The sequence below is a fragment of the Heterocephalus glaber genome, unplaced genomic scaffold (genome assembly GCF_053883595.1).
Source record: "Heterocephalus glaber isolate CG9 unplaced genomic scaffold, H.glaber_assembly_v1.0 deba00000943, whole genome shotgun sequence".
Taxonomy (NCBI): domain Eukaryota; kingdom Metazoa; phylum Chordata; class Mammalia; order Rodentia; family Bathyergidae; genus Heterocephalus; species Heterocephalus glaber.
In genome coordinates, this window is record NW_028258175.1 from 16030 (window position 1) to 259822 (window position 243793).

The 243793-nt window shown below is 42.3% G+C and overlaps 1 protein-coding gene, 3 long non-coding RNA genes and 1 pseudogene across 15 annotated transcripts; 1 reads left to right on the forward strand and 4 right to left on the reverse strand.

The window, feature by feature from the left end:
* Positions 1-113756: 113756 nt before the first annotated feature.
* On the reverse strand, positions 113757-242013 carry LOC147828601 (uncharacterized). 7 transcript variants are annotated; one of them, XR_015450420.1, is made up of 4 exons: positions 241431-242013; positions 234908-235102; positions 219702-234751; positions 113757-114575 (listed from the first exon to the last, which is right to left on the reverse strand). It is a non-coding gene; the product is annotated as an uncharacterized LOC147828601 (long non-coding RNA). The 7 variants fall into 7 exon arrangements; XR_015450421.1 differs by lacking the exon at positions 113757-114575 and having other exon boundaries at positions 217149-219814; positions 229307-234751; XR_015450423.1 differs by lacking the exon at positions 113757-114575 and having other exon boundaries at positions 217149-219818; positions 229307-234751.
* Positions 160655-162840, reverse strand: LOC147828602 (uncharacterized). Its single transcript, XR_015450415.1, has 3 exons — positions 162785-162840; positions 161860-161970; positions 160655-161206 (listed from the first exon to the last, which is right to left on the reverse strand). It is a non-coding gene; the product is annotated as an uncharacterized LOC147828602 (long non-coding RNA).
* Positions 162942-185403, reverse strand: LOC147828603 (uncharacterized). 5 transcript variants are annotated; one of them, XR_015450410.1, is made up of 7 exons: positions 185199-185399; positions 169515-169615; positions 168039-168114; positions 167728-167822; positions 166940-167004; positions 166445-166507; positions 162944-163339 (listed from the first exon to the last, which is right to left on the reverse strand). It is a non-coding gene; the product is annotated as an uncharacterized LOC147828603 (long non-coding RNA). The 5 variants fall into 5 exon arrangements; XR_015450411.1 differs by lacking the exon at positions 162944-163339 and adding an exon at positions 163386-163805 and having other exon boundaries at positions 166940-167039; positions 185199-185403; XR_015450409.1 differs by lacking the exon at positions 162944-163339 and adding an exon at positions 163389-163805.
* On the forward strand, positions 209634-217018 carry LOC147828604 (uncharacterized). 2 transcript variants are annotated; one of them, XM_087208957.1, is made up of 2 exons: positions 209634-211553; positions 215429-217018. In XM_087208957.1, the coding sequence occupies exons 1-2, from the start codon at positions 210629-210631 to the stop codon at positions 215464-215466; spliced, it is 963 nt and encodes a 320-aa protein (XP_087065083.1). In that variant the 5' UTR covers positions 209634-210628; the 3' UTR covers positions 215467-217018. The 2 variants fall into 2 exon arrangements, with proteins under 2 accessions (XP_087065083.1, XP_087065082.1); XM_087208956.1 differs by lacking the exon at positions 215429-217018 and adding an exon at positions 212999-214605.
* LOC101709550 (transcription cofactor vestigial-like protein 2 pseudogene) lies at positions 235482-240443 on the reverse strand (annotated as a pseudogene).
* Positions 242014-243793: the final 1780 nt, after the last annotated feature.

The following is a 243793-nucleotide window of genomic DNA, read 5'->3' on the forward strand; positions in this document are numbered from 1 at the left end:
GCTGGCACTAGAAGAATGCTTGAATGAAAACTGATGTGCAAACTGCAGGACCACTCTGAAGAGTGTGTTTTTGGATTCTAACACCAAGTTTTTAGTAGGACAAAGTTGAGGATATTCCAGAACCTGTCTTTCAGCAGAACCTCATTGCACTTTCTAGGCCATAGTGCTATTCACCTTATAGGCCTCATGTAGATAGGCTACAGAAATCAGAATTGCAGAGAGCCTGATTGTGATTTGAATTGTATAGGTTGTAAGTCCAAGCATGGCGTCCACTGTCAAAATGACAGAGCTCTAGCTGCTTTCTCGAGAAGGAACTGCAGAGTGTATCCTTACCTTCCATTGATGTGCATGGGCTAGCTGGCACTAGAAGAAGGTTCGAATGAAAAGTGAAGTGCAGCATGCTGAACAATTCTGAAGAGTTTGGCTTCTAACAACACGTTCTTAGGACAAAGTTGAGGGCTTTCCGGGACCTGTCTTTCAGCAGAATCTTAGGGCAATTTTCAGGCCAAAGAGCCTTTCATTGTACAGGCCCCAAAGAGTTCTGCTACAGAATTCAGCAATGCTGAGAGCCAGATTGGGATGTTAACGGTATTTGATACAAGTCCAAGATTGGAGTGCACTTGCAAACTGACAAAGCTCTAGCTCCTTTCTTGGAGAAGGAACGGACCTTTATATCCTAACTTTCCTTGGACTTGCATGGCAAAGCTGGGGCTAGAATTGTTCTTGAAGGAACACTAACGTGCACACGGCCGGACCATAGTGAAGACTGTGCGTGGTTTCTCACATGAAGTCCTTCTTCAGACAAAGTAGAGGACTTTCCAGGACCTGTGTTTCAGCAGGATCTCAATGCATTTTCTAGGCCAAGGTGCTACTCAGCATATACGCCTCATAGACTCGTGCTGCAGAAATCAGCAATACAGGCGGCCAGGTTGTGATGTGAATGATCCTGCATGGACAGCAAAGAATGGTGTACTCTAGAAAACTGACAGAGCTCTAGCTGCTTTTTCTAAGAAGGAACTGCACTTTCTATCCTAACCTTCCATTGACTTGCACGGGAGAGCTGGCGATAGAACTGTGCCTGAAAGAAAACTGAAGTGCAAACTGCCAGGCCGATCTGAAGAGTGTGTTTGGCTTCTAACAAAACGGTCTTCTTTGGACGGTACTGGACATCCAAGTGTGGAGCGCAATTGCAAACTGACAAATGTCTATCTGCTTTCTCTGAGAAAGAACTGCACTTTACATTCTAACCTTCCTTTGACTTGCTTGGGAAAGCTAGCATTCGAAGTGTGCTTGAAGGAACACGGAAATGCAAACTGCAGGACCATTCTGAAGAGTGTTTCAATTCTAACATCAAGCTCAGCTTAAAAAAATAGGTGAGAACTTTGCAGGACCTGTCTTTCGGTAGAACCTCAAGGCATGTTCTATGCCAAAGTGATAGTCATGGAACAAGCCTAATAATGATGTGCAGCAGATATCAGCAATGCAGAGTACCAGATTGTGATGTAAATGGTATTGGATATCAGTCCTAGGGTGTAGTGTACTGCCACACTCACAGAGCTCTAGCTGCTTTCCCTAAGAAACTGAACTTTAATTCCTCACCTTCCTTTGACATGCAAGGGAGAGCTAGAGCAGGAATTATGCTTGAATGAAAACTGAAGTGCAAACTGCCGGAATATTCTGAATAGTGTGTTTGGCTTCTACATCACTTTCTGCTTAGGATAAAGCTGAGGACTTTCCAGGACCTTTCAGGAGAACCTCAAAGCGTTTTCTAGGCCAAACTGCTTTTCATGGTACAGGCCTCATAGCTGTGTGCTACAGAAATCAGCAATGCAGAGAGACAGATTGTGATGTGAATTGTATTGGAAGTAAGTCAAAGAGTGTAGTGCACTGCCCAAATAGCAGACGTTTAGCTGCTTTCTCTGAGAAGGAGCTGCACTTTATATTATAAACTTCCATTGACTGACACGGGACAGCTGGGGCTAGAAGAATGTTTCAATGAAAGCTGAAGTATAAACTGAAGGATCATACTGAAGAGTGTTTTTGATTTAAACATCAAGTTCATCTTAGGGCAAAGTTGAGGACTGTCAAGCACCTGTCTTTCAGCAGAACCTCAATGCAATTTTTGGGCCAAAGTGCTATTTGCGGTACATTCCACATAACGTTATGCTACAGAATTCAGGAATACAGACAGCTAGAATGTGTTTTGAATGGTGTTGGATGGAAGTCCTAGAGTGGAGTGCACTGGTAAACCCTCCGTGCTCAGGCTGCTTTCTCTGAAGAGGAAATACACTTTATGTCATGACCTTCCATGGACTTGCATGGGACAGCAGTTGCTAGAAAAATGCTTCAATGAAAACTGAAGTACAAACTGTGGGATCATTCTGAAGAGTGATTTTGGCTTACAATAAGTTCTTAGGGCAAAGTGGAGGAATTTCCAGCACCTCACTTTCAGCAGAACCTCAATGCAATTTCTAAACCAAAGTTCTAGTCACTGTACTGGCCTCATAGAGATGTGCTACAGAAACCAGCAATGCAGAGAGACAGATTGGGATGTGAATGGTATTGGATATAAGTCCCACAGTGGAGTGCACAGCCAAACGGACAGAGATGTAGCTGCTTTGTCTGAGAATGTACTGCACTTTATATAAGCTTCCTTTGAGTTGATGGGAGAGCTGGCACTAGAAGAATGCTTGAATGAAAACTGATGTGCAAACTGCAGGACCACTCTGAAGAGTGTGTTTTTGGATTCTAACACCAAGTTTTTAGTAGGACAAAGTTGAGGATATTCCAGAACCTGTCTTTCAGCAGAACCTCATTGCACTTTCTAGGCCATAGTGCTATTCACCTTATAGGCCTCATGTAGATAGGCTACAGAAATCAGAATTGCAGAGAGCCTGATTGTGATTTGAATTGTATAGGTTGTAAGTCCAAGCATGGCGTCCACTGTCAAAATGACAGAGCTCTAGCTGCTTTCTCGAGAAGGAACTGCAGAGTGTATCCTTACCTTCCATTGATGTGCATGGGCTAGCTGGCACTAGAAGAAGGTTCGAATGAAAAGTGAAGTGCAGCATGCTGAACAATTCTGAAGAGTTTGGCTTCTAACAACACGTTCTTAGGACAAAGTTGAGGGCTTTCCGGGACCTGTCTTTCAGCAGAATCTTAGGGCAATTTTCAGGCCAAAGAGCCTTTCATTGTACAGGCCCCAAAGAGTTCTGCTACAGAATTCAGCAATGCTGAGAGCCAGATTGGGATGTTAACGGTATTTGATACAAGTCCAAGATTGGAGTGCACTTGCAAACTGACAAAGCTCTAGCTCCTTTCTTGGAGAAGGAACGGACCTTTATATCCTAACTTTCCTTGGACTTGCATGGCAAAGCTGGGGCTAGAATTGTTCTTGAAGGAACACTAACGTGCACACGGCCGGACCATAGTGAAGACTGTGCGTGGTTTCTCACATGAAGTCCTTCTTCAGACAAAGTAGAGGACTTTCCAGGACCTGTGTTTCAGCAGGATCTCAATGCATTTTCTAGGCCAAGGTGCTACTCAGCATATACGCCTCATAGACTCGTGCTGCAGAAATCAGCAATACAGGCGGCCAGGTTGTGATGTGAATGATCCTGCATGGACAGCAAAGAATGGTGTACTCTAGAAAACTGACAGAGCTCTAGCTGCTTTTTCTAAGAAGGAACTGCACTTTCTATCCTAACCTTCCATTGACTTGCACGGGAGAGCTGGCGATAGAACTGTGCCTGAAAGAAAACTGAAGTGCAAACTGCCAGGCCGATCTGAAGAGTGTGTTTGGCTTCTAACAAAACGGTCTTCTTTGGACGGTACTGGACATCCAAGTGTGGAGCGCAATTGCAAACTGACAAATGTCTATCTGCTTTCTCTGAGAAAGAACTGCACTTTACATTCTAACCTTCCTTTGACTTGCTTGGGAAAGCTAGCATTCGAAGTGTGCTTGAAGGAACACGGAAATGCAAACTGCAGGACCATTCTGAAGAGTGTTTCAATTCTAACATCAAGCTCAGCTTAAAAAAATAGGTGAGAACTTTGCAGGACCTGTCTTTCGGTAGAACCTCAAGGCATGTTCTATGCCAAAGTGATAGTCATGGAACAAGCCTAATAATGATGTGCAGCAGATATCAGCAATGCAGAGTACCAGATTGTGATGTAAATGGTATTGGATATCAGTCCTAGGGTGTAGTGTACTGCCACACTCACAGAGCTCTAGCTGCTTTCCCTAAGAAACTGAACTTTAATTCCTCACCTTCCTTTGACATGCAAGGGAGAGCTAGAGCAGGAATTATGCTTGAATGAAAACTGAAGTGCAAACTGCCGGAATATTCTGAATAGTGTGTTTGGCTTCTACATCACTTTCTGCTTAGGATAAAGCTGAGGACTTTCCAGGACCTTTCAGGAGAACCTCAAAGCGTTTTCTAGGCCAAACTGCTTTTCATGGTACAGGCCTCATAGCTGTGTGCTACAGAAATCAGCAATGCAGAGAGACAGATTGTGATGTGAATTGTATTGGAAGTAAGTCAAAGAGTGTAGTGCACTGCCCAAATAGCAGACGTTTAGCTGCTTTCTCTGAGAAGGAGCTGCACTTTATATTATAAACTTCCATTGACTGACACGGGACAGCTGGGGCTAGAAGAATGTTTCAATGAAAGCTGAAGTATAAACTGAAGGATCATACTGAAGAGTGTTTTTGATTTAAACATCAAGTTCATCTTAGGGCAAAGTTGAGGACTGTCAAGCACCTGTCTTTCAGCAGAACCTCAATGCAATTTTTGGGCCAAAGTGCTATTTGCGGTACATTCCACATAACGTTATGCTACAGAATTCAGGAATACAGACAGCTAGAATGTGTTTTGAATGGTGTTGGATGGAAGTCCTAGAGTGGAGTGCACTGGTAAACCCTCCGTGCTCAGGCTGCTTTCTCTGAAGAGGAAATACACTTTATGTCATGACCTTCCATGGACTTGCATGGGACAGCAGTTGCTAGAAAAATGCTTCAATGAAAACTGAAGTACAAACTGTGGGATCATTCTGAAGAGTGATTTTGGCTTACAATAAGTTCTTAGGGCAAAGTGGAGGAATTTCCAGCACCTCACTTTCAGCAGAACCTCAATGCAATTTCTAAACCAAAGTTCTAGTCACTGTACTGGCCTCATAGAGATGTGCTACAGAAACCAGCAATGCAGAGAGACAGATTGGGATGTGAATGGTATTGGATATAAGTCCCACAGTGGAGTGCACAGCCAAACGGACAGAGATGTAGCTGCTTTGTCTGAGAATGTACTGCACTTTATATAAGCTTCCTTTGAGTTGATGGGAGAGCTGGCACTAGAAGAATGCTTGAATGAAAACTGATGTGCAAACTGCAGGACCACTCTGAAGAGTGTGTTTTTGGATTCTAACACCAAGTTTTTAGTAGGACAAAGTTGAGGATATTCCAGAACCTGTCTTTCAGCAGAACCTCATTGCACTTTCTAGGCCATAGTGCTATTCACCTTATAGGCCTCATGTAGATAGGCTACAGAAATCAGAATTGCAGAGAGCCTGATTGTGATTTGAATTGTATAGGTTGTAAGTCCAAGCATGGCGTCCACTGTCAAAATGACAGAGCTCTAGCTGCTTTCTCGAGAAGGAACTGCAGAGTGTATCCTTACCTTCCATTGATGTGCATGGGCTAGCTGGCACTAGAAGAAGGTTCGAATGAAAAGTGAAGTGCAGCATGCTGAACAATTCTGAAGAGTTTGGCTTCTAACAACACGTTCTTAGGACAAAGTTGAGGGCTTTCCGGGACCTGTCTTTCAGCAGAATCTTAGGGCAATTTTCAGGCCAAAGAGCCTTTCATTGTACAGGCCCCAAAGAGTTCTGCTACAGAATTCAGCAATGCTGAGAGCCAGATTGGGATGTTAACGGTATTTGATACAAGTCCAAGATTGGAGTGCACTTGCAAACTGACAAAGCTCTAGCTCCTTTCTTGGAGAAGGAACGGACCTTTATATCCTAACTTTCCTTGGACTTGCATGGCAAAGCTGGGGCTAGAATTGTTCTTGAAGGAACACTAACGTGCACACGGCCGGACCATAGTGAAGACTGTGCGTGGTTTCTCACATGAAGTCCTTCTTCAGACAAAGTAGAGGACTTTCCAGGACCTGTGTTTCAGCAGGATCTCAATGCATTTTCTAGGCCAAGGTGCTACTCAGCATATACGCCTCATAGACTCGTGCTGCAGAAATCAGCAATACAGGCGGCCAGGTTGTGATGTGAATGATCCTGCATGGACAGCAAAGAATGGTGTACTCTAGAAAACTGACAGAGCTCTAGCTGCTTTTTCTAAGAAGGAACTGCACTTTCTATCCTAACCTTCCATTGACTTGCACGGGAGAGCTGGCGATAGAACTGTGCCTGAAAGAAAACTGAAGTGCAAACTGCCAGGCCGATCTGAAGAGTGTGTTTGGCTTCTAACAAAACGGTCTTCTTTGGACGGTACTGGACATCCAAGTGTGGAGCGCAATTGCAAACTGACAAATGTCTATCTGCTTTCTCTGAGAAAGAACTGCACTTTACATTCTAACCTTCCTTTGACTTGCTTGGGAAAGCTAGCATTCGAAGTGTGCTTGAAGGAACACGGAAATGCAAACTGCAGGACCATTCTGAAGAGTGTTTCAATTCTAACATCAAGCTCAGCTTAAAAAAATAGGTGAGAACTTTGCAGGACCTGTCTTTCGGTAGAACCTCAAGGCATGTTCTATGCCAAAGTGATAGTCATGGAACAAGCCTAATAATGATGTGCAGCAGATATCAGCAATGCAGAGTACCAGATTGTGATGTAAATGGTATTGGATATCAGTCCTAGGGTGTAGTGTACTGCCACACTCACAGAGCTCTAGCTGCTTTCCCTAAGAAACTGAACTTTAATTCCTCACCTTCCTTTGACATGCAAGGGAGAGCTAGAGCAGGAATTATGCTTGAATGAAAACTGAAGTGCAAACTGCCGGAATATTCTGAATAGTGTGTTTGGCTTCTACATCACTTTCTGCTTAGGATAAAGCTGAGGACTTTCCAGGACCTTTCAGGAGAACCTCAAAGCGTTTTCTAGGCCAAACTGCTTTTCATGGTACAGGCCTCATAGCTGTGTGCTACAGAAATCAGCAATGCAGAGAGACAGATTGTGATGTGAATTGTATTGGAAGTAAGTCAAAGAGTGTAGTGCACTGCCCAAATAGCAGACGTTTAGCTGCTTTCTCTGAGAAGGAGCTGCACTTTATATTATAAACTTCCATTGACTGACACGGGACAGCTGGGGCTAGAAGAATGTTTCAATGAAAGCTGAAGTATAAACTGAAGGATCATACTGAAGAGTGTTTTTGATTTAAACATCAAGTTCATCTTAGGGCAAAGTTGAGGACTGTCAAGCACCTGTCTTTCAGCAGAACCTCAATGCAATTTTTGGGCCAAAGTGCTATTTGCGGTACATTCCACATAACGTTATGCTACAGAATTCAGGAATACAGACAGCTAGAATGTGTTTTGAATGGTGTTGGATGGAAGTCCTAGAGTGGAGTGCACTGGTAAACCCTCCGTGCTCAGGCTGCTTTCTCTGAAGAGGAAATACACTTTATGTCATGACCTTCCATGGACTTGCATGGGACAGCAGTTGCTAGAAAAATGCTTCAATGAAAACTGAAGTACAAACTGTGGGATCATTCTGAAGAGTGATTTTGGCTTACAATAAGTTCTTAGGGCAAAGTGGAGGAATTTCCAGCACCTCACTTTCAGCAGAACCTCAATGCAATTTCTAAACCAAAGTTCTAGTCACTGTACTGGCCTCATAGAGATGTGCTACAGAAACCAGCAATGCAGAGAGACAGATTGGGATGTGAATGGTATTGGATATAAGTCCCACAGTGGAGTGCACAGCCAAACGGACAGAGATGTAGCTGCTTTGTCTGAGAATGTACTGCACTTTATATAAGCTTCCTTTGAGTTGATGGGAGAGCTGGCACTAGAAGAATGCTTGAATGAAAACTGATGTGCAAACTGCAGGACCACTCTGAAGAGTGTGTTTTTGGATTCTAACACCAAGTTTTTAGTAGGACAAAGTTGAGGATATTCCAGAACCTGTCTTTCAGCAGAACCTCATTGCACTTTCTAGGCCATAGTGCTATTCACCTTATAGGCCTCATGTAGATAGGCTACAGAAATCAGAATTGCAGAGAGCCTGATTGTGATTTGAATTGTATAGGTTGTAAGTCCAAGCATGGCGTCCACTGTCAAAATGACAGAGCTCTAGCTGCTTTCTCGAGAAGGAACTGCAGAGTGTATCCTTACCTTCCATTGATGTGCATGGGCTAGCTGGCACTAGAAGAAGGTTCGAATGAAAAGTGAAGTGCAGCATGCTGAACAATTCTGAAGAGTTTGGCTTCTAACAACACGTTCTTAGGACAAAGTTGAGGGCTTTCCGGGACCTGTCTTTCAGCAGAATCTTAGGGCAATTTTCAGGCCAAAGAGCCTTTCATTGTACAGGCCCCAAAGAGTTCTGCTACAGAATTCAGCAATGCTGAGAGCCAGATTGGGATGTTAACGGTATTTGATACAAGTCCAAGATTGGAGTGCACTTGCAAACTGACAAAGCTCTAGCTCCTTTCTTGGAGAAGGAACGGACCTTTATATCCTAACTTTCCTTGGACTTGCATGGCAAAGCTGGGGCTAGAATTGTTCTTGAAGGAACACTAACGTGCACACGGCCGGACCATAGTGAAGACTGTGCGTGGTTTCTCACATGAAGTCCTTCTTCAGACAAAGTAGAGGACTTTCCAGGACCTGTGTTTCAGCAGGATCTCAATGCATTTTCTAGGCCAAGGTGCTACTCAGCATATACGCCTCATAGACTCGTGCTGCAGAAATCAGCAATACAGGCGGCCAGGTTGTGATGTGAATGATCCTGCATGGACAGCAAAGAATGGTGTACTCTAGAAAACTGACAGAGCTCTAGCTGCTTTTTCTAAGAAGGAACTGCACTTTCTATCCTAACCTTCCATTGACTTGCACGGGAGAGCTGGCGATAGAACTGTGCCTGAAAGAAAACTGAAGTGCAAACTGCCAGGCCGATCTGAAGAGTGTGTTTGGCTTCTAACAAAACGGTCTTCTTTGGACGGTACTGGACATCCAAGTGTGGAGCGCAATTGCAAACTGACAAATGTCTATCTGCTTTCTCTGAGAAAGAACTGCACTTTACATTCTAACCTTCCTTTGACTTGCTTGGGAAAGCTAGCATTCGAAGTGTGCTTGAAGGAACACGGAAATGCAAACTGCAGGACCATTCTGAAGAGTGTTTCAATTCTAACATCAAGCTCAGCTTAAAAAAATAGGTGAGAACTTTGCAGGACCTGTCTTTCGGTAGAACCTCAAGGCATGTTCTATGCCAAAGTGATAGTCATGGAACAAGCCTAATAATGATGTGCAGCAGATATCAGCAATGCAGAGTACCAGATTGTGATGTAAATGGTATTGGATATCAGTCCTAGGGTGTAGTGTACTGCCACACTCACAGAGCTCTAGCTGCTTTCCCTAAGAAACTGAACTTTAATTCCTCACCTTCCTTTGACATGCAAGGGAGAGCTAGAGCAGGAATTATGCTTGAATGAAAACTGAAGTGCAAACTGCCGGAATATTCTGAATAGTGTGTTTGGCTTCTACATCACTTTCTGCTTAGGATAAAGCTGAGGACTTTCCAGGACCTTTCAGGAGAACCTCAAAGCGTTTTCTAGGCCAAACTGCTTTTCATGGTACAGGCCTCATAGCTGTGTGCTACAGAAATCAGCAATGCAGAGAGACAGATTGTGATGTGAATTGTATTGGAAGTAAGTCAAAGAGTGTAGTGCACTGCCCAAATAGCAGACGTTTAGCTGCTTTCTCTGAGAAGGAGCTGCACTTTATATTATAAACTTCCATTGACTGACACGGGACAGCTGGGGCTAGAAGAATGTTTCAATGAAAGCTGAAGTATAAACTGAAGGATCATACTGAAGAGTGTTTTTGATTTAAACATCAAGTTCATCTTAGGGCAAAGTTGAGGACTGTCAAGCACCTGTCTTTCAGCAGAACCTCAATGCAATTTTTGGGCCAAAGTGCTATTTGCGGTACATTCCACATAACGTTATGCTACAGAATTCAGGAATACAGACAGCTAGAATGTGTTTTGAATGGTGTTGGATGGAAGTCCTAGAGTGGAGTGCACTGGTAAACCCTCCGTGCTCAGGCTGCTTTCTCTGAAGAGGAAATACACTTTATGTCATGACCTTCCATGGACTTGCATGGGACAGCAGTTGCTAGAAAAATGCTTCAATGAAAACTGAAGTACAAACTGTGGGATCATTCTGAAGAGTGATTTTGGCTTACAATAAGTTCTTAGGGCAAAGTGGAGGAATTTCCAGCACCTCACTTTCAGCAGAACCTCAATGCAATTTCTAAACCAAAGTTCTAGTCACTGTACTGGCCTCATAGAGATGTGCTACAGAAACCAGCAATGCAGAGAGACAGATTGGGATGTGAATGGTATTGGATATAAGTCCCACAGTGGAGTGCACAGCCAAACGGACAGAGATGTAGCTGCTTTGTCTGAGAATGTACTGCACTTTATATAAGCTTCCTTTGAGTTGATGGGAGAGCTGGCACTAGAAGAATGCTTGAATGAAAACTGATGTGCAAACTGCAGGACCACTCTGAAGAGTGTGTTTTTGGATTCTAACACCAAGTTTTTAGTAGGACAAAGTTGAGGATATTCCAGAACCTGTCTTTCAGCAGAACCTCATTGCACTTTCTAGGCCATAGTGCTATTCACCTTATAGGCCTCATGTAGATAGGCTACAGAAATCAGAATTGCAGAGAGCCTGATTGTGATTTGAATTGTATAGGTTGTAAGTCCAAGCATGGCGTCCACTGTCAAAATGACAGAGCTCTAGCTGCTTTCTCGAGAAGGAACTGCAGAGTGTATCCTTACCTTCCATTGATGTGCATGGGCTAGCTGGCACTAGAAGAAGGTTCGAATGAAAAGTGAAGTGCAGCATGCTGAACAATTCTGAAGAGTTTGGCTTCTAACAACACGTTCTTAGGACAAAGTTGAGGGCTTTCCGGGACCTGTCTTTCAGCAGAATCTTAGGGCAATTTTCAGGCCAAAGAGCCTTTCATTGTACAGGCCCCAAAGAGTTCTGCTACAGAATTCAGCAATGCTGAGAGCCAGATTGGGATGTTAACGGTATTTGATACAAGTCCAAGATTGGAGTGCACTTGCAAACTGACAAAGCTCTAGCTCCTTTCTTGGAGAAGGAACGGACCTTTATATCCTAACTTTCCTTGGACTTGCATGGCAAAGCTGGGGCTAGAATTGTTCTTGAAGGAACACTAACGTGCACACGGCCGGACCATAGTGAAGACTGTGCGTGGTTTCTCACATGAAGTCCTTCTTCAGACAAAGTAGAGGACTTTCCAGGACCTGTGTTTCAGCAGGATCTCAATGCATTTTCTAGGCCAAGGTGCTACTCAGCATATACGCCTCATAGACTCGTGCTGCAGAAATCAGCAATACAGGCGGCCAGGTTGTGATGTGAATGATCCTGCATGGACAGCAAAGAATGGTGTACTCTAGAAAACTGACAGAGCTCTAGCTGCTTTTTCTAAGAAGGAACTGCACTTTCTATCCTAACCTTCCATTGACTTGCACGGGAGAGCTGGCGATAGAACTGTGCCTGAAAGAAAACTGAAGTGCAAACTGCCAGGCCGATCTGAAGAGTGTGTTTGGCTTCTAACAAAACGGTCTTCTTTGGACGGTACTGGACATCCAAGTGTGGAGCGCAATTGCAAACTGACAAATGTCTATCTGCTTTCTCTGAGAAAGAACTGCACTTTACATTCTAACCTTCCTTTGACTTGCTTGGGAAAGCTAGCATTCGAAGTGTGCTTGAAGGAACACGGAAATGCAAACTGCAGGACCATTCTGAAGAGTGTTTCAATTCTAACATCAAGCTCAGCTTAAAAAAATAGGTGAGAACTTTGCAGGACCTGTCTTTCGGTAGAACCTCAAGGCATGTTCTATGCCAAAGTGATAGTCATGGAACAAGCCTAATAATGATGTGCAGCAGATATCAGCAATGCAGAGTACCAGATTGTGATGTAAATGGTATTGGATATCAGTCCTAGGGTGTAGTGTACTGCCACACTCACAGAGCTCTAGCTGCTTTCCCTAAGAAACTGAACTTTAATTCCTCACCTTCCTTTGACATGCAAGGGAGAGCTAGAGCAGGAATTATGCTTGAATGAAAACTGAAGTGCAAACTGCCGGAATATTCTGAATAGTGTGTTTGGCTTCTACATCACTTTCTGCTTAGGATAAAGCTGAGGACTTTCCAGGACCTTTCAGGAGAACCTCAAAGCGTTTTCTAGGCCAAACTGCTTTTCATGGTACAGGCCTCATAGCTGTGTGCTACAGAAATCAGCAATGCAGAGAGACAGATTGTGATGTGAATTGTATTGGAAGTAAGTCAAAGAGTGTAGTGCACTGCCCAAATAGCAGACGTTTAGCTGCTTTCTCTGAGAAGGAGCTGCACTTTATATTATAAACTTCCATTGACTGACACGGGACAGCTGGGGCTAGAAGAATGTTTCAATGAAAGCTGAAGTATAAACTGAAGGATCATACTGAAGAGTGTTTTTGATTTAAACATCAAGTTCATCTTAGGGCAAAGTTGAGGACTGTCAAGCACCTGTCTTTCAGCAGAACCTCAATGCAATTTTTGGGCCAAAGTGCTATTTGCGGTACATTCCACATAACGTTATGCTACAGAATTCAGGAATACAGACAGCTAGAATGTGTTTTGAATGGTGTTGGATGGAAGTCCTAGAGTGGAGTGCACTGGTAAACCCTCCGTGCTCAGGCTGCTTTCTCTGAAGAGGAAATACACTTTATGTCATGACCTTCCATGGACTTGCATGGGACAGCAGTTGCTAGAAAAATGCTTCAATGAAAACTGAAGTACAAACTGTGGGATCATTCTGAAGAGTGATTTTGGCTTACAATAAGTTCTTAGGGCAAAGTGGAGGAATTTCCAGCACCTCACTTTCAGCAGAACCTCAATGCAATTTCTAAACCAAAGTTCTAGTCACTGTACTGGCCTCATAGAGATGTGCTACAGAAACCAGCAATGCAGAGAGACAGATTGGGATGTGAATGGTATTGGATATAAGTCCCACAGTGGAGTGCACAGCCAAACGGACAGAGATGTAGCTGCTTTGTCTGAGAATGTACTGCACTTTATATAAGCTTCCTTTGAGTTGATGGGAGAGCTGGCACTAGAAGAATGCTTGAATGAAAACTGATGTGCAAACTGCAGGACCACTCTGAAGAGTGTGTTTTTGGATTCTAACACCAAGTTTTTAGTAGGACAAAGTTGAGGATATTCCAGAACCTGTCTTTCAGCAGAACCTCATTGCACTTTCTAGGCCATAGTGCTATTCACCTTATAGGCCTCATGTAGATAGGCTACAGAAATCAGAATTGCAGAGAGCCTGATTGTGATTTGAATTGTATAGGTTGTAAGTCCAAGCATGGCGTCCACTGTCAAAATGACAGAGCTCTAGCTGCTTTCTCGAGAAGGAACTGCAGAGTGTATCCTTACCTTCCATTGATGTGCATGGGCTAGCTGGCACTAGAAGAAGGTTCGAATGAAAAGTGAAGTGCAGCATGCTGAACAATTCTGAAGAGTTTGGCTTCTAACAACACGTTCTTAGGACAAAGTTGAGGGCTTTCCGGGACCTGTCTTTCAGCAGAATCTTAGGGCAATTTTCAGGCCAAAGAGCCTTTCATTGTACAGGCCCCAAAGAGTTCTGCTACAGAATTCAGCAATGCTGAGAGCCAGATTGGGATGTTAACGGTATTTGATACAAGTCCAAGATTGGAGTGCACTTGCAAACTGACAAAGCTCTAGCTCCTTTCTTGGAGAAGGAACGGACCTTTATATCCTAACTTTCCTTGGACTTGCATGGCAAAGCTGGGGCTAGAATTGTTCTTGAAGGAACACTAACGTGCACACGGCCGGACCATAGTGAAGACTGTGCGTGGTTTCTCACATGAAGTCCTTCTTCAGACAAAGTAGAGGACTTTCCAGGACCTGTGTTTCAGCAGGATCTCAATGCATTTTCTAGGCCAAGGTGCTACTCAGCATATACGCCTCATAGACTCGTGCTGCAGAAATCAGCAATACAGGCGGCCAGGTTGTGATGTGAATGATCCTGCATGGACAGCAAAGAATGGTGTACTCTAGAAAACTGACAGAGCTCTAGCTGCTTTTTCTAAGAAGGAACTGCACTTTCTATCCTAACCTTCCATTGACTTGCACGGGAGAGCTGGCGATAGAACTGTGCCTGAAAGAAAACTGAAGTGCAAACTGCCAGGCCGATCTGAAGAGTGTGTTTGGCTTCTAACAAAACGGTCTTCTTTGGACGGTACTGGACATCCAAGTGTGGAGCGCAATTGCAAACTGACAAATGTCTATCTGCTTTCTCTGAGAAAGAACTGCACTTTACATTCTAACCTTCCTTTGACTTGCTTGGGAAAGCTAGCATTCGAAGTGTGCTTGAAGGAACACGGAAATGCAAACTGCAGGACCATTCTGAAGAGTGTTTCAATTCTAACATCAAGCTCAGCTTAAAAAAATAGGTGAGAACTTTGCAGGACCTGTCTTTCGGTAGAACCTCAAGGCATGTTCTATGCCAAAGTGATAGTCATGGAACAAGCCTAATAATGATGTGCAGCAGATATCAGCAATGCAGAGTACCAGATTGTGATGTAAATGGTATTGGATATCAGTCCTAGGGTGTAGTGTACTGCCACACTCACAGAGCTCTAGCTGCTTTCCCTAAGAAACTGAACTTTAATTCCTCACCTTCCTTTGACATGCAAGGGAGAGCTAGAGCAGGAATTATGCTTGAATGAAAACTGAAGTGCAAACTGCCGGAATATTCTGAATAGTGTGTTTGGCTTCTACATCACTTTCTGCTTAGGATAAAGCTGAGGACTTTCCAGGACCTTTCAGGAGAACCTCAAAGCGTTTTCTAGGCCAAACTGCTTTTCATGGTACAGGCCTCATAGCTGTGTGCTACAGAAATCAGCAATGCAGAGAGACAGATTGTGATGTGAATTGTATTGGAAGTAAGTCAAAGAGTGTAGTGCACTGCCCAAATAGCAGACGTTTAGCTGCTTTCTCTGAGAAGGAGCTGCACTTTATATTATAAACTTCCATTGACTGACACGGGACAGCTGGGGCTAGAAGAATGTTTCAATGAAAGCTGAAGTATAAACTGAAGGATCATACTGAAGAGTGTTTTTGATTTAAACATCAAGTTCATCTTAGGGCAAAGTTGAGGACTGTCAAGCACCTGTCTTTCAGCAGAACCTCAATGCAATTTTTGGGCCAAAGTGCTATTTGCGGTACATTCCACATAACGTTATGCTACAGAATTCAGGAATACAGACAGCTAGAATGTGTTTTGAATGGTGTTGGATGGAAGTCCTAGAGTGGAGTGCACTGGTAAACCCTCCGTGCTCAGGCTGCTTTCTCTGAAGAGGAAATACACTTTATGTCATGACCTTCCATGGACTTGCATGGGACAGCAGTTGCTAGAAAAATGCTTCAATGAAAACTGAAGTACAAACTGTGGGATCATTCTGAAGAGTGATTTTGGCTTACAATAAGTTCTTAGGGCAAAGTGGAGGAATTTCCAGCACCTCACTTTCAGCAGAACCTCAATGCAATTTCTAAACCAAAGTTCTAGTCACTGTACTGGCCTCATAGAGATGTGCTACAGAAACCAGCAATGCAGAGAGACAGATTGGGATGTGAATGGTATTGGATATAAGTCCCACAGTGGAGTGCACAGCCAAACGGACAGAGATGTAGCTGCTTTGTCTGAGAATGTACTGCACTTTATATAAGCTTCCTTTGAGTTGATGGGAGAGCTGGCACTAGAAGAATGCTTGAATGAAAACTGATGTGCAAACTGCAGGACCACTCTGAAGAGTGTGTTTTTGGATTCTAACACCAAGTTTTTAGTAGGACAAAGTTGAGGATATTCCAGAACCTGTCTTTCAGCAGAACCTCATTGCACTTTCTAGGCCATAGTGCTATTCACCTTATAGGCCTCATGTAGATAGGCTACAGAAATCAGAATTGCAGAGAGCCTGATTGTGATTTGAATTGTATAGGTTGTAAGTCCAAGCATGGCGTCCACTGTCAAAATGACAGAGCTCTAGCTGCTTTCTCGAGAAGGAACTGCAGAGTGTATCCTTACCTTCCATTGATGTGCATGGGCTAGCTGGCACTAGAAGAAGGTTCGAATGAAAAGTGAAGTGCAGCATGCTGAACAATTCTGAAGAGTTTGGCTTCTAACAACACGTTCTTAGGACAAAGTTGAGGGCTTTCCGGGACCTGTCTTTCAGCAGAATCTTAGGGCAATTTTCAGGCCAAAGAGCCTTTCATTGTACAGGCCCCAAAGAGTTCTGCTACAGAATTCAGCAATGCTGAGAGCCAGATTGGGATGTTAACGGTATTTGATACAAGTCCAAGATTGGAGTGCACTTGCAAACTGACAAAGCTCTAGCTCCTTTCTTGGAGAAGGAACGGACCTTTATATCCTAACTTTCCTTGGACTTGCATGGCAAAGCTGGGGCTAGAATTGTTCTTGAAGGAACACTAACGTGCACACGGCCGGACCATAGTGAAGACTGTGCGTGGTTTCTCACATGAAGTCCTTCTTCAGACAAAGTAGAGGACTTTCCAGGACCTGTGTTTCAGCAGGATCTCAATGCATTTTCTAGGCCAAGGTGCTACTCAGCATATACGCCTCATAGACTCGTGCTGCAGAAATCAGCAATACAGGCGGCCAGGTTGTGATGTGAATGATCCTGCATGGACAGCAAAGAATGGTGTACTCTAGAAAACTGACAGAGCTCTAGCTGCTTTTTCTAAGAAGGAACTGCACTTTCTATCCTAACCTTCCATTGACTTGCACGGGAGAGCTGGCGATAGAACTGTGCCTGAAAGAAAACTGAAGTGCAAACTGCCAGGCCGATCTGAAGAGTGTGTTTGGCTTCTAACAAAACGGTCTTCTTTGGACGGTACTGGACATCCAAGTGTGGAGCGCAATTGCAAACTGACAAATGTCTATCTGCTTTCTCTGAGAAAGAACTGCACTTTACATTCTAACCTTCCTTTGACTTGCTTGGGAAAGCTAGCATTCGAAGTGTGCTTGAAGGAACACGGAAATGCAAACTGCAGGACCATTCTGAAGAGTGTTTCAATTCTAACATCAAGCTCAGCTTAAAAAAATAGGTGAGAACTTTGCAGGACCTGTCTTTCGGTAGAACCTCAAGGCATGTTCTATGCCAAAGTGATAGTCATGGAACAAGCCTAATAATGATGTGCAGCAGATATCAGCAATGCAGAGTACCAGATTGTGATGTAAATGGTATTGGATATCAGTCCTAGGGTGTAGTGTACTGCCACACTCACAGAGCTCTAGCTGCTTTCCCTAAGAAACTGAACTTTAATTCCTCACCTTCCTTTGACATGCAAGGGAGAGCTAGAGCAGGAATTATGCTTGAATGAAAACTGAAGTGCAAACTGCCGGAATATTCTGAATAGTGTGTTTGGCTTCTACATCACTTTCTGCTTAGGATAAAGCTGAGGACTTTCCAGGACCTTTCAGGAGAACCTCAAAGCGTTTTCTAGGCCAAACTGCTTTTCATGGTACAGGCCTCATAGCTGTGTGCTACAGAAATCAGCAATGCAGAGAGACAGATTGTGATGTGAATTGTATTGGAAGTAAGTCAAAGAGTGTAGTGCACTGCCCAAATAGCAGACGTTTAGCTGCTTTCTCTGAGAAGGAGCTGCACTTTATATTATAAACTTCCATTGACTGACACGGGACAGCTGGGGCTAGAAGAATGTTTCAATGAAAGCTGAAGTATAAACTGAAGGATCATACTGAAGAGTGTTTTTGATTTAAACATCAAGTTCATCTTAGGGCAAAGTTGAGGACTGTCAAGCACCTGTCTTTCAGCAGAACCTCAATGCAATTTTTGGGCCAAAGTGCTATTTGCGGTACATTCCACATAACGTTATGCTACAGAATTCAGGAATACAGACAGCTAGAATGTGTTTTGAATGGTGTTGGATGGAAGTCCTAGAGTGGAGTGCACTGGTAAACCCTCCGTGCTCAGGCTGCTTTCTCTGAAGAGGAAATACACTTTATGTCATGACCTTCCATGGACTTGCATGGGACAGCAGTTGCTAGAAAAATGCTTCAATGAAAACTGAAGTACAAACTGTGGGATCATTCTGAAGAGTGATTTTGGCTTACAATAAGTTCTTAGGGCAAAGTGGAGGAATTTCCAGCACCTCACTTTCAGCAGAACCTCAATGCAATTTCTAAACCAAAGTTCTAGTCACTGTACTGGCCTCATAGAGATGTGCTACAGAAACCAGCAATGCAGAGAGACAGATTGGGATGTGAATGGTATTGGATATAAGTCCCACAGTGGAGTGCACAGCCAAACGGACAGAGATGTAGCTGCTTTGTCTGAGAATGTACTGCACTTTATATAAGCTTCCTTTGAGTTGATGGGAGAGCTGGCACTAGAAGAATGCTTGAATGAAAACTGATGTGCAAACTGCAGGACCACTCTGAAGAGTGTGTTTTTGGATTCTAACACCAAGTTTTTAGTAGGACAAAGTTGAGGATATTCCAGAACCTGTCTTTCAGCAGAACCTCATTGCACTTTCTAGGCCATAGTGCTATTCACCTTATAGGCCTCATGTAGATAGGCTACAGAAATCAGAATTGCAGAGAGCCTGATTGTGATTTGAATTGTATAGGTTGTAAGTCCAAGCATGGCGTCCACTGTCAAAATGACAGAGCTCTAGCTGCTTTCTCGAGAAGGAACTGCAGAGTGTATCCTTACCTTCCATTGATGTGCATGGGCTAGCTGGCACTAGAAGAAGGTTCGAATGAAAAGTGAAGTGCAGCATGCTGAACAATTCTGAAGAGTTTGGCTTCTAACAACACGTTCTTAGGACAAAGTTGAGGGCTTTCCGGGACCTGTCTTTCAGCAGAATCTTAGGGCAATTTTCAGGCCAAAGAGCCTTTCATTGTACAGGCCCCAAAGAGTTCTGCTACAGAATTCAGCAATGCTGAGAGCCAGATTGGGATGTTAACGGTATTTGATACAAGTCCAAGATTGGAGTGCACTTGCAAACTGACAAAGCTCTAGCTCCTTTCTTGGAGAAGGAACGGACCTTTATATCCTAACTTTCCTTGGACTTGCATGGCAAAGCTGGGGCTAGAATTGTTCTTGAAGGAACACTAACGTGCACACGGCCGGACCATAGTGAAGACTGTGCGTGGTTTCTCACATGAAGTCCTTCTTCAGACAAAGTAGAGGACTTTCCAGGACCTGTGTTTCAGCAGGATCTCAATGCATTTTCTAGGCCAAGGTGCTACTCAGCATATACGCCTCATAGACTCGTGCTGCAGAAATCAGCAATACAGGCGGCCAGGTTGTGATGTGAATGATCCTGCATGGACAGCAAAGAATGGTGTACTCTAGAAAACTGACAGAGCTCTAGCTGCTTTTTCTAAGAAGGAACTGCACTTTCTATCCTAACCTTCCATTGACTTGCACGGGAGAGCTGGCGATAGAACTGTGCCTGAAAGAAAACTGAAGTGCAAACTGCCAGGCCGATCTGAAGAGTGTGTTTGGCTTCTAACAAAACGGTCTTCTTTGGACGGTACTGGACATCCAAGTGTGGAGCGCAATTGCAAACTGACAAATGTCTATCTGCTTTCTCTGAGAAAGAACTGCACTTTACATTCTAACCTTCCTTTGACTTGCTTGGGAAAGCTAGCATTCGAAGTGTGCTTGAAGGAACACGGAAATGCAAACTGCAGGACCATTCTGAAGAGTGTTTCAATTCTAACATCAAGCTCAGCTTAAAAAAATAGGTGAGAACTTTGCAGGACCTGTCTTTCGGTAGAACCTCAAGGCATGTTCTATGCCAAAGTGATAGTCATGGAACAAGCCTAATAATGATGTGCAGCAGATATCAGCAATGCAGAGTACCAGATTGTGATGTAAATGGTATTGGATATCAGTCCTAGGGTGTAGTGTACTGCCACACTCACAGAGCTCTAGCTGCTTTCCCTAAGAAACTGAACTTTAATTCCTCACCTTCCTTTGACATGCAAGGGAGAGCTAGAGCAGGAATTATGCTTGAATGAAAACTGAAGTGCAAACTGCCGGAATATTCTGAATAGTGTGTTTGGCTTCTACATCACTTTCTGCTTAGGATAAAGCTGAGGACTTTCCAGGACCTTTCAGGAGAACCTCAAAGCGTTTTCTAGGCCAAACTGCTTTTCATGGTACAGGCCTCATAGCTGTGTGCTACAGAAATCAGCAATGCAGAGAGACAGATTGTGATGTGAATTGTATTGGAAGTAAGTCAAAGAGTGTAGTGCACTGCCCAAATAGCAGACGTTTAGCTGCTTTCTCTGAGAAGGAGCTGCACTTTATATTATAAACTTCCATTGACTGACACGGGACAGCTGGGGCTAGAAGAATGTTTCAATGAAAGCTGAAGTATAAACTGAAGGATCATACTGAAGAGTGTTTTTGATTTAAACATCAAGTTCATCTTAGGGCAAAGTTGAGGACTGTCAAGCACCTGTCTTTCAGCAGAACCTCAATGCAATTTTTGGGCCAAAGTGCTATTTGCGGTACATTCCACATAACGTTATGCTACAGAATTCAGGAATACAGACAGCTAGAATGTGTTTTGAATGGTGTTGGATGGAAGTCCTAGAGTGGAGTGCACTGGTAAACCCTCCGTGCTCAGGCTGCTTTCTCTGAAGAGGAAATACACTTTATGTCATGACCTTCCATGGACTTGCATGGGACAGCAGTTGCTAGAAAAATGCTTCAATGAAAACTGAAGTACAAACTGTGGGATCATTCTGAAGAGTGATTTTGGCTTACAATAAGTTCTTAGGGCAAAGTGGAGGAATTTCCAGCACCTCACTTTCAGCAGAACCTCAATGCAATTTCTAAACCAAAGTTCTAGTCACTGTACTGGCCTCATAGAGATGTGCTACAGAAACCAGCAATGCAGAGAGACAGATTGGGATGTGAATGGTATTGGATATAAGTCCCACAGTGGAGTGCACAGCCAAACGGACAGAGATGTAGCTGCTTTGTCTGAGAATGTACTGCACTTTATATAAGCTTCCTTTGAGTTGATGGGAGAGCTGGCACTAGAAGAATGCTTGAATGAAAACTGATGTGCAAACTGCAGGACCACTCTGAAGAGTGTGTTTTTGGATTCTAACACCAAGTTTTTAGTAGGACAAAGTTGAGGATATTCCAGAACCTGTCTTTCAGCAGAACCTCATTGCACTTTCTAGGCCATAGTGCTATTCACCTTATAGGCCTCATGTAGATAGGCTACAGAAATCAGAATTGCAGAGAGCCTGATTGTGATTTGAATTGTATAGGTTGTAAGTCCAAGCATGGCGTCCACTGTCAAAATGACAGAGCTCTAGCTGCTTTCTCGAGAAGGAACTGCAGAGTGTATCCTTACCTTCCATTGATGTGCATGGGCTAGCTGGCACTAGAAGAAGGTTCGAATGAAAAGTGAAGTGCAGCATGCTGAACAATTCTGAAGAGTTTGGCTTCTAACAACACGTTCTTAGGACAAAGTTGAGGGCTTTCCGGGACCTGTCTTTCAGCAGAATCTTAGGGCAATTTTCAGGCCAAAGAGCCTTTCATTGTACAGGCCCCAAAGAGTTCTGCTACAGAATTCAGCAATGCTGAGAGCCAGATTGGGATGTTAACGGTATTTGATACAAGTCCAAGATTGGAGTGCACTTGCAAACTGACAAAGCTCTAGCTCCTTTCTTGGAGAAGGAACGGACCTTTATATCCTAACTTTCCTTGGACTTGCATGGCAAAGCTGGGGCTAGAATTGTTCTTGAAGGAACACTAACGTGCACACGGCCGGACCATAGTGAAGACTGTGCGTGGTTTCTCACATGAAGTCCTTCTTCAGACAAAGTAGAGGACTTTCCAGGACCTGTGTTTCAGCAGGATCTCAATGCATTTTCTAGGCCAAGGTGCTACTCAGCATATACGCCTCATAGACTCGTGCTGCAGAAATCAGCAATACAGGCGGCCAGGTTGTGATGTGAATGATCCTGCATGGACAGCAAAGAATGGTGTACTCTAGAAAACTGACAGAGCTCTAGCTGCTTTTTCTAAGAAGGAACTGCACTTTCTATCCTAACCTTCCATTGACTTGCACGGGAGAGCTGGCGATAGAACTGTGCCTGAAAGAAAACTGAAGTGCAAACTGCCAGGCCGATCTGAAGAGTGTGTTTGGCTTCTAACAAAACGGTCTTCTTTGGACGGTACTGGACATCCAAGTGTGGAGCGCAATTGCAAACTGACAAATGTCTATCTGCTTTCTCTGAGAAAGAACTGCACTTTACATTCTAACCTTCCTTTGACTTGCTTGGGAAAGCTAGCATTCGAAGTGTGCTTGAAGGAACACGGAAATGCAAACTGCAGGACCATTCTGAAGAGTGTTTCAATTCTAACATCAAGCTCAGCTTAAAAAAATAGGTGAGAACTTTGCAGGACCTGTCTTTCGGTAGAACCTCAAGGCATGTTCTATGCCAAAGTGATAGTCATGGAACAAGCCTAATAATGATGTGCAGCAGATATCAGCAATGCAGAGTACCAGATTGTGATGTAAATGGTATTGGATATCAGTCCTAGGGTGTAGTGTACTGCCACACTCACAGAGCTCTAGCTGCTTTCCCTAAGAAACTGAACTTTAATTCCTCACCTTCCTTTGACATGCAAGGGAGAGCTAGAGCAGGAATTATGCTTGAATGAAAACTGAAGTGCAAACTGCCGGAATATTCTGAATAGTGTGTTTGGCTTCTACATCACTTTCTGCTTAGGATAAAGCTGAGGACTTTCCAGGACCTTTCAGGAGAACCTCAAAGCGTTTTCTAGGCCAAACTGCTTTTCATGGTACAGGCCTCATAGCTGTGTGCTACAGAAATCAGCAATGCAGAGAGACAGATTGTGATGTGAATTGTATTGGAAGTAAGTCAAAGAGTGTAGTGCACTGCCCAAATAGCAGACGTTTAGCTGCTTTCTCTGAGAAGGAGCTGCACTTTATATTATAAACTTCCATTGACTGACACGGGACAGCTGGGGCTAGAAGAATGTTTCAATGAAAGCTGAAGTATAAACTGAAGGATCATACTGAAGAGTGTTTTTGATTTAAACATCAAGTTCATCTTAGGGCAAAGTTGAGGACTGTCAAGCACCTGTCTTTCAGCAGAACCTCAATGCAATTTTTGGGCCAAAGTGCTATTTGCGGTACATTCCACATAACGTTATGCTACAGAATTCAGGAATACAGACAGCTAGAATGTGTTTTGAATGGTGTTGGATGGAAGTCCTAGAGTGGAGTGCACTGGTAAACCCTCCGTGCTCAGGCTGCTTTCTCTGAAGAGGAAATACACTTTATGTCATGACCTTCCATGGACTTGCATGGGACAGCAGTTGCTAGAAAAATGCTTCAATGAAAACTGAAGTACAAACTGTGGGATCATTCTGAAGAGTGATTTTGGCTTACAATAAGTTCTTAGGGCAAAGTGGAGGAATTTCCAGCACCTCACTTTCAGCAGAACCTCAATGCAATTTCTAAACCAAAGTTCTAGTCACTGTACTGGCCTCATAGAGATGTGCTACAGAAACCAGCAATGCAGAGAGACAGATTGGGATGTGAATGGTATTGGATATAAGTCCCACAGTGGAGTGCACAGCCAAACGGACAGAGATGTAGCTGCTTTGTCTGAGAATGTACTGCACTTTATATAAGCTTCCTTTGAGTTGATGGGAGAGCTGGCACTAGAAGAATGCTTGAATGAAAACTGATGTGCAAACTGCAGGACCACTCTGAAGAGTGTGTTTTTGGATTCTAACACCAAGTTTTTAGTAGGACAAAGTTGAGGATATTCCAGAACCTGTCTTTCAGCAGAACCTCATTGCACTTTCTAGGCCATAGTGCTATTCACCTTATAGGCCTCATGTAGATAGGCTACAGAAATCAGAATTGCAGAGAGCCTGATTGTGATTTGAATTGTATAGGTTGTAAGTCCAAGCATGGCGTCCACTGTCAAAATGACAGAGCTCTAGCTGCTTTCTCGAGAAGGAACTGCAGAGTGTATCCTTACCTTCCATTGATGTGCATGGGCTAGCTGGCACTAGAAGAAGGTTCGAATGAAAAGTGAAGTGCAGCATGCTGAACAATTCTGAAGAGTTTGGCTTCTAACAACACGTTCTTAGGACAAAGTTGAGGGCTTTCCGGGACCTGTCTTTCAGCAGAATCTTAGGGCAATTTTCAGGCCAAAGAGCCTTTCATTGTACAGGCCCCAAAGAGTTCTGCTACAGAATTCAGCAATGCTGAGAGCCAGATTGGGATGTTAACGGTATTTGATACAAGTCCAAGATTGGAGTGCACTTGCAAACTGACAAAGCTCTAGCTCCTTTCTTGGAGAAGGAACGGACCTTTATATCCTAACTTTCCTTGGACTTGCATGGCAAAGCTGGGGCTAGAATTGTTCTTGAAGGAACACTAACGTGCACACGGCCGGACCATAGTGAAGACTGTGCGTGGTTTCTCACATGAAGTCCTTCTTCAGACAAAGTAGAGGACTTTCCAGGACCTGTGTTTCAGCAGGATCTCAATGCATTTTCTAGGCCAAGGTGCTACTCAGCATATACGCCTCATAGACTCGTGCTGCAGAAATCAGCAATACAGGCGGCCAGGTTGTGATGTGAATGATCCTGCATGGACAGCAAAGAATGGTGTACTCTAGAAAACTGACAGAGCTCTAGCTGCTTTTTCTAAGAAGGAACTGCACTTTCTATCCTAACCTTCCATTGACTTGCACGGGAGAGCTGGCGATAGAACTGTGCCTGAAAGAAAACTGAAGTGCAAACTGCCAGGCCGATCTGAAGAGTGTGTTTGGCTTCTAACAAAACGGTCTTCTTTGGACGGTACTGGACATCCAAGTGTGGAGCGCAATTGCAAACTGACAAATGTCTATCTGCTTTCTCTGAGAAAGAACTGCACTTTACATTCTAACCTTCCTTTGACTTGCTTGGGAAAGCTAGCATTCGAAGTGTGCTTGAAGGAACACGGAAATGCAAACTGCAGGACCATTCTGAAGAGTGTTTCAATTCTAACATCAAGCTCAGCTTAAAAAAATAGGTGAGAACTTTGCAGGACCTGTCTTTCGGTAGAACCTCAAGGCATGTTCTATGCCAAAGTGATAGTCATGGAACAAGCCTAATAATGATGTGCAGCAGATATCAGCAATGCAGAGTACCAGATTGTGATGTAAATGGTATTGGATATCAGTCCTAGGGTGTAGTGTACTGCCACACTCACAGAGCTCTAGCTGCTTTCCCTAAGAAACTGAACTTTAATTCCTCACCTTCCTTTGACATGCAAGGGAGAGCTAGAGCAGGAATTATGCTTGAATGAAAACTGAAGTGCAAACTGCCGGAATATTCTGAATAGTGTGTTTGGCTTCTACATCACTTTCTGCTTAGGATAAAGCTGAGGACTTTCCAGGACCTTTCAGGAGAACCTCAAAGCGTTTTCTAGGCCAAACTGCTTTTCATGGTACAGGCCTCATAGCTGTGTGCTACAGAAATCAGCAATGCAGAGAGACAGATTGTGATGTGAATTGTATTGGAAGTAAGTCAAAGAGTGTAGTGCACTGCCCAAATAGCAGACGTTTAGCTGCTTTCTCTGAGAAGGAGCTGCACTTTATATTATAAACTTCCATTGACTGACACGGGACAGCTGGGGCTAGAAGAATGTTTCAATGAAAGCTGAAGTATAAACTGAAGGATCATACTGAAGAGTGTTTTTGATTTAAACATCAAGTTCATCTTAGGGCAAAGTTGAGGACTGTCAAGCACCTGTCTTTCAGCAGAACCTCAATGCAATTTTTGGGCCAAAGTGCTATTTGCGGTACATTCCACATAACGTTATGCTACAGAATTCAGGAATACAGACAGCTAGAATGTGTTTTGAATGGTGTTGGATGGAAGTCCTAGAGTGGAGTGCACTGGTAAACCCTCCGTGCTCAGGCTGCTTTCTCTGAAGAGGAAATACACTTTATGTCATGACCTTCCATGGACTTGCATGGGACAGCAGTTGCTAGAAAAATGCTTCAATGAAAACTGAAGTACAAACTGTGGGATCATTCTGAAGAGTGATTTTGGCTTACAATAAGTTCTTAGGGCAAAGTGGAGGAATTTCCAGCACCTCACTTTCAGCAGAACCTCAATGCAATTTCTAAACCAAAGTTCTAGTCACTGTACTGGCCTCATAGAGATGTGCTACAGAAACCAGCAATGCAGAGAGACAGATTGGGATGTGAATGGTATTGGATATAAGTCCCACAGTGGAGTGCACAGCCAAACGGACAGAGATGTAGCTGCTTTGTCTGAGAATGTACTGCACTTTATATAAGCTTCCTTTGAGTTGATGGGAGAGCTGGCACTAGAAGAATGCTTGAATGAAAACTGATGTGCAAACTGCAGGACCACTCTGAAGAGTGTGTTTTTGGATTCTAACACCAAGTTTTTAGTAGGACAAAGTTGAGGATATTCCAGAACCTGTCTTTCAGCAGAACCTCATTGCACTTTCTAGGCCATAGTGCTATTCACCTTATAGGCCTCATGTAGATAGGCTACAGAAATCAGAATTGCAGAGAGCCTGATTGTGATTTGAATTGTATAGGTTGTAAGTCCAAGCATGGCGTCCACTGTCAAAATGACAGAGCTCTAGCTGCTTTCTCGAGAAGGAACTGCAGAGTGTATCCTTACCTTCCATTGATGTGCATGGGCTAGCTGGCACTAGAAGAAGGTTCGAATGAAAAGTGAAGTGCAGCATGCTGAACAATTCTGAAGAGTTTGGCTTCTAACAACACGTTCTTAGGACAAAGTTGAGGGCTTTCCGGGACCTGTCTTTCAGCAGAATCTTAGGGCAATTTTCAGGCCAAAGAGCCTTTCATTGTACAGGCCCCAAAGAGTTCTGCTACAGAATTCAGCAATGCTGAGAGCCAGATTGGGATGTTAACGGTATTTGATACAAGTCCAAGATTGGAGTGCACTTGCAAACTGACAAAGCTCTAGCTCCTTTCTTGGAGAAGGAACGGACCTTTATATCCTAACTTTCCTTGGACTTGCATGGCAAAGCTGGGGCTAGAATTGTTCTTGAAGGAACACTAACGTGCACACGGCCGGACCATAGTGAAGACTGTGCGTGGTTTCTCACATGAAGTCCTTCTTCAGACAAAGTAGAGGACTTTCCAGGACCTGTGTTTCAGCAGGATCTCAATGCATTTTCTAGGCCAAGGTGCTACTCAGCATATACGCCTCATAGACTCGTGCTGCAGAAATCAGCAATACAGGCGGCCAGGTTGTGATGTGAATGATCCTGCATGGACAGCAAAGAATGGTGTACTCTAGAAAACTGACAGAGCTCTAGCTGCTTTTTCTAAGAAGGAACTGCACTTTCTATCCTAACCTTCCATTGACTTGCACGGGAGAGCTGGCGATAGAACTGTGCCTGAAAGAAAACTGAAGTGCAAACTGCCAGGCCGATCTGAAGAGTGTGTTTGGCTTCTAACAAAACGGTCTTCTTTGGACGGTACTGGACATCCAAGTGTGGAGCGCAATTGCAAACTGACAAATGTCTATCTGCTTTCTCTGAGAAAGAACTGCACTTTACATTCTAACCTTCCTTTGACTTGCTTGGGAAAGCTAGCATTCGAAGTGTGCTTGAAGGAACACGGAAATGCAAACTGCAGGACCATTCTGAAGAGTGTTTCAATTCTAACATCAAGCTCAGCTTAAAAAAATAGGTGAGAACTTTGCAGGACCTGTCTTTCGGTAGAACCTCAAGGCATGTTCTATGCCAAAGTGATAGTCATGGAACAAGCCTAATAATGATGTGCAGCAGATATCAGCAATGCAGAGTACCAGATTGTGATGTAAATGGTATTGGATATCAGTCCTAGGGTGTAGTGTACTGCCACACTCACAGAGCTCTAGCTGCTTTCCCTAAGAAACTGAACTTTAATTCCTCACCTTCCTTTGACATGCAAGGGAGAGCTAGAGCAGGAATTATGCTTGAATGAAAACTGAAGTGCAAACTGCCGGAATATTCTGAATAGTGTGTTTGGCTTCTACATCACTTTCTGCTTAGGATAAAGCTGAGGACTTTCCAGGACCTTTCAGGAGAACCTCAAAGCGTTTTCTAGGCCAAACTGCTTTTCATGGTACAGGCCTCATAGCTGTGTGCTACAGAAATCAGCAATGCAGAGAGACAGATTGTGATGTGAATTGTATTGGAAGTAAGTCAAAGAGTGTAGTGCACTGCCCAAATAGCAGACGTTTAGCTGCTTTCTCTGAGAAGGAGCTGCACTTTATATTATAAACTTCCATTGACTGACACGGGACAGCTGGGGCTAGAAGAATGTTTCAATGAAAGCTGAAGTATAAACTGAAGGATCATACTGAAGAGTGTTTTTGATTTAAACATCAAGTTCATCTTAGGGCAAAGTTGAGGACTGTCAAGCACCTGTCTTTCAGCAGAACCTCAATGCAATTTTTGGGCCAAAGTGCTATTTGCGGTACATTCCACATAACGTTATGCTACAGAATTCAGGAATACAGACAGCTAGAATGTGTTTTGAATGGTGTTGGATGGAAGTCCTAGAGTGGAGTGCACTGGTAAACCCTCCGTGCTCAGGCTGCTTTCTCTGAAGAGGAAATACACTTTATGTCATGACCTTCCATGGACTTGCATGGGACAGCAGTTGCTAGAAAAATGCTTCAATGAAAACTGAAGTACAAACTGTGGGATCATTCTGAAGAGTGATTTTGGCTTACAATAAGTTCTTAGGGCAAAGTGGAGGAATTTCCAGCACCTCACTTTCAGCAGAACCTCAATGCAATTTCTAAACCAAAGTTCTAGTCACTGTACTGGCCTCATAGAGATGTGCTACAGAAACCAGCAATGCAGAGAGACAGATTGGGATGTGAATGGTATTGGATATAAGTCCCACAGTGGAGTGCACAGCCAAACGGACAGAGATGTAGCTGCTTTGTCTGAGAATGTACTGCACTTTATATAAGCTTCCTTTGAGTTGATGGGAGAGCTGGCACTAGAAGAATGCTTGAATGAAAACTGATGTGCAAACTGCAGGACCACTCTGAAGAGTGTGTTTTTGGATTCTAACACCAAGTTTTTAGTAGGACAAAGTTGAGGATATTCCAGAACCTGTCTTTCAGCAGAACCTCATTGCACTTTCTAGGCCATAGTGCTATTCACCTTATAGGCCTCATGTAGATAGGCTACAGAAATCAGAATTGCAGAGAGCCTGATTGTGATTTGAATTGTATAGGTTGTAAGTCCAAGCATGGCGTCCACTGTCAAAATGACAGAGCTCTAGCTGCTTTCTCGAGAAGGAACTGCAGAGTGTATCCTTACCTTCCATTGATGTGCATGGGCTAGCTGGCACTAGAAGAAGGTTCGAATGAAAAGTGAAGTGCAGCATGCTGAACAATTCTGAAGAGTTTGGCTTCTAACAACACGTTCTTAGGACAAAGTTGAGGGCTTTCCGGGACCTGTCTTTCAGCAGAATCTTAGGGCAATTTTCAGGCCAAAGAGCCTTTCATTGTACAGGCCCCAAAGAGTTCTGCTACAGAATTCAGCAATGCTGAGAGCCAGATTGGGATGTTAACGGTATTTGATACAAGTCCAAGATTGGAGTGCACTTGCAAACTGACAAAGCTCTAGCTCCTTTCTTGGAGAAGGAACGGACCTTTATATCCTAACTTTCCTTGGACTTGCATGGCAAAGCTGGGGCTAGAATTGTTCTTGAAGGAACACTAACGTGCACACGGCCGGACCATAGTGAAGACTGTGCGTGGTTTCTCACATGAAGTCCTTCTTCAGACAAAGTAGAGGACTTTCCAGGACCTGTGTTTCAGCAGGATCTCAATGCATTTTCTAGGCCAAGGTGCTACTCAGCATATACGCCTCATAGACTCGTGCTGCAGAAATCAGCAATACAGGCGGCCAGGTTGTGATGTGAATGATCCTGCATGGACAGCAAAGAATGGTGTACTCTAGAAAACTGACAGAGCTCTAGCTGCTTTTTCTAAGAAGGAACTGCACTTTCTATCCTAACCTTCCATTGACTTGCACGGGAGAGCTGGCGATAGAACTGTGCCTGAAAGAAAACTGAAGTGCAAACTGCCAGGCCGATCTGAAGAGTGTGTTTGGCTTCTAACAAAACGGTCTTCTTTGGACGGTACTGGACATCCAAGTGTGGAGCGCAATTGCAAACTGACAAATGTCTATCTGCTTTCTCTGAGAAAGAACTGCACTTTACATTCTAACCTTCCTTTGACTTGCTTGGGAAAGCTAGCATTCGAAGTGTGCTTGAAGGAACACGGAAATGCAAACTGCAGGACCATTCTGAAGAGTGTTTCAATTCTAACATCAAGCTCAGCTTAAAAAAATAGGTGAGAACTTTGCAGGACCTGTCTTTCGGTAGAACCTCAAGGCATGTTCTATGCCAAAGTGATAGTCATGGAACAAGCCTAATAATGATGTGCAGCAGATATCAGCAATGCAGAGTACCAGATTGTGATGTAAATGGTATTGGATATCAGTCCTAGGGTGTAGTGTACTGCCACACTCACAGAGCTCTAGCTGCTTTCCCTAAGAAACTGAACTTTAATTCCTCACCTTCCTTTGACATGCAAGGGAGAGCTAGAGCAGGAATTATGCTTGAATGAAAACTGAAGTGCAAACTGCCGGAATATTCTGAATAGTGTGTTTGGCTTCTACATCACTTTCTGCTTAGGATAAAGCTGAGGACTTTCCAGGACCTTTCAGGAGAACCTCAAAGCGTTTTCTAGGCCAAACTGCTTTTCATGGTACAGGCCTCATAGCTGTGTGCTACAGAAATCAGCAATGCAGAGAGACAGATTGTGATGTGAATTGTATTGGAAGTAAGTCAAAGAGTGTAGTGCACTGCCCAAATAGCAGACGTTTAGCTGCTTTCTCTGAGAAGGAGCTGCACTTTATATTATAAACTTCCATTGACTGACACGGGACAGCTGGGGCTAGAAGAATGTTTCAATGAAAGCTGAAGTATAAACTGAAGGATCATACTGAAGAGTGTTTTTGATTTAAACATCAAGTTCATCTTAGGGCAAAGTTGAGGACTGTCAAGCACCTGTCTTTCAGCAGAACCTCAATGCAATTTTTGGGCCAAAGTGCTATTTGCGGTACATTCCACATAACGTTATGCTACAGAATTCAGGAATACAGACAGCTAGAATGTGTTTTGAATGGTGTTGGATGGAAGTCCTAGAGTGGAGTGCACTGGTAAACCCTCCGTGCTCAGGCTGCTTTCTCTGAAGAGGAAATACACTTTATGTCATGACCTTCCATGGACTTGCATGGGACAGCAGTTGCTAGAAAAATGCTTCAATGAAAACTGAAGTACAAACTGTGGGATCATTCTGAAGAGTGATTTTGGCTTACAATAAGTTCTTAGGGCAAAGTGGAGGAATTTCCAGCACCTCACTTTCAGCAGAACCTCAATGCAATTTCTAAACCAAAGTTCTAGTCACTGTACTGGCCTCATAGAGATGTGCTACAGAAACCAGCAATGCAGAGAGACAGATTGGGATGTGAATGGTATTGGATATAAGTCCCACAGTGGAGTGCACAGCCAAACGGACAGAGATGTAGCTGCTTTGTCTGAGAATGTACTGCACTTTATATAAGCTTCCTTTGAGTTGATGGGAGAGCTGGCACTAGAAGAATGCTTGAATGAAAACTGATGTGCAAACTGCAGGACCACTCTGAAGAGTGTGTTTTTGGATTCTAACACCAAGTTTTTAGTAGGACAAAGTTGAGGATATTCCAGAACCTGTCTTTCAGCAGAACCTCATTGCACTTTCTAGGCCATAGTGCTATTCACCTTATAGGCCTCATGTAGATAGGCTACAGAAATCAGAATTGCAGAGAGCCTGATTGTGATTTGAATTGTATAGGTTGTAAGTCCAAGCATGGCGTCCACTGTCAAAATGACAGAGCTCTAGCTGCTTTCTCGAGAAGGAACTGCAGAGTGTATCCTTACCTTCCATTGATGTGCATGGGCTAGCTGGCACTAGAAGAAGGTTCGAATGAAAAGTGAAGTGCAGCATGCTGAACAATTCTGAAGAGTTTGGCTTCTAACAACACGTTCTTAGGACAAAGTTGAGGGCTTTCCGGGACCTGTCTTTCAGCAGAATCTTAGGGCAATTTTCAGGCCAAAGAGCCTTTCATTGTACAGGCCCCAAAGAGTTCTGCTACAGAATTCAGCAATGCTGAGAGCCAGATTGGGATGTTAACGGTATTTGATACAAGTCCAAGATTGGAGTGCACTTGCAAACTGACAAAGCTCTAGCTCCTTTCTTGGAGAAGGAACGGACCTTTATATCCTAACTTTCCTTGGACTTGCATGGCAAAGCTGGGGCTAGAATTGTTCTTGAAGGAACACTAACGTGCACACGGCCGGACCATAGTGAAGACTGTGCGTGGTTTCTCACATGAAGTCCTTCTTCAGACAAAGTAGAGGACTTTCCAGGACCTGTGTTTCAGCAGGATCTCAATGCATTTTCTAGGCCAAGGTGCTACTCAGCATATACGCCTCATAGACTCGTGCTGCAGAAATCAGCAATACAGGCGGCCAGGTTGTGATGTGAATGATCCTGCATGGACAGCAAAGAATGGTGTACTCTAGAAAACTGACAGAGCTCTAGCTGCTTTTTCTAAGAAGGAACTGCACTTTCTATCCTAACCTTCCATTGACTTGCACGGGAGAGCTGGCGATAGAACTGTGCCTGAAAGAAAACTGAAGTGCAAACTGCCAGGCCGATCTGAAGAGTGTGTTTGGCTTCTAACAAAACGGTCTTCTTTGGACGGTACTGGACATCCAAGTGTGGAGCGCAATTGCAAACTGACAAATGTCTATCTGCTTTCTCTGAGAAAGAACTGCACTTTACATTCTAACCTTCCTTTGACTTGCTTGGGAAAGCTAGCATTCGAAGTGTGCTTGAAGGAACACGGAAATGCAAACTGCAGGACCATTCTGAAGAGTGTTTCAATTCTAACATCAAGCTCAGCTTAAAAAAATAGGTGAGAACTTTGCAGGACCTGTCTTTCGGTAGAACCTCAAGGCATGTTCTATGCCAAAGTGATAGTCATGGAACAAGCCTAATAATGATGTGCAGCAGATATCAGCAATGCAGAGTACCAGATTGTGATGTAAATGGTATTGGATATCAGTCCTAGGGTGTAGTGTACTGCCACACTCACAGAGCTCTAGCTGCTTTCCCTAAGAAACTGAACTTTAATTCCTCACCTTCCTTTGACATGCAAGGGAGAGCTAGAGCAGGAATTATGCTTGAATGAAAACTGAAGTGCAAACTGCCGGAATATTCTGAATAGTGTGTTTGGCTTCTACATCACTTTCTGCTTAGGATAAAGCTGAGGACTTTCCAGGACCTTTCAGGAGAACCTCAAAGCGTTTTCTAGGCCAAACTGCTTTTCATGGTACAGGCCTCATAGCTGTGTGCTACAGAAATCAGCAATGCAGAGAGACAGATTGTGATGTGAATTGTATTGGAAGTAAGTCAAAGAGTGTAGTGCACTGCCCAAATAGCAGACGTTTAGCTGCTTTCTCTGAGAAGGAGCTGCACTTTATATTATAAACTTCCATTGACTGACACGGGACAGCTGGGGCTAGAAGAATGTTTCAATGAAAGCTGAAGTATAAACTGAAGGATCATACTGAAGAGTGTTTTTGATTTAAACATCAAGTTCATCTTAGGGCAAAGTTGAGGACTGTCAAGCACCTGTCTTTCAGCAGAACCTCAATGCAATTTTTGGGCCAAAGTGCTATTTGCGGTACATTCCACATAACGTTATGCTACAGAATTCAGGAATACAGACAGCTAGAATGTGTTTTGAATGGTGTTGGATGGAAGTCCTAGAGTGGAGTGCACTGGTAAACCCTCCGTGCTCAGGCTGCTTTCTCTGAAGAGGAAATACACTTTATGTCATGACCTTCCATGGACTTGCATGGGACAGCAGTTGCTAGAAAAATGCTTCAATGAAAACTGAAGTACAAACTGTGGGATCATTCTGAAGAGTGATTTTGGCTTACAATAAGTTCTTAGGGCAAAGTGGAGGAATTTCCAGCACCTCACTTTCAGCAGAACCTCAATGCAATTTCTAAACCAAAGTTCTAGTCACTGTACTGGCCTCATAGAGATGTGCTACAGAAACCAGCAATGCAGAGAGACAGATTGGGATGTGAATGGTATTGGATATAAGTCCCACAGTGGAGTGCACAGCCAAACGGACAGAGATGTAGCTGCTTTGTCTGAGAATGTACTGCACTTTATATAAGCTTCCTTTGAGTTGATGGGAGAGCTGGCACTAGAAGAATGCTTGAATGAAAACTGATGTGCAAACTGCAGGACCACTCTGAAGAGTGTGTTTTTGGATTCTAACACCAAGTTTTTAGTAGGACAAAGTTGAGGATATTCCAGAACCTGTCTTTCAGCAGAACCTCATTGCACTTTCTAGGCCATAGTGCTATTCACCTTATAGGCCTCATGTAGATAGGCTACAGAAATCAGAATTGCAGAGAGCCTGATTGTGATTTGAATTGTATAGGTTGTAAGTCCAAGCATGGCGTCCACTGTCAAAATGACAGAGCTCTAGCTGCTTTCTCGAGAAGGAACTGCAGAGTGTATCCTTACCTTCCATTGATGTGCATGGGCTAGCTGGCACTAGAAGAAGGTTCGAATGAAAAGTGAAGTGCAGCATGCTGAACAATTCTGAAGAGTTTGGCTTCTAACAACACGTTCTTAGGACAAAGTTGAGGGCTTTCCGGGACCTGTCTTTCAGCAGAATCTTAGGGCAATTTTCAGGCCAAAGAGCCTTTCATTGTACAGGCCCCAAAGAGTTCTGCTACAGAATTCAGCAATGCTGAGAGCCAGATTGGGATGTTAACGGTATTTGATACAAGTCCAAGATTGGAGTGCACTTGCAAACTGACAAAGCTCTAGCTCCTTTCTTGGAGAAGGAACGGACCTTTATATCCTAACTTTCCTTGGACTTGCATGGCAAAGCTGGGGCTAGAATTGTTCTTGAAGGAACACTAACGTGCACACGGCCGGACCATAGTGAAGACTGTGCGTGGTTTCTCACATGAAGTCCTTCTTCAGACAAAGTAGAGGACTTTCCAGGACCTGTGTTTCAGCAGGATCTCAATGCATTTTCTAGGCCAAGGTGCTACTCAGCATATACGCCTCATAGACTCGTGCTGCAGAAATCAGCAATACAGGCGGCCAGGTTGTGATGTGAATGATCCTGCATGGACAGCAAAGAATGGTGTACTCTAGAAAACTGACAGAGCTCTAGCTGCTTTTTCTAAGAAGGAACTGCACTTTCTATCCTAACCTTCCATTGACTTGCACGGGAGAGCTGGCGATAGAACTGTGCCTGAAAGAAAACTGAAGTGCAAACTGCCAGGCCGATCTGAAGAGTGTGTTTGGCTTCTAACAAAACGGTCTTCTTTGGACGGTACTGGACATCCAAGTGTGGAGCGCAATTGCAAACTGACAAATGTCTATCTGCTTTCTCTGAGAAAGAACTGCACTTTACATTCTAACCTTCCTTTGACTTGCTTGGGAAAGCTAGCATTCGAAGTGTGCTTGAAGGAACACGGAAATGCAAACTGCAGGACCATTCTGAAGAGTGTTTCAATTCTAACATCAAGCTCAGCTTAAAAAAATAGGTGAGAACTTTGCAGGACCTGTCTTTCGGTAGAACCTCAAGGCATGTTCTATGCCAAAGTGATAGTCATGGAACAAGCCTAATAATGATGTGCAGCAGATATCAGCAATGCAGAGTACCAGATTGTGATGTAAATGGTATTGGATATCAGTCCTAGGGTGTAGTGTACTGCCACACTCACAGAGCTCTAGCTGCTTTCCCTAAGAAACTGAACTTTAATTCCTCACCTTCCTTTGACATGCAAGGGAGAGCTAGAGCAGGAATTATGCTTGAATGAAAACTGAAGTGCAAACTGCCGGAATATTCTGAATAGTGTGTTTGGCTTCTACATCACTTTCTGCTTAGGATAAAGCTGAGGACTTTCCAGGACCTTTCAGGAGAACCTCAAAGCGTTTTCTAGGCCAAACTGCTTTTCATGGTACAGGCCTCATAGCTGTGTGCTACAGAAATCAGCAATGCAGAGAGACAGATTGTGATGTGAATTGTATTGGAAGTAAGTCAAAGAGTGTAGTGCACTGCCCAAATAGCAGACGTTTAGCTGCTTTCTCTGAGAAGGAGCTGCACTTTATATTATAAACTTCCATTGACTGACACGGGACAGCTGGGGCTAGAAGAATGTTTCAATGAAAGCTGAAGTATAAACTGAAGGATCATACTGAAGAGTGTTTTTGATTTAAACATCAAGTTCATCTTAGGGCAAAGTTGAGGACTGTCAAGCACCTGTCTTTCAGCAGAACCTCAATGCAATTTTTGGGCCAAAGTGCTATTTGCGGTACATTCCACATAACGTTATGCTACAGAATTCAGGAATACAGACAGCTAGAATGTGTTTTGAATGGTGTTGGATGGAAGTCCTAGAGTGGAGTGCACTGGTAAACCCTCCGTGCTCAGGCTGCTTTCTCTGAAGAGGAAATACACTTTATGTCATGACCTTCCATGGACTTGCATGGGACAGCAGTTGCTAGAAAAATGCTTCAATGAAAACTGAAGTACAAACTGTGGGATCATTCTGAAGAGTGATTTTGGCTTACAATAAGTTCTTAGGGCAAAGTGGAGGAATTTCCAGCACCTCACTTTCAGCAGAACCTCAATGCAATTTCTAAACCAAAGTTCTAGTCACTGTACTGGCCTCATAGAGATGTGCTACAGAAACCAGCAATGCAGAGAGACAGATTGGGATGTGAATGGTATTGGATATAAGTCCCACAGTGGAGTGCACAGCCAAACGGACAGAGATGTAGCTGCTTTGTCTGAGAATGTACTGCACTTTATATAAGCTTCCTTTGAGTTGATGGGAGAGCTGGCACTAGAAGAATGCTTGAATGAAAACTGATGTGCAAACTGCAGGACCACTCTGAAGAGTGTGTTTTTGGATTCTAACACCAAGTTTTTAGTAGGACAAAGTTGAGGATATTCCAGAACCTGTCTTTCAGCAGAACCTCATTGCACTTTCTAGGCCATAGTGCTATTCACCTTATAGGCCTCATGTAGATAGGCTACAGAAATCAGAATTGCAGAGAGCCTGATTGTGATTTGAATTGTATAGGTTGTAAGTCCAAGCATGGCGTCCACTGTCAAAATGACAGAGCTCTAGCTGCTTTCTCGAGAAGGAACTGCAGAGTGTATCCTTACCTTCCATTGATGTGCATGGGCTAGCTGGCACTAGAAGAAGGTTCGAATGAAAAGTGAAGTGCAGCATGCTGAACAATTCTGAAGAGTTTGGCTTCTAACAACACGTTCTTAGGACAAAGTTGAGGGCTTTCCGGGACCTGTCTTTCAGCAGAATCTTAGGGCAATTTTCAGGCCAAAGAGCCTTTCATTGTACAGGCCCCAAAGAGTTCTGCTACAGAATTCAGCAATGCTGAGAGCCAGATTGGGATGTTAACGGTATTTGATACAAGTCCAAGATTGGAGTGCACTTGCAAACTGACAAAGCTCTAGCTCCTTTCTTGGAGAAGGAACGGACCTTTATATCCTAACTTTCCTTGGACTTGCATGGCAAAGCTGGGGCTAGAATTGTTCTTGAAGGAACACTAACGTGCACACGGCCGGACCATAGTGAAGACTGTGCGTGGTTTCTCACATGAAGTCCTTCTTCAGACAAAGTAGAGGACTTTCCAGGACCTGTGTTTCAGCAGGATCTCAATGCATTTTCTAGGCCAAGGTGCTACTCAGCATATACGCCTCATAGACTCGTGCTGCAGAAATCAGCAATACAGGCGGCCAGGTTGTGATGTGAATGATCCTGCATGGACAGCAAAGAATGGTGTACTCTAGAAAACTGACAGAGCTCTAGCTGCTTTTTCTAAGAAGGAACTGCACTTTCTATCCTAACCTTCCATTGACTTGCACGGGAGAGCTGGCGATAGAACTGTGCCTGAAAGAAAACTGAAGTGCAAACTGCCAGGCCGATCTGAAGAGTGTGTTTGGCTTCTAACAAAACGGTCTTCTTTGGACGGTACTGGACATCCAAGTGTGGAGCGCAATTGCAAACTGACAAATGTCTATCTGCTTTCTCTGAGAAAGAACTGCACTTTACATTCTAACCTTCCTTTGACTTGCTTGGGAAAGCTAGCATTCGAAGTGTGCTTGAAGGAACACGGAAATGCAAACTGCAGGACCATTCTGAAGAGTGTTTCAATTCTAACATCAAGCTCAGCTTAAAAAAATAGGTGAGAACTTTGCAGGACCTGTCTTTCGGTAGAACCTCAAGGCATGTTCTATGCCAAAGTGATAGTCATGGAACAAGCCTAATAATGATGTGCAGCAGATATCAGCAATGCAGAGTACCAGATTGTGATGTAAATGGTATTGGATATCAGTCCTAGGGTGTAGTGTACTGCCACACTCACAGAGCTCTAGCTGCTTTCCCTAAGAAACTGAACTTTAATTCCTCACCTTCCTTTGACATGCAAGGGAGAGCTAGAGCAGGAATTATGCTTGAATGAAAACTGAAGTGCAAACTGCCGGAATATTCTGAATAGTGTGTTTGGCTTCTACATCACTTTCTGCTTAGGATAAAGCTGAGGACTTTCCAGGACCTTTCAGGAGAACCTCAAAGCGTTTTCTAGGCCAAACTGCTTTTCATGGTACAGGCCTCATAGCTGTGTGCTACAGAAATCAGCAATGCAGAGAGACAGATTGTGATGTGAATTGTATTGGAAGTAAGTCAAAGAGTGTAGTGCACTGCCCAAATAGCAGACGTTTAGCTGCTTTCTCTGAGAAGGAGCTGCACTTTATATTATAAACTTCCATTGACTGACACGGGACAGCTGGGGCTAGAAGAATGTTTCAATGAAAGCTGAAGTATAAACTGAAGGATCATACTGAAGAGTGTTTTTGATTTAAACATCAAGTTCATCTTAGGGCAAAGTTGAGGACTGTCAAGCACCTGTCTTTCAGCAGAACCTCAATGCAATTTTTGGGCCAAAGTGCTATTTGCGGTACATTCCACATAACGTTATGCTACAGAATTCAGGAATACAGACAGCTAGAATGTGTTTTGAATGGTGTTGGATGGAAGTCCTAGAGTGGAGTGCACTGGTAAACCCTCCGTGCTCAGGCTGCTTTCTCTGAAGAGGAAATACACTTTATGTCATGACCTTCCATGGACTTGCATGGGACAGCAGTTGCTAGAAAAATGCTTCAATGAAAACTGAAGTACAAACTGTGGGATCATTCTGAAGAGTGATTTTGGCTTACAATAAGTTCTTAGGGCAAAGTGGAGGAATTTCCAGCACCTCACTTTCAGCAGAACCTCAATGCAATTTCTAAACCAAAGTTCTAGTCACTGTACTGGCCTCATAGAGATGTGCTACAGAAACCAGCAATGCAGAGAGACAGATTGGGATGTGAATGGTATTGGATATAAGTCCCACAGTGGAGTGCACAGCCAAACGGACAGAGATGTAGCTGCTTTGTCTGAGAATGTACTGCACTTTATATAAGCTTCCTTTGAGTTGATGGGAGAGCTGGCACTAGAAGAATGCTTGAATGAAAACTGATGTGCAAACTGCAGGACCACTCTGAAGAGTGTGTTTTTGGATTCTAACACCAAGTTTTTAGTAGGACAAAGTTGAGGATATTCCAGAACCTGTCTTTCAGCAGAACCTCATTGCACTTTCTAGGCCATAGTGCTATTCACCTTATAGGCCTCATGTAGATAGGCTACAGAAATCAGAATTGCAGAGAGCCTGATTGTGATTTGAATTGTATAGGTTGTAAGTCCAAGCATGGCGTCCACTGTCAAAATGACAGAGCTCTAGCTGCTTTCTCGAGAAGGAACTGCAGAGTGTATCCTTACCTTCCATTGATGTGCATGGGCTAGCTGGCACTAGAAGAAGGTTCGAATGAAAAGTGAAGTGCAGCATGCTGAACAATTCTGAAGAGTTTGGCTTCTAACAACACGTTCTTAGGACAAAGTTGAGGGCTTTCCGGGACCTGTCTTTCAGCAGAATCTTAGGGCAATTTTCAGGCCAAAGAGCCTTTCATTGTACAGGCCCCAAAGAGTTCTGCTACAGAATTCAGCAATGCTGAGAGCCAGATTGGGATGTTAACGGTATTTGATACAAGTCCAAGATTGGAGTGCACTTGCAAACTGACAAAGCTCTAGCTCCTTTCTTGGAGAAGGAACGGACCTTTATATCCTAACTTTCCTTGGACTTGCATGGCAAAGCTGGGGCTAGAATTGTTCTTGAAGGAACACTAACGTGCACACGGCCGGACCATAGTGAAGACTGTGCGTGGTTTCTCACATGAAGTCCTTCTTCAGACAAAGTAGAGGACTTTCCAGGACCTGTGTTTCAGCAGGATCTCAATGCATTTTCTAGGCCAAGGTGCTACTCAGCATATACGCCTCATAGACTCGTGCTGCAGAAATCAGCAATACAGGCGGCCAGGTTGTGATGTGAATGATCCTGCATGGACAGCAAAGAATGGTGTACTCTAGAAAACTGACAGAGCTCTAGCTGCTTTTTCTAAGAAGGAACTGCACTTTCTATCCTAACCTTCCATTGACTTGCACGGGAGAGCTGGCGATAGAACTGTGCCTGAAAGAAAACTGAAGTGCAAACTGCCAGGCCGATCTGAAGAGTGTGTTTGGCTTCTAACAAAACGGTCTTCTTTGGACGGTACTGGACATCCAAGTGTGGAGCGCAATTGCAAACTGACAAATGTCTATCTGCTTTCTCTGAGAAAGAACTGCACTTTACATTCTAACCTTCCTTTGACTTGCTTGGGAAAGCTAGCATTCGAAGTGTGCTTGAAGGAACACGGAAATGCAAACTGCAGGACCATTCTGAAGAGTGTTTCAATTCTAACATCAAGCTCAGCTTAAAAAAATAGGTGAGAACTTTGCAGGACCTGTCTTTCGGTAGAACCTCAAGGCATGTTCTATGCCAAAGTGATAGTCATGGAACAAGCCTAATAATGATGTGCAGCAGATATCAGCAATGCAGAGTACCAGATTGTGATGTAAATGGTATTGGATATCAGTCCTAGGGTGTAGTGTACTGCCACACTCACAGAGCTCTAGCTGCTTTCCCTAAGAAACTGAACTTTAATTCCTCACCTTCCTTTGACATGCAAGGGAGAGCTAGAGCAGGAATTATGCTTGAATGAAAACTGAAGTGCAAACTGCCGGAATATTCTGAATAGTGTGTTTGGCTTCTACATCACTTTCTGCTTAGGATAAAGCTGAGGACTTTCCAGGACCTTTCAGGAGAACCTCAAAGCGTTTTCTAGGCCAAACTGCTTTTCATGGTACAGGCCTCATAGCTGTGTGCTACAGAAATCAGCAATGCAGAGAGACAGATTGTGATGTGAATTGTATTGGAAGTAAGTCAAAGAGTGTAGTGCACTGCCCAAATAGCAGACGTTTAGCTGCTTTCTCTGAGAAGGAGCTGCACTTTATATTATAAACTTCCATTGACTGACACGGGACAGCTGGGGCTAGAAGAATGTTTCAATGAAAGCTGAAGTATAAACTGAAGGATCATACTGAAGAGTGTTTTTGATTTAAACATCAAGTTCATCTTAGGGCAAAGTTGAGGACTGTCAAGCACCTGTCTTTCAGCAGAACCTCAATGCAATTTTTGGGCCAAAGTGCTATTTGCGGTACATTCCACATAACGTTATGCTACAGAATTCAGGAATACAGACAGCTAGAATGTGTTTTGAATGGTGTTGGATGGAAGTCCTAGAGTGGAGTGCACTGGTAAACCCTCCGTGCTCAGGCTGCTTTCTCTGAAGAGGAAATACACTTTATGTCATGACCTTCCATGGACTTGCATGGGACAGCAGTTGCTAGAAAAATGCTTCAATGAAAACTGAAGTACAAACTGTGGGATCATTCTGAAGAGTGATTTTGGCTTACAATAAGTTCTTAGGGCAAAGTGGAGGAATTTCCAGCACCTCACTTTCAGCAGAACCTCAATGCAATTTCTAAACCAAAGTTCTAGTCACTGTACTGGCCTCATAGAGATGTGCTACAGAAACCAGCAATGCAGAGAGACAGATTGGGATGTGAATGGTATTGGATATAAGTCCCACAGTGGAGTGCACAGCCAAACGGACAGAGATGTAGCTGCTTTGTCTGAGAATGTACTGCACTTTATATAAGCTTCCTTTGAGTTGATGGGAGAGCTGGCACTAGAAGAATGCTTGAATGAAAACTGATGTGCAAACTGCAGGACCACTCTGAAGAGTGTGTTTTTGGATTCTAACACCAAGTTTTTAGTAGGACAAAGTTGAGGATATTCCAGAACCTGTCTTTCAGCAGAACCTCATTGCACTTTCTAGGCCATAGTGCTATTCACCTTATAGGCCTCATGTAGATAGGCTACAGAAATCAGAATTGCAGAGAGCCTGATTGTGATTTGAATTGTATAGGTTGTAAGTCCAAGCATGGCGTCCACTGTCAAAATGACAGAGCTCTAGCTGCTTTCTCGAGAAGGAACTGCAGAGTGTATCCTTACCTTCCATTGATGTGCATGGGCTAGCTGGCACTAGAAGAAGGTTCGAATGAAAAGTGAAGTGCAGCATGCTGAACAATTCTGAAGAGTTTGGCTTCTAACAACACGTTCTTAGGACAAAGTTGAGGGCTTTCCGGGACCTGTCTTTCAGCAGAATCTTAGGGCAATTTTCAGGCCAAAGAGCCTTTCATTGTACAGGCCCCAAAGAGTTCTGCTACAGAATTCAGCAATGCTGAGAGCCAGATTGGGATGTTAACGGTATTTGATACAAGTCCAAGATTGGAGTGCACTTGCAAACTGACAAAGCTCTAGCTCCTTTCTTGGAGAAGGAACGGACCTTTATATCCTAACTTTCCTTGGACTTGCATGGCAAAGCTGGGGCTAGAATTGTTCTTGAAGGAACACTAACGTGCACACGGCCGGACCATAGTGAAGACTGTGCGTGGTTTCTCACATGAAGTCCTTCTTCAGACAAAGTAGAGGACTTTCCAGGACCTGTGTTTCAGCAGGATCTCAATGCATTTTCTAGGCCAAGGTGCTACTCAGCATATACGCCTCATAGACTCGTGCTGCAGAAATCAGCAATACAGGCGGCCAGGTTGTGATGTGAATGATCCTGCATGGACAGCAAAGAATGGTGTACTCTAGAAAACTGACAGAGCTCTAGCTGCTTTTTCTAAGAAGGAACTGCACTTTCTATCCTAACCTTCCATTGACTTGCACGGGAGAGCTGGCGATAGAACTGTGCCTGAAAGAAAACTGAAGTGCAAACTGCCAGGCCGATCTGAAGAGTGTGTTTGGCTTCTAACAAAACGGTCTTCTTTGGACGGTACTGGACATCCAAGTGTGGAGCGCAATTGCAAACTGACAAATGTCTATCTGCTTTCTCTGAGAAAGAACTGCACTTTACATTCTAACCTTCCTTTGACTTGCTTGGGAAAGCTAGCATTCGAAGTGTGCTTGAAGGAACACGGAAATGCAAACTGCAGGACCATTCTGAAGAGTGTTTCAATTCTAACATCAAGCTCAGCTTAAAAAAATAGGTGAGAACTTTGCAGGACCTGTCTTTCGGTAGAACCTCAAGGCATGTTCTATGCCAAAGTGATAGTCATGGAACAAGCCTAATAATGATGTGCAGCAGATATCAGCAATGCAGAGTACCAGATTGTGATGTAAATGGTATTGGATATCAGTCCTAGGGTGTAGTGTACTGCCACACTCACAGAGCTCTAGCTGCTTTCCCTAAGAAACTGAACTTTAATTCCTCACCTTCCTTTGACATGCAAGGGAGAGCTAGAGCAGGAATTATGCTTGAATGAAAACTGAAGTGCAAACTGCCGGAATATTCTGAATAGTGTGTTTGGCTTCTACATCACTTTCTGCTTAGGATAAAGCTGAGGACTTTCCAGGACCTTTCAGGAGAACCTCAAAGCGTTTTCTAGGCCAAACTGCTTTTCATGGTACAGGCCTCATAGCTGTGTGCTACAGAAATCAGCAATGCAGAGAGACAGATTGTGATGTGAATTGTATTGGAAGTAAGTCAAAGAGTGTAGTGCACTGCCCAAATAGCAGACGTTTAGCTGCTTTCTCTGAGAAGGAGCTGCACTTTATATTATAAACTTCCATTGACTGACACGGGACAGCTGGGGCTAGAAGAATGTTTCAATGAAAGCTGAAGTATAAACTGAAGGATCATACTGAAGAGTGTTTTTGATTTAAACATCAAGTTCATCTTAGGGCAAAGTTGAGGACTGTCAAGCACCTGTCTTTCAGCAGAACCTCAATGCAATTTTTGGGCCAAAGTGCTATTTGCGGTACATTCCACATAACGTTATGCTACAGAATTCAGGAATACAGACAGCTAGAATGTGTTTTGAATGGTGTTGGATGGAAGTCCTAGAGTGGAGTGCACTGGTAAACCCTCCGTGCTCAGGCTGCTTTCTCTGAAGAGGAAATACACTTTATGTCATGACCTTCCATGGACTTGCATGGGACAGCAGTTGCTAGAAAAATGCTTCAATGAAAACTGAAGTACAAACTGTGGGATCATTCTGAAGAGTGATTTTGGCTTACAATAAGTTCTTAGGGCAAAGTGGAGGAATTTCCAGCACCTCACTTTCAGCAGAACCTCAATGCAATTTCTAAACCAAAGTTCTAGTCACTGTACTGGCCTCATAGAGATGTGCTACAGAAACCAGCAATGCAGAGAGACAGATTGGGATGTGAATGGTATTGGATATAAGTCCCACAGTGGAGTGCACAGCCAAACGGACAGAGATGTAGCTGCTTTGTCTGAGAATGTACTGCACTTTATATAAGCTTCCTTTGAGTTGATGGGAGAGCTGGCACTAGAAGAATGCTTGAATGAAAACTGATGTGCAAACTGCAGGACCACTCTGAAGAGTGTGTTTTTGGATTCTAACACCAAGTTTTTAGTAGGACAAAGTTGAGGATATTCCAGAACCTGTCTTTCAGCAGAACCTCATTGCACTTTCTAGGCCATAGTGCTATTCACCTTATAGGCCTCATGTAGATAGGCTACAGAAATCAGAATTGCAGAGAGCCTGATTGTGATTTGAATTGTATAGGTTGTAAGTCCAAGCATGGCGTCCACTGTCAAAATGACAGAGCTCTAGCTGCTTTCTCGAGAAGGAACTGCAGAGTGTATCCTTACCTTCCATTGATGTGCATGGGCTAGCTGGCACTAGAAGAAGGTTCGAATGAAAAGTGAAGTGCAGCATGCTGAACAATTCTGAAGAGTTTGGCTTCTAACAACACGTTCTTAGGACAAAGTTGAGGGCTTTCCGGGACCTGTCTTTCAGCAGAATCTTAGGGCAATTTTCAGGCCAAAGAGCCTTTCATTGTACAGGCCCCAAAGAGTTCTGCTACAGAATTCAGCAATGCTGAGAGCCAGATTGGGATGTTAACGGTATTTGATACAAGTCCAAGATTGGAGTGCACTTGCAAACTGACAAAGCTCTAGCTCCTTTCTTGGAGAAGGAACGGACCTTTATATCCTAACTTTCCTTGGACTTGCATGGCAAAGCTGGGGCTAGAATTGTTCTTGAAGGAACACTAACGTGCACACGGCCGGACCATAGTGAAGACTGTGCGTGGTTTCTCACATGAAGTCCTTCTTCAGACAAAGTAGAGGACTTTCCAGGACCTGTGTTTCAGCAGGATCTCAATGCATTTTCTAGGCCAAGGTGCTACTCAGCATATACGCCTCATAGACTCGTGCTGCAGAAATCAGCAATACAGGCGGCCAGGTTGTGATGTGAATGATCCTGCATGGACAGCAAAGAATGGTGTACTCTAGAAAACTGACAGAGCTCTAGCTGCTTTTTCTAAGAAGGAACTGCACTTTCTATCCTAACCTTCCATTGACTTGCACGGGAGAGCTGGCGATAGAACTGTGCCTGAAAGAAAACTGAAGTGCAAACTGCCAGGCCGATCTGAAGAGTGTGTTTGGCTTCTAACAAAACGGTCTTCTTTGGACGGTACTGGACATCCAAGTGTGGAGCGCAATTGCAAACTGACAAATGTCTATCTGCTTTCTCTGAGAAAGAACTGCACTTTACATTCTAACCTTCCTTTGACTTGCTTGGGAAAGCTAGCATTCGAAGTGTGCTTGAAGGAACACGGAAATGCAAACTGCAGGACCATTCTGAAGAGTGTTTCAATTCTAACATCAAGCTCAGCTTAAAAAAATAGGTGAGAACTTTGCAGGACCTGTCTTTCGGTAGAACCTCAAGGCATGTTCTATGCCAAAGTGATAGTCATGGAACAAGCCTAATAATGATGTGCAGCAGATATCAGCAATGCAGAGTACCAGATTGTGATGTAAATGGTATTGGATATCAGTCCTAGGGTGTAGTGTACTGCCACACTCACAGAGCTCTAGCTGCTTTCCCTAAGAAACTGAACTTTAATTCCTCACCTTCCTTTGACATGCAAGGGAGAGCTAGAGCAGGAATTATGCTTGAATGAAAACTGAAGTGCAAACTGCCGGAATATTCTGAATAGTGTGTTTGGCTTCTACATCACTTTCTGCTTAGGATAAAGCTGAGGACTTTCCAGGACCTTTCAGGAGAACCTCAAAGCGTTTTCTAGGCCAAACTGCTTTTCATGGTACAGGCCTCATAGCTGTGTGCTACAGAAATCAGCAATGCAGAGAGACAGATTGTGATGTGAATTGTATTGGAAGTAAGTCAAAGAGTGTAGTGCACTGCCCAAATAGCAGACGTTTAGCTGCTTTCTCTGAGAAGGAGCTGCACTTTATATTATAAACTTCCATTGACTGACACGGGACAGCTGGGGCTAGAAGAATGTTTCAATGAAAGCTGAAGTATAAACTGAAGGATCATACTGAAGAGTGTTTTTGATTTAAACATCAAGTTCATCTTAGGGCAAAGTTGAGGACTGTCAAGCACCTGTCTTTCAGCAGAACCTCAATGCAATTTTTGGGCCAAAGTGCTATTTGCGGTACATTCCACATAACGTTATGCTACAGAATTCAGGAATACAGACAGCTAGAATGTGTTTTGAATGGTGTTGGATGGAAGTCCTAGAGTGGAGTGCACTGGTAAACCCTCCGTGCTCAGGCTGCTTTCTCTGAAGAGGAAATACACTTTATGTCATGACCTTCCATGGACTTGCATGGGACAGCAGTTGCTAGAAAAATGCTTCAATGAAAACTGAAGTACAAACTGTGGGATCATTCTGAAGAGTGATTTTGGCTTACAATAAGTTCTTAGGGCAAAGTGGAGGAATTTCCAGCACCTCACTTTCAGCAGAACCTCAATGCAATTTCTAAACCAAAGTTCTAGTCACTGTACTGGCCTCATAGAGATGTGCTACAGAAACCAGCAATGCAGAGAGACAGATTGGGATGTGAATGGTATTGGATATAAGTCCCACAGTGGAGTGCACAGCCAAACGGACAGAGATGTAGCTGCTTTGTCTGAGAATGTACTGCACTTTATATAAGCTTCCTTTGAGTTGATGGGAGAGCTGGCACTAGAAGAATGCTTGAATGAAAACTGATGTGCAAACTGCAGGACCACTCTGAAGAGTGTGTTTTTGGATTCTAACACCAAGTTTTTAGTAGGACAAAGTTGAGGATATTCCAGAACCTGTCTTTCAGCAGAACCTCATTGCACTTTCTAGGCCATAGTGCTATTCACCTTATAGGCCTCATGTAGATAGGCTACAGAAATCAGAATTGCAGAGAGCCTGATTGTGATTTGAATTGTATAGGTTGTAAGTCCAAGCATGGCGTCCACTGTCAAAATGACAGAGCTCTAGCTGCTTTCTCGAGAAGGAACTGCAGAGTGTATCCTTACCTTCCATTGATGTGCATGGGCTAGCTGGCACTAGAAGAAGGTTCGAATGAAAAGTGAAGTGCAGCATGCTGAACAATTCTGAAGAGTTTGGCTTCTAACAACACGTTCTTAGGACAAAGTTGAGGGCTTTCCGGGACCTGTCTTTCAGCAGAATCTTAGGGCAATTTTCAGGCCAAAGAGCCTTTCATTGTACAGGCCCCAAAGAGTTCTGCTACAGAATTCAGCAATGCTGAGAGCCAGATTGGGATGTTAACGGTATTTGATACAAGTCCAAGATTGGAGTGCACTTGCAAACTGACAAAGCTCTAGCTCCTTTCTTGGAGAAGGAACGGACCTTTATATCCTAACTTTCCTTGGACTTGCATGGCAAAGCTGGGGCTAGAATTGTTCTTGAAGGAACACTAACGTGCACACGGCCGGACCATAGTGAAGACTGTGCGTGGTTTCTCACATGAAGTCCTTCTTCAGACAAAGTAGAGGACTTTCCAGGACCTGTGTTTCAGCAGGATCTCAATGCATTTTCTAGGCCAAGGTGCTACTCAGCATATACGCCTCATAGACTCGTGCTGCAGAAATCAGCAATACAGGCGGCCAGGTTGTGATGTGAATGATCCTGCATGGACAGCAAAGAATGGTGTACTCTAGAAAACTGACAGAGCTCTAGCTGCTTTTTCTAAGAAGGAACTGCACTTTCTATCCTAACCTTCCATTGACTTGCACGGGAGAGCTGGCGATAGAACTGTGCCTGAAAGAAAACTGAAGTGCAAACTGCCAGGCCGATCTGAAGAGTGTGTTTGGCTTCTAACAAAACGGTCTTCTTTGGACGGTACTGGACATCCAAGTGTGGAGCGCAATTGCAAACTGACAAATGTCTATCTGCTTTCTCTGAGAAAGAACTGCACTTTACATTCTAACCTTCCTTTGACTTGCTTGGGAAAGCTAGCATTCGAAGTGTGCTTGAAGGAACACGGAAATGCAAACTGCAGGACCATTCTGAAGAGTGTTTCAATTCTAACATCAAGCTCAGCTTAAAAAAATAGGTGAGAACTTTGCAGGACCTGTCTTTCGGTAGAACCTCAAGGCATGTTCTATGCCAAAGTGATAGTCATGGAACAAGCCTAATAATGATGTGCAGCAGATATCAGCAATGCAGAGTACCAGATTGTGATGTAAATGGTATTGGATATCAGTCCTAGGGTGTAGTGTACTGCCACACTCACAGAGCTCTAGCTGCTTTCCCTAAGAAACTGAACTTTAATTCCTCACCTTCCTTTGACATGCAAGGGAGAGCTAGAGCAGGAATTATGCTTGAATGAAAACTGAAGTGCAAACTGCCGGAATATTCTGAATAGTGTGTTTGGCTTCTACATCACTTTCTGCTTAGGATAAAGCTGAGGACTTTCCAGGACCTTTCAGGAGAACCTCAAAGCGTTTTCTAGGCCAAACTGCTTTTCATGGTACAGGCCTCATAGCTGTGTGCTACAGAAATCAGCAATGCAGAGAGACAGATTGTGATGTGAATTGTATTGGAAGTAAGTCAAAGAGTGTAGTGCACTGCCCAAATAGCAGACGTTTAGCTGCTTTCTCTGAGAAGGAGCTGCACTTTATATTATAAACTTCCATTGACTGACACGGGACAGCTGGGGCTAGAAGAATGTTTCAATGAAAGCTGAAGTATAAACTGAAGGATCATACTGAAGAGTGTTTTTGATTTAAACATCAAGTTCATCTTAGGGCAAAGTTGAGGACTGTCAAGCACCTGTCTTTCAGCAGAACCTCAATGCAATTTTTGGGCCAAAGTGCTATTTGCGGTACATTCCACATAACGTTATGCTACAGAATTCAGGAATACAGACAGCTAGAATGTGTTTTGAATGGTGTTGGATGGAAGTCCTAGAGTGGAGTGCACTGGTAAACCCTCCGTGCTCAGGCTGCTTTCTCTGAAGAGGAAATACACTTTATGTCATGACCTTCCATGGACTTGCATGGGACAGCAGTTGCTAGAAAAATGCTTCAATGAAAACTGAAGTACAAACTGTGGGATCATTCTGAAGAGTGATTTTGGCTTACAATAAGTTCTTAGGGCAAAGTGGAGGAATTTCCAGCACCTCACTTTCAGCAGAACCTCAATGCAATTTCTAAACCAAAGTTCTAGTCACTGTACTGGCCTCATAGAGATGTGCTACAGAAACCAGCAATGCAGAGAGACAGATTGGGATGTGAATGGTATTGGATATAAGTCCCACAGTGGAGTGCACAGCCAAACGGACAGAGATGTAGCTGCTTTGTCTGAGAATGTACTGCACTTTATATAAGCTTCCTTTGAGTTGATGGGAGAGCTGGCACTAGAAGAATGCTTGAATGAAAACTGATGTGCAAACTGCAGGACCACTCTGAAGAGTGTGTTTTTGGATTCTAACACCAAGTTTTTAGTAGGACAAAGTTGAGGATATTCCAGAACCTGTCTTTCAGCAGAACCTCATTGCACTTTCTAGGCCATAGTGCTATTCACCTTATAGGCCTCATGTAGATAGGCTACAGAAATCAGAATTGCAGAGAGCCTGATTGTGATTTGAATTGTATAGGTTGTAAGTCCAAGCATGGCGTCCACTGTCAAAATGACAGAGCTCTAGCTGCTTTCTCGAGAAGGAACTGCAGAGTGTATCCTTACCTTCCATTGATGTGCATGGGCTAGCTGGCACTAGAAGAAGGTTCGAATGAAAAGTGAAGTGCAGCATGCTGAACAATTCTGAAGAGTTTGGCTTCTAACAACACGTTCTTAGGACAAAGTTGAGGGCTTTCCGGGACCTGTCTTTCAGCAGAATCTTAGGGCAATTTTCAGGCCAAAGAGCCTTTCATTGTACAGGCCCCAAAGAGTTCTGCTACAGAATTCAGCAATGCTGAGAGCCAGATTGGGATGTTAACGGTATTTGATACAAGTCCAAGATTGGAGTGCACTTGCAAACTGACAAAGCTCTAGCTCCTTTCTTGGAGAAGGAACGGACCTTTATATCCTAACTTTCCTTGGACTTGCATGGCAAAGCTGGGGCTAGAATTGTTCTTGAAGGAACACTAACGTGCACACGGCCGGACCATAGTGAAGACTGTGCGTGGTTTCTCACATGAAGTCCTTCTTCAGACAAAGTAGAGGACTTTCCAGGACCTGTGTTTCAGCAGGATCTCAATGCATTTTCTAGGCCAAGGTGCTACTCAGCATATACGCCTCATAGACTCGTGCTGCAGAAATCAGCAATACAGGCGGCCAGGTTGTGATGTGAATGATCCTGCATGGACAGCAAAGAATGGTGTACTCTAGAAAACTGACAGAGCTCTAGCTGCTTTTTCTAAGAAGGAACTGCACTTTCTATCCTAACCTTCCATTGACTTGCACGGGAGAGCTGGCGATAGAACTGTGCCTGAAAGAAAACTGAAGTGCAAACTGCCAGGCCGATCTGAAGAGTGTGTTTGGCTTCTAACAAAACGGTCTTCTTTGGACGGTACTGGACATCCAAGTGTGGAGCGCAATTGCAAACTGACAAATGTCTATCTGCTTTCTCTGAGAAAGAACTGCACTTTACATTCTAACCTTCCTTTGACTTGCTTGGGAAAGCTAGCATTCGAAGTGTGCTTGAAGGAACACGGAAATGCAAACTGCAGGACCATTCTGAAGAGTGTTTCAATTCTAACATCAAGCTCAGCTTAAAAAAATAGGTGAGAACTTTGCAGGACCTGTCTTTCGGTAGAACCTCAAGGCATGTTCTATGCCAAAGTGATAGTCATGGAACAAGCCTAATAATGATGTGCAGCAGATATCAGCAATGCAGAGTACCAGATTGTGATGTAAATGGTATTGGATATCAGTCCTAGGGTGTAGTGTACTGCCACACTCACAGAGCTCTAGCTGCTTTCCCTAAGAAACTGAACTTTAATTCCTCACCTTCCTTTGACATGCAAGGGAGAGCTAGAGCAGGAATTATGCTTGAATGAAAACTGAAGTGCAAACTGCCGGAATATTCTGAATAGTGTGTTTGGCTTCTACATCACTTTCTGCTTAGGATAAAGCTGAGGACTTTCCAGGACCTTTCAGGAGAACCTCAAAGCGTTTTCTAGGCCAAACTGCTTTTCATGGTACAGGCCTCATAGCTGTGTGCTACAGAAATCAGCAATGCAGAGAGACAGATTGTGATGTGAATTGTATTGGAAGTAAGTCAAAGAGTGTAGTGCACTGCCCAAATAGCAGACGTTTAGCTGCTTTCTCTGAGAAGGAGCTGCACTTTATATTATAAACTTCCATTGACTGACACGGGACAGCTGGGGCTAGAAGAATGTTTCAATGAAAGCTGAAGTATAAACTGAAGGATCATACTGAAGAGTGTTTTTGATTTAAACATCAAGTTCATCTTAGGGCAAAGTTGAGGACTGTCAAGCACCTGTCTTTCAGCAGAACCTCAATGCAATTTTTGGGCCAAAGTGCTATTTGCGGTACATTCCACATAACGTTATGCTACAGAATTCAGGAATACAGACAGCTAGAATGTGTTTTGAATGGTGTTGGATGGAAGTCCTAGAGTGGAGTGCACTGGTAAACCCTCCGTGCTCAGGCTGCTTTCTCTGAAGAGGAAATACACTTTATGTCATGACCTTCCATGGACTTGCATGGGACAGCAGTTGCTAGAAAAATGCTTCAATGAAAACTGAAGTACAAACTGTGGGATCATTCTGAAGAGTGATTTTGGCTTACAATAAGTTCTTAGGGCAAAGTGGAGGAATTTCCAGCACCTCACTTTCAGCAGAACCTCAATGCAATTTCTAAACCAAAGTTCTAGTCACTGTACTGGCCTCATAGAGATGTGCTACAGAAACCAGCAATGCAGAGAGACAGATTGGGATGTGAATGGTATTGGATATAAGTCCCACAGTGGAGTGCACAGCCAAACGGACAGAGATGTAGCTGCTTTGTCTGAGAATGTACTGCACTTTATATAAGCTTCCTTTGAGTTGATGGGAGAGCTGGCACTAGAAGAATGCTTGAATGAAAACTGATGTGCAAACTGCAGGACCACTCTGAAGAGTGTGTTTTTGGATTCTAACACCAAGTTTTTAGTAGGACAAAGTTGAGGATATTCCAGAACCTGTCTTTCAGCAGAACCTCATTGCACTTTCTAGGCCATAGTGCTATTCACCTTATAGGCCTCATGTAGATAGGCTACAGAAATCAGAATTGCAGAGAGCCTGATTGTGATTTGAATTGTATAGGTTGTAAGTCCAAGCATGGCGTCCACTGTCAAAATGACAGAGCTCTAGCTGCTTTCTCGAGAAGGAACTGCAGAGTGTATCCTTACCTTCCATTGATGTGCATGGGCTAGCTGGCACTAGAAGAAGGTTCGAATGAAAAGTGAAGTGCAGCATGCTGAACAATTCTGAAGAGTTTGGCTTCTAACAACACGTTCTTAGGACAAAGTTGAGGGCTTTCCGGGACCTGTCTTTCAGCAGAATCTTAGGGCAATTTTCAGGCCAAAGAGCCTTTCATTGTACAGGCCCCAAAGAGTTCTGCTACAGAATTCAGCAATGCTGAGAGCCAGATTGGGATGTTAACGGTATTTGATACAAGTCCAAGATTGGAGTGCACTTGCAAACTGACAAAGCTCTAGCTCCTTTCTTGGAGAAGGAACGGACCTTTATATCCTAACTTTCCTTGGACTTGCATGGCAAAGCTGGGGCTAGAATTGTTCTTGAAGGAACACTAACGTGCACACGGCCGGACCATAGTGAAGACTGTGCGTGGTTTCTCACATGAAGTCCTTCTTCAGACAAAGTAGAGGACTTTCCAGGACCTGTGTTTCAGCAGGATCTCAATGCATTTTCTAGGCCAAGGTGCTACTCAGCATATACGCCTCATAGACTCGTGCTGCAGAAATCAGCAATACAGGCGGCCAGGTTGTGATGTGAATGATCCTGCATGGACAGCAAAGAATGGTGTACTCTAGAAAACTGACAGAGCTCTAGCTGCTTTTTCTAAGAAGGAACTGCACTTTCTATCCTAACCTTCCATTGACTTGCACGGGAGAGCTGGCGATAGAACTGTGCCTGAAAGAAAACTGAAGTGCAAACTGCCAGGCCGATCTGAAGAGTGTGTTTGGCTTCTAACAAAACGGTCTTCTTTGGACGGTACTGGACATCCAAGTGTGGAGCGCAATTGCAAACTGACAAATGTCTATCTGCTTTCTCTGAGAAAGAACTGCACTTTACATTCTAACCTTCCTTTGACTTGCTTGGGAAAGCTAGCATTCGAAGTGTGCTTGAAGGAACACGGAAATGCAAACTGCAGGACCATTCTGAAGAGTGTTTCAATTCTAACATCAAGCTCAGCTTAAAAAAATAGGTGAGAACTTTGCAGGACCTGTCTTTCGGTAGAACCTCAAGGCATGTTCTATGCCAAAGTGATAGTCATGGAACAAGCCTAATAATGATGTGCAGCAGATATCAGCAATGCAGAGTACCAGATTGTGATGTAAATGGTATTGGATATCAGTCCTAGGGTGTAGTGTACTGCCACACTCACAGAGCTCTAGCTGCTTTCCCTAAGAAACTGAACTTTAATTCCTCACCTTCCTTTGACATGCAAGGGAGAGCTAGAGCAGGAATTATGCTTGAATGAAAACTGAAGTGCAAACTGCCGGAATATTCTGAATAGTGTGTTTGGCTTCTACATCACTTTCTGCTTAGGATAAAGCTGAGGACTTTCCAGGACCTTTCAGGAGAACCTCAAAGCGTTTTCTAGGCCAAACTGCTTTTCATGGTACAGGCCTCATAGCTGTGTGCTACAGAAATCAGCAATGCAGAGAGACAGATTGTGATGTGAATTGTATTGGAAGTAAGTCAAAGAGTGTAGTGCACTGCCCAAATAGCAGACGTTTAGCTGCTTTCTCTGAGAAGGAGCTGCACTTTATATTATAAACTTCCATTGACTGACACGGGACAGCTGGGGCTAGAAGAATGTTTCAATGAAAGCTGAAGTATAAACTGAAGGATCATACTGAAGAGTGTTTTTGATTTAAACATCAAGTTCATCTTAGGGCAAAGTTGAGGACTGTCAAGCACCTGTCTTTCAGCAGAACCTCAATGCAATTTTTGGGCCAAAGTGCTATTTGCGGTACATTCCACATAACGTTATGCTACAGAATTCAGGAATACAGACAGCTAGAATGTGTTTTGAATGGTGTTGGATGGAAGTCCTAGAGTGGAGTGCACTGGTAAACCCTCCGTGCTCAGGCTGCTTTCTCTGAAGAGGAAATACACTTTATGTCATGACCTTCCATGGACTTGCATGGGACAGCAGTTGCTAGAAAAATGCTTCAATGAAAACTGAAGTACAAACTGTGGGATCATTCTGAAGAGTGATTTTGGCTTACAATAAGTTCTTAGGGCAAAGTGGAGGAATTTCCAGCACCTCACTTTCAGCAGAACCTCAATGCAATTTCTAAACCAAAGTTCTAGTCACTGTACTGGCCTCATAGAGATGTGCTACAGAAACCAGCAATGCAGAGAGACAGATTGGGATGTGAATGGTATTGGATATAAGTCCCACAGTGGAGTGCACAGCCAAACGGACAGAGATGTAGCTGCTTTGTCTGAGAATGTACTGCACTTTATATAAGCTTCCTTTGAGTTGATGGGAGAGCTGGCACTAGAAGAATGCTTGAATGAAAACTGATGTGCAAACTGCAGGACCACTCTGAAGAGTGTGTTTTTGGATTCTAACACCAAGTTTTTAGTAGGACAAAGTTGAGGATATTCCAGAACCTGTCTTTCAGCAGAACCTCATTGCACTTTCTAGGCCATAGTGCTATTCACCTTATAGGCCTCATGTAGATAGGCTACAGAAATCAGAATTGCAGAGAGCCTGATTGTGATTTGAATTGTATAGGTTGTAAGTCCAAGCATGGCGTCCACTGTCAAAATGACAGAGCTCTAGCTGCTTTCTCGAGAAGGAACTGCAGAGTGTATCCTTACCTTCCATTGATGTGCATGGGCTAGCTGGCACTAGAAGAAGGTTCGAATGAAAAGTGAAGTGCAGCATGCTGAACAATTCTGAAGAGTTTGGCTTCTAACAACACGTTCTTAGGACAAAGTTGAGGGCTTTCCGGGACCTGTCTTTCAGCAGAATCTTAGGGCAATTTTCAGGCCAAAGAGCCTTTCATTGTACAGGCCCCAAAGAGTTCTGCTACAGAATTCAGCAATGCTGAGAGCCAGATTGGGATGTTAACGGTATTTGATACAAGTCCAAGATTGGAGTGCACTTGCAAACTGACAAAGCTCTAGCTCCTTTCTTGGAGAAGGAACGGACCTTTATATCCTAACTTTCCTTGGACTTGCATGGCAAAGCTGGGGCTAGAATTGTTCTTGAAGGAACACTAACGTGCACACGGCCGGACCATAGTGAAGACTGTGCGTGGTTTCTCACATGAAGTCCTTCTTCAGACAAAGTAGAGGACTTTCCAGGACCTGTGTTTCAGCAGGATCTCAATGCATTTTCTAGGCCAAGGTGCTACTCAGCATATACGCCTCATAGACTCGTGCTGCAGAAATCAGCAATACAGGCGGCCAGGTTGTGATGTGAATGATCCTGCATGGACAGCAAAGAATGGTGTACTCTAGAAAACTGACAGAGCTCTAGCTGCTTTTTCTAAGAAGGAACTGCACTTTCTATCCTAACCTTCCATTGACTTGCACGGGAGAGCTGGCGATAGAACTGTGCCTGAAAGAAAACTGAAGTGCAAACTGCCAGGCCGATCTGAAGAGTGTGTTTGGCTTCTAACAAAACGGTCTTCTTTGGACGGTACTGGACATCCAAGTGTGGAGCGCAATTGCAAACTGACAAATGTCTATCTGCTTTCTCTGAGAAAGAACTGCACTTTACATTCTAACCTTCCTTTGACTTGCTTGGGAAAGCTAGCATTCGAAGTGTGCTTGAAGGAACACGGAAATGCAAACTGCAGGACCATTCTGAAGAGTGTTTCAATTCTAACATCAAGCTCAGCTTAAAAAAATAGGTGAGAACTTTGCAGGACCTGTCTTTCGGTAGAACCTCAAGGCATGTTCTATGCCAAAGTGATAGTCATGGAACAAGCCTAATAATGATGTGCAGCAGATATCAGCAATGCAGAGTACCAGATTGTGATGTAAATGGTATTGGATATCAGTCCTAGGGTGTAGTGTACTGCCACACTCACAGAGCTCTAGCTGCTTTCCCTAAGAAACTGAACTTTAATTCCTCACCTTCCTTTGACATGCAAGGGAGAGCTAGAGCAGGAATTATGCTTGAATGAAAACTGAAGTGCAAACTGCCGGAATATTCTGAATAGTGTGTTTGGCTTCTACATCACTTTCTGCTTAGGATAAAGCTGAGGACTTTCCAGGACCTTTCAGGAGAACCTCAAAGCGTTTTCTAGGCCAAACTGCTTTTCATGGTACAGGCCTCATAGCTGTGTGCTACAGAAATCAGCAATGCAGAGAGACAGATTGTGATGTGAATTGTATTGGAAGTAAGTCAAAGAGTGTAGTGCACTGCCCAAATAGCAGACGTTTAGCTGCTTTCTCTGAGAAGGAGCTGCACTTTATATTATAAACTTCCATTGACTGACACGGGACAGCTGGGGCTAGAAGAATGTTTCAATGAAAGCTGAAGTATAAACTGAAGGATCATACTGAAGAGTGTTTTTGATTTAAACATCAAGTTCATCTTAGGGCAAAGTTGAGGACTGTCAAGCACCTGTCTTTCAGCAGAACCTCAATGCAATTTTTGGGCCAAAGTGCTATTTGCGGTACATTCCACATAACGTTATGCTACAGAATTCAGGAATACAGACAGCTAGAATGTGTTTTGAATGGTGTTGGATGGAAGTCCTAGAGTGGAGTGCACTGGTAAACCCTCCGTGCTCAGGCTGCTTTCTCTGAAGAGGAAATACACTTTATGTCATGACCTTCCATGGACTTGCATGGGACAGCAGTTGCTAGAAAAATGCTTCAATGAAAACTGAAGTACAAACTGTGGGATCATTCTGAAGAGTGATTTTGGCTTACAATAAGTTCTTAGGGCAAAGTGGAGGAATTTCCAGCACCTCACTTTCAGCAGAACCTCAATGCAATTTCTAAACCAAAGTTCTAGTCACTGTACTGGCCTCATAGAGATGTGCTACAGAAACCAGCAATGCAGAGAGACAGATTGGGATGTGAATGGTATTGGATATAAGTCCCACAGTGGAGTGCACAGCCAAACGGACAGAGATGTAGCTGCTTTGTCTGAGAATGTACTGCACTTTATATAAGCTTCCTTTGAGTTGATGGGAGAGCTGGCACTAGAAGAATGCTTGAATGAAAACTGATGTGCAAACTGCAGGACCACTCTGAAGAGTGTGTTTTTGGATTCTAACACCAAGTTTTTAGTAGGACAAAGTTGAGGATATTCCAGAACCTGTCTTTCAGCAGAACCTCATTGCACTTTCTAGGCCATAGTGCTATTCACCTTATAGGCCTCATGTAGATAGGCTACAGAAATCAGAATTGCAGAGAGCCTGATTGTGATTTGAATTGTATAGGTTGTAAGTCCAAGCATGGCGTCCACTGTCAAAATGACAGAGCTCTAGCTGCTTTCTCGAGAAGGAACTGCAGAGTGTATCCTTACCTTCCATTGATGTGCATGGGCTAGCTGGCACTAGAAGAAGGTTCGAATGAAAAGTGAAGTGCAGCATGCTGAACAATTCTGAAGAGTTTGGCTTCTAACAACACGTTCTTAGGACAAAGTTGAGGGCTTTCCGGGACCTGTCTTTCAGCAGAATCTTAGGGCAATTTTCAGGCCAAAGAGCCTTTCATTGTACAGGCCCCAAAGAGTTCTGCTACAGAATTCAGCAATGCTGAGAGCCAGATTGGGATGTTAACGGTATTTGATACAAGTCCAAGATTGGAGTGCACTTGCAAACTGACAAAGCTCTAGCTCCTTTCTTGGAGAAGGAACGGACCTTTATATCCTAACTTTCCTTGGACTTGCATGGCAAAGCTGGGGCTAGAATTGTTCTTGAAGGAACACTAACGTGCACACGGCCGGACCATAGTGAAGACTGTGCGTGGTTTCTCACATGAAGTCCTTCTTCAGACAAAGTAGAGGACTTTCCAGGACCTGTGTTTCAGCAGGATCTCAATGCATTTTCTAGGCCAAGGTGCTACTCAGCATATACGCCTCATAGACTCGTGCTGCAGAAATCAGCAATACAGGCGGCCAGGTTGTGATGTGAATGATCCTGCATGGACAGCAAAGAATGGTGTACTCTAGAAAACTGACAGAGCTCTAGCTGCTTTTTCTAAGAAGGAACTGCACTTTCTATCCTAACCTTCCATTGACTTGCACGGGAGAGCTGGCGATAGAACTGTGCCTGAAAGAAAACTGAAGTGCAAACTGCCAGGCCGATCTGAAGAGTGTGTTTGGCTTCTAACAAAACGGTCTTCTTTGGACGGTACTGGACATCCAAGTGTGGAGCGCAATTGCAAACTGACAAATGTCTATCTGCTTTCTCTGAGAAAGAACTGCACTTTACATTCTAACCTTCCTTTGACTTGCTTGGGAAAGCTAGCATTCGAAGTGTGCTTGAAGGAACACGGAAATGCAAACTGCAGGACCATTCTGAAGAGTGTTTCAATTCTAACATCAAGCTCAGCTTAAAAAAATAGGTGAGAACTTTGCAGGACCTGTCTTTCGGTAGAACCTCAAGGCATGTTCTATGCCAAAGTGATAGTCATGGAACAAGCCTAATAATGATGTGCAGCAGATATCAGCAATGCAGAGTACCAGATTGTGATGTAAATGGTATTGGATATCAGTCCTAGGGTGTAGTGTACTGCCACACTCACAGAGCTCTAGCTGCTTTCCCTAAGAAACTGAACTTTAATTCCTCACCTTCCTTTGACATGCAAGGGAGAGCTAGAGCAGGAATTATGCTTGAATGAAAACTGAAGTGCAAACTGCCGGAATATTCTGAATAGTGTGTTTGGCTTCTACATCACTTTCTGCTTAGGATAAAGCTGAGGACTTTCCAGGACCTTTCAGGAGAACCTCAAAGCGTTTTCTAGGCCAAACTGCTTTTCATGGTACAGGCCTCATAGCTGTGTGCTACAGAAATCAGCAATGCAGAGAGACAGATTGTGATGTGAATTGTATTGGAAGTAAGTCAAAGAGTGTAGTGCACTGCCCAAATAGCAGACGTTTAGCTGCTTTCTCTGAGAAGGAGCTGCACTTTATATTATAAACTTCCATTGACTGACACGGGACAGCTGGGGCTAGAAGAATGTTTCAATGAAAGCTGAAGTATAAACTGAAGGATCATACTGAAGAGTGTTTTTGATTTAAACATCAAGTTCATCTTAGGGCAAAGTTGAGGACTGTCAAGCACCTGTCTTTCAGCAGAACCTCAATGCAATTTTTGGGCCAAAGTGCTATTTGCGGTACATTCCACATAACGTTATGCTACAGAATTCAGGAATACAGACAGCTAGAATGTGTTTTGAATGGTGTTGGATGGAAGTCCTAGAGTGGAGTGCACTGGTAAACCCTCCGTGCTCAGGCTGCTTTCTCTGAAGAGGAAATACACTTTATGTCATGACCTTCCATGGACTTGCATGGGACAGCAGTTGCTAGAAAAATGCTTCAATGAAAACTGAAGTACAAACTGTGGGATCATTCTGAAGAGTGATTTTGGCTTACAATAAGTTCTTAGGGCAAAGTGGAGGAATTTCCAGCACCTCACTTTCAGCAGAACCTCAATGCAATTTCTAAACCAAAGTTCTAGTCACTGTACTGGCCTCATAGAGATGTGCTACAGAAACCAGCAATGCAGAGAGACAGATTGGGATGTGAATGGTATTGGATATAAGTCCCACAGTGGAGTGCACAGCCAAACGGACAGAGATGTAGCTGCTTTGTCTGAGAATGTACTGCACTTTATATAAGCTTCCTTTGAGTTGATGGGAGAGCTGGCACTAGAAGAATGCTTGAATGAAAACTGATGTGCAAACTGCAGGACCACTCTGAAGAGTGTGTTTTTGGATTCTAACACCAAGTTTTTAGTAGGACAAAGTTGAGGATATTCCAGAACCTGTCTTTCAGCAGAACCTCATTGCACTTTCTAGGCCATAGTGCTATTCACCTTATAGGCCTCATGTAGATAGGCTACAGAAATCAGAATTGCAGAGAGCCTGATTGTGATTTGAATTGTATAGGTTGTAAGTCCAAGCATGGCGTCCACTGTCAAAATGACAGAGCTCTAGCTGCTTTCTCGAGAAGGAACTGCAGAGTGTATCCTTACCTTCCATTGATGTGCATGGGCTAGCTGGCACTAGAAGAAGGTTCGAATGAAAAGTGAAGTGCAGCATGCTGAACAATTCTGAAGAGTTTGGCTTCTAACAACACGTTCTTAGGACAAAGTTGAGGGCTTTCCGGGACCTGTCTTTCAGCAGAATCTTAGGGCAATTTTCAGGCCAAAGAGCCTTTCATTGTACAGGCCCCAAAGAGTTCTGCTACAGAATTCAGCAATGCTGAGAGCCAGATTGGGATGTTAACGGTATTTGATACAAGTCCAAGATTGGAGTGCACTTGCAAACTGACAAAGCTCTAGCTCCTTTCTTGGAGAAGGAACGGACCTTTATATCCTAACTTTCCTTGGACTTGCATGGCAAAGCTGGGGCTAGAATTGTTCTTGAAGGAACACTAACGTGCACACGGCCGGACCATAGTGAAGACTGTGCGTGGTTTCTCACATGAAGTCCTTCTTCAGACAAAGTAGAGGACTTTCCAGGACCTGTGTTTCAGCAGGATCTCAATGCATTTTCTAGGCCAAGGTGCTACTCAGCATATACGCCTCATAGACTCGTGCTGCAGAAATCAGCAATACAGGCGGCCAGGTTGTGATGTGAATGATCCTGCATGGACAGCAAAGAATGGTGTACTCTAGAAAACTGACAGAGCTCTAGCTGCTTTTTCTAAGAAGGAACTGCACTTTCTATCCTAACCTTCCATTGACTTGCACGGGAGAGCTGGCGATAGAACTGTGCCTGAAAGAAAACTGAAGTGCAAACTGCCAGGCCGATCTGAAGAGTGTGTTTGGCTTCTAACAAAACGGTCTTCTTTGGACGGTACTGGACATCCAAGTGTGGAGCGCAATTGCAAACTGACAAATGTCTATCTGCTTTCTCTGAGAAAGAACTGCACTTTACATTCTAACCTTCCTTTGACTTGCTTGGGAAAGCTAGCATTCGAAGTGTGCTTGAAGGAACACGGAAATGCAAACTGCAGGACCATTCTGAAGAGTGTTTCAATTCTAACATCAAGCTCAGCTTAAAAAAATAGGTGAGAACTTTGCAGGACCTGTCTTTCGGTAGAACCTCAAGGCATGTTCTATGCCAAAGTGATAGTCATGGAACAAGCCTAATAATGATGTGCAGCAGATATCAGCAATGCAGAGTACCAGATTGTGATGTAAATGGTATTGGATATCAGTCCTAGGGTGTAGTGTACTGCCACACTCACAGAGCTCTAGCTGCTTTCCCTAAGAAACTGAACTTTAATTCCTCACCTTCCTTTGACATGCAAGGGAGAGCTAGAGCAGGAATTATGCTTGAATGAAAACTGAAGTGCAAACTGCCGGAATATTCTGAATAGTGTGTTTGGCTTCTACATCACTTTCTGCTTAGGATAAAGCTGAGGACTTTCCAGGACCTTTCAGGAGAACCTCAAAGCGTTTTCTAGGCCAAACTGCTTTTCATGGTACAGGCCTCATAGCTGTGTGCTACAGAAATCAGCAATGCAGAGAGACAGATTGTGATGTGAATTGTATTGGAAGTAAGTCAAAGAGTGTAGTGCACTGCCCAAATAGCAGACGTTTAGCTGCTTTCTCTGAGAAGGAGCTGCACTTTATATTATAAACTTCCATTGACTGACACGGGACAGCTGGGGCTAGAAGAATGTTTCAATGAAAGCTGAAGTATAAACTGAAGGATCATACTGAAGAGTGTTTTTGATTTAAACATCAAGTTCATCTTAGGGCAAAGTTGAGGACTGTCAAGCACCTGTCTTTCAGCAGAACCTCAATGCAATTTTTGGGCCAAAGTGCTATTTGCGGTACATTCCACATAACGTTATGCTACAGAATTCAGGAATACAGACAGCTAGAATGTGTTTTGAATGGTGTTGGATGGAAGTCCTAGAGTGGAGTGCACTGGTAAACCCTCCGTGCTCAGGCTGCTTTCTCTGAAGAGGAAATACACTTTATGTCATGACCTTCCATGGACTTGCATGGGACAGCAGTTGCTAGAAAAATGCTTCAATGAAAACTGAAGTACAAACTGTGGGATCATTCTGAAGAGTGATTTTGGCTTACAATAAGTTCTTAGGGCAAAGTGGAGGAATTTCCAGCACCTCACTTTCAGCAGAACCTCAATGCAATTTCTAAACCAAAGTTCTAGTCACTGTACTGGCCTCATAGAGATGTGCTACAGAAACCAGCAATGCAGAGAGACAGATTGGGATGTGAATGGTATTGGATATAAGTCCCACAGTGGAGTGCACAGCCAAACGGACAGAGATGTAGCTGCTTTGTCTGAGAATGTACTGCACTTTATATAAGCTTCCTTTGAGTTGATGGGAGAGCTGGCACTAGAAGAATGCTTGAATGAAAACTGATGTGCAAACTGCAGGACCACTCTGAAGAGTGTGTTTTTGGATTCTAACACCAAGTTTTTAGTAGGACAAAGTTGAGGATATTCCAGAACCTGTCTTTCAGCAGAACCTCATTGCACTTTCTAGGCCATAGTGCTATTCACCTTATAGGCCTCATGTAGATAGGCTACAGAAATCAGAATTGCAGAGAGCCTGATTGTGATTTGAATTGTATAGGTTGTAAGTCCAAGCATGGCGTCCACTGTCAAAATGACAGAGCTCTAGCTGCTTTCTCGAGAAGGAACTGCAGAGTGTATCCTTACCTTCCATTGATGTGCATGGGCTAGCTGGCACTAGAAGAAGGTTCGAATGAAAAGTGAAGTGCAGCATGCTGAACAATTCTGAAGAGTTTGGCTTCTAACAACACGTTCTTAGGACAAAGTTGAGGGCTTTCCGGGACCTGTCTTTCAGCAGAATCTTAGGGCAATTTTCAGGCCAAAGAGCCTTTCATTGTACAGGCCCCAAAGAGTTCTGCTACAGAATTCAGCAATGCTGAGAGCCAGATTGGGATGTTAACGGTATTTGATACAAGTCCAAGATTGGAGTGCACTTGCAAACTGACAAAGCTCTAGCTCCTTTCTTGGAGAAGGAACGGACCTTTATATCCTAACTTTCCTTGGACTTGCATGGCAAAGCTGGGGCTAGAATTGTTCTTGAAGGAACACTAACGTGCACACGGCCGGACCATAGTGAAGACTGTGCGTGGTTTCTCACATGAAGTCCTTCTTCAGACAAAGTAGAGGACTTTCCAGGACCTGTGTTTCAGCAGGATCTCAATGCATTTTCTAGGCCAAGGTGCTACTCAGCATATACGCCTCATAGACTCGTGCTGCAGAAATCAGCAATACAGGCGGCCAGGTTGTGATGTGAATGATCCTGCATGGACAGCAAAGAATGGTGTACTCTAGAAAACTGACAGAGCTCTAGCTGCTTTTTCTAAGAAGGAACTGCACTTTCTATCCTAACCTTCCATTGACTTGCACGGGAGAGCTGGCGATAGAACTGTGCCTGAAAGAAAACTGAAGTGCAAACTGCCAGGCCGATCTGAAGAGTGTGTTTGGCTTCTAACAAAACGGTCTTCTTTGGACGGTACTGGACATCCAAGTGTGGAGCGCAATTGCAAACTGACAAATGTCTATCTGCTTTCTCTGAGAAAGAACTGCACTTTACATTCTAACCTTCCTTTGACTTGCTTGGGAAAGCTAGCATTCGAAGTGTGCTTGAAGGAACACGGAAATGCAAACTGCAGGACCATTCTGAAGAGTGTTTCAATTCTAACATCAAGCTCAGCTTAAAAAAATAGGTGAGAACTTTGCAGGACCTGTCTTTCGGTAGAACCTCAAGGCATGTTCTATGCCAAAGTGATAGTCATGGAACAAGCCTAATAATGATGTGCAGCAGATATCAGCAATGCAGAGTACCAGATTGTGATGTAAATGGTATTGGATATCAGTCCTAGGGTGTAGTGTACTGCCACACTCACAGAGCTCTAGCTGCTTTCCCTAAGAAACTGAACTTTAATTCCTCACCTTCCTTTGACATGCAAGGGAGAGCTAGAGCAGGAATTATGCTTGAATGAAAACTGAAGTGCAAACTGCCGGAATATTCTGAATAGTGTGTTTGGCTTCTACATCACTTTCTGCTTAGGATAAAGCTGAGGACTTTCCAGGACCTTTCAGGAGAACCTCAAAGCGTTTTCTAGGCCAAACTGCTTTTCATGGTACAGGCCTCATAGCTGTGTGCTACAGAAATCAGCAATGCAGAGAGACAGATTGTGATGTGAATTGTATTGGAAGTAAGTCAAAGAGTGTAGTGCACTGCCCAAATAGCAGACGTTTAGCTGCTTTCTCTGAGAAGGAGCTGCACTTTATATTATAAACTTCCATTGACTGACACGGGACAGCTGGGGCTAGAAGAATGTTTCAATGAAAGCTGAAGTATAAACTGAAGGATCATACTGAAGAGTGTTTTTGATTTAAACATCAAGTTCATCTTAGGGCAAAGTTGAGGACTGTCAAGCACCTGTCTTTCAGCAGAACCTCAATGCAATTTTTGGGCCAAAGTGCTATTTGCGGTACATTCCACATAACGTTATGCTACAGAATTCAGGAATACAGACAGCTAGAATGTGTTTTGAATGGTGTTGGATGGAAGTCCTAGAGTGGAGTGCACTGGTAAACCCTCCGTGCTCAGGCTGCTTTCTCTGAAGAGGAAATACACTTTATGTCATGACCTTCCATGGACTTGCATGGGACAGCAGTTGCTAGAAAAATGCTTCAATGAAAACTGAAGTACAAACTGTGGGATCATTCTGAAGAGTGATTTTGGCTTACAATAAGTTCTTAGGGCAAAGTGGAGGAATTTCCAGCACCTCACTTTCAGCAGAACCTCAATGCAATTTCTAAACCAAAGTTCTAGTCACTGTACTGGCCTCATAGAGATGTGCTACAGAAACCAGCAATGCAGAGAGACAGATTGGGATGTGAATGGTATTGGATATAAGTCCCACAGTGGAGTGCACAGCCAAACGGACAGAGATGTAGCTGCTTTGTCTGAGAATGTACTGCACTTTATATAAGCTTCCTTTGAGTTGATGGGAGAGCTGGCACTAGAAGAATGCTTGAATGAAAACTGATGTGCAAACTGCAGGACCACTCTGAAGAGTGTGTTTTTGGATTCTAACACCAAGTTTTTAGTAGGACAAAGTTGAGGATATTCCAGAACCTGTCTTTCAGCAGAACCTCATTGCACTTTCTAGGCCATAGTGCTATTCACCTTATAGGCCTCATGTAGATAGGCTACAGAAATCAGAATTGCAGAGAGCCTGATTGTGATTTGAATTGTATAGGTTGTAAGTCCAAGCATGGCGTCCACTGTCAAAATGACAGAGCTCTAGCTGCTTTCTCGAGAAGGAACTGCAGAGTGTATCCTTACCTTCCATTGATGTGCATGGGCTAGCTGGCACTAGAAGAAGGTTCGAATGAAAAGTGAAGTGCAGCATGCTGAACAATTCTGAAGAGTTTGGCTTCTAACAACACGTTCTTAGGACAAAGTTGAGGGCTTTCCGGGACCTGTCTTTCAGCAGAATCTTAGGGCAATTTTCAGGCCAAAGAGCCTTTCATTGTACAGGCCCCAAAGAGTTCTGCTACAGAATTCAGCAATGCTGAGAGCCAGATTGGGATGTTAACGGTATTTGATACAAGTCCAAGATTGGAGTGCACTTGCAAACTGACAAAGCTCTAGCTCCTTTCTTGGAGAAGGAACGGACCTTTATATCCTAACTTTCCTTGGACTTGCATGGCAAAGCTGGGGCTAGAATTGTTCTTGAAGGAACACTAACGTGCACACGGCCGGACCATAGTGAAGACTGTGCGTGGTTTCTCACATGAAGTCCTTCTTCAGACAAAGTAGAGGACTTTCCAGGACCTGTGTTTCAGCAGGATCTCAATGCATTTTCTAGGCCAAGGTGCTACTCAGCATATACGCCTCATAGACTCGTGCTGCAGAAATCAGCAATACAGGCGGCCAGGTTGTGATGTGAATGATCCTGCATGGACAGCAAAGAATGGTGTACTCTAGAAAACTGACAGAGCTCTAGCTGCTTTTTCTAAGAAGGAACTGCACTTTCTATCCTAACCTTCCATTGACTTGCACGGGAGAGCTGGCGATAGAACTGTGCCTGAAAGAAAACTGAAGTGCAAACTGCCAGGCCGATCTGAAGAGTGTGTTTGGCTTCTAACAAAACGGTCTTCTTTGGACGGTACTGGACATCCAAGTGTGGAGCGCAATTGCAAACTGACAAATGTCTATCTGCTTTCTCTGAGAAAGAACTGCACTTTACATTCTAACCTTCCTTTGACTTGCTTGGGAAAGCTAGCATTCGAAGTGTGCTTGAAGGAACACGGAAATGCAAACTGCAGGACCATTCTGAAGAGTGTTTCAATTCTAACATCAAGCTCAGCTTAAAAAAATAGGTGAGAACTTTGCAGGACCTGTCTTTCGGTAGAACCTCAAGGCATGTTCTATGCCAAAGTGATAGTCATGGAACAAGCCTAATAATGATGTGCAGCAGATATCAGCAATGCAGAGTACCAGATTGTGATGTAAATGGTATTGGATATCAGTCCTAGGGTGTAGTGTACTGCCACACTCACAGAGCTCTAGCTGCTTTCCCTAAGAAACTGAACTTTAATTCCTCACCTTCCTTTGACATGCAAGGGAGAGCTAGAGCAGGAATTATGCTTGAATGAAAACTGAAGTGCAAACTGCCGGAATATTCTGAATAGTGTGTTTGGCTTCTACATCACTTTCTGCTTAGGATAAAGCTGAGGACTTTCCAGGACCTTTCAGGAGAACCTCAAAGCGTTTTCTAGGCCAAACTGCTTTTCATGGTACAGGCCTCATAGCTGTGTGCTACAGAAATCAGCAATGCAGAGAGACAGATTGTGATGTGAATTGTATTGGAAGTAAGTCAAAGAGTGTAGTGCACTGCCCAAATAGCAGACGTTTAGCTGCTTTCTCTGAGAAGGAACTGCACTTTACATCCTCACCTTCCATTGACTTTCGTGGGAGAGTTGATGCTAGAAGAATGCTTGCATGAAAACTAGAGTGCAAATTGTCGGACCATTCTGAAGAGTGTGTTTGGCTTCTAACATCAAGTTCTGCTTAGGAAAAAGATGAAGACTTTCCAGGATCTCTCAGCAGAACTTCAATGCATTTTTTAGAGCAAAGTTCTATTTACGGTACAGGCCTCATAGAGATGTGCTACAAAAGTCACCAATGCAGAGAGCTACGTTGTGATGTGAATGGTGTTGGATGTAAGTCCAAGAGTGGTGTGCACTGCAAACTGGCAGAGCTCTGGCTGTTTACCCTGGTAAGGAACTGCACTTTTTATCCTCACCTTCCATTCACTTGCATGAGAGAGCTGGTGATAGAAGTACGCTTGAAAGAAAATGGAAGTGCAGGGGGCCAGACCATTCTGAAGAGTGTGTTTGGCTTCTAAAAGCAAGTTGTGCTTAGGAGAAAGATTAGACTTTTCAGGACTTGTCTATTTTTTCCCCCATTAAATTTATTGGTACATTTTAGGTATACAATACAGTTCCATTCATCATTGGGATCTTGTACCATTACATGTGTCTCTTGGTTCTTATTTTTATTCTCCTTCCCTTGCCCTCCATTCACCCTCTCCATCATTACCTATTTGCAAAGACCTTGTTTCCATTTTTTTCCTCATATTTTTCCCTTTCCCTTTTTTTCCTTCCCCTACCCCTCCCAATTAACCGGTTCTTTTAGACCTTTTCTTCCTGTTATACAATATCAGTGATACATTTTTGAAATTACAATATTAAGAGACATTACCACAGATTTTACAGAATTTAAAAGAATACAGAAAGCATATTACAAAAATCTTTTCTGAAATAAATTTGACAACATCTAAGAAGAAGAAAATTAATGAAATTAACTATGGAGGAAATATAAAATTTGAATAGCACCTATTAAAGAAAGTATATTCCTAGGTTGAAAACCTACCTATATGACAACAGCAGGCTCATAAACATTTTAACTGATAAATTATATCAAACAAAGCACAAAAAAGAAGAAACACTTCTCCCCTCATTTTAGGAAATCAACATTGTGCTAATCCTAAAACTGGATAAAGATAATAGAAGAAAAAAGTATGAACATAGAAATTTGTTTACCAAAACAAACTATTGGAAGTCAGATCTGGTAGGATGTAGAAAGTGGTTTTGTTATAGGGATGGCAGTGTTTTTTCAGCATTGAAAGATCCACCCCCAAAAGTCATCATTTAAACAGAGGAAAGGAAAAAGCCATATGATCCTGTCACTAGTTGGAGAAAAAGTATGCAACTAAATTCGACAGCTGTTCATAATAAAAGTTATCAGGAGACTAGAAGGAGAACAGAACTTTCTCAACAAATTAAAGACATGTGCTCCATGCTTCCAGCTAGAACGCCTTGTATGAATGGAGAAGATACAATGCTTTCTCCTTAAGGTGGGGAACAAGGGCAGATACGCTTACTTTTTATCTGTTCATTAAACTTTGAAACCTGGTCCCCACCAAAATAGTCTGGCAATAAAATGACATAACTAGGATAGGATTGGCATGGCAGAAGCACAATATATGTAGATGAAATGATCATCTACAGAGAAAATACTGAGAAATCTCTAGGAGCCCCTAGAACTTGTACTTGAATTTAGCAGGATTAGAAAACAAAAAGTATATATAAAACTTCAGGTCTATGTATACTTGCTATAAATGAAGAATTGGATATTGAAATTTAAAAGTTATGTAGGAGTACAAAGGACCCAGAAAAGCCAAAAACAAAAACAGTGTTGGAAGATGTTTAGCACCCAATTGTAAGACTTCTTGTAAAGCTACAGTAATCAAGGCAGTGTTGGTGTAAGGAAAGACATATAGATCATTTGAATCAAACAGAGAATCTAGAAATAGAACCACACATATATGGTCCACTGAGTTTTGAAAGATTATTTAACAGCATTTTATAGAATATAAACTCAATTCAAGAGCTGAGGAAGAGATAGTGTCTAGAACACTTGGTATCCATATATAAAAAATTAACCTCAACCCTTTTTTTCCATACATGAAAATAACTTGAAGGGATCCACGAACCCAAATAAGAAAGCCTAAAAGTATAAAACTTTAAGAAGAAATTATAAGGGAAAATATTTATGGATTCAGGGTAGGCAAGAACTACCTAGGATACAAAAACCATGATGTATAAAAGAAAAAAAATGATAAATGAGATTCCATCAAAATTTAGAACTTTAAATGACATCATTAAAATGGAAGGTAGTCCTTAAGCAGACCATATTTACAATGCATATAACCTATGAGCAGAATATATAAAGAATTCTTAGAGCTTAATAGACAACCCAATTAAAATGTAGACATAAGAAGATGATAAATAGCCAGTATAGCACAAGGAATGGTGTGCAATTCTAGAATCAGAAAAATACTAATCAGTACAATAAGATTGAATTATACACTCATTAGAGAGATGAAGTCAAAAGTTTTAAAAGCCTTGTCATGACTTTTTCTTTTTGTTGGATTCTCCCCCTTTGCGTTTAATTTGTCATGCCCAATGGATTCATTCTGCTGGGTTTCCTGGGGTTGTGATCCACATTGTCTTTTCCTAGGGTATTGTCTAAAATTTTTTTGAGTGCTGGTTTTGTATTCATGAAGTTCCTGAGGTGCTCTTTATCATGAAAGTATGTTATTTCTCCATCAATTTTGAAAGATAGTCTTGCAGGGTACATCAATCTGGGTTGGAGGCTGTTTTCCTTTAGGGCTTGAAATACATCACTCCAAGCTCTTCTTGCCTTGAGGGTTTGCATTGAGAAGTCTGCTGTGATTCTGATGGGCTTTCCTTTGTATGTGATTTGTTTCCTTTCTCTCACTGCTTGTAGAATTTTTTTCTTCTGTTGGATTTCTGGAATCCTATTATATGCCTTTGTGTAGATTTTTTGATTAAGGCTAGCTGGAGTCCTATATACCCCACTTATCTTTATGTCAAGTTCTTTTCTCCTCCTTGGGAAGTTTTCTGCCATCACTTCTGTGAACAGTTTTTTATGTCATCTGCACTCTCTCCTCTTTCTTCATTGACTCCAATCAGTCTTATGTTATTCTTCTTTGCATCATTCAGCAGCTGCTGGATTGATTTCTCTTGTTCCCTTCCAATTTTGAAGCAATTTTTCTTTTCCTCCTCACTGATTGCAATCTTATCATCTATATGTGAAATTGTATCCTCACATTGGTTTATTCTGCTGCACAGATTTTCGATGGAATTTTTAATCTCTTGGAAATCTGTTTGTATCTGTTTTATGGATTCCATTTGTTTCCTATGTTGGGATTCCATCATACTCCTCAGAGCCTCAATTTGTTTAATCTGTGTCCTCTCTAGATTTATTAATCATGTCTTGCACCATGAGCAAAATCTTTGCTGTTATCTGAGAAATTATTTCTGATTTCATTTTTCCCAGATCCTCTTTTGTTGCCAGTTCAGAGAGTCCAGGTGGTAGTGTATCAGAGAGTATTCCATCTCGTTTCCCTTTGGGGTTGCTGTAGGTGATCCAGAGGTCTGTTTTTGAGGCTTCTGTGTCTTCTCATTTTCACCCGGGGGGGGTGCTTCTGGGGCCCACTCGGCTCACCTTCTCTGCCCTAGGAGCTTGGAATGGCAGCAGGGGAGCTTCAGTCTGTGTACTGGGACAGGCTCAGCTTCTCTGGCCTGGGAGGCTGGAATGGAGGCAGGGAGCTTTCTTCAGGTGGGACTTGTCTTTCAGCAGAACCTCAATGCACTTTTGAGGCCAAAGTACTATTCACGGTACAGGTGTCGCAGAGATGTGCTGCAGGAATCAGCAATGCAGACAGCCCGATTGTGCTGTGAATGGAAATGGAAGTAAGGTAAAGAATGGAGTGCACTGCCAAAGTGAGAGCTCTAGCTGCTTTCTCTGAGAAGGAACTGCACTGTATATCCTCACCTTCTATTGTCTTGCATGAGAGAGGTGCTGGTAGACGAATGCTTGAATGAAAACAAATGCAAACTACCAGAATATTATGAAGAGTGTGTTTGGCTTTTAACATCAAGTTCTGCTAAGGAAAATGTTGAGGACGTTCCAGGTCCTGTCTTTCAGCACAACCTCAATGCACTTTCTAGGCCAAAGTAGGTTTCACATTATAGGCATCAGAGAGAAGTGCTATGGAAATCAGCAATCCAGAGAGCCAGATTGTGATGTGAATGCTATTGGATGTAAGCCAAGAGTGGAGTGCATGGCCAAACTGACAGAGCTCTAGCTGCTTTCCCTGAGAAGGAACTGCACTTTATATCCTCACCTTCTATTGACATGCATGGGAGAGCTGGTAATAGAAGTATGCTTGAAAGAAAACTGAAGTGCTAGCTGCCAGACCATTCTGAAGAGTGTGTTTCACTTCTAAAAACAAGTTTTGCTTAGGAAAAAGGTGAGGACATTTCAGGACTCATCTTTCAGCATAACGTCAATGCACTTTCTTGGCCAAAGTGCTGTTCATGGTACAGGCCTTATAGAGATATACTGCAGTAATCAGGAATGCAGAGAGACAGATTGTGATGTGAATGGTATGTGATGTAAGAACAGGAGTGGAGTGCACTGGCAAAGAGTCAGAACTCTAGCTTCTTTCACTGAGAAGGAACTGCACTTATATCTGCTCATTCCATTGACCTGCAAGGGAGAGCTGGTTCTAGAAGTATGCTTGAATGAAAACTGAAGTGCAAAGGGTAGGACAATTCTGAAGAGTGTGTTTGGCTTCTAACATCGAGTTCTGCTTAGGACAAAGTTGAGGACTTTCCAGGACTTGTCTTTCAGCAGAACCTCAATGCAATTTCTAGGTCACAGTGCTTTTAACATTACAGGCTTCATACTTATGTGCTACAGAAATCAGCAATGCAGAGAGCCAGATTGTGATGTGAATGGTATTGGATGTAAATCAAAGAGTGGAGTGCACTGCTCTAGCTGCTCTCTCTGATAAGGAATTGCACTTTATATCCTCACCTTCCATTGAGTTGCATGGGAGGGGTGGTGCTAGAAGAATGGTTGAATAAAAACTGAAGTGCAAACTGCCCAACCATTCTGAAAATTGTATTTCGCTTCTAACTTCAAGTTCGGCTTAGGACAAAGTTGAAGATTTTCCAGGACCTGTCTTTCAGCAGAACCTGAGTGCACTTTCTATGCCAAAGTGCTCTTCACAGTCCAGTCCTCATAGAGAGGTGCCACAGAAACCAGCAATACAGAGAGCCATGTTGGGATGTGAATGGCAGTACATGTAAGTCCAAGAGTGTAGTGCACTGGTAAACTCACAGTACTGTAGGTGCTTTCTCAGAGAAGGAACAGCACTTCATATCTTAAGCTTTCTTTGTCTTGCATGGGAGTCCTGGTGCTAAAAGAATGCTTCAATTAAAACTGAAGTGCAAAGTGCCGGATCATATTGAAGAGTGTATTTGGCGTCTAAAATCAAGACCTTCTTGGGGCAAAATTGAGGACTATCCAGGCCCCGTCTTTCAGCAGATCCACAATACAATTTTTGGCCAAAGTGCTATTCACAGTACATGCCTCCTATATATGTGCTATAGAGTTTAGCAACGCAGACATTTGGAATGTGTTGTGAATCGTGTTAGATGTAAGTCCAAGAGTGGAGAGCACTGGTAATTCACAGCGCTCCAGCTGCTTTCTCTGAGAAGGAGCTGCACTTTATATTATAAACTTCCATTGACTGACACGGGACAGCTGGGGCTAGAAGAATGTTTCAATGAAAGCTGAAGTATAAACTGAAGGATCATACTGAAGAGTGTTTTTGATTTAAACATCAAGTTCATCTTAGGGCAAAGTTGAGGACTGTCAAGCACCTGTCTTTCAGCAGAACCTCAATGCAATTTTTGGGCCAAAGTGCTATTTGAGGTACATTCCACATAACGTTATGCTACAGAATTCAGGAATACAGACAGCTAGAATGTGTTTTGAATGGTGTTGGATGGAAGTCCTAGAGTGGAGTGCACTGGTAAACCCTCCGTGCTCAGGCTGCTTTCTCTGAAGAGGAAATACACTTTATGTCATGACCTTCCATGGACTTGCATGGGACAGCAGTTGCTAGAAAAATGCTTCAATGAAAACTGAAGTACAAACTGTGGGATCATTCTGAAGAGTGATTTTGGCTTACAATAAGTTCTTAGGGCAAAGTGGAGGAATTTCCAGCACCTCACTTTCAGCAGAACCTCAATGCAATTTCTAAACCAAAGTTCTAGTCACTGTACTGGCCTCATAGAGATGTGCTACAGAAACCAGCAATGCAGAGAGACAGATTGGGATGTGAATGGTATTGGATATAAGTCCCACAGTGGAGTGCACAGCCAAACGGACAGAGATGTAGCTGCTTTGTCTGAGAATGTACTGCACTTTATATAAGCTTCCTTTGAGTTGATGGGAGAGCTGGCACTAGAAGAATGCTTGAATGAAAACTGATGTGCAAACTGCAGGACCACTCTGAAGAGTGTGTTTTTGGATTCTAACACCAAGTTTTTAGTAGGACAAAGTTGAGGATATTCCAGAACCTGTCTTTCAGCAGAACCTCATTGCACTTTCTAGGCCATAGTGCTATTCACCTTATAGGCCTCATGTAGATATGCTACAGAAATCAGAATTGCAGAGAGCCTGATTGTGATTTGAATTGTATAGGTTGTAAGTCCAAGCATGGCGTCCACTGTCAAAATGACAGAGCTCTAGCTGCTTTCTCGAGAAGGAACTGCAGAGTGTATCCTTACCTTCCATTGATGTGCATGGGCTAGCTGGCACTAGAAGAAGGTTCGAATGAAAAGTGAAGTGCAGCATGCTGAACAATTCTGAAGAGTTTGGCTTCTAACAACACGTTCTTAGGACAAAGTTGAGGGCTTTCTGGGACCTGTCTTTCAGCAGAATCTTAGGGCAATTTTCAGGCCAAAGAGCCTTTCATTGTACAGGCCCCAAAGAGTTCTGCTACAGAATTCAGCAATGCTGAGAGCCAGATTGGGATGTTAACGGTATTTGATACAAGTCCAAGATTGGAGTGCACTTGCAAACTGACAAAGCTCTAGCTCCTTTCTTGGAGAAGGAACGGACCTTTATATCCTAACTTTCCTTGGACTTGCATGGCAAAGCTGGGGCTAGAATTGTTCTTGAAGGAACACTAACGTGCACACGGCCGGACCATAGTGAAGACTGTGCGTGGTTTCTCACATGAAGTCCTTCTTCAGACAAAGTAGAGGACTTTCCAGGACCTGTGTTTCATCAGGATCTCAATGCATTTTCTAGGCCAAGGTGCTACTCAGCATATACGCCTCATAGACTCGTGCTGCAGAAATCAGCAATACAGGCGGCCAGGTTGTGATGTGAATGATCCTGCATGGACAGCAAAGAATGGTGTACTCTAGAAAACTGACAGAGCTCTAGCTGCTTTTTCTAAGAAGGAACTGCACTTTCTATCCTAACCTTCCATTGACTTGCACGGGAGAGCTGGCGATAGAACTGTGCCTGAAAGAAAACTGAAGTGCAAACTGCCAGGCCGATCTGAAGAGTGTGTTTGGCTTCTAACAAAACGGTCTTCTTTGGACGGTACTGGACATCCAAGTGTGGAGCGCAATTGCAAACTGACAAATGTCTATCTGCTTTCTCTGAGAAAGAACTGCACTTTACATTCTAACCTTCCTTTGACTTGCTTGGGAAAGCTAGCATTCGAAGTGTGCTTGAAGGAACACGGAAATGCAAACTGCAGGACCATTCTGAAGAGTGTTTCAATTCTAACATCAAGCTCTGCTTAAAAAAATAGGTGAGAACTTTGCAGGACCTGTCTTTCGGTAGAACCTCAAGGCATGTTCTATGCCAAAGTGATAGTCATGGAACAAGCCTAATAATGATGTGCAGCAGATATCAGCAATGCAGAGTACCAGATTGTGATGTAAATGGTATTGGATATAAGTCCTAGGGTGTAGTGTACTGCCACACTCACAGAGCTCTAGCTGCTTTCCCTAAGAAACTGAACTTTAATTCCTCACCTTCCTTTGACATGCAAGGGAGAGCTAGAGCAGGAATTATGCTTGAATGAAAACTGAAGTGCAAACTGCCGGAATATTCTGAATAGTGTGTTTGGCTTCTACATCACTTTCTGCTTAGGATAAAGCTGAGGACTTTCCAGGACCTTTCAGGAGAACCTCAAAGCGTTTTCTAGGCCAAACTGCTTTTCATGGTACAGGCCTCATAGCTGTGTGCTACAGAAATCAGCAATGCAGAGAGACAGATTGTGATGTGAATTGTATTGGAAGTAAGTCAAAGAGTGTAGTGCACTGCCCAAATAGCAGACGTTTAGCTGCTTTCTCTGAGAAGGAACTGCACTTTACATCCTCACCTTCCATTGACTTTCGTGGGAGAGTTGATGCTAGAAGAATGCTTGCATGAAAACTAGAGTGCAAATTGTCGGACCATTCTGAAGAGTGTGTTTGGCTTCTAACATCAAGTTCTGCTTAGGAAAAAGATGAAGACTTTCCAGGATCTCTCAGCAGAACTTCAATGCATTTTTTAGAGCAAAGTTCTATTTACGGTACAGGCCTCATAGAGATGTGCTACAAAAGTCACCAATGCAGAGAGCTACGTTGTGATGTGAATGGTGTTGGATGTAAGTCCAAGAGTGGTGTGCACTGCAAACTGGCAGAGCTCTGGCTGTTTACCCTGGTAAGGAACTGCACTTTTTATCCTCACCTTCCATTCACTTGCATGAGAGAGCTGGTGATAGAAGTACGCTTGAAAGAAAATGGAAGTGCAGGGGGCCAGACCATTCTGAAGAGTGTGTTTGGCTTCTAAAAGCAAGTTGTGCTTAGGAGAAAGATTAGACTTTTCAGGACTTGTCTATTTTTTCCCCCATTAAATTTATTGGTACATTTTAGGTATACAATACAGTTCCATTCATCATTGGGATCTTGTACCATTACATGTGTCTCTTGGTTCTTATTTTTATTCTCCTTCCCTTGCCCTCCATTCACCCTCTCCATCATTACCTATTTGCAAAGACCTTGTTTCCATTTTTTTCCTCATATTTTTCCCTTTCCCTTTTTTTCCTTCCCCTACCCCTCCCAATTAACCGGTTCTTTTAGACCTTTTCTTCCTGTTATACAATATCAGTGATACATTTTTGAAATTACAATATTAAGAGACATTACCACAGATTTTACAGAATTTAAAAGAATACAGAAAGCATATTACAAAAATCTTTTCTGAAATAAATTTGACAACATCTAAGAAGAAGAAAATTAATGAAATTAACTATGGAGGAAATATAAAATTTGAATAGCACCTATTAAAGAAAGTATATTCCTAGGTTGAAAACCTACCTATATGACAACAGCAGGCTCATAAACATTTTAACTGATAAATTATATCAAACAAAGCACAAAAAAGAAGAAACACTTCTCCCCTCATTTTAGGAAATCAACATTGTGCTAATCCTAAAACTGGATAAAGATAATAGAAGAAAAAAGTATGAACATAGAAATTTGTTTACCAAAACAAACTATTGGAAGTCAGATCTGGTAGGATGTAGAAAGTGGTTTTGTTATAGGGATGGCAGTGTTTTTTCAGCATTGAAAGATCCACCCCCAAAAGTCATCATTTAAACAGAGGAAAGGAAAAAGCCATATGATCCTGTCACTAGTTGGAGAAAAAGTATGCAACTAAATTCGACAGCTGTTCATAATAAAAGTTATCAGGAGACTAGAAGGAGAACAGAACTTTCTCAACAAATTAAAGACATGTGCTCCATGCTTCCAGCTAGAACGCCTTGTATGAATGGAGAAGATACAATGCTTTCTCCTTAAGGTGGGGAACAAGGGCAGATACGCTTACTTTTTATCTGTTCATTAAACTTTGAAACCTGGTCCCCACCAAAATAGTCTGGCAATAAAATGACATAACTAGGATAGGATTGGCATGGCAGAAGCACAATATATGTAGATGAAATGATCATCTACAGAGAAAATACTGAGAAATCTCTAGGAGCCCCTAGAACTTGTACTTGAATTTAGCAGGATTAGAAAACAAAAAGTATATATAAAACTTCAGGTCTATGTATACTTGCTATAAATGAAGAATTGGATATTGAAATTTAAAAGTTATGTAGGAGTACAAAGGACCCAGAAAAGCCAAAAACAAAAACAGTGTTGGAAGATGTTTAGCACCCAATTGTAAGACTTCTTGTAAAGCTACAGTAATCAAGGCAGTGTTGGTGTAAGGAAAGACATATAGATCATTTGAATCAAACAGAGAATCTAGAAATAGAACCACACATATATGGTCCACTGAGTTTTGAAAGATTATTTAACAGCATTTTATAGAATATAAACTCAATTCAAGAGCTGAGGAAGAGATAGTGTCTAGAACACTTGGTATCCATATATAAAAAATTAACCTCAACCCTTTTTTTCCATACATGAAAATAACTTGAAGGGATCCACGAACCCAAATAAGAAAGCCTAAAAGTATAAAACTTTAAGAAGAAATTATAAGGGAAAATATTTATGGATTCAGGGTAGGCAAGAACTACCTAGGATACAAAAACCATGATGTATAAAAGAAAAAAAATGATAAATGAGATTCCATCAAAATTTAGAACTTTAAATGACATCATTAAAATGGAAGGTAGTCCTTAAGCAGACCATATTTACAATGCATATAACCTATGAGCAGAATATATAAAGAATTCTTAGAGCTTAATAGACAACCCAATTAAAATGTAGACATAAGAAGATGATAAATAGCCAGTATAGCACAAGGAATGGTGTGCAATTCTAGAATCAGAAAAATACTAATCAGTACAATAAGATTGAATTATACACTCATTAGAGAGATGAAGTCAAAAGTTTTAAAAGCCTTGTCATGACTTTTTCTTTTTGTTGGATTCTCCCCCTTTGCGTTTAATTTGTCATGCCCAATGGATTCATTCTGCTGGGTTTCCTGGGGTTGTGATCCACATTGTCTTTTCCTAGGGTATTGTCTAAAATTTTTTTGAGTGCTGGTTTTGTATTCATGAAGTTCCTGAGGTGCTCTTTATCATGAAAGTATGTTATTTCTCCATCAATTTTGAAAGATAGTCTTGCAGGGTACATCAATCTGGGTTGGAGGCTGTTTTCCTTTAGGGCTTGAAATACATCACTCCAAGCTCTTCTTGCCTTGAGGGTTTGCATTGAGAAGTCTGCTGTGATTCTGATGGGCTTTCCTTTGTATGTGATTTGTTTCCTTTCTCTCACTGCTTGTAGAATTTTTTTCTTCTGTTGGATTTCTGGAATCCTATTATATGCCTTTGTGTAGATTTTTTGATTAAGGCTAGCTGGAGTCCTATATACCCCACTTATCTTTATGTCAAGTTCTTTTCTCCTCCTTGGGAAGTTTTCTGCCATCACTTCTGTGAACAGTTTTTTATGTCATCTGCACTCTCTCCTCTTTCTTCATTGACTCCAATCAGTCTTATGTTATTCTTCTTTGCATCATTCAGCAGCTGCTGGATTGATTTCTCTTGTTCCCTTCCAATTTTGAAGCAATTTTTCTTTTCCTCCTCACTGATTGCAATCTTATCATCTATATGTGAAATTGTATCCTCACATTGGTTTATTCTGCTGCACAGATTTTCGATGGAATTTTTAATCTCTTGGAAATCTGTTTGTATCTGTTTTATGGATTCCATTTGTTTCCTATGTTGGGATTCCATCATACTCCTCAGAGCCTCAATTTGTTTAATCTGTGTCCTCTCTAGATTTATTAATCATGTCTTGCACCATGAGCAAAATCTTTGCTGTTATCTGAGAAATTATTTCTGATTTCATTTTTCCCAGATCCTCTTTTGTTGCCAGTTCAGAGAGTCCAGGTGGTAGTGTATCAGAGAGTATTCCATCTCGTTTCCCTTTGGGGTTGCTGTAGGTGATCCAGAGGTCTGTTTTTGAGGCTTCTGTGTCTTCTCATTTTCACCCGGGGGGGGTGCTTCTGGGGCCCACTCGGCTCACCTTCTCTGCCCTAGGAGCTTGGAATGGCAGCAGGGGAGCTTCAGTCTGTGTACTGGGACAGGCTCAGCTTCTCTGGCCTGGGAGGCTGGAATGGAGGCAGGGAGCTTTCTTCAGGTGGGACTTGTCTTTCAGCAGAACCTCAATGCACTTTTGAGGCCAAAGTACTATTCACGGTACAGGTGTCGCAGAGATGTGCTGCAGGAATCAGCAATGCAGACAGCCCGATTGTGCTGTGAATGGAAATGGAAGTAAGGTAAAGAATGGAGTGCACTGCCAAAGTGAGAGCTCTAGCTGCTTTCTCTGAGAAGGAACTGCACTGTATATCCTCACCTTCTATTGTCTTGCATGAGAGAGGTGCTGGTAGACGAATGCTTGAATGAAAACAAATGCAAACTACCAGAATATTATGAAGAGTGTGTTTGGCTTTTAACATCAAGTTCTGCTAAGGAAAATGTTGAGGACGTTCCAGGTCCTGTCTTTCAGCACAACCTCAATGCACTTTCTAGGCCAAAGTAGGTTTCACATTATAGGCATCAGAGAGAAGTGCTATGGAAATCAGCAATCCAGAGAGCCAGATTGTGATGTGAATGCTATTGGATGTAAGCCAAGAGTGGAGTGCATGGCCAAACTGACAGAGCTCTAGCTGCTTTCCCTGAGAAGGAACTGCACTTTATATCCTCACCTTCTATTGACATGCATGGGAGAGCTGGTAATAGAAGTATGCTTGAAAGAAAACTGAAGTGCTAGCTGCCAGACCATTCTGAAGAGTGTGTTTCACTTCTAAAAACAAGTTTTGCTTAGGAAAAAGGTGAGGACATTTCAGGACTCATCTTTCAGCATAACGTCAATGCACTTTCTTGGCCAAAGTGCTGTTCATGGTACAGGCCTTATAGAGATATACTGCAGTAATCAGGAATGCAGAGAGACAGATTGTGATGTGAATGGTATGTGATGTAAGAACAGGAGTGGAGTGCACTGGCAAAGAGTCAGAACTCTAGCTTCTTTCACTGAGAAGGAACTGCACTTATATCTGCTCATTCCATTGACCTGCAAGGGAGAGCTGGTTCTAGAAGTATGCTTGAATGAAAACTGAAGTGCAAAGGGTAGGACAATTCTGAAGAGTGTGTTTGGCTTCTAACATCGAGTTCTGCTTAGGACAAAGTTGAGGACTTTCCAGGACTTGTCTTTCAGCAGAACCTCAATGCAATTTCTAGGTCACAGTGCTTTTAACATTACAGGCTTCATACTTATGTGCTACAGAAATCAGCAATGCAGAGAGCCAGATTGTGATGTGAATGGTATTGGATGTAAATCAAAGAGTGGAGTGCACTGCTCTAGCTGCTCTCTCTGATAAGGAATTGCACTTTATATCCTCACCTTCCATTGAGTTGCATGGGAGGGGTGGTGCTAGAAGAATGGTTGAATAAAAACTGAAGTGCAAACTGCCCAACCATTCTGAAAATTGTATTTCGCTTCTAACTTCAAGTTCGGCTTAGGACAAAGTTGAAGATTTTCCAGGACCTGTCTTTCAGCAGAACCTGAGTGCACTTTCTATGCCAAAGTGCTCTTCACAGTCCAGTCCTCATAGAGAGGTGCCACAGAAACCAGCAATACAGAGAGCCATGTTGGGATGTGAATGGCAGTACATGTAAGTCCAAGAGTGTAGTGCACTGGTAAACTCACAGTACTGTAGGTGCTTTCTCAGAGAAGGAACAGCACTTCATATCTTAAGCTTTCTTTGTCTTGCATGGGAGTCCTGGTGCTAAAAGAATGCTTCAATTAAAACTGAAGTGCAAAGTGCCGGATCATATTGAAGAGTGTATTTGGCGTCTAAAATCAAGACCTTCTTGGGGCAAAATTGAGGACTATCCAGGCCCCGTCTTTCAGCAGATCCACAATACAATTTTTGGCCAAAGTGCTATTCACAGTACATGCCTCCTATATATGTGCTATAGAGTTTAGCAACGCAGACATTTGGAATGTGTTGTGAATCGTGTTAGATGTAAGTCCAAGAGTGGAGAGCACTGGTAATTCACAGCGCTCCAGCTGCTTTCTCTGAGAAGGAGCTGCACTTTATATTATAAACTTCCATTGACTGACACGGGACAGCTGGGGCTAGAAGAATGTTTCAATGAAAGCTGAAGTATAAACTGAAGGATCATACTGAAGAGTGTTTTTGATTTAAACATCAAGTTCATCTTAGGGCAAAGTTGAGGACTGTCAAGCACCTGTCTTTCAGCAGAACCTCAATGCAATTTTTGGGCCAAAGTGCTATTTGAGGTACATTCCACATAACGTTATGCTACAGAATTCAGGAATACAGACAGCTAGAATGTGTTTTGAATGGTGTTGGATGGAAGTCCTAGAGTGGAGTGCACTGGTAAACCCTCCGTGCTCAGGCTGCTTTCTCTGAAGAGGAAATACACTTTATGTCATGACCTTCCATGGACTTGCATGGGACAGCAGTTGCTAGAAAAATGCTTCAATGAAAACTGAAGTACAAACTGTGGGATCATTCTGAAGAGTGATTTTGGCTTACAATAAGTTCTTAGGGCAAAGTGGAGGAATTTCCAGCACCTCACTTTCAGCAGAACCTCAATGCAATTTCTAAACCAAAGTTCTAGTCACTGTACTGGCCTCATAGAGATGTGCTACAGAAACCAGCAATGCAGAGAGACAGATTGGGATGTGAATGGTATTGGATATAAGTCCCACAGTGGAGTGCACAGCCAAACGGACAGAGATGTAGCTGCTTTGTCTGAGAATGTACTGCACTTTATATAAGCTTCCTTTGAGTTGATGGGAGAGCTGGCACTAGAAGAATGCTTGAATGAAAACTGATGTGCAAACTGCAGGACCACTCTGAAGAGTGTGTTTTTGGATTCTAACACCAAGTTTTTAGTAGGACAAAGTTGAGGATATTCCAGAACCTGTCTTTCAGCAGAACCTCATTGCACTTTCTAGGCCATAGTGCTATTCACCTTATAGGCCTCATGTAGATATGCTACAGAAATCAGAATTGCAGAGAGCCTGATTGTGATTTGAATTGTATAGGTTGTAAGTCCAAGCATGGCGTCCACTGTCAAAATGACAGAGCTCTAGCTGCTTTCTCGAGAAGGAACTGCAGAGTGTATCCTTACCTTCCATTGATGTGCATGGGCTAGCTGGCACTAGAAGAAGGTTCGAATGAAAAGTGAAGTGCAGCATGCTGAACAATTCTGAAGAGTTTGGCTTCTAACAACACGTTCTTAGGACAAAGTTGAGGGCTTTCCGGGACCTGTCTTTCAGCAGAATCTTAGGGCAATTTTCAGGCCAAAGAGCCTTTCATTGTACAGGCCCCAAAGAGTTCTGCTACAGAATTCAGCAATGCTGAGAGCCAGATTGGGATGTTAACGGTATTTGATACAAGTCCAAGATTGGAGTGCACTTGCAAACTGACAAAGCTCTAGCTCCTTTCTTGGAGAAGGAACGGACCTTTATATCCTAACTTTCCTTGGACTTGCATGGCAAAGCTGGGGCTAGAATTGTTCTTGAAGGAACACTAACGTGCACACGGCCGGACCATAGTGAAGACTGTGCGTGGTTTCTCACATGAAGTCCTTCTTCAGACAAAGTAGAGGACTTTCCAGGACCTGTGTTTCATCAGGATCTCAATGCATTTTCTAGGCCAAGGTGCTACTCAGCATATACGCCTCATAGACTCGTGCTGCAGAAATCAGCAATACAGGCGGCCAGGTTGTGATGTGAATGATCCTGCATGGACAGCAAAGAATGGTGTACTCTAGAAAACTGACAGAGCTCTAGCTGCTTTTTCTAAGAAGGAACTGCACTTTCTATCCTAACCTTCCATTGACTTGCACGGGAGAGCTGGCGATAGAACTGTGCCTGAAAGAAAACTGAAGTGCAAACTGCCAGGCCGATCTGAAGAGTGTGTTTGGCTTCTAACAAAACGGTCTTCTTTGGACGGTACTGGACATCCAAGTGTGGAGCGCAATTGCAAACTGACAAATGTCTATCTGCTTTCTCTGAGAAAGAACTGCACTTTACATTCTAACCTTCCTTTGACTTGCTTGGGAAAGCTAGCATTCGAAGTGTGCTTGAAGGAACACGGAAATGCAAACTGCAGGACCATTCTGAAGAGTGTTTCAATTCTAACATCAAGCTCTGCTTAAAAAAATAGGTGAGAACTTTGCAGGACCTGTCTTTCGGTAGAACCTCAAGGCATGTTCTATGCCAAAGTGATAGTCATGGAACAAGCCTAATAATGATGTGCAGCAGATATCAGCAATGCAGAGTACCAGATTGTGATGTAAATGGTATTGGATATAAGTCCTAGGGTGTAGTGTACTGCCACACTCACAGAGCTCTAGCTGCTTTCCCTAAGAAACTGAACTTTAATTCCTCACCTTCCTTTGACATGCAAGGGAGAGCTAGAGCAGGAATTATGCTTGAATGAAAACTGAAGTGCAAACTGCCGGAATATTCTGAATAGTGTGTTTGGCTTCTACATCACTTTCTGCTTAGGATAAAGCTGAGGACTTTCCAGGACCTTTCAGGAGAACCTCAAAGCGTTTTCTAGGCCAAACTGCTTTTCATGGTACAGGCCTCATAGCTGTGTGCTACAGAAATCAGCAATGCAGAGAGACAGATTGTGATGTGAATTGTATTGGAAGTAAGTCAAAGAGTGTAGTGCACTGCCCAAATAGCAGACGTTTAGCTGCTTTCTCTGAGAAGGAACTGCACTTTACATCCTCACCTTCCATTGACTTTCGTGGGAGAGTTGATGCTAGAAGAATGCTTGCATGAAAACTAGAGTGCAAATTGTCGGACCATTCTGAAGAGTGTGTTTGGCTTCTAACATCAAGTTCTGCTTAGGAAAAAGATGAAGACTTTCCAGGATCTCTCAGCAGAACTTCAATGCATTTTTTAGAGCAAAGTTCTATTTACGGTACAGGCCTCATAGAGATGTGCTACAAAAGTCACCAATGCAGAGAGCTACGTTGTGATGTGAATGGTGTTGGATGTAAGTCCAAGAGTGGTGTGCACTGCAAACTGGCAGAGCTCTGGCTGTTTACCCTGGTAAGGAACTGCACTTTTTATCCTCACCTTCCATTCACTTGCATGAGAGAGCTGGTGATAGAAGTACGCTTGAAAGAAAATGGAAGTGCAGGGGGCCAGACCATTCTGAAGAGTGTGTTTGGCTTCTAAAAGCAAGTTGTGCTTAGGAGAAAGATTAGACTTTTCAGGACTTGTCTATTTTTTCCCCCATTAAATTTATTGGTACATTTTAGGTATACAATACAGTTCCATTCATCATTGGGATCTTGTACCATTACATGTGTCTCTTGGTTCTTATTTTTATTCTCCTTCCCTTGCCCTCCATTCACCCTCTCCATCATTACCTATTTGCAAAGACCTTGTTTCCATTTTTTTCCTCATATTTTTCCCTTTCCCTTTTTTTCCTTCCCCTACCCCTCCCAATTAACCGGTTCTTTTAGACCTTTTCTTCCTGTTATACAATATCAGTGATACATTTTTGAAATTACAATATTAAGAGACATTACCACAGATTTTACAGAATTTAAAAGAATACAGAAAGCATATTACAAAAATCTTTTCTGAAATAAATTTGACAACATCTAAGAAGAAGAAAATTAATGAAATTAACTATGGAGGAAATATAAAATTTGAATAGCACCTATTAAAGAAAGTATATTCCTAGGTTGAAAACCTACCTATATGACAACAGCAGGCTCATAAACATTTTAACTGATAAATTATATCAAACAAAGCACAAAAAAGAAGAAACACTTCTCCCCTCATTTTAGGAAATCAACATTGTGCTAATCCTAAAACTGGATAAAGATAATAGAAGAAAAAAGTATGAACATAGAAATTTGTTTACCAAAACAAACTATTGGAAGTCAGATCTGGTAGGATGTAGAAAGTGGTTTTGTTATAGGGATGGCAGTGTTTTTTCAGCATTGAAAGATCCACCCCCAAAAGTCATCATTTAAACAGAGGAAAGGAAAAAGCCATATGATCCTGTCACTAGTTGGAGAAAAAGTATGCAACTAAATTCGACAGCTGTTCATAATAAAAGTTATCAGGAGACTAGAAGGAGAACAGAACTTTCTCAACAAATTAAAGACATGTGCTCCATGCTTCCAGCTAGAACGCCTTGTATGAATGGAGAAGATACAATGCTTTCTCCTTAAGGTGGGGAACAAGGGCAGATACGCTTACTTTTTATCTGTTCATTAAACTTTGAAACCTGGTCCCCACCAAAATAGTCTGGCAATAAAATGACATAACTAGGATAGGATTGGCATGGCAGAAGCACAATATATGTAGATGAAATGATCATCTACAGAGAAAATACTGAGAAATCTCTAGGAGCCCCTAGAACTTGTACTTGAATTTAGCAGGATTAGAAAACAAAAAGTATATATAAAACTTCAGGTCTATGTATACTTGCTATAAATGAAGAATTGGATATTGAAATTTAAAAGTTATGTAGGAGTACAAAGGACCCAGAAAAGCCAAAAACAAAAACAGTGTTGGAAGATGTTTAGCACCCAATTGTAAGACTTCTTGTAAAGCTACAGTAATCAAGGCAGTGTTGGTGTAAGGAAAGACATATAGATCATTTGAATCAAACAGAGAATCTAGAAATAGAACCACACATATATGGTCCACTGAGTTTTGAAAGATTATTTAACAGCATTTTATAGAATATAAACTCAATTCAAGAGCTGAGGAAGAGATAGTGTCTAGAACACTTGGTATCCATATATAAAAAATTAACCTCAACCCTTTTTTTCCATACATGAAAATAACTTGAAGGGATCCACGAACCCAAATAAGAAAGCCTAAAAGTATAAAACTTTAAGAAGAAATTATAAGGGAAAATATTTATGGATTCAGGGTAGGCAAGAACTACCTAGGATACAAAAAACATGATGTATAAAAGAAAAAAAATGATAAATGAGATTCCATCAAAATTTAGAACTTTAAATGACATCATTAAAATGGAAGGTAGTCCTTAAGCAGACCATATTTACAATGCATATAACCTATGAGCAGAATATATAAAGAATTCTTAGAGCTTAATAGACAACCCAATTAAAATGTAGACATAAGAAGATGATAAATAGCCAGTATAGCACAAGGAATGGTGTGCAATTCTAGAATCAGAAAAATACTAATCAGTACAATAAGATTGAATTATACACTCATTAGAGAGATGAAGTCAAAAGTTTTAAAAGCCTTGTCATGACTTTTTCTTTTTGTTGGATTCTCCCCCTTTGCGTTTAATTTGTCATGCCCAATGGATTCATTCTGCTGGGTTTCCTGGGGTTGTGATCCACATTGTCTTTTCCTAGGGTATTGTCTAAAATTTTTTTGAGTGCTGGTTTTGTATTCATGAAGTTCCTGAGGTGCTCTTTATCATGAAAGTATGTTATTTCTCCATCAATTTTGAAAGATAGTCTTGCAGGGTACATCAATCTGGGTTGGAGGCTGTTTTCCTTTAGGGCTTGAAATACATCACTCCAAGCTCTTCTTGCCTTGAGGGTTTGCATTGAGAAGTCTGCTGTGATTCTGATGGGCTTTCCTTTGTATGTGATTTGTTTCCTTTCTCTCACTGCTTGTAGAATTTTTTTCTTCTGTTGGATTTCTGGAATCCTATTATATGCCTTTGTGTAGATTTTTTGATTAAGGCTAGCTGGAGTCCTATATACCCCACTTATCTTTATGTCAAGTTCTTTTCTCCTCCTTGGGAAGTTTTCTGCCATCACTTCTGTGAACAGTTTTTTATGTCATCTGCACTCTCTCCTCTTTCTTCATTGACTCCAATCAGTCTTATGTTATTCTTCTTTGCATCATTCAGCAGCTGCTGGATTGATTTCTCTTGTTCCCTTCCAATTTTGAAGCAATTTTTCTTTTCCTCCTCACTGATTGCAATCTTATCATCTATATGTGAAATTGTATCCTCACATTGGTTTATTCTGCTGCACAGATTTTCGATGGAATTTTTAATCTCTTGGAAATCTGTTTGTATCTGTTTTATGGATTCCATTTGTTTCCTATGTTGGGATTCCATCATACTCCTCAGAGCCTCAATTTGTTTAATCTGTGTCCTCTCTAGATTTATTAATCATGTCTTGCACCATGAGCAAAATCTTTGCTGTTATCTGAGAAATTATTTCTGATTTCATTTTTCCCAGATCCTCTTTTGTTGCCAGTTCAGAGAGTCCAGGTGGTAGTGTATCAGAGAGTATTCCATCTCGTTTCCCTTTGGGGTTGCTGTAGGTGATCCAGAGGTCTGTTTTTGAGGCTTCTGTGTCTTCTCATTTTCACCCGGGGGGGGTGCTTCTGGGGCCCACTCGGCTCACCTTCTCTGCCCTAGGAGCTTGGAATGGCAGCAGGGGAGCTTCAGTCTGTGTACTGGGACAGGCTCAGCTTCTCTGGCCTGGGAGGCTGGAATGGAGGCAGGGAGCTTTCTTCAGGTGGGACTTGTCTTTCAGCAGAACCTCAATGCACTTTTGAGGCCAAAGTACTATTCACGGTACAGGTGTCGCAGAGATGTGCTGCAGGAATCAGCAATGCAGACAGCCCGATTGTGCTGTGAATGGAAATGGAAGTAAGGTAAAGAATGGAGTGCACTGCCAAAGTGAGAGCTCTAGCTGCTTTCTCTGAGAAGGAACTGCACTGTATATCCTCACCTTCTATTGTCTTGCATGAGAGAGGTGCTGGTAGACGAATGCTTGAATGAAAACAAATGCAAACTACCAGAATATTATGAAGAGTGTGTTTGGCTTTTAACATCAAGTTCTGCTAAGGAAAATGTTGAGGACGTTCCAGGTCCTGTCTTTCAGCACAACCTCAATGCACTTTCTAGGCCAAAGTAGGTTTCACATTATAGGCATCAGAGAGAAGTGCTATGGAAATCAGCAATCCAGAGAGCCAGATTGTGATGTGAATGCTATTGGATGTAAGCCAAGAGTGGAGTGCATGGCCAAACTGACAGAGCTCTAGCTGCTTTCCCTGAGAAGGAACTGCACTTTATATCCTCACCTTCTATTGACATGCATGGGAGAGCTGGTAATAGAAGTATGCTTGAAAGAAAACTGAAGTGCTAGCTGCCAGACCATTCTGAAGAGTGTGTTTCACTTCTAAAAACAAGTTTTGCTTAGGAAAAAGGTGAGGACATTTCAGGACTCATCTTTCAGCATAACGTCAATGCACTTTCTTGGCCAAAGTGCTGTTCATGGTACAGGCCTTATAGAGATATACTGCAGTAATCAGGAATGCAGAGAGACAGATTGTGATGTGAATGGTATGTGATGTAAGAACAGGAGTGGAGTGCACTGGCAAAGAGTCAGAACTCTAGCTTCTTTCACTGAGAAGGAACTGCACTTATATCTGCTCATTCCATTGACCTGCAAGGGAGAGCTGGTTCTAGAAGTATGCTTGAATGAAAACTGAAGTGCAAAGGGTAGGACAATTCTGAAGAGTGTGTTTGGCTTCTAACATCGAGTTCTGCTTAGGACAAAGTTGAGGACTTTCCAGGACTTGTCTTTCAGCAGAACCTCAATGCAATTTCTAGGTCACAGTGCTTTTAACATTACAGGCTTCATACTTATGTGCTACAGAAATCAGCAATGCAGAGAGCCAGATTGTGATGTGAATGGTATTGGATGTAAATCAAAGAGTGGAGTGCACTGCTCTAGCTGCTCTCTCTGATAAGGAATTGCACTTTATATCCTCACCTTCCATTGAGTTGCATGGGAGGGGTGGTGCTAGAAGAATGGTTGAATAAAAACTGAAGTGCAAACTGCCCAACCATTCTGAAAATTGTATTTCGCTTCTAACTTCAAGTTCGGCTTAGGACAAAGTTGAAGATTTTCCAGGACCTGTCTTTCAGCAGAACCTGAGTGCACTTTCTATGCCAAAGTGCTCTTCACAGTCCAGTCCTCATAGAGAGGTGCCACAGAAACCAGCAATACAGAGAGCCATGTTGGGATGTGAATGGCAGTACATGTAAGTCCAAGAGTGTAGTGCACTGGTAAACTCACAGTACTGTAGGTGCTTTCTCAGAGAAGGAACAGCACTTCATATCTTAAGCTTTCTTTGTCTTGCATGGGAGTCCTGGTGCTAAAAGAATGCTTCAATTAAAACTGAAGTGCAAAGTGCCGGATCATATTGAAGAGTGTATTTGGCGTCTAAAATCAAGACCTTCTTGGGGCAAAATTGAGGACTATCCAGGCCCCGTCTTTCAGCAGATCCACAATACAATTTTTGGCCAAAGTGCTATTCACAGTACATGCCTCCTATATATGTGCTATAGAGTTTAGCAACGCAGACATTTGGAATGTGTTGTGAATCGTGTTAGATGTAAGTCCAAGAGTGGAGAGCACTGGTAATTCACAGCGCTCCAGCTGCTTTCTCTGAGAAGGAGCTGCACTTTATATTATAAACTTCCATTGACTGACACGGGACAGCTGGGGCTAGAAGAATGTTTCAATGAAAGCTGAAGTATAAACTGAAGGATCATACTGAAGAGTGTTTTTGATTTAAACATCAAGTTCATCTTAGGGCAAAGTTGAGGACTGTCAAGCACCTGTCTTTCAGCAGAACCTCAATGCAATTTTTGGGCCAAAGTGCTATTTGAGGTACATTCCACATAACGTTATGCTACAGAATTCAGGAATACAGACAGCTAGAATGTGTTTTGAATGGTGTTGGATGGAAGTCCTAGAGTGGAGTGCACTGGTAAACCCTCCGTGCTCAGGCTGCTTTCTCTGAAGAGGAAATACACTTTATGTCATGACCTTCCATGGACTTGCATGGGACAGCAGTTGCTAGAAAAATGCTTCAATGAAAACTGAAGTACAAACTGTGGGATCATTCTGAAGAGTGATTTTGGCTTACAATAAGTTCTTAGGGCAAAGTGGAGGAATTTCCAGCACCTCACTTTCAGCAGAACCTCAATGCAATTTCTAAACCAAAGTTCTAGTCACTGTACTGGCCTCATAGAGATGTGCTACAGAAACCAGCAATGCAGAGAGACAGATTGGGATGTGAGTGGTATTGGATATAAGTCCCACAGTGGAGTGCACAGCCAAACGGACAGAGATGTAGCTGCTTTGTCTGAGAATGTACTGCACTTTATATAAGCTTCCTTTGAGTTGATGGGAGAGCTGGCACTAGAAGAATGCTTGAATGAAAACTGATGTGCAAACTGCAGGACCACTCTGAAGAGTGTGTTTTTGGATTCTAACACCAAGTTTTTAGTAGGACAAAGTTGAGGATATTCCAGAACCTGTCTTTCAGCAGAACCTCATTGCACTTTCTAGGCCATAGTGCTATTCGCCTTATAGGCCTCATGTAGATATGCTACAGAAATCAGAATTGCAGAGAGCCTGATTGTGATTTGAATTGTATAGGTTGTAAGTCCAAGCATGGCGTCCACTGTCAAAATGACAGAGCTCTAGCTGCTTTCTCGAGAAGGAACTGCAGAGTGTATCCTTACCTTCCATTGATGTGCATGGGCTAGCTGGCACTAGAAGAAGGTTCGAATGAAAAGCGAAGTGCAGCATGCTGAACAATTCTGAAGAGTTTGGCTTCTAACAACACGTTCTTAGGACAAAGTTGAGGGCTTTCCGGGACCTGTCTTTCAGCAGAATCTTAGGGCAATTTTCAGGCCAAAGAGCCTTTCATTGTACAGGCCCCAAAGAGTTCTGCTACAGAATTCAGCAATGCTGAGAGCCAGATTGGGATGTTAACGGTATTTGATACAAGTCCAAGATTGGAGTGCACTTGCAAACTGACAAAGCTCTAGCTCCTTTCTTGGAGAAGGAACGGACCTTTATATCCTAACTTTCCTTGGACTTGCATGGCAAAGCTGGGGCTAGAATTGTTCTTGAAGGAACACTAACGTGCACACGGCCGGACCATAGTGAAGACTGTGCGTGGTTTCTCACATGAAGTCCTTCTTCAGACAAAGTAGAGGACTTTCCAGGACCTGTGTTTCATCAGGATCTCAATGCATTTTCTAGGCCAAGGTGCTACTCAGCATATACGCCTCATAGACTCGTGCTGCAGAAATCAGCAATACAGGCGGCCAGGTTGTGATGTGAATGATCCTGCATGGACAGCAAAGAATGGTGTACTCTAGAAAACTGACAGAGCTCTAGCTGCTTTTTCTAAGAAGGAACTGCACTTTCTATCCTAACCTTCCATTGACTTGCACGGGAGAGCTGGCGATAGAACTGTGCCTGAAAGAAAACTGAAGTGCAAACTGCCAGGCCGATCTGAAGAGTGTGTTTGGCTTCTAACAAAACGGTCTTCTTTGGACGGTACTGGACATCCAAGTGTGGAGCGCAATTGCAAACTGACAAATGTCTATCTGCTTTCTCTGAGAAAGAACTGCACTTTACATTCTAACCTTCCTTTGACTTGCTTGGGAAAGCTAGCATTCGAAGTGTGCTTGAAGGAACACGGAAATGCAAACTGCAGGACCATTCTGAAGAGTGTTTCAATTCTAACATCAAGCTCTGCTTAAAAAAATAGGTGAGAACTTTGCAGGACCTGTCTTTCGGTAGAACCTCAAGGCATGTTCTATGCCAAAGTGATAGTCATGGAACAAGCCTAATAATGATGTGCAGCAGATATCAGCAATGCAGAGTACCAGATTGTGATGTAAATGGTATTGGATATAAGTCCTAGGGTGTAGTGTACTGCCACACTCACAGAGCTCTAGCTGCTTTCCCTAAGAAACTGAACTTTAATTCCTCACCTTCCTTTGACATGCAAGGGAGAGCTAGAGCAGGAATTATGCTTGAATGAAAACTGAAGTGCAAACTGCCGGAATATTCTGAATAGTGTGTTTGGCTTCTACATCACTTTCTGCTTAGGATAAAGCTGAGGACTTTCCAGGACCTTTCAGGAGAACCTCAAAGCGTTTTCTAGGCCAAACTGCTTTTCATGGTACAGGCCTCATAGCTGTGTGCTACAGAAATCAGCAATGCAGAGAGACAGATTGTGATGTGAATTGTATTGGAAGTAAGTCAAAGAGTGTAGTGCACTGCCCAAATAGCAGACGTTTAGCTGCTTTCTCTGAGAAGGAACTGCACTTTACATCCTCACCTTCCATTGACTTTCGTGGGAGAGTTGATGCTAGAAGAATGCTTGCATGAAAACTAGAGTGCAAATTGTCGGACCATTCTGAAGAGTGTGTTTGGCTTCTAACATCAAGTTCTGCTTAGGAAAAAGATGAAGACTTTCCAGGATCTCTCAGCAGAACTTCAATGCATTTTTTAGAGCAAAGTTCTATTTACGGTACAGGCCTCATAGAGATGTGCTACAAAAGTCACCAATGCAGAGAGCTACGTTGTGATGTGAATGGTGTTGGATGTAAGTCCAAGAGTGGTGTGCACTGCAAACTGGCAGAGCTCTGGCTGTTTACCCTGGTAAGGAACTGCACTTTTTATCCTCACCTTCCATTCACTTGCATGAGAGAGCTGGTGATAGAAGTACGCTTGAAAGAAAATGGAAGTGCAGGGGGCCAGACCATTCTGAAGAGTGTGTTTGGCTTCTAAAAGCAAGTTGTGCTTAGGAGAAAGATTAGACTTTTCAGGACTTGTCTATTTTTTCCCCCATTAAATTTATTGGTACATTTTAGGTATACAATACAGTTCCATTCATCATTGGGATCTTGTACCATTACATGTGTCTCTTGGTTCTTATTTTTATTCTCCTTCCCTTGCCCTCCATTCACCCTCTCCATCATTACCTATTTGCAAAGACCTTGTTTCCATTTTTTTCCTCATATTTTTCCCTTTCCCTTTTTTTCCTTCCCCTACCCCTCCCAATTAACCGGTTCTTTTAGACCTTTTCTTCCTGTTATACAATATCAGTGATACATTTTTGAAATTACAATATTAAGAGACATTACCACAGATTTTACAGAATTTAAAAGAATACAGAAAGCATATTACAAAAATCTTTTCTGAAATAAATTTGACAACATCTAAGAAGAAGAAAATTAATGAAATTAACTATGGAGGAAATATAAAATTTGAATAGCACCTATTAAAGAAAGTATATTCCTAGGTTGAAAACCTACCTATATGACAACAGCAGGCTCATAAACATTTTAACTGATAAATTATATCAAACAAAGCACAAAAAAGAAGAAACACTTCTCCCCTCATTTTAGGAAATCAACATTGTGCTAATCCTAAAACTGGATAAAGATAATAGAAGAAAAAAGTATGAACATAGAAATTTGTTTACCAAAACAAACTATTGGAAGTCAGATCTGGTAGGATGTAGAAAGTGGTTTTGTTATAGGGATGGCAGTGTTTTTTCAGCATTGAAAGATCCACCCCCAAAAGTCATCATTTAAACAGAGGAAAGGAAAAAGCCATATGATCCTGTCACTAGTTGGAGAAAAAGTATGCAACTAAATTCGACAGCTGTTCATAATAAAAGTTATCAGGAGACTAGAAGGAGAACAGAACTTTCTCAACAAATTAAAGACATGTGCTCCATGCTTCCAGCTAGAACGCCTTGTATGAATGGAGAAGATACAATGCTTTCTCCTTAAGGTGGGGAACAAGGGCAGATACGCTTACTTTTTATCTGTTCATTAAACTTTGAAACCTGGTCCCCACCAAAATAGTCTGGCAATAAAATGACATAACTAGGATAGGATTGGCATGGCAGAAGCACAATATATGTAGATGAAATGATCATCTACAGAGAAAATACTGAGAAATCTCTAGGAGCCCCTAGAACTTGTACTTGAATTTAGCAGGATTAGAAAACAAAAAGTATATATAAAACTTCAGGTCTATGTATACTTGCTATAAATGAAGAATTGGATATTGAAATTTAAAAGTTATGTAGGAGTACAAAGGACCCAGAAAAGCCAAAAACAAAAACAGTGTTGGAAGATGTTTAGCACCCAATTGTAAGACTTCTTGTAAAGCTACAGTAATCAAGGCAGTGTTGGTGTAAGGAAAGACATATAGATCATTTGAATCAAACAGAGAATCTAGAAATAGAACCACACATATATGGTCCACTGAGTTTTGAAAGATTATTTAACAGCATTTTATAGAATATAAACTCAATTCAAGAGCTGAGGAAGAGATAGTGTCTAGAACACTTGGTATCCATATATAAAAAATTAACCTCAACCCTTTTTTTCCATACATGAAAATAACTTGAAGGGATCCACGAACCCAAATAAGAAAGCCTAAAAGTATAAAACTTTAAGAAGAAATTATAAGGGAAAATATTTATGGATTCAGGGTAGGCAAGAACTACCTAGGATACAAAAAACATGATGTATAAAAGAAAAAAAATGATAAATGAGATTCCATCAAAATTTAGAACTTTAAATGACATCATTAAAATGGAAGGTAGTCCTTAAGCAGACCATATTTACAATGCATATAACCTATGAGCAGAATATATAAAGAATTCTTAGAGCTTAATAGACAACCCAATTAAAATGTAGACATAAGAAGATGATAAATAGCCAGTATAGCACAAGGAATGGTGTGCAATTCTAGAATCAGAAAAATACTAATCAGTACAATAAGATTGAATTATACACTCATTAGAGAGATGAAGTCAAAAGTTTTAAAAGCCTTGTCATGACTTTTTCTTTTTGTTGGATTCTCCCCCTTTGCGTTTAATTTGTCATGCCCAATGGATTCATTCTGCTGGGTTTCCTGGGGTTGTGATCCACATTGTCTTTTCCTAGGGTATTGTCTAAAATTTTTTTGAGTGCTGGTTTTGTATTCATGAAGTTCCTGAGGTGCTCTTTATCATGAAAGTATGTTATTTCTCCATCAATTTTGAAAGATAGTCTTGCAGGGTACATCAATCTGGGTTGGAGGCTGTTTTCCTTTAGGGCTTGAAATACATCACTCCAAGCTCTTCTTGCCTTGAGGGTTTGCATTGAGAAGTCTGCTGTGATTCTGATGGGCTTTCCTTTGTATGTGATTTGTTTCCTTTCTCTCACTGCTTGTAGAATTTTTTTCTTCTGTTGGATTTCTGGAATCCTATTATATGCCTTTGTGTAGATTTTTTGATTAAGGCTAGCTGGAGTCCTATATACCCCACTTATCTTTATGTCAAGTTCTTTTCTCCTCCTTGGGAAGTTTTCTGCCATCACTTCTGTGAACAGTTTTTTATGTCATCTGCACTCTCTCCTCTTTCTTCATTGACTCCAATCAGTCTTATGTTATTCTTCTTTGCATCATTCAGCAGCTGCTGGATTGATTTCTCTTGTTCCCTTCCAATTTTGAAGCAATTTTTCTTTTCCTCCTCACTGATTGCAATCTTATCATCTATATGTGAAATTGTATCCTCACATTGGTTTATTCTGCTGCACAGATTTTCGATGGAATTTTTAATCTCTTGGAAATCTGTTTGTATCTGTTTTATGGATTCCATTTGTTTCCTATGTTGGGATTCCATCATACTCCTCAGAGCCTCAATTTGTTTAATCTGTGTCCTCTCTAGATTTATTAATCATGTCTTGCACCATGAGCAAAATCTTTGCTGTTATCTGAGAAATTATTTCTGATTTCATTTTTCCCAGATCCTCTTTTGTTGCCAGTTCAGAGAGTCCAGGTGGTAGTGTATCAGAGAGTATTCCATCTCGTTTCCCTTTGGGGTTGCTGTAGGTGATCCAGAGGTCTGTTTTTGAGGCTTCTGTGTCTTCTCATTTTCACCCGGGGGGGGTGCTTCTGGGGCCCACTCGGCTCACCTTCTCTGCCCTAGGAGCTTGGAATGGCAGCAGGGGAGCTTCAGTCTGTGTACTGGGACAGGCTCAGCTTCTCTGGCCTGGGAGGCTGGAATGGAGGCAGGGAGCTTTCTTCAGGTGGGACTTGTCTTTCAGCAGAACCTCAATGCACTTTTGAGGCCAAAGTACTATTCACGGTACAGGTGTCGCAGAGATGTGCTGCAGGAATCAGCAATGCAGACAGCCCGATTGTGCTGTGAATGGAAATGGAAGTAAGGTAAAGAATGGAGTGCACTGCCAAAGTGAGAGCTCTAGCTGCTTTCTCTGAGAAGGAACTGCACTGTATATCCTCACCTTCTATTGTCTTGCATGAGAGAGGTGCTGGTAGACGAATGCTTGAATGAAAACAAATGCAAACTACCAGAATATTATGAAGAGTGTGTTTGGCTTTTAACATCAAGTTCTGCTAAGGAAAATGTTGAGGACGTTCCAGGTCCTGTCTTTCAGCACAACCTCAATGCACTTTCTAGGCCAAAGTAGGTTTCACATTATAGGCATCAGAGAGAAGTGCTATGGAAATCAGCAATCCAGAGAGCCAGATTGTGATGTGAATGCTATTGGATGTAAGCCAAGAGTGGAGTGCATGGCCAAACTGACAGAGCTCTAGCTGCTTTCCCTGAGAAGGAACTGCACTTTATATCCTCACCTTCTATTGACATGCATGGGAGAGCTGGTAATAGAAGTATGCTTGAAAGAAAACTGAAGTGCTAGCTGCCAGACCATTCTGAAGAGTGTGTTTCACTTCTAAAAACAAGTTTTGCTTAGGAAAAAGGTGAGGACATTTCAGGACTCATCTTTCAGCATAACGTCAATGCACTTTCTTGGCCAAAGTGCTGTTCATGGTACAGGCCTTATAGAGATATACTGCAGTAATCAGGAATGCAGAGAGACAGATTGTGATGTGAATGGTATGTGATGTAAGAACAGGAGTGGAGTGCACTGGCAAAGAGTCAGAACTCTAGCTTCTTTCACTGAGAAGGAACTGCACTTATATCTGCTCATTCCATTGACCTGCAAGGGAGAGCTGGTTCTAGAAGTATGCTTGAATGAAAACTGAAGTGCAAAGGGTAGGACAATTCTGAAGAGTGTGTTTGGCTTCTAACATCGAGTTCTGCTTAGGACAAAGTTGAGGACTTTCCAGGACTTGTCTTTCAGCAGAACCTCAATGCAATTTCTAGGTCACAGTGCTTTTAACATTACAGGCTTCATACTTATGTGCTACAGAAATCAGCAATGCAGAGAGCCAGATTGTGATGTGAATGGTATTGGATGTAAATCAAAGAGTGGAGTGCACTGCTCTAGCTGCTCTCTCTGATAAGGAATTGCACTTTATATCCTCACCTTCCATTGAGTTGCATGGGAGGGGTGGTGCTAGAAGAATGGTTGAATAAAAACTGAAGTGCAAACTGCCCAACCATTCTGAAAATTGTATTTCGCTTCTAACTTCAAGTTCGGCTTAGGACAAAGTTGAAGATTTTCCAGGACCTGTCTTTCAGCAGAACCTGAGTGCACTTTCTATGCCAAAGTGCTCTTCACAGTCCAGTCCTCATAGAGAGGTGCCACAGAAACCAGCAATACAGAGAGCCATGTTGGGATGTGAATGGCAGTACATGTAAGTCCAAGAGTGTAGTGCACTGGTAAACTCACAGTACTGTAGGTGCTTTCTCAGAGAAGGAACAGCACTTCATATCTTAAGCTTTCTTTGTCTTGCATGGGAGTCCTGGTGCTAAAAGAATGCTTCAATTAAAACTGAAGTGCAAAGTGCCGGATCATATTGAAGAGTGTATTTGGCGTCTAAAATCAAGACCTTCTTGGGGCAAAATTGAGGACTATCCAGGCCCCGTCTTTCAGCAGATCCACAATACAATTTTTGGCCAAAGTGCTATTCACAGTACATGCCTCCTATATATGTGCTATAGAGTTTAGCAACGCAGACATTTGGAATGTGTTGTGAATCGTGTTAGATGTAAGTCCAAGAGTGGAGAGCACTGGTAATTCACAGCGCTCCAGCTGCTTTCTCTGAGAAGGAGCTGCACTTTATATTATAAACTTCCATTGACTGACACGGGACAGCTGGGGCTAGAAGAATGTTTCAATGAAAGCTGAAGTATAAACTGAAGGATCATACTGAAGAGTGTTTTTGATTTAAACATCAAGTTCATCTTAGGGCAAAGTTGAGGACTGTCAAGCACCTGTCTTTCAGCAGAACCTCAATGCAATTTTTGGGCCAAAGTGCTATTTGAGGTACATTCCACATAACGTTATGCTACAGAATTCAGGAATACAGACAGCTAGAATGTGTTTTGAATGGTGTTGGATGGAAGTCCTAGAGTGGAGTGCACTGGTAAACCCTCCGTGCTCAGGCTGCTTTCTCTGAAGAGGAAATACACTTTATGTCATGACCTTCCATGGACTTGCATGGGACAGCAGTTGCTAGAAAAATGCTTCAATGAAAACTGAAGTACAAACTGTGGGATCATTCTGAAGAGTGATTTTGGCTTACAATAAGTTCTTAGGGCAAAGTGGAGGAATTTCCAGCACCTCACTTTCAGCAGAACCTCAATGCAATTTCTAAACCAAAGTTCTAGTCACTGTACTGGCCTCATAGAGATGTGCTACAGAAACCAGCAATGCAGAGAGACAGATTGGGATGTGAATGGTATTGGATATAAGTCCCACAGTGGAGTGCACAGCCAAACGGACAGAGATGTAGCTGCTTTGTCTGAGAATGTACTGCACTTTATATAAGCTTCCTTTGAGTTGATGGGAGAGCTGGCACTAGAAGAATGCTTGAATGAAAACTGATGTGCAAACTGCAGGACCACTCTGAAGAGTGTGTTTTTGGATTCTAACACCAAGTTTTTAGTAGGACAAAGTTGAGGATATTCCAGAACCTGTCTTTCAGCAGAACCTCATTGCACTTTCTAGGCCATAGTGCTATTCACCTTATAGGCCTCATGTAGATATGCTACAGAAATCAGAATTGCAGAGAGCCTGATTGTGATTTGAATTGTATAGGTTGTAAGTCCAAGCATGGCGTCCACTGTCAAAATGACAGAGCTCTAGCTGCTTTCTCGAGAAGGAACTGCAGAGTGTATCCTTACCTTCCATTGATGTGCATGGGCTAGCTGGCACTAGAAGAAGGTTCGAATGAAAAGTGAAGTGCAGCATGCTGAACAATTCTGAAGAGTTTGGCTTCTAACAACACGTTCTTAGGACAAAGTTGAGGGCTTTCTGGGACCTGTCTTTCAGCAGAATCTTAGGGCAATTTTCAGGCCAAAGAGCCTTTCATTGTACAGGCCCCAAAGAGTTCTGCTACAGAATTCAGCAATGCTGAGAGCCAGATTGGGATGTTAACGGTATTTGATACAAGTCCAAGATTGGAGTGCACTTGCAAACTGACAAAGCTCTAGCTCCTTTCTTGGAGAAGGAACGGACCTTTATATCCTAACTTTCCTTGGACTTGCATGGCAAAGCTGGGGCTAGAATTGTTCTTGAAGGAACACTAACGTGCACACGGCCGGACCATAGTGAAGACTGTGCGTGGTTTCTCACATGAAGTCCTTCTTCAGACAAAGTAGAGGACTTTCCAGGACCTGTGTTTCAGCAGGATCTCAATGCATTTTCTAGGCCAAGGTGCTACTCAGCATATACGCCTCATAGACTCGTGCTGCAGAAATCAGCAATACAGGCGGCCAGGTTGTGATGTGAATGATCCTGCATGGACAGCAAAGAATGGTGTACTCTAGAAAACTGACAGAGCTCTAGCTGCTTTTTCTAAGAAGGAACTGCACTTTCTATCCTAACCTTCCATTGACTTGCACGGGAGAGCTGGCGATAGAACTGTGCCTGAAAGAAAACTGAAGTGCAAACTGCCAGGCCGATCTGAAGAGTGTGTTTGGCTTCTAACAAAACGGTCTTCTTTGGACGGTACTGGACATCCAAGTGTGGAGCGCAATTGCAAACTGACAAATGTCTATCTGCTTTCTCTGAGAAAGAACTGCACTTTACATTCTAACCTTCCTTTGACTTGCTTGGGAAAGCTAGCATTCGAAGTGTGCTTGAAGGAACACGGAAATGCAAACTGCAGGACCATTCTGAAGAGTGTTTCAATTCTAACATCAAGCTCTGCTTAAAAAAATAGGTGAGAACTTTGCAGGACCTGTCTTTCGGTAGAACCTCAAGGCATGTTCTATGCCAAAGTGATAGTCATGGAACAAGCCTAATAATGATGTGCAGCAGATATCAGCAATGCAGAGTACCAGATTGTGATGTAAATGGTATTGGATATAAGTCCTAGGGTGTAGTGTACTGCCACACTCACAGAGCTCTAGCTGCTTTCCCTAAGAAACTGAACTTTAATTCCTCACCTTCCTTTGACATGCAAGGGAGAGCTAGAGCAGGAATTATGCTTGAATGAAAACTGAAGTGCAAACTGCCGGAATATTCTGAATAGTGTGTTTGGCTTCTACATCACTTTCTGCTTAGGATAAAGCTGAGGACTTTCCAGGACCTTTCAGGAGAACCTCAAAGCGTTTTCTAGGCCAAACTGCTTTTCATGGTACAGGCCTCATAGCTGTGTGCTACAGAAATCAGCAATGCAGAGAGACAGATTGTGATGTGAATTGTATTGGAAGTAAGTCAAAGAGTGTAGTGCACTGCCCAAATAGCAGACGTTTAGCTGCTTTCTCTGAGAAGGAACTGCACTTTACATCCTCACCTTCCATTGACTTTCGTGGGAGAGTTGATGCTAGAAGAATGCTTGCATGAAAACTAGAGTGCAAATTGTCGGACCATTCTGAAGAGTGTGTTTGGCTTCTAACATCAAGTTCTGCTTAGGAAAAAGATGAAGACTTTCCAGGATCTCTCAGCAGAACTTCAATGCATTTTTTAGAGCAAAGTTCTATTTACGGTACAGGCCTCATAGAGATGTGCTACAAAAGTCACCAATGCAGAGAGCTACGTTGTGATGTGAATGGTGTTGGATGTAAGTCCAAGAGTGGTGTGCACTGCAAACTGGCAGAGCTCTGGCTGTTTACCCTGGTAAGGAACTGCACTTTTTATCCTCACCTTCCATTCACTTGCATGAGAGAGCTGGTGATAGAAGTACGCTTGAAAGAAAATGGAAGTGCAGGGGGCCAGACCATTCTGAAGAGTGTGTTTGGCTTCTAAAAGCAAGTTGTGCTTAGGAGAAAGATTAGACTTTTCAGGACTTGTCTATTTTTTCCCCCATTAAATTTATTGGTACATTTTAGGTATACAATACAGTTCCATTCATCATTGGGATCTTGTACCATTACATGTGTCTCTTGGTTCTTATTTTTATTCTCCTTCCCTTGCCCTCCATTCACCCTCTCCATCATTACCTATTTGCAAAGACCTTGTTTCCATTTTTTTCCTCATATTTTTCCCTTTCCCTTTTTTTCCTTCCCCTACCCCTCCCAATTAACCGGTTCTTTTAGACCTTTTCTTCCTGTTATACAATATCAGTGATACATTTTTGAAATTACAATATTAAGAGACATTACCACAGATTTTACAGAATTTAAAAGAATACAGAAAGCATATTACAAAAATCTTTTCTGAAATAAATTTGACAACATCTAAGAAGAAGAAAATTAATGAAATTAACTATGGAGGAAATATAAAATTTGAATAGCACCTATTAAAGAAAGTATATTCCTAGGTTGAAAACCTACCTATATGACAACAGCAGGCTCATAAACATTTTAACTGATAAATTATATCAAACAAAGCACAAAAAAGAAGAAACACTTCTCCCCTCATTTTAGGAAATCAACATTGTGCTAATCCTAAAACTGGATAAAGATAATAGAAGAAAAAAGTATGAACATAGAAATTTGTTTACCAAAACAAACTATTGGAAGTCAGATCTGGTAGGATGTAGAAAGTGGTTTTGTTATAGGGATGGCAGTGTTTTTTCAGCATTGAAAGATCCACCCCCAAAAGTCATCATTTAAACAGAGGAAAGGAAAAAGCCATATGATCCTGTCACTAGTTGGAGAAAAAGTATGCAACTAAATTCGACAGCTGTTCATAATAAAAGTTATCAGGAGACTAGAAGGAGAACAGAACTTTCTCAACAAATTAAAGACATGTGCTCCATGCTTCCAGCTAGAACGCCTTGTATGAATGGAGAAGATACAATGCTTTCTCCTTAAGGTGGGGAACAAGGGCAGATACGCTTACTTTTTATCTGTTCATTAAACTTTGAAACCTGGTCCCCACCAAAATAGTCTGGCAATAAAATGACATAACTAGGATAGGATTGGCATGGCAGAAGCACAATATATGTAGATGAAATGATCATCTACAGAGAAAATACTGAGAAATCTCTAGGAGCCCCTAGAACTTGTACTTGAATTTAGCAGGATTAGAAAACAAAAAGTATATATAAAACTTCAGGTCTATGTATACTTGCTATAAATGAAGAATTGGATATTGAAATTTAAAAGTTATGTAGGAGTACAAAGGACCCAGAAAAGCCAAAAACAAAAACAGTGTTGGAAGATGTTTAGCACCCAATTGTAAGACTTCTTGTAAAGCTACAGTAATCAAGGCAGTGTTGGTGTAAGGAAAGACATATAGATCATTTGAATCAAACAGAGAATCTAGAAATAGAACCACACATATATGGTCCACTGAGTTTTGAAAGATTATTTAACAGCATTTTATAGAATATAAACTCAATTCAAGAGCTGAGGAAGAGATAGTGTCTAGAACACTTGGTATCCATATATAAAAAATTAACCTCAACCCTTTTTTTCCATACATGAAAATAACTTGAAGGGATCCACGAACCCAAATAAGAAAGCCTAAAAGTATAAAACTTTAAGAAGAAATTATAAGGGAAAATATTTATGGATTCAGGGTAGGCAAGAACTACCTAGGATACAAAAAACCATGATGTATAAAAGAAAAAAAATGATAAATGAGATTCCATCAAAATTTAGAACTTTAAATGACATCATTAAAATGGAAGGTAGTCCTTAAGCAGACCATATTTACAATGCATATAACCTATGAGCAGAATATATAAAGAATTCTTAGAGCTTAATAGACAACCCAATTAAAATGTAGACATAAGAAGATGATAAATAGCCAGTATAGCAAAAGGAATGGTGTGCAATTCTAGAATCAGAAAAATACTAATCAGTACAATAAGATTGAATTATACACTCATTAGAGAGATGAAGTCAAAAGTTTTAAAAGCCTTGTCATGACTTTTTCTTTTTGTTGGATTCTCCCCCTTTGCGTTTAATTTGTCATGCCCAATGGATTCATTCTGCTGGGTTTCCTGGGGTTGTGATCCACATTGTCTTTTCCTAGGGTATTGTCTAAAATTTTTTTGAGTGCTGGTTTTGTATTCATGAAGTTCCTGAGGTGCTCTTTATCATGAAAGTATGTTATTTCTCCATCAATTTTGAAAGATAGTCTTGCAGGGTACATCAATCTGGGTTGGAGGCTGTTTTCCTTTAGGGCTTGAAATACATCACTCCAAGCTCTTCTTGCCTTGAGGGTTTGCATTGAGAAGTCTGCTGTGATTCTGATGGGCTTTCCTTTGTATGTGATTTGTTTCCTTTCTCTCACTGCTTGTAGAATTTTTTTCTTCTGTTGGATTTCTGGAATCCTATTATATGCCTTTGTGTAGATTTTTTGATTAAGGCTAGCTGGAGTCCTATATACCCCACTTATCTTTATGTCAAGTTCTTTTCTCCTCCTTGGGAAGTTTTCTGCCATCACTTCTGTGAACAGTTTTTTATGTCATCTGCACTCTCTCCTCTTTCTTCATTGACTCCAATCAGTCTTATGTTATTCTTCTTTGCATCATTCAGCAGCTGCTGGATTGATTTCTCTTGTTCCCTTCCAATTTTGAAGCAATTTTTCTTTTCCTCCTCACTGATTGCAATCTTATCATCTATATGTGAAATTGTATCCTCACATTGGTTTATTCTGCTGCACAGATTTTCGATGGAATTTTTAATCTCTTGGAAATCTGTTTGTATCTGTTTTATGGATTCCATTTGTTTCCTATGTTGGGATTCCATCATACTCCTCAGAGCCTCAATTTGTTTAATCTGTGTCCTCTCTAGATTTATTAATCATGTCTTGCACCATGAGCAAAATCTTTGCTGTTATCTGAGAAATTATTTCTGATTTCATTTTTCCCAGATCCTCTTTTGTTGCCAGTTCAGAGAGTCCAGGTGGTAGTGTATCAGAGAGTATTCCATCTCGTTTCCCTTTGGGGTTGCTGTAGGTGATCCAGAGGTCTGTTTTTGAGGCTTCTGTGTCTTCTCATTTTCACCCGGGGGGGGTGCTTCTGGGGCCCACTCGGCTCACCTTCTCTGCCCTAGGAGCTTGGAATGGCAGCAGGGGAGCTTCAGTCTGTGTACTGGGACAGGCTCAGCTTCTCTGGCCTGGGAGGCTGGAATGGAGGCAGGGAGCTTTCTTCAGGTGGGACTTGTCTTTCAGCAGAACCTCAATGCACTTTTGAGGCCAAAGTACTATTCACGGTACAGGTGTCGCAGAGATGTGCTGCAGGAATCAGCAATGCAGACAGCCCGATTGTGCTGTGAATGGAAATGGAAGTAAGGTAAAGAATGGAGTGCACTGCCAAAGTGAGAGCTCTAGCTGCTTTCTCTGAGAAGGAACTGCACTGTATATCCTCACCTTCTATTGTCTTGCATGAGAGAGGTGCTGGTAGACGAATGCTTGAATGAAAACAAATGCAAACTACCAGAATATTATGAAGAGTGTGTTTGGCTTTTAACATCAAGTTCTGCTAAGGAAAATGTTGAGGACGTTCCAGGTCCTGTCTTTCAGCACAACCTCAATGCACTTTCTAGGCCAAAGTAGGTTTCACATTATAGGCATCAGAGAGAAGTGCTATGGAAATCAGCAATCCAGAGAGCCAGATTGTGATGTGAATGCTATTGGATGTAAGCCAAGAGTGGAGTGCATGGCCAAACTGACAGAGCTCTAGCTGCTTTCCCTGAGAAGGAACTGCACTTTATATCCTCACCTTCTATTGACATGCATGGGAGAGCTGGTAATAGAAGTATGCTTGAAAGAAAACTGAAGTGCTAGCTGCCAGACCATTCTGAAGAGTGTGTTTCACTTCTAAAAACAAGTTTTGCTTAGGAAAAAGGTGAGGACATTTCAGGACTCATCTTTCAGCATAACGTCAATGCACTTTCTTGGCCAAAGTGCTGTTCATGGTACAGGCCTTATAGAGATATACTGCAGTAATCAGGAATGCAGAGAGACAGATTGTGATGTGAATGGTATGTGATGTAAGAACAGGAGTGGAGTGCACTGGCAAAGAGTCAGAACTCTAGCTTCTTTCACTGAGAAGGAACTGCACTTATATCTGCTCATTCCATTGACCTGCAAGGGAGAGCTGGTTCTAGAAGTATGCTTGAATGAAAACTGAAGTGCAAAGGGTAGGACAATTCTGAAGAGTGTGTTTGGCTTCTAACATCGAGTTCTGCTTAGGACAAAGTTGAGGACTTTCCAGGACTTGTCTTTCAGCAGAACCTCAATGCAATTTCTAGGTCACAGTGCTTTTAACATTACAGGCTTCATACTTATGTGCTACAGAAATCAGCAATGCAGAGAGCCAGATTGTGATGTGAATGGTATTGGATGTAAATCAAAGAGTGGAGTGCACTGCTCTAGCTGCTCTCTCTGATAAGGAATTGCACTTTATATCCTCACCTTCCATTGAGTTGCATGGGAGGGGTGCTGCTAGAAGAATGGTTGAATAAAAACTGAAGTGCAAACTGCCCAACCATTCTGAAAATTGTATTTCGCTTCTAACTTCAAGTTCGGCTTAGGACAAAGTTGAAGATTTTCCAGGACCTGTCTTTCAGCAGAACCTGAGTGCACTTTCTATGCCAAAGTGCTCTTCACAGTCCAGTCCTCATAGAGAGGTGCCACAGAAACCAGCAATACAGAGAGCCATGTTGGGATGTGAATGGCAGTACATGTAAGTCCAAGAGTGTAGTGCACTGGTAAACTCACAGTACTGTAGGTGCTTTCTCAGAGAAGGAACAGCACTTCATATCTTAAGCTTTCTTTGTCTTGCATGGGAGTCCTGGTGCTAAAAGAATGCTTCAATTAAAACTGAAGTGCAAAGTGCCGGATCATATTGAAGAGTGTATTTGGCGTCTAAAATCAAGACCTTCTTGGGGCAAAATTGAGGACTATCCAGGCCCCGTCTTTCAGCAGATCCACAATACAATTTTTGGCCAAAGTGCTATTCACAGTACATGCCTCCTATATATGTGCTATAGAGTTTAGCAACGCAGACATTTGGAATGTGTTGTGAATCGTGTTAGATGTAAGTCCAAGAGTGGAGAGCACTGGTAATTCACAGCGCTCCAGCTGCTTTCTCTGAGAAGGAGCTGCACTTTATATTATAAACTTCCATTGACTGACACGGGACAGCTGGGGCTAGAAGAATGTTTCAATGAAAGCTGAAGTATAAACTGAAGGATCATACTGAAGAGTGTTTTTGATTTAAACATCAAGTTCATCTTAGGGCAAAGTTGAGGACTGTCAAGCACCTGTCTTTCAGCAGAACCTCAATGCAATTTTTGGGCCAAAGTGCTATTTGAGGTACATTCCACATAACGTTATGCTACAGAATTCAGGAATACAGACAGCTAGAATGTGTTTTGAATGGTGTTGGATGGAAGTCCTAGAGTGGAGTGCACTGGTAAACCCTCCGTGCTCAGGCTGCTTTCTCTGAAGAGGAAATACACTTTATGTCATGACCTTCCATGGACTTGCATGGGACAGCAGTTGCTAGAAAAATGCTTCAATGAAAACTGAAGTACAAACTGTGGGATCATTCTGAAGAGTGATTTTGGCTTACAATAAGTTCTTAGGGCAAAGTGGAGGAATTTCCAGCACCTCACTTTCAGCAGAACCTCAATGCAATTTCTAAACCAAAGTTCTAGTCACTGTACTGGCCTCATAGAGATGTGCTACAGAAACCAGCAATGCAGAGAGACAGATTGGGATGTGAATGGTATTGGATATAAGTCCCACAGTGGAGTGCACAGCCAAACGGACAGAGATGTAGCTGCTTTGTCTGAGAATGTACTGCACTTTATATAAGCTTCCTTTGAGTTGATGGGAGAGCTGGCACTAGAAGAATGCTTGAATGAAAACTGATGTGCAAACTGCAGGACCACTCTGAAGAGTGTGTTTTTGGATTCTAACACCAAGTTTTTAGTAGAACAAAGTTGAGGATATTCCAGAACCTGTCTTTCAGCAGAACCTCATTGCACTTTCTAGGCCATAGTGCTATTCACCTTATAGGCCTCATGTAGATATGCTACAGAAATCAGAATTGCAGAGAGCCTGATTGTGATTTGAATTGTATAGGTTGTAAGTCCAAGCATGGCGTCCACTGTCAAAATGACAGAGCTCTAGCTGCTTTCTCGAGAAGGAACTGCAGAGTGTATCCTTACCTTCCATTGATGTGCATGGGCTAGCTGGCACTAGAAGAAGGTTCGAATGAAAAGTGAAGTGCAGCATGCTGAACAATTCTGAAGAGTTTGGCTTCTAACAACACGTTCTTAGGACAAAGTTGAGGGCTTTCCGGGACCTGTCTTTCAGCAGAATCTTAGGGCAATTTTCAGGCCAAAGAGCCTTTCATTGTACAGGCCCCAAAGAGTTCTGCTACAGAATTCAGCAATGCTGAGAGCCAGATTGGGATGTTAACGGTATTTGATACAAGTCCAAGATTGGAGTGCACTTGCAAACTGACAAAGCTCTAGCTCCTTTCTTGGAGAAGGAACGGACCTTTATATCCTAACTTTCCTTGGACTTGCATGGCAAAGCTGGGGCTAGAATTGTTCTTGAAGGAACACTAACGTGCACACGGCCGGACCATAGTGAAGACTGTGCGTGGTTTCTCACATGAAGTCCTTCTTCAGACAAAGTAGAGGACTTTCCAGGACCTGTGTTTCAGCAGGATCTCAATGCATTTTCTAGGCCAAGGTGCTACTCAGCATATACGCCTCATAGACTCGTGCTGCAGAAATCAGCAATACAGGCGGCCAGGTTGTGATGTGAATGATCCTGCATGGACAGCAAAGAATGGTGTACTCTAGAAAACTGACAGAGCTCTAGCTGCTTTTTCTAAGAAGGAACTGCACTTTCTATCCTAACCTTCCATTGACTTGCACGGGAGAGCTGGCGATAGAACTGTGCCTGAAAGAAAACTGAAGTGCAAACTGCCAGGCCGATCTGAAGAGTGTGTTTGGCTTCTAACAAAACGGTCTTCTTTGGACGGTACTGGACATCCAAGTGTGGAGCGCAATTGCAAACTGACAAATGTCTATCTGCTTTCTCTGAGAAAGAACTGCACTTTACATTCTAACCTTCCTTTGACTTGCTTGGGAAAGCTAGCATTCGAAGTGTGCTTGAAGGAACACGGAAATGCAAACTGCAGGACCATTCTGAAGAGTGTTTCAATTCTAACATCAAGCTCTGCTTAAAAAAATAGGTGAGAACTTTGCAGGACCTGTCTTTCGGTAGAACCTCAAGGCATGTTCTATGCCAAAGTGATAGTCATGGAACAAGCCTAATAATGATGTGCAGCAGATATCAGCAATGCAGAGTACCAGATTGTGATGTAAATGGTATTGGATATAAGTCCTAGGGTGTAGTGTACTGCCACACTCACAGAGCTCTAGCTGCTTTCCCTAAGAAACTGAACTTTAATTCCTCACCTTCCTTTGACATGCAAGGGAGAGCTAGAGCAGGAATTATGCTTGAATGAAAACTGAAGTGCAAACTGCCGGAATATTCTGAATAGTGTGTTTGGCTTCTACATCACTTTCTGCTTAGGATAAAGCTGAGGACTTTCCAGGACCTTTCAGGAGAACCTCAAAGCGTTTTCTAGGCCAAACTGCTTTTCATGGTACAGGCCTCATAGCTGTGTGCTACAGAAATCAGCAATGCAGAGAGACAGATTGTGATGTGAATTGTATTGGAAGTAAGTCAAAGAGTGTAGTGCACTGCCCAAATAGCAGACGTTTAGCTGCTTTCTCTGAGAAGGAACTGCACTTTACATCCTCACCTTCCATTGACTTTCGTGGGAGAGTTGATGCTAGAAGAATGCTTGCATGAAAACTAGAGTGCAAATTGTCGGACCATTCTGAAGAGTGTGTTTGGCTTCTAACATCAAGTTCTGCTTAGGAAAACGATGAAGACTTTCCAGGATCTCTCAGCAGAACTTCAATGCATTTTTTAGAGCAAAGTTCTATTTACGGTACAGGCCTCATAGAGATGTGCTACAAAAGTCACCAATGCAGAGAGCTACGTTGTGATGTGAATGGTGTTGGATGTAAGTCCAAGAGTGGTGTGCACTGCAAACTGGCAGAGCTCTGGCTGTTTACCCTGGTAAGGAACTGCACTTTTTATCCTCACCTTCCATTCACTTGCATGAGAGAGCTGGTGATAGAAGTACGCTTGAAAGAAAATGGAAGTGCAGGGGGCCAGACCATTCTGAAGAGTGTGTTTGGCTTCTAAAAGCAAGTTGTGCTTAGGAGAAAGATTAGACTTTTCAGGACTTGTCTATTTTTTCCCCCATTAAATTTATTGGTACATTTTAGGTATACAATACAGTTCCATTCATCATTGGGATCTTGTACCATTACATGTGTCTCTTGGTTCTTATTTTTATTCTCCTTCCCTTGCCCTCCATTCACCCTCTCCATCATTACCTATTTGCAAAGACCTTGTTTCCATTTTTTTCCTCATATTTTTCCCTTTCCCTTTTTTTCCTTCCCCTACCCCTCCCAATTAACCGGTTCTTTTAGACCTTTTCTTCCTGTTATACAATATCAGTGATACATTTTTGAAATTACAATATTAAGAGACATTACCACAGATTTTACAGAATTTAAAAGAATACAGAAAGCATATTACAAAAATCTTTTCTGAAATAAATTTGACAACATCTAAGAAGAAGAAAATTAATGAAATTAACTATGGAGGAAATATAAAATTTGAATAGCACCTATTAAAGAAAGTATATTCCTAGGTTGAAAACCTACCTATATGACAACAGCAGGCTCATAAACATTTTAACTGATAAATTATATCAAACAAAGCACAAAAAAGAAGAAACACTTCTCCCCTCATTTTAGGAAATCAACATTGTGCTAATCCTAAAACTGGATAAAGATAATAGAAGAAAAAAGTATGAACATAGAAATTTGTTTACCAAAACAAACTATTGGAAGTCAGATCTGGTAGGATGTAGAAAGTGGTTTTGTTATAGGGATGGCAGTGTTTTTTCAGCATTGAAAGATCCACCCCCAAAAGTCATCATTTAAACAGAGGAAAGGAAAAAGCCATATGATCCTGTCACTAGTTGGAGAAAAAGTATGCAACTAAATTCGACAGCTGTTCATAATAAAAGTTATCAGGAGACTAGAAGGAGAACAGAACTTTCTCAACAAATTAAAGACATGTGCTCCATGCTTCCAGCTAGAACGCCTTGTATGAATGGAGAAGATACAATGCTTTCTCCTTAAGGTGGGGAACAAGGGCAGATACGCTTACTTTTTATCTGTTCATTAAACTTTGAAACCTGGTCCCCACCAAAATAGTCTGGCAATAAAATGACATAACTAGGATAGGATTGGCATGGCAGAAGCACAATATATGTAGATGAAATGATCATCTACAGAGAAAATACTGAGAAATCTCTAGGAGCCCCTAGAACTTGTACTTGAATTTAGCAGGATTAGAAAACAAAAAGTATATATAAAACTTCAGGTCTATGTATACTTGCTATAAATGAAGAATTGGATATTGAAATTTAAAAGTTATGTAGGAGTACAAAGGACCCAGAAAAGCCAAAAACAAAAACAGTGTTGGAAGATGTTTAGCACCCAATTGTAAGACTTCTTGTAAAGCTACAGTAATCAAGGCAGTGTTGGTGTAAGGAAAGACATATAGATCATTTGAATCAAACAGAGAATCTAGAAATAGAACCACACATATATGGTCCACTGAGTTTTGAAAGATTATTTAACAGCATTTTATAGAATATAAACTCAATTCAAGAGCTGAGGAAGAGATAGTGTCTAGAACACTTGGTATCCATATATAAAAAATTAACCTCAACCCTTTTTTTCCATACATGAAAATAACTTGAAGGGATCCACGAACCCAAATAAGAAAGCCTAAAAGTATAAAACTTTAAGAAGAAATTATAAGGGAAAATATTTATGGATTCAGGGTAGGCAAGAACTACCTAGGATACAAAAACCATGATGTATAAAAGAAAAAAAATGATAAATGAGATTCCATCAAAATTTAGAACTTTAAATGACATCATTAAAATGGAAGGTAGTCCTTAAGCAGACCATATTTACAATGCATATAACCTATGAGCAGAATATATAAAGAATTCTTAGAGCTTAATAGACAACCCAATTAAAATGTAGACATAAGAAGATGATAAATAGCCAGTATAGCAAAAGGAATGGTGTGCAATTCTAGAATCAGAAAAATACTAATCAGTACAATAAGATTGAATTATACACTCATTAGAGAGATGAAGTCAAAAGTTTTAAAAGCCTTGTCATGACTTTTTCTTTTTGTTGGATTCTCCCCCTTTGCGTTTAATTTGTCATGCCCAATGGATTCATTCTGCTGGGTTTCCTGGGGTTGTGATCCACATTGTCTTTTCCTAGGGTATTGTCTAAAATTTTTTTGAGTGCTGGTTTTGTATTCATGAAGTTCCTGAGGTGCTCTTTATCATGAAAGTATGTTATTTCTCCATCAATTTTGAAAGATAGTCTTGCAGGGTACATCAATCTGGGTTGGAGGCTGTTTTCCTTTAGGGCTTGAAATACATCACTCCAAGCTCTTCTTGCCTTGAGGGTTTGCATTGAGAAGTCTGCTGTGATTCTGATGGGCTTTCCTTTGTATGTGATTTGTTTCCTTTCTCTCACTGCTTGTAGAATTTTTTTCTTCTGTTGGATTTCTGGAATCCTATTATATGCCTTTGTGTAGATTTTTTGATTAAGGCTAGCTGGAGTCCTATATACCCCACTTATCTTTATGTCAAGTTCTTTTCTCCTCCTTGGGAAGTTTTCTGCCATCACTTCTGTGAACAGTTTTTTATGTCATCTGCACTCTCTCCTCTTTCTTCATTGACTCCAATCAGTCTTATGTTATTCTTCTTTGCATCATTCAGCAGCTGCTGGATTGATTTCTCTTGTTCCCTTCCAATTTTGAAGCAATTTTTCTTTTCCTCCTCACTGATTGCAATCTTATCATCTATATGTGAAATTGTATCCTCACATTGGTTTATTCTGCTGCACAGATTTTCGATGGAATTTTTAATCTCTTGGAAATCTGTTTGTATCTGTTTTATGGATTCCATTTGTTTCCTATGTTGGGATTCCATCATACTCCTCAGAGCCTCAATTTGTTTAATCTGTGTCCTCTCTAGATTTATTAATCATGTCTTGCACCATGAGCAAAATCTTTGCTGTTATCTGAGAAATTATTTCTGATTTCATTTTTCCCAGATCCTCTTTTGTTGCCAGTTCAGAGAGTCCAGGTGGTAGTGTATCAGAGAGTATTCCATCTCGTTTCCCTTTGGGGTTGCTGTAGGTGATCCAGAGGTCTGTTTTTGAGGCTTCTGTGTCTTCTCATTTTCACCCGGGGGGGGTGCTTCTGGGGCCCACTCGGCTCACCTTCTCTGCCCTAGGAGCTTGGAATGGCAGCAGGGGAGCTTCAGTCTGTGTACTGGGACAGGCTCAGCTTCTCTGGCCTGGGAGGCTGGAATGGAGGCAGGGAGCTTTCTTCAGGTGGGACTTGTCTTTCAGCAGAACCTCAATGCACTTTTGAGGCCAAAGTACTATTCACGGTACAGGTGTCGCAGAGATGTGCTGCAGGAATCAGCAATGCAGACAGCCCGATTGTGCTGTGAATGGAAATGGAAGTAAGGTAAAGAATGGAGTGCACTGCCAAAGTGAGAGCTCTAGCTGCTTTCTCTGAGAAGGAACTGCACTGTATATCCTCACCTTCTATTGTCTTGCATGAGAGAGGTGCTGGTAGACGAATGCTTGAATGAAAACAAATGCAAACTACCAGAATATTATGAAGAGTGTGTTTGGCTTTTAACATCAAGTTCTGCTAAGGAAAATGTTGAGGACGTTCCAGGTCCTGTCTTTCAGCACAACCTCAATGCACTTTCTAGGCCAAAGTAGGTTTCACATTATAGGCATCAGAGAGAAGTGCTATGGAAATCAGCAATCCAGAGAGCCAGATTGTGATGTGAATGCTATTGGATGTAAGCCAAGAGTGGAGTGCATGGCCAAACTGACAGAGCTCTAGCTGCTTTCCCTGAGAAGGAACTGCACTTTATATCCTCACCTTCTATTGACATGCATGGGAGAGCTGGTAATAGAAGTATGCTTGAAAGAAAACTGAAGTGCTAGCTGCCAGACCATTCTGAAGAGTGTGTTTCACTTCTAAAAACAAGTTTTGCTTAGGAAAAAGGTGAGGACATTTCAGGACTCATCTTTCAGCATAACGTCAATGCACTTTCTTGGCCAAAGTGCTGTTCATGGTACAGGCCTTATAGAGATATACTGCAGTAATCAGGAATGCAGAGAGACAGATTGTGATGTGAATGGTATGTGATGTAAGAACAGGAGTGGAGTGCACTGGCAAAGAGTCAGAACTCTAGCTTCTTTCACTGAGAAGGAACTGCACTTATATCTGCTCATTCCATTGACCTGCAAGGGAGAGCTGGTTCTAGAAGTATGCTTGAATGAAAACTGAAGTGCAAAGGGTAGGACAATTCTGAAGAGTGTGTTTGGCTTCTAACATCGAGTTCTGCTTAGGACAAAGTTGAGGACTTTCCAGGACTTGTCTTTCAGCAGAACCTCAATGCAATTTCTAGGTCACAGTGCTTTTAACATTACAGGCTTCATACTTATGTGCTACAGAAATCAGCAATGCAGAGAGCCAGATTGTGATGTGAATGGTATTGGATGTAAATCAAAGAGTGGAGTGCACTGCTCTAGCTGCTCTCTCTGATAAGGAATTGCACTTTATATCCTCACCTTCCATTGAGTTGCATGGGAGGGGTGCTGCTAGAAGAATGGTTGAATAAAAACTGAAGTGCAAACTGCCCAACCATTCTGAAAATTGTATTTCGCTTCTAACTTCAAGTTCGGCTTAGGACAAAGTTGAAGATTTTCCAGGACCTGTCTTTCAGCAGAACCTGAGTGCACTTTCTATGCCAAAGTGCTCTTCACAGTCCAGTCCTCATAGAGAGGTGCCACAGAAACCAGCAATACAGAGAGCCATGTTGGGATGTGAATGGCAGTACATGTAAGTCCAAGAGTGTAGTGCACTGGTAAACTCACAGTACTGTAGGTGCTTTCTCAGAGAAGGAACAGCACTTCATATCTTAAGCTTTCTTTGTCTTGCATGGGAGTCCTGGTGCTAAAAGAATGCTTCAATTAAAACTGAAGTGCAAAGTGCCGGATCATATTGAAGAGTGTATTTGGCGTCTAAAATCAAGACCTTCTTGGGGCAAAATTGAGGACTATCCAGGCCCCGTCTTTCAGCAGATCCACAATACAATTTTTGGCCAAAGTGCTATTCACAGTACATGCCTCCTATATATGTGCTATAGAGTTTAGCAACGCAGACATTTGGAATGTGTTGTGAATCGTGTTAGATGTAAGTCCAAGAGTGGAGAGCACTGGTAATTCACAGCGCTCCAGCTGCTTTCTCTGAGAAGGAGCTGCACTTTATATTATAAACTTCCATTGACTGACACGGGACAGCTGGGGCTAGAAGAATGTTTCAATGAAAGCTGAAGTATAAACTGAAGGATCATACTGAAGAGTGTTTTTGATTTAAACATCAAGTTCATCTTAGGGCAAAGTTGAGGACTGTCAAGCACCTGTCTTTCAGCAGAACCTCAATGCAATTTTTGGGCCAAAGTGCTATTTGAGGTACATTCCACATAACGTTATGCTACAGAATTCAGGAATACAGACAGCTAGAATGTGTTTTGAATGGTGTTGGATGGAAGTCCTAGAGTGGAGTGCACTGGTAAACCCTCCGTGCTCAGGCTGCTTTCTCTGAAGAGGAAATACACTTTATGTCATGACCTTCCATGGACTTGCATGGGACAGCAGTTGCTAGAAAAATGCTTCAATGAAAACTGAAGTACAAACTGTGGGATCATTCTGAAGAGTGATTTTGGCTTACAATAAGTTCTTAGGGCAAAGTGGAGGAATTTCCAGCACCTCACTTTCAGCAGAACCTCAATGCAATTTCTAAACCAAAGTTCTAGTCACTGTACTGGCCTCATAGAGATGTGCTACAGAAACCAGCAATGCAGAGAGACAGATTGGGATGTGAATGGTATTGGATATAAGTCCCACAGTGGAGTGCACAGCCAAACGGACAGAGATGTAGCTGCTTTGTCTGAGAATGTACTGCACTTTATATAAGCTTCCTTTGAGTTGATGGGAGAGCTGGCACTAGAAGAATGCTTGAATGAAAACTGATGTGCAAACTGCAGGACCACTCTGAAGAGTGTGTTTTTGGATTCTAACACCAAGTTTTTAGTAGGACAAAGTTGAGGATATTCCAGAACCTGTCTTTCAGCAGAACCTCATTGCACTTTCTAGGCCATAGTGCTATTCACCTTATAGGCCTCATGTAGATAGGCTACAGAAATCAGAATTGCAGAGAGCCTGATTGTGATTTGAATTGTATAGGTTGTAAGTCCAAGCATGGCGTCCACTGTCAAAATGACAGAGCTCTAGCTGCTTTCTCGAGAAGGAACTGCAGAGTGTATCCTTACCTTCCATTGATGTGCATGGGCTAGCTGGCACTAGAAGAAGGTTCGAATGAAAAGTGAAGTGCAGCATGCTGAACAATTCTGAAGAGTTTGGCTTCTAACAACACGTTCTTAGGACAAAGTTGAGGGCTTTCCGGGACCTGTCTTTCAGCAGAATCTTAGGGCAATTTTCAGGCCAAAGAGCCTTTCATTGTACAGGCCCCAAAGAGTTCTGCTACAGAATTCAGCAATGCTGAGAGCCAGATTGGGATGTTAACGGTATTTGATACAAGTCCAAGATTGGAGTGCACTTGCAAACTGACAAAGCTCTAGCTCCTTTCTTGGAGAAGGAACGGACCTTTATATCCTAACTTTCCTTGGACTTGCATGGCAAAGCTGGGGCTAGAATTGTTCTTGAAGGAACACTAACGTGCACACGGCCGGACCATAGTGAAGACTGTGCGTGGTTTCTCACATGAAGTCCTTCTTCAGACAAAGTAGAGGACTTTCCAGGACCTGTGTTTCAGCAGGATCTCAATGCATTTTCTAGGCCAAGGTGCTACTCAGCATATACGCCTCATAGACTCGTGCTGCAGAAATCAGCAATACAGGCGGCCAGGTTGTGATGTGAATGATCCTGCATGGACAGCAAAGAATGGTGTACTCTAGAAAACTGACAGAGCTCTAGCTGCTTTTTCTAAGAAGGAACTGCACTTTATATCCTAACCTTCCATTGACTTGCACGGGAGAGCTGGCGATAGAACTGTGCCTGAAAGAAAACTGAAGTGCAAACTGCCAGGCCGATCTGAAGAGTGTGTTTGGCTTCTAACAAAACGGTCTTCTTTGGACGGTACTGGACATCCAAGTGTGGAGCGCAATTGCAAACTGACAAATGTCTATCTGCTTTCTCTGAGAAAGAACTGCACTTTACATTCTAACCTTCCTTTGACTTGCTTGGGAAAGCTAGCATTCGAAGTGTGCTTGAAGGAACACGGAAATGCAAACTGCAGGACCATTCTGAAGAGTGTTTCAATTCTAACATCAAGCTCAGCTTAAAAAAATAGGTGAGAACTTTGCAGGACCTGTCTTTCGGTAGAACCTCAAGGCATGTTCTATGCCAAAGTGATAGTCATGGAACAAGCCTAATAATGATGTGCAGCAGATATCAGCAATGCAGAGTACCAGATTGTGATGTAAATGGTATTGGATATAAGTCCTAGGGTGTAGTGTACTGCCACACTCACAGAACTCTAGCTGCTTTCCCTAAGAAACTGAACTTTAATTCCTCACCTTCCTTTGACATGCAAGGGAGAGCTAGAGCAGGAATTATGCTTGAATGAAAACTGAAGTGCAAACTGCCGGAATATTCTGAATAGTGTGTTTGGCTTCTACATCACTTTCTGCTTAGGATAAAGCTGAGGACTTTCCAGGACCTTTCAGGAGAACCTCAAAGCGTTTTCTAGGCCAAACTGCTTTTCATGGTACAGGCCTCATAGCTGTGTGCTACAGAAATCAGCAATGCAGAGAGACAGATTGTGATGTGAATTGTATTGGAAGTAAGTCAAAGAGTGTAGTGCACTGCCCAAATAGCAGACGTTTAGCTGCTTTCTCTGAGAAGGAACTGCACTTTACATCCTCACCTTCCATTGACTTTCGTGGGAGAGTTGATGCTAGAAGAATGCTTGCATGAAAACTAGAGTGCAAATTGTTGGACCATTCTGAAGAGTGTGTTTGGCTTCTAACATCAAGTTCTGCTTAGGAAAACGATGAAGACTTTCCAGGATCTCTCAGCAGAACTTCAATGCATTTTTTAGAGCAAAGTTCTATTTACGGTACAGGCCTCATAGAGATGTGCTACAAAAGTCACCAATGCAGAGAGCTACGTTGTGATGTGAATGGTGTTGGATGTAAGTCCAAGAGTGGTGTGCACTGCAAACTGGCAGAGCTCTGGCTGTTTACCCTGGTAAGGAACTGCACTTTTTATCCTCACCTTCCATTCACTTGCATGAGAGAGCTGGTGATAGAAGTACGCTTGAAAGAAAATGGAAGTGCAGGGGGCCAGACCATTCTGAAGAGTGTGTTTGGCTTCTAAAAGCAAGTTGTGCTTAGGAGAAAGATTAGACTTTTCAGGACTTGTCTATTTTTTCCCCCATTAAATTTATTGGTACATTTTAGGTATACAATACAGTTCCATTCATCATTGGGATCTTGTACCATTACATGTGTCTCTTGGTTCTTATTTTTATTCTCCTTCCCTTGCCCTCCATTCACCCTCTCCATCATTACCTATTTGCAAAGACCTTGTTTCCATTTTTTTCCTCATATTTTTCCCTTTCCCTTTTTTTCCTTCCCCTACCCCTCCCAATTAACCGGTTCTTTTAGACCTTTTCTTCCTGTTATACAATATCAGTGATACATTTTTGAAATTACAATATTAAGAGACATTACCACAGATTTTACAGAATTTAAAAGAATACAGAAAGCATATTACAAAAATCTTTTCTGAAATAAATTTGACAACATCTAAGAAGAAGAAAATTAATGAAATTAACTATGGAGGAAATATAAAATTTGAATAGCACCTATTAAAGAAAGTATATTCCTAGGTTGAAAACCTACCTATATGACAACAGCAGGCTCATAAACATTTTAACTGATAAATTATATCAAACAAAGCACAAAAAAGAAGAAACACTTCTCCCCTCATTTTAGGAAATCAACATTGTGCTAATCCTAAAACTGGATAAAGATAATAGAAGAAAAAAGTATGAACATAGAAATTTGTTTACCAAAACAAACTATTGGAAGTCAGATCTGGTAGGATGTAGAAAGTGGTTTTGTTATAGGGATGGCAGTGTTTTTTCAGCATTGAAAGATCCACCCCCAAAAGTCATCATTTAAACAGAGGAAAGGAAAAAGCCATATGATCCTGTCACTAGTTGGAGAAAAAGTATGCAACTAAATTCGACAGCTGTTCATAATAAAAGTTATCAGGAGACTAGAAGGAGAACAGAACTTTCTCAACAAATTAAAGACATGTGCTCCATGCTTCCAGCTAGAACGCCTTGTATGAATGGAGAAGATACAATGCTTTCTCCTTAAGGTGGGGAACAAGGGCAGATACGCTTACTTTTTATCTGTTCATTAAACTTTGAAACCTGGTCCCCACCAAAATAGTCTGGCAATAAAATGACATAACTAGGATAGGATTGGCATGGCAGAAGCACAATATATGTAGATGAAATGATCATCTACAGAGAAAATACTGAGAAATCTCTAGGAGCCCCTAGAACTTGTACTTGAATTTAGCAGGATTAGAAAACAAAAAGTATATATAAAACTTCAGGTCTATGTATACTTGCTATAAATGAAGAATTGGATATTGAAATTTAAAAGTTATGTAGGAGTACAAAGGACCCAGAAAAGCCAAAAACAAAAACAGTGTTGGAAGATGTTTAGCACCCAATTGTAAGACTTCTTGTAAAGCTACAGTAATCAAGGCAGTGTTGGTGTAAGGAAAGACATATAGATCATTTGAATCAAACAGAGAATCTAGAAATAGAACCACACATATATGGTCCACTGAGTTTTGAAAGATTATTTAACAGCATTTTATAGAATATAAACTCAATTCAAGAGCTGAGGAAGAGATAGTGTCTAGAACACTTGGTATCCATATATAAAAAATTAACCTCAACCCTTTTTTTCCATACATGAAAATAACTTGAAGGGATCCACGAACCCAAATAAGAAAGCCTAAAAGTATAAAACTTTAAGAAGAAATTATAAGGGAAAATATTTATGGATTCAGGGTAGGCAAGAACTACCTAGGATACAAAAACCATGATGTATAAAAGAAAAAAAATGATAAATGAGATTCCATCAAAATTTAGAACTTTAAATGACATCATTAAAATGGAAGGTAGTCCTTAAGCAGACCATATTTACAATGCATATAACCTATGAGCAGAATATATAAAGAATTCTTAGAGCTTAATAGACAACCCAATTAAAATGTAGACATAAGAAGATGATAAATAGCCAGTATAGCACAAGGAATGGTGTGCAATTCTAGAATCAGAAAAATACTAATCAGTACAATAAGATTGAATTATACACTCATTAGAGAGATGAAGTCAAAAGTTTTAAAAGCCTTGTCATGACTTTTTCTTTTTGTTGGATTCTCCCCCTTTGCGTTTAATTTGTCATGCCCAATGGATTCATTCTGCTGGGTTTCCTGGGGTTGTGATCCACATTGTCTTTTCCTAGGGTATTGTCTAAAATTTTTTTGAGTGCTGGTTTGGTATTCATGAAGTTCCTGAGGTGCTCTTTATCATGAAAGTATGTTATTTCTCCATCCATTTTGAAAGATAGTTTTGCAGGGTACATCAATCTGGGTTGGAGGCTGTTTTCTTTTAGGGCTTGGAATATGTCACTCCAAGCTCTTCTTGCCTTGATGGTTTGTGTTGAGAAGTCTGCTGTGATTCTGATGGGCTTTCCTTTGTATGTGATTTGTTTCTTTTCTCTGACTGTTTGGAGAACTTTGTTCTTCTGTTGTGTTTCTGAAATCTTAACAATTATATGCCTATGTGTGGATTGTTTTTGATCAAGGCTATTTGGAGTCCTATATGCCTCACTTATCTGTATGTCAAGCTCTTTTCCCCTGCTTGGGAAGTTTTCTGCCATTATTTCTGTGAAAAGATTTTTTATGTCATCTCCACTTTCTCCTGTTTCTTCATTGAGCCCAATCAGTCTTATGTTATTCTTTTTTGCAACATCTAGCAGCTGCTGGATTGATTTCTCTTGTTCCCTTATAATTTTGAAGCAATTTTTCTTTTCCTGGTCACTAATTGCAATCTTATCTTCTGTATCTGAAATTCTGTCCTCACACTGGCTCATTCTGCTATGTAGACTTTCAATGGAGTTTTTCATGTCCTGGAAATCTATTTGCATCTGTTTTATGGATTCCATTTGTTTCTTCTGTTGTGATTCCATCATGTTCCTCAGCTCCTCTCTAGATTTATTAATCATGTCTTGCACTAGGGGCATAATTTCTCCTGTTACCTGAGAAATTATTTCTGATTTCATTTTTTCCAGATCCCCTTTTGTTGCCAGTTCAGTGGGTCCAGGTGGTTGAGTATCAGAAGGTTCCATTTCATTTCCCTTTGGGGTTGCTGTAGGTGATCTGGAAGTCTGATTTTGAGACTTATTTATGTGTTTTCTCATTTCGACTGGGGTGGGGGGCTGTTAGCGCCTGCACGGATTACCTCCTCTGAGCTGGGTGAGGTGGGACAGGGACCGGGAGCAGTGGTAGAGATGGTGACCCAAAAGCCCTTTCCTGTGGGCTGGGAGCAGCCAGAGGGATGGTGGCCAGGAAACCTCTTCCTCTGGGCCAGGAGCAGTGGGATGATGGCTCAGAAGCCCCTACCTCTGGGCCGGGAACAGTGGGACTCAGTACCTTGGTCTGGTGGTCTGGTGTCCTCTGCGCCTTGATAATGTAGAATCAGGTGGCTGCCTGTCTGCAGCGGGCTGATTCGGCATCTTCCGTGTGACTCAGGACCTCGGTAGGGCGTGCACAGGCCTGCCTGTCTGCAGCGGGCTGATTCGGCGTGTTTTCCCACTGTATGCCTATTTCTATGCATCTTCTAATCCATGCTGTGGTGTCCTACTGGCCAATTTGCCTATTTCTATGCATCTTCTATTCCATGCTATTGGGTTCTCCTAGTCAGTATGCCTTTTTGTATTCATCTTCTAATCCACGCTGTGGTGTTCTACTGGACAATGCGATTGTTTCCATGAATCTTCTCTTCCATGATATCGTATTTTATTGGCCCATGCGTCTATTTCTATGTATCTTCTATTCCATGCTATGGTGTTGTTTTGGCCAAAGTGCTCATTTCTCTTCATCTTCTCTTCCATGCTATGGTGTTCTCTTGCCAATGTGCCTGTTTCTATGCATACACTTTGCATGCTAAGGTTTTCTATTGGCCAATGTGCCTGTTTCTTCACATCTTCTATTCCATGCTACTGTTTTCTGCTTGGCAATGTGCCTGTTCCTATGCATCTTCCATTTCATGCCATGATGTTCTATTTTCCCAGGTGCCTAATTCTATCCATCTTCTATTCTGGTCATGGAATTATGTTGGCCAATGTACCTGTTTCTATGCATCTCCTATTCTCTGCCATGGTGTTCTATTGGCCAATGTGCCTGTTTCTATGCATCTTCTAGTCCATGCTATAGTGTTCTATTGGCAAATGTGCCTGAGTCTAAACCTATTCTATTACACGCTAAGTTGTTATACTGGCCAATGTGTCTGTTTCTATGCATGTTCTATTCCATGCTATGATGTTCTACTGGACAACGTGTCTGTTTCTATGCATCTTTTATCCCGTGATATTGTGTTGTATTGACTGATGAACGTTGTTCTATGGATCTTCTATTCCATCCTATGTTGCTCTATTGGTCAATGTGCCTGTTTCTATGATTCTTCTATTCCAAGCTATGGTGTTCTATTGGCCAATATATGTTTCTATGCATCTTCTATTCCATGCTATGGAGTTCTCTTTGCCAATGTGTGTTTCTATGCATCTTCTCTTCCATGATATTGTATTCTACTGGCCAATGAGCTTTGTTCTATGGATCTTCTATTCCATTCTATGTTGTTGTATTGTCTTATGTGCCTGTTTCTATGCATCTTCTCTTCCATGCCATTGTGTTCTATTGGCCAATATGTTTGTATCTATGTAACATCTATTCCATGCCATTGTGTTCTACTGCCCAAAGTGTCTCTTTCTATGCATCTTGTAATCCATGCCATGATGTTCTATTGGGCAATGTGCCTGTTTCTATGCATCTCCTTTTCTGTGCCACGGTGTTCTGTTGTCCAATGTGCCAGTTTCTATGCCTCTTCTATTATCTGTCATGTTGTTGTACTAGCCAATGTTCGTGTTTTTATGCATCTTCTATTCCATGACATGGTGTTCTACTGGACAATGTGCCTGTCTCTATGCATCTTCAATTCCATACCATTGTGTTCTACTGACCAAAGTGTCTGTTTCTTTGCATCTTCTAATCCATGCCATGGTGTTCTCTTGGGCAATTTGCCTGTTTCTGTACATATACTATTCCATGCTAGGGTGTTATATTGGCCAATGTGCTTGTCCCTTTGAATCTTCTAGTCCATGCCATGTCGTTCTGTTGGCCAATGTGTCTGTTTCTATGCATCTTCTATTCCATGCTATGTTGTTCTATTGACCAATGTGTGTTTCTATGCATCTTCTATTCCCTGCTATAGTGTTCTTTTGGCCAACGTGCCTGTTTCTATGCATATCCTATTCCATGCAAGGGTGTTATATTGACCAATGTACCTATTCCCTTGCATCTTCTATTCCATGCTCTGGTGTTCTGTTTACCAATGTGCCTGTTTCTATGCATCTTGTATTCCATGCTATGATCTTCTATTGGCCTAGGTGCCTGTTTCTGTGCATATTGTGTTGTATGCTAAGATGCTCTTTTGGACAATGTACCTGTTTCTATCCATCTTTTATTCAGTGCCCTTTTGTTCTGTTGGCCAACATGCTTGTTTCTATGCATCTTCTGTTTCATGCTATGGTGTTCTATTGGCCAATGTGCCTGTTTGTGTGCATCTTTTATTCCATGCTCTGGTGTTCTATTGACCAATGTTTCTGTTACTATGCATCTTTTATTCCATGCCACGTTTTGCTATTGGTCAATGTGCCTGTTTCTATGCATCTTTTAATCCATGCTCTGGTGTTCTTTTGGCTTATATGCCTTTTTCTATCCATCTTCTAATCCATGCTATTGTGTTCTATTAGGAAATGTGCCTGTTTCTATGCATATTTCATTACACGCTATTGTGTTTTATTGGCCAATGTGTTTGTTTCTACACATCTTCTATTCAAAGGTGTGACGGTCTATTGGAAATTGTGTCTGTTTTTGTTCATCTTTTATTCCATGCTATGATGTTCTCTTGGCCAATGTGCTTTGCTCTATTGATCTTCTATTCCATGCTTTGGTGATATACTGTCCAATGTGCCTGTTTCTATGCATCTTCTATTGCAAGCTATGGTGTTCTATTGGCCAATGTATCTGTTTCTATGTATCATATATTCCCTGCCATTGAGTTCTTTTGGCAAATATGCCTGTTTCTCTGCATCTTCTATTCCATACTCTGGGGTTCTGTTGGCCAATGTGACTATTTCCATGCACCTTCCTTTCATTGTTATGCTCTTCTATTGGCCTATGTGCTTGTTTCTATGCATCTTCTAATCAATGCCATGGTGTTCTATTGAGCAATGTGCCTGTTTGTATGCATCTTCTACACCATGCTCTGTTGTTCTCTTGGCCAATGTGTCTGTTTCTTTGCATATTCTATTCTATGCTCTGGTGCTCTATTGGTCAATGTGCCTGTTTCTATGCATGTTCCATTCCATGCTCTGGTGTTCTATTGGCCAATGTGCCTGTTTCTATGCATCTTCTATTACATGCTATTGTGTTTTACTGGAAAATGTGCCTGTTTCTATGCATCATCTATATCATGCTGTGGTACTCTATAGGCCAAAGTGTCTGTTACTATGCATCTTCTAATCCATGCCATGGTGTTCTACTGGGCCAAGTGCCTGTTTGTATGCATCATCTATTCCATGCTAGGGTGTTTGACTGGCCAATGTACCTGTTCCTTTGCATCTTCTAGTCCATGAAATGGTGTATTATTGGCCAATGTGTCTGTTTCTAAGCATCTTCTATTCCATACTCTGGTGTTCCCTTGGCCAATGTGTCTGTTTCTATGCTTCTAGTATTAGATGCTCTGGTGTTTTACTGGTGAATGTGCCTGTTTCTATGCATCTTCTATTATGTGCCATTGTGTTCTGTTGGCCAATGGTGCCTGTTCCTATGCATCTTCTATTGCATGCCTTGGTGTTCTATTGGCCAATGTGCCTGTTTCCATGCATGTTCTATTCTCTGCCATGGTGTTCTGTTGGCCAATGTGCCTTTTTCTATGCATCTTCTATTCCTTGCCATGGTGTTCTGTTAGCCAATGTGCCTGTTTTTATGCATCCTCTATTCTCTGCTATGGTGTTCTATTAGCCAAAGTGTCTCTTTCTATGCATCTTCAATTCCATGCTCTGGTATTCTATCAGCCAACGTGCCTTTTTCTATGCATCTTCTTTTCCATGCTGTGGTGTTTTACTGGAAAATGTGCCTGTTTCTATGCATCATATATTCCATGCTGTGGTGCTCTTTTGGCCAACGTGCCTGTTCCTATGGATCTTCTATTCCATGCTATGGTGTTCCATGGGCCAATGTGTCTGTTTCTATATATCTCCTCTTCCATGCTCTGGTGTTCTATTTTCCAATGCACCTGTTTCTATGCCCCTTGTAATCGATGCTATGGTGTTCCTTTGGCAAAAGTGCCTGTTTCTATGCATATTCTATTAATGCTATGGTGTTATATTGGCCAATGCGTCTGTTTCTGTGAATCATGTATTCCATGTTATGGTGTTCTATTGGCCAATGTGTGTTTCTATGCATCTTCTTTCCATGCTGTGGTGTTGTACTTTCAAATGTGCCTGTTTCTAGGCATCTTCTATTTCATGCTATGATGTTCTTTTGGCCAACGTGCCTGTTTCTGTGCAAGACCTCTTCCTTGATATGGAGTTCTTTTGGCTGATGTGTATGTTTCTATCCATCATTAATACCATGCTATCATGTTCTATTTTCCTATGTCCTTTGTTCTATGTAACTTCTATTACTTGCTACAGTGTCCTATTGTCCAATATGCCTGTTTTTATGCATGTTCTATGCCGTGCTATGGAGATTAATTATCCGCTGTGTCTGTTTCTATACATCTCTATTCCATGTTATTGTGTTCTACTGGCCAATGTGTCTGTCTCTAGGCATCTTCTTTTCCATGCCATGGTTTTATATTGGCCAATGTACCTGTTACTATGCATCTTCTATTGCATGCCTTAGTGTTCTATAGGACAAGGTGCCACTTTCTGTGCATTTTCTATTCTGTTCCATGGAGATCTATTGGTTAAATTGCCTGTCTCTAGGCCTCTTCTATTCTCTGTCACATTGTTCTTTTAGCCAATGTGCCTGTATCAGTGCGTCTACTCTTCCATGCTATGGTGTTCTTTTGGCCAGTGTGTCTCTTTCTATGCATCATCTATTCCATGTTATGCTGTTCTACTGGCCAAAGTGCCTGTTTCTATACATCTTCTATTCCATGCTATGGTGTTCTGTTGGCCAATGTGTCTGCTTCTATGCACCTTCTATTCCATGATACGGTTTAATATTTGCCAATGTGCCTCTTCCTATGCATATTCTAATCAATGTTGTGCTGTTCTATTGGCAAATGTGAATGTTTCTATGCATATTGTATTACAAGTTACGGTGCTATATTGGCCAATGTGTTTGTTTCGACACATGTTCTATTTCATGGTGTGGTGTTCTACCGGTAATTGTGTCTGTTTCAATGCAAATTTTATTCCATGATATTTTGTTCTATTGGCCAATGAGCTTTATTCTTTGGATCTTCTATTCCATGCTGTATTGTTCTACTGGCAAAGTGCTTGTTTCATTTAATCTTCAGTTCCTTGCTATGGGAATCTATCAGCCAATGTGCCTGCATCTGAGCATCTTCTATTCCATATTTTGGTGTTCCATATCTCATCTATTGCCATGGTAGCTTATTCTGGTCTGACACCATGGGCCTGCTGTTATGGAGGAGGCGTCCAGTCAATGGTATGGCCACTCACAGCTAATGATATGCTTCCAAAATGAGTTAAAATCAATCACAGGAAAAAATAACATGCGTTCTCTCCACCATATCACATCTATCACCACGTTTGAGGATTCTGGACAAGCACCATGCTACTCCACTAATGGTGGCAGCATCCAGTCTGTTGTGCAGCGGCTCCCTGATAATTGGATGCTTCTGAAATGGCTCAAAAGCACTCACAGGAAAGAACCAGTGTGTGACATACCAGATGGCATCTATTGACACTTTGGGGATTTGGGGCTGGCAGCATGCAACTCCTGTAATGGAGACAGCATTTGGTCTGTTGTATGGCCACTCCCAGCTAATTCGATGCTTCTGAAATGGCTCAAAAACACACGAAATATAACATGAGATTGATCCAACAAATCACATCTATTGCCACAGTAGAGCATTCTGTGCTGGCACCTTGTCATTCCGGAAATGGGGGCAGCAACAGGTCTGTGGCATGTCTGTTCCCAGATGATGGAATGCTTCCGAAATGGCGTCAAAGCGCTCATGGGAAACAATTACATGTGATCTATCTACCATATCCAATCTATTGCCATGGTGGAGTATTCCAGTTTGACACCATGGGGCTCAGTTTATGGAGGTATGATCCAGTCAATGGTACGGCCACACAGAGCTAATGTTATGCTTCCAAAATGAATGAAAAGCAATCACGCAAAAAAATAACAAGTGATCAATCCACCCTATCACGTCTAAGGCCACGGGGGAGGTTTCTGGTCTAGCACCATACAGTTCCAGTAATGGATGAGGCATGCAGTCTGAGGTACGGATAGTCCCAGCTAATTGGATGCTTCCGAAATGGCTCAAAAACACAGGACAAAATGACATGCGATTGATACACCATATCACATCTATTGACACAGGGGTGTGTTCCGGGCTGGCTCCATGGCACTGTGGTAATAAAGGCGGCAACAACTCTGTCATTCGGCTGCTCCAAACTAATGGAATTCTTCCAAAACAGCTCAGAAGCACTCACAGGATAAAACAGCATGCATTAGATCCACCATATCACATCAATTGCCACGGGGGAGGATTCTGGTTAGGTACCATGTCTCTAAAGTAATGGAGGTAGCACCAAATCCAGGGTACTGCCTCTCCCAGCTATTGGGATGCTTCCAAAATGACTCAAAAACACTCACAGGTAAATATAACATGAGATTGATCCAACAAATCACATCTATTGCCACAGTGGAGAATTCTGTACTGGAATCTTGCTACTCCAGAAAAGGAGGTGGCAACCGGTCGGTAGTATGTCCATTCTCAGATGATGGAATGCTTCCGAAATGACGTAAAAGATCTCATAGGAAAAAATTACATGCAATCAGTCAACCATATCTCATCTATTGCCATGGTGGAGTATTCAGGTCTGATACCATGGGGATCCGGTTATGGAGGTGGCATCCAGTCAATGGTATGGCCACTCCCAGCTACTGTTATGTTTCCAAAATGAATGAAAAGCTATGAGAGGAAAAAATAACATGGATTCTATCCACCATATCACATCTATCACCAGGTTTGAGGATTCTGGGCTAGCACCATGCCACTCCAATAATGGTGGCAGCATCCATTCTGTTGTATGGTGGTTCCGAGATAATTGGATGCTTCTGAAATGGCTCAAAATCGCTCATAGGAAAAAAAATAACCAGCGTTTGATATTCTCGTATAACATCTATTGACACTTTGGAGGATTTAGGGCTGGCAGCATGCAACACTGGTAAAGGAGACGGCATCTGGTCCATTGTATGGCTGCTTGCAGCTAATTTGATACTACCAAAATGGCTCAAAATCTCACAACGGAATAAATAACATCTAATCCATCCACCATACCACATGTATTGCAATGGTAGAGGATTTTTGGGCTTTCATCTTGCCTCTCTGCTAATGGAGGCAGCATCTGGTCTGTGATACAGCTGCCCCCACTTAATGGGATGCTTCTGAAATGTCTCAAACGCATGTACAGGAAGAAATAACATGTGTTCGATCCACCATATCACATAGATTGCCATGGTGGAGGATTCCAGTCTGGCACAATGCCCCTCCAGTAATGGAAGAGGCAACCGGTCTATCATACGGCTGCTCTCAGCTACTGGGATGCCTCCAAAATTGCTAAAAAGCAATCACAGGAAAAATAACGAGCATTCCATCCACCTTATCACCTCGATTTCCATGGTGGAGGGTTCCAGGATTACACCATGCCACTCAGGTTAGGGAGGAGGCATCTGGTCTGTGCTACATTGACTCCCAGCTAAAGTGATGATCTGAAATAGCCAAAAGAACTCACAGAAAATAATAACATTCTTTAGATCCACCACATTTCATAAAATGCAATGAGTGATAATTTGGGGCTGGCACCGTGAAACTCACATAATGTAGTTGGCATCCGGTCTGTAGAACCACCACCAGTACCTAATGTGATGTTTCCAAAATTGTTCAAAAGCACTCACAGGAAAAATTTTATGTGATTGATACACCATATCACAACTATTGCCACCATGGATGATTCCTGGTTGGCACCATGCAGCTCCGGTAAAGGAGGATGCACCAAGTCTGTGTTAGGTCCCCACCCGCAAAATGGGATACTTCTGAAATGGCTCAAAAGCGCTAAAAGGAAAAAATAATATGTGATCAATCCACCGTATCATGTCTATGGCCACCGGGCAGGTTTCTGGGTGGGCACCATACAGCTCCAGTAATGCAGGTGGCATCCAGTCTGAGGTACGCACAGTCCCAGCTAATTGGATGCTTCTGAAATGGCACAAAAACACTCACAGAACAAAATGACATGCAATTGATACACCATATCACATCTATTGACACAGGGGAGAATTCAGGGGCTGGCTCCATGCCACTGTGGTAATATATGCGGCAACTGCTTTGTTATTCGGCTACTCCAAGCTAAGGGAATTCTTCCAAAAGAGCTCAAAAGCACACACAGTATAAAATAGAATGCAATCAATCCACCATATCACATCTATTGCCGCAGGGAGGGATTCTGGTTTTGCACCATGCTGCTCCAGTAATGGAGGTAGCACCAGGTCCGTGGTACGGCCACTCTCAGCTAATGGAAAGCTTATGAAATGGCTCACAAACACAGGTAAATATAACGTGAGATCGATCCAACAAATCACAATTATTGTAACAGTGGAGGATTCTGTGCTGGCACCTTGCCACTCCAGTAAAGGGGGTGGGAACCAGTCTGTGGCATGTCGGTTCCCAGATGATGGAATGCTACCAAAATGGCGTAAAAGAGCTTATAGGAAAAAATTACATCCGATCAATCCACCATATCTCATCTATTGCCATGCTGGAGTATTCTGGTTTGACATCATGGGGCTCCGGGTATAGAGGTGGCAACCAGTCAATGGGACGGCCACTCCCAGCTAATATTATTCCTCCAAAATGAATGAAAAGCAATCACAGGAAAAAATAACATGCGTTCTATCCACCATATCACATCTATCACCACGTTTGAGGATTCTGGGCTAGCACCATGCCACTCCAGTAAAGGTGGCAGCATCCATTCTATTGTATGGAGGGTCCCAGATAATTGGATGCTTCTGAAATGGCTCAAAAGCACTCATAGGAATAAAATAACCAGCGCTTGATATACCATATGACAGCTATTGACACGTTGGAGGATTTGGGGATGGCACCATGCCATGCAGGCAATGGAGACAGCATTTGGTCTGTTGTATGGCGGATGCCAGAAATTTTGATGCTTCCAAAATGGATTAAAATCTCTCAATGGCAAAAATAACATGAGATCAATCCATCATACCACATGTATTGCAATGGTAGAGGATTTTGGGCTCTCATATGGCCACTCTGCTAATGGAGGGGGCATCTGGTCTGTGATATACCTGCTCTCAGTTAATGGGATGCTTCTGAAATGTCTAAAACGCATGTACAGGAAAAATAACATGCATTCAATCTACCATATCACATCGATTGCCATGGTGGAGGATTCTAGTCTGGCACCACGCAGATCTGGTAATGGATGCAGCACATGTTCTGTCCTAGGGCCTCTCTCATCTACTGCGATGCTTCCAAAATTGCTCAAAATCAATCAAAGGAAAAATAAGAAGCATTCCATCCACCATATCACCTCGATCGCCATGGTGGAGGATTCCGGGCTTACACCATGCCACTCAGGTTAGGGTGGTTGCATCTGGTCTTTGCTACATCCGCTCTGAGCCAAAGTGATATGTTGGAAATAGCTGAAAAGAACTCACAGAAAAAATTGACATGCTTTCAATTAACCATAACTCATATAATGCCATGTGTGATAATTGAGGGATAGCACCGTGCCACTCAGGTAATGGAGTTGGCATCCGGTCCGTGGAACCCCCACGGGTAGCTAATGTGATGCTTCCAAAATTGTTCAAAAGCAACCACAAGAAAAAATGATATGCGATTGGCACACCATATCACACCTATTGTCACTGGGGATGATTCCAGGATGGCATCAGGCTGCTCCGCTAATGGTCATGGCATCACGTCTGAGTTACAGTAGCACCCAAGGAATGGGAAGCTTCCGAAATTCCTCATAAGCACTACAAGGAAAAAATAACACAAGATCAATCCAGCATATCACATCTATGGCCATGGGGAAGGTTTCAGGGATAGCACCATACAGCTCCAGTAATGGAATCGGCATGCAGTGTGAGGTATGGATCATCCCAGCTAATTGGATGCTTCTGAAAGGGCGCAAAAACACTCACAAGACAAAGTGACATGAGCTTGATGCACCATATCACATCTATTGACACGGGGGTGTATTCCAGGCTGGCTCCATTCCATGGCAGTACTACTGGTGGCAACCACGCTGTCATTCGGCTGCTCCAAGCTAATGGAATTCTTCCAAAACAGCTCAGAACCACTCACAGGATAAAATAGCATGCATTCGATCCACCATATCACATCAATTGACATGGGAGAGGATTCTAGTTTGGCACCATGCCTCTCCAGTAATGGAGGTAGCACCAGGTCTGTGGTACACCCACTCCCAGCTAATGAGATGCTTCCAAAATGACTCAAAAACACTCACAGGTAAATATAACATGAGATCGATCCAACAAATCACATCTATTGCCACAGTAGAGCATTCTGTGCTGGCACCTTGCCATTCCGGAAATGGGGGCGGCAACAGGTCTGTGGCATGTCTGTTCCCAGATGATGGAATGCTTCCAAAATGGCTTAAAAGCTCTCATGGGAAACAATTCCATGTGATCGATCCACCCTATCCAATCTATTGCCATGGTGGAGTATTCCGGTTTGATACCATGGGGCTCCGCTTATGGAGGAGCATTCCAGTCAATGGTAAGGCTACTCCCAGCTAGTGTTATGCTTCCAAAATGAATGAAAAGCAATCACAGGAATAAATAACATGCCTTCTATCCACCATAGCACATCTATCACCACGTTTGAGGATTCTGGGCTAGCACCATGCCACTCCAATAATGGTGGCAGCATCCAGTCTTTTCTTTGGCGGCTCCCAGATAATGGACGCTTCTGAAATGGCTCAAAAGCACTCATAGGAAAGAAATAACCAGCGTTTGTTATACCATATGTCATCTATTGACACCTTGGAGGATTTGGGCCTGGCACCAAGCCACTCCTGTAATGGAGAGGGATTCTGATCTGTTGTATGGCTGCTCCCAGCTAATTCGATGCTTCTGAAATGGCTCAAAATGTCTCAACGCAAAAAATAACATGGGATCCATCCAGCATACCACATGTCTTGCAATGCTAGAGGATTTTGGGCTCTCATCTTGCCACTCTGCTAATGGAGGCAGCATGTGGTCTGTGATACAGCTGCTCCCAGTTAATGGGATGCTTCTGAAATGTCTCAAACACATGTACAGGAAGAAATAACATGTGTTCGATCCACCATATCACATAGATTGCCATGGTGGAGGATTCCAGTCTGGCAGCTTGCTGCTCTGATAATGGAAGTGGCACCCGGTCTGTGGAAAGGCCACTCTAAGCTACTGTGATGCTTCCAAAATTGCTCAAATCAATCAGAAAAAGTAACAAGCGTTCCATCCACCATATCACCTTGATTGCCATGGTGGAGGATTCTGGGCTTACACCATGCCACTCAGGTTAGAACGGTGGCATCTGGTCTGTGCTAGGTCTGCTCTCAGCAAAATTGATGAGTCTGAAATAGCTCAAAAGAATTCACAGAAAAAAATAACATGCTTTCAATTAACCTTATCTCATATAATGCCACTTGTGATAATTCAGGGCTGGCACTGTATCACTCAGGTAATGGAGTTGGCATCCTGTCCATGGAACCCCAACCTGTAGCTAATGTGTTGCTTCCAAAATTGTTCAAAAGCAATCACAGGAAAATATGATATGCGATTGATACACAATATCACACCTTTTGCCACCGGGGATAATTCCAGGATGGCACCATAGCACTCTGCTAACAGAGGCGGTATCATGTCTGTGTTATGGCCGCACCCGACCAATGGGATGCTTCCAAAATGGCTCAAAAGCACTCAAAGGAAAAGTTAACCTGCAATCAATCCACCATATCACGTCTATGGCCACGAGGGAGGTTTCAGTGATAACACCATTCAGCTCCAGTATTGGAGGCATCATCCAGTCTGAGGTACGGACCGACCCAGCTAATTCGATGCTTCCAAAATGGCTCAAAATCTCACAATGGAATAAATAACATGCGATCCATCCACCATATCATATATATTGCAATGGTAGATGATTTGGGGCTCTCATCTTGCCACTCTGCTAATGGAGGTGGCATCTACTCTGTGATACAGCTGCTCCCAGTTAATGGAATGCTTCTGAAATTTCGCAAACACATGTACAGGAAAAGATAACATGCGTTTGATCCACCACATCACATAGATTGCCATGTTGGAGAATTCCAGTCTGGCAGCACGCCAGTCTGGTAATGGAAGCAGCACCCGGTCTGGCGTACATCCAATTTCAGCTACTGGGAGGCTTTCCAAATTGCTCAAAATCAATCAAATGAAAACTAACAAGCGTTCTATCCACCATATCACCTCAATTGGAATGCTGGAGGATTGTGGGCTTACACCATGCCACTCAGGTTTGGGCGGTGGCATCTGGTCTGTGCTACATCCGTTCCCAGGTAAAATGATGAGTCTGAAATATCTAAAATGAACTCAGAGAAAAAAATACCATGCTTTCAATTAACCTTATCTCATATAATGCCACGTGTGATAATTCAGGGCTGGCACCATGCCCCTCAGGTAATGGAGTTGGCATCCAGTCCCTGGAATCTCCAAATGTAGCTAATGTGATGCTTCAAAAATTGTTCAAAAGCAATCATAGGAAAAAATGAAATGCGATTGATACACCATATCACACCTATTGCCACCAGGGATGATTTCAAGATGGCACCATGCTGCTCCACTAAGGGAGGCAGCATCACGTGTGAGTTACAGCAGCACCCAACAGATGGGATGCTTCCGAAATGGCTCAAAAGCACTATAAGGAAAAAATAACATGTGATCAATCCACCCTATCACATCTATTGCCATGGGGGTGGTTTCAGGGAGAGCAGCATACAGCTCCAGTAATGGAGGTGGCATGCAGTGTGAGGTATGGACCGTCCCAGCTAATTGGATGCTTCCAAAATGGCACAAAAACACTCACAGGACAAAGTGACATGTGATTGATGCACCATATCACATCTATTGACACGGGGGTGTGTTTCGGGCTGGCTCCATTCCATGGCAGTAATACTGGTGGCAACCACGCTGTCATTCGGCTGCTCCAAGCTAATGGAATTCTTCCAAAACAGCTCAGAACCACTCACAGGATAAAATAGCATGCATTTGATCCACCATATCACATCAATTGACACGGAGGAGGATTCTGGTTTGGCACTATGCCTCTCCAGTAATGGAGGTAGCACCAGGTCTGTGGTACACCCACTCCCCACCAATGGGATGCTTCCAAAATGGCTCAAAAACACTCACAGGTAAATATAACATGAGATCAATCCAACAAATCACATCTATTGCCACAGTAGAGCATTCTGTGCTGGCACCTTGCCATTCCGGAAATGGGGGCGGCAACAGGTCTGTGGCATGTCTGTTCCCAGATGATAGAATGCTTCTGAAATGGCGTCAAAGTGCTCATGGGAAACAATTCCATGTGATCGATCCACCCTATCCAATCTATTGCCATGGTGGAGTATTCCGGTTTGATACCATGGGGCTCCGCTTATGGAGGAGCATTCCAGTCAATGGTAAGGCTACTCGCAACTAGTGTTATGCTTCCAAAATGAATGAAAAGCAATCACAGGAATAAATAACATGCCTTCTATCCACCATAGCACATCTATCACCACGTTTGAGGATTCTGGGCTAGCACCATGCCACTCCAATAATGGTGGCAGCATCCATTCTGTTGTATGGTGGTTCCGAGATAATTGGATGCTTCTGAAATGGCTCAAAAGCACTCATAGGAAAGAAATAACCAGCGTTTGTTATACCATATGACATCTATTGACACCTTGGAGGATTTGAGCCTGGCACCAAGCCACTCCTGTAATGGAGAGGGATTCTGATCTGTTGTATGGCCACTCCTAGCTAATTCGATGCTTCTGAAATGGCTCAAAATGTCTCAACGCAAAAAATAACATGGGATCCATCCAGCATACCACATGTCTTGCAATGCTAGAGGATTTTGGGCTCTCATCTTGCCACTCTGCTAATGGAGGCAGCATGTGGTCTGTGATACAGCTGCTCCCAGTTAATGGGATGCTTCTGAAATGTCTCAAACGCATGCACAGGAAAAAATATCATGCATTCAGTCCACCATATCACATAGATTGCCATGGTGGAGGATTCCAGTCTGACAGCTCACTGCTCTGATAATGGAAGCAGCACCCAGTCTGTGGAACAGCCACTCTAAACCTAACCCTAACCCTAATCCTAACCCTAACCCTAACAATCATAACCACACTCCAAACGTCAGGTCCATGAATTGGAACCCTAAACCTAAACTTACTCCTAACCCTAACCAGAACCCTAAGCCGCAGGAACAAATCACAATTCCCAGGTGCTGGACATTTGACATTATCCCTTCACCTGCCCAGGAACTTACGCTAATACTAACATTCCAACCCACTTTGGAAGACCCAGGCATTTCAATTTCAATGCTATCTATCACCCTGACCCTAACCCTAACCCTAGCCCTAACCCAACCCGAACCCTAAGTCATTCTCAGGTACCACTAGTTCCGCACTATCCATGAACCTTATGAAAAGAAAAATCCTAAGCCTAACAATCATACTGACACTCGAAACATCGGGTATATGAATTGGAACCCTAAACATAAAGCTACACCTAACCCTAACCCTAACCCTAAGCTGCAGGACCTAATCCCAATACCCAGGTACATGACATTTTATGTTATCCCTCAGGCTCTCCATGAACTTATGCTAACAGTAACTTTCCAATCCACTTTGTAAGACACAGGTATTTCAATTTCAATGCTATCTATCACCCTGACCCTAACCCTAGCCCTAACCCTACCTGAAACCTAAGTCATTTTCTGTTACCCTTATTTCCACACTGTACAAGACTGTAACGAAAAGAAGAACCCTTAACCCTAACAATCATACCCACACCCCATATGTCAGGTACATGAATTGGAAACCTAAACCTAAACCTACTCCTAACACTAACCCTAACCCTAAGCCACAGGACCAAATCACAATAACCAGGTGCTTGAAAATTGACATTAACCCTCCCCCTTCCCACGAACTGAAACTAATACTACCTTTCCAATTCACTTTGGAAGACCCAGGCAATACAATTTCAATGCTATATATCACCCTGACCCTAAAACTAACCCTAGCCCTAACCTTAGCCGAACCCTAAGTCATTTTCAGGTACCGCTATTTCTGCATGATACATGACCATAATGAAAAGAAGAACCCTAGCCCTAACAATCATACCCACATTCCATATAGCAGGTACATGAATTGGAAACCTAAACCTAAACCTACTCTGAACCCTAACCGTAATGCTAAGCCGCAGGACCAAATCACAATAACCAGATGCTTGACATTTGACATTATCCCTCCCCCTCCGCACTAACTTACAATAATACTAACTTTCCAAACCACTTTGGAAGAACCAGGCAATTCAATTTCAATGCTATATATCACCCTGACCCTAACCCTAACCCTAGCCCTAACCCTAGCAGAACCCTAAAGTCATTTTCAGGTACCGTTATTTCCTTATTGTACATGACCATAATGAAAAGAAGAACCCTAACCGTAAAAATCATACCCACACTCCAAACGTCAGGTACATGAATTGGAACCCTAACCCTAAACCTACTCCTAATCCTAACACTAACCCTAAGGGGGAGGGCCAAATCACAATACCCAGGTGCTTGACATTTTATATTATCCCTAAGCCTCTCCATGAACTTAAGCAAATACTAACTTTCCAACCCACAATGGAAGACACAGGCATTTCAATTTCAATGCTATCACTGACCCTAACCCTAACCCTAGCCCTAACCCAACACGAACCCTAAGTCATTCTCAGTTACCGTTATTTCCGCACTATCCATGACCTTTATGAAAAGAAGAACCCTAACCCTAACAATCATACCCACACTTTAAAAGTCAGGTATATGAATTGGAACCCTAAAAATAAACCTACACCTAAACCTAACCCTAACCCTAAGCCACAGGAACAAATCCCAATACCAAGGTACTTGACATTTTATATTGTCCCTCAGAATCTCCACGAACTTACGCTAATACTAACTTTCCAACCCACACTAGAAGACACAGGCATTTCAATTTCAATGCTATCTATCACCCTGACACTAACTCTAACCGTAGCCCTAACCCTAGCAGAACCCTAAGTTGTTTTCAGGTAATGCTATTTCCGCACTATACATGACCATAACAAAAAGAAGAACCCTAACCCTAAAAATCATACCCACACTCCAAATGTCAGGTACATGAATTGGAACCTTAAACATAAACCTACACCTAACCCTAACTCTAACCCTAAGCCACAGGACCAAATCCCTATACACAGGTACTTGACATTTTATATTATCCCTCAGCCTCTCCATGAAATTACGCTAATACTAACTTTCCAACTAACTTTCCACTGGAAGACACAGGCATTTCAATTTCAATGCTATTTATCACCTTGACCCTAACCCTGGCCCTAGCCCTAACCCTAGCTGAGCCCTAAGTCATTTTCAGGTACCGTTATTTCCACACTATACATGACCATAATGAAAAGAAGAACCCTAACCCTAACAATCATACCCACATTCCATACGGCAGGTACATGAATTGGAAACCTAAACCTAAACCTACTCCTAACCCTAACCCTAATGCTAAGCCGCAGGACCAAATCACAATAAACAGATGCTTGACATTTGACATTATCCCTCACCCTCCACACGAACTTACGCTAATACTAACTTTACAACCCACTTTTGAAGACCCAGGCATTTCAATTTCAATGCTATCTATCACCCTGACCCTAACCCTAACCCTAGCCCTAACCCTAGCTGAACCCTATGTCATTGTCAGGTACTGCTATTTCCGCACTCTTCATGACCCTTAAGAAAAGAAGAACACTAACCTTAACAATCATATCCACACTCCAAACACCAGGTATGTGAATTGGAACCCTAAACATAAACCTACACTTAACCCTAGCCCTGATCCTACATGAACCCTAAGTCATTTTCAGGTACCACTACTTCCACACTATACATGACCATAATGAAAAGAAGAACCCTAATCCTAAAAATCATGCCCACACTCCAAACGTCAGGTCCATGAATTGGAAACCTAAACATAAACCTACTCCATATCCCTAACCCTAACCCTAAGCCACAGGACCAAATCACAATACCCAAGTGCTTGATATTTGACATTATCCCTCACCCTCCCCACGAACTTATGCTAATACTAACTTTCCAACCCACTTTGGAAGACCCAGGCATTTCAATGTCAATGCTATCTATCACCCTGACCCTAACCCTAATCCTAGCCCTAACCCTAGCAGAACCCCACATCATTCTCAGGTACCGATATTTCTGCACTATCCATGACCCTTACAAAAAGAAGAACCCTAACCCTAGCAATTATACCCACACTCGAAACGTCAGGTGTATGAATTGGAACCCTTAACATAAACCTACAACTAACCCTAACCCTAAGCCACAGGACCAAATCCCTATACACAGGTACTTGACATTTTATATTAACCCTCAGCCTCTCCACGAACTTACACTAATATTACCTTTCCAGCCCACACTGGAAGACACAGGCATTTCAATTTCGATGCTATCTATCACCCAGACCCTAACCCTAACCCTAGCCCTAACCCTAGCCAAAACCTAAGTCACTTTCAGGTACCGCTCTTTCCACACTATACATGACCATAACAAAAAGAAGAACCCTAACCCTACCAATCAAACCCACACTCCAAACGTCAGGTACATGTATTGGAACCCTAATCCTAAACCTACTCCTAACCCTAACTCTAACCCTGAGCCGCAAGACCAAATCCCAATACCCAGGACTTGACATTTTATATTATCCCTCATCGTCTCGACGAGCTGACACAAATACTAACATTCCAACCCACACTGGAAGACACAGGCATTTCAATTTTGATGCTATCTATCACCCAGACCCTAACCCTAACCCTAGCCCTAACCCTACTAGAACCATATATCATTCTCATGTACCACTATTTCCACACTATCCATGACCTTTATGAAAAAGAAGAACCCTAATCCTAACAATCATACCCACCCTCCAAACGACAGGTACGTGAATTGGAACCCTAAACCTAAACCTACATCTAACCCTAACCCTAACCCTAAGCCACAGGACCTAATCACAATACCCAGGTACTTGATATTTGACATTATCCTTCCCCCTCCCCACAAACTTATGCTAATTCTAACTTTCTAAACCACACTGGAAGACACGGGCATTTCAAGTTCAATGCTGTCACCCTACCCTAATCCTTATGCTAGCCCTAACCCTACCCAAACCCAAAGTCATTCTCAAGTACCGCTATTTCCGCACTATCCATGACCCTTATGAAAAGAAGAACCCTAACCCTGACAATCATAGCCACACTCCAAACGTCTAGTACATGAAATGGAACCTTTAACCTAAATCTACTCCTAATCCTAACCCTCACCCTTAGCAGCCGGTCCAAATCCCAATACCCAGGTACTTGACATTTGACATGATCCCTTTCCCTCCCTACGAACTTATGCTATTACTAACTCTCCAAACCACAGTGGAAGACCCAGGAATTTCAATTTCAATGCTATCTTTCACCCTGACCCAAACCCTAACCCTAGCCCTAACCCTACCTGAGCCCTAAGTCATTTTCATGTACCGCTATTTCTGCACTGTCGATGACCCTTACGAAATGAAGAACCCTAACCCTAACATACCCACACTCCAAACGTCAGGTTCATGAATTGGAACCCTAAACCTAAACCTAATCGTAACTCTAACCCTAGCCCTAAGCAGCAGGACCAAATTCCATCCCCCAGGTTCTTGACATTCAACATTATCCCTAACCCTCCCCCTGAACTTACGTTAATCCTAACTTTCCAACCCACACTGGAAGACACAGGCATTTCAATTTCAATGCTATCTACCACCCTGACCCTAACCCTAACCCTAGCCCTAACACTGGCCAAACCCTAAGTCTTTCTCTGGTACCGCTATTTCTGAACTATCCATGACCTTAAGAAAAGAAAAACCCTAACCCTAACAATCATACCCACACTCCAAACATAAGGTACACGAATTGGAACCCTAAACCTAAATGTACTCCTAACCCTAAGCAGCAGGACCAAATCCCAATACCCAGGTACTTGACATTTGACATTATCCCTCACCCTCTCCACGAACTTACGGCAGTACTAATTTTCTAACCCACACTGGAAGACACAGGCATTTCAATTTCAATGCTATCTACCACCCTGACCCTAACCCTAACCCTAGCCCTAACCCTAGCCCAACAAAAAGTCATTCTCAGGTACCGCTATTTCCACACTATCCATGGCCCTTACGAAAAGAAGAACCCTAACCCTAACAATCTTACCCACACTCCAAATTTCAGGTACATGTATTAGAACCCTAAACCTAAACCTATTCCTAACCCTAACCCTAACCCTTAGCCACAGGACCAAATCACAATACACAGGTACTTGACATTCGACATTATCCCTTTCCCTCCCCACGAAGTTATGCTAATACTAACTTTCCAACTCACACTGGAAGACACAGGCATTTCAATTTCTATGCTATCTGTCACCCTGACCCCAACCCTAACCCTAGCCCTAACCCTACCTGAGCCCTAAGTCATTCTCAGTTACTATTTCTCCACCATCCATGACCCTTACAAAAAGAAGAACCCGAACCCTAACAATCATACCCACACTCCAAACGTCAGTTTCATGAATTGGAACCCTAAACCTAAACCTAATCATAACTCTAACCCTAACCCTAAGCAGCAGGACCAAATTGCAATACCCATGTGATTGACATTCAACTTTATCCCCACCCCTCCCCCTGAACTTACGCCAATACACACTTTCCAACCCACACTTAAAGACCCAGGCATTTCAATTTCAATGCTATCTATCACCCTAACCCTAACCCTGACCCTACACTAACCCTAAGTCATTTTCAGGTACCTGTACTTCAGCACTATCCATGACATTTACGAAAAGAAGAACCCTAACCCTAAAAATCATACCCACACTCCAAACGTCAGGTGCATGTATTGGAAACCTAAACCTATACATACTCCTAACCCTAACCCTAAGCAACAGGACCAAATTTCAATACCCAGGAACTTGAAATTCTACATTATCCCTAACCCTCACCATGAATTTACACTAAAACTAAGTTTCTAACCCACACTGGAAGACAGGCATTTCAATTTCCATGCTATTTATCACCTAAACCCTAACCCAAACCCTAAACCTACCCTAACCCTATGTCATTTTCATGTACCTCTATTTCAGAACTATCCATGACATTTACAAAAAGAAGAACCCTAACCCGAAAAATCATACACACACTCCAAACGTCAGGTACATGAATTGGAATCCTAAACCTAATCCTAATCCTTTCCCTAACCCTAAGCAGCAGGACCAAATTCCAATTCACAGGTACTTGAAATTCTACATTATCCCTAACCCTCCCCATGAACTTACGCTAATACTAACTTTCCAACCCACACTTGAAGACACAAGAATTTCAATTTCAATGCTATCTATCACCCTTAACCGACCCCTAATCCTAACACTACCATAACCCTAAGTCATTTTCAGGTAGCTCTATTTCAGCACTGTCCATGACAATTACGAAAATAAGAACCGTAACCCTAAAAATCTTACCCACACTCCAAACGTCAGGTACATGAATTGGAAACCTAAAGCTAAACCTAATCCTATCCCTAACCCTAACCCTAAGCAACCCGACCAAATTCCAATACCCAGGTACTTGAAATTCTGCAGTATCCCTAACCCTCATCATGAATTACACTAATACTAACTTTCCAACCCACACTTGAAGACACAGGCATTTCAATTTCAATGCTATCTATCACCCTAACCCTAACCCTAACCCTAACACTTACCCTTCCCTAACCCTAAGTCATTTTCAGGTACCTCAATTTCAGCCCTATCCATGACACTTACAAAAAGAAGAACCCTAACCCTCAAAATCATACCCACACTCCAAACATCAGGTCCATGAATTGTAACCCTAAACCAAAAACTAATCCTATCCCTAACCCTAAGCACCAGGAATAAATTCCAATACCCAGGTACTTGAAATTCTACATTATCCTTAACCCTCACCATGAACTTACCCTAACCCGAATGTATTCCATCCACCTTCCCATGTCTCGTACCATGGGGGAATATAATATTCCTACGTGTCGTACCATGGGGGAATATTTTGAGATGGCACAATTCTGCTCTCAAAATGGAAGCGTCATCCTGGCCCATTGGCCACCACTCCAAGCTAAAGGGTTGTTTCCAAAATTGCTCAGGACCTGTCACAGGAATAATCAGTTTGCTTTCAATCTGTGATATCACATCTCCTGCCACAGAGGAGGTTTCTGTCCTGGCACTACACTGCTCCTGTAATGGAGGTGCCTTCCAGTTTGACATAAGCCCGGTCTGAGCTAACAGGATGCTTCTTAATTGACTCAGAACCTCTCAAAGTAAAAAAGAGATTGTGTTCTATCTAACTTACCACATCTCCTGCAAGAGGGAATATTTTGGGATGGCACCATGTCACTACCTTATTGGAGGCTGTTTCTGGGCCACATTATGGACACCCCCATTTAATGGGATGCTTCTGAAATGGCTCGGAATCTCTCACAGTAAAAAAGAGATTTCGTTCAATCTACCTTAACACATCTCCTGCCACAGGGGAGGATTCTGGCATGGCATCACTCCACGCCCACAGTGGAGCTGACTTCAGGCCACCTTACAGCCACTACCAGCTAATTGGATGCTTCCAAAATCTTCAGAACCACACACAGTAAAAAAGAGAATGTGTTCCATCCACCTTACCACATCTCCTGCCATGGGGGAATATTTTGGGATGGCACAATGATGCTGTCCAAGTGGAGGCATCTTCCCAGCCACCGTTCTGCCACTCCCAGCTAACGGGTTGCTTCTCACATGGCTCAGAACTGCTCACAGAAAAAAAGACAAGGCGTTCAATCTGCCTTACCACATTTCCTGTAATGGGGGAGGATTCTGGCATGGCACCATGCTGCTCCCAAATTGAAGGCAGACACCTGGCCACAGTACCGATGATCACAGCTAACAGGATACTTCTCAAATGGCTCAGAACACCTCACAGGAAAAAAGAGAATGCGTTCCATCCACCTTACCACATCTCCTGCCACGGGGGAATATTTTGGGATGGCAAAATGGCACTACTGCAGTGGAGGCATCTTCCTGGCCAACATATTGCCACTCCCAGCTAATGGGTTGCTTCCAAAATGGCTCAGAACCACTCACAGGAAAAAACAGAATGTGTTCGATCTATGTTACCAAATTTCTTGCAATAAGGGAGGATTCTGACATGGCACCATGCTGCTCCCAGAGTGGAGGCAGACTCCAGGCCACCCTACTGATGATCACAGCTTATGGGATGCTTCTGAAAAGGCTCAGAAACACAGGAAAAAAGAGAAAGCTTTTGACCTGCCATACCACATCTCCTGCTACGGTGGAGTATTCTGGCCTGGCAATACCCTGCTCCAGTAGTCAAGGCAGCTTCCTGGCCACCGTATGTCTGATGCCAGCTAATGGGATGCTTCCATAATGGCTCAGAACAGCTCATGATTAAAAGTAGATTGCATTCAATCTACTTTACCACATCTCCTGCCACAGTGGAGGATTCTGGCATGGCACCACTCCACCCCCAAAGTGGAGATGGCTTCCTGGCCACCGTATGGCCACTCCCAGAAATGGGATGCTTCCGAAATGGCTCAGAACTGCTCACAGGAAAAATGATAATGCGTTCTATTCACCTTACATGTCTTGCCATGGGGGAGTATTTTGGGATGGCACAATGCTGCTGTGGAAGTGGCTTCCTGTCCCCCATACCACTGGACACAGCTAATGGGTTGCTTCTAACATGGCTCAGAACCACTCACAGGAAGAAACAGATTCAGTTCCATCTACCTTGCCACATTCCTGCCAAGGGGGAGGATTCTGGCAAGGTACCACACTACTCCCATAGAGGAGACAGATTCCGGGCCACCTGTTCGGCCACTCCCAGCTAATGGGATGCTTCCAAAAAGGCTGAGAACCACTCACAGGAATAAAGAGAAAGCGTTCCTTCTGCCATACCACATCTCCTGCCATGGGAGAGGATTCTGGTCTGGTACTATCCCACTCCAGTAGTGGAGGCAGATACCAGGCCATCCTTTGGGTGATCCCAGCTAATGGGATGCTTCTGAAATGGCTCAGAACAGCTCACAGGGAAAAAGAGATTGCATTCAATCTGTAATAAAACATCTCCTGCAGCAGGGGAGGATTCTGGCCTGGCACTACCCTGCTCCAGTAGTGGAGGTGGATTCTGGGACACCATACAGCCACTCTCAGGGAATTTGATGCTTCCAAAATGGCTCAGAACCATTCACAAGAGAAAAGAGAATGCATACAGTCCACCTTAAAACATCTCCTGCCACAGGGGATTATTTTGGGATGGCACAATGCTGCTCCCAAAGTGGAGGCATCTTCCTGGCCACCGAACTGCCACTCCCAGCTAATAGTTTGCTTCTGAAATGGCTCAGAACTGCTCACAGGAAAAAAGAGAATGCATTCAATCTATGTTATCAAATTTCCTGCAATGGGAGTGGATTCGGGCATGGCACCATGCAGCTGCCATACTGGAGGCAGACTCCGGGCCAAGCTACTGATGATCACAGCTAACGGGATGCTTCTGAAATGACTCAGAACCTCTCAGAGGAAAAAGGAGAAAGCTTTTGATCTGCCATACCACATCTCCTGCCACGGCGGAGGATTCTGGCCTAGCACTACCTTGCTCCAGCATTGGAGGTGGCTTCCTGGCCCAAGTACATCCAATCCCAGCTAATTGGATGCTTTTGAAATGGTTCAGAAGTTCACAGTAAAAAAGAGATTGCATTCAACCTACCTTACCACATCTCCTGCCACAGCTGAGGATTCTGGCATTCCACCACTCCGCTTCCATAGTGGAGGCAGCTTCCAGGCCACCATATGGCCATTCCCAGCAAATGGGATGATTCTGAAATGGTTCAGAACCACTCACAGGAAAAGAGAATGCATTCCATCCACCTTATCACATCTTCTGCAATTGGGGAATATTTTGGGATGGCACAATGCAGCTCCCATAGAAGAGGCAGCTTCCTGGCCACAATATGGCCACCATCAGCTAAAAGGATGCTTCCAAAATTTCTCAGAACCAATCACAGGAAAACAGATATAGCATTAGATCTGCGATACCATATCTCCTGCCACAGGGGAGGATTCTTTCCTGGCACTACCCCGCTTCAGTAGTGGAGGTGGATTCTGGTCCACCATATGATCACTTCCACCTAATGGGATGCTTCTGAAATGGCTCAGAACTACTCACAGGAAAAAAGAGAATGCATTAATTCTACTTTATCAAATTTCCTGCAATGGGGGAGGATTCTGGCAAGGCACCATGCCACTCCCATAGTGGAGGCAGACTCTGGACCAAGGTACCGATGATCAGAGCTAACAGGATGCTTCTGTAATGGCTCAGAACCACTCACAGAAAAAAAAAGAGGATGTGTTCCATCCATGTAAGACCGAGGGCCTTACCCAAATGCTCCGAGGAGCTGACTATAGTGAAGCACACCCAGGGATCCCAGTGGTGCCTCCAGAATGCAAGGCCAAGGGCCTTACCAAATGCTCCAAGGAGCTGAAGTGGAGCACACCCAGGAATCCCAGCGGTGCCTTCAGAATGTAAGACCAAGAGCCTTACCAAATGCTCCAAGGAGCTGGCTACAGCGAAGACCACCCGGGAAGGAACACACCAGCCAAGTTGGGAAACAGACCTTTATTAGTCTGGCCAGACGGCACTCCCAAAGCAAAATAGCTTAGAGAGGCACCTGGATCAGAGTCTGAGGTTGTTTTATAGGGGGTTAAGGGGGGGTGGTTAACATGTGGATTCACAGAAAAAAAGAACAAAGGTTAGTGGCTCACTGTCACATGCTGATGGTCAGCAGACATCCTGACTGACAGTTATGACCACCCTGTTTACAGATTGTCCTATAGATACTGGGCCCCGGGACATTTGGATTTAGGGCAAACAGATGGCTGAGTAATCTCGCCCTATTACTGATTGTCCATTGTCCCGAGGCAAACACACTCCAACCATCAAATTTACAACAGAACCTAGGGGAGTAATTAACTTTTGAATCATACAGTCCCACATCCACATTACCACATCACCTGCCACGGGGAATATTTTGGGATCCCAGAATGCTGCTCCCATAGAGGAGGCAGCTTCCTGGCCAAAATGTTGTCACTCCCAGCTAAAGGGATGCTTCCAAAATTTCTCAGAACCAATAACAGGAAAAAAGAGATTGCATTCGATCTGCAACAGCACATCTCCTGCTAAAGTGGAGGATTCTGGCCTGGCATTACCCTGCTTCAGTAGTGGAGGTGGATTCTGGGACAACATATGGCTGCTCTAAATGTGATGCTTCTGAAATGGCTCAGAACCACTCACAAGAGAAAAGAGAATGTGTACAGTCCACTTTAAAACATCTCCTGCCATGGGGGATTATTTTGGGATGACACAATGCTGCTCCCGAAGTGGAGACATCTTCCTGGCCACCGAACCACAACTCCTAATAGGTTGCTTCCAAAATGGCTCAGAACAGCTCACAGGAAAAAAAAGAATGCATTCGTTCTATGTTACCAAATTGCTGCAATGGGGGCGGATTCGGGCATGGCACTATGCTGCTCCCATACTTGAGGCAGACTCTGGGCCAAGGTACTGATGAGCACAGCTAATGGGATGCTTCTGAAATGGCTCAGAACCACTCACAGGAAAAAAGAGAATGTTTTCCATCCACCTTACCACATCTACTGCCACTGGGGAATATTTTGGGATGGCACAATGCTGCTCCCTTAGTGGAGCCGGCTTCCTGGCAACCATACTGCTGCTCTCAGGTAATGAGTTTCTTCTGAAATGGCTCAGAACCACTCACAGTAAAAAGAGATTGTGTTCAATATACCATACCACATCTCCTGCCACAGGGGAGGATTCTGTCCTGGGACCATGCTGCTCCATTAGTGGAGGCAGATTCCAGGCCATGGTACAATCACTCCCAGGTAATGGGATGCTTCCCAAAATGGCTCAGAACTAATTACAGGAAAATGAGATTTTGTTCAATCTGTAATACTACATCTCCTGCCCTCGGGGAGGATTCTAGCAGGGCACCACGCTGCCCCCATAGTGGAGACAAATTCCAGTCCACTGTATGTCTGCTCCAAGCTAATGGAATTCTTCTGAAATGGCTCTGAACCACTCACAGGAACAAAGAGAATGCATTCCAATGAACATAACACATCTCCTGCCACGGGGGAATATTTTGGTATGGCAAAATGCTGCTAAGAGTGTGGAGGTGGCTTCCTGGCCACTGTATGGCCACTCCCAGCTAATGGGATGCTTCAGAAATGGCTCAGAAAAATATCACAGGAAAAAAGAGATTGTGTTCAATCTGCCATACCACATCTCCTGCCAAGGGAGAGGATTCTGGCCAGGCACTACCCAACACCAGGAGTGAAGGTAGATTCCAGGCCACCATATGGCCTCTCCCAGCTAACAGGATGCTTCCAAAATTTTTTATAACCTGTCACAAGAAGAAGAGATTGCGTTTAATTTGTCATACCACATCTCATGCCATGGGGGATCATTGTGGCCTCGCACTACCTCACTCCAGTAGTGGAGGCTGATTGTGTGCCACTGGACGACCATTTGCAGCTAATGGAATGCTTCCAAAATGGTTCAGAACTGCTCACAGGAAAAAAGAGAATGTGTTCTATCCACCTTATCACATCTCCTGCCACGGGGAAATATTTTGGGATGGCACAATGCTGCTCCCAGAGTGGTGGCGGCTTCCTGGCCACTGTATAGCAGTTCCCAGCTAATGGGATGCTTCCAAAATGGCTCAGAAAATATCACAGGAATAAAGAGAAGGTGTTCGATTCACCTTACCACATCTCTTGCCATGGGGAAATATTTCAGGATAGCACCATGACACTCCCATAGTGGAGGGGGATTTCGGGCCACTGTACAGCCACTCCCAGCTAATGTGATGCTTCTGAAATGAATCAGAATGGCTCACAAGAAAAAAGGGAATGTGTTCCATCTACCTTACCAAATATCCTGCCATGAGGGAGCATTTGGCATGGCACCATGCCACTCCAATATTTGAGGTGGCTTCTGAGCCACCATACCAATGATCACAGCTAATCAGATGCTTCCAAAATGGCTCAGAAACACTCACAGGAAAAAAAAGAATTCGTTCCATCCACCTTACCACATCTCCTGCAACAGGGAAATATTTCAGGATGTCATGACGTTGGTCTAATATTGGAGTTGGTTTCTGTGCCGAAGTTCGGCCACTCCCATCTAATGAGATGCTTCCAAAATGGCTCAGAACTGCTCACATGAAAAAAGGAAATGTGTTCCATCCACCTTACCACATCTCCTGCCATGGGGGAATATTTCAGGATGGCACCATGCTGATCCCATAGGGGAGGGGGATTCCGGGCCTCTGTACAGCCACCCCAAGCTAAAGGGATGCACCCAAAATAGTGCAGAACCACTCACAGGAAAAAAGAGAATGTGACTGATCTATCTTAGGAAATTTCCTGACAGAGGGGAGGATTCTGGATTTGCACCACCCTGCTCCTGTAATGGAGGTGCCATCCGGGTTAACATAAGGCCACTCCCACCTAATTTAATGCTTGGGTAATGGCTCAAAACTGCTCACAGGAAAAAAGATATTGTGTTGGATCTAACTTATCACACCCCCTCACATGGGGAAATATTTTGGGATGGCACCACCCCGCTCCTCTACTGGAGGTGGCTTCCAGGTCAGGGTATGCCCACTCCCAGGTAATTGGATGCCTCCAAAATGGCTCAGAACCACTCAAAGGAAAAAAAAGATTGCATTCAATGTACCTTATGACATCTCCTTCCACAGGGGAGGATTCTGGCCTGTCACCACACCACTCCCATAGTGGAGGTGGCTTCCGGCCCACCATACGGAAGCTCCCAGCTAACGGGATGCTTCCTAAATGTCTCAGAACCACATACAGGAAAAATGAGAATGCGTTGGGTCCACCTTTCCACATCTCCTGCAATGGGGGTATATTTCTGGTTGGCACCATGCTGCTCCCTTAGTGCAGGGGACATCCAGGCGACCATATGGACACTCCCAGCAAATGGGATGCTCCCAAAATGTCTCAAAACCCCTCACAGGAAAAAAGAGAATGCATTAGATCTACCTTACCAAATTTCCTGCCATGGGGGAGGATTCTACCATGGCATCATGCCACTCCCCTAGTGGAGGCGGATTCTGGGCCACTGTATGTGTTCTCATAGCTAATGGGATGCTTCTGATATGGCTCAGAACCATTCACAGGAGAAAAGAGAGTGCATTTGATCCACCTTAGCACAGCTCTTTCCATGAGTGAATATTTTGGAATGGCACCACGCCACTCCCATAGTGGAGGGGGCTTCTGGGCCAACACACTGCCTCTCCCAGGTGATGGAATGCTCCTGAAATGGCTCAGAACAGCTCACAGGAAAAATGAGAATGTGTTCTATATACCTTACCAAGTTTTCTGACATGGGGGAGGATTCGGCATGGCACTATGCTGCTCCCACAGTGGAGGCATCTTCTGGGCCACCAAACCAATGTTCACAGCTAATGGGATGCTTCCAAAGTGGCTCAGAACTACTCACAGGATAAAAGAGAATGTGTTACATCCACCTTATCACATCTCCTGCCATGGGGGAATATTTTGGGATGGCACCATGCCCCTCCTGTAGTGGAGGTTGAATCCTGGCCACCCTATTGCCCCTCCCAGCTAATAGGATGCTTCAGAAATGGCTCAGAACTGCATAAAGGAAAAATGAGAATGCTTTCGATCCAACTTACCATATCTCCTGCCACGAGGCTATATTTCGGGATGGCACCATGCCACTCCTGTATTGGAGTGGGCTTCTGGGACACTGTATGGCTGCTCTCAGCTAATCGGATGCTACTAAAATGGATCAGAACCACTCACAGGAAAAAAGAGAATGCGTTAGATCTACCTTAACACATTTTCCTGCCATGGGGGAGGATTCTGGCATGGCACCATGCCAGTCCCATAGTGGAGGCAGATTCCGGGCCACCATATTGGTGCTCACAGCTAATTGGATTCTTCCAAAATGTCTCAGAAATGCTCACAGGAAAAAAGAGAATGCAATCCATGTACCTTACCACATTTAATGCAACAGAGGAGGATTCTGCGCTGCCACAACCATGCTCCAGTAATGGAGGCACATTCCAGGTTGCATTAAGGCCACTCCCAGCTAATTGGATGCTTCTGAAATGGCTCAGAACCACTAACAGGAAAAAAATATTGCTTTCAATCTAACTTGCCACATCTTCTGGCACGGGGACTATTTTGGAATGGCAAAACGCTGCTCCCATAGTGGAGATGGATTCCGGGCCACTGTATAGCCACTCCCAGCTAATGGGATGCTTCCAAAATGGCTCAGAACTGCTCACATGAAAAAAGAGAATGCGTTCAATCTACCTTACCAAACTTCCTGCCATGAAGGAGTATTCTGGCATGGCACTATGCTGCTCCCGTAGTGGAGGTGGCTTCTGGGCCACTGTACCTTTGATCACAGCTAATTGGTTGCTTCTGAAATGGCTCAAAATAACTCACAGGGAAAAAGAGAATGCGTTACATTCACCTTTCCACATCTCCTTCCTTGGGGGAATATTTTGGGATGGCATCACACCCCTCCTGTAATGCAGTCCTCTTCCAGACCACCATACAGCCACTCCCAGCTAATGGGATGCATCTGCATCTAAAATGGCTCAGAACCACTCACAGAAAATAAGAGAATGGGTTCGATCTACCTTGCCACATTTCCTGCCATAGCAGATGATCCTGGGCTGGCACCACCCTGCTCCCATAATGGAGGCACATTCTAGTTTGCCATAAGCCCCCTCCCAGCTAATTAGATGCCTCCAAAAAGACTCAGAATGACTCACAGGGAAAAAGAGAATGCATTCAATCTAGCTTACCCCATCTCCTGCCACAGGGGCAGATTCTACCCTGGCACCACCCCAGTCCCATAGTGGAGGTGGCTTCCGGGCCAACTTACCGATGCTCACAGCTAATGGGATGCTTCTGAAATGGCTCAGAACCACTCATAGGAAAAATGATAATGCGTTAGATCCACCTTATCACATCCCCTGCCACAGGATATTTCAGGATGGCACCAGTCTGCTCTCAAACTGGAGGCAGGTTACGTGCCACTGAGGGGCTGCTCACAGCTAACGGGATGCTTCCAAAATGGCTCAGAACCCCACAAAGGATAAAAGAGAATGCATTTGATACACATTACCACATCTCCTACCACAGGGAAGGATTCTGGGCTGACACTATGCTGCTCCCATAATGGAGGTGGATCAGGCCTGCCATTCCGATGCTCACAGCTAATATGATGCCCAGGAAATGGCCCAGAACCTTCATCAGAAATGAGAATGCTTTCTGTCCACTGTACTATATCTCCTGCCATGGAGGTTGAGTCTGGGGTGGTGCCACTCCACTCCCATAATGTATGTTGCCTCTGGGCCATCATTCAGCCATTCCTAGCTAATGAGATGCTTCTGAAATAGCTCAGAACCACATACAAGAAAAAAGAGAATGTACTCAATCCACACTATATCTCCTGCCACAGGAAGGATTCTGGGCTGGCACCACACTGCTCCCATAGTGGAAGCGGCTTCTGGGTCACTGTATCTATGCTCACAGCTAATGGGATGCTTCCAAAATGGCTCAAAACTGCTCAGAGGAATAAAGAGAATGTGTTCCATGCACCTTAACACATCTTCTGGCATGAGGGAATATTTTAGGATGGCACCATACTGCTCCCATATTGGAGGGGGCTTCCAGGCCAACATATGGCTGCTCCCAGCTAATGGGATGCATCCAAAATGTGTCAGAACCACTCACACTAAAAAAGAGAATCCGTTCAATCCACTTTACCACATCTTCTGCCACGGGGCGGATTCTGCCCTGGCACCACGCCGGTCCCACAGTGGAGGCGGCTTCCAGGTCATTGTGCCAATGCTCAAAACTAATAGGATGGCTCTGAAATGGCTCAGAACCATACACAGCATAAAAGATAATGCATTAGATCCACCTTAGTACATCTCCTGCCCCGGGGGAATATTTCAGGAGGGCACCATCCTGCTCCAGATGTGGAGGCCCACTTATGTGCCAACAAATGGTCACCCCCATAAAATACAATGCTTCTGAAATGGCTCAGAACCAGTCACAGGAAAAAAGAGATTGCTTTCAATCTACCTTACATCTTCTGCCACGGGGGGAGGATTGTGGCATGGCACTTTACTGCTACCATAGTGGAGGTGGATTCTGAGCCACCATATGGCTGCTCCCAGCTGAAGGGATGTCTCAAAAATGGCTCAGAACCACTCAGAGGAAAAAAGAGAATGCATTTGATCTACCTTACCACACTTCCTGCCATGGGGGAGGATTCTGGCCTATCACCACACTGCTCCAATAATGGAGGTGGATTTGGGGCCACTGATGGCAGCTCCTATCTAATGGGATGGTTTGGAAATGGTTCACAAGCACTCACAGGAAAAAAGAGAATGCGCTTGATCCACCTTACCACATCTCCTGCCACGGGGGAGGATTCTGGGATGGCAGCACACTGCTCCCATAGTCAACATGGCGTCCGTTCTGCTATATGGCTGCTCCTACTTAGTGAGATGCTTCGGAAATGGCATAGAACCACTCACAGGAAAAAAGAGAATGTGTTTGGTACACCTTACCACATATCCTGCAACCAGACAGGATTCCTGGCTGGCACCAGGCCACTGCCATAGTGGAGACAGTTTCTGGTCCTTGGTATGGCCACTCCCAGCTAATAGGATGCTTGAGAAATGGCTCACAAGTGCTCAAAAGAAAAAGAGAATGTGTTTCATTCACTCTACCACATCTCCTGCCACAGGAGAGGATTCCTGGATGGGACCACGCCTCTCCCAAAGTGGAGGGAGCTCAACACCCCACTGTCACAAATAGATAGATCAACTAGACAAAAAAGAAGTAATGAAATACTAGAACTCAATTGAACTCTTGAACAAATGAACTTAACAGATGTTTACAGAGTCTTCCACCCCACAAAATCAGAATACACATTCTTCTCAGCTGCACATGGATCATTCTCAAAAATAGACCACATACTCACACATAGAACATGTTTAAGCAAGTGCAAAGGAGTTGAAGTTATCCCCTGTATATTATCAGGCCATAGTGTGATGAAATTGGAGATCCATAGCAAAAGAAACTCAAAAAATTTCATATACACGTGGAAATTGAACAACACACTTCTGAATAACCAATGGGTCACAGAGGAAATTAAAGAAGAAATCAGACAGTTCCTTCAATTAAATGACAATGACAATAAAACATATTGGAATCTATGAGACACAATGAAAGCAGTCTTATGAGGGACATTCATAGCAGTGAATACACATATTAGGAAAACAGAACGAGCCCAATTAAACAACCTGATGCTAAATCTCAAGCTTCTAGAAAAAGAAGAACAGGAAAACCTCAGAGCTCATACAAGGGAGGAAATTATAAAGATCAGAGGAGAAATCAATGCAATGGAAACTAAGAGAATGATACAAAAAATCAATGAAGCCAAGAGTTGGTTCTTCAAAAGAATCAACAAAATTGACAAACCCTTAGCCAAACTTGTCAGAAAAAGGAAAGAAAAGGCCCAAATCCATTCAATTAAGAATGAAAAGGGTGAAATTACAACAGACCCAGCAGAAATCCAGAGAATCATCAATACCTACTTCCAGAACCTATACACCACTAAGATGGACAACACAGAAGAAATGGACAGATTCCTAGATACATATGAATTACCAAAGTTGAATGAAGAAGACCTAAAAATTCTGAACAACCCAATATCAACCAATGAAATTGAAAACGTAATTAAAAGCTTATCAACTAAGAAAAGCCCCAGCCCTGATGGCTTCACTGCTGAATTCTACAAGACATTTACAGAGGAACTACTGCTACTACTGTTTAAACTCTTCAATGAAATTGAAAGGGAAGCAATACTCCCTAATTCATTCCTGGAAGCAAGCATAACCTTGATCCCCAAAGTAGAGAAAGACCCAACTGAAAAGGAGAACTATAGGCCAATCTCACTAATGAACATAGATGTAAAAATCCTTAATAAGATACTGGCAAACAGAATGCAGAAGATCACCAAGAAGATCATACAGCCTGATCAAGTGGGATTCATCCCAGGGATGCAGGGATGGTTCAATATATGCAAATCAATCAATGTAATACACTATATCAATACAGCCAAGGACAAAAATCATATGATTATCTCCATAGATGCAGAAAAAGCATTTGACAAAATCCAACATGGATTTATGAAAAAAACCCTACAAAAAATTGGAATACATGGTCTCTACCTCAAACTGATAGAAGCCATCTATGAAAAACCAACAGCCAATATCCTACTAAATGGTCAAAAACTGAAATCCTTCACACTCAAATCAGGAACAAGAAAAGGATGTCCACTATCACCACTCTTCTTCAATATAGTTCTGGAAACATTAGCCACAGCAATTAGACAAGAGAAAGAAATAAAAGGAATAAAGATAGGAATTGAAGAGGTCAAATTGTCATTATTTGCAGATGACATGATACTCTATATAGAAGAACCCAAGAACTCTGCCAAAAGTCTTCTAGACTTAATAACCAAATTCAGCCAAGTAGCTGGTTACAAGGTCAACACACAAAAATCAATAGCTTTCTCTACACCTATGACAGACTCACTGAGAGAGAAATAGGGCAAATAATTCCTTTCACAATAGCATCCAAAAAACTGAAATACCTAGGAATCAACCTAATGAAAGAAATCAAAGACCTCTTCTCTGAAAACTATGGCACTCTGAAAAGAGAGATTGAAGATGATATCAGAAAATGGACAGACATCCCCTGCTCCTGGGTAGGAAGGATTAATATAGTGAAAATGGCCATACTTCCAAAACTGCTATATAGATTTAATGCAATTCCAATTGAGATCCCAGCAGCATACTTCATAGACCTTGAGAAAACAATCCAAAAATTCATTTGGAACAAGAAGAGACCTAGAATAGCAAAAGCAATCCTAGGTAACAGAGACATGGCAGGGGGTATCACAATCCCAAACCTGCAACTCTACTACAAAGCTACTGTGATAAAAACAGCATGGTACTGGCAAAGAAACAGACCTGAGGACCAGTGGAACAGATGAGAAGATGCAGAAACAACTCTAGACACAGCCATCTCATCTTGGATAAAGGAGACAAACACCCTCACTGGAGGAAAGATAGCCTCTTTAATAAATGGTGCTGCAAAAATTGGGCTTCAACTTGCCAAAGATTAAAACTAGACCTGTATCTCTCGCCATGGACTAAACTAAAATCAAAATGGATTAAAGATCTAAATATTAAAATAGAAACTCTGAAACAGTTGGAACAGAGGTTAGGTAGAACCCTTGAAGACATTGGTGTAGGAAAAGATTTTATGAACAAAACCTGTGAACTAGCACAAACAATCAACAAGTGGGATCTCTTCTTATTAAAAAGCTTCTGCACAGCAAGAGAAATCACCAGCAGTGTGAAGAGACAATCCACAATGTGAGAAAAAATCTTCACCTGCTCTTCCTCAGACAAAGGTCTACTATCTCGAATCTATGAAGAACTTAAAAAGATCAGACCTCCCAAATTTAAAGATCCAATCAGAAAATGGGCATCTGAAATGAACAGACATTTCTCAGACAAAGAAGTAGAAATAGCAAATAAATACATGAAAAAATGTTCAACATCACTGGTCATTTGAGAGATGCAAATGAAAACAATGCTGAGATTCCACTTCACTCCAGAAAGAAAGGCTGCTATCATGAAATCAACCAATAACAAATTCTGGTGGGGCTGTGGGGAAAGAGGAACCCTGCTCCACTGTTGGTGGGAGTGTAGACTGGTGCAACCACTGTGGAAATCAGTATGGAGATACCTCAAAGAAATAGGACTGAAAGTCCCATTTGACCCCACTATTCCACTGCTGGGGATCTTCCCCAAAGAATTAAAAGAATCATATCACAATGATATATGTGCACCCATGTTCATAGCAGCGCAGTTTGTAGTAGCTAAAACTTGGAAACAGCCCAAATGCCCATCAACTGGAGACCGGATAAAGAAAATGTGGTTTTTTTATAAAATGGAGTACTACTCAGCCATAAAAAATGAGAAATTAGAGACATTTATAGCTAAGTGGATGTACATCGAGGCAATACTCAAGTGAAATAAATAGGACACACATGAATAAATACCGAATAGTTTCTCTGGTGTGAGAAACTGAAAGTGTAAATAAGGACTAAATGTATAATAGGTAATGTGAAACAGGAAGAAAAGGGGCAAAGGGGAAGGGAGTGGGAGGGATTGGGGAAAGGATAGAAGAGAATGGGATTAATATGAGAAAATGGAAAAATAGGAAAAAAATCTTTGTAAATAGGGAAGAATGGAAGGATTGAAGGGAGGGCTGGGCAAAGGTGAAAAACAAGAACTAAGAGAGTCTATGTAAAGTGGCAAATTTCCGATGATGAATGTCATTATATTGTATACCTAAAATGTACCAATGATTAGAATGAATAATCGATAATGCAAAGTAGGAAGGAAAGGTCCAAAGGGGTAGGGGTAGTGGGAGGGGCGGGGGAAAGGAAAGAAGGGAAAGGAAAAAATGATGAGAAATGGAAAAAATGGAAATAAAGTCTGTGTAAATAGGGAAGGGTGGAGGGCGTGAAGGGAGGGCTAGGAATGGGGAAAAAATAAGAACCAAGATGCATTATGTAAAGGTACAAGTTCCCAATGAGAAATGTAATTGTGTTGTATACCTACAATGTACCAATAAAAGAATTTAATAAATAAATAAATACCAAAAAAACTCAGCCAAAAGACTTTGAGACTTAAATGACAGATTCAGTAGAGTAGCTAGATACAAGGTCAACACTCAAAAAACAATAGCCTTCTTGTACACAAATAACAGACTCACTGAGAGAGAAATTAGGGAAACAATTCCTTTTACAGTAGCATCCAAAAAAATGAAATATCTAGGAATCAATCTAACAAATGAAGCAAAAGGCCTCTACACTGAAAATTACAGCACTCTGATAAAAGAGATTGAAGAGGATACAAGAAAATGGAAAGACATCCTTTGCTCCTGGGTAGGAAGAACCAATATAGTGAAAATGGCCATACTTCCAAAACTGCTATACAGATTAAATGCAATGCCAATCAAAATTCCAACAATATACTTCACAGAACTAGAGAAAACAATCCAAAAATTCATTTGGAACCAAAAGAGACCTAGAATAGCTAAAGCACTTCTAGGCAACAGAGACATGGCTGGGGGTATCACATTCCCCAACTTGAAACTATACTACAAAGGTACTGTGATAAAATCAGCATGGTACTGGCAAAGGAACAGACCCAAGGATCAGTGGAATAGATTAGAAGATGCAGAAACAACTCCAGACATGCTCAGGCACCTCATCTTTGACAAAGGAGCCAATCACCATCATTGGAGGAAAGATAGTCTGTTCAATAAATGGTGTTGGAAAAACTGGATTTCAACTGGCCAAAGATTGAAACTAGACCCACACCTATCACCATGCACTAAACTAAGATTGAAGTGGATTAAAGATATAAATATTAAGACAGAAACGCTAAACTTGCTGGAAGATAAGTATGTAGAACTCTTGAAGACATTGGCATAGGAAAAGACTTCATGAACAAAACCTCAGTAGCATGGGAACTAGCAGAAAGAATCAACAACTGGGATCTCATCTTATTAAAAACTTGTGCACTGCAAAAGAAACCACCAACAGAGATAACAGACAACCTATAATATGGGGAAAAAATTTAGCAGCTGTACCTCAGACAAAGGACTACTATCTAGAATTATATAAAGAACTGAAAAAATCAGACCCCCCAAATTCAAAGACCCAGTTCAAACATGGGCATCTGAAATGAATAGACATTTCTCAGACAAGGAAGTAAAAGCAGCAAACAAATATATGAAAAAATGTTCAACATCACTCATCATTTGAGAGGTGCAGATGAAAACAACACTGAGATTCCACTTCACCCCAGAAAGAATGGCTGCCATCAAGAAATCAACCAATAACAAATGCTGGCAGGGCTCTGGGGAGAAAGGAACCCTTCTCCATTGTTGGTGGGAGTGCAGACTGGTGCAACCACTGTGTAAGTCACTATGGAGATACCTCAAAGAACTAGGGCTAGAGGTCCCATTTGACCCAGCTATTCCTCTGCTGGGTATCTTCCCCAAAGAATTTAAAGAATCATACCACAGTGATATATGTGTCCCCATGTTCATAGTGGCACAGTTTGTAATAGCTAAAGCTTGGAAGCAGCCCAAAGTGCCCATCAACTGGAAACTGGATAAAGAAAATGTGGGATTTTTTAATAATATGGAGTACTACTCAGCCATAAAGAATGAAAAACTAGAGTCATTTATAGCTAAATAGATGCATATCAAGGCCATACTCTTAAGTGAAATAAATAGGACACACATGTGTAAATACCAAATAGTTTCACTAGTGTGAGAAACTGATAGTGTAAACAAGGGTTAAAATGATTAAAATGAATAACTGATAATTTGAAATAGGAAAAAAGGTCCAAAGATGAAGGGGTGAAGGGAGGGGAAGGAGAAAGGAAAAGAGGGAAAGGAAAAACTATGAGAAAAGAAAAAAAATGGAAAATAAATCTATGTAAATAGGGAAGGGTGGAGGGTGTGAAGGGTGCACAGGTAATGGGGAAAAAAATAAGAACCAAGATACATCATGTACAGGTACAAACACCCAATGATAAATGTAAATGAATTGTATACCTAATATGTACCAATAAAAGAACTTAAAAAAAGAACTACTTACTTGCTTAAAGACATGGGTCTTTCCAGAACTCCAAGGATAAAGCTTGCTAAGAGAATTCTTTCTCCCTTAAATGAAAATATGAAGAAGTTCTGAGGGTCAATAACTATAGTGATGAATATTTGGATACTATCAATAATTTCTACCTTCCTCTCTCTGACTGTGAGCATGAAAAGCACATTTGGCCATGAAGAATGGTCCAGTCATTCTACATGACAATGGGATGCAGCCTCATAGCCATTGAGAAGTCTCTATTGTTTTACCTCCACTGACATACATGTCAAACAGCAGGGAAAAGAAAAGTCCCTTCTCCAAAGTTAATCAGAAAAAACTAAGATATTCCATGTCTGAAGATCTCACAAGACCTGATCATGACTCTGGCCCTTAGCAGCATTCATGGTGAAAAAACATCACATGGCCATGTTATGTAGAGGCTCATTTTTTACCTTTCTAAGGAATATCATGCCCTGTAGCCAGGCTACATGCACAGAGGCCTCATCTATCATCAGCAATCTCACCACAACAAACATTTTTTCATCACTGCAGATATCTGAAAGGAAGGCAAGCCACACCCTGCTAAAACCTTATCCTTTGCTCTGCAAGAACACTGGGCTGTGCTCTGGCATCACCACTGGCACAAAGGCTTTCTCTTCACTCTGATACCAGAAGCAATTCGAGTGCAAAACCCTCATCCTGAGACTCATTATCATCAACTACTGACCTCCAAAGAATTCTGTGCTTTCTCCTGGGCAGGGTGATCCATCACAACACCACTGGACCAAAGAATAAGCACTCCAAGGATGTAGAGAAGATCAAAATTCATTTTACTGCACTATACACAAAGGAAAAATTCAGGGTCAGTGGATTGGCTCAGTTCTTCCTTCATTGCTCTCCTGGGCTCCAGAACCTAAAGCAAAGTCACAGCAACCCCACTACCCCACAACTCCACATCAGGGACCCCAATACACTTAGTGAAGGCCATGGATATTCCCTGCCTATGATGCAGTGAAGGTCCATGGCTGTCCTTATACAGATCCTAGTGATGTTCAGGGCTCACCATGAGCTGTGGACTCCCTCACTGGAAAAGAAGCACAAGAGATTCTACCCTTTGTGGGCTCCTCCGTGTCTACCTGTACAACTCCCATGTCATCCTATCATTCAGGTTCCATCACCACCACCACGCTCCTCCCTCCTTCTTGTCAACAAACTAGCCATGCAATGGTAATGGATGCCTTTGAGGAGATACCTCCCAATTCACTCCAATCCCCATCTCAGGGACCCATTCTGTCACAGTGACCGCATGCCCTGCTTACTCCCATAGTGGGACAAGTATGAAATACACATCATCTCTCCTGGAAGGGAACCAATAGCATCTGATGCTTCCTCGTGACAGCAAGAAGGCACAGAGCACCACACTTGTCGATGAAGAGGGCAGAATCAGAGGTTCACCATCAATAGCCAATCTGTCACAGAAAAAAAGGCTATGATGCTGAGTGTGGCACAAACTCTGAACCACTCAGTAGTCAAGACTTTAGAGGGTGCATGTCTAGGAAACATGCAAATACCTCATGCCCATCCTCTTCACATCCATCTGAATACAGACCATCACTTGGTTCCCAATGAGGTACCAGCATGCTGATTCTCACCTGACACCTGCATGCAGTTCCAGCCATAGTCTGCTCATCTTCCCTTGAAGGAACCTGCAGAAAACATGAAGAAGACAAAGTCAGTGTTGAGTCAATGAGCATTTCAATTCCCACAAAAACCACTGACACACTGGAAATGTACCTGGCTGCTGGGATAACTGCATGAAAACAATCCTGTCCCCACAGTCAAACCTCTCCTAAGTGGAACCCTGCAGACTCTCCTGTGCTACAGCTCCCCGGGCTGGGACACAGCAAGCACCCAAACCTAGACACCATGTCTTCTTCACTGCTCACTCTTTTACCATCCATTTCACCTAAGCTGTGCCAAGTGTCCCCTCCCAGATTGTGGCATCGCTGTGGATTCCATCCTTCCTTACTTGAGCAACTTCAAATCAAGCAGTGGGCTACAAATGCCAAGCCACACCTTTGTCACTTACTCACGCATGTGGAAGTGGCAGGACCTCATTGGTGGCCTGGGCACAAGCCCACACTTACCTAGATATCTGTATGCATCCTCCTGATTATACTGTGCTGCTCACTGTGACATGACTGTCCCTGTGAAAATGACATCAGAGAATACTGATTTAGTCCATTCAAGTCTCCTTCCACCAGCACATATGAGCATTGTGGAGGTCACTGTGTTAGACTGCTGCCCCTTTGCTTTAACACCTCAGTCTCAGGGGTGTTTCCTAGAAAAAATATGGTAAGAGAATTCTTTCTTACTTGAAGGGAAACCTGCAGAAGTTCTAAGGCTCAATATTCATAGTGGATGTTAGCAAGAATCCTGGCCTCCCCATCCACCTAGCCAACATGAAAACTACATTACAGGTCAGTTTCCCTACATGAAAATGGGACACTTACCAGCAGGCATTGGGAAGACTTCACCTTCACTGGCACACAGGTGAATCAGTGGGGAAAAGCAAAGTGTGCCCAAGTGCCCTCCCACAGTGTACATCAGTAAAGAAGAAGGTGTTGCATGGCTGAGGGTAGCAGCATCTCCCAAGACCTTTTGGCAGGATACCTGGTGATGAAACATGTTAATACCAGGTTAGGCAGAGGCTCCTTCTGACCTAGATACAGACATCTGGCCTAGTGATCAGCTTGTACCCATGGTGGTATTTCCCTGGCCTTTCATAAGTGTACATCAACCAACTTCTTGATCACTCTGTATCCATGAAGGGAAAAGGAACAAGACCATGCTAAAAGGATACAGCATGTTCTGCAAGCATACAATGTACTCGATTCATTGACAACCACCACTGGTGTGGGAGGCTTCCACTCCACCGCATACCAGATTGAAACTGAGGGAAGAATATCATCCCAAGGCTCTGATCCTCATCAAGTGGATGCCTGCAAGTTACCTGTGCTTCTTTCTCAGCAGTCTAGTACTCAAGCATGTCACTGCATACAGTGAGCAAGCAATCCCAGTACACAGGGACCTTGAACAGTACTTTCCCTACCCTATACAAAAAGAAAACTCACACAGACTAGATTTCTGAATTTTAGCCTTTTATACTTGAATGTATTCACACAAAATATGGTATTGGCTACACTCAGGGCCCCAACATGCTCCACTGAAGCCTAGGAAGATCCATTTCCTGTGCTGTGATGGAGGCCATACTTGCTGCTATCTGAATCCTGGTGAGGTTCCAGGGGCTGGCCTTTTCTGGCTGTGAGGTCTGGACCCATCACTAGAAAACACACCCGAAAGAACCCATCCTGTACTTTATCATATGCCCTTCTTTTTCTCCATCTCCACAATCTGTACATCATGGGATTACTCAGGGGTCCATCACCACTACAAGGACCCTCATTTATGCACACTGAAAGCCAGAGAAGAGAAAATGGACACTTCTGAGCAGACACCAGACAAACTGTTACAATCTGTATCTCAGGGAACTACTCTAGGATAATTATCTGAATCCTTGCTTTTTCTCTACAATGCCTAGTTTGTTGTTGTTGTTGTTCTTTTTTTTTTTTTTTTGAAGCAAAATTTATTAGTAAATTTCAGGTAAACATAATGATAGCATTCATCACAGGGAATTTGTACCTTTCATGATGTATCTTTCTTCTTTTTTTCCCATTCTCCACCCTTCCCTCTACCTCTCTCCTTCTCCTTTATTTACAAAAGCTTTGTTTCCATTTTTTCTTCTATTTTCTTTTCTTTCTTTCCTCTTTCCTCTCCCCCTCCACCCTCTTTTGTTCCCCTTTACAATGGCCAGTTTAAATGCACACTTTCAGCCTGGATTCAGTAGCAGCTGATTCTACACCCTGATAGGAATGAGACCCTTAAGCTCACACTTGCCAAATAAAGGAGACTACCTCAGAGTTTCATTATCAACAGTGAAAATCACATCTGAAAATAAGGTCTCTGATGTGTGAATGTGGGGTCAGCTCAGAACTCGACAGTCACAGTGACCTTCCTAGCATAAGAATCCAGTACATGACAACATCTCATTAGGCTATTACCCTTATGCTAGCCACCTGGATACTGAAGATTGGATGGGTGCCAATGGGCTGTAATTTATACTTTTGTTTTTCCTTGGTTTGCTTAAGGTTTTTTCAACACACTCATTCAATTGATCATTTCCATTAACTTGAAAGAACCTACAGAAAACTGTCATTTAGCTCTCATCTTGCTCTTCCATGTCACTGACTCTGCCCCTCACCCAGAAACAGAAAGACATCCTTCAGCTATGTGTTAATATAGTCCTTAATTCTATGTAAATTGTATTCTCTGGCATGTCCAAATGTGTAATATAGCCATCTGTAAATTTTTCAATGTTTACTGTTGTGTTGTAACACCATCATGTCTACATCCAACCATGATGCGATGGATCCCTGAAATTGTACAGGTTCAATATTCATTTCTGTCTCATACAAAATGTAGTATTGTGTTCACAAGATATTTTCATCATGTCTCTCATTTCATCCATTAGTACTTGTAACAAAACCTCAGTAACAAGTGTCAAGGACATCCTCATCACTCATCCCTGTATATGAAGATCTGATTTCCTGTGATGTGGTGAATGCCCATATTAGCACTTATAGAGAGATCAGTAGTGTTCTACTTTACAAACTTATTTTGCTTGCTGTGGTGTATTCACCTGTCTATGGACTCTTGTCATGGACTTCTGATTTGGTATATGTCTCATTTGCACTTACACAACTCCAAATTCCCTATGTCACTTCATCGTTTCAGCATCCACTTATGTTATCTAGATACTTGCAGGCTTCCATGGATAAAGTCTTGTAAGAGAGTGTTGTCTGTCTTCAGTGATACATGCAAACCTTCCAAGGACAATATTTCAGAGATGGACTCAGTGAAAATTACATGAATCTCTTCTCCACCAGTAGCAATACAAGCATATTACATCTATTACATTCCAGAAAAGATGCAATGACATTTGATGTATCCTTGTAATATTAAGGTGATAATATGTTTTGAAAACATGTATCACCAGAAGTGGGGGAATATAATAAAACCTAACACAGTCATAAAATGAATTGCTGAAAATGAGATGTCACTAGTGAGTGACTATATCATCCCAGACCAATACACTAGCCAAGACCTTAACATCTGAGCACCTAGTTAGGAACTTGCCAGGATTATAGAAGATCAAACAGCCTTTACTGGACTATGACCATTTTATCATTTACCTTGTTACTAGGGTGACTGCAACAACCATCTTTTCTGGATCACTGTGTTCTCTTGAAGGGCATCTGAAAAAAAATACAAAGCCAGTTTAGCATAGAAGATGCTGTGTCAGAACATGAGCCCACTCCCTTTTTAATGTCCATTGCTAAAGGACAGCTAAACTCCTCAGGATACTTGGATTCACCAAACAAAAACAGTATTGTCAGAAAGCCCATATTTTGTCATCTCCACACCCTGGAAATTAACCTATGCTTACTGCAGTCATAGAGTTCCACAATAATTTCAATTAACCAGTTCATAATCACTCCCTCAGCAGTCCTTGCTAAAACACCAACTTTCCCTATGGCATATAAAGGATAAACTCATATTTACTAGAACTGTGAAGGACAAAATTATTTCTTATAGGAGCAGTGACCACTAAATCTAGTAATAGTCAGGACACACTCATCCCTTTCCTCTATAGATGAAGATTTGGTTTAGGGTACCTCAGCACTTACCTCATGACCCTCTATGGACTTTACTCACTCCCGTGGGTAGGATAATCACAGTGTCTTCAGAGGAACTTGAAAATCAAATCATGAAAAATGATTTTGGAACCTATGTCATTCAAGGAAGACATTGACACATTCTCTTGGTCATGGCGTTCAACATGACAAATCATATTCTTATCACAATTACATGGCTAAAGCTGAACACTGAGGTAAAAGCCTACTAAGAAATACCATCTTCTTTGGAAGAAACACTAGCAAAATTCCCATGGTCAATACTAGGGGATAGGAAATATGGCCAATGACCTGCATCCCTATACAATAACCTATCACAATCTCTAAATAAGTCCATAGTACAATCTCATATTTACAAAAAGCATTACTGACAAATCATATTTTGAACTGTGTTCTAACCAGAGGTTACCACAGGAGTTCAAAAGCATCATTCATGATATAAATACCAAAAAATAAGAAATGCCTCTAATGATTTAAAGTCAACAAACCTGTACACTAGGATAAAAGTTAATGGAATACCTGCCAAAAAGCGAAGGTAACATTGTGTTAGATATCCCATCCACTTTACCAAGAAATCTGAAGGTTATTTGTCGGCATCTTGGCAGGGACAATTTCTTACTTACCAGGTTAGTCATAACATTTCATAAATTACCATTGTTAAGTCCAATCACTATAATTTAATAACTGCTGGAATCTTGGACAACACTTTGAGATGTGTGTTTAGGACGCATCATCTTTCACCTGAGGGGAGAAAAAAAGGACAACTTTAAAATTTTGGTCACCTCCATCATCAGGGAAACCAACTGAAGTACTTAGATCTTTAGAACTTCAAGGTCAGAGATGTTGTTCTTCACACCATTTTCTCTTGGCTGGCTACCTGTAGAAAAAAATATGGTCAATACTGTGATGTGGATCAGTTGAATAACTTGCATGGATCCCTGCATATGCCTCCACACCTCCTAGGATTAAATTCAGAGTTTATCAAAACTTTATATAATAAGCTACTTGTTACTAGCAGTGGTAAACAGAATCATTCCTTTACTAAATATGTACAGAAAACATGCTAAAATAAATGTAAGAACCCCACACTTACAATATCCCTCTTGATCATCATGGCCATGGATACAACAAACTGCCACTGTTGGTCATCATGAGACTTACCACCGTATCTGCATGGAAATGTAAAAACATGGGTGACAAGTATATGTATAGTAAGACTTTTCTACTGGGACCCTTCAAATAACTTTCTTTATTGTCATTATTGCAAGATTTCATTTCTACCTGGACTCATCAACTCTACTTGTATTCTTGATTATTTTATGATGAACATCATTGTTCCAAACCTCATTATCTCATGACTGCTAATATTTAACTTGTTAACTACCATGATGCATAAATGCATAATAATAACCTGAGTACATGAAAGTCATTTGAAATTCCCAGGGTAAATTCTCTCTAAATGTAAGATAATGCAATAATATGGTTTCTAGAATATGAAATACTGCATTCCTTGAATAATCGATAATGTAAAATAAGAAGAAAAGGTCCAAAGGGGTAGGGGTAGTGGGAGGGGCGGGGGAAAGGAAAGAAGGGAAAGGAAAAAATGATGAGAAATGGAAAAAATGGAAATAAAGTCTTTGTAAATAGGGAAGGGTGGAGGGCGTGAAGGGAGGGCTAGGAATGGGGAAAAAATAAGAACCAAGATGCATTATGCAAAGGTACAATTCCCAATGAGAAATGTAATTGTGTTGTATACCTACAATGTACCAATAAAAGAATTTAATACAAAAAAAGGAAATACTGCATTCCTTATCTACATACTTACATTTTTTTAATCATATGATAAAAATTTTGGGAAACAAACATCACTGACTCAGATATTTGATGATCTAATGGTCGGTCTGGCATGTGCTGTACATGAAAATATTTACTCCAATACAGAAATATCTCCTGATAATGAACTTTCTAAGTTCACTGTTAACCCTTGACAGGAATCAAGACACAACCTACCAGGAACTGTTGAATGGCTTCTATTACATCCATGATCACAGGACTCTACCTGGATTCTTGTGGTTCTCCAAGGTCAAGGATAATGTCAGATAAGACAACATTTCTTCGTGAAATATCTGCCTATTTCCTATGATTACTATAGTTGGGACTATGTTATAAATACTTGGATATGTGCAACCTCTTCACAGGGTTACACATTCTCTCTGAAATATAGAAAAGAAACTGCATGGTTTCAAGTGCTCCTAAGGATGTTATTCCTCACCTGAATACTGGCAAAGAAATCACGATGGCAAGTGATAGGGAAACCATAATGACTTGCCTCATGTGATCTGAAGATCAGGTGGTCTGTGCTTTAGTTTTGGTCTACATCAGCACTTGTTTGCACAACAGCAATATCTGCCATTAAAGGCTAATGTTAGATTAACTGTGATCTCATGATAGAAATCTGCAAAGGCTTTAGAAAATACATCTTTAAGAATAATTGAGAAGGTAAAACCAGTAAGATGACAAGCTGTGCTGTGGTTTGGGCCTACATCAGAACCTACATGAAACCACCTACCTACATGGTGTGCTGACCAACAGTTGAAAGGGTTACTATAAGGTCTTGACAGAAATCTAAAAATCCCAGTGTTTGGTGCACATCTTATTGCATGTCTATACCTGCAAATAAAGAAAAATCCATGTTTACTGTTACAAATTTATTTTTTACCTATAAACATACTATTCTAGTCGGTGTTTCCAAGGAAACAGATTTACCACAGGATATACAAATTTATAGGACTGTCTTACAATATTCTCCCAAAAAGTCAAACGCAGAAAAGTGCAATAGATCTTTCCACATAATATTCCACATGAGTCCAGCCAGAGGCCTACAGCTCTCAGCAATGTCTCATGAAAGTTCATATCAAGAATCTGCACCAAAAGGCCCAAGGGCCTGTGGTAGAAGCTCAAAAGTCTATGCCGGCAGGGTGAACAATCTGTGCCAGAACACTGAGGGATCTGCACTGGAGCCAGGGAGTGATGCTCAAGACAAAGGCAAAGACCAGCACCCCACCACCACTACCCACTGAGGGAGCAACAGCAAGAAAAGCCACTGAGTTCCAGCTCCAACAAAGCTTCTCCTGGGAAATCAGCAGCCAGCATTCCTCCCCTCCTATCCTCCTTTTATGCAGTTCTGGCAACAATCCTTAGGTGGGTCACCCACACCCAGAATCACCCTCAGTTAAGCTGAGCATTCCCACTTAAGCTGGCCATTATTTCATCTGCACATATACCAAAAACAGTTTCAGTAGAAGAATTTCAGCAATATCATTAATTACCTTGATGTCTGGAAACAAGATCTTTAATGAGAAATGTAACAGCAGCTCATCTCTGTGCACTTGGAAAGAGCTTCATGGGAGAGCAAAAGACTTGAGAACACAAGTGCCAGTGCCACAGTTCTAATTTCATGGTTTCCCAGTGTTAGTCAAGGGTATTATCTATCCTTATCACTTGCCTGGATACCTGGAAAGCTCCATTAATAAACATGTATGTACACAGTGATGTCTTGACCGGAACCTAAGTAGATCCATGTGATAAATATATTTAAGGACACAGTCTGTTCTACCAAGATACCAACAAATAACCTTGGTCCACTTTCATCATTAGGGAACCGTTAACACTCTTTGGATCCCATCAAAACTTCAGTACCAGCAACATTCTCAGAGTCATCATATTCTCTTCACATAACACCTTCAATGATTAAATGGTCAATACTGTGGAAAAAATAGTATATCTTACCAAGACACATATAGTTATTAGTAGGATTATTACTAAAGTCATTATATTTACACTCTAAATGCTAAGGAATAAAAAAGCAGCATTATTTCCCAACTGACAATTTTTTTTCCTACCTGACACACAAAAAGCATGATAACACAAATATCACCTTGATTGCCTAGGTATCTGAAAATCAAATGGTCCATATATTTTTAAAGCCCACATCATCACTCAGAAACCAGCAAAATCTCCATGAAAAATCACTGAGAAGCCTCACCAGCCCCAACCTCTGACTTTCCCCTCATCTTTGTAAAATATGAACACTCTCAGACAGTTATGATGCCCCTAACAATCCTTTGTCTCCTGTTTACAGGCAGCAAATGCTCCAGTCAGTCCTTAAGACCTAATGAGATCTGATTAGTGCATGTCTCTGCTACTCAGTGTTACGCGGCCCTGGAATTGACCATTATGGGGGTATTTGCACTAAAGAAGTTAATAAATTCCACACTTGGGGCATTTCTTTTGGGAGAACCAGTTATTAAGCATTTACCAGAATATGCTGGTGCACAAAGTAATAAATGAACAGGGAGAAGCACTATGAATACTGACAACTCAATCTTTTTGTTTCTCATGAACTTCTTGCAACTTTTGTAGATGAAAGAGTATGTCAGTTTGCTCCACATATGCCTTAAAATACACTATTTTTCTAAACTGTTATATATTTTATGAAAAGAAATGTTAGACACTTTTATTACAAATTTCTTAATATAATATTAATGCTGGTTAGGAACTTAAAAATCTCATGTCAAAAGTTTATAAATGTGCTTACAAAGATAGGTATTAAATATTCTTATTATATAATTGTTCAAAAACATTTAGATATGTGTATATATATATATATATATATATATATATATATTACTAGACCTAGCATAGAAATCAGATACATAAGTTTATAACATAGGTATAAATTTATAAAATCACTGATACAGATTTGAACACACACACACACCCCTTCATCCATTCATCCTAGTGATAGTCTTATTAGTAGTGGGTCTCTAGGGCTTGGACTTACTAAAATGTTTCTGATTTAAATCCAAAGAGCTGAAAACTCATAAGTTGGGTTGGAGATGCTTACAATCCAGAAAAACATGTTCTAGAATACATTAAGAGTAATAGCGATGCACAGGATGTATGAGAAACCCATTCACCAGCTGAAAAGGCCTTTGGGATTGGACAGAGTGGAAACAAAAAGGCCAGTTCAAATCACAAAGCCAAATCTCACTAAAAGGTCTTTCTTTTGAAGACTGCATTTAATTGACCAGTAACCTAGCAAATAGTACATTTGTAGAATGCAGTTTAGCTGAAAAGCTGGTTTTATGAAGGAGTCAGTGACCACTGGAAGTAATCAATATGCCTGTCCCCATGGGCCATGGCCTAAATACATATGGGTTTCAGACCCCTGCTTCTAGTTGCATACTGGTCATGCCTCCTGATTAGCTCTGACACACAAAGAGCTCTGAAATTATCTTTCCTGTTCTGACTGTACGAAAACAGCTGAACAAACTAAAAATCAGCAATTTTAATTAGATCTGCAAGAGCACTGAGGTCACATCACAAACTGCCACAGTAAAAACCAGACATGCAAATATAGAGAATCACAGTTTACCTGGACCAGAGACATATGGAGATAGAAACTGGTAGGAACAAATAAACAGCAACTGATGAACTGCTGAAAGCTGACTGCAGACTAACTCCAGAGTTAAAATCCACTGTACCCAGTTTTAGGGGGCCTCCTATACTGGTGTGTGTTTGGACTTCAGAAGACCCACCAGGGGTGAGTAAAATATGAGAGACAATCTTCTCTTCTGTGAGCAGTGAAGAACAGAAGTAACCACTTTGAAATAAGCCCAGACAGTTCTACTTTCTCTAATGAGATTGTGCTCAAGGGAAGCTACTTTGCTACAGCCTTATCTGATGAAGAGGAAGAGCAACTAGACATTGTTAGTCATTCTAGATTTTCTGTCTTGCATAATAGGAAAAAAAAGTTGAGAAAAGTTACTGATGGCTACAACTCGGGAACTCAAGTCCATTAAAAAAACTGATATATAATTTTAAGGTGGAATGCTTCCCTTCCTCAAAATCTTATCCCCACACTGACAGAGCCCCTATATAAAAACAGTGGGTTGCAAATGAGACACCTAAGAGAGACATCCTATTTAAGAAGAGGTTCTTAGGAGACTTGGAGACAGCATGGAAGTGGCAAACAATGGGAAATTAGAGAAAAATGGAATCTTTGGTGCACAGTTATAATAAACCTTAAACAGGAAACACCCAGGTTCTGGCCAGACTAATATCATCTTTATACTGATAGCCTGACTGCCTCAGTGCCCAACAACAAAATTTTGGATATACTAAAGGCAAGAAGAAAATGCGATCTGAAGAAACAGAATGAGCATCAGTACTGGATTCAGATATAACACAGATTTTGAAATTGTCAGATAAGAAGCTTACAACAACTGTGATTGATATATTAAAGGTTTTATGGTATGCTAAAGAATTTATTTGGTCTTTGATCCCATTCCTGGCAAAGAATTTCAAAATCCCTTGGAACTTCCTGAGTTATGGGCATGTTTGTGTTAATGTTGATCTTAATGAAATGACTCATGGTAGATGCCTAATTAGCTTCAGGATCAGGGCTGATCACTAGAGAGACCAAACTCATGATTAGAAGGCTGGAATCCTGGGCCAGTCTGACCTCCATGAAGGAGAAAGCACTGAAGATTGAACACAGTCACGTGGCCAGTGGTTTACACAGTCATGCCTGTGTGATGACAGCCCATACAAAAACTCTGGACACCGAGTGGAGCATCCCAAATCATGAACACACTGCGGTGCACAGACGATGCTACATCCAGATTCCATAGAAAGGATACAAGAGCACTGAATCCCGGACCTTCCAGAACTTTTCTTGTGTGTTTCCTTCATAATAAAACTGTATCCGTTAGAACAGCATTTTGGGGAAGTTGCACTTGCGAGGCAGATGGCAGAACCACTGAGCTAAATCCCCAGCAGTACAGCATTTTTAATGTGTTCTGTGAATCATTAGAGTGAATTATCAAAATTGGAGTGGTTGTTGGGACTTCAAAATTTATAGCTTCTCAGTCAGAAGCATAGGAAATATGGGGACCGCACTTGCTGCTGGCATCTAGAGTAAGAGGCAGTCTTGTGGAGGGCTAAACAATTAACTTGTGAATTACAGATGGTGCCAGAATCAAATTGCAATGAGTAGAGTTGAATCAGAGCGAGAACCTATGGAAAAAGTAGAAAACATTTAAGAACACATGGGAAACAGAAGAATTAAAGTCAGTATGCTATAGAGAAACTTGTATATCTTTGTTTATTGTGGCACAAATTCAAAATAGCCAAGACATGGAATCAGTCTAGATGAAAATCAACAGATCAATGGTTAAAGAAAATATGATATGTACACACAATGGAGTGTTATTCAGCCATAGAAGAAACAAAATTAGGTCATTTGTGGGAAAATGGATGGACATAAAGATCATCACATTAAGTGAAATAAGTCAGACTCAGAAAGATAAGTACATGGATTTTTTAAAAAAGGACATGAAAGAAGGAGGGACACTACTTGACCAGAGAAAGGGAATAAAGAAGAGGAAGAAGTAGGTGTGAGGCAGGGTAATAGGGGGCTAGATATGATCAAAATATGTTATTTGCCTTATGAAAATCCCACAATGAAAACCAGCATTTTTTAAAACTACTATACCCTAAAATTAATACATATAAAAAAGAACAGTTCAGTAACATAATCAAAAAGAAATGGAAACTCTAACAAAGAATCAAAAGGAAATGGGAGATACAAAAAACATTGTGGCAGAAATGAAGAATACCTTGAAAGATGATCAGGTTAGAAATGACTGGGGAAAAGATCAGTGAGCTGGATGATAAGTCAACAGAAACTCCCTAGGCTGAAAGACAAAGAGAAAACAAAAGAATAAAAAAAACCCCAGAACATTCAAGAATTGTGGGACAATTACAAAAGGCATAACATGCCCATAATGGGAACTCTAGAAGAAGAGAGGAACATAAAAAAATAACTGAAGTAATAGTAGCTCAGAATTTTCTAAAATTAAGGACACACACTAAATCTCAGGTTCAAGAACCTTTACAACAATAAGCAAGGTAAATACAAAAAAAATTATAAGTACACATATCAAATTCAATGTGTAAAAATCAAAAACAAAGAAAATCTTGTAAAACGCAGGGAGATAAGACCTTACCTACTGAACAACAAAGTTAAGAATTACACCAGCATTCTCAGAAATCATGTAAGCAAGAAGAGAATGCAGTAAAATATTTAAGATGTTGAAACAAATAACCCTCCATACAATGCTAAAATTCTTTGTACAGCAAAAATTTCCTTCTGACACAAAGAAAAAAATTTTTTTCAGATAACAACTGAAGAAATGTAATGCCAACAGATATGCTAAACAAGAAATGTTCAAATAAGTTCTTTAGAGATAGAAATCAAATACAAGAAAGAGACCAAGGAAGCAGAAAGGAAAGAAGGAATTAAGGAAGGTAGGAAGGAAGAAAGGAGAGAGGGAGGAAAAAAGGTGGGGAGAGGAGGAGAGTACAAGGGAAGGGAGAAAGAAAGGGCATTGGAGAGAAATATAGAAAGGGATAATAGAACATTTTATTCTTAATCTATTAGATAACTGCTCAAAGTAATAGTAGCAACAATGTATTGGGTGCATATAATTTATGAAGGAGTGGAATCAGTGACTGCAACAGTAGCAGGGATGGTAAAACTTTTATAGCTTTCAATGATACAAACAGCCTGCTGCAGCACAAGTGCCATAGATTTGCCACCACTGGCATAGGGAGTAGTAGCATGGTGGAATTGAGAATGCTCTGCTATAAGGTACCTATGTTAGCAGAGAAGCAGTATAGTGTTATTTGAAACTAACAACTTAGACTTGGTGGTCTTAGATAAGCTGTAAATATATATTGCAAACTCTATGACAAGCACTAACATTTTTTAAAAATGTTTATTTAATTTTTCTTTTTGGTACTGGGGATTGAACTCTGGTCCTTGCACTTGCACAGCAGGCGGCAAAACCACTGAGCTAAATCCTTGTCCCACACTAACATTTTTAAAAGGTATAATTGATATGCTAAGTGAAGAGAGAAAATGTATTCATTAAAGAAACAAGGCAAGAAAAATGACAGAAGGACTACTGTCTAGAATATATGAAGAATTGAAAAAAATCTGACCCCCCAAATTCAAAGACCCAATTCAAAAATGGGCACCTGAAGTGAACAGACATTTCTCAAAGAAGTAAAAGCAGCAAACAAATATATGAAAAAATGTTCAACATCACTCATCATTCAAGAGATGCAGATGAAAACAACACTGAGATTTCACCTCACACCACAAAGAATGGCTGCTATCAAGAAATCATCCAATAACAAGTGCTGGCAGGGTTGTGGGGAGAAAGGAACCCTTCTCCACTGCTGGTGGGAGTGCAGACTGGTGCAACCACTGTGGAAATCAGTATGGAGATACCTCAAAGAACTAGGGCTAGAGGTCCCATTTGACCCAGCTATTCTCCTGCTGGGTATCTTCCCCAAAGAATTAAAAGAATCATACCACAGTGATATATGTGTCCCCATGTTCATAGTGGCACAGTTTGTAATAGATAAAGCTTGGAAGCAGCCCAAGTGCCCATCAACTGGAAACTGGATAAAGAAAATGTGGGATTTTTTAATAATATGGAGTACTACTCAGCCATAAAGAATGAAAAACTAGAGTCATTTATAGCTAAATAGATGCATATCAAGGCCATACTCTTAAGTGAAATAAATAGGACACACGTGTAAATACCAAATAGTTTCACTAGTGTGAGAAACTGATAGTGTAAACAAGGGTTAAAATGATTAAAATGAATAATTGATAATTTGAAATAGGAAAAAAGGTCCAAAGATGAAGGGGTGAAGGGAGGGGAAGGAGAAAGGAAAAGAGGGAAAGGAAAAACTATGAGAAAAGAAAAAAATAAATGGAAATAATGTCTATGTAAATAGGGAAGGGTGGAGGGGGTGAAGGGCACACAGGTAATGGGGAAAAAATAAGAACCAAGATATATCATCTACATGTACAAACACCCAATGATAAATGTAAATGAATTGTAGACCTAAAATGTACCAATAAAAGAACTTAAAATTAAAAAATTAAAAAAGAAAAAAAAGAAAAAGAAGGGAAGATTTTTAAAGAAATGAAAAACTGTAATGACTAGAAAACACAAGCATGGTAGAGATTAACTGAAATATATCAATGATTATTTTAAATATGAATTACCTAAATATATCAATTTAAATGTAAAGACTGTCAGAGTATACTTTTGAAAAAATTCAAGTATAGCTTTTCTATTCTACATAATTCCATTTGACATAATTAAAAGTGGAAGGATAGAGAAAGATGATATACAATGGCAACACAACCAAATGAAATCTGAACTAGCAATATCAATTTCAGACAAAGCAGACTTCAAGAAATAATCAGGAATAAAGAATTGTAATAGATAATGATAAATGAAGTCAGCTCTCCAAGAAGGCATAGTAAATCTTAACATATATGCACCTGAACAACTGATTATCAAAATATGTGGGAAAAAAGACCATTAGAGCTACAAGAAGAAATAAACACATAGATTATTATAGTTGGAAACTTCAACATTCTTCAATCAGTAATTGATAGATGCAGCTGAAAGAAAAAATGTAAGTACATAGTTGAATGAAAGGCCACCATCAATTCATTGGATGTAACTGACATTTAATAAATACTTCATCCAACAAAGCAGAACAAATTCTCTTGAAGCTCACATGGAACATTTACTAAGACAAACCATATTCTAGGCCACAGGACAGATGTTAACAAATCATACAGTTTGTTCATGCACTACAATGACATTAAGCTAGATATCAATAATAGAAACATAGCTAGAAAATTCCCAAAATATTTAGACTGTAACACACTTCCAAATAACATTTATCAGGAGAGTCTCAAGAAACTTTAAAATATTTTAAAGTAAATGATGAGAACACAAATTATCAAAATATGTTGAATGCAGCAAAACCAGTGCATAGAGGAAAATTTATAACATTGAAAGCATAGTATTAGAAAAAAAGAAACAGTAATCTAAGCTTCACTTTAGGAAGCTACACAAATGAGAGCAATATAAAATTAATGCAAAGGCTCAGGATTTAGCTCAGTGGTTCTGCCACCTGCCTCACAAGTGCAAGGTCCCAAATTCGATCCCCGGTACCAAAATAAATAAATAAATAAAATTAATGCAAATGAAAGAAAAAAACAATAAAATTATTGCATAAATCAATAAAATTGAAAAATAAACAAATTTTAAATATTGCTAAAACCAGAATATTGTTCTTTGAAGATTAATGAAATCGATAAATCCTAACCAGGCTAATCAAGACAAAGAGAGAAAGAGGTCAATTACTAATATCACAAACAAGAGAGGACATCAATACTGAGCTCATTGAAATTAAGAAGATAATTAAGAATATTATGAACAATGCTGTCAGAGACCAGAGAAGTGAGGCCTAACTGGCCTCTGTGAGCACAAAGGAGAAAGGCTGCACTCAGGGTGCAGCCATATTGCAGGTTCCAGGGAAAAGCTGGAACACCTAAGATTAAGTTGTTTACCAGAGTATGTACTAGTGGATATTGGAAAGCAGATGAACCTTGTGCTACTTTGATTGCTTGTACCAGTGTTTAGGTGAATCAATGCATGATGAGCCAGATGCTGGGGCTCCTAAGAGGCAAGAGCCCCCTGGCTGCCCAAAGTTAAACAGATTCACGTCTCTTTGTCATTCATCCTTGCTTGCCCCCAGGTCAAGAAGAACAAAGTACCAGGTCTAGGTCCCAGTAGAAGGCTTGACATGGCCAGTGGGGTGGGTCTGCTACACTATGTCACAAATTTGATAATTTAAATGAAATGGAACAATTCCCTGCAAGATACAATCTACAAAATATATAGGAGAAATAAAATGCCAGAAACTAGAAACAACCAAATGATATCAATAAGTGAGCAGATGAACAAACTTTAGTACATTCATACAATGGAATATCATGAAGCAATGAAAAAAGCAATAACAACATAAAAAGAGGGGCTGGTATGTAGTGTAGTGGTAGTCTGCTTGCCTAGCATGTCCAAGGCCTTGGATTCAATCTCCAGTACTGAATATCAGCAACAAAACAAAAGGAAACATACATGCAAAGAAGCCAGGTATGGTGGTACATGCTGTTAACTTCAGGTACTTATAAGGATGTGGCAAGAAGATCACATGTTCGAGGCCAGCTTGGGTAACTTGGTGAGATCAGATCTCAAAATAAAATTGAAAAGGGTTAAAAATGAAGTTCAGTGCGTCCTGTATTCAACTTCCAGTAAGGGGGGAAGATGCATGGAGAAGCCTTCTGTACATATTCCTAAGTGAAAGTATTTGGCCTAAAAATCCTCCCTACTCCAACTGTATGACATCTGGAAAAGGCAAAACTACAGGCACTTGGGCTAGGCAGTGAGCTTAGAGCTCAGTGGTAGAGCACTGCCTACCATGCTGAAGGACCTGTGTTCAATTCCTTGCAGTGCGAGGACATATATATAGATGTAGATGTAGATGTAGATATAGGTATACAATAAAAAGCATCAGGTGTCACCAGGTTATTAGGTTATTAGGTTTGGGGGTGAATGGGAGGGGAGGTGTAAATAGATGAAGAACAGGGAAGTTTCAGGGTAAAGAAATTATTCCATACAATACTATTATGATGGATATATAACATTATGCATTTGTCAAAATTCATAGAATTACACAACACAGAGTGAACCTTAATGTAAACTATAGTCTTTACTTAATAAAACATATAAAAGTATTGGTTCCTTAACTGTATCAAATGTACCACACTAATGCAAGATGTTAATATTAAGGGAAACTGTGGAGAAGAAAATATATGGGAACCTTGTACTATTGACTCAATTTTTCTGTAAAACTAATTCTAAAAACCAGTCTATTAATTTAACAAAAATAGCTATCACTTTTAGATACCTTCTAAACCTACCTTCAGTAGGTAGATTTTCCTTCTTCAGTCTTCCTTATCACCCTGAGGACACAGGAAGGGAACACTACGTGTTCCCTTTCATTCATGGATTTTAGTTTTGTTGTTTTTGTTTTCTCCTCTCACGGAATGACAGGTAAGCTTCGTTAGTTTTCTGCAGTCATTATTGGCAGCCACTATCTCTTCCTGTTCCCAGCCTGAACATAGTCTTAGCTAATTACTACCATAATCTTTAATTAGTTGTTGTTTGGCACAATGAATGATCACTATTTCCTAAGCCTGAACTATTTCCAACTCATTCCATAGTAGAGTTATAACTGTCTCAAGTGTCTGCTTGGATCTTGATCATTTTTTAGGGCAAATGATCAATATTTGTTCTTATAGGAGTACTATTTTGTTCCTAACCTACTTCTTTAAAAATGAAATTTTTATGGATATTTTCCTTCTTGCACATCTCTTCACACTGGAAACTCTCAAAACTCTTGAAAATATCGATTCTTCTCCAAGTTTTATGGTATAGAGCACAGGTTAGCCAACTTTTCTTGTAAAGGGCCTGATAATAAGTACTTCTGGTTTTGCCAACTTCTATCACAAATGACTCACTGTGTCTTTCTATTGTGAAAGCCATCCACAGGAGTTTATACAAAGGAGTCAAATTGAGCCTCAATAGCCCTAAACAGTAAGCTGCTCTAAATGTGCTGCCTCTTAACTTCTTTCTCTCCTTGCCTCACTTTACCTACCAGTGTTTTGTGGGTCACTTCCTATGTAAACTTCCCTGGGATCTGGTATCTCAGGGTCAGTAACCCAAACTTAAGGTAACTGCAATAGAAAGATGAAACATGCATTAACATGGTGAATATATTTGAAACTAAGATTGATGGTGAAAGAAATTGTGAACACAAAATGAGAAGACAGATGTAAGAGTACTGAGAAAAGATAAAGCACTCCACAAATATAAGGTGAGAACATTTATATTATGGTTGTCATTAGAGTCTGAACCAGAAAATTGCTGTATAAAACACTGCCAATTCAAAGCTACTCTTAATTAGGAAGGCAAGCAGTAACATGAACAATATAAAACAGATGATTGAAAAATAACAGCATCAAAGTACTATATAAAATTTAAGCTGCATTTTTCATATCATTTTATAGATTTTTCTGTAAAATAAAGTTTGTAGAATAACAATGTCTCTATATAAGTTAGCAGAATAAAAAATGGTAACATTTGCAATAGTGTTTTTGACCTATTTTGAAAGTGAGAAAAACATTATAGAAAGAGTTGACTTTTCTTTTAAACTTAACCTATCCTAATTTCCTTCCTGTTATCCCAAACACAATGAAACTCATTAAATTGGTGTCTATTCATGTTCATGGTTTTATGATTTTCACCCCACATCCATGGCCCTATAAGCAATATACACTGTAAGTTTTGTGATTTTAAAATTTACATAAATATGGTCATGCTGTTCAAATCATTCTGTAACTTGCTGTGATCACACAACATTACCACTGAGACCCATCCAGGCTGATATATGTTAATTGAGTATACACACATCTTTAGAGAGATCCTCCCTCTTCTATAGGATAAGTCATTTTGTGTGTCCTTTAATAAAATACATCAGGGATTCTCAAGTGGAGTAATTTTGGCCAGGGCAGTGTCTGGAGCCATTTGGGGGATGTGACACTGCCATCTAATGGGTAGAGGCCAGCGAAGCTGCTAAGCTTCCCACAGTGCACAGGACTGCTCCCACATTGAAGAAGCATCTGGTCCAAAATGTTAACAGTGCCGAGAAAAATCCGTGGTATAAATAGAAACCATCTATTCTACATTCTTGAAGAACTCCTGAAAATGGGGAAGTAACACAAATAGACCATTCAAGCTGAGATAGTACACATTCTGCCTGATGGATCATCAGAACTGTGTCTTACATGCACTAGAGAATGTTTTCTTCTTACACATGGATTTTCAACTGTTTTATGGATAACCATTATTGCTTATTTTGGGGGGGTTGTGTTTATGGGCATGTGTACTGTGTGTGTGTGTGTGTGTGTGTGTGTGTGTATTATGCTAGGAGAGAATACCCACAAGTTGGATCCTTTGTATTCTTCATATTGATAGGAAAAAATAATGAGGATTAAACTAGATTTAAGGTAGCAAAGAGTAACCATATTTTAGGATCTCATACATGGTGTTAAAAGATAATTTTTAAATGATAAAATCATGATTCTCCTATACAAAAATAAACATTTGTTAAAGATTTTACTCTACTCATTAATTTGAAAAATGTTAAGGTATTAACCAGTTTAAAAGAGAATCCAAAGAATAGACACAAGGGCTAGGGATTTAGCTCAGTGGTTTTGCTGCCTGCTGCGCAAGCACAAGGACTCAAGTTCGATCCCTGGTACCAAAAAAAAAAAAACAACAAAGAAAGACACAAATACAGTGGACTCTTGACTTACAAACTCAATTGGTTTCCAAGGACTGGTTGTAACTCAAGTTGGTTGTAAGTCAATACAGCTGAGATCTGAATTTTTACCTGGGTACACACTATAGATAACAAAAGGCAGACTTAGGTCCATTAACCTAATTAACCCAAGTTGTTCGTATGTCGGGCCAGTCGTACCTTGAGGGTCCAATGTATAGGGGAAGAACAGCGAAATGAATGTGCAAATTGAGACAAGATTGGCTTTTCCATCATAGGAGAGAGAGACTGAGCTTCTCTCCTCTGCCAGACAGGAAATAATTTGATGTTTATAAACAATAAATGCTTTGCATTTCTATCTATTATCAATCATTTACAAAGTTGTAAAACAGCTCCCAAAGAACAAGATAACCCAATAGGGAGTACAACTTATTTTCCTGTAAAAGCATACATTTAAGAATGTATAGCCCAAACTTCAGAATATGTACAACCTACTATTGTGATTATCTTGTGTAAGCTGTGAAGCAAATACAGGATTTCCACTACCCCCAAGAGAATGGATGTTCCTTTTGTCAGTCATCATGGGAAGAACACATTCCAGGGCAGTAAAACAATGCCAGGCCCAGGTTGAGACAGTTTGGAGAACTTCCTTCTCTAAGGTAGGAAAAATTGGACCTCGGTCCCAAAGTAGGGAGGTACCCAGAGTCGCCTGTCTCTTGCCTCCCTGATCTGCCTCCCTACCATATGATGGATGTAGGAATGAGGCAGGGTTTCATATTTTCAGTTTGGATGTGTCAGTTCTAAACCTATCTAATTCTCCTGGGTGTTGTAAATTATTCTGTTTTAAGTTTCTTTTCCTTGATTTTCAAGATAAAGTGGATGATTTTAGCACATTTTAGATATGAGGAATTTGGAGAAGGAATGACCTTGCTTGGAGACCATAATAGGATGAATCATCAGTGCTCATCAGGGGAAGACAGTGATATCCAGCAGCATTACTGTCCAGAAGAAAGACAAAAAGGCGGGGGTAAAAAGTTACTGGGCCTGAATATTCATTAGGCACTAACCTGGGGACATCAGAAACAGGGAAATAATTTGAAGAAGGACAGTTTTCTGCAGTTTTGCTGATTTGAGCTTACACCATGGAAGCTGGGCTTGAATCTGAAGTATGACTTTTGCTGTCAAAGATTATTAAAGTCTGAGACTCGTGTTACTGGTTGTGGGAACATTTTATAAACAAGAAAGATTGAAAATGCAATGATAAAGGTGATAGAATAAAAGTGTGCTTTTCTTCAGTTGTAAAATTCAGTTCCTAATTTGGTCTAGAAATGGTGAACAAACTAATATTTAATAGGTAACAAGACAATCAACAGCAAGAAAAAAAATCAAGATCATGATGATCCAGTCTTCCAGAGGATTTAATCACCTGCAATTTGAATTACTATGCTTAAGACACCTTCTACAGAATTCTTTGCATAAGCCTATTAAAGACAGTTCATTAAATGTGCTTCTCATTTTGTGCAACATATTCAGATATAGGTTTGGCTTTATACTCATAAGTCCAAGACCACAGAAATTCACTCTTTTATTTTATTTAGTAAGAATTAGTATACTAAGCCTAAATTTTACACTTCTCAGCCTAAATGTCAAGGACAACTGTAGGCACATGATTAGCCCCCAGATGGAATTTGCATCAGAAAGGCAGCATGCCTGATAGAAAGGTCTGGAACCTTGGTCTTAAATTGCACCCTGCCACCTACTAATTGAAAAATCTTGAATAATTTGAATCTCAATGGGTTTTTATTTAATCTTATTAAAATGAAGGGTTTAACCAGATGATTCTTTTTTTTTTTTTTTTTTTTTTTTTTGGTACCGGAGATCAAACTTGGGACCTTGTGCTTTCAAGGCAGGCAGTGGAACCATTGAGCTAAATCCCTAGTCCCTAACCAGATGATTCTTAATGGTTCATCTAACTAAAGTTTCTTTGACTTTATAAAGCAGTTGTCCAGAATTCTTCCAGTTTTGCATGTGGCAGAGGAATAGATGTAACATATGGAAAGATAAGAGCCAAGAACTCTGACTTTTTCTCCACAAAGTTACCAACTAAACATCAAAGTGTTTGTGTCTGATTTTTTCAATGACTTCAAGTTTTGTCTTTTGTTCTCTTTACATCCATAGCTTTTTCACATACAAAGTAGTTAAATTAAGTAAAATAATAATAAGGAAATAATTGACATCTATTAAAACTATTAAAAATCAGGAAAATACATATGCTGGAAAAGCTATAGAAAAACTGCAGCACACACCCATGCTGATGTTACTGGCAAAACATTTTGAGGAGACATTTTGAATATACTTATCAAGTATCATAAACTTGTTTGACTTAGTAAACCCCCTATTCCAAATTTATATTTAGGATTGCTCTATTTCTCCAATTCTAAGATTCAACTTTAAAATTTAATATCAATTCAATAATTTTTTAAAAGGAAAAACCAAATATACTAAAATATTACTTGATACACAATAAAAGAATATGTATAACTTGGAATAAAAGAAGTATGAAAATTTTAAAGGAGAAAAATCCATATACAAAAATATACTCAAAGCAGACTTAGCTTTTGTTTCTTTGCTTTTTTTTTTTTTTTTTTTTTTTTGGGTACCGGTGATTGAACTCGGGTCCTTGTGCTTGCGTAGCAGGTGGCAAAACTACTGAGCTAAATCCCCAGCCCAAATTAACCTGGGAAGTTGGATTGGTTTTGTTTTGTTTTGTTTTGGTACCAGGGATCAAACTCAGGTCCTTGTGCTTGCACAGCAGGTGGCAAAACCACTGAGCTAAATCCCCTGCCCTCTTTGCTTTGTTTTTTGAGATAGGATCTTGTGATGTAATCTAAAATGGCCTTATACTTACTATGTCACTCAGACTGGCGCTGCACTCTCCAAAATCCTCCTGTCTCAGCCTCTTGATTCTAGGATTATAGGCACCCCTCCGTGTGGCATAGAGCAGAGTTATTTATAATTTCAAAACATAGCACTGGCATCTAGTAATAAGAAAATGATTAAGTAAAACATGTAATATACAAATACAATGGATGTAACACAGCTCTTAAAAATTCTACAAAAAAGTGAAAAAGGAGGCATAGTTCCAAATTATTGTTACAAAATCTGTAAAATGTATAAGTGCATAAAATATAGTTTTATCTTTAGCAGTATGTTCATATGGATAAAAATATTAAAAGATTTCAAACAAATGAGAAATTATGTCACTGAGATACTGGAATTGCATATACATGTGTATTTTTAAATGTCTTTCATATAGTTAAAATGTTTCAATCACAAGTAAAAGTTCTTAGAAACACTCATTTGTATTATACATATTTAAAGTGTACAACATGATGTTTTCACATATAGTCCACCAAAAAAAATGTATGCATACTTCAGAAAAAGAACATATAAATATTTTAATACTCAATTTATTGAGACATCATGAGATTAATGTAAGTTACCTTTGGCCTCTACCATTACAAGAGGTGCTCAAAGTGGTGTCTGTGCACTTCCAGACATTTATTAGTATGGCAGACTGCTGGTTTTTAATGTTTGCAGTGCTTTTAAAACATTTAAAATAGTCGTTTTGGACTTACATCCTAATTTAAATGTTATCCTCACCATCAGGACTTCTACCATGCACCGCTACTTCAAAAATCTTTATTAATCTTTCAGATATTTGTAGTGCATCTATGAGTTAATTTTATCAGAGGGAGGGAGTTTCTTATCTCTTGTATAATTAATTGAGGCTTTCATACATGACTTGATAATTATTGATTTCCCCTTAAAAATATTACACACTATTACACACACATGCACAGTGAGAGTCTTGTGAGTTCTCTACCCTGTGACACTCAACCAAAGCCTTATATAATTTTTCCTTTTTAATTTTTTTATTCTTTCTGAGAACCTTTGACATTTTTTACCTTTTTTTTTTTTTTTTTTTTTTGGTACCAAGAATTGAACTCAGGACCTTGCGCTTGCCAGGCAGGTGTGGCACAGTTGCACTAACCCCTGGCCCCTACCTTCAAAATTTAAAACATTGGTTGCTTATACCCTGGTCCTGGATGGATTTGTCAGTTTTACTTTGGCTAGGGCTTTTTCAAACCGACCATTTAATGTTTTCCCTCAACTTTAAATAAAACTTCCATTTGTTCTGGAATCTTTTAAACATGCCAATAACCCATACACTGGATGTCTACTCTGTGGCTCTACCTGCTTTTCTAAGCCTGCTAGGACATAGTCTTGGGGAAAACCTCCCCCGCTCTGAGTCTGAACCATCCCAGTACAGCCAGCCCCTCATCTCTGCCGAAAGCTGCACCACCTGGAGAGCGGTTCACCACGGCAGCCGGCCACTTCCCTCCCTTCCAACCTACAGCCAAACCAAACAAACGAACGGAAACATGAGGAGGCAAAGCCCACAAAGCTTGTTCAGTACAGAGGGGTCTGGAGGGCTGGGCCTCAATCACATTTTTTTACATACGTCAGTTTTAGAAACCTCTCACAGGACTGAGACTCCACCACCACAGCCCAGCACCGCAGCCACATGGGAAGGTATGGCTAATGGTCACCAAGTGCGTGCCAGTTGGGAAGTGCCCGGATGTTCTTATGACACCTGTGATGCCCGGATGTTCTTACAATGCACACCCATTGTTGCACAGGTACCAAAGAGTGCACATGTGCAGGAAGTAGTACTGAAGGAGGTGCAAAAAAATGCCTTGACATCAACGCATAGAGTCCTACAAGTTCAGCTAGGCTGTAAGAGAACTTCAACAGTGGGGTTTTTTATGGCAGTTTATCTGCCTGATCCAAGACCCCACCCAGGACCACATACTGCAATTTGCTATCGTGTCATTTTTCATTTTTCTTTATTAAGTTTTATTAGTACATTATTGCAGTACATAATGATTGAATTCCTCGTGGGGAGTTGGTACATGTACATAACACATCTTAATTCTTTTTCCATTCCTTTCCCTTCATCCTTTTTCTCCTCCATTCATCTCTTGGTCCCCTTCCCTTTTGCAAAAGATCTATCTCTCTGATTTTTATCTTATTTTCCTCTTTATTTATATTTTGGGTTTCTTATATAAGAGAAACCATGTCATATTTAAGCTCGTGTGTCTGGTTTATTTCACTTAACATTATGGTCTCAAGGTGCATCTATTTTCCTACAAATTTCCTACCAAGTTTCCTTCAAGATAATCCTTATATATGACATAGTAATAATACCCCACTTGTGTAAAGACCATATTTTCTATACCCATTCATGCCTTGATGGACATAAAGGTTGCTTAGAAGATTTCTCTCTTATGAGTTGTGCTGCCATAATCAGTTTTTCAGTTTGTCTTTAATGACATTCACATTTTGAGGTTGTTTTGTAGTATTTGGGATCCAACCCGGAGCTTCCTCCATGCTAGGCCAGTGCTCTACCACTGAGCTAAATCCCCAGGTCTGGCATTGACATTTTTTAAGAAGACAGGGTGGTTGTTTTGTATAATGTGTCCATCTATTCTGTGTTATCTCCTGTTATCTCAGAATCAGGTTATGAATTGGTGGTAGAAGTTCATACGTGATGAGGTTTGCATCCCTGTGGCTGTGTTGTCTCAGAAGGCATGTCATAGGACTTAGTGTTGACTAATCATTTGGTTGAGGTGGTGTCTTCCAGCTTTCTCCACTATAAAGATACCTTTTCCCCCATTGCAGATAAGGGCCTTTTTTTTTCATTCCTGTTCCCCATGGAATCTCCATAGGGTCCTTTATTACAGCATGTCAAATATCAATCTCTTTAACTTTACCCCTGCCTTGCTCTTATTAAATTCCCTCTCCCAGTTGGCAGTCTTACTACCCACCCAGAAGCTCCAGCTAGAAACCTCAGGGGTCTTTAATTTCTCCTTGTCCATATGTAGCCAAGAGGTCCTAGTGATTCTCAGAAATATCTACCAAATCAGACACCTCTTCTACTTTAATAATTTAACAGGCTAAGGGACTGTATTGGGTGAGGATTTAGGCAACATATTGTCTAAGGAAGAGGATGGGATGTGTACATTTATGCCCAGGGACAGTTTGAACCCTGTAAAAGACACTTTTTGTCATGCATAGTTGTAGGAATATCCCAGCTTATTTTGGAAGAAGACCTCCAACTTCAACCCAAGACCTCCAATCTGTACTTTCAGGAGTGGATTTTTTCAGATTAAACCAAATAAGGACAGTCATTTACATGGTTATACAGGTTGGTTATGAATAAATCATTTACAAAAGGCCAATCAGAACAAATGTGAAGAATGTTATTTGAAATGATGTAAATGAGAGCCTTCTCATCTTGGGAAATCATCTGAGAGCTGCTACGGCCCAAGGGAAGCCTGGAATAGATAAGAGAAGGTATGCCTAAGAACCCAGAAGTGGAGCCAGGTCTGAGGAAGGAGAACAACACAGTGAATGCTGGAAGTTTTTTAATCCTTCCTGAAGTCAGATGTCAGAAATGAACAAACAAACCAACTTTTTGTTACTTAAGGCTTTCAAATTTATTTATTACTTTTAGCCTGAAATATGGTTAAATGATATGGGTCCCAAATTCAGCCATAACAGATGAATGAATTATGGGTGACATTATTTAAAAAATCACTTTAAATTTTATTCCAGTTGAAAAGGATGCATATGGTGCTGTTAGGATGGGAGAGCCCAATGCCTGTTGTGCCTATGAGGAAGTAAAGGAGCAAGCTAAAGTGGACTTACTAAGGCTGAATAACCTCTGCTAGAATACTTGCTATGGCTGAAGAGAAAGGCTGAGGCAATGGATGGACACAGGTATGAATAGCCAAAGACTTTTGCCATGGAGACAAACAGGCCCTGAGCAGACAGCAAGCAATATTGTCAGTGTCTTGAGATCAGCAAAGCAGCACAGGTCTTGGGGCAGAAGGACTGTTGCTTGCAGACAAAGACAGCCCTACACACAAGTGAGGTCACAAGGGACCACACTTGCTAGCTGTGGAAGAAATCCCACGAGGACAGGACATGACTGGGCGTTGTGTGGTGGCTGAGCAGCAGGGGAGTCAGGCTGTCCCAGAGACTGATCGAACCTTTCTAGACCTCATGGAAGGATCAGGACCCCATGGGTCTTGCCAGGTCAGGAGCTCTAGTGTGGTTCAGGTGGGCCCACACCCTCAGGCTGAGGTGGGCAAAGGTCCAGCTGGGAAGTTTCCGGGGCCTTGTTGAGAGCGTCGGACACAGGCAGCCACACTCCTGCACCCACACACTATACTGTTTTTGACCACACACCTGGGGCAGGGGCCTAGACCTGTCCAGGACTCACTGGGGGCTGCCCCACCGCATCTCCAGAACCTCCCCAAGAGCCAAGGTTGGACCCGTCCCCGAGAGGTGTCACTCATGTGCCATGCAGGGGTCAAGGCCAGGACCTCGAGGAGAGTGACTTGGTCACCGAGACACGATACTGGACACACACAAGTTAAACAAGGAGAGGTTTATCTCGGCTCGCACTTTGTAGAGGTTTCAGTCCCTAGTCAGCAGCTCGAAGGCAGCGAGGCATGGCAGAGGGGCCTGGCAGACAGAAAGCAGAGTCCAGGGAGCAGAGGCAGCGAGATGAAAGCTTCCAGGCCCTGAACCAGGCGATTTCTCTCAGCCCAGATCCCACCTCCTGACAACCCAGGTGGACCACGCCCATGAGGCAATCACCTCCCAGAGGCGGCTTGTGAGTGCATGAGGCTCTGCGGACAGGTAGCCATAAACTGTCCCTGAGGGAGAGGTATGTGAGGGCAACCTGGGGGCAGGAGGAGGGGCGCGCATCCCTGCAGGTCAGCTTCCCAAGCTGGAGCTCTCTCCTTCTGGGACTGGAGCAAGCGGGGCATGCAGTAACACCGAGCGGCCACCGGAGGGCAGCAGAGCCCTGCACTGAGAGCATGCGTCGAGGTTGCCAGGGGCCCCAGCTCTGCCAGGATTGTATGAGGATGCGTAGCATAAAGAGAATATGTTCGTATATTCGTGCTTATTTCTACCACCTTATTCTGTCTTCCTCTCTGTCTTGCTTCCTCTAAGTAGGCTTGAAGCTTTTCGTTATTTCTTCAGAAGTAATTCACCTCGCTGTTTCTTTTTCAGAGAGAGAGAGAGAAAGAGAGTGTGTAGGTTTTGCTCAGTAGCCCAGATAGGTCTGGAAATCACAGAGGTCCTCCTGCCTCAGCGTCCAAGATCTGAGATTGCTGAGAAGCAACACCACGCTGGACTTTTCCTTTTCTCTTGCAGTTAGGAGTGATGCATCTGGTTTCTGGTTTTTCCATAGTGATCGTAGAAATCACACCCTGAACATTTGCTTGTTAAATTCAGGTCTTTAAATTTCTTGATTAGCTTTTGTTTAGAAGAGGTTTAGCTTCCAGGAAAACTGAGAGAATGCTGGCCTGGCACAGCTCAGAGCGAAGGCGGGGACCTAGGCTCCCCAGAGGGTGGAGCATCTCCATCAAACACTCCGGACTCCTCTGCATAGGAGGACCCTGACCTTTCCCAGTTATCTGATGGTTTGTTCCTGGGGCCACAGTGACGCCCCGCTGGGATCCTTCCTCTGAGGGCTCTGCTGAGTGCACGAGCTCCACAGTGGCACAGGTGGGTCTCAAGTGAGCTGTTCGCGGCCCTGGCGCTCTGCCTTCCTGCGGCCCAGGGCCTTCCACGTCCTGCAACAGGCACTTCCTTCCTTGTCCTGAAGGCCTCTCGGGGACCCCGGTGGCTGCGCTGAGCTGACAGGGAGCGTGAATTCCGGGCTGCGCTGGTCCTGGCTTCCTCCTTTCCTGTTCGCCCATGCTCTGAGCCACTCTCCTGGCTTCCACGCTGTCCTCTGCGTGGCAGTGTCCCCGCTGTCCTGGTCCGGGAGGAGGCCTGTAGGGGGGCCACCTCTGCTGGGCTTCTGCACCCCAGAAGTTCCTCGCTCCCCTGGATGCCAAACGGGAGAGCATGCAGCGAGCCTGGGTGGCCAGCAGGGGGTGCCCGAGCCCGCGTGGTGACCGTGGTCCCTGAGGTGCTGGGCCTGAGGCTGTGCGGGTGGTTCCAGCCCAGCCTGGCCAGGCCCCAGGAAGCACCGGGTCCTGCCTGCAGAGGAGCCCATTTCGGCCTTGCGGCCACGTGAGTGTGGACAAAACAGGGTATTGGAGCAACACATTAAAATAAAGACTCATCATCAGTCCTAAACTCCCATTCTGTGCATCATAATGTACATTACTGAAAAGAAAATTGTCTTCAATAAATTGTAAGATTTTATGCTCTAAATATTTCATAGATTTCTTATAACAAGTCTAGATCACTTATCAGAAATTGCATCCTTTTATGGAAACTACAGGTTATGGATTCTATCTGGATGTCACCCTCAAGCCCCTTGCACCCAGAGGTGAGGGCTTACAGAGGGTGACTGGGTGATGGGGGTGCTACGCCAGGCTTGGTGTCAGGATGTGGGCCTGGTTGGAAGAGGTGGGTCAGCACAGGTGTGACCTGGGTGTATCTTGCTCCCTGGCCCACACTTTACCATGTGCCTCCTGGCCTCCACCAGGCAAGCAGCATTTCTATCAATGTGCACCTCTGACATGCCATCCTGCCATCCTGGAACTAGCTAACTATGAACTGAAATGTGAGCTGAAACAAACCTCTCTTCCCTTAATGTGTACTGTTGAGTATTGTGTTCAGGGACAAGAAAGTGAGTTTAAACAGATATTGGTACAAGTCTGGTCACTGCAGAGACTGTACCTCAGCAGGTGGGTCAGAGGCCTGTGGAAGTGGTCCACAGCAGTTTGGAAAGGTTTGGAGATGCCAGCTGGAGAAGCAGCCCTAGAATGCTATAATCTGAGCTTGATGGAAGATTCTGGTCAGAGCTCAGAAGGCCAGAGTGCAGATAGATTGCAGATGAGAAAGGCTAGACTTAGGAGGTTTCAGTTGCGAAGAAGGATGCCAGTGGCTGTTGGATCCAGGCCATGTGTGTTGTGCTCCAGCAGAAAACTGGACTGTATTGTGTTCATGTCCTGAGATTTGTGTGAGACTGATACTAAGGGTGGAAGAGTCATTCATCTGATGGAGAAAATATCAAGGTAGCTAAATATCAGGCTGTGGCATGGATGCTGCTTGCTACTTTGAGCCAGGTTTGTGCTGAAAATGAGGAGCAACAACCCATTTAAAAACTTTTCAATTTCCCCCAAAAAGAAAGGCATGTAAAGATGGAGCAATGGACAGCCTGGTGGATCAAAGATTAGCATTAAAAAGAATCCAAGTACTTTACAATAGGACAATGGAAAAGATGCCCTGAAGACATATAAGGAACCCACAAGGCCCAACCTTTCCAAGGCTCACAGTTGCAAAAGGGAAAGACTTTGTTTTGAGAGGAGAGCCCTAGGGCACCCTGCTTGAGAAGGACCACCTCAGTGGGTTCCCTGGGATTCATTCAGTGCATGGTGCTCAGCCATCCAGGCACATGGATGCTTCTGCAGCCATGATGCACAAAGGCCTAAGGACTGCTTGGAGCCAGTGGTAGAACTTTGTGTCATCTACAGGGTGCTGTTTTCACAGGTATGCAGAACGCAAGAGTTGAGTCAGGAAGGCTTCCACCCAAATTTCAAAAGAAGGCCTAGCAGGCCAGGCTGGGTGTCCCTGAGAGGGCAGTGCATGCAGCTGTGAGAGTTAAACCAAAGGTGCACTGGAGAACCCAGGATGAGGGTGCAATCAGGAACATGGAACACCTGTGGAAAGCCACACACCCAAACATGTAACCCTCATCTAATCAGGAAGGAAACATCAGGAAACCTTAAATTTAGGGACATTCTATAAGATATCAGCTCAGTCATCCTCAAAACTGTCAGCTTATACAAAATGAAAAAAGGAAAAATTGTGAAAATATCAGTCAAGGGGTGTCTGAGGGATGCAACAATGAAATGCAATGTGGCAGCCCGGACGGGACTCCAGATTGTTGTGGAGAGCAAGTGGTAAAGGTGGATTTTAGTTAGTAATTATACATCAATATTTGCTCACTACTTGTACAGGATGTACTAGACTAATGTATGACATTAATAACAGGAAATGGAAGAACTCGGTTGCCATCTTAATTGTATATAAATCTAAAACTCGTAATATATATAAGCTGTACTATGAGTTGTTTTTTTTCGTATTTTTGGTTTTTCTTTCTTTTGGTACTAGGGATTGAACTCAGGACCTTGTGCTTGTGAGGCAGGCATGGTGCCACTGAGCTAAATCCCCGGCCCTTCAAGCTCTGTTATGTACATGTAGCCACTCCTCAAATGATTGTGAACTGCACAAAAATAAACAACCGTGTAAACTGCAGGCCTAATTTCTAACACTGTCTCTCCCACCCTCAGCCATAATAGAACCCTAAATCTAATCCTAAACCTCAACCAAATCCCAACAAAAACCGCAACCCAAACTGCACCTTACCCCTTTGTCCTAAGCCACTTCCTCACCCTAACTGTAGTGGAACTTTGTGGATGCGACCTCACTTCCTTGGTATTGGAACCCAAGGAAGCTGGGCGCACTTCTGAAGCTGTCTCACATCCTGACCCCTTGGAGGGACTATGAAGAGGGGAGGATGAGCTGTTGCCGTTTTCCCACTTTCTGAAAGTCTAGCCACAGAAAGGACTGCAATCCGAGCCTTTTATGACCTTGGCTCGGCTCTGGCCACAGATGTTTCCAGCTAATGTTCAGGAGGAACCCAACAAGTGAGAGAGGCAACCCAGTGCCCATCCTGGCCATCAGCGCCAGCCGTGACCTCTCATGGGCAGTGCTTCCCCCTCGCACTCAGAGTAAGGGGCTTGCTTGGACAGAGGCAGGCTGTGAGGTGTGAGAGCTCTGTCCCACCCACCCCCACACACAGCCCCCACTTCATGGCTGGAAGTACAGCAAACATTGTGGACTCCTAGTGTAGGGAACAGGGGAAGGGGACTTTACCAGTACCTCTGCAGTAAGTCCTAGTCTCCTGCGAGCCATGGCAGCACATGGCGAATTACAGGAAAGGTAGACAAATGAGACTGAGAAGAAGCTGAGCTTTGGGTCTGATCAGTGCTGCTCTGGGAGGTAAAGACTAAAGACCCCCTAGCTTGCAGAACCTTTTATTCAGTACATGGGGAAACAAATGTAACAAGTGAAATATAGAGTTCAGTACTTCACATTGGGATAAACAAGGTGTAACAAAAGGCTGGGGGGTAGGGGAAATCTAAGAACAATGAGGAATTATGCAGATGAAGATTTGGTTCCTCCCTGGCATCTCCCACAGGTGTGGTCTTGTCCTGGAGATTACAGCATCCGGGGATCACTGAGGTCTCAGTTGTGACCAGAGGCCAAAATGCAATTATGTCTGGAATGTCCTAGCTGGGCTGTAGGCAGGAGAACTAGGTCTACTCAAATGATTTTTCCCTAGAATTATGTAGCATTGCTCCCAACATATCTCCCTTTCTTTTTGTTTTATGTGAAGGTGTTTTTAGGAAAAGTGAGTACACCCAACAATAGCTTGACCCTATATATTGTGAGGATCTATAGTGTGTTTGACTGGCTTAGCTGTCTAAGCATAATTTCTATTAATTGGGGCTGTAAAAGGATGAAAAATCAAATAATAAATTTATTTTTTTAAACAATGTTGGCTAAAAAAACTTAAAACTTTTGCTGAACTCAAATAGCTATTGTCTTATATAGTTATACTTTTCTACTGGATGTTCAAGACCAAGTTACAGTGAGATCTATATTAAATAAAGTCAATCTCTTGCTATCTAACAAGGTCAGTTAAGTCTCCACAGGCACTGTCTTGGAACCATGCATAGAGCCTCTTAGCTCCTCTGTCAGTGTCAGCCATCAGGATATGTCATGGCCTTGCTTCACCATGTTGCTTCCTGCGAAAGCATGGGAGATTTTTTCCTCCAGGTGACATTCCTTTGGCACACTTTTTGTTGGATCTTTACTGTTCTGGTGTTCAGCAACCTCCCTGCTCAGGAGGTTGGGTGACTCACCAAAAATGTAGGATCTTGGAGATGGTTCCCTCATGTCCTGGATCTTATTGTTGTAGTTGACCTTGGAGGGCCAGGGCCAAAATATTGGCTGCCTTTTTTAGCCCAGATACCTCTTCAGTTTTGGTCTCTAAACTTTGGTTGTTGAACACCCAGAAGAGAAGATCAATAACATTAGCATTGTAAGAGGAGTAGTGAACTCAACTGTTATAATTTTACCTGGATATAAGCATTTTGGAATAAAAATATAGTTAAACTGTTATTATTGTCAATGATAGTTGCTGTTGTGGTTGGATCCCTGAGTAGCTATCTTTTTATAGGATGTCATCTAAGGGAAATAAATCAGCATACAAGTATGCCTATTATCATAGGTGCCTGGAGCATAAGAGAAGGGCGAATATCTGAATCAAAAGGTTATTACCATAAACAATGTTAGAAGACCTATACAATTAGAGGGCATGAATACATTTTGTACACCAGAAAAGGAGCGGTAATAAATATTATAGTTATATAAAACATTATGTTTTTCAATGTAGTTTGGTACCAAAAGCATCTCTCCAATAACACTCTTTTGTTTATACCACAGAAATTAATCTTTTGAAGATGACCAATGTAGACATATCACAATAACATATTGAGTGTTTAAATGTCAATGATAACCAATGTAATCAATTTATAACATATTTAGAATTTAAACTTCAATGATAACCAATGTAATCAATTTATAACATATTTAGGATTTAAACTTCAATGATAACCAATGTAATCAATTTATAACATATTTAGGATTTAAACTTCAATGATAACCAATGTAATCAATTTATAACATATTTAGGATTTAAACTTCAATGATAACCAATGTAATCAATTTATAACATATTTAGAATTTAAACTTCAATGATAACCAAAGTAATCAATTTATAACATATTTAGAATTTAAACTTCAATGATAATGTAATCAATTTATAATAACATTGATACAATATTTGTTGTGGTGTGTTTTTCAAAAGATTATGAAAATTACTAGGGGGTCCCTTTAGTGAATTAAGACCAGAATGATTATTTTCTGGGTAGCCACTTCTTTATTCACCAAAGGGAGTACCCACAGTCTCTATTTACTATGACAAACAAGTAATATGAATATATATATCTTCTTATTTTACAACTGATTATTGCAATTTGATTATTCCATGTAGATGACAATACACGTTACTTTTATAAAATAAATCTCGGTGGCACTTTGATCAATTAGCATCCTGGGAAGGAAGGCATCCCTTTAATTTAATAACATTTATCTGTAAGCCAATTTAACAATAGGTGAATATCTTTTAAGAAAAAAATTTTTTTTTTCAAAAGGTGAAAAGGAAAAGAGAAAAAAAAATTGAGCTCAACTGTACAAACACAGACACCAGACAAACATATGACAATTTATAAAATTAAAGTGCACTCAAATATATTTGGCCAAATTGAATTATAATATCCTTTTTATGATTATTAGATTTATAATTGTATGACTGGTCAAAAACTTTGGGATAGTCAATTAACAGAGATCTCTTGAGATTAGAATCAGAAGGAATGAAAGCGCTTTTATACCTGTAAATATAAAAAGAGCATTTTGAAGTTGTCCCCCACCTTTACACATTTTTTTACCATAAATCTATAATTATTATTCCTCTGGGGTCATCATCTCAGTCCTGGACCCTGCCATGGATTTGTTGGTTTTCGCTGGTGAGGTGGGTCCCTGAGGTGCAGCTGGCTCATGGGCACTATTACTCATTCTTCGAGATGTTGGTGGTTCCACCAGTGTGACCCACGGTCTCACGTTCCAGGAGGGCAGCCACAAGGTTACATCATTATCTGTCAGGACACAGGCAAAACCTCTCCCCCAAGTTATTAAGGCAGTGGGGCCATTCCAGTTACCTGTTTGGACATCTTTCCAAAGGACTTGTGGTTTTTGAGTCTTAACCATGCCATCCATTTGCCAATGGAGCATAGCAGGTGATTGTGTGGAACCTGCTACAGGATTCAAAAAATTGAGTACAAAAACAGCTAGATCTAAATGACCTTGTGGAGGCAGCTGAATTCCTTGTGATTGTTTAAGCAATTGATGTTTGAGGGTGGCATGGGCCCTTTCTACTATGGCTTGTCCTTGTGGATTATACAGGATACCAGTACTATGCTTAACATGCCAAATAAGAAAGAATTTTTGGATAAATTTATTAACATATGATGGACCATTGTCAGTTTTAATATTTTTGGGCACTCCCATGGCAGCAAAGGCAGACAAGCAGTGTTGTTGAACATGGTGACCTTTCTCACCAGAGTGACACGTGGCATGTATCATGTGTGAAAATGTATCTATAGAGACATGTACAAATCGAGACTTTCCAAACGAGGGGACATGTGTCACATCCATCTGCCAAATCACATTGGCGGCTAGGTCTCGAGGGTTAGTTCCCTCAGGGGGAATGGGCCATAGAATCTGCTGGCAACTAGGACAAGCCATAACTATCTGTCGTGCCTGAGCTCGAGATAGCTGAAAATCATGTTGTAGTGCCTTGGAATTCTGATGGAAATAACTATGTGATTCCTTAGCTTGATCAAAAGCAGCAAGGAATCCTATAAGCTGATCTGCTTGTGCATTGCCATAGGAAAGTGGCCCAGGAAGGTTTGTATGTGATCGAATATGTCCAATATAAAAGGGAGCAGTTCTTTGACATATGGCCTTTTGTAATCTTAAAAACAAGTTTAATAATTTGGGTTCTAAGGTAGAGCAGACCATAGCTCCTTTCAGTCTTTGAGTCAAACTGCATAAAAGGAATCACTTAAAATATTGAGAGGTTGGGAGGGAAAGTTTTCAATCAAAATAAAACAGCTAGCAACTCTGACCACTGAGCAGAGAGACCAGGTGTAGGCAACACATAACTAAAGGAAGAGCTCCAAATTGCTGCTTGGCCCTTAGAGGAGCCATCAGTGAAATAGGTTGAGGCACCTTGCAATGGCTGAAATTGAGTAATCTTGGGGAGAATAAACTCATGTTGTGAAAAAAGCTGAAACAGAGGATCACTAGGGTAATGATTATCTATGTGTCCAATGAAATCTGTAAAGGCTACTTGCCAATATAAAGCAGTTTGTAGCAGCATCTGCATTTGATCCTTATCAAATGGGATGATGATGAAATGAGGGTCAGCACCAAATAATTGTCAGGTACGATTACATCCCAAGGAAACTATTTTTGCAATTTGTTCTAGATATAATTGTAGAGATTTCACTAACTGGTTAGATAAAAACAACCATTCCATGGGAAAGACCCGTTTCTCATACCATTGCCCTATTAAGCCTGTGGGTGAGTGGGGGGTGTTAAGCACAAACAAATAAACTGGATAATTAGAGTTGATATGAAAAACCTGACGGTTATGTATGCTTTTTTTTCTATTAATTGTAACTCCTTTTGTGCCTCCAGAGTTAATTTTTGAGGGGAATTAAGATCAGAATCTCCCTGTAATATTTTGTACAAATTCTGCAATTGAAAAGTTGCTATCCCTATCTTAGGCCTAATCCAATTAATGTCACCTAATAATTTTTGAAAATCATTTAATGCTTTTAATTTGTCTGTCCTAAATTGCATCTTTTGTGGCTTAACTGATCATTCTGATAACAAGGTACCCAGGTAAATATAAGGCTCAGATAGTTGAACTTTTTCAGGTGCTATGCACAATCCAAAATGCACTAAATCCTTCTTTGCAACAGCAAAGGCCTGTAAAAGTAGCTGTTGTGTATTTGCAGAGATTAGTATGTCATCCATATAATGTGTTAAATATACAGTAGGGAATAATTTACGAGTAGCTTGAAGAGCCTGTGTTACAAAAAGCTGACACAGTGTGGGGCTGTTAGCCATTCCTTGAGGCAACACAGTCCATTGAAAGCACTTCATCAGTTCTTTAAAATTTGTGTTAGGTACTGAAAAGGCAAGGAATGTTAAAGAAGCAGTCTTTTAAATCTATAATTATAAGTAGCCACTTCTGGGGGATTGCCACTGGGTTTGGTAAGCCAGGTTGCAGTTACCCCATTGGAATGAGGCTTGCATTAACTGTACGTAAGTCCCGAAGCAAACGCCATTTGCCTGACCTTTTAGGAATAACAAAGACAGGTGTGTTCCAAGGGCTCACAGATGGTTCTAAATGCCCCTTGTTAACTTGTTCTAATGAGAGTTGTTGTAGAATGGTTAGTTGCTCCTGTGGTAGGGGCCATTGATTAACCCAAACAGGATCATTTGATTTCCATTGTAAAGGCAAGGCTGCCTTGGGTGGAGAAACGTCTTTAATAGCCCCAACTAAAAATTTTTGATCATATCCAATTCCACAGCGATTATTTTTTTGTTTCTGTTCTATAGGCTGTGTTGTTCCCTGAAGTTGCTTGCCTAATCCTTTTCCTGGTTCATATCCCATTTTAGACATCATCTGTTGGCCCAGTGAAGTTTCAGGGGGCAAAGTAGTCACTACAACTCTCCATTCTTTTAACAAATCTCTGCCCCATAAGTTTACAAGTATGGGAGCTATGTAAGGACAAATATATCCCAATTGACCATTAGGCCCTTCATAAGGCAGAGGAATGGAGCTTTGTAAAACTTGTTGGGGGGCGCCAAGGCCTACCAGAGATGTTTCAATTGGTTTTTTCCCCCAAGATGATGGTCAAAAACATGTGCCAATCACGGACACATCCACGCCTGTGTCTATCAGCCCTGTAAAGAATTTGCCATTCAATTTAATTTTGCACATGGGGCAGTTTTTGGAAATCTCTTGAGTGAAATAAATCTCTTCTTGAGGAATTTCTGGCTGAAGATCCTCTTGGGAATTTTTAAGGCTAACATTATTTAATTGTGATTTAGGCAAGAGCAACAATTGTGCAATATAATCTCCTTGTTCTATTACCCAAAGTCCTGTGGAGCTAACAGGAACACACAATTCCGAGGTACAATCAGAATCAACAATAGCTGGAGTAACAGTAATGCCTTTCAAAGTTAGGGAGAATTTTCCAAGTATCAAGCCAATGGCTCCGGGGGATGGGGGTCCATGAATTCCTGTGGGGACAGATACCGGAGTCTCACCTCCCAGCAGGCGAACTCTCTGAGCAGCAGAAAGATCTATTCCTGAGCTCCTGAGTGTTCCCCTGACAAGGGAAGAAATGTCCCTCCGCACGGACACCCATGTTGTCTGATTTTGTACTTGTGCACGGGTCTGAACCGGGTACCACTGACTCAGGGGGACTGGGGCCCCCTGGCCCTGATCTCCTATTGTTTCCCAAGCCTGGGGAAGGGCTCGATTTCCATTTCCTGGCAGCAGTGCACCATCCCTATTGTAAGACCGCTGGCCTTACCAAACGCTCCGAGGAGCTGACTGTAGTGAAGCACACCCAGGGATCCCAGCGGTGCCTCCAGAATGTAAGACCAAGGGCCCTACCAAATGCTCCGAGGAACTGACTGCAGCAAAGAACACCCAGGAAGGAACACACCGGACAAGTTGGAAAGTAAAACAGACCTTAGTCTGGCCAGATGGCACTCCCAAAGCAAAGTAGCTTAGAGAGGCAATCAGCCCAGAGTCCGAGGCTCTTTTTATAGGGGGTTTCAGGGAAGTTAACAGGCAAAATTTACAGAAGAGGGAACAAAGGTTAGTGGTCTTACATTTGTATGTTAATTAGCCTGACATGTACTGATGGTCAGCAGATGTTTCATAGATTGTTCTATAGATAGCGGTGTCTGGAACATCAGTTTTCAAACAAAGAGTTGAATAATTTACTTTGGGACCTTATGGCTGATACAGATCTTATCTAGTGTTCTGGGACTAACAAGCATCTTTATCTATTTGCTCACATTCAATCACAGTTGGGGCTAGGGGAGTTTTATGATTACAAAGTTATGCAGTCCCACACTATCACATTTGGAGCAGCAATCTTTAGCCCAGTGAATGCCTTTTCTGCATCGAGGGCAAAGGCCAGGCGGTAACTTATTTTCTCTGGATGTCTGACCTAGTGGCTCTGGGTCAGCTGGTAAAGCCCCTTTCATTTTGCAGTTTTTTCTGAGATGCCCCAATTTTCCACAATTAAAACATTTTAAATCACTGTGTGTACTGCGTAAATGTTGGGAGATGGCTTGAGCCATCAGAGCCACATTGTATGAAGGAGACCCAACATTTTGGCATGCCTTAAGATCTTTAGAGGAGTGAACAGGATTTATTGCCTGTTTGCAATCCATATTAGCATTTTCATAGGCTAGCTGTAAGATCAGGATGTCTGCTGCCTGGGAATTAGAAATCTGTCTCCTAACAGTTTGTTGTAGTCTTGTTACAAATTCTGTGTAAGTCTCCACCAGCCCTTGCATGATTTGAGTAAAAGATTTCGTCCGCACACCCTCAACTGGCACAGAAGCCCAAGCCCTCCGCAGGAGGTCCTCTAGCTGGTGAAAGAGTAATGCTGGGCAACAGGCCTGCCTGCTTAAATCCGAAAAGTCACCTGTGCCCAATAACATATCAATAGTAACTTCTCTTGACTGAGCATCTCCCTGAGAATTTTTATGAGCCTGTTCCCTGATTAAAGAACGAAGTTCCACCTCAAAGTGGAGATACTGAGCTGGGGATAGGCATGTTTTTGCAAGGTGAAAAACATCATGAGGAACCAGAGAATAAGTCTGAAGTACATTGTCCAATAAACCCACTGTATAGGGGCTTTGGACGCCATTAGTTAGCACACCCTGCCTGAGGTCCTTCAGGATGATAAAATCAAATGAGGCATGAACATACACATTCACCTCCGGGTCATCAGGATCAGGCAAAACTGTGACAGAAAAGCACAAAGGGTCTCCAACCACCTTGCTCAATGTCACAGCCTTTTGCAGGGTACAGCGATAGGGAGTGGCCCCAGAAGAGGGCTTCACAAGAGGGGCAGCTAGACCTCTGCGAGATGGCTGAGGGGCTAGAGAGTTAGGGTCTTCCTCAGCACGCTGTGGCGGTGGAGCAGAAGCCACAGTGAGATGAAAGCAAACCAGAGAAGAAGCCGAACAAGGGGAAACCTGGACAGAAGAGTTGGTGGGGGGAGGGGTAGCCGAGGTTTCCTGAACTGAGAGAATTTGAGAGCAGAGTGGACTGAGGCCCAAGTGCGGAGCGTTCGGGGAGAGAGACGATCACCCCTTCGCCGGGCCTCATGGAGAACAGTACCTACATGTTCCCATGCTATCGAGTTAGTTGTCCCTTCCTGGGGAAAAGATGGGACATACATTTGTATGCCTTTTAACAAATCTATCACAGCATCCTTAGGTACTGGGTACATAGCTTGCTTTAACAGCGACTTAAGTAATTTGGTAAAGTTACGCTGTTCTGTTGACAGAGACTGACCCATAGTTGTAACTCAGCAAAGATAGAAAATTACCCCCAGCTGGACACTCTTACCACCAGTGTCCCTCGTCGGAGTCCGGAAATCGTCCTGGGAAATCCGTGTGTTGTCACTTTTACTCCGAGTTTGTCTCACAGGCGAGTTCACTTGTGGATCCCATTCACAACCACATTGAGCACCAAATGTAGGGAAGGGGGAAAGGGGACTTTACCAGTACCTCTGCAGTAAGTCCTAGTCTCCTGCGAGCCATGGCAGCACATGGCGAATTACAGGAAAGGTAGACAAATGAGACTGAGAAGAAGCTGAGCTTTGGGTCTGATCAGTGCTGCTCTGGGAGGCAAAGACTAAAGACCCCCTAGCTTGCAAAACCTTTAATTCAGTACATGGGGAAACAAATGTAACAAGTGAAATATAGAGTTCAGTACTTCACATTGGGATAAACAAGGTGTAACAAAAGGCTGGGGGACAGTGGAAATCTAAAAACAATGAGGAATTATGCAGATGAAGATTTGGTTCCTCCCGCAGGTGTGGTCTTCTCCTGGAAATTACAGGATCCAGGGATCACTGAGGTCTCAGCTGTGACCAGAGGCCAAAATGCAATTACATCTGGAATGTCCTAGCTGGGCTGTAGGCAGGAGAACTAGGCCTACTCAAATGATTTTTCCCTAGAATTATGTAGCATTGCTCCCAACACCTAACCCCAACCCTAAGCAGCAGGACCAAATCGCAATACCCAGGGACTGGACATTCGACATTATCCCTAACCCTCCCCATGAACTTATGCTAATACTAACTTTCCAGCCTACACTGGAAGACACAGGCATTTCAATTTCAATGCTATCTATCATCCTGACCCTAACCCTAACCCTAATCCTAACCCTAACCCAACCCTAACCCTAAGTCATTTTCATGTATCTCTATTTCTTCACGATCCATGACATTTAGGAAAAGAAGAACCCTAACCCTAAAAATCATACCCACACTCCAAACGTCAGGTACATGAATTGGAACCCTAAACCTAAACCTAATCCTAACCCTAAACCTAACCCTAAGCAGCAAGACCAAATCCTAATACCCAGGGACTTGAAATTCAAAATTATCCCAAACCCTCACCATGAACTTATGCTAATACTAACATTCCAACCCACACTTGATGACCCAGGCATTTCAATTTCATTGCTATCTATCACCCTCACCCTAACCCCAACCCTAACGTAACACTAAGTCATTTTCAGGTAAATCTATTTCAGCACTATCTATCACACTTACAAAAATGAGAAGCATAACTCTAAATGTCATACCCACACTCCAAAAGTCAGGTACAAGAATTGGAACCCTAAACCTAAACCTATTCCTAACCCTAACCCTAACCCTAACCCTAAGCAGCAGGGCCAAATTCCAATGCCCAGGTACTTGAAATTCAACCTTATCCCTAACCCTCACCATGGACTTATGCTAATGCTAACATTCCAACCCACACTCGAAGACACAGGCATTTCAATTTCAATGCTATCTATCACCCTAACCCTAACCCTAACACTACATCCACAATAACCCTAAGTCATTTTCAGGTACCTCTATTTCAGCACTACCCATGACACTTACGAGAATAAGAAACCTAACCCTAAAATCATACCCAGAACACTCGCAGGAAAAAATAGAATGCTTTCAGTGCACTGTACTACATCTCCGGCCACAGAGGTGGATTCCAGGCTGGCACCACATTGCTCCCATGGTGGAGGCAGCTCCAGGCCACCATACCAATGCTCACAGCTAATTGGATGCTTCCGAAATGGCACAGAACAGCTCACAGGAAAAAAGAGAATGCATTCAATACACTTTACCACATCTCCTGCAACCAGTGATGATTCCGGGCTGGCACCAGGCCACTGCCATAGAGGAGCCGGCATCAGGGCTGCCATAACGATGCTCATAGCTAATAGGATGCCTCTGAAATACCCCAGAACACTCTCCACAAAAAAAAGAATGCTCTAGGTCCCCTGTACTATATCTTCTGCAATGGAGGAGGATTCTGGGCAGGCACCATGCTGCTCCCATAGTGGAGGCAGCTTCCATGCCAACATACTGATGCTCACACCTAATAGGATGTCTGCCATACGGCCTCTCCTAGCTAATGGGATGCTTCCCAAAAAGGCTCAGAATGGCTCACAGGAAAAATGAGAACGTGTTCCATCCATGTTACCACATCTCCTGCCAATGGGGAGGATTCTGGGCTGGCAGCACGCTGCTCCCATAATGGTGGTGGGCTTGAGGCTAAAGTACCAATGGTCACAGCTAATAGGATGCCTCTGAAATAGCCCAGGTCCCTCACAAGGAAAAGAGAATGCTTTTGGTCCACTGTACTACATCTCCTTCGACCAACGAGGATTCTGTGTTGGCACCAGGCCCCTCCCATTGTGGAGTCAGATTTTGAGACACCTCACTGCCACTCTCAGCTAATTGGATGCTTCCAAAATGCCTTACAATCGCACACGGGAAAAAAGAAAATGTTTTGGGTACACCGTACTACATCTCCTGCCATGGAGGTTCATTCTGGGATGGCATCACTCAGTTCCCATACGGGAGGTGGCTTCCGGGCCACTGTACCAATGCTCACAGCTAATGGGATGCTTCAGAAATGGCTCAGAACTGCTCACAGGAAAAAGATAATGCGTTTGATCTACCTTACCACATCTCCTGCCATGGGGGAGGATTGTGGCCTGGCACCAAGCTGCTCCTGTAATGGAGGTGGCTTCCGGGCCAACTTATGGCTGCTCCTAGCTAATGGGATGCTTCAGAAATGGCTCAGAACCTCTCACAGGAAAAAAGAGAATGGGTTCATTCTACCATACCACATCTCCTATAATGGGGGATGATTCCAGGATGGCACCATGCCACTCCCATAGTGGAGGTGGCTTCCAGGCCACCGTACCAATGCTCACAGCTAATATGATGCCTTCCAAATGGCACAGAACCCTCACTGGAAAAAGAGAATGTTTTCAGTCCACTGTACTGCCACCGAGGTGGATTCTGGGCTGGCACCACTCTGCTCCCATAGTTGAGGCAGCATCCAGGCTGCCATAGGTCCTATCTTAGCTAATAGGATGCTTCAGAAGTGGCTCAGAACCACTCACAGGAAAAAGAGAATGTTTTTGTACACTTTACAATATCTCCTTCCACGGACGTTCCTTCTGGGCTGGCACCACTCTGCTCCCATAGTGGAGGCGTCTTCTGGGCCACCATACCAATGCTCACAGCTAATGTGATGCTGCAGAAATGGCTCAGAACTGCTCACAGTAAAACACAGAATGTGTTCGATCTACCTTACCACATCTCCTGCCATGGAGGAGGATAGTGGCCTTGCACCATGCTGCTCCCATAATGGAGGTAGCTACCGGGCCATTTTATGGCCGCTCCTAGCTAATGGGATGCTTCTGAAATGGCTGAGCACCGCTCACAGGAAAAAAGAGAATGCGGTTGATTCACCTTACCACATCTCCTGCCACGGGTAGGATTCTGGCCTGGCATTACTATGCTCCTGTAATGAAGGTGGCTTCCAGGCCAATATACAAAGGCTCCTAGCTAATGAGATGTTTCAGAAATAGCTCAGAACCACTCACCAGAAAAAAAGAGAATGTGTTCGATCCACATTATCACATCTCCTGCCATTAGGGAGGATTCAGGGCTGGCTCCACACTGCTCCCATAATGTACGTGGCTTCCAGGCCAACATACTGATGCTCACAGCTAATGGGATGCTTCTGAAATGGCTCATAACCACTCAGAGAAAAAAAGAGAATGCGTTCAATCCACCTTACCACATCTCTTGCCACAGGGAAGGATTCTGGGTTGGCACCATGCTGCTCCCATAGTCGAGGTGGTGTCCAGGCCACCATATGGTCACTCCTAGCTAATGTGATGCTTCAGAAATAGCCCAGAACCCTCATAGGAAAAAAGGGAATGGTTTTGGTCCACTGTACTACATCTCCTGCCACGGAGGAGGATTCTGGGCTGGCACCATGCTGCTCCCATTGTGGAGGTGGCTTCCATGCCACCGTACCGATGCTCACAGCTAATTAGATGCTTCCAAAATGGCACAGAACAGCTCACAGGAAGAAAGGTAATGCATTTGATCCACCTTACCACATCTCAGACCACCTGGGAGTATTCTGGGCTGGCACCATGCCACTCCCATAATGGAGGCAGCATCGGGGCCACTGTACAGTTGCTCACAGTTGCTCACAGTTAATAGGATGCTGCTGAAATGGCCCAGAACCCTCAGAGGTCAAAAGACAATGCTTTTGGTCCACTGTACTACATCTCCTGCCATTGAGGAGGATTCTGGGTTGGCACCACACCCCTCCCGTAGTGGAGTTGGCTTTCAGTCTGCCTTATGGCTGCTGTCAAATAATTAGATGCTTCTGAAATCCCCCACAACCCCACACAGGAAAAAGTAGACTGCTTTCAGTACACTGTACTACATCTCCTACATGGAGGTTGATTCTGGGCTGGCGCCACTCTGCTCCCACAGTGGAGGTCGCTTCCAGCCCACTGTACCGATGCTCACAGCTAATAGGATACCTCTGAAATGGCCCAGAACCCTGACAGGAGAAAGAGAATGCTTTCAGTTCACTGTACTACATCTCCTGCCACAGAGGAGAATTCCGGGCTTGTGAGGCACTGCTCCCATTGTGGAGGCTGCTTCCAGGCCACCAACCCAATGCTCCCAGCTAATAGGATGCCTGCTAAATGACCCAGAATCCTCACAAGAAAAAAGAGAATGCTTTTGATCCACCATACCACATCTCCCTGTCTGGAGGTAGCTTCCTGACTGATGCCCTGCTGCTCTCATAGTGTAGGAGCCATCCCAGATGCCATACTGTCAATTCCAGCTCCTTGGAGTCTTCCAAACATCCTCAGACCCACTCACAGAGGAAAAGATGTCACTTTTTGTCCAACCTAACACTAACCAAACCCCTAACCCAACACTAAACCTAAATGCAGACCCCTGCCAAACCCCAGCCCCTACCATAAATATCTAACCTTAAACATAACCCCTACCCTAACCCTCTAAAGCTAACCCTACCCATGAACATTAACCCCTAACACTAACCCAAAACATTAAACCTAACCCTAAACCCTAACACTAATCCCTAACCCTAACCCTATCACCTAACAGTAACCACTAACACTAACCCTAACCCTAACAGTAACCCTGTAACCCTAACCCTATGAAATGAACCCCAACCCCAAACCCTAACACTAAACCGCTTACACTAACATTTACCTGAACCCATAATCCCTAACCCCCAACACTTAAGCCTTACACTCTAACCAAAGCCCTAAACCTAACCCCTAACCCTAATCCTAAACCCTAACCATAAACCCTAACCCCTAAACCTAACCCTAACCCAAACCTAACCCTAACCCCTAACCTAACCCTAACCCTAAACCCTGACCCTAGCCACAACCCCAACCCTATCCCCTAACCCTAACCCTAAACCCTAACCTCTAACCCTAACCCTAACCCCAACAGTAACCCTCCAGTAATCCACCCCCAACCCCTGCAGCTAACGCAAACCCTCACTAAAGTACTGAGCTAAACACTAACCCACACAAATATTAAAGATGAACTGATACATGAAATACAACTTCAAAATAGAACCCTAAACTCAAACAGAATCTTAACACTAAACTGCAAATTCCAAACTTAATGCCAAACACAGACCCAAATATTAACCATAATCCTAAACCAAACATATATCTGAATATATCCCTGGACATTTACCCTGTATCTGAACCAATCTAAACCCAATTCCTAACACAAACCTGAACACAAACCCAGAATCAAACCCTAATGCAAGCCTGAACACAAATCTGCACACATACTCCAACATAAGCCCTGTACCTCACACAACCAAAACACAAACACAAACCCATTCACAAATCTGAATACTGGACTTGAACTCTAACATGACCGCAAACATGAATCTGAGCTATAACTCAAACACAAATGCTAAACCCAGTGTGATGTAATTCACAAAAGTAAATATTAATTATCTTGATATATCAATTATATATATATCAATTGTGTATCTATATCAATTATTAAAAAAGGATAGATTATGCATTACCAGTATTCCTCATTTATTGACCAGTTTCTGTTCCTGCAACTAAGTCATTAAATGAATTGGCCAATAGATTAGGAATTGTATATGGTATGTACATTACAATATTCAGAACAAAGAAAAGGTTAAAGGAAGGCTGGGGATTTAGCTCAGTGGTTCTGCCACCTGCCTCTCAAGTGCAAGGTCCCAAGTTTGATCCCCGGTACAAAAAAAAAAAAGAAAAGAAAGAAATAGATGAGAAAGTGAGCTATTCAGATTTGCCTGTATTTTGGGCCAGGGATTTAGCTCAGTGGTTCTGCCACCTGCCTCGCAAGCACAAGGACCCAAGTTCAATCCCCAGTACCAAAAAAAGAAAAAGAAATGGTTAAAGGAAATTCCAACTTGATGACTTCACTTTTATTTGCATAACTCTTACATACAACACTGTAATATATAGCAGAATATAAAACTACAGTACTGTACCATACAATACAACAAATTAGAGTATTGTATAAAGAAAATGTACTGTACCAAGAAAAACACTTTGAGACTCTATAAATAAGTTGTACAGAACTGTACAAAGAAAAAGACAGGCTGTAAGTCCCAGCAGCAGGTCATAAATCCCATGTGGCTCAGTCATAAATCCAGTCATTAAATAACTTTAAGTCATTAAATGAGGAGTATCTGTGTATACCAATTACATACATATATCATGTTTCTACTATATATCAATTACATAAAAATATAAATTGTATTTAATTGATATATTATACATATGTCAATTGTGATGTACCAATTCTTTAGGTGTATCACTACATCAATTGTGGAGCCAGAGTGACTCCATTTTGGAGCTGTCTCCTTTGTTCTCTCAGAGTGACTCCATTTTGGGGCTGTCTCCTTTGTTCTCTCAAATTTGTGCCTATCCACTCAAAATTCCTAAGTTTATTACCCAGCCATCTGTGTCCTCAGGAAGGACATTCCGGACACACTACCTATAAGGTAAACAGTTAATGGCTAACTGCCCACAAAAGATAGATGTGACCATTAGTCAGTGGATCTGCTAACCATCAGCTTATGACAGTCGACCACTAACCTTTGCCCCCTTCTCCCTTGCAAAAATCTATACGTAACCCCCTTAACCCCCCCCCGAGCCTAACCAATCAAAACCCTACACTTCATATGTATTTAGTATTAACCAATCACCTGGCTACTAACAACCAAAGCTTGTTGTATTCTCAATAAAAACCCTGCTAGTTAGGGACTCAGGGCTCTCAATCTCGATCCGCTGCGTCGGTGACAATTGAGAGTCCCTGCTTAAGCTTGAATAAACGACCCTCGTGTGCTTACATCGGAAACGGTCTCCTGGTGGTCTTTGGGACATCGCGATCTGGGCACAACATTTGGGGGCTCGTCCGGGATCCCAAGACCTTCAGGACTCCCGTGCCGGAGGGTCAGCGCCGGCTGGTGAGTGTTTTGTGTTTCTTTTTGTGCGTTTAAAAAAAAGTCTGGGCCTATTATCTGGGAAGGTCGGCAGACGGTCTAGGCGGACGCGCTGCAAGGGCCGCCGACCCGGAGTCCTGGAAGACGTTCCGGATTCCGCTGGTGGGGACGGAGTGCCCCAAGAGTACGAGTCAGTGAGACTCCTGGAGGGACGGTGCGGGTCGCTCCCGCGGCACGGCAGGAGGCCGTCGTCCCATTTGCATTGCCTCCGATCAGGCGGAGGACGATTTTGTCTCTCGTGTTTTTCTGTTGTGTTTGTCTGTGTGTTGTACTGACTTGGACTGAGACGATGGGACAGACTGTGACTACCCCCTTTCCCTCATGAAAGATCATTTCAAGGAAGTTAGGGAGAGCGCTCGTAACCTAAGTTTAAAAATTAAAAAGGCTAAGTTCATCACCCTCTGTAGCTCGGAGTGGCCCACCCTTGGGGTAGGATGGCCCCCCGAGGGAACTTTTGATTTGCAGATTATTCGCAGAGTTCGTAAAGCCATCCTCCCCCCCGATCAGATACCCTACATCGCCGTTTGGGAATTTCTGATTTCTAACCCGCCCCCATGGGTTAAGCTCTTTTTGCCTTCACAGCAGCAGCAACCGGAGTTAATCCTGACGGCCAATGAAAAGGCTCCTAAAAAGCGCGCGGATGAAAAACAAACCGAAACCAAGCCAACCGCGCCACTTTACCCTGTCCTCCAGGGAGGGACCGAAGAAGATCTTATATTTCCTCCCCCCTATTCCCTCCCCTTTCTTCCGCCACAGCAGGCTGGAGGAGGTGACCCAGTCCCAGCCGGGGCTAGGGAGCCCGCCCCGGGCGCCGCCGACAACCGTGATGGTCCCGCCCAAAATACTCGTCACCGGCGCGCCGCCTCGCCGGCAGGACCGGCAGACTCAACTGTCTGCCCGCTGCGAGCAATAGGGCCCCCTGATGAACATGGAAACCAGCCTCATCATTACTGGCCCTTTGCTACCAGCGATCTTTATAACTGGCGCCGACAACACGCCAATTTTTCTGATAACCCTAGAGATTTGATTAACCTGTTAAAAACCGTTTTGTTTACCCATCAGCCCACTTGGGATGACTGTCAACAGCTTCTGCAGGTCCTGTTCACCACTGAGGAACGAGAGAGGATCCAGAATGAGGCCAGGAAATTGGTTCCTGGTGACAATGGTCAACCCACCACCAATGCTGACACTATCAACACTTCTTTTCCTCTGTCCCGACCCAACTGGGACTTCAACACGGCAGAAGGTAAGGAGAGGCTTTGGGTCTATCGCCAGGCTCTATTAAAAGGTCTGAAAGCAGCAGCGAGGAAGCCTACAAATTTGGCTAAGGTAGGGGATGTACAACAAAAGTTAGATGAAAGCCCTGCTGCTTTCCTAGAAAAAAATTCAGGAAGCTTTTCATAGGTACACTCCTATGGACCCAGAAGCAATTGAGACAAAGGCAGCTGTAATAATACATTTTGTCAACCAGGCGGCGCCAGACATTAAGAAAAAGTTACAAAAAGTAGATAGGTTAGGAAAAAAGAGTATTCAGGACTTAGTGGCAGTGGCAGAGAAAGTGTATAACAATAGAGAAACCGCAGAGGAGAAACGAGAAAAAGCTGATGACCGCCAGACCCGAGACTTAGCTCGGATCCTTCTGGCTGCCACTGCGGGAGAACAGAAGGAACGTGAACGTAGACTAAGAAAGATTGTGGTGGAAGGAAAAAACAAAGAGAGACGCAGAGAGCGCCCCCAGTTGGAGAAAAATCAATGTGCTCATTGCAAAGAGTATGGACACTGGGCCAGAGACTGTCCCAAAAAGAAACAACAGGAAGGACGCCCCAAGGCCCCTATCCTGGCTATGGATAAATTAAATGATTGGGGGGACGGGGTTCGGCACCCCTCCCCGAGCCCAGGGTAACCCTAAAAGTGGAGGGGAGACCTATCGAGTTCCTAGTGGATACAGGGGCTCAACATTCGGTCCTACTTAAACCATGTGGCCATGTTTCTGATAAGACCTCCTGGGTTCAAGGAGCTACAGGCATGAAAAAGTATTCATGGACAACCCAAAAAACAGTAGACTTGGGAGTGGGCCAAGTAACCCACTCATTTATGATTATACCAGACTGCCCCTACCCCTTATTGGGAAGAGACTTACTGACTAAATTAGGGGCTCAAATTCATTTCCAACCCGGGGGCACAAAAGTCCTTAATCAAGAGGGAAGGCCCATTCACGTACTAACCATAAACCTAGAAGATAAATATCTGCTACATCAGAAGAGGGCCCCTCCTGATCCTGATATGGAACAATGGCTCTCCATGTTCCCACAAGCATGGGCGGAAACTGGAGGCATGGGGCTAGCTATACACAGGACACCGGTGTTTATAGAAATAAAACCTGGAGCAGATCCGGTACGAGTTCGCCAATATCCTATGCCCCTGGAGGCCCAGAAAGGAATAACTCCACACATCAGGAGGTTGCTTGCTCAGGGGATTCTCAGACCTTGCCAATCGGCCTGGAACACCCCCTTGTTGCCAGTACGAAAACCTCATTCTAATGACTATCGGCCAGTGCAGGACCTCCGGGAGGTAAACAAGAGGGTTATGGACATCCACCCCACAGTGCCTAATCCATACACCCTATTGAGTTCTCTTCCCCCGAGCCATCGCTGGTACACAGTCTTAGATCTCAAAGATGCCTTTTTTTAGCCTTCCACTGGCACCTAAAAGCCAACACATCTTTGCGTTTAAATGGAGTGATCCGGAGCAAGGCATCAACGGACAGCTGACGTGGACCCGATTACCTCAAGGATTCAAAAACTCTCCCACCATCTTCGACGAGGCCCTACATGAAGACCTGGGTGAGTTTTGCCTCCAGAACCCCCAACTAACTCTGTTACAATATGTAGATGACCTTCTTGTGGCAGCTGAGACACAAGAAGACTGCTTAAATGGAACCAAGAGACTCTTGATGGTCATAGGAGAGCTGGGGTATCGGGTGTCCGCTAAAAAGGCCCAGATCTGCAAACCCGAGGTAAGCTACCTGGGGTACGTGCTTAGAGAAGGGCAGAGATGGCTGTCGGATGCTAGAAAAGAGACAGTTCTTAAGATACCCACACCAGATTCCCCTCGAAAAGTCAGAGAATTCTTGGGATAGGCGGGCTTCTGCCGCCTATGGATACCGGGGTTCACAGAGCTCACAAGGCCCCTTTACGAGACAACCAAAGACAATCAGGCTTTTCAATGGACAGAAAAGCTACAAAAATCTTTCGATCAAATTAAAACAGCCTTGCTGACGGCACCAGCCTTGGGCTTGCCCGATATTACTAAGCCATTCCACCTTTACATTGATAAAAACAAAAGAGTCGCTAAGGGCGTCCTGGTCCAGCATCTAGGGCCATGGCGCCGCCCAGTGGCGTACTTATCAAAAAGACTTGATCCAGTTGCGTCAGGATGGCCCCCGTGCCTAAGAATGATTGCAGCAGTAGCTCTAATGGTCAAAGACGCTGACAAGTTGACATTAGGCCAAGAACTATGCGTGACCACCCCTCACGCCATTGAGGGAGTCCTAAAACAGCCTCCGGATCGATGGCTCAGTAATGCTCGCCTGACCCACTACCAGAGCTTACTCCTAAATCCAACCCGAGTTGTCTTTCAGGCCCCGGCTGCTTTAAACCCAGCCACACTGTTGCCAGACCCGAACTTAGAGGCTCCGCTTCACGACTGCACAGACATCCTGGCCCAGGTACACGGAATTCGAGCAGATCTGAGTGACCAACCATGGCCAGATGCAGACAACACCTGGTACACTGATGGGAGCAGCTTTGTTCTTGAGGGCCACAGGTATGCTGGGGCAGCTGTGGTGACAGAAACTGAGGTCATTTGGGCAGAACCATTGCCCACCGGGACCTCAGCACAACGGGCAGAGCTCGTAGCCCTGACCAAGACATTGACTTTAGGACGGGGCCAAAAGTTAAATATATACACAGATAGCCGGTATGCCTTTGCCACTGCACACGTCCATGGGGCCATCTACAAAGAAAGGAGACTCCTGACAGCTGAAGAAAAGACTATTAAAAACAAAGAGGAGATCCTTGCCCTCTTAACAGCCCTCTGGCTACCTAAAAAATTAGCCATTATCCATTGCCCAGGACACCAAAAAGGCGACACTCCAATTGCCAGAGGAAATAATTTAGCTGACCAGACAGCCCGAGAAATAGCCTTAAAGATTAATCTGACACTGGCCACTCAGCTGCCTGATCCGGGAAGTGCAGCCCTACCAGAAAAACCCCAGTACACTGAAAAGGACTTAAATTGGATAAAACAATTACCTATGCCCCAGTGCCTCAACGGGTGATGGAAATCTTCTGATTGTAAAGTCATCCTGCCTAAAACACTGGAAGAACAAGTTCTCTCCAAGATACACCGGACCACCCACATGGGCACTCGGAAAATGCAAGATCTCCTGAGACATGCTGAAATTAAGATCCGTGATGCTAATTCTACAATTGAACATATTGTTGCTACCTGCAAAGCCTGTCAATTGACAAATGCCACCCACAATAGGGCCAACCCAGGAAATAGGCTGAGGGGAAGCCGACCTGGAGCCTATTGGAAATTGGACTTCACCAAGGTAAAACCTGGAAAGTACGGTTATAAATACTTGTTAGTTTTCGTAGATACTTTTTCAGGATGGATAGAAGCGTTTCCTACCAAACACGAGACAGCGCAGAGTGTGACTAAAAAGCTGCTAGAAGACATCCTGCCAAGGTACGGTTTTCCAGTAATGCTAGGATCAGATAATGGACCCGCCTTCATTTCCAAGGTGAGTCAAACCCTAGCACAGGTGTTGGGGACAGATTGGAAATTACATTGTGCATACAGACCCCAAAGCTCAGGACAGGTAGAAAGGATAAATAGAACCTTAAAAGAGACCTTAACTAAATTAACCTTAGAGACTGGCGGTGACTGGGTGACTCTCCTTCCCTTCGCCCTTTATAGGGTGCGCAATTCACCCTATAAAATGGGGTTGACCCCCTTTGAAATCATGTTTGGAATTCCCCCTCCCATTATCCCCAACCTTCACTCAAATGTACTTGTTGAATTTGATGACCAAAAGTTGTTACTTTCTTTAAAAAGCCTCCAAAGTGTGCATGAAGATATCTGGCCTAAATTAGAAGCCTTATATCAAACTGGACCGCCTCCCGAGCCCCATCGCTATCGACCAGGAGACTGAGTCTTCGTCCGGAGACAAAAGGACCTTGAGCCCCGTTGAAAAGGACCCTATGGCACAGTCCTGACCACGCCCACCGCTCTCAAGGTCGACGGGATTGCCTCGTGGGTGCACTACACCCACGTTCGCCTTGCAGATCCTCACGCTGTCCTAGAGGACTTCGTTCCATCATGGCAGGTGTCCAAAGACCAAGACAATCCCCTCAAACTCAAGCTGCGTCGTCGATGGTCATGATTGTGGTAACTGTACTTTTGACACCGATTTTAGGAGGACAGAACCCACATGCTCCCCTAAATTTAACCTGGATGATCATCAATACCGCCACAGGTGACATTATTAACAGCTCGTCCAAAGTGAGCCCACCATTAACCTGGTGGCCTGCTCTAGAGTTTGATCTCTGTCGGCTAGCCACTGGCAGCTGGGATATCGGACACTGGAGCCTAGAGTCACGGGGAAGGCCTGAATGTGGGGAAACAAAAAAGGGGTGTACCCTCCCCCCGGTCGATTCACAAACACCGGGTTACAACCATGTAATTCGCAGGGCAATATTACGAGACACCCCCTTCTACAGGGAGGACTCTGCGTTGCCTTAGGTAAAAAATGTTGCTTCTATGTAGATCATTCAGGAGTGGTCAAAGAGTCCATGGCTAAAGTTAGGGAGGGCATCGCCAAACGTAAACGAGAAAGAAAACAATCTCAAACCTGGTTCGAATCTTGGTTTAATTCTTCCCCTTGGCTCACCACCCTAATTTCTACCCTGTTGGGCCCCTTGCTTATCGTGTTGCTACTATTAACCTTTGGACCTTGCATACTTAATAGACTAGTTTCGTTCATTAAAAAGCGAATTAACGCTGTTCAGTTAATGGTACTCAGGTCCCAATACCAGCCAATACCTATTGATTTGACAGAATTAACCCCCAGAGGCCCATGATTGGCCCTCTATAGCACCATGAGAAGGGGGGAATGTGGAGCCAGAGTGACTCCATTTTGGAGCTGTCTCCTTTGTTCTCTCAGAGTGACTCCATTTTGGGGCTGTCTCCTTTGTTCTCTCAAATTTGTGCCTATCCACTCAAAATTCCTAAGTTTATTACCCAGCCATCTGTGTCCTCAGGAAGGACATTCCGGACACACTACCTATAAGGTAAACAGTTAATGGCTAACTGCCCACAAAAGATAGATGTGACCATTAGTCAGTGGATCTGCTAACCATCAGCTTATGACAGTCGACCACTAACCTTTGCCCCCTTCTCCCTTGCAAAAATCTATACGTAACCCCCTTAACCCCCCCCGAGCCTAACCAATCAAAACCCTACACTTCATATGTATTTAGTATTAACCAATCACCTGGCTACTAACAACCAAAGCTTGTTGTAGTCTCAATAAAAACCCTGCTAGTTAGGGACTCAGGGCTCTCAATCTCGATCCGCTGCGTCGGTGACAATTGAGAGTCCCTGCTTAAGCTTGAATAAACGACCCTCGTGTGCTTACATCGGAAACGGTCTCCTGGTGGTCTTTGGGACATCGCGATCTGGGCACAACACAATCATTTAGATAACCCTAAGAAAAGTAAAATTTGAACTCTATGACCTGTTTGAATATCAATAAAACAAGCCACACACTGGATTATTCTTCTAAAAACAAATATTGCAAATAAATTTGCATTCAAAATACAGAAATAATTCTCAAAGTCAACAACAAATAATTCAACAAAAAATGGAAAATTTCTGAACCAGACAATACCACATCATAAAAAACAAAATCATGACAAATAATTCAAGGTATAAAATCAATATTGTTCCTGTGGAAAATTATGATGTCACTGAAAAAAATAAATCAGTAAACAATCCCTTTAATGACAGCTTCAAAAAAATCAAATACCTGAGAGCAAACATAACAAAGAAAGTAAACATCCCCTATAACAAAAACTGTAGTACAGAGAGCGACTGAAGACACTAGAAAATAGAGACTCCTTGCTCCTGGATAGGAACAGCCAATCAATGTTGTCCAAATATCCATATTCCCACAAATGATAGATGTTTTTAATGCAATTCTCATCAAACTACTTTCAGTGTTCTTTATAAAACTATAAAGCACATTGCTACAATTCATAAAAACAAAATCAGAAAAGACCAAGTGTAGCCAAAGAATCCTTGGGCATAACAGCAAAACGGGATGAATCATTATTCAAGATTAAAATTATGTTGCAAACTTAACAGTGATAAATATATCATGGTATTTGCAAAAAAACATACATTTTAATTGAAGGACCCTAGTTAGCAAGACAGACTCCATATTGCTGCTGAATGCCCCACCTGCCCACCCTTTAGATGAACTCAAAAGGAGGAAGCTAAGAAAAAAAAAAAAAAAAAGGAGGAAGCTTAGAAACCTCCTCCCCTTAGAGTCTCTTAGAAACAACAATTAATCAACTATTGTTTTACAAATGTTCTAACAGCAGGACGTTCGCTTTTGTACCTTTTGCTTGCTTTACTAGTTCTATCCCATAGGGGGACCTAGAAACTGCTGGCCTCAAAGGTGTATAAAATATGTTAATCTCCACCCCCCCACACACACACACCCCGTTGGGGCTCCAGTCTGATGCTTGGCTCAGGTCCTGGCTGGTAATAAACTCCTGTGTGGATTTAATATCAGTCTCTGGTTGGTTCTCTCTCACTGGGTGTAACATTAATTACAATAAAATTCAGAATGAAGAAACAAATCCAGACACCTTTAACCACTTGATTTAGGGCAAAAGGTCAAACAACATACAATGGAGAAAGACAGGCTAGTCAAAAACTGTGCTGAAAAAGCTCATGATCCTAGTACAGAAAATAAAATCCAGACCTATTTCTCACACATTCTCTACAAAAAGCAAGTCAAAATGGATGAGAGAACTAGATATTAAACCACAAAAACTGAATCTGATGGAAAATAAAACAGATAAAGCTCTTGAAGACTGGCAAGGAGCAAGGACTTTCTGAATAACTCAATTGCTCAAGAAATAATATCAATAATCAACAAATGAGATTATTTCAAAATAACAATTTTTACAGCAAAGGAACCACAGACTGAAGAGAGAACCTCTGGGGTAGGAAAATCTTTGTCAGCTATTCCTTGGACAGAGGACTAACATTTAAAATATATTTAAAAAACTCAAAAACATTAGACACTCTGAAATAAAAGACCAAATTTTAAAAATGAGAATGTGGGACCAAAATGACTCCATTTTGGAGCCGTCTCCTTTGTTCTCTCAAATTTGTGCTTAAACTAGGAATTCACCACTTGAAATTCCTGAGTTTATTACCCAACCACCTGTGTACCCGGGGAGAGAGCGTTCCAGGCACACTATCTGTAGGATAAGCAGTTAATGAGCTGACTGTCCACACAAGATAGATGCGGCCATTAGTGGGTCTGCTAACGATCAGTATGTAACAACCGGCCGTTAATCTTTGCCCCTTTTCTCCCTCACAAAAACCAATACGTAATCCCCTTCGACCCCCAAAGCCTAGCCAACCAAAACCCTACACTTCATATGTATTAAGTATTAACCAATCACCTGGCTACTAATAACCAAAGCTTGTTGTATTCTCAATAAAAACCCTGCTAGTTAGGGACTCAGGGCTCTCAATCTCGATCCGCTGTGTCGGTGACAGTTGAGAGTCCCTGCTTAAGCTTGAATAAACGACCCTTGTGTGCTTACATCGGAAACGGCCTCCTGGTGGTCTCTGGGACTTCACAATCTGGACACAACAAGAACTCATTTATGGCCACAAAATCCAGAAAAAAGTATGGTCAATATCTTTGTCCATTAGAGAAATTCAAATCAAAACCCACTTCAGTTTGGGCTTGTTCCAGTAAGCATGCTTCAGGAACTAAAAAAATAATGCAGGGGGGATTGAGGGGAAAAGGGAATCATTCTGTAAAGTTAACTGCAATAAGAAATAGTACAACTTCTCAAGAGATTCCTCCAAAAAAAACTAAAATAAGAGATCTATTTGACTCAGGTATAACTCTTCTAGATATATTCACAAAATATTTAATGACATCTTACAGAGTTACATGCATTCCCTGTTTATAGCAGGACAATTCATAAAACCTAAATTTTTGAAACAACCTATATATCCGTAAACAGATGAGTGCATAAAGAAAATCTGCATATATTCAAAATGGAGTACTACTCACCATAAAGAGAGATAAACTTCGCTTAGGAGGCTGAGGTGGGAAGATAACTGTGAGATCAAGGTTAGCCTGGTCTTCATAGACAGTTCAAGGCAAGCCTGAACTATAGTGAGATCCTGGCTTCAAAAAAAGAGATAAATTTGTAAAAAATGGATGCATCCTAAGACTATAATGCTAAGTGAAATGAGCCAGATACAAAGGGGTAAATATTGAATAGTTTTCTTTATAGGAAAAATTGAACATAAACATAATTTAAAGAGCTACATAAAAGAAAGGAGAAATGAAAAAAGGACACAGATTTTGTGGAGAAGAGAAGGGGACCTGGGATTGGAAAGAGGAGAAGATTGGGAAGGAAAGGGAAAGTAAAAATGATTAAGGTGCAATACGTACATGTGCCAATTCCCCAAGATAACTGCAACTATTATGAATTGTAGGTGTACACCAATGAAAGCAACAACAAAGAAGATGTTGGCCCAGACTACAGTGTAGGATTAACTCTGCCTACCTCTCATTGAAAATGTGATGTACTTTTATTCTCCCATCTTTTTTACCCCTACCCTTATGCAACCCAACAGCAGTCCAAACACCTAACCCCCTTGGGCTCTATCATAAGGCCCAGACCCACAGGCTGGAAGGTTTTGCATAACACAACGCCAATGGCCACACAAAACTTCAACAGCTCAGTGGATGAGTTGACCATGATTGCACAAGAGTCTGTGTCTCACAAAGGAAGAAACATCTTCTCAAACTGTACCCTTGGCCACTAGAAATTATGGTACCTAACCCTATTGAAGAAAACCCATGGAAACTTCCTGCTCCATTTATTGTCATCAGAATGGCTTCCTTTTCCTTGGTCACTGCTATTTTCCTTCAAAACAAGCCCCAAAAGTTTCACATTCCTGTGTGAGTGTCTGAAATACAATGGGTCTCATTTCCATTCCTCTCCAATCATAGGATCCTGTCCAGTTTCTTGTCTTCTATTACCCTCTGTGTCACTCTCCTGATTTCCCTCCCTTGGTTTCTGCTCCTCACCTCATCCTCCCTCCCCACTTGTAGGTACACAGGGCTGAAATAAAGAAGCCCCTGCCCAGAAGAGCTCACTTCCCAGCAGGGTGACAGGAAAAAGCATACTAGAAAACAAAGCCAGTGGGATGGGACTTGGAAGTCATAGACACAAGGGCTCAAGTCACTTCCCCAGGGACAGAGGAGTCCCTTAAAATGGGGACAGGAAGGAACATGCAGGTGGAGAGGGCTCAGGAGGAGCCTGTGGTCTGCAGAACCTGGGGCTGCCCTGAGCTGTGAAAGGGAAAGAAAGGAAGGCTGGGAATCCACACAATGAAAACTGAGAGCTGCCCTGACAAATCCCAGGGCAAAAAGGTCCAAGATGGGAGGCATGGGATGATTTTAACAAGAATCAACAAATCCAGCAAGGAAGTAGAAGCTCTGAAAGGGTCATGTACCCCACATGTATGAGTTCAAGCAGAGGTGACTCTGGGCCATGGAGAACAGTTTGCACTCACCTAGTGGACCTTGGGCCAGAAAATACATGTTCAGGTCAGGGGGAAATGTGGAGACACTAGGTCAAAGTGGTGTCAGTGGGCATTTTTCTCCCTATGCTGATGATGTCCTTCCAGCTGAATAAAAATGTGAATTGTTCACATACGGCAGCTGGTCAACCAAGGAGCTTGTTATGGCTTCAATCTAGATGTCTCCCTAAAGCCTCATGTGGTCACAGTTGGGGCTTTTGGGAGGTGGCTGGAGCTAGAGTGTGTGATGCTGGGGTCAAAGGTGTGATACCAGGATTAAGAGTATGTGATTACTAAGCTAGTCCACTTTGGTTTAGCATAGTTTTGGGTGTGGATAATGGGAAGGCCCACCATGCATCACCCAAAAGGCAGGTAGTCTAGAAGTGATAAAAGGAAGAAGCTGCTGCCACCACTGCTGCTGCTTGCTGCCTTCTGCCTGAGCTGTATCTCATCAATGATGCCCCTCTGCTCTGCCTCCCTGCCTTTGAGCTTCCCTGCCTTCAAGCCAGCTGAACACACTGAAACCTCTCCAAGCTGTGAGCTGAAATAGACCCTCCTTCCTTTAACTTCAGGCATTGGGTATTCTGGCTCGGCAAAGCAAAAGTAACTGACAGGGCTGTTGATGATTTGTAGCATGAGGAATGGCAAGGAGTGCTGTGAGCAGGTCCAGCTGTTACAAACTTAGGAATGAGAGAACCTAATAGCTGGATGCAGCATTGCATCTCATAACTGAATGACCATGGACCTGTGGGCCATCATCTCAATGAATGTTGACACTGAGAACTGATGACTCAAATACCAGAGTCAGAATGTGAAACAAATACCCCACCCCTTCCACATGAAAACACAAGCATGCTTAACATCTCAGCCATTAAGCGAATGCAAACTACGACCACAGTGAGGTTCTCCTTCACTCATACTAGAGTACCTATCATCAATACAATTTAAGGTAGTAAATGGTAAGGAAGCAGAGAAACTAGAAACCTCACACATGGTGCAGCCTCTGGGTGAAATACTTTGGCATTTCCTCCAAATGTAGAATATAGACTTAGTGTACCTCTCAACCTTTCCATTCCTAAGTAGATACAGAAAATATGTATTCAATCAAAAATGAATATGTTCTTTATCTCTGACAAGGTCATGGCAATGGAAAACCATCCCACAACAAGTTTCAGAAAAGAAAACTGGATCCAAATGGAAAAGAGAATTCTTCTCCTAAGTGAGACAAGTGGTGAAGCTGAAGTTGGACCATGGACTGGGCATTCATACCAAACCCTTTAACTTCCTTACATGGGCGCTCTGTGGTGGTTACCTGGGAGTGCCTCTACTTTGGGTAAAATACACTGCTCTTTTCATGCAGACTCGCAAATTAGGAAAGGTAATAACCACTGGAGAAGGTGAGTGGATAACTCTTGGTGTACTCATAACATGATTGCAGATGTCCTATAAGTTTGACATTATTGGGAATTAAAATATTTTTTCTATGATCATTATTATTCCAAAAAAGAAACATCAAACATCACTATAGCAGCTAAGTGTACTAGTGAGCTTTCTCACTGTGAAGAAACAACTTCTGACACCCACAACGTACAGAAGGGGAGGTTCAATTTGTCTCGTATTTGTGGAGGATGCAGTCCATGGTTGGCTGCCCCAAGGACCCAACATCATGGAGGAAGTGTGTGGCAGAGAAAAGCTGCTTACCTCATGGTAGGAAAGAAGCAGAGCATGGGAACAGTGCCAAGGATGTTGGGGTGAGGATGACATAGAGATGTCAAAGTCATCATGACCCACAGAGACAAAGAAATGTGCTCCACCAAGCCCCTAGGCAGATCTCAAAGCCAATCAAGGTGCCACTTGATCCTTACCTATCTCATGAACCCTACCAAAATGCAGCCCAGACAGGGCTATAAAACCCCACTGTCCTTCTGTGTGGAAATTATACTAAAATGAGGAGGACAATGAATGACAATAATAAGAAACACCAATGTGTGCACATTTTGTTAGGGTTAGATGCCACTCCCTTAGGTACTTTTCTCATTACTGAGACAAAATACCCAACACCCAAAGTTAAAAGAGAAAAGGTTTATTTCAGCTCCCAGTTTGTAGAGGTTTCAGTCAAAAGTCAGTTGGTTACGAGGCAGGGTAGCATGACAGAGAGGCAATGCAGAGGAGAAGCAGTTCAAAGCATAGCAAGAATAAGGCAGCAAGCAGCAAGCCTGCCTTTCCTTTTTATCCCTTCCACAGGACCCACCTTGTGGCTGGTACCACCCACACCCAGGGTGGGGCTCCTGTCTTCAGTAAGTCCATCCAGTCACACGCAGCACCATGCTAATTCCAATCAGTGGACTAATTTAGTACCACATACTTTTTTTTTTTGGTACCAGGGATGGGACTCAGGACCTTGTGCTTGCAAGGCAGGTGGCGGCACCACTGAGCTAAATCCCCAGCCCAGTACCACATACTCTTAACCCCAGTATCACACACCCTAGATCTGGCCAGCTCTGAAAAGCCCAACCTATTAGTGCATGAGGCTTTGGAGAGACATTGAGATACAAGCTGTAACAGCCACTCTCTGGAAATTATAATATTCAGAGTCCATTGTGTGGACATTACACTAGAAATGTCCCTCTCCGAATATTATCATAACATTATGAAGTGGTCACACAGTGGATATTACAATTAGAGACCACTGTATGGATAGTATATCGGTAGCTGAAGGCAATGTCTGAGTATTATTGTACATGAGTACTGGAGGGCATTGCATACTCAGTATCAGAGATCACAGGAGATTTATTAGTACTACCAGTTGGTGTGTGGATATAAAATTAGTATTACAGGCCACACTGCAGACATTAAATGAACACTAAAGTCCTCAGTGTTAATATGATATTAAGATGCTACTGGGAGCCAACTTGGTGGAATACATCTGCAATCCAAACACTTGAGAGCCTAAGGGAAGAGGACTTGAGTTCTAGGGCACCTAGAATACATAGTAAGATGCTGTCTCAAAAGAATGCTGCAGTAGGGCCAGGAATTTAGCTCAGTGGTTCCAGTGCCTGCCTCGCAAGCGCAAGGTCCTGAGTTCGATCCCCGGTACCAAAAAAAAAAGCTGCTATGTAGATTTTATATTAGTCTGAAAAGTCCCCAGTGTGGATATTATGGGCCTCAGAATAAATAGTATATAATTAATAAAGGGCAACAGTGAAGACACTATCATAATATTAGGGACCAGTATGTGAATAATTTATTCATATGAAGATGCCACTGTGTGAAGGTCTTACTATTAGAACTCCACAGTGTGATATCATGTTGCTAATACACAGCTATAATGTAGATATTAAATTAGTATTAAGAGCCACAGAGTAAATGTATTAGTTTGGATGCCATTCTGTGTATATTAGTTTTAGATGCTGAAGTGTGGACAGCAATAATAGGCTGATCTGTGGATATTAAATTAGTAGTTGAGGAAGCAGTGCAGATATTAAATTACTATTAGAGGCCACCGTGTGGATATTAACACATGGACAGAGGGGCTGTACGTGCATGACTAAGCCATGCTACCCAATGGGACAGCCACGCATGGACCACTGGTGGTTCAAGCCACTTGATGGGACAGGCATGCATGTACCACCAGTAGTAAGCCAGCTAAAAGTGTTAAATTAGTATTAAAAGTAGCTGTGTAGATACTAAGTTAGTATCACATTCTGCTTTCCAGATATTCAGAGAGTATTAGAGAACATTGTGGAAATAAAGTTAGTATGAGAGGCTGCCTCTGGATATTAAATAAGTGTTAGAGAATGGCCTGAGGACATTACATTCATACTGCAGGCACTTTTGGATATAAATTTGTAGTAGAGGCTGTTCTGTGGATATTGAGTATTAGACACCACCGTGTGGGTACTAAATTAATGTCACACATCACTGTGTGGGTGTTAAAGTAGTATTGCATGCCACTATACGGATATCAGTATTAGAAGCTGTTCTGGATATTAAATTATTACAGGCCTCTCCAGGGATATTAAATTAGTAGTAGACACCACTCTATGAACAGCAGGTGTTATATTCTACTCCATGGATATTAAATAATTATTAGAGGCTGCTGTGTGCATATTAAGTATTTGAAGCCACTCTGTGGATATTAGTGTTAAAGGCCACTCTGTGAATATTGGTCCTAGAGGTTGCTCTGTGGATATAAAATTAATATTGGACGTCATAGTTTGGATATTAAATAAGTATTAGAGGCCATTCTGTGTATACCAAATTAGTGTTAAAGTCCAAACTCTGGATACTGCATTATTATTAGAGGCCTTTCTGTGGCTATTAAAATAGTATTAGAGGTTGCTCTGAGGACACAAATTTAATATTAGAGGCTACTATGTGGATATTAACAGTATTAGATTCTGCTCTGTGGATATTAAATTATACTACAGGCTGTCTTGTGGATATAAAATTAATATTATGCACCACTGTGCACATATTACTATTAAGGGTCCACTGTTAGTAGCATAGGCCCCTCTGTTGCTTTGATACTAGTACCAGAGGGCACTCTGTGGATAGTACTTTAGCACTGCAGGCCACAGTGGACAAAACTCATCGCTTAATCCAGGCCACAGTGTGGAGATTATCTTAGGGGTGTCCAGTGGAAACGGTCATCACTGTGAATGACAACTTCTGCATGAAGCCCTTCCTCTGATGAGTTCTCTGGAGACCCACCCCTCCACCCTGCACTCAGGCCACAGAAGAATCTTAGCACTCATGGTTGCACAAGAGACACAGGCACTACTGTTCCCATGCTTGAAACCTGCCTCCTTAGTCCCACCCCAGTGTGAAAATGAGTCAGCCTCAAGCCCATATGAGCCCAGCAGGGTGAGGACCATCAAGGCAGGCACAGTGCAGAAGCTGGTGAATCACCTTGTGCCTGCCCATGGAAGTGGCAACCCTCTTCTTCATGCCTACATTCCTGTATACCTACACCTACAAGCTCACCACTACCCAATAGGTGCTAAAACTGCTGTTCCTAAGGTTGTTGTGCCCAGATTGTGAAGTCTCAAAGACCACCAGGAGGCCGTTTTCGATGTAAGCACACAAGGGTCGTTTATTTAAGCTTAAGCAGGGACTCTCAATTGTCACCGACACAGCGGATCGAGATTGAGAGCCCCGAGTTCCAAATTAGCAGGGTTTTTATTGAGATTACAACAAGCTTTGGTCATTAGCAGCCATATGATTGGTTAACATTTAGCAAGTATGAAGTGTAGAATTTTGATTGGCTAGGCTCATTGGGGGTTGAAGGGGATTACGTATAGGTTTTTACAAGAAAAATGGGGACAAAGGTTAGTGGTCTACTGTCACGTACTGATGGTCAGCAGACATCTTGACTAATGGTCATGATCACCTTGTGTGGATAGTCAGCACGTTAACAGATTGTCCTATAGATAGTGGGCCCAGGACATTTGTTTTTAGGGCAAACAGATGGCTGAGTAATAAACTTAGGAATCCTGAGTTGTGGATTACGTCTTTTGTCCCAGTTCAAGCACTAATTTGAGAGAACAAAGGAGACTGCTTCATTTTGGACAAAATGGAGTCATTTTGGTCCCACATTCACAAAATGGAGTCACTTTTGGTCTCACATGGTGTGCTCCATATCCAAGCCCAGGGGGACTTACTACCTCATGGCAGACCCTTGGAATGCTCTGCACCTTTCTGTGTCCCAGTTTGCTCTGTGAAAGCTGGGGTGATCTGAGGATCACCATCCGAGTGTATTTGGGACCAAGAGGGCTGAGAGTTAGAAGCACCTGCTCCAGGCCAGGGTCTGTCAGGGTCAGTGACCCAGGGCTATGGAACCTCCCCTCCACCATGAAGAAGCTCTCTGCGCCTCACTTAACTGAGTCCTCGGGCAATGCAATTTCCCCATTTTTGAATGAATCTCAACTCTGGAGTTCCCTACCTAAATATAGTTAGAGTGGAGACTCCCCATCAGAGTAGAGTGAGAGGCCCTGGTCCCACTGAGATATCTAGGTAGGAGACAGATGGCAGGATTAATTTATGAGCACATGTATATGAAGCACCTATTGTGTGCAGGCATGTTTCCAGTCACTTAGCATCTAATTTAGGGAGAAACACAGGCAAACCTCTCAGCCTTTTCCTGCTTCCATTCTCATCAGAGAAGGAGACAGTCCCTCTAGACTGCCTGGCAGGTGGGGGCACTACAAGAGGATGTTAAGCGGCCACCCTCTCCTGACCTCAATGTCTGGATTCCTTCACCCCAACTGTGAGAATGAGTAAATCAAGAAGTGAGTGGGCTTAGAGCCAAGACAGAAGGCTTCTGTCTCCAGAGTAGGGGACATTTGAGGAACTGAGCTTGACAGCGGCTGGGAAATCCCAGATCCCTACATGTTGTTGATTGCTAGTAGAAGGATGGGGGCTAGGGTTTTGCCTTCAGGAGGAGGAAGACAGGCAAGCAGGCAGCACAGGGGCTGCTGGGGACTGTGAAGAGCAGGTCCTTGTGAAGATAGACTCTCCACCACAGACCATCCCAGTCAGACATGCCCACGTGATTCTGTGTGAAGGCTGTAGAGAAGCAGTGAGAAGCACACTGCTCACGTGAGCATCATATATTTGTGCAGTGCCCAACTGGATGTGGCGTAGACACTACCCTGAAGAATTCTGCCCATCCCCAGACCTGGCCAGACTAACCAGCTATGTCCTACATCCTGATCAACCTGCTGGGCTCAGACTTCTCCATGAATGTACAAATTCCTGACCCAGCTGGAGGACCTAGTGACTAGCGAGGCCAAGCCTGAGGATGAGGAGATCTGGGGTGGGTGTTTGAGGGAACAGGTGGAGTGGTTATGGCTGAGCCCCACTGGGAAGGAGCTCTGAACACTGGATTCTCATCCACTGAGTGAGAACAAACTCCTCAGCTGGTGGCAGATGTTCCATCCAAGGTGTACTGGCAGGGATTGGATTCAGCAGAGGCAAAATCTCAACCCATTCCAATCCTAACAGCACATCTTCCAGCAGCTGTGGATCTCTAGTCACTGATTATCCTTTTACTGAGATACAATCACCTCCCAGTGTGGTAGCAGAACCTGTTTCCAAAATCACCAGGAGCCACCTGACTCAGAAGTGGTACAGCCTGATGCCATTCCACCTCTGACAGCATATCTTCTGGCTCCTGTGATCTCTAGCCAGCTGAGTCTCCACCCACTGAGACAGAACCACCTTCCAAAGTGACAGCATGCATTTCATCCAAGGTAGAACATCAGCAAGCTGATACAAAAGAAGTTGAGCCTGACTCCATTCCACCTCCAGAAGTACATCTTCCAATGAAGTTGATCTCTCCCTACCAGATTTTCTGTCCACCAAGATAAATTCACCTCCCTCTGTGATAATGCACCCTCTTCACAAGAAGGACAAGCCAGATAATATAATAGATGTTAAGTCACACCTCATTCCACCTCTGGCCGCATATCCTCTGACTGCTGGGTCTCATTTCTATTCTTTCTCGGTCAGAAGATCCTGTCTAGTTACATATCTTATATTATCCTCCACTTGACTTCCCTGCTTTCTCTCTTGGTCTCTCCTCCTCAACTCCTCCTTTCTCCCTCCAGGTACACAGGGATGGAATAAAGATACCTCTGTCAGATGAGCTCACTTCCCAGTGGATCATCAGGGTCAAACACACCGACAGTTATTGTCAGTAAGATAGGATTTAGAATGCATAAACACATGTCCCATGCAAATTCTCCAAGGGAATGAGGGGCCTGCTAAGGTGGGGATGGGAAGGAAGGGACAAGCAGGTGGAGAGGGCTCAGGGGAGGACTGTGTTCTACAGAACCCATAGCTGCCTTGAGCAGCAAGAGGGTGAGTGAGGAAGGGTGAGAGTCCACATGGCCAGTGGGGATTGAAGGATGCCCTGAGGATACCCAGAGCAAGAGAGCTTGGGTTACGAGGCCTCAGATGATTTTAACAAGTCAACAAATCCAGGAATCAAGCAGAGAGCTGTGCAGTGGCCACAGATCCCACAGGCATGAGGGTGCAGGCATACATGGCATTGGGCCACACAAACCAGTGTACACTCACCTGTGTGGCCTTGGTTCAGAGGCTCCGTGTCCAGGTCAAGGGGAAGATGATGCAGTTGGAGTACAATTCAAAATGGTGTCCACGCGCTTGTACCCTTTGGTGCTCCATCCTTCTTCCATGCAACAGAATCTCCTAAAGCTTGACTTGCAATGAGAGAGCTCTCAGCAGACAGCTGAAAAAAATGGGACTTGTTGCCCCATAGCAGCCATTCAGGACAAAAAACTATTGTTTGCACGGTGTGGGTAATGATGAGGAGTGCTGCAAGCAGACCCAGCTACTGCAGAGAGACATGAGAGAACCCACCTGCTGAATGTGACATCTCATCTCTTATCTTAATGTCTGTGATCCTGTGGCCCATCATCTTGTTACTGGCCACTTAGGTTCACAAGCTCAGGTTCATTTGCACAACACTGAACAAATCAAAGGAGGCCATTTATTTTGGTAAAAATAAAAAAGATTCACTGAAAGCTAACTCCAAAAAGATGAGAGGGGGCATTTTCCTCAAATCACCATCTCACTGCTCTTACCATGTGTTGGGGTCTTTACTATCAAGGAACAGAAAGGGAGGGAATACAATGGAACAATAGACAAGTTCAGACTTCTGTCCTTCCCAGGACCTCCCATGCCTAGGGGAATGAAATGGGGTTTGACATCCAGATGCCAAGATCTGCATATTCCATCCATTCATCAGGGCTGATGTTTATGCTCTAGGCTGAAGAAATTTGGGGGGAGAAATCTAATTTAAGTTGCCTTTTGCAGTACCAGTTATAATCTCACTGAATGTTGGCACTGAGAACCAACAACTGAGATAGAATGCTGGAACATGAAATTTTTATAGACAACTATGTTAGGCAGAAATATTATAGGAAGTCAGATAGGGGTGGGCCCTCAGGAGAGTCAAGGCATAAGGTGAAAACATACTACAACTGTGATTGGAGATACATCAGTTGGAGGCCAGGCCTTAAGATAATAACAAAAGGACCAGGTCTACATACTTCCTCAAGGCATGAGGTAAGTGATAACACTTGGTCTAATAAACTCTGGATAGGCATCAGTCACCTCAATGGTCAACCAAGACCTCCAGATCCATCACCTACCAGAGTTCCTTATTCTTTCCACAGACACTTGTGTGACTTGTTCCCCCCTTGGATCACTATTACCTAAGCAACTATACTTGTAACCTTATTGGCTAACTATAGCTTTAACCTATGTTGTACTCATGTGGTTTTTTGCTCTATAAAACTTCCCTGTAAAGTGGGATCCTTGCCTACCCATTCAGGACCCCTCCTGCCTCTCAGGAGCTATCCTCCCAATAAACCTTTCCTACTCTTTAGTAAGTTTTTTTTCCAGTACTGGGGGATCAAACTCAGAACTTGCCAGGCAGGTGCAGTGCAACTAAGCTACATCCCCAGCCCAACCTTTCCTACTGATAGGGAAAAAATTTTAGACAACATAGGAATTTAAACATTAAAGTAGTTGTAGAAGCAAAATGGGTAATGTATCCCTTTAAGTCTTGCTTTTCCTCATTGCTCTTGTTTAAAGTGAAGGTTATATGGCTCTTTGATCTGCAGCTTTACTATAGATAACATTTTAATCTAGAAAAACAAAGTTGCAATTCCTGGGTAAATTTACAATGTATGTGCTTTAACTGTCATGTGTTTATCATGTGTCTGTGGCTACAATCATTAACAGGAACTACTTGTAAATAGGAACTGGAATTTTATTTACTCACTAAAGACAACCAGGATTGAGATAAGGGCTAAAAAGGATATAAAAAGGAGAAAATGTACAAAGAGCGGTGTGAACACTGACCAGACCACTTTCTGGGGGTCCTGCCTACTTGCAAGTAAACTTTCATTGTTTTACCTGAATTCTATGTCTCCGTGTATTTCTTTCCACAATTTCTGGAACACTACTCTTAACCTCTGTTGTTCCCAGAATTCATTCTTCAGTTTTAGAAAACACGAATTCAGCGTATCAGATATCTAACAGGTTAAGAATTATAATATTTCCCTTATATCCTATTTGGAGGTCCTGATTTCATCCCTGTATCAAAATTACTCCCTCTACTTATCAGCCATTAAGGAAATATAAACTACAAACACAGATTTTCCTTCACTCCTAGTACAGCACCTATCATCAGTACAATTTAAGGAAACAAGTGTTGATAAGGCTGCAGAGAAATTGAAACATATGCACATGGTACAGGCTCTGTGTAAAATACTTAGGCATTTCTGGAAAAAAAATGAGTATAGATTTGTAACCAGACCTGAGAAAATTTTTTTTCCCTTTGAGGACAAGTGGCTTTGAGACCTAGGGTATGAACAGCTTCTCCCACCACCACTCATCCAAAAAAAGTGACAAAATATACTGATATCCCAAGAAGAAGGCCAGACGTCTGGTTTCTTTTCCACACACAAAAAAAAGATAAGCTAAAAAATGTGGCTGAAAGTGATAAAGCAAGTATGAAGATCTGCATTCTCTCCATGTCCCCCTACCCTCCTTACTATAAACACCCTTCCCATCTGTAAACAGAGAGATAGTGATGTGAGGAAAATGGGTCACTTGCACAACTTGGAGCTAGCTTTAAATAAATCCTTTTTACCCAAATATATGCCCTCCTTTGGTTTGGTCAGTGACAAGCAGACAAACTTGAGCCTATGAGCCTAAAGGGCTGGTAACACTCTGGGTGAGCACGAAGGAACTTTAGTCCCTGCTCCTGAGAGCTGTGCTTCCTAGCAATCACTTGGGAAAGAAATCGCTTGCTCATGGCTAACTCAACCTGCTGTTGGGACTTCAGGGACATTCTAGCACCTGCCAGGGACACCTGTGAAACCTGAAAATTCTCCCCTTTCCCGTCTGCTACATCAGCTGCCTATAAATGCTTTCACTGGTTTTTTTTTTAAAAAAAAAAGGTTTTGGGAGCTCTTATCTAGCAAACTTACAAGTTCCAGGTTCCATCTTATTTGGAGCTAATGGGCTCTGCCTGGTTTCCCCCTGGAAGTGCGCTCCAAGGATCTACTCTCTCCAGTTTAGAACTCTTTTAGGTCATTCAGCAGTGCCAATTGGGTGAGGCAAGGACTTTCACTATTTGGGGCCACTCAGACATAATGCAGGTCATTTTGGTATGAAAAGAGTTTCAGAGGTTAAGACAAACAAACAAATATTTCCAGACATTTGTTTTGGTTTCATTTGGTTTAGAATACTCCTTTGGTTTGCTTTGATATGCTTTTATTTGCTTTTGTGCTTGCACCACTGAGGTAAATCCCCAGCAGATTTTTCTCCTCTTATAACCACTTTTACTCTAGGATGGGCACCAGGGTTTCATTCAGTACCATCTAAAATTATGTAAGCCATTTGGGATTCAAGTCATTCTGCGGTTTCTTTGTGAGCCAATATGGAACTCAAGGATCTTGAGCCATTTGTCCACAAAAATAACTTTAGATTAAACACTTTTTAAAAGATTTTTTAAAACCTGCTGGTGTATTTAAAAAGCTCTGTTATAAACTGCTCAAAAATGAAAATGCTTGTGCTACTTTACAGCTCCCTAATAAAGTTTTAGTTACCTGTAACTTAAAAGGGATGATTTTATTGTGATACACTACATATATATATATACATATATGAAAGCACACTCTGATTTCATAGGGCTGTCCTTAAAAAGATTCACTAAAATAAGATTGGCTAAGATACAGATGTTTTGCCTTTGTGTTTTTCTTTGTGGGGAATAGTGCTTCTAAACTGGATTATTTTTCATATTAGATAAGACATAAATTTCTGACCATCTATATCTAAATTTTAGCACAATAAAATGTCTTAAATTGACTAAGATCTATAATAAATTTAGGCAAAGAATAAAAGCTTCAAAAATTCAAATTAAATTTAATTAGGCAAGCAATCTCCTTTGAGATATATATTTCCAGCCTGGTTACAACCACAATCCTACCTTCAGATATACAAATTTAAGATTAAATATTGTATAAGACTAATAAAAAACATGACAATAATATAACTTTTTAAAAGCTGATAAATTATAACTTTAAGTCATTGCTCTATGTGTGTTGGCAGAAATGTACATGTTATGCCTACCTGTATACTTGTATTTATATATTGTTGAGATAGTACCAGATTACTTTTATTTTTTTTTGGTACCAGGGATCAAACTCAGGTCCTTGCACTTGGGCAGCAGGCGGCGAAACCACTGAGCTAAATCCCCAGCCCTAGTTTACTTTTTTTAAAAAGTGCTCAATAACTTAAAAACATAAACCTAAACACCTCTTTGTTCACATGACTTTTATAAAATGTTTTTAAAAGGTCAAGCATGGCGATGCATTGCTGTAATCCCAGCATGCAGGAGGATGATACAGGAAGATTTTGAGGCCACCCTGGGCTACATAGTGAGACTCTGTCTCAATAAAAACACAAAGAAAAGTTTTAAAAGATATAACAAATGTGTCCTCAACTGCTAATATAAATTTTCCCTGCATTAGCTAATCAAATTTATATTTGAGATGTTTTAACTTTAGAAAGAGTTTCAGTTTCACAAAAGTTAAAGATAATAATTGCTGGGTGTGGCTGCACAAGCCTGTAATGCCAGCACTCAGGAAGCTGAGGCAGGAGCTGTGAGTTTGAGGACACCCTGGGATACATAATCAGTTCAAGGCCAGCCTGAATTACATTGTGAAACCCTGTCTCAAAAAACAAAGAGCATACAAATATAATTAAAATTTTTGAGTTTGTTAGGATCCTAAAAACTCTTCAAAATCAGAGTCAGTTAAACATTGAGACAATATGAATATACCAATGTCTGGGTATTCTTTTAAATTATTTAGCTTCTCAAACAATGATATATAGCAATAGTCAATATAAAGCCTGCTTCTAAATTTGTACCAGGGGTCCTATTTTTTGATAGACATTAGTTTAAAATGTTAGAGTGTTTGGGGGTTTTTTTTTCTTTTCTTTTCTTTCTTTTTTTTTTTTTTTTTTTTTTTTTGAGACAGGGTCTCACTATGAAGTTCAGGCTTGCCTTGAACTCACTATGTAGCAGAGGCTGCCCTCAAACTCAAAGCAATCCTCCTGCCTCAGCCTCCCGAGTGCTGGGATTACAGGTGTGTGCCACCATTCCCAGGAAAAATGTTAGAGTTTATAGTAAAATCTATCCATATTTTCCTAGACAGTAGTTTAAAAAGTTAGAGCTTATAGGAAAAATGGCCTTTGAGTCCCTGATAACAAATGAAAATCATGCTTTTTAATAAATACCAAGTAAAGGCCCAGGTCTAGCTATTTCTTACCCCTGTAGTGGTCTGCATGCCGTGACTACAGTAGTTTCAGGATTAGCTTCTTCCAAAATGTTCTCAAGGCTGCTTTTGTTGTTGTTGTTGTTGTTACTATATAAAATCTGGAGACTTTATTGAGAATCTGTCCATGAAGCCCTGAGATCAGTGCCTGGTACATGAGAAATAACACGTTATTTATTAGCCATTCCATCAGGAGCACAATAATCCCAGAACACCTTCCATCTCGACCTGCTCCTATAATGATATGTGTACTTCATAGGTTCCCCAAAGACAGGAAGGGCATGGGGGACTTAGCCAAACTCACATGCTGCACAAGGTCCGGAAGCCACGTCCAACTCCTGAGACAATTACCAAGGGTAAACAGTGTTTGCCTCTCTCTCATGACAGTGACAATCAAGATGTGAACTAATGGTTTTATGCTTCAATAATGCACACGGAAAATTTGAGCACAACACAAAATACATCTCCTGGGTCCTTTGGTGAAAGATCACAAGCAACTCTGGCATCAAGAGAAAAAGGAGAACGATTATAAGAATCTTCTTTGTCTAGAAGATTTGGTTTCTTAGCATAGCTTACTAGAATATAAAACAACCAATATTTCAAAATCACTTTTAATCAATGACTCCACTATCTTAAGAGTCTAGAATTTATGAAATAACAGTCATTCCCTTCTGGAAAATAACCCACGTGTGTCTGCCGGATGGAGCTGAAGTGGTCTCAGGGATGGCTGCTCCTGAGCCCCAGGATGCTAACAGCTAAGCCCTGGTTTGTAGCCATGGGCTTCTCATCTGTAAAACGGGATCACACTTCTCACTCCTGGGTTTCATATGAGGTAAAAGAGGCTAACAGACTTCACAGTCCAGCAACACTCTGGAAAGACAGATGTGTGGGCTTACATTTCTGACAACATTGCTAACATCAGATCATACTACTAAAAATAATCTTATTCTACTAAAGGAAAACTGACATTTATCTTCTTATGAAACAACACAGTGAACTCATAGTAAACAGACATCTTTTAATGTTTGCTTCTTCTTCATCACTTTCAGCTTTGTCCATGCACAGACCCCTTCCCCTGTCCCAACACAAAAGTGACCAATCACAACAATAAAGATGGAGAGAAATAACAGAAGTGCTGTTGACTCCATGGATGCACCTTCCCTGTGGCGATTCCTACTCCTCTCCAGGAAGACAGCTGGGTCTCTTGTGTGTTTTTCATCCAGAGGAGAGAGGAGGCTGGGATTTGTGGGAGAGAAGGCAGAACAGGTTTCTTCTTTCATTGTAAAATGTTCCTTATAAAAAAGATGATATATGTACATATATATAAAATATATCCGGTGCAACTGCTATTGTCCTGCCACACCCTGGAAGTGCCACCTTGGTCGATGTATTTCTGGAGTTTTCAACAGTTGTCTGACAACAGCTCATTTCAGCAGCCGTGGGCAGGTGGTTCCTGATCAGTCCCCACCATTCACTTTGAGGCTGAGGCATTCACAGTCCGAGGAGAAAGTCTAACTTTCCCTCCGGAGTGGGTGTTGTGAGGCGGAGAGTTGGAGGGAGCTGGAGGCCGAGCCTGAGGAAGAAGGAAGTGGCTTCTTCACACTTCCCTCCAGTCTGTGTTGCAGACACATTGAATCTGAGGATATTGACATCAGGAGTGCTGTGATCACACTATGCAATGAAATACTTCACATCAGCATAAAGAATATTCATGCCGAAAGGTCTCTTTTTCTTTCCCCCATTCCAAGAAATCTTACAATAGCGTATCACCCGACTAAGCAACTTCACCACAGATATTTCCAGTTATTTGGCCAAAGTCATTAAACATGTGCAGTCTCTGGGTCTACTCTTCTGGCAGAAGAGATTAATTCTGGATGACATTTCTGCACATGTGGTTTTTGGTTTTCCCAGTACACCAAGAAGTTTGAAGTCTCTGCTTTCCCAGGAGCCTCTGCAGTCAGAAGTGGAGGGAAGGGGGAACCTGGCCAGTGATCAGCTCATAAGGGGTGCACCACAGAGCGAGTAGCGTCGAGCCGCCAGGGCCCCGCACTCCGGCCCGCTTTGCTGCTGGCGCAGCTTGGGGAGTAGCTGCTGGGCTGGCTTAGGGCCCGGCCCAAATGCTCATCCACCACGGAGCTGATGTCTCCCTGGAAGTAGGTGAAGAAGACCAGCGGGAATTGATGTACTCGGCCTCGGGCGGGCACTCTTTCTGTGAGCTGCCTTCCTCCTTTTCTGCTGGCTGCCGTTTGGCTCGAAAATGAGGAGCTGCCGCTCATGCTGCTGCTGCTGCTGCTGCTGCTGGGGCTGGCAGTGCACTCGGGAGCTTCCTGCATTTTGGAGTACTAGGCCAGCTTCTGGTGGTAAGGGCGTAGGCGGCGCGAAGTAGGGCTGCGGAGCGTCATAGCCCTGGTACCCGACCTCCAGGCAGCTCAGGGCTGCGCGGGCGCTCGCTCGTGGCCCACGGGTGGGGACGCCGCGCCTTTATGGGCGGGCCGTGGGCCTAGGCTGCTTTCTTAACCATGGGTGGTTTACAGAGCCTGACAGCTTCTACTTGGTTATTCTACTCAGCAGAGATTGAGTTACGTAACAGGCCTCCCCTATGGTGTATTAAAATTAAAAATGAAAACTTTTAAAAGTTTCTATTCATTAGACATTATCAAATAAGTCTATTTGAGTCTATATAAAAAACAGGCAATTTTGTCATATTACACTAACGTGTATCTAAATAAGCACTGTCCAGCCGTGCTGTACTTCTTCCTAATTTCCTGAAGAAGCTGCGTCCACATTTACATAGATAATTAACTCACTCAACTCTAAAATGATTGTACAAAATAAATATTTCTTCCTATACTTCTTAGACCTTTCCAGATTTTCTGAGCTATTCCATTTTCAATGCTCACGACAAAGTTCCCTTTATAGTCTTCCAAGTAGATTCACTTATGGGTGTCCTTGTTACCCAAAATAGTTTGCTTTTGTTGACATAAAAATGTGATTATAAATAATTCATTGGGATCAATATGAAGATTCAAGTTCAAAGGCCCCAAAAAACCCTTCAAAAATTTTAATAATATTCTGTTATAGTGTATGCAAAGGGCATTTTGAGATATTGACAACTTTTAAACTTTTTTCTCAACAAAAGTTTGCTTTAAGATAATTACTTGTGTTTGTTAAATATTTTATGTTTTACGTACAATGTAAATGTAATTGTTAAAAATTAAATAGGGCTGGGGATTTAGCTCAGTGGTGCTCTCACTTGCCTAGCAAGCACAAGGCCCTGAGTTCAATCCCCACTACCAAAAAAAATTTAGATAAATAAAAGCTCTACGTTATTTACAATTAAGTTAAAATACTAAAGACATTGGTTAAATATAAATTCACATATTCTTTGTTTAAAATTTATAAATATTTACATATTATATATATATTTTATAGGTTGTTATGTCTGATATATATCACTAACATAAGCTCAAATATCTAAAAATAGAGTTTTATCAATCTACAGATCAACTAGTGAAAATGAGCTTAAGAAAATAAGTCTCAAAGTGATTGAGGATCATATCTGTTCATCGTTTTAAGTTATTTATGTAAGCATAATTTATTTCATATTCTAATAACAGTTTTTAAATTCTTAAAAATCTTTTGATATAAAGAGTTAATAGCTATAAGTTACCTGGTTTGTTAATGGCTTTGTTTATGCTGCCTAATGCTAATAGTTTTAAGAGATAGCAAAAGGCTTCTTGCTTCTCTGTAATAAGTAAAGTGCTATTATTTTAGTGTCTATCTACTCTTTGTTTAAATTAAGTACTTAAAATGAGTTTTTATTTTTAAATTTCTTTGTTTTTACTAAAACTCCTTATAAGGTTCAAAAGCAATGATTTGGGTTATTTCCAACATCAGATTTGTTACACATGTGTTCTTTTTTAGCTATCCAGTGCTTACATCAATATATGACAGCCTGAGACACAAATATGATCTAATAACAATTTTAAAATACTGATGATCCAGTGGCATAATTTTATAATATAAAAGTTCTGTTTCTATTATAAATTGATCATGTATGTTAACAGTATAACCTTTGAATAAAATGTTTCTAGAGAGTTTATTGTAAAAATATTTTTTAAAAATTGTAATACACAAAAACAATGTCAAAATCTGTTTAAAAGATTAAAGCTTAAGATAGAGATTTGTTCTTAATAAAATTTAAAGCAAATCCAGTTTTAAAGGCTACAGATTTGTCAAAGTAATTTCTTGTGTTCTCTACTGTCTTGTTAAAATTAAATGCTTAAATAAATAAGTCTTTAAAAGTTCATTTTCCTGGGCTGGGGATTTAGCTCAGTGGTGCTGCACCTGCCTTGCAAAAGGAAGGGTCTGATGATCCCTGGTATCAAAAAAAAAAGGAAAGAGAAGTTCATTTTCCTTAAATATTATGCAGGGCAGTTCCTACTTTGTCTGCAAGTTGGTTTATAATAACAGCTTATTTTCTGTTTATACAGGAGAAACACGAAATTAAAATTTAGCTGCCCACTTTTATTCAGCTATCTCACAAATAAGCTCAAACAATAGTCCAACACCAACCCCAAACTTTGGAGAGTGCAGATAATAGACATTATCTGTCAACTTTAGTAGGTTCAACTACTTAGCCTGAAAATGTTGGCTTTTTCTCTTAAATATTCTTAGAACTTTCCCTCCAATTTTGCTAGACTGGGTTCCAGAAGAACTCCTCAGGTGAAAGTTAAGTGTGAGAACTATATTCTCTTGTATCATACAAATTTTTGCTAGTTGGATACACCAAAGACAGTCGGTTTGCTAAATAAATGGTATTGAAGAAAATCCTGACCCAAGTGGCACTACACGTCTCAATGTTTCTGACCAAAGAAAATTATACAACAGTGTTTATAGATGGCTGACATTAAACTGTACATTTTACAGGCCAAATACATAGTCTAAGGATTTAAGAAAATAAGTTAATGCATTATCACCTCTAAAAATATCATGTACAAGATAAATTCCCCTTAAGCACTTGTGACAGCATTTCAGGTGGAAGCAGTCATATATACAAAAACAACCCAGTTTCTCTGCTATTAAGCATATAATTTAAAGAAATTTCTGAGTACTGAGAAAATCTTAGTTCATTCATGAATGATGGAAAATGTTGATTTGTGGAATTTAAAATATGTCCTTTTTAAAAAATACCCAGAATACATAACCTCTGTACAAAGAAAAATATAAAAATTCTGTTTGACCATGTTTGATTACACTACATAATTTAGAATAGAGAGTCACTGGTTGAAAGTTTTTCTACATTACTCATCCTCCTGACAGCATTGATTTGTGAGCTAACATTAATATTTAGTTGGGCTGCATTTATGGAACAAGATCTTATTTTCAAATGGCATAAATTTTCCTTTATTGTAAGGACTATTTTTAGCAGCCATTCTATCTCTAAAGGTTAACAATTTATAGAGCAAATGTTTTAACTACTGTGTACTTCTACTTTGTACTCTCCATTTGTAATATTTGCAAAAGGGTAACATATAAGAAAAAATTCTTTCACTCTCCCAACCCATCTTAAAAAAGTGTTTCCTCCTCTCTCATCTCTGACTTAATTGGGGAAGTGTGGGAATTCCAGAAAGGGTATGTACACACTTTAGATGGGATACCTGACTTTAAGTGAGTATAAAGACAAGTAAAAGATGAAATCATTCTTAAGTCAGGTATGTCCCACTGCCTGCCTCAAGTTATTTGACAAACTGTACTTACTGACAATCTAAAAGAGATGAGACATTCAAAGATCCTCTTGCAATCTTAGGCCTGTACCAGCTGGACAGCAAGAAAGCCATTTTACTCCACTATGACAGTCATCATGACTGGCAGTCACATGACTGGCATTGAAAGTTAGACATCAATCCTATGGTTACTGGTAAAGAAGTTTAAACCAAGAGTGGTGGCATATGCCTGTAATCCCAGCACTCAGGAGCCAAGGCAAGAGGATCACCATGAGTTCCAGGCCAGCCAGGCTACATAGTGAGTTCAAGGCCAACAGGAATTACAGAGTAAGATTCTGTCTCAAAAAAACAAACAAACACAGTTTAACTGAAATGGTGTCACTAAATTAAGAAACTGAAAATACATTTTAACAGCAATTTACACTGAAGGAAATATGGTTGAGGTGTTCTATGTAAACACATTATAAATAAAAGAATTTTCAAATGAGTATGCTAAAGAAATTCCTAGAAAGATAATTTTCATGTTAATATACCACCTGCATTTTGCTAACAATATTTCCCCAAAATTTAGCAACTCTATAGAGTTATATTTCATGGTAAAATACCACTGACTTTCAGGGAAAATAATTATATTGGCTGATTGTGACATAATGCCAGTTGTGAAAATTCAGACAAATGAGTTGACAAAGTCTCAAAACAGCTAATTGAAGTTCTTTGTCAAAACAGAGGAACATAAAGAAATTGCCTGAATCTGCAATTTATGAATTAAAAGTCTTCTCCCAGGCAGGGTGGGTGGTGAAAGCGAGGTAGGCCTAAGAATTGCACTATCTTATAAAAATTCCACTGATTTCTTCACAGGGCTAACCTAATTGTAAGCAATAACCTAAGAATATGCAAAGCAATAATACTAACTCCAGCATAAATACTTCCTTACAACTCGAGGTTAGTGTAAAACTAGCCTGCACCTAACCAGAGCCTAACGCCCACGCTAAGCCTGCAGCTCACCCTCACCTAATCCTGGCTCCTGGTGGTGGGCTGCCGTTTCCCTCCAGCCTCCCCGTCCGTGCTGGCCCCAATCCACACACGCAGACCCCTCCTTACCTGCTGCACCGTACACTCCCGCTGCTCAGCACTGGGGACGCCTAGGGCGGGCTTGGTGGGAAGGTGAGGCCTGGGGCTGATGAGGCTCGCAGGTGCTCAGGCCTCAACCTTCTCAGGAGCGGAGGGCGGAGGTCATGGTAGGAGGCGCCTCACCTGCTGAGGAGAGTCGAAGCAGCGCTCTCTGCTGGACATAAAGCATAGCCGACTGCAGTGCTCTGGTCAGGAGGGGGAGGGTCCAGAGAGCAGGGTGTGCCGCTGGGAAGGTCGTGGGAGGGGGCGGAGCCTGGCTACAGGAGGAGGGGCGTGGGCAGGCACCCAGCTGTGGGCGTCCTGGGGCTGCGTCATGGGAGGGGCGTGGCTGGGCCACAGCAGGGAGCGGGCCTGGGCTCATGAAGAGGAGGGTTGTAGCCCGGGAGCACCAGGATTGGGCACAACAGGCTGAGTCGCCAGAGGGGGCGGGGCCTGGCTACAGGAGGAGAAGCCCCATGGCCAGGCTCTTCAGCCGTGGCCGTCCTGGGGCTGAGTCATGAGAGGGGCGGGGCCTGGGTCCAGGAAGAGAAGCGGCGTAGCCCAGGAGCGCTAGGATTGGGCCCAACAGGGAGGGTTACGGGAGGGGGTGGAGCCTGTTCAGGAGAGATGTGGCCTCGGCTTTGGCGTACTGGGGCGGGGTCATGGGTGGGGCGGGGTCATGGGGCGGGGCCTGTCACAACAGGGGGTGGGCCTGGGTTCAAGAGAAGGAGGTGCACATCCCTGAGGCACCAGGATTGGGCACTTGGTGGGTCACAGCCCGGGGAGGGGCCAGGGCACCTCAGCTGTGGGTGTCCTTGGGCTGTGATGGAAGGGGCGGGGCCTGAGTTCTGGAGGAGGAGGGGTGTGGCCGGGGTGCAGCAGGATTGGGCGCAGCAGGGCGGGTCATGGGAGAAGGAACCTCTCAGGTGTGGGCGCCCTGGGGCAGTCAGGGTAGTGGCCAGCTCTGATCCAGCGGGAACGCCCTACCAGCCTGGTCTTCTCAGCCCTTTTGTCCCACTGGATAGAGGGTATGCAGGAGTCCAGCTCACCAGGGCAACTGACACGAGGAGGCTGGTGACAACAGCTGCTGACCACAGCATTGCCCGCCACAGGTCACAGAATCTTGCATGTGGTCACCCGACTCGGAAGCCTTGGTGGGCAACCCCAACTACAGTACCCAGAATTCTTGGGCTTACAGCCCGCGCCCAGGACTACAGTACCCAGAAGACTCTGCGTGTCCCAATTATAGAACACTAACCAGAATCCTTGGTGTGACCCCCCCACACACACACACAGAGACTACATTACCCAGAATATTATGCATGCCCCCCCATAGGCAGAAGCCTTAGCACACCCCTACCGCGGTACCCATAATCCTCCGTGTGACGCTGTCTCCCAGAATTGCAGTACCCACAAACTCTGTGTGCCTCACCCACAGAACTACAGTACCCAGAAACTTCAGCATGCCACCACCTCCAATCATGGTTCACAGTATGCTCCCCAGGACACCACTTCCCCCATGGCTATGGTACCAGGAAGGCTTCCTGTGCTTCCCACCACCACAAGGATCAAAATTCTTGTTGTACTCAGTGGTTTGCAAAGGAATAGATTTAATACACCCCACACATAATTTATAGGATTATTTTATATTTACCCAAAAAGTCAAATGCAGAAGAGTGCAAGAGATCTGTCCATGTGCGGGAGACCTAAAGAATCCAGCCAAGTTTTGGAGCCCACAGGAGTGTCCTGCACAAGTTCAGCCAAAGGCCTAGACCCCACAGAAATGTCCTCCATGAGTCCACATCAAGAGCCCTGCACTGGGAAGCCCCAAAGGCCAGTGGTGATTTTAGAAAGTCTGTGCTAGTGAGATAAAGGATTTGTGCCAGAAGGCTAAGGGATCTACACTGGAGCCAGGAAGCAACACTCAAACCCAAGACCGGAGCTCCCCAAAGAGAACAGCAGCCATCCTCCATGACAGCGAGGTCCACAGCTCCTTCTCCAATGAGAACAGCCAAGTTCCTATAGGAAAACCTGCCGCAGCAAGCTTCTCTAGGAAAATCAACAGCATGCATCTTCTCCTCCTAGTCTCCTTTTGTGCCATTGGCAACAATCCTCAGGTGGGTCTTCCACACCCAGAACCACAGTCTGTTCAGCTGGGGATTCCACTTAAATTGCCCATTAGTCAATTCACCACAGTAACCATAATCCTACGCATGCACACACCTGTACCGCAGTAGCCTTAAGTATCACTGTGACACCCCCCCACCCCCACCCCTGGCTTCCAGGATACCAGACAATTCCACATCTGGCACTGCGGTACCCAGAAGCCCTCCCACAACGGGCCCCAGAATCCT

Coding starts and splice junctions, on each gene's coding strand:
- LOC147828604 (XM_087208956.1), top strand. CDS start 210,629: ATGAAAGATCATTTCAAGGAAGTTAGGGAGAGCGCTCGTAACCTAAGT. Junction 211,554..212,998: donor GGACTTCAACACGGCAGAAG/GTAAGGAGAGGC, acceptor GCCTTTTTTTAG/CCTTCCACTGGCACCTAAAA.